We start from the raw sequence: 288,358 nt of genomic DNA, 5'->3' as shown, positions 1-288,358 counted from the left end.
CCATCTTACCCAATATGATTCCAAGATTTGAAATGGGAAAACAATGTGGTAGTCTCCTTACACTACCCATTATTCTCTTAAAATCCCAGTGCTTCCAGGAATTACTTTCCCCCAAGCAGTAATCAGAACAGCACCCCATTCCAGAGTTCTGGGTAAGATGCAGATGTTATAGTTAAACCACCTGATGTCAGAGAAGTAGAAACGTCAAGGGAAGAGACATCAAGAAGGGCTTTGCATCATTCCACCCGATTTTCATTGTAAAAATGTAAACTTAGCTCTCAAGTGTCTTGTTAGGCAAGTTCAGCAAATGGGAAGCTTGAGCAAATGAGTTTCACTTTTGCTAACTGAGATTGTTTTGGCATCTAGAAATATGCTTTGGATAGTAGGAACATGGTTAGGAATTTGAATACTTTTTTTCCCCCCCAGTCTTGTAATAGCCTCCTTGAGAAATGCCTTCAGACTATTGCATTTATATTACTGGTCTCAGATCATTTACATCTAATCTTCCAGTGCTGTTAACAAAAGCTGGGCTAGCATGTGCAAGTGTAAATAACATTTTTTTTTGATGTGAAATCCCAGTTTAACTACATAACAGACTTCAAAGCGGGTTTAACATTAGCAATGCCTGCCACACTGGTTATTAAACTGCTTTCTGTAAGAGTTATTGCTTTAATTTATTCATCTATTTTGGTTGCAGCAAGCCCCGTTTCCCCCTTCATTTACTGAGATACTTTTTAAAAGAAAATATTTCAAAAAGGACAAGTGAGGTATATACCAGCAGCTACAGGAGTGGATACAATAACATTAACCTAGACATTGAGATGGCTGCCTTCTATGTAGCCTGGTTACTATGATCTCAGAGGAGTCTAGGTTAAGGTATGCTGTTCCACCTCTGACAAAAGAGGTTTCTTGCACGCTATTTATCTCAGCATCATAGCCTGCGAGAAAGTCCTGTGGCAAAGCACAGCTGGCTGACTGTTCTCAGGAAGAGTCACCTGGGTGCAGAAGGGGATGGAATCCCAGCATGGGAATCCATTAAACAGAGCAGAGTCTGTGAAGCTACAGAATATCCACAGGACATCAGAACATAAGACCCGCTGGGGTATCTTCCAAAAGACTGGTGCTCTCAGACAGTTACAGCCAAAAACAATGAGAAGAGAGGAAGAAGAGTGAGGGAAAGACAAAAAGGTGCTACTATTGTTCCAATCTATATTGTTTTGAAAATCACCCCCACCCCCCCTGTTTAATTTTCTGTTACATAAAGTAGAAGGGGAAGAAAGAATGATGTGGTTGGTGGAGTTTTATGTTCTAATGCATTTCTGCACCACACAAAATGTCCAAGCCCCTAGCTGCTAAGGCATTTTCGACATATTTTGCTGTTGGAGTTTGTATTCTAACAGGTGTGCAGCAGCTGCTTCAAGCCACAAAGTCTTGAAAAACTCACACCTCTAACCAGTGGTTTCAGTCACATAAAGCTCAAAGCCACATAATGCTCAAACTCATTCCTCCTTGCTCAGAAGCTCAGCTAAAGAAGCAGCAACGTCCAACACTGCCTCAGGCGCCACAACAGCCTCTTAATTTTAGATGAAACCCTTCGGTGGGAGAGTAAGTGCTGCAACTTTGTCAAACAGATCCAATGAACGCTACATTTATTTTCAGAATGAGGCTGCTGGAATTCACACACCACGCCTGACCTGAAGAAGAAAAACAATTCTTCAGTTACTGGTGAGCGGCTTTTGGATACAATAGTGAGTGGAACTCCTCTGAAAACAGAGTCACATTGTACCACAACGTTCAGGTCCATCGAAAGTAAAAGCCCAGTTTGTAAAAATTACCTGACATTCACTAGATTATTTTTTTTAATTAAATAAAGAGGGAGCAAAGAGAACGTAAGGGCAAAGCCAAAACATCTTATGTTGATATTTTTCAAACGGAAAGTATCAATTGTTTTGTATTCTTTAATATTGAATTATACATCACCTAATGGACAATCAAAATAAAAAGCAAAAAAATGTTTCTTTCTGCCAATAAGAAACAGATCTGCAGCTTCTGAAATATTTTTCAGGCTCTGCCTTCATGGAAAATTCTGAAATTTGGAGGGAAAAGAGGATTTGAAGGAAGCTAATGTTTTGTAGATGGGAGTTCCCATCCTCCACACAAATTGAGTGGTTAGAGCAATCCTCATCAAATCAACCTGAAATATGAAGAAGTCATGCTTAGAACATATAATTTCAAAAAAAAAAAGCACTAGATGGTGTATTCATGGGTTTCACCGCAAAGCTTTCCTGCACTTCAGACTGAGACAGTGTATTGTAACAGGTAGGTTTCCATGGCAAACATCTAATTTCAATATAAACAGAGTATGCTAAAAATGTATCTTGCTGGTAGCAGCTAATGCCCAGGGGCTGTAGAGATCACCCTACTCTTTCCCAACTACATTCACGGTTATTTATTATAAACAGATATTAGAATGGATGCAGAATTGTAAGCTTTTAAAATGAATATCTCATCTACATTCAGTGGTGCACAAAAGCTGAGAAATTCACTGCATTATGCAAATACACACTTTTTTTCCAAATACATTCCACCTTCTTCTGAATAATTCCCAAGAATGTTTACTTAATGTGGTAAACCACATGAGTGGAACCAACTTATTTGTATTATTTTGTACTAATTTTCAACTTTTTATGTCCTGTATCTGCCTTACTACCATAATATTAGTATCGGTGTAACTGAGCAACACCAAAAAATGTGGGATGCTCCACAGGAGGGGGACGGTCTAGATGGAGTAAGAACATTATCCTATTTAACACACTGAAAGGGAAGAAAAAACAAAGGACCACAAGTAAGATGCACACAGGGCCTTGTCTTTCCTTATTTTAGAAATACAGAGAAAAATAATTATGATTAATTCAGTTTCATATAAACACAAGAAAATTAATTTCGGTTCTCTTTCCCTATTCCTGTGTATTGGGAAACTACAGTTTGCACAAACTAACAGAGCAGATTGGTTGCAGAGTGACTGTTAAAACACAGGCCTTCCTATTTTTAGGTCAGCATCATACCTATTGAATCATGTCACATCCCACAGGTAACAATATTGAATTATATTTTTGTTTGTACAATACTAGAGAAATTAGTATCTGCTCAATTAAATTAAATTCATTTACTTAAGATCTCAAATAGTTTTTCACTTAGAGCTACAGAAGTCCCAGAAAACACTTTTAATTTGCACTTTTACACAAAAAACCTAGTTATTAACATGCAAATTTAAAATAAAACAAAAAAACCCACCCAAAACCCAACAAAACAAAAAACCAAACAAATAAAAAAAAAGAAAAAAAGGAGCTTCCACAACCCTCCTAGACGTAAGCAGCAGCTACATCTATTAAATTTCACAGATGAATGATTATATTAGTTTGGGAAGTCAGCAGCTCCAAAACAAGTTGAGGACAGTTTCCAGGCTACTCTTCAAAACTTGTCTCCCTTTTTATCCATCACAACCCTCAGAGACTTATTTTTCCTTGCCATTTTCTTCACCACCTGAAAAGTTTTGCCCGTTGATGAAGTGCCACATTCTCCTTCTCTCCAGCTAAAATACTGGCATTTCTGAACAAAACACCATCATCCTGCGGAGCTGAACAAGAAACAGACAAGACAGCACAGACTGAAATGATGATTTTTTGCTCCACTTCCAGTCCTAGGGCATCATTCTGCTCACTGCTGGAAAGAATGGACACCAGTGGAGAAAAAAAGGATTAAGAAATCAAGCAGAACATTTAATACAGGACCAATTTTCAAGCAACTAATTTATTCTACTATTCAAAACTGCAGAATGGAAATAAGATAATGAAGGAAGGAAATACCTGAAGAGATGAGACAGCAAAACTAGTCTGAGAAAAGGTGTCCAACCAATGAGATGTGTTGTTGCGTTAGTGTATTTCATCAGAGACAAAAAAGGTTGAATTAGTCTCATTATCATTGTTGGCCTTTATACATAGAAAGATTTAACAAGTATGTAAATGTATCACTGATTACTTTTTTTTTTTAATCTGCTGTTACTACTGTCAACATTTCAGCTCATTTGTGCTTCTGTTTGACAGCAGTACCTAGAGCTGGTCAAATACTGCAAAATGGTGTTTACAAAACAGTTGTATGAATTCTGAGCAGCTGCTTGGTTCAACCATGTTTGTGCCCCTTGTTGTTCATGAATATTCAAGGGAACATGTTTTTGTTTGCACAAATGGTTGGGGAGTGGCTGTTCCTTTATGAATATATTCTCAGGCAAACAAAGATATTCCTGTGGGATCAAGAGTGTTTGCTAATTCACTACTAACTCCTTGTTATTCCCTCGTTAAAAAAAGTTTTGGACATTTAGTCAGAAATCAGAAACAGTATCACCTGACTCAATTAACCAGTTGGATGCTACCACATACAAGTAGTGGGCAGCAAACAGCAAAAAGAGCACAAGACTCAGGTATAGCAAGTATGGATTTGAGCAAGAAGATTCTTGGGAAAAATTCAAAATTTTTGTGAACAAAATAAAAGAGTTAAACAGTGACTACTTGTCAAAATGAATAACCAGCCTGGTGCTCACAGTGCATCTCAATTTGAAATCAGGTAACTGTTGATATTCAGGAAGGAGGGGGAAAAATAAACAAACAAGCTAGACTAGCAGATGTTCTCCTTAAGATTGCCTGCACTGCGTTTACTATGGCAGACTAATCTTTTTCTTGGTTACATACAACACAAGAATATTTTTCTTTAATGTTTCCTTCAGCAGAAAAAGCAGATAAATGATGTACCAATGAATCCTGCTTAAAGATGCATCAGCTGCAACAAATGCAGGCAGGACCACAAAATGTAGAGCAGACAGTAAGTGGTGTGGGCTACTGGATCTCTGCAAGAAGGTTCGGATGCACTGCCTTGCCTGTTCTGTATTCACCAAGTCACCAACAGCTTTTGACTGTCCTGAGAGTTAACACACTCACCCCCTCAACAAAGATGAACATACTGGGAGTTTAGTTTGGGGAGGTTCCTGCTGATCTTCAGACAAGATCCTTAGAAGTTTGAAAACAGAGGTTGTAAAGTGCCTAAATTTGTATGATTCATCACAGGTTTTTACTATGCGGGAAGCTGAACTTGAGAAAGAGAGAGACAAAACACATACTGAGTCTATTAATTATGTAGATACATTTCTCATTTGCAAATGAGAAAGTATCATATTTCTATAAATACAAAGAAAGTGGCACAGCATTATAATGCCAAGTCAAACATCAGTCAGAAGTAACATTTTATGACTGATCTTGGCTTGGGGGAAGAGATGGCATAGATTGCCTCCTGTAGATACCTTCCATTTTATCTCCTATGATTTCAGGAAGCTCTCATTAAAAAAAAAAAGGCATGTTAATCTGTTGCTGAGCAGCAAATGAGTGGACATAGTCATGTCCACATTTCACCTTGCTTTTTCCACAGCACACAAAGTTTCTGAAGATTTAGGGTAATTACAAAGAAAGAACCAAATCTCCACGTTACATCATTTTTAGAACAGTACTGGTTTATCATAGCATAAACATTTTGCAGTGTTGCTCAACTTGTAATGATTTTGAAAATGTTGTTTTTAAGACACTAATCAAGTTGTTGGGGAGATAGAATTAACTATATAAAACATAACTGCAGTGGTACATTAACATGAAGTCTTTTTGGCCACACAAAGCCTTTTTCTATGTTTCTTCCTTCATGCTAGCAGTTGTAGGTTGTGATATCCTCCTGGCTAAAAGGACACTTCAAAGAGCCTTTCACAGCTCTGCAGAAAACCCTCCTGCTAGCACATATCTGAATCTTACTACACCCATCTAGAGATTATCTGAAAGAATTTAATGAATATTCTAGTTTCTGCAATTAGATATTGTTATTCACACCCAGGGACTCCAGAATGCATACATATTGAGCAGAAATTAATATTTATGGTTATAATCATAGCTATTCTGAAACATGGAAAAAAAAAAAGATATGAAGATATTATTTGATTATTGACCTAACAAGACTCAACTCAAAACCTAACTGCTTCACAGATTTCAGGGCATGGACTTAATTTGTAGGGAAGATGGGATTTACCATCTCATATTATAAACCAGACAAGTTAGCTTAAGTGCTGTTCAAAATGTCCCAGCCTTTAAAGTGTGGATAGCATTTCAGCCTCAAAACTGGTAAGTATTCTTCCTCAGGGTAGATGCTTTTATTAGTTTATTCCTTCCCAGGCACTCATCTCAGAGAATTTTACCCATTTACAGCAGACTTATTTCTCTTTGGCTCGAGGAGTAACTAGACAATGTTTTCCAACCTTTAATCCCACTCTGGCTGAAGGGACTCAGCCCCTGCAACTTCCACGCAGTTGAGAGAAGGGGAGTGGCGTCCAGGGTTTGCTAATCTTGTGTTACTGCAGCAGGTAGCACAGCAGCAGAGCCACGATCCTTTGCCTTTCTCCTTCCTCTCTCCCTAGTGCCGAGACTGCTGAGAGCAGTCATCCCCACCAGGAAGCCCTGAGCAACCCCAAATTCAACCCTGGTTGACCAAAAAGCCCTAGGGTCCTGGGGCTCCATGATTCCCCCCCCAGCTCAGAAGTACTCTTAACATGTTTTCTGTTGTGGGAAACACTGGCAAAGGCTCACGAGACTATTTTGAGGAGTTCAGGAGGCCGCCTGTGAGCCAGGGATCAATCCCTCCGCCTTGATGCAGTCTCTCCTCTTTCAGGCAGCCAAGCCAGCCTCTCTCTGTCTCACTGTCAGTCGGATGCTTCATCTGTGTCAACATCCTCTCTTCAAATCTTGCTTTGAATTTTTGTTAGCAACCTGCACAAAACAGGGCTGACAGGGACAGCAAGAAGCCTTACTGCAAAACTGTGAAAACATGAAGTACTTGCATGTTTATAGCTACAGAACAAACAGGCTGCTCTGCAAGCAGCAGAATTAAAGAAGGCTGGTGTGCTCTGGACCTGCATCTTGTGGATGGTTGTCCTGAGGTCTGATAAGGTGCCAACTCCAATTGCAGGTTCTTCCTGTGTTTAAAGCCTTCCTAACACCTCTGTGCTGATTATTTTATATTAGAAAGGGGTCCGAGCTCTCCATGTAACCTCTTCCTCGAAAGCTTACAGTGACTTCTACCCAGCCACCTACTTTTGCAAAATCCACAACAGTTAATTGCCTCTGAGACAGCCCTACCCTTCCACCAGTTGGGATGAATTCAGTCAATGGACTCAAATCATTAAGGAGAGGAGGGAGGAATAAAGAGATGAGTATATCTCCAGTATTGGTTCTTTAGGAAATAAGGGTAAAATTAGAAACCCTGCCATAACAGGAAAAAATAGACTCTCTACTCTTGTAGTAAATAAAGTCTCATAGGATGAAGAATAGCAGCATCAATTCCTATTTTAACAAATTCAACTGCAGGAGGCTTAATTTTTATCCAAAGACACATCAGAGAAAATTAAAAGTCATTGATCTTGTTCATCTACCCCCCTTCCCTCCCAGTTTCAGATTTCAAGCACTTACCAAGAAAATTAAAAACAGTCATTAAGGAAGCACTAGAAATCACTTGCCTCTCAGCATCTTCTTATTTCCTAAAAGGAAACCCACCAAACAAGCCTTTGAAAAGCAACAAAACATCCACCTCCCAGGCCCCAAAGCTTTCACAGTTTTGGGAAAGTTGTAGCCAGCTGCACCCCTCTGTGCCCTCGTTAAATCAATTATTCACAAGTGTGCTGACCTTAATTTATTCCCCAGGGCCTCCTGTGGGACACTGTTTAATTTGATCTTGTTACCCACTTATGGCATATAAAGAGGTTTGAGGATTTTTTTTTAATCTTTCTCACTCAAGTCACTCAATCCTAAGAAAAACAATTAGTTGTTTCTGACCCATTTTTTATGAGTTCATTGACAGAAAGATGTTTTTTTAAAGTTAGAAGTAACAGAAAACAGAAAGGATGTCCCCCTTCTCCAAGCAAAAATCAAAGACCGATTTAAGCGCTAATGAAATTTAAAGAAGTCAAACCTATAACAGAACTATTTTCAGCTCTCTTGAATTGCACAAGAATGCAGTTTTAATAGTTTCTTTCTAAAATTACTTTATCAAAAAGAAATGTTGTTGTCATGGAATATCTGCTCATTTAGATAACTGCTGTGTGTACATTTCATTTTTTTTCTGTCCCTAACAAAAAACTCAATTATAGCACTGAACATTTGGGCAAGATCTCAAATTAACTGGAACACATATCCTTAGAGAAATCAGCTGTGCATTATGAAGTTCATGACGATACTAAAAACACATTGTCCAGCTGAGTATGCTTTTGCATTTTGAGGTTTTTTTTCGCCCACTTGTTCCTATGAACATGTCAGGAACAGTACCTTTATCAAATAAGGGGAAAAATGGGCCAGGTCGCTGAGAAATACCTTACACAGCAAGTTGGTAATAAAAATGGAACAAGAGAAGTCTGAGGATCAGATTTTGTCTTGGAAATTGAGCTGGATCATATTAGACTCAGATGATTGCATATGAACCTGAGAAACTTTTTTCTGTAATGCCATCAAATCAAGTTATTCCAGCTTCTGGCAACAACAACCAAAAAAAAGAAAAAAAAAAAAAAGCTTTATGTACAATTAAAGTGAAGAAGGGGAAAATGCACAGCTTCTGTTCTACCTTTTATAGATGGATGTCTTTTTGAGGGCTGTACACTGGGAGATCTTGTGATACAAGGCAGCAGAATGTTTTTAAGCTAGAAGAATTCCAATTGCACATTTGCCTTAGAAAGCTTTAGGGATTTTTATAAGCAGCCTGAAATTATTTTCTTCTTAATTACTCTGAATATATTATTTTGATTATTTTCAACTGCAAAGGTAAAATGTTTCTTTAATGCATGTGCATTTTGCAGCTAGATACTAGGAAAAGTATTGTTTTAATTCATTGTGAAATATGAATGTAAAATAGTATTTGAGATTAAAAATTACATTTTTTTCTACTAAATTGTATTTCCAGAATATGGCTTGAAATCTTTGCATATTCAGTAGGAGGCTATGCTAGGGCCACAGCTACTCACTGAAACAACAAAAATAACCAGATGAAAATCCACAGAATATGTTAAAAACCTAAAAACTAGTACCAGTAGTGTGGCGATCACTAGTTTGTAACTAAGTAGATGATTGAGGAAAAACAACTTTATTCTTCTGTCTCCACAGCAATGCTGAGAAGTGTTTAAAGGCTGTGGAAAGCATTAGGTAGAAATCCATAATGCTGAGCAAATACCAAGAGCTGCTCCATTCAAACAAAAGAGGGGAAATTTTAGTAATTTTTTGTCCAAATTACAAACACCTGTAGGTTATCTGCAAAGGGAAATTAAGGCTCAACATTTATTACAGCTAAAAATAGAAAAGAAGCCAATAGCATAGCATCACATAAATCCAGGAAAAATGGCCAGGTACAATTAAAGGTCAAACATCACCAGTCTGCCCTTGTGGAGACTCAGCGAGAATGAGGGACATTAACCAGGAAAATTCTCTGCGTTGTTACAGGGTCACCAAATTTAGAATGAATTCATCACAATATTAAAAAAATAATTTTGCTTCCTGATTAACCATGTTACAAGGCAGGATCTTCAGTCTTTTATCTCAGGCACATACTCTGATGCAGATGCAGACTCCCAAAGATCTTTTTGATACTGAGATTACATTGACTTCAGTGGGAATTTGGTTCTTAAATTCAGCTGTATCCAGGCCTGAGTCACTAAGGACTTTGCAAGCTTTAGGCAGATGCATATGCTGGCTTGTTTGACAGAGCAGCACAAAGTATACAATCAAGTGAAGTTAAAAATGTTGTTTTGCATGTGGGAATCATACAGAAGAACTTGGAGAGAAATTCTGTCAAAAATTTATCAAAAGTGTTGAAAAATCACTATCTCAGGTGAGGCTGGGCTGCTCGCCTTTCTTCTTTCTGAGGGTGAATTGGTAGAAAAATGAACAAATATCATCTGTTTTATCTTCAGGTTGGTTTTCCCACTCCCCCAGAAGTGCAGTGTCTTACTGAAAAAAAAAACAAATCAAAGGGAGATGAGTCATCAACACAGTCCTAGCCTGAAGCTAGGTTTGATGGCCCTCAGGGGAATAACAATCTGTATTTTTTCTACCAAAAATCCCAAGGACAAGTATTTTAAAGTTTTTGCAGCCCAGTCTTTTACGGGGAGGCATATCCCCTACATCAGTTCATCCTTGGCGCCCGTCCCTTGACCCAGACACAGGCTGACCATGGGGCACAGGACCCTGAACATGAAGCTTCCTTGGAGAAGCCTCCTGAGGCTTGATAGTCCTGCAGACTCCACTGTTAGCCCTAATCCAAGCCCTTGCTTGGCCTAGGATTGATGGCTAGACGTGTTTCAGAGACAAGAGAATTTTTAGGTCCACTCAGTTCCTTCAGGGTTATCTGAGGCACCAGTGTGAAGAAGCATTTGACGTACAAGATCCTCCATTTGCCTTGGCCAAGGACCAGCCCTCACAAGCCTCCTCAAACCTTTCAGCTGATTCTCTTTGGCAATGGAAGGAAATGAGAACGGCCTGTGTGATGTCTGGTGAGAGCTCCTGTGTGAGCCCTCGTACCAGCTCACCCAGTTTATGTCCCCAGTGCTGTCAGCCGTGGCATTAGGAGTACGGACAGGTCAGGCCACACGTGGCACTGAGAAGATGCAGCCACCCCAGCACCTTTCGTACAGTTTGTGGATGTGCTGCTCAGCACAGCTGCAAACACACAGTCCTCACTGCAAAACCCACTCAAGAAACAGCAAAAATAGTGCAGGAACACATCCACATCCCAACTCTTGCAGCTTTACATACAACTGTGCAGAAAACAACCAGCAAGGCATGATGTCCTCTAACTGTGAAACTGCGCTGTTGTTAAATGGTGATTTGAACTCACTTTTTAAAATTAGCACCACTTCCCCTCATTGGATAACAGAGAAGGATCATGGAAGCAGTATGGTTTTGCTATAATACCTGGATTTTAATAGTACATGTATTCAGAATTATTCCTTTGGAATAAAAGGGACTCTAAACATCTAACTGTTCAGCTTTATTAACTAACAGATAATTATGTATTAAAATTCACTGAAATTGCATCATAATTTTAACATAAACTACAACATAATTACAGTCTTTATAGTGTAAAGTATGACTATAAGACAGTAAAGAATTAAAGATGAGAAATAAACGTATAGACTAGTTTGTATTTAGAGTAGACATCTCCATAATATTCCCCTTGTGGATGCACTTTCAGGAATACGGCCTAACTTTCCCTCACACTATTGGGCTCAGAGTGCCAGATCTGGGAACCAGCAATTTGTAAGTAAGTAGCAGAACAAGACTGGTGTTTTGTGCTCCCAAACGTGACAGGTCTGTCCTAGTGCCGGGTTTCCTGAGCAGACCTAACAGGTGTAATTGCTTCCTGCTATGCGTTTCCCCTTTGGAAACAGCTTTCTGGATAATTTGAGGCTGGCAGTTCTCCCCACCATAGTGCAAGCTTGAATGGAAACTGCTGGTGTAATAGCACTGCTTGTTAGGCGAATGTGTCAAATTTTATTTTTTACGTGGAAGAGAAATTATAAAAAAAAGTTGGGGTTTTTTTCCCCATTTGGTACAAATATTCCAGTGTATGTCAACTAAGTCTTCAGCTATAAATTTAAAAAATTTGCTTTGCCAAGAATTTTAACTGGTTGTGCAAATCTTTGCCATCTGTTGCACTCTCTAACTGCAGAGACAAAAGCAGCATAATTTGCCATTGTAGCATAATAACATTAGATCGATGATTTATGGGGCCTTGAATGTTCTTTCCTCAGAGCTGTGCGCTTTTGCTGGCCTTTGCACCTATTCCGAATACAAACTCAACCACGAAGCTGCTCCCCTCCCTCCACTGCAGTCTCTTCATGTCAAACACAAATCCTCTAATATCAGATACCGTATCACTGTGCATGCAACCCCCAGCTTACAGTGTAACAAATCCAGGGAAAGGATGCTATTAAACTCTGCTATCTTGGAACACATATAAATAATTCACACCTTTCCTATAAATATTTATCCCTGTAACCTCAACTGTCATTCAAATAAAGGTTACAGTCTTCATCCATGTCCATTTTCCATATACCAACCAAATAATCTGAATTTTTTTGACTGCTTTCTCTACTTAATTCATATTTTTCTTAAAATTTAGATGTACAACATGTTTTCTCATAGCAATTAAACAAAAAGTCTCCTGATTTTCCTTTGACTTTTTCCTTTAACCAGTGCTTATCCATTGGCTTCAATGGAACTACTGTGGGCTTACATGAAAATGAGAGCCAAGTCTGGGATGACATCTTTCTATTAGTGCCTCATGGTTTTAAATAAAAACATCAGGATATTATAATCACAGCTGTATGGTACAAAGACACCTGAACTGTAACCCAATGGATAGAAAATATCCATGAACTTTCTAAACCTTCCCTAAATGCTGACCTGACACAAACTTCTTTTTTTCCACATGCAGTCTTCTGCATTATCTCTTGAAAAAGAGAACACTCACAACAAAATCATCCTGAAATTTGGCAGCTTTATATGCCAAAATTAGACATTTATCTTCTATCATCACCTCAGGAAGAAGAAAGGGGAAAGAGAGAAGAGAAGCAATAGAAGTTATGAATGCTCATAAGCAAGAAGAGAGCAGTCAATCAGTTACAAAATTACCCCCTCCAGGCTGCAGCAGTTTGGTTTTGCCAAAAAGTCATCACCAAAAAAGCATCCTGGGATAAGAAAATTCCTCTAAGTGGCCAGCTTTTTGCTGAGGAGAGATATTATGAACCATAAAAATTATGTGCTGCTTCTGTTTCATGAACATTACATAATTGCTAGACTAAATAGCCAGAATAAACAGAGAACAGGCATTTTCACTAGGCTTCAGAAGAGTAAAGCCATAAAGAAAATAACTCCATGAAATTTACAGGAGAGACCCATTTCAGACCATATGTTGGGAAAGATCTTCATCCAAATGTACGAGTCAATGTGTTAGCTAAGTGTTGCATGCAGAGTTCGTGAGTTTGGGACTGTTTGAGGTTTGGGTTTCTCAAAGCTTTCATGCGGGCCTGCTTTTATCCTCCAAAATATGACACATCTACTTGACTTTCTGCATCATGAATTTTTCCCCACTCCACACTGTGAATCCAAGCAGAAAAGAAAAACCAAAATACTTAACTTGTACATGGTATGGACACTTCATCATATGTGTAATTCTTTTTTAAGCTCCAGAACCTTAATTGCTTGATTTTGCAATCATGTAAAGACATAGGACACTTATAGCTGGGCCTGACTGTAATCTGAGTCTATCAAGGTATTCTGTAATCCAGAACCCTAGTTTTATTTCTCTGTTATCTTCTGACTAGATGCTTATCTCTTTATTTATTTTTATGGTGTGATTTATACACCTTATAAAATTATTTCAAACCTGCCTGTAGGCAACAGCTGTATGACTGCGTAATTACCACTAAAAGATGGCAATGCTAGAAGATCCTCTCTTACAAAAAAACCTCATCTGGCATAATCACTCATTTATTTGTTTAATAGATGAAATTAGTGAGAGAACAGAACATGGACAATAACGAGGGTGTTACAGACGAGCTTTGCTGCAGCAGTCTGCCAAGTGCTACCCCCAGCTCAGCATCCCCCGACTTGAACAGAAACTGCCAAGTACAGCTGGCCCAAAAATGATTGTTCTGTTTTACAAAAACTTCCCAAAGCTTTAAAATTTTTGTTCCATACTGAACAGTGAAACTTTTCAAATGCTTTTGTGAAACAAACTATGCAGGAATGTTCATTAGATATGGAAAAAGAAAAAACATCAGGGGGTTGATTTGGGAAATGTTTCTTTAAGCAATCACAAGATCTAGCATAGACATCAAAACCTCATCATTAAATTGGGAGCCAGCGCATAAAGAATGAGCTCACTTGGGTTATTTAGGGGCCATACGTAGCAGCCACTGCCTTGTCACACAATTGGATGCACATCTTTCCTGCCACCAAAATGCTGCTGTCCTCGTGGCAGCTGCAAGTCAAACTGCTGGTGCTCAGATGGCCAGAGAAGGCTGAGGGCCAAATGTACCGTCTGGCCAAAGCTAATCGGAAGGCAACAAGGTCTGTACCTTCTTTAAATGCAATAAACGTTTTTAAGGGGAGCACTGCATTACACAGAAAACAGTCTCACAGCCCTGCTGCCAGCTCTGCAGGGACTGGGGGGCATTGCAGCCAGAGCCCATCTCACCACTCCAACCAAGAATATAAATTTACTTCCCTTTTTCTACCTTTCCCAGCATCCTACAGGATGTTTTGGAGAATGGCATTTCCAGCTGCCCTCCACTCTTTGAGGTTGACTGACACTGTTGCTGAAGAAGTAGGCTCCAGTTTTTCTATTCACAAAAAAAAAAAAGGCAAGTTTTTAATAAATAATAAAAGAAGTGCACACGTTCTATAGCTTGTATGAATAAATGCTGAGGATGACAAACATAAGCAGAGTAATTCACTTGTCTAATTTGGGCATTAAGCCTTTTATCTCAAAATTGAGCATGAAGAGTAAGAAAAAACATTCAGTCCGGTTTTGTAACGGGAAGTAATTTCACTGACAAGCAATTCCAGCTTTGTCTGTATCTCTGTTTGTTTCAATTCCTTGAAATCCTAACATTCAATCTGGATTAAGGGAATTTTACTTGCAAAACTACAAATGGCTACTTGAAACAGCCTCAAATGTTTTTCATCCATATTTAAATGCAGAAAGTATAGCAAAACCTTCCTTACAGTTGACCAAAAGCTTCCCAAAGCCTTTGTATATTAGGTGACCTTGATAGCTAACCAATATGGGCTTTTCCAAATTATTTTGGCTGTTGCAAATATTCATAGCATCAATGACAAAAGCACCCCAAAGTGTTACTTAGAAGCCAAGCTTTTACTGACAGGGTAGAGCCTGGCAAATATGCTTAGGAAAAGATGGCAGAATCATGTTTCCCTCCTGCCTGTGTGGTTCCAAGCCCTGGCACCCTGCTTGCTCCGTGGGTGAGCATCAGCCAGCGTTGTGCTCCAGACTGTTAATTACTTCTCTGATTAACAAGCCAGTCACTGAGCTGGAAGAGACAGCGTCAACTCCCGGCACCTGAATTAGAAATGCAAGTGTTTACCTGTCTGAAACTTATTCAGACGGATATGAAAAAATTATTCAGAACTGACTTTGCATGGAGGTTAGGATGCTGTTAGGATATCAAATGCAAAGGGGACGATGGCAAAGGCTGACCAGAGTTGTTCAAATGCTCAGCAAAATATTCCTGGCAGTGGCCCTGTGACTTAACTGGTAAGTCGCCCGGTGTTGGATGATTGGGGGATTTTTTAATTCCACCACAAAAAGTAAGGGAAAGATTGACTTGATGAAAAAAATGGTGAGCACAGGAACAGATGGTGCACAGGAGCACTGGGGAGCAGAGGGCAGGGGAAGGCGGGTGGTGTGGTGAGAGAGTCTGGTCGTGGGGGCCCACGTGAGACACAGCAAATCATATTGTACCTTAAAGATTGAAAAGCATAAGAACCACGTCTAAAACCACATTTGAGGTGCAGGTTCCCCACCTGTGCCCACGGCCCTGCTTCTTCCTTTTGCTGCCTTTCTTTGCCATGATGCAGCGAGAAATGGAAAGATGCACGGGGGCCCCTTCAGCAAAAGGCTCTTTCTGTTCCTCGCGGTGCCGTTGCCTTGGCTGCCCCATGGCTGGCGCTGCACGGGCAGCTTTGGCATTCCTTCTTCAAGTGTCCTTGGCCTCAGTCCAGAGCTGAGTTCTTGCCCTCCTTCTCTTTCCTCCCCTTCCCATGGGAGAGGCCCAGGAGCAACAGACAGGAGGGGCAACTGGCTGCTGGCCAGGCTCAGCCCAATGGCAAAGGCAGGCAGCAGAAAGCAGAAGCAGGGCTGTGGGCACAGGTGGGAACCAGCAGCAGCTCCAATCCTGAGGCTGCCTTCCAGCAGTGGGGAGCTCTCTTGTATAGAAATGCAGGAACATTTTCTCTCTGGCACGTGGCAGATACAACTGTAACCAAGTATGCTGCAGAGTTTTATTGAGAAGAAGGAGGGACATGGCAAAAGTCTCTTCAGTGTCCCACTGGACCTGTGTCTTTCCATAATGTATTTCATAGGTAGCTCCAACAGGAGGTCAATCTTAGTACCTTTTGTCTTTAGCTTAGCCTAAAGACCATGATGCCAGGAGTCAGCAGCAGGGTATAGGAGGCTCTTTCATAGTGTGTCTTTCCTTCTGCATGATTTCCCATTGAGGGTGAAGGCTGAAAGGTCAATTTATGCTGACTTCGGAAAAAAGAAACATGGATAAAGATTCAGAGTAGCCCAATTGCCTGTACACCAACACCTACGGGAAACCTGTTCTGTCTGGCTTGGTGACCACTGTATAGCAGATAGTTGAGGAAGAAACACAATTAAGTTTAAAGATGCACAGGGTTAAGGACAGCAGTGAGGAATATAAAATAGGGTTTTTTTCTGGAGATTATAAAAGTTGAACTATTTTTTCTGAGCTGAAATGAAGGGAGGAAGTTTGTTTAAGCTTGACACATGATACCTAGAATTAGAGTATTAGCAACAGATATTGCAGACTAAATGCAAGACTAGCATGAGATTCACCAGTCTGTAAAGGCAGTCATAAAATTCATACAGCGTGCATCCCATCTCAAAAAGATCCAGGCTCTCTTGACTTCTTGGAAAAGTAATTCACATAAAAAGTTTCAGGGATAACCAATATTCCTCCACTTTCTCCCATATGCAACCTATGGATACACTCAGGATATATTCTCTTATTTGTTGCTTTCCTATTGATACTCTCCAGAGAAGGACCGGAGCAGGGAACTAGCCTGTAGGACTTGCCTCTTGCTCTGTCGTCCAAAACAATCATGGTCTGTTTATGTGCATTAATTGGAAAGAAAGGTGCAGCAGGTTTCATGCATATATTGTATATGCATCTAACTTGTAGCAGCTTACTCATAGTTCTATGAGGCAGCACAGAAGGACGGGTATAGATCAGCCATTTAGGCTTCTACAGCTTCAAATCACCTTTTAAAACACTGCTCAGAATTAATTAGCAACCATTACACATCACATGGCCCACACATGTTACATTTCCAGAATGCTACTATATTCTCCAAGTGGGAGACTGTTTACTGTGGTTTCCAATATAGTTCCACTGATTTTATCGCCTTCAAAAAACAAAACAAAAACAACCCCACCCAGACCCAAAACTCAGCTCTTTCTCCCATTCCAGGCACTTGTGTTACTGCTTACAAAGATCAGATCCTTCAATCATGACTTCCACTGTCCTTAAATTTGACACACCCCAGCTGGGGTTGTATCAGTGGGACAAGTGTTCTTGTATTTCCTCTTAACCAAATGTGCTTGATGGCAACTCATTCTAAACAAGGCAAAAATCTTGTGTTTAGAAGGTGCTGTTGGATCAGTCATTACTGAAGCACATCTAGAAATCACAATACATCACGTCACAGGAAGTGCCCTTTCCTGAATGGGTGGTAATGTTTGTGTTAAGAAATAATAAGAATGTTTGCTCTTTAAACTCACATATCAGAATTTGCCAGAATTCAGGAACATTTTCTCTTAGAAAAGGTATTGCTTATCTTGTCTTCCTTGTTTTTAAGATTTTGCTTCAGCAGGCTTCATGGCAAAAAAAGAAAAAAAAAAAAGTAGTGGAAACAGTACTGCAAGAAAACAATAAACATGAATAAAACACTACCCCTTCAAAGAAGAACATGTGAGGTTTATCTACCCTGAATACTGAGTCAATCTGGAGCCTAGCAGCTGAAAGAAAATACAGGAAGAAAAAGGGAAAATCCAGCAGGAGAAAATAAAAAATATATTTTGGACACTTAGTCCCTGATGTCAGATGTGTGACATGGTTGTGGTTTATTCCAAGCAAAATTTCATATCTGTGAAGTTATTAGAGTGACAGAAAGTGCTGTGAAAGGCAGAGTAAACGCAATTCCTTCCTGCCATCATATCCTCGCTGCTATACAGCTGGATGAGATCAATGCCTTGCTCTCCACTGAGGCAGTAAACAAAGGAAAGTTTCCTGGATCTCCAGCAAAGCCGGGGGCCTCAGGCCAGCAAAGCTGCGTGAACCAGTCAAGTTTGCACCTGCCTGTGCAGCCTCTTTCTCCTGCCACGTAGCAATGATACCCTCTGTCTTCCTAACAGAGACACGTGAAATCAGGAACCAGTCCTGGGATCTGTGAACATAAGTCACTGCAGGTAGCTTCCATGACAGCATCTGTGGAAGCAAAGGCACGTGTGTGTTTATCTGCTTTGCTAAATGAAGCTCCTGAACTACAAAACGGCATCTGGGCCCGTTGTCTTGTGTGTTGTGATCCAAGCGATGGCTGCTAGCACACAAACCCCAGGGCCACTTCCCTGCCTTGGTGACCTGATCTGGAGGGACCTAGTCCTTGAAACAGGGCCATGCTGTGGTAGGTCTCACATATTCTTAGTGATCTGAACAGATTGCTCTTTTTATATAACACATAATGTCAAAGTTGTGTTGTATTTTGCCATTTTGGTTAATTTTCAGTTCTTTTTTAACTTTTAACTTAAAAATTGTATGGGCACAGCGTGTGTCTGCATGGTGATGTACCACTACGGGAGAAAAAAGGAATTTTTTTTTTTTGTTTCTATCTTGCCTTAATCCTATTTATGGGCAATCATTAGCAGATGAATGTCCTGTTAAATCCATCTTCATCTAGACAAAAGTTGAACTTATGAATGTGATAAAATGAAACCAATTTCTAAAGAGACTGTGCCTGGGATTTATGTTAATTCAGTCTAAATCCTATTGATTATAAGTAACAGTTTATCCAGGACATTATTTTGTGTTTCTAATTTTACCCTAATTATTTTGGTTCAGTAGATTTATACCAATAGCTGTGACAGATCTTCCTGCCTTTGCCTACCCTCTTTGTTGTGATCCCAACCTTCTAGGAAACAGATATGCTCTATAAGTAACCTCTTCTTCTGCCACACTACATAAAGTCCTATTGTGCATTCATACGTGGTGGTATTTTTTTGCTTAAGCAAACTAGCACATTCTTTATAGCATCTGATCTATGTCTACGGCTTGTGGGATTTTTCTTTCATTTTTAACAGAAGAAGTTCCTGAATGGCTTGAAATGTCTCAATGTTTTCAGAATCTCTGCTGTCCAGAAATATTCTGCATCCCCAAGGTACCACAGGTAGATCAAAGGATCAACAGCCTCCTCTGACCTCCCTGGGAACGTGCACGGGCCAAAGGTTGCTCCAGTCACACACAGACCCCTTTTATGTCAGGCAGGGTTTGTATAATGGGTTCACAGTCTGCCCTTTGGCTTTGGTTGCAGGGTCAAAATAAACATGTTTGCATGGGCAGTGTCTGTGGTAGGAATGCCAAGCTTCAGATGAACATCTTTTTTTTTGGTGCTGTTTAGCTATTTTAGGAAAAAAATAGTCTTGGAGCATTTTGTGCTATTTCCTTTTGATACTGCGTAACACTGAGCACCGTTTTTGCAGAAAGACAGGGTGGGTACCAGCATTTGATTAACTCAGTGCACGATTGAGAGGAGTACAAACTTTGACAACAGTAACCAAAAAAAATAAATTAAGTAGCAGCAATGTACATAGCAAATGATTAGAGAGACGGGAAACCTTTCCTTCCTAAAACAACCGTAAATTAAGACTGTGTGGTAAACATGGCAACTAAACCAACTGCCCATTTTCAAAGCACCTACCAGGCTTGGCCCACGGTCCAGTATAACAAACCCTGCAGGCCACAGACACAAATAGTTTTCCCAGCAATCCTGACACACCGTCTATCCATCATCCATATTGCCTTGTTTCCCAGGGAAGGCTACTGATGAAGAAACACACCTTTAAGTAAGGAGAAAGGGCAGAATTAATTGCTGCTGCTGTAAAACATACTGTACAGATTACAGGAGCATGTTCCTGCACCTGTGGGTCCTGGATCACAGGATAGCACCTTATCTACATGAAGTACAATTGTGGGGCGAGGATGTGCATCAATGTACAATTTCTGTACCACTCTCACCAGTCAAGTACTATTCTACATGGGATTTTGGTTGTGGTTTCACTAGACACAACAGCAAGACTCTCACTGGTATCAGAAAAGCCAGGACTTCTACAAAAATCTGTCAGGAATGCTGTTTGCAGTCTGTCAGTAAATAATTATTTCAGTAAATAGAATATTTGCTGTATGGAAATGGACCAAAGTTTTTTTCTTTGAGTCAATAAATAGGAGCTTTTTGAGTTGGTGCTTTTTTGTTTTTTTTTTTTTTTTTTTTTTTTGCATTCTTCCTTCCCCTCTCCCCCGATCAACTGTCCTCTGAACTCAGTGGGTAACTTTCAAGAGAGAAGAATGGATTTTGAATCTGGTACTACATGGCAGATGGTATAAAGGAATACCAGAAAGGAGCACTCCTTACTTAGAGGTCAGAGAACATCTTCCCATCCCTTTAAGTGGCTTAACAGCTCTGCAAGAATAACAAATCTGTTTAAAATAGGAAATCAGAAGGAAATAAAGCTGTGTCAGGCAACATTAACACTCCCATGTGCAATCTGACCTTGGACAGCTCGTCAGATCTCTTGTTCAGCTCATTCATCATTATTCTGAGCTGTCATCATGAACACCCTTGCTCATTAATTATACATTAACCTCATTCATGACTTTTAATCTATAATGGGTCAGGATGTTTTAAAATAATTAAATAAGAATGTGCAATGGTAATAAGGATAATACCTGTACTGGAGTTTAGGACATCTGACTGCAAATCAAAAATAGGTGATGCTGAACAATTAAATGGGAAATAAAACAAAAGCAAGAAAGGAGAGGTCTTCAAATCTCCAACCTTGCATTTAGAACAGAATTGGCTTTAAAAAGATTCCCAAGATATGCAGCTTGTAGGCTTCTGACATTTTTTTTTTTTTTTAACTTACAAAATGAGCATGAGTTTTCAAAGGAAGGAACTATGATCTGCTGTAAGCAGATTAGTGGATCGCTGTTAGGCACCAGTTCAGATGAAATAGTGATGGGTTCTTGACTCTGTTCTGCTGGTCAAACTGCCAATGCTCCCGTTTGGTGGGTGTGTTTGCCGGGTGGAGTGTGTTGACTGCAGCAGATTACATTGTTTTTGGAGCATATTGTGTTCCCACAGGTTGGTGTATCCATCTCCTGGAGGATGAAGCGGTTCTCAGTGGGTCTTCTAACCTATGCAGTGGCTCAGTTTCCAAGCAACCTGGGATGACAGCAATCCTCTGAACCTGTCAGTCAGTTCTCTGTGCTGAATATTGGATTCAACAGAGGATTTACCTTCATGTTTCCAGTACTGATAATGTTTTAATTCTGAAATTATCATATATTGTTTCTTCCTATAATTAAATGGGTTTTCACATCACACAGCACTGGGGCACCTTGCTTTCCAATATCACAAAGGACGTTTTATATCGTGGCAGTTGTCTGCAGTAAGCTTAAAGTGCCAAGGTTTCCAAAACAGGCTTGAAGCAGAAATAAAATTTTATACCCAAGGAAGAATTACTACATGCCACATAATATTTCAAGCTAAAATAATGTTTCATCAAAGATTTAGGGAACAAGGATTAGTTTTTTAAACCTAGCTAAGTCAATGAATCTTATATCCCATATACTGCTATACATTATGTTCTGAGATGCATTTCACTATGCTAACTCAAGGCTGTTCTAGTGAGGTTGCTTCAAAGAAAAAACTCTGAACTGAAAGGACATTTCACTGACCTAGTTTAAAAGAACTTGTGAAACCCACCAGCACAAGGATGCCCAGCAAGGTGGTCAAAGAGTACTACACTGCCTGTGAAGTATTTAAGGAATTTTAGAATGGTAAATTATGGAGTTCGATAATGATAAATGATGGAGCCTCGAATATATACAGAAGGATTTACCTTAAAGAGAAAAAACAGAAGAATTTGTCCCAGCTGTAAGTGGATGCCATTTCAAATATCCACTCTATGCTTCATTATTCCCAGAGAAGCTAAAAAACCTCCATAAATAATTTTTGACCACATCCAGGATTTTCAAAGGACTCCAGAAAAGTTAGGTCTAGTATCTGGTGCACTTCAGTAGAGGCTGGGTACCTAACTACCTTGGAGCACTTGGAAAATCTTTGTCTATTTGAACAGCTGGATTCTGCTCAGCTGTGGCAAAATACATATATTTCATAGCTCTGAAATACTCTGTAGGATTTTAACCTTAAAAATATCCAGATGCAAGGGTAGGTGCTTAATCTGATTGCCTACTGAGTTTAATAGGACTCTGCCTACTGAGTTTAATAGGACTCTGCCTACGGCATTAAATAACAATACCTTTGTGTAACCCACTGGTTACAGATCCCTGTTGTGTGGCATCCACAGAGGTGGGGGGTGTTAAAACCCACCGACACAGCCCTGCTCTTCTCCCTCCACTGCAGCAGCTCGTGCGTTTAATTCCAGACATGGCCGGGACAGGTCAGCCAAGGTAGCCATCATCACATATTTACACTTATAAACTACCTTTTATCTGATAATCTCAAAGCACTTCACATCTATTAATTAAACTCTGAGGGCTTGGTAATAGATCGAGATGAATGTTTTCTGCTGTCCCTCAGGTAAAATAGCAGTTTCACTCAAACATGAGCAGCAATTGGCTTTAAACCTCGAGAATCTGTTTTTATGAGCAATCACAGATCTGTATGTAGTAAAAAGTATGATTACGTGGGATGGACTCGGTTTGTGCTAAAATGGAAAAGGAGATTACTTTTTCATTCAAAATACCTTTACTCTAATGTATTTCCTTCTTAAACTGAAGTGAGCATATTAGGCTATTTATTCCCAAATGGAATTCCAGCAATTGGGGTTACTGATTTTTTAGTCCCTGAAATGTATTTTTTTCCCTTAAATCTGTTTCAGAAAATCCTGTTCCACATGTGGTCAGAATCATAATTAAAGGACATTTCTGTATATGCAATGCTTCCAAGCTGACAGATCTAACATACTGGGCTATTATAAAATCAATCCAATATCAGTAAAGTAACAGGAGTCAACTTTTTTTTTTTTTAAAGGTATGTATTTTCACACCTTAGAAAACAGCTCTAATTTCCATTGTCAGGGAATATTGTCTTTTACTGAGAATTCTGACTTGAGGTGCAGGACCAATGAACACAAACTTGTAAAGGCATAGTTTCTCCTCTGTGGGAGGCATCAGTATTTTAGAAAAGAAAGAAGGTGCATCTATAAAGAGGTGAAATATTTTCAGATTTTCTGTCTGCATGAAAAATAACAGAAATCACATCTTAAAAACAGAGCCATATTTGAAAGCATAATTAAAGCAAAATTAAGTACCATGTTCCAAGCCTCAATGTGTCATCCCTTCTCTGTGCCTCAGTGTCCCCTTCTCTAAAAGGCATGTCATGACAGTAGCCTGGGTGGTGAAACACTTCAGCACCACCTGGTAAAAAGCATCATCCAGAAGCTTACTTACTGTTTTTGAAAGTGAATGTGAGTAATTGTTTCAGATAGAATGACAGACTTCCATAGAATCACTACATCCTTCCAGTCTGAATCCTGCAACACCAAAGAGATACTCTCTTCCCATCCCAACACCACACTTAGACCAGCTGTGACCTGTTATGCATGAACGGTGTAGCAGTGATAGTCATTTCAGCTGGTCTACGTGTATTTCTTCTGTTTGAAGGCATAGCATTTTTCTTAATTATTTCTGACTTTTCATCCAGAATGCTATAAGCTTCTTATGAAGAAAAGAAAATAAATAATTCAACTTCCACTTATTCCAGGAGGAGACTGGCTGTTCTAATCTATCCTTTGAGAATAAACAAGCTAGCTGTTCACATACAGCTTATTAGAGTATGACAAATAAACATGTGCACGATATTGCAATGACAATAAGGATGGGGAATACCAGAACTGTATTTTGGGCTGGAATCTGAGGCTGGGACCATTTCCAGTTCCCTCCCAGGGGCTTGAAAGTTTGGCTACACTTTTGCCTGTAGCTGAAGCCAGAGACTGGTAACAAATGTCAGTGCAATAAGGAGTGAGGAAGGAAGGACGAAGCCAGCGTGTCAGAGTGTGGATTAATTCCCCATCGCAAGAGCGCTCTGGGCTGCTTTGTGCAGTGCGTTTGGAGAGAGCTCTCAAATGACTTAAAAGTCTGATTGAGAAATACGATTTCTTGGCCACCCAGGAGCAAGACTGTCTGTTTAGGGTTTAGGGTAGTCTGTTAGAAATATTAATGTGTTAGGGCAGCATGCTGGGAAAGCTTCTGCACCTGCTTCAGAGAAACCTTTTAAAATACATATTACTTGCTGCCTCCAGGAATGTTCCTGTTTTACTTGAACCAAGTGTGGGATAAAACATTTGAAGCAGTTTTGGACAAAAATCTAAGTTTTCCCAGGGATGGGGTCTGTGAATCTCTTGTGCTTTCTGTCTGGCTTAACGAATCCTGAATTTCAGTTTTTACTGAAGGATGATCAGGGCCTCACCCTGGAGGAGCCCACAGGTTGATGGATCAGGTGAAAGACAAGAAATGAGCTTGCACCCCTTGAATCCTAGGTAAGAGGTCTTACATCTAGGCCCTGGCACACAGACTACAGTGGAGCAACAGAGGAGAATAATTTCCCCAACAAAGTCTCCCTGCATCAGCATCTGGCCACCACCTTGGGAGCGCTGCAGAGCATCAGCCTTGCAAGGAAGTTGGGTCTGGTACTGAAGGCTGCAGCTCACTTCCAATACCACCAGGGCAATGGGGGCTGTTGTCCTCACTTGAAAGTGTTTCAGTGAAACATATATACTTCAGATTTTTTCCTCTGAAACAGTAGAATATGCAATTGGATTGAAGTTGACTTCATCCACAGAAGATATATGACAATCTTGCTTGATGAGAGAGAGCTACATGTGTCACCAGAAAGAAAGATAGAGTGTCTGAAGAAGAGGAAACCATCCATCTTACCACCCTGACCTTTCTGATAGCCAGCTAGTAGTATGGGCAGAGCTGCACCGATCACTTCAAAGTTTATTGCTCTGTTAGTCCTCTTTGATTGACAGATCACCTAATGGATAATAAATTACTGCCCTCCACTCGAATTGGGGGCTGCCTGCATGTTGCTAACGCTGATGTTTCAGAACCTACTATCACTCACTCTCTGCTTTTGCAATTTAAAGTGATGCAAGTTCAGAGACAATAAATAAATACAGAGGACTGGGATTTCAAGGGTACGTGTGGGGAATTAACAGCATGGTACCCTCTGAATTTCAGTGTGACACAGGCTCCCACATCCCTTGGGTCTTTTTAAAAACCTCGCATCTTTACTTCTGTACCTGCTGCAAACCCAGTTGCCTCTTCCCCAGGCATCGGGGGATGGGAGAATAAAGCCCCTTTTCCTTGGCCCCTCTGCAGCTTGGGGGATCACAGCAGGGCTGGGGGGGGCTCAGCGGGATGCTTGCCTTGGGTGCCTCCCGAACCAGTGGAGAAAACGTGCTCTGCAGTGAGATGAATCTGAAGAAACTCCACCCAAAACCAGTGGTACCTCTGCCAGGACAGGGCCTGACTCAGCTTTTAATTCCAGTCATAATGACTTGCTTTGGCATGCGAGCAAGCACGGAGCAGAGACTGAATAAAGACCTCAGGGTTTTGCCCATAAAAAGAAAATGAAGTGGAAACGCCTCTCTTGGGGTTGGAGAGGCCAGGATCTGTTATGGCTGCTCTGGGTCACTGAGAGCACCGTGAGCCAATGACGCTTTTCTCAAGAGCTGCTGTCAGCCCCTTCACTTCCATTAGTTCTGCCACATGTCAGGACACAATGAAAAAGAATATCCCTCTTTCACACTCACCTTCAGGACTGGTGGGCTCGTCGCCAGCACTGGGGATAAGGCGCTGCAGCTGCTGGTCCCACCGGTACCCATGGAGCAAATACCAGAACATGTAACTAGAAAAAGCAACAGAAAAGCTCAATTCTTACATGAGCTAGATTTTCCAAAGAGCTCTGTGCAGATGTAGCAGGATGTGGTTAAATGTATTAGAAAACCGTATTCCCTAATCTTAGGGCATTGCTTTCCTGAAAGATGGGGGGGATGGAAAGGCTCTGAGATTAAACAGTGTCATTTTGCGTATAATTTTACACAGCTTTCCTGAAGGCAAAGAACCTTCCTCCTGTGCCAAGGATCTCCCCTAGGCACTGTGCTTGGGGTGCTGTTGCTGAATGTTCATACATGCCTGCCAAAAAGATTGTGGACAAGGGAGCACCTCCGTAAATCTAAAGACTCTGGGGGTCAAAAGAAAAGATGTTCACCCCCCAAAAGAAACCAACGCACTCACCTGGATCCAAGCTGGTAAAGCTACACCACTATCCCTGGGCACATGCAGCTCCTCTAAATCTCCCTGTCCCTGTATTTTTTTCTAGGGTTCTTGCATGGTGCACCAATTGTTTTGAGGCTTTAATTTTAAATTAGCAAATTAAAAGCACCAACCTCGGAGGCACCGTCAGCATGGCAGGTAGCTCCCGCAGGTTGGGTCTGTCTTTTCTGACAGGTGCTTGTCTTTAGTCCCAGGGTCATGCCTTTTCCCTACATTCAGTTTTCTCTCTAAATCCCCCTGGCTCCAGGCCCTGGTCTCTGATACCAGGTGCCATCACTATTTTACTTATTTTCAGACACAGGCTTGGGCATTCTCCAGGCAGTGAGCTTGGGACAGAGGTGCTGACCTCTCATCTTGCTGCTCCATAGCATTCCAGTTGCTCCTTATAGCCACCATTAGATCTCTTAATTCTTCACTCATGAAACTATAAATTTTTGGGACAGACAACATCTTTCATTGCTTTTGTGAATGCCTGCATCTCAGAAAATCTAGCCCAGTGGGGTCTGGTGCATGTCTGAATCTCCACCCCCTAAGACACTGCACATACTCCGAGCTTTCATTATACGCGCTCCTCTTCCCTCTTAACTGAGGGAACAGTGAGATCTTCAGAATGTGTGCGTTTATGAAATCTGTGTTGCTTGTTCCTATAACATTTATTTTTCTCTCTCTTTGGAAAGCACAGAAGTTCACCACAGGCCCTTAGAAACACAGCTGCTGTTATTTTGCAGCTGGGTGCTACTATGTGGAGAGCATCTGAAAAGGGAGGCTTGAACATAGGAAATTAGATGCAAGTTTACATCACTGTGGAGAACAATACATGAAAAACTTAAGATGTAGATTTTAATCCAAGATTTTTAATATGAATATTTCATCCTGCAGCCTTTACAGTTGAATGGAGGTTTGGAAAAGTCCACCTATGTACAGATCTGTGAAGGACAAGACAGTATTTACTCTTGTTTCTTTCTCAAATGACGGTAAGCCTGGTGGGTTACACAGCACAGCCCATCTTTATATCCTCGGTTTAGGAATGTGCTATGACTGTTCAAGAGAGCATTTATGTACACCAGTGAACTCTAAGAGTAAGCTGAGTGTTTAGCACATATTTCAGTGCTATCTTCACAGCATGGTCTATAGGCAATGTGTTCCCTTTACCCACGCTTCTTACATTTTTTGCATCTTATATTAAAGCTTATGGCTTAAAAAGAAGGGAACTATGTTGCTTCATTTACCAGTATCAAATATTTTTACTGGGAGTAATTGCTTATCCAGCGTTTTCTTATATAAGAATTAAACACGGTATTCCATTAAAATTATTAAAAATATCTTTCTATAGCTCTGCTCTCTCCACTTCTCCTCTAATGTTCAGAATCACATAAAATAGTAATGAGCATACATAGCCTTCTGCTGTTTTCATAGACAAGGCAGTAAAAGAGACAGTTGCTGTTCCCTTGAGTGCTACCCCACGAATCAGAAAGTCTAATCAGCCACAGTGTCTGACACACTAGATAGCCCCTGTATTTCATTACTGCTATATTAAAATCTTTCCTATTTGAATTCTGTATCCTCTATTAAAAGGAGAGAGAGAGAGAGGTTGAAGAGATAATCAGAAGAGGGCAAGAAGAAAGGACTTGAAGAAAAGTAACTCTCTTTTAACTCCCCCAAGCCTGATGCTTTGGAATTCTGTTTCCAGTTCAAGAGCTGGTCTGAAAATACCCCGAGCAAGTACCTGGCACCCCTGGGGCTGCCTGGCAAGAGTTCAGCTTTAGTGGCCTGGGTAAGACCCAGCGCTGGCTTGTGGTTCTGCCTTGCAGCAAACGCTTAGTGAAAAGTAAATGAGCAATGGTGTTTTTCACTGCTTGCCCACACCACTTGCCTACTGCGTCTGTGCCTGCAATTGAATATTCAGGGTTCCCCTGGTTAGGTCCAGGGATGGCAGAGGGGCAGATGTTCTGGAGCTGCACTGTGGGTCAACGCAAAGGCGATTTTCCTGTGAGAATCTGCTGCTGGGTGTTGCCAGTCTCCGACTGTCCACAGTGTGGAAGATGCTGCATCTGCAGCCTTGCCAGCAGTGTGGCTGGTGTGCAGGTTTCATAAAAGCAACATCTTCCAACACTCTCAGAAACAGGAGTTGCCTCTCTTTGTGCATCAGTCCACACTGATCTGTAAATTAGGCTGTGACAAAACGAATTAGATTTAATTTTGCATAGCTGTCCAATAGCATTACTACATGTGTTACTACATAATTCTTTGAATCGATAATTTGACTTTGCATGCCTGCATCTTCTGAAATTGAGAAAGATCAGTTCAATACCTGTAGGCAGTTGCTGAGAGTGGCACAGATGTATATAATATCGAACAATAGATGTCACTGTTATGCCAATAAAAATGGGTTATATTTACAGTTGTTGGTAGTTTCAACCTCCATTGCACAAATCTGCTAAGTCAAAAGTGTAAAGCCAGGGCACTCACTGACACATGATACTTTTTAAAACATGAATCCTGCACTTCCTTGTGTTTTTTCGTCTATCAAATTATGCATAAAAATTCTAAAATATTTTAAAAGCCAGTTTAAACAAAATAAAAAAGATATTTTCCTATGGCTTTATGCAAATTGGTCACACAAGAATAGCACCACTACCCAAACGTTACCATGAGTAGGACGAAAAGAAAAAGGGGTGTGGGAAGCTTAACTGAGGAAATATCAGAGGTGGAAGTATTTCTGCTTAGACTTCTTTCTTTCAAAGGGGAGGGTGGTGCATTTGCTTTCCTTGGAACGATAACATGGAACTCACCAAAAGGGAAGGACCAGGTTACGAGCAGTAGTTTGTTGAGAGACAAGAAATGGGGGAGAGGTATCACAGGCAACATTTTGGCTTACAATCCCACAGAAGCAAAGTCTGCCAAAGCAGTGAATAAGTATCCAAGCAAAGTTTGACCTCATGTCCTATTTCAAGAGGTTCTTAACACTGCTTAAAATTGGTATAAAATTATGAAAATTAGACTCTGAACAATATAAGAAAGTCCAGAGCAGCGTGGTACTCTTTTGCTCAGCTCTAAGCAAGACTTATGCAGAGTCAGCTCTAAGGTGATGAACAAAAGCAGTAAAGTCTAACAAACGAGAATGCATGTAAACATCAATTTCAGGACGAGACACCAGGGAAACCATGCAGGTTATTCCACAGCGGCTGTTCACCAGCTACTGTTCTGTTCCTCAATATCAAGAACACAGTTCACTGAGAGAAAATGTCTGTGCTCAGCCTATCTGTAGCCATAACACAAGAAATACAATGCTTCTTTGTGACCAGCTGATTTAGTCAGAAAAAGTAGACAAGCATTTTGGTGCATGGTGCTGTCATCAACCTGGCCCCAGTCGGTACCGAGGAGGAGGAGGTTCCTGATTTTTTGCTTCTTGCCATGAGTTGGAAGACATAAATTGATTGAAGTAAAACCGGTCTATAAAAATAAGAAAAGCCACACGGTAGATTTTCATCAAACCTCTTTCATCCGGAATGTGAAGGAGACCAACTATAGTTTCTGGATAGACAGCACCTGAACTGCACACACAGGTAAGTGTTCTTTCAAACAAACCCGCCAATGGTATGTATATAAATGCCAAATCTTGAAGATGCAGATTTGATCATGTTTGCTCAGGAAAAAAACAGTATTACAATGAGGAGGGCAGCTCCCTCCATCCAGTTCAATGCCTGAAGGAATCGCCAGGAATTTTCTTTCTAGTTTGCAGACAAGACCGTGCTTACTATTTGGACAACATTGTGATGCAGATTTAAACATGTCTGTGCTTATTTACCTCAGTACTGCAAGTTTTGCACGTAAGGAGGATCCTTACATCTCAGTTTTCCTCTTCCCTGGTTTACTTTTTCCTCTTCGCTTGAAATCATCTCCTCGCATGTCACATCCCAGTCTCTTGCTGAGGAAATGATTAGGAGGTCACAAGAAGAAGAATGACTCAATATAAAAGTAGAAATGAGAGAAAACTTCAAGGAACAATCTGAAGAATAACAACATTGTTTCCATCACATATTCCTCGTAGCGTTAAAGGAGCGAGAGAGACAGAATACCAGGTGAATTGCTTCAAAACATAATGTCTTTCAACATACCCTACGAGATATTACCTGCTTCTGTAGAAAAATAAAAGGAAAATAATACAAATACCTCATAAATCATAGCTGAGGTACGTATTTCAAAGATTCACGGGATTCTGGTACAAAGTAGGAAATGGTATGGCTTATAATGTAAAGTTGCCTGATAGCACAGAGGAATTTCAGCCACAGGCTTTCACAGCTTGGGAAATGTAGGTATAAAAACTCAGTATTTTACATGTACTTTTATAGCACCGAGATAAAGCATGCTCCTGGACACAATGACATCGAAAATGCAAAATCTTAGCATCTGCAGAAGTACAAATATTGATGTGCATCACTAAACATATGTTGCTGACTAAAGCTATTATTAGCGACAACAGTCATTCTCTACTCTGGAAAATCCCAGTTGCCTTGGGCTTTGTCTGAGCAGAAAACCAGAGAAAAATCTGAATAAAACCCTGAGTTAGCCTCACGATAACAGGCTGAGCTGTAATACTCAGATAATAATAAAGCCAAAAATACAGGGCTAAATTCAGCCATGCTTACTTGATGCTAAATTGAGCAAATTGCATACCGCCTGCTGCAGAGGCAGTACCAGAAGGTGTCTTGTTCTCCCAGATTGTCTTTGCAGGGTACAGATTATTTTGATCCATTCATTACAGCTCCCATTTCGACTGGCACCTCAGAACTGAACTGGAAACTCCAGATGCTGCAGTTTGGGAAGGTGGGGGCTCCTGCTGGGATCGAACCTCACTTGTTTCCTATGGCACAACGCACACAGCTACCAGCAGCAGATCTTGTGTCAGCCTCTTTCACCCAGCTCTCCCCTGCCACCTTCCCACAGCAGCATGGGGCCACCTCCTGTCCCAGCCTCCTGCGTTCTGCAGCTGAGCTCACCTAAAGCCACATCCTCAGCTGAGCTCTCCTAAAGCCACATCAATCTGTGGGTTTTCTGGGCCTGAGCTCAGCCCTTTATGTCATTCCCCTGGACTTCCATAGAAACAGAGCCAAATAATGATGTCTTCAAACAGTCAACAAACCACCCCGTTATCAGAGGTACTAAGGAAAGGGTTTACCTTTGCACAGGCTTGATCACAAGTGCCTGAGACACAAAGGTTTAAGCAGAGTTGTACTGCCAAAGTCAAGCTTTTAAACATCCTATTCCTGGTTCCAGAATGCATGAGATTAACTTTCTGTAAGTATTTTTTTCAGCATGGTCTTTCAGTTTAGAAGCATTTAGATTGTACCTTTCCAAGTTTTTTTTCTGCTACCAAGAAGTCTAAAAGATTAATTAACCCCCACCCCAAAGTATGATTCCAACCAATTAAATAATTCTAGAAGGTACAAGAGGAATGAAAAAACCTACATTTTGTGAGATATGGGAGGTGCCAATGCTGGCAGAAATTCTGAAAGATTGTAAGATACACGCAACAATATTATTGCTAACTGCCTGGTATGGAGAGTCACAGCTAGAGAGGCAGTTTGAACAGGAGGAGTAGATGGGAAGGCAAGTGGATATGAGAACAGACGGCAAAGCAACTGAAAGTTTCACAAAGCAAGTGGATGAATCAATTTTATTTTTCAGCTGATGCCGATGTTATGGGTTGAACTGTCCTGACTGTTCAAAGGAGCATATAGGCATTCAGTTGCTTTAAATTGAGGGAATTCAAACCTTTGAGGACTGCCCAGGGAGAACATGCAAGAGTTGGATCAAGCGATGAGGAAACCTAACAAGGAGTTCAGCAGAGATTGAATCAAGCTATGGAGGCACTGCAGCGCTGCTCTGACAAAATTAACTGGCAAACACTAGAGAAGTGTGGAAAATAAGAAACTATTTTACAGCCAAAGCTGTTCCAAGCTCAGAACTAGGAAGGTAGCAGCTGGAAAATTAGACCAACATATATATGTCTGTCTGTTTATCTATCTATAGTTGCAGTGGGAACTACTATCACTTGTTGACAGAGGAGGTTCTGAGTGTGTATATTCAGTCCTTACGAAACACTGAAGTCAAGAAGAAGCATATGAAGTATTGGGGGGGGGAGGGTGGTGGTGGTGTTTACTTAGAACGCCTAAGTATAGTGTCTCATAGCAATGAAATTTCCCCTAGAAATGACACAGGTAGAAAGAGGACATGTTTAAATCCTTGCAGCATAACAGAATAGCAGTATTTATGGTTAATTATCAGGCGTTAAATGATTAGATTTAGCCAGGTTCTATTTATACAATGGTTGCTTTTCTTGTTCCTTCAGCTACAATAAGTTACAAACAAAAACGCATCCCATAAAAGTGTTTCAGTTGATTAACAGGCTAAGTGAATGGCTGACCTCACTAAAATTAATTAGGGATCTTTATTTAATTGAACATTCGTGGTCACCAGAGCAATGCAAACCTAGAACCCAGCACACTTATCTGATGCTTTGGCCAGCAAAAATTACAATGGATTTTCATTGAATCTGTGAACCTTTATGGGTTGGGCTCTATGCACACATGCAAACATGCTTAAACTACATTTCCAAACCCCCAATACAAAGGGGTATTCCGTGACTACAAGCGCGTGGAAAGCAGGCAGAAGTCCAGGTAATAGGAAGAAGGGGTTCTTCACTCTCTACATACACAGGATTTATGCTTAGAAAACAAAGGAAAATATGTAAATGAAGATCAGCAAAGAAGGAAAATAGGTTAATCAACACTTCATGTAACCACAAAAATGGAAAAAAAGGCTAATTTAGTTAATTCCTTTTGCATCTGCTTTAGAAAGCAGTAGGGTGTGCTCATGAGTCACCTGCTGAACTTAGTTGCAAACAGCCTCCTGAACGGGTGAGTATAAACAAAGAGAGAATAAAATTCATTTTCCTACTCACTGCAAACCATCCTACCCTGGTATGACTTTGTTCCAGCTCATTAAAACTGTGTTTCTAGAACAGTGCCCAACTCAATTAATTCATATCCCTTTTTGCCAAAACAGTTCATGCTCGTGATTTATAGCTAACGCATGGCCACAGCATGTGAACAGTGGGAACTTGGACCTGGAGTAAGGACCACAGGCAGCCAAAAGAGTGACTCTATCATATGCCTTGTGTGGAAAACACTTCCTACATCCAGCTAAAAGGGAGACTGCTAGATAGTCCCAGGCAAGAGACCATGGAGCCAGTGGGCTTTCACATCCTGTACCCCATGGTGGGGTACCTGGGCTTTACAACCTGCTGCCCTACTATGTCCAGCACCTCAAACACAAGAATGCAAGAGAAGTGCCAAGAAAGGAACCTCAAAGACGTTTCCTTTCAGAAAGGTAAATCCCTGCTGGAAACAACACACTTTTATCTTAATCTGGCATCTATCTGGAATCTATGTCTCATTGCATCTCTGAACACTACAAACTGCTGAAACTAGAAATACCAAACCAAGCAGGATGCCAATAAATAAATGCTTGTAAAGTGCACTGAAGCTGAAAAGCATGGCATATTATTACTAGAGATGACCAGCATTTAAACAGTGTTTGGTGTCTCGCAATTTCATCACTGAAAACAAATTTCTGGCTTGGTTGAAAGACTGCTGAAGTTCTTCTGGTGGTTTCCTCAGATTTCAGATCAGATATTTAAAATGTTCACTAGCATAAACCAGCGGATGGGACAAACAGGCAGAGAGAGCTCAGATGGCATGAGGAAATGGAGGGAGATTATAATCAATTAATTAGGCATGATTTATACAGTTTAGTTTATTCTACTTATTTGTTATCCTTTCAATATTTTATATTTATTAATTTCCAAATTGAATAATAAGCATAGATATGTGCCTGATGCTTTAACCTCTCTACCAAGAGCAGTTTTTGCAGAGTTTCCCATCAGGAATGATGCGCCAGTCTGGGGCTGCTGCTATCGCACTGATATGCGCTATCAGATAGCGCTTTGTTGGATGCAGCTTTTCTGACCCTTTGATCCGGCAAATCTCCTCTCATCAGGCCTCTGATACAGGGCACTGACTCCCCTGCTTCCCTCTGCAAACCTTGCAGGCGTATCTTCTCCCCACCGGTCAGGCAATTGCCATGATCTTTAGCCTGATTTTTATGAAGGCAGGTTCTAGCATCTTTTTCTTTTCATGTCTCATGAGAACATAGTTAAGAAAGAAAGATAGAGAGGGAAAAAAATGAGCTGATGCTATAAAAAAGCCACTGCTTATGCCATGACAAAATAACCCTCATTTCCCAAATGTATCATGCTCAGAAATGACAGTGCTTTGCACTCCAATGCCTTTTTAAATCACTCAAAATGCCTCCTACCCTGGGAACGCGACTTTCATTTTGGTACAGTTTGACTCAACCCTGGAGCAGGCCCCATCTAGGGAGGTACATATATATATGTGTGTGTGTGTGTATATATTTTATAGACATAAGGAGGAAATCTGCCCAGATGAGTTGAGATACATTTTCTGTAAATTCTTGCCTTTTTCTACACATTAGATCCTCACAACTGCACAATTTTACTTTCTACAGTGAAAAATACCTGGAAACAAGACTGTACTATTTTCCTACATGTCTAACCCACTATTTTCAAGGAAAAAACCCAACCAGAATATCCTTGCAGACACTATTTAAGATTTTTTAAGTATTTGAGTTGTTGGGCAGTTGATGCAGTGGCATCATAACAGCTCTCATTTTGCAGCAGTTTCAGGGTCCATGGGTGTCCAGCACAGCTTACGACATATGGGATCTCTTCATGCAGCTCGGGTTGCTGCTCTGTTCTTCTTTGCAAAGAGCTGACTGGAATAATCTGACTTTTTCTGGGATCTTGGTCAGGATGACAATTTTTTGACCCAGGACTGATTCAAACTGTGCAGCATAAAAATCTACATTGTAGTCTATTTCCCCAGCCACTTCTAAGAATACTTTCAACCACTGCAGAGATTCCCAATGCTTCTCCATAAGTGTTTTCCCCCCCACCTCTTTTCTCTTCTGTGTTTTCCCCCCAGCACTGAAAGCAAATAACTGGGGCGGGGGGGGGGGCGTGGGGTGGGGGGGGAACTTCCTTGTCTGCCTGAACCCCAAGATGGCATGGCTCTAGGAGGAGTGAGTGTTAGCAGAGGTCTTGGCCAGACATGCGACACTCGCTACCCATTTCGATTAGCTTGATGACATCTTCCACACTGGTGACTTCTTCCTCTCACAGCCCCACCACTCGGATCTGCTGTTTACCATCTTCCAGCACTCTCAGCTGCTTCTTCCAGTTCATAAAGTCAAACACTTTCCTCCCATAAATCTCAAAGAAGGTCCTATAGACTCAAAGCTCCAGTTTCTGGCAGCTGGGGTCCTGCAGCCTGCAGAAGACATCCTGGGCAACCAGGACGTAGATTCCTTTGGAGGACTCAGAGTTCTTGATGAAGAAACTTCTCCTCATGGTATGTGTCTTGCCACTGCCTGTCTGGCCACAGGCAAACCAGGTTGCCATGCTCCCCTGGAAGATGGTCTTCACCACAGCTGGGTGGTGTGCCTGTACACCACCTCATTGGTGGCATGACCATCAAAGGCATGGTCAAAGCAGAAGACCTGGTTGTCCAGGTACCATTAGCTTCATGCACCATCACCATGTCCTGGTAGGGCACTGACACTACATTGAAGTTGAGCTCAGCCTCCTGTTGGTTCAGTGGCCATTTCTGAACACACACACACACAAATGCGATGGGGCTGGCATGGTGTGGTGGCCCAGAGTGCCTCACAGTCCAGGTGGCTGCTGCACTTCTAGATCATGGCCATCACATCAGTCCTGAGGTGAAGCAGTGGCCTGCTGGGCTTGCTGCTCCGGCATCTCCAGCCACAAGTGCTCCCACTGTTCTCGCAGATGTTCTATCTGCCACACACATAGTGATGTCCATCTAGGTCTGCAGCCCCTGGAGCCAGGTTGGGCAGCCACGGGGCCCCTGCTGTCCCCAGATAACTTCTTCACTTTGATGGGCTGTAATAGCCATTCACTCACCAGGCTCAGGTCCCTTTTTGCTGACAGTGGAGCCTCAATGCTGGTCGTGGACATACTCCTTGGGGCCAGGTGAGGTCTGAGAGCAAAGATGAGCTGGAGATCCACCTGCTTGCTCTTGTTGGCCCCTTTCTTGAGCCACTCCACAGTGATGCCGAAAGTGTTTTCATGAAGCTCCGTCACCAGTGCCAGGTGGATGCACCCATTGCTGCACTTGATCTCCACATAGGTGCCCAACTGGATGTGCCCAAACTTCCCAGCCATGCTGTCCCTATGCCCTGGCCACAGCTGTGGGGTGGAGGAGTCCCCCTGGCTGGGGCAGGCAGGGCTGGAACTTGACCCTGGCCACGGAGGTCCCACGGGGCTCATCGCTACCTGCGCTCGGCACAGTGTCACACTGGCCCCAGTGGCCCCTGGCGGGCTGTGGAAGGGACTCAGCTTCAAGGTTGAAAATATATACGTTTTTAATCGCTTGCTATGGGTGGAAGGAACATAGAAAGCTGCCATCACCTGAAAAGGCCTATTTGAGTTTCCAGGCTGGCGTGCAGCTGCTGTGACACATCGTGTCTAATTAGATCAGTCACGATGTGTTAAGCTAATGCCAGTGACACAAGAATTTATAGCAGTGACACAAGCGCAGAGACTCCAGAGAGCCTTTTTGTCCTGCAGTGACCACACAAAAATGCAGAAAACAACACGTTGTTTTCAATTACCTTGAACATAAATTTTGAATTCTTTTAAAAGGCTTTGCATGCCTTGAAATCCCACTTGAGAAAAAATAGGCTTAATAGAAAATGAATGAAAAATAGAGTTGCAGCGTGAGTGCAGTGGGTACATCTGCATTCACAAGGAAGGATTTTATATCATTTTGATAACCGGAACAGCTGATGATATTTTTAATCCATTTCTGCAATGCTTTTCAGTAATCTGGATTCCTGAACAGAAAATTTCAAAGTTCTGGCTACAGGAAAATCTTCTAACATCTTGGGTTACGTAAGATCTTTGGTCCATTCTGGCAGGTAGAGTCAAGACCTCCAGTGACAAGGACTGTTATTTGCAAAAATATTCAAACAATATAGCAGCCTTAAGAAGAATGCTTGCATGAATAGTGGTAAACTTACATAAGCTGAAAGCAAATAAAACCGATTCAGAGGGTTTATTTTAGAAAATAATGAATTATCTCAATTTGTTCTTGCCTTTTGACTGGTAACTTAAAATGACGAATTCAGGAAGTCTGAGATCACCGAAACTTAACAATAAGGAGAATCTTGGATGTCCTTATTTACCAACCCTCCTGTGGAGCCAAACCACCAGTTAAGGTGTGTTATAATTTCTTGAAGGAGAACAATTAATATTCACATTTTTTGTCTGGAGATGTAGGCACCATGACTACTGCTGCTTTCAGCTACTTGTGCTTGACTAAATCCTCATGCCTTTGAATGTGATTTAAATGTAATTAAAAACTTTTTTATGTGGGCAAATTATGTCACTGTTACAGAGAGATCTAGTTCTTGGGTCTCCATCTGAAAATGCCAGCCTGCAGAGTAGTAAAACGGCAGCAACTTGTTGTCTAGATTTTGCAGATAAAAGCCTGCCATCTACACTGTTAGATAAGCTTGAAGAAATACAGAGCGTCAGGGATATAGGGTAGAGCAAAGCTGTGATTTCAAAGGCTTGTTCAGCTTCCCATGACAACGTTGTCTCTCTTAGCACGAGTCCTTGCTCAAGTCCTTTTGTCAGATCCAGAGGTCAAAACACCCCGAAGCAGCAGGCTGCAGCAGATCCCATGCATGGACCAGAGGGATATAATGAAATCTATCCTTGCGGCAAACTGCCTTTTCTGTTTAAATGTTTGGAGACCTTTTTAGAATCTCAGACAGGCATTAGAGTTCAGTCTAGCTTTTGCATGAGGAATTTGACATTCGCTCTTGGATAGTTTAACAACTTTTATTCATCTGACGTTCCTAAAGGATACATATGCTGTAACATGTGCTCATATAACTCTGCAATCGTACCCACCAAGCTGTGTAAGCAGTTGCTCATCTTGGTTTTAATTAGTGATATCGTTGTTAAGAGAAGATGACTCAATTTCTTAAAAGTATTGCAATAGCCCCAAATAACCGTAACAGAAATCTAATTTGGGGAGTGTTACTAGGCTTATTACAGCAGTGTTCAGAGAAAGATGGCTTTTTAAAGGAGCCTAACTGATTGAGGGTTGCCACCGAATTTCAGTTAGATCAAGATTCATTTTCCAGTGCTCTTAGAATACAAATTCTCAGCCCAAATAAATACTGAAGAAAAACAGGGGACTTCCAAATACTGTCAGTCGTACATTCCCTCTATAGAAAAGGTAATAGAACCTCTGTGTGGGGCCAGGATCATTCTGACTTAGTAAATAAGACAACAGCTTTTCAAACCCTCTGACCCAAAAAGGAGTCAAAGACGCCAGTATTTCTCATGGCTGGACCATATGCTAAGTAAACAAAAAGACAAAACTTGTTACATACTGGTTTATTTACAAAACCTGCAAATTGCCGATAGTGTAACCGGTCAAAAAATAAACTCAAAAATTATGCTATTGATCAGGTACGATTTTTTTGACCAGTTTTAGAGAAGCATTCTGGAGAACATAAATATCCAAATATGTGTTTTAAATATGAATCTCCCATGAGACAAAACATCAAATCAGCTTTTTTTATAGCATTGTTGCAAATTGACACCTAGCAGCTGTTGAGCTCATTAGATCGCACCAGGCTTCTCTGCTTGCCTGGCACAGCCTCACAACCTGAAGTTGATTTAGTTCTTTGTGAGCTCAGCCTACATCCCAGCCCCTCTTCCACAGTAAGCGCCCATCAATTGTCCTTTCTTAAACAAACCACTAACTACTCTTTACTGAGAGCCCATCTGTTGAAATTCGGGTATTTCTGTAACAATAAGAACGTGCTTGGATCTATCAGCATGTTTGGATTTAGAAGAGATAGATTCGATTTTCAGGCTGTATAAGTAATGATAACGGCTGACCTGTCATTAGCGCAGGGATTTAACATTTTCATGGGGAATGGAGCAGTCTGATTTTGGGAGGCTACAAATAATTGCAGACCTCAGTGAGTTCTGCTTTAGGTATGGGTATAAATTCATCACAGTGACTATTAAAGCTAGGTACTCAAAACTAGAGCATACCTTTCAAAATGGCAATATTGTTCATCTGCTTCAGTCATTTATATAAGGGATGCATCCTTGTGAGAAATCTCCTAAAACATGGATGATCAAACCCCTGTTTTTATAGGGACTTCAGCTGCCTCTGCACTGGAAAGAGATGCCACTAGGAGAAAACTGAACAGGGGGTTTCTGCAGAGATTGTGACAGGCAAATACAGTGGCTAACTGACAAAGCAACTAGAAGTAAACATTTCAAATGCACTCATATTTGATTATTTCAATCAATTTAAAATAACCCAGGTTTTTTTCCCCTTACTTTTCTGATGCAAGATCTTCTTGCTGTTTAAGACTTTAGGATCCTTAGTTGAGGTGTGACCCTCACTATGTCTGATTATTTGCTCTTGCATCTTTAAAAAATATTTGCATAGGGCTATTTTATAATTCTAAGGCAACACCCAAGCCTGCGAATTATAGTGCAGTAATTCACACCTGCTGCATTTAACAGCTCTCAGCCTTCAACCTTACTCTAACAGCACCATCTTGTGAAATATTGCACTATAAGTCACTCCCAGGAGCGCCTTGCTGCTCCCTCTTCATGTTGGCATCTAATTGCTGAAGTAATCATGTGTGATTTTGTACACAAGAGAACTAAAATTTACGCAAGCCCCTCTTTTATAAATAATATGCTTTTAAAAAAGAGAAAAGACTGTACTTGGCTTGAGATTACATGTTTTAAACTCTGACAAATATTAATGGTTTTGATGGCTATGCATTTACAAGCAGCTTTTATCATCCACCGCAGATGGGGAAAATGAGAGATTAAACCAGCACTATGATCAATTAACCAGTAATTTAAAAAAGAAGTGTAAAATCCTCTTCATAAAGTACGAGGGTGCCTGCATGTGTGTTACCTTAGAGAGGTGCTTCAATCCTTGACAAATGTGGAATGTCACAGTCGCAGCCCTAATCTAAGTGAAGGGGAACCGTCTGCTCCCACAGTCAACCTGTGATACCAGAGCAGTTCCCCGTGCCAACCCCAATGCGTGTAGAGACCAAAGACCCCTTCCAGTTCTCCTAGCCAAGCACCATCTTAAATCAGGACCCAAAGAAGAGGATGTTTGCACGTTGATTTCATCTGCTTTACAGATCCCAAGTCGTAAATTATTATGAAATTACTGTCTCAGTGCTCCAACTTCCTTGCAGTGTCCTGGAGAAGTACATATCTGGACAGAAAAGGCTGAATTGTTATCACAGAATGGTTTGGGTTGAAAGAGACGTTAAAGATCACCTTGTTCCAACCTCCCTGCCACGGACAGGAACACCTTCCACTAGCCCAGGTTGCTCAAAGCCCCGTCCAACCTGGCCTTGAACCCTTCCAGGGAGGGGGCAGCCACAGCTTCTCTGGGCAACCTGTGCCAGTGTCTCACAACCCTCACAGGAAAGAATTTCTTCCTTATATCTAATCTAAATCTCCCCTCTTTCAGTTTAAAACCGTTACCCCTAATCCTATCCCTACACCCCCTGACAAAGAGTCCCTCCCCACCTTTCCTGTAGCCCCCTTTAAGTACTGGGAGGCCACTATAAGGTCTCCCCAGAGCCTTCTCCTCTCTTGGCTCAACAAACCCACTCTCTCAGCCTGTCCTCACAGGGGAGGTGCTCCAGCCCCCTCATCATCCTCGTGGCCTCCTCTGGACTCATTCTAACAGGCCCATGTGTTTCTTACACTGGGGGCCCCAGAGCTGAAGGCAGCACTGCAGGTGGGGTCTCCTGAGAGCAGAGTAGAGGGGGACAATCCCCTCCCTTGACCCCTTGACCTGCTGGCCACACTTGTCTTGATGCAGCCCAGGGTACAGTTGACTTTCTGGGATGTGAGTGCAAATTGCTGGCTCATAGTCAGTTTTCCATCCACTAATAAATACTCCCAAGCCCTTCTCTGCAGGGCTGTTCTCAGTCCACTCCTCACCCAGCCTGTATTCGTGCTTGGGATTGCCCCAACCCAGGTGCAGGAGCTCTCACTTGGCCTTGTTGAACTTCTCGAGGTTCGCACAGGGCCACCTCTCCAGCCTGTCCAGGTCCCTCTGGATGGATCCCTTCCCTCCAGCGTGTCGACCGCACAACACAGCTTGGTGTGGTTGGCAAACTTGCTGAGGGTCGCTCAGTGCCACTGTCCATGTCGCCAAAAAGAGGACATGGTAGGAGGTAGTTATTCTGTAATATATCAAAAGGTTTATGTTGGATTATAATTGAAGAATTGTGAAAAGGAAATTTTGTTGCAGACTCAGACGTGGGGGTTTAATCATGATTCATGTCCACTGATATTTTTAGGGATGGTTATTTATTGACCATCATTAAGGTGGCATCTAAAGATCTCATGTTAAAATCAGGACTCCGTTGTGCTGAACATGTAAATATTTCCAGAAAAAGACAATTTTTCTTCAGTGAGTTTTCTGCTGGGGTTATAGAAAGCAATTACAGAGTGGAGAGGAAAGGAGGACAGGGTCTCCAGAGAGGGGAGGGGACCGGTCTTTTTTCAGAGTCTTTAAAGCTTTTGTTTATCTACAAAGAAACTCTTAACACATACTGTGCAACAGCTTAAAACCTTGTAAATTACTCAAACACCCTTCAAATAATTTGCAAACATACATGAGATTTTTTTGTTTGTACTTTAAGAAATACTACCATATTAAGGAAGAAAGTAAAGGATTTGCAATCTTGCCATGAGTCTTCAGAGAATAAATGCAGTGTGCAGCAGGAAAGATATAATGCACAGTCTGTTAAAAGGAGATGTTTTACTACCACAGGATGTAAAAAAAATTCCATGTCTTCTGTTGCTTTTCCACTGCTACCAAGCTAACTGTCAGCTCACCCTACGCGCAAAAAGCTGTGGTCGCAACCCGCAACATTAATACAGACAACCAGTCCTTTCTGCCAGAAAACGCAGCGTTCAGATGACGTGTGATGAGGCAAATAAGAGTTTGTATTTCATACTTCATGGGAGCTGTATGGATGCATAGATCTGTCCACACACAAACTCCTTGCAAGACCAAGATTCTGATCATAATTTGTAAAAAAAACCAAAACCCAAACCCAGTACGAAAAACCCAAAACAAACCATAAGCCTTGATAAGGGAAACAACTGCTGTTCTGTAAGTAGCAAAGCACAGATGGGGTCTATGATGCTGAGGGGCCTAGAGGACTTGCATAATGTTTTGTAGAGAAGTGGGACCATTGCCAACTCCATAGATTTCTATTAGAGCTAAACTGTGCTTCTCTAAGCAATGGAAACATCTTTCATTCATCTTATGAAGTAATAAAAACCAGAGCAAAATCAGTGTCATTATAAAAGAGGATAAATCCCAGCAAACTTAATGAAAGTTGTAGAATACAATGAGTTACCAAAAAAAACAGAAAAAAAAAAAGAAATCTGTATATTCTTTTCTAATGTTTTAATGAGACACAGTCAATTTTTATTATTATGTATTTAGTAGTCTCTTCCTGGCGGAAAGTAGCATTTAAAATTAATGTAACTAATCTGAAAATCAGAGAGTGAATACTGCTAATTCATACAACAGTTAGGTCTAAATAATTTCATAGTTTGAAACATTCTGTTAATGTTTAATACATGGAGAAGCTTTTAGTAACAAACTCTTTCTAATTACTGAATCTTCCTGACTATCCTCATCTGGATGAATGTGTAAACAGAGTTGTTCTTAAATGCTCCAAGATCCCCTTTACAAGACTTTAATTAAAAAAAACTATGGAGCTGTGTAGTCATATAATTGTTTTAAGCCTTAACATTTCAAAGGACTTAACAAACGTTAATTAAAATCTGATCCTACTCTTAGAGCCATGCAGACATAGCTGTTTTTTATTAGTTACCAGGATCTACGATTCTGAACCACTCTCCTAGCAGTTAGGTACCAAGCAATCAATGTCAAACTCCAGTACCCCCACATTTCTAGGTCTTTCTACCTGAAGTGTTAGCTAACCTTCATGCTCTCTGAAGTTGTGGGGAATGCAAGGTTTCTGCAGTTCTGAAAGTCACGCTACCTATCTAAGTGCTCACACGTGGATTTTAAGTGACTCTGTTTAGATTTTGAAGTTTGAAAGCTGAGATAGAGAATAATTTTTGAAAGAACTGTTGAAGGCTGTTATCCTCTCTTGGTCTGCATAAGTAGGAGCTTGCTTCCCAATTACCTGTCTGCCGCTATAATGATTGATTTCAGTGCTTTATGAACAGCATATGCAGCTCTTCTATGTTTAGATAAGAGATTACAAGGACTATCAATCCTCATGCTCTTGTGTATGGACTATCAATCCTCTTGCTTTTGTGTACAATATTAACACCGTCTAGAATTAATCTATTTCTACCATGGACTAGTATTTTTTAAGTATATTGGTAGTAATTCCAACCTGCAGAAGGGATGAAGTACTGCATGGCATCCAGCCTGCCAGGTATAGCTTAGAAATGTTTTTGGATGGTTAGGTTTATTTCTCCTGACAAGTTAATTGCATAACATTTGAGGATAAATAGTCACAGGAGTCTATGGGGATCTGAAATAGAGCTTGCACAAGAGACTGTTGAGTTCTCTCTGCTTCTTTGTTAGGAGGGGCAGTGTGGTCTGGAAATGCGAATTTTCGTAAGAGGTGTGGGAAAGGAGAAATATCCTGAGTTCTGAGCTTAACCCTGCCAAAGGGAATCACTGAGCTCAGGAAGGTTATTTCACATCTCTACCCATCTTATGCAAATCACAGAAAAACATTTTGGCGTCTGTCACGGCCTTCGCGAGACTTAATTGTTATAAAGGGCTGTATATGTGCTCAGTATTAAAACAGTCTCATGTGAAGTAGCGAACTCTAAGTGCATCACGTAATGATACTGTATGCTATGTGCTAAACCAAAACAGCCTCTAAAAATATTATATATATTTAGGATACATCATGTGCTATGAGGGAGGTATCTCTGGAGAAGCAGCTTTGGTGTCTTTCAGTGTAATGGCTGTCAGGTCCCTTTCAATCTCTTATACAATGCTTCTCTGATTCCTGTACCAAGGCAGCGCTCATTAGTTCCAGAATTAACAAACAACAATTTATACCCAGACAACATGTCCGTGTTCAGACAGTTTCCCTGGAAAATCAGAGATTCTGACATGGGATTTCATATTCAGAGACAAGAAGTCTAAATATTAGCTCTGGTCTGCAGTGTGCTGTATCTTCTTTTGCTCTCCATGGCCACTCATCCAGAAAAGCCATAATTCACCTTCAGTTCAGCATAGCATTTGGGAGGTTTAAAGAAATAGGAATGAACCCTTCCAAGCTAGATGATACTCTTAAAGCCAAGGAAGTGTACTGACAGGATGCCAATCACTTTTGGTCAACATAGTGGTGATTCCCAACTATATGGATGCCAAGTTCCAAGGCAGTTACCTAACTAGTGATAAAGAGCCAAATTCTGACACTCCTCCTCACTCAAAGTGCTAATTTATTCTGATTAGTCCTATTGCAGTGCCAGACTGTAAGCTCTGTGGACTCCCATGGGTGAGCAATGACTCTCATCAGCCGTTACACTTCCATTGACATGACTGAAAGAATAAGCTGACTTGAATGAGGTCCCACTGGACCATCTCAGTGTTACTCAGTAAGAAATGTAGAATCAGCCTGGAAGAATCCAGCTCTGTGAGGTGTTAAACACCTCCTGTTAGTGCTCACAGCCAGAACAGCACAGTCATTTGACTACCTAGAGGGCAGCTTAGTAGGATTTACCAATAAATCCCTAAGCAGAGCATACCCTAATGCCTGTTGAAAATCAATGCATGGTGGGTGCTTTATAGCCATTTGGCATTTCTTACTAGCTACACACCTACATCTTAACACTTTGAACAGCAGGTTTACAAATGTACTTAGCACCTAAAATCCCCTTAAAGCAATGAGAAATGAAAGAGGATAGCTCTTTTTAGGACGTGACCCTACATTTTCAATAAAGGCTGGTAGGATTGTCAGTGTCATGTAACAGCGGTGCAGTAGCTATAAGCTAATTCCAACAGAAGGAGGAGTTGCTTCATGATAAAGTTACCATGTTTTTTGCTAAGCATGCAGGAAATAACTCATTTCAGAGATACGCTTCCAAATATTTGCACACATGAGCGTTTAGAAGTTTTCTAAATTATTCCTAACAGTTGTATATTGGACAATACACGAATCTGCTTTCTTGTGTTTTTCCTCCCTCCCTCCTTTTGTGTTTATGTATCTGCTTGCAAAACCACCTCATACATAATGCAGTGCAATAAACTGCAGCATGGAATGGCTGTGCAGCCTTGCCCATGTGTAAATAGCGGAGAATCCATTACTCAGAATGTATCTTTCAAAAGCAATTCAAGTTTGACAAACATTAAACAATTTGAACCGACTGCAGAAAGCAGTGCTTCCTTTGAGTGCCTTTTAGGAAGCTCACCACCGAGCTATTCTTCAAAAATGCTGGGCAGAATTAATGATTTCCGTTAGGTAAATGACTATGTGCTGAAACAATGCTGAGGTACACCATTAAGCATTGTCTTTGGTAAGAGGGAATGTTGTTTTCCAGTTCCAACGTTTGTCTTGTTGGCTTGCTTTAAAAATCTGCCTCAACTGCAGCCGCTTTGTGTTGTGCATGTGTGTATCCGGCTGGGTATGTTATCTAGCATAATGTTACTGTTTGATTAGAATTTAAAACACAGCTTTTCCTTCTGTGAGGTAGCACAGCCTCATTTGTTTGTGCTTCATTTACATAACTGAAGAGCAAGTCCATTTTCTGTTAAAATAGATGTCTTATTTTAGAACATTTAAAACAATCAGCACCAGACCACTGTATGTTTAATGTAAAGCATTTTTCTCCCCTACCAGCATAGATCACGAGTCACTCTATTAAAACCAGGCTATATCCAGACAAGGTTAATTTAGAAACAGGATCACTACATTTAAATAAAATCTTTCTTCCATTTCCATCTACTAAAGAGTAAACACTGCATAGAAAAAAGTGTTTCATATTCTAGCCTACCAGAATTTAAGTCATTTGCGGGAATAAGGCATGAATTATACTACTTTGAGATGCTTCATGATGATCATAGACTATTTTCCCCTTTAGCTGTGATTAGTCCCGTGCATGCTGGTCTGCAGATTTACACCAATGTTAGTAGTGCAAACTAATCACCTGGGCAGTCCCAGTGAAGCATGTGCTGATTGGGAACTCCAATGAGTTGTTTCAGGAGACTCAAAGTAGTGGAGATTCCAGCAAGAAATTCTGAATATTTGCTTTCCTTTTTTAATTTGGAACCATGAAAATCTTCCCCGAATTTGAATATGTAAATACCTCACACATTTCTAACCAGCACTGTTCAAAGTGTATGTCTTAGAACTGCTGTCCCTGAACCCCAGAGCTGCAGCCGCAGCTGCAAGGATACATCTGACCAACACTGCTCTTGGTGTGGTTGATAGCATTTCAGAGAGTTTCTCACAGTTCCTACATAACAAGCTACAAAAGCCCTCCATGGCCAGCTGGATACGTTCTTTAGAAGGAGGCAGAAAAGGACTGTTTCACATCGTGCCAAGTATCAGTCCATAGGTAGGCAGGCAGGTCTAGATGGGGCAGAGGAGATGAAAGCAGAGAAGGAAAACTTAACGGGTTGAAGTGGTGGGATCTCTTCTGTTTTCTGCTTGCATTTAGCTGTGCATATGCTGTAGGGAATCAAACCCTGTATTGCTTCTGCATGGTGAGAATATCTATCAGGTAGCAAGGAGGAGTTGAGTCACAAAGTGCTATACTTAGGAGAAAGCCTGGCCTTGGAGTAAAAGGATCTTTAGTAAATGACAAATAAGGGATTAACTGCCTGGAGCACTAGCCCCTCTACCTCAGTATTTATAGCTTTTCAAGTTATTAGCTTTTTAATTAACACTGAAAGATCTGAAAGCACCTAACTGTATTGTACAGTAATTATATTAACAAATTACAGACATGAAAATTAAAATTCAGTTGCTCTAATACTCTATTTAGAAATGTGCAAATAGAGTTGATGTTTTGCTAATAAATGCTTCTCAGATGTTATGTTTCTAAATGAAAAGAGAAAATGTACCTTTATAGTATTCCTTTAAGTGCTTCTGCCCTCATTTGGAATTAATCAGCAAATACAAACAACACTCCAAGCTTTTGGAAATACCCCTTCCCTAACCTCACTTCAGTTATAGGTTTAGCAGTTTTACACCAGGGTTCTGGATACAGTCAGCTTCATTTTCTCTCCTTTTTTCTCCCTATCTGTGTCCATACGTGCTAGTATATATACATATGCACAAGGAAGGAATTAGAAGACTGTATAATACTAATTAAGTGTCTGTTATATACACATTCAGAAATGCAGCATTTTCCCTTTCTAGCCAGCCAAATACACAAATCTGCTTTCTCCCACAAAATATCTATCCAAGGCAAGCAGGCATGGCATTTGGCAATCCCTGCAAATAAGAGGCCAAAACAAATGTGAACTGCTTCCAAACAGGACCTATCAAGCTTCCCCAGTTTTGCAAATGGGACAGTTCAGAATGTGTAAGGGGAACAAGAAGGAGAACAGCCTGTGCTGACTGATGGCTCGGATGGAAAACAAACCTCCAAGCCTCCAGGTGTGATGCTGGAGAAGAGGTGGCAGGAGAGCTCCATCTACAGAGCTGCCTGCTTTAACACCAAACTGATATTTTATGATAAATGCGTGGGGCAATGTATGCTGTCCAGGCACTTCATGGAAATCAACATTAACCATTTTGCAAAGGCCCAGAAAAGGCTTATATATAACTTATATCTACTATAAGGCTAATACTGCTGATTAATGAGGTGCTGTTTAAACAGTTTACAAAACCTATGCTCTGCCTGAAGTAACCACAAAGAGCTAAGTATTAGCATTTATTTAGTTTCACTGCCTGTGTGATGATACATAGCTTTGCAGGAAGATTCCTGCCTTAAGGAGCTTATATATAAAGTCTCAAAACTTCAGAAAAGTTATTCCTATGTTACTCCAGTGTAACAGCAAAAGCAGACACAGACACATATTCTGCCATATAATCCAGATTTCCTGCTAAATCTTTCCATACTGAAGTGACTGAAAACCCCCAAACAGCTAATGCTGCTTCAGGAGTCTCAAAATCATCTGTTTGTTTTATCTCACACATCGTGGAAGTAACAGTCTGAAGATTATGTTGTAACCAGATTACTAGAAGATTTATTATTAATTACTGCATAAAGACAAAGCAGTATGTGTGGTGCTGAGTAAAGCACAGCAGGGAGAGGTAATCCCTGCCTGAAGTATTTTACAGTATAAATACATAAGCAGTATAACTGGCATAGGGACCCAGCAAAGAAAGCTTCTGTTTCAGAGATTACATTTTTCTGCATCTTGGGAGAGTGACTTCATTTTAGCTGATGTGATTTGACACTGGTCACTCCCTCCTTGGAATTAGTGAATCATTATTTATGATCTGTGTATACATATAAAATGGATGACCGCTCCCAACTCTTTCCATTGGAAGTGTCAAAATACTTGAACAGGGAAAGAGTCTGTGGCTTTGTTTCCCAGGCTGTGGATCAGCAATCTGTCTGCAGGAGATGCATAGAAGAAAGCATGAGAGATGGAAAAGCCAGCAAAGAGCATTTTGAGTCCACTGCCTACTGCAGAGCAGCAGAAGGGAGGGCCTGTGCAAAGGCACAGTGCTCTGCATCCATCTGCAGCTGTGATAAAGGACATTACTTCCCTTACCAGGCAGGGAGGTCCAGAGATCTGCTGCTGCTCCCATATTTGTCCTGCAGCCTTCCCTGGACCAGTAGCTCAGGACCAAGCAGCAGCAGACAAGTCTGGAGGCAAAGCCATGGCCAAGCTGACCCATAAAAATTGCTGGCTTCTGGCCCTGCCTCTCTGTGCATCAGCAAGCTCAGTACTCTACCATCCCACTCCAGAAAACCCTGGGGAAAAGAACCACATGTGCAACCTTTTGAGCACCAGGTAAGGGAACAGTTGAAGAGTAGTGGAAGGAAATCAGCAATTAAAGGGACTTGTCTGCATCTCCACCGAAACATTAATAGTCTGACTGAAACAACTCACTTTGATTTTAGTGATGCAATGATCAAGCCTTTGCAGGACCCACTCAGTTTGGGTGAAAGGACTGTGTTTACGCATAAATGGTGATTTATATGACAAACTGTGCATGGGCAACAGCCTGTGCAAGCTCAAGTTCCAATAAAGATATAGGCTTAATAGCACTATAATGCTAGCAACATACACAAGACACAGTACCTGAAAAACACTAAACTTCATGATTCAGTGGCTGACGAACCTGCAGAACTGTCTTGTCTCAATCGCTATTAGTTCAGCAGATTTGTGCTGCGTGCACTGGTGGAAAAGATCAGCGCACAATTTTTAAATTGCAGTTTTATTGCTGTGGAATGACGTAAGACTGAACAGAACAACTAAGAAGCAATGCACTGTCATGTGTTCGTAGAGAGGTGTCAGCTCCTGAAGCCTTTTCAGTAGCGCAGTCTCCTGCAAGTAACCTGTTGGTTCCTATGATTTATTTTCTGGACACAGAGCTCCCTGTATTTTTTATAAATTTGAGCAATTGTGTGCAGCTCTTTGAAAAGATCTTTTTAATAGTGTGACTAAGCAAGGCATTGTATAAAAAATGCAAACAAGAGAAACAAGCACTTCAGAGAAATGCTTGCCAGCTCTGACTTCATTGTTTTCCAAGCAATTACAGCAAGGATTAATTTATTTGTTTATGTTTAAAGCCTTAACACATCCAGAAAACATCAGCGCGTTGCCCAGAAAGGTTGCAGAGTCTCCATTTTTGAAGAAATTGAAAACCCAACTGGAGAAGGTCCTGAGCAACCTGCTCTAAACATGGGACTGGACAAGTCGGTCTCCAGAGCTCCCATCCAACCTCAGCCACTCTGTGACTCTGTGGACATTCCCTGTTCAGAGATGTAATAGAAAATTTATATATTATCTATATATTTAAATTAGGAAACTGCATTCGCTCTACTAATATTTTACTTCCAAATACTAACTACTGAGATGTATAATACTTAATGAACAGTGTTTTGGTAATGAGAATTACATAAAGCTTTGTACTAGCTGAGAACTGAAATACAAAATTCAGCTCAGAAGGGAAATCTGGTGCTAGGTATTCAGACTCCAAAGAGATGTTGCTGTTAATAGGAAAGGCAGTTTCATACTGGACAGTCCCACAAAACACATAGCTGGGTTTCCCTGGCAGTTCTGGATGACTCTGATACCTCAGGTAATAGTCCAGCAAACCACTTGAGCTGGAGCTCAACTTTGGGTATTTAAGTAGTTGTACTGAAGCCAGTACTAAATCTGCCTAAATATTTCCCAGGGTGCAGCTACATATTACAGTCTTTCCTTGCTCTGCTCATTGCAGCGCTGCTAAGGACACAGGTTCGAGATCAGGTCATTTGATAACTGTGCATATTGACAGCGATGCTGACCCCTATCCATCTCAGCCCTCATCAGAGCCTCAATGCCTCTGACCCTAACCTAAATGTACTCTACTGTCTCAACCCAGAGCTGCAGCAATGACCAGAAGGACAAATAAAATCACTCACTCTCAACTATTTTTAGGTGATTAATAGGAATAGAATAAGATGTGAATATGCTGTCCTCTATTCCCCATTTCGAAAACCTATGGCTGGCCCTGTTTGTAACACTTATTCTAGATGTATGACATATTCTAGTGACCATTGTCCAGAAATATTTTACCCTTTTCCTGTTTTTTCAGGTCTAAGATGATACAGGAATAAACTGAGCTCTTGAGATATTACTACATCAAAATTTAGCTTGACCAGAAGCCATTAGACCAGTGACCCCCATCTATTCTGGAAGAAACTGAAGACATTCACCTGTAACAGTCTCAATCTGCATTTAAGATACTTTAACAACCCACTCTGAAAAGCATGGCTGCAAATGAACATGAATTATATCGACTGAGATCTTGGTATTTAGAATATCACATGAGCAGTTCCCTTCCCTTACAGTATCAGTAGATTCATTATAGGTTTTTTATGTCCTTTTTAAATGACTGGAATTAGTCATTGATGTAGGCAGGATACAAGACCTCCTGGGTTTATGTTCTCATTAGGAATACTCAATCCTGAGCATCCCATTGGGACAGCGATCCATGTGGCGAGCAGCATGCAAATTGCAGTACCACTTCCTAAGGACCTAATCAAGATTGTTTCAATCCCTCTACTTTTCCCACATCCCCAGTTCCTTCTTTCAACCCACATCTTTCACTTTACTGGCAGAGTCATAAAACTGCATCCTCAAATAAAGCTCAACTTGGTGCTACTGAGGGTCATTAGTGCCCATTTAGAATCCAGAAGGTTGGCAAGTTACAGGCACAGGATGAAGACCTTAAATCTTAACAAATGAAATTCAAGCACAACAGGCTAAAAAAAGAGAAAATCAAGGTAAAAAGGCAGCTGTGAACTCTTCTCAAGATCCTATCCATCCCCAAACACATGACCAGCAGTGGTTGAAATGAGTTTTGAAATTTTTCCCTTTGGACCTGAATGCTCCCTTAGCTGCTTTTAATTATTACAGTTAAATGCAGAAAAGTTTTAACTGTAAGCTTTAAACATCCTTTTAAAGATAACTTGAGGGAGATGAGATGAGGAAAAGAAAGAATTAAATAAGCTTTCTGTCTTTTCCAATCTGCATTGCTTTTCCACCCAGTGCCCTGGCCTTTTATCCTCCTCTGTGTCTTTTCAAGAAGGTTCATTAACAAGCATCTTCAGAAAGAATAAGAAAAGAGGATGGAGCATATGATTGCTGGCAGATTGAAATGCACGTCTACAGCTGGCCCGGTGTTCAGGAGAAAAGGAATTCTGACAAGGCTGGGAGTTGTAGGTTGTTCATGAAGAATAACTGTTTTGAAGGTGTTTTGTTTGTTTATAATTCAAGAGCCAACATGGAGACTTAGGATATTCTCTTTGATAACTATGTGAAAGGACTTTGTAAATCTGTTCTGGCACTTACCTTCCTGATGAGAAGATTCCCAAATGGTACACAATCATATCAAGGCATGAATCGGTCCCTGGTTTCTACAAACTCTGGGAGATCCACGAGGACCTGGTACACAGACCACACCGTAAGACAGTTAAAATACATGGTGTAGCTACACCTAAAGATCTGTACAGGGTTATGAACAGAGTAAAGGAACTTGATTTCTGCTTGCCATATCCAGTGAATCAATCTTTTATTTCTCTGTCTTTGCATCTTTTCTGAAGTTAAAGTTAAAAAAAGAAAAGAAATAAAAAAGAAAAAATCTGCACCTCTGTCTACTAAGCAACGATAGCTAGCTCTCAACGGCACTGCCCGAGTTGTTTTGTGCATCCTTCTCCTTGGGCATTTCCAGTATTTCATTCTCTGGACTCATTTTTACGTGGCAGGCTTTCTCAGGTGAGCTTTATGGAAGGCCATTATTTCCTTCTCTAACTTTTTCAGAGCATACACCAGGAGAAGCTAAAAGCAGCCTTATAATTTCCCAGGCTGGCAACATTCCACTGCTGTGTCTTTCACCCAACCTAATAAGCCAGGAGTGAAAAGCAGCACTGCAATGGGCAGGAGAGGAGAGATGGAACGAATCAGAAAGCAACAAAAAATCAATACGGCCATATACATGGCCACATATGAAAAAAGATAATATATTATGAGCTGAAAAAAGGCTGTCATTTGGGACCTGTAATTTTCATTCTTTTTCCCAAAGGCATAGTCACGGACCAGAAATGCCTATGTCTGTCTTCAAAGGTTGCCATTAAAGATCTGTAGATGGTAGTCAGCACACGCCACTAAGTCATGAAGGAGTAAGAATACACTGAAAGATTTAATGAAAACCATCAAAATCTTAACTGACGTTTCTGTTGGGAGCTGGAGCTAGTTTAAAAACTATAGCATCCACTGAGTGTTGCAAAAAGGCCTATTTATTGTTCTGGGAAAAGAAATATATTAGCAGGCATGCTGATTAGTATTTGGATTACCATTCTTCCACCCATTAGTGAAATCATAAATATTTAGAAGAGGTTAAGCTATTATATGTGCAGGGGACATAAACATTCCACGGATTCCAGCTTGCGCTGCGATCATTAGGACAGTAATATTTTTACCAAAACCAACCATGTTTTCACCTAAATAGTTAAGAAAGCAGCAGTACGATATCTGCTTACTCTTCGAATTAGGAAGTAGATGTGATGCAGAAAATCTTATTTGGATCATACTCTGCCTGACCTTTTAAGGTTGCCTGGATTCTTATTTACTGCTTCTTGGATTTGCACAAATTAATATATTTATCTTTGCTAGAAAGATAAACAAAACCAAATTCATAAATATAGATTTATTTTCCCTGACTTTAACCGAAAGTGAAACATTTGCTGTTTCAACTCATGTCAATTAATGTCCGTCTATCAATGTATTTGCAGGAGAAAACACCCATAAATAAACAAACTACAGTCCCTTGGGCGCCTGTACAGATCATGGTTTGGGACAGCAATTTGTTGTGCTGAGCAATTTAGGATTGAGAGCACTGATAAAACCACCTTGTGGTCTTCAAAAAATATATCTAGTTTAGCAAGATTACAAAAGGGTCATATGACTAGATTGAAAAAGTCTAAGTTAAAATTCTCAGCACAATGATCAGCAGTCATTCATGACCTCTCTCACACATCAAATCCTAGTTTTCTTTCAGTATATTCTTTTCACTCACCCCTGGTCTCTTTAATTACTAAGCTCCTCTAGGCAGTGGCCCTCAGGAATTTCTAACATATTATCTAGTACTGTATGTTATCAGGATGCTGACTTCAGTGGGAATTTTTAGATGTGACTGTTACAAAACTGAAGAAATAGGTAATTAAGTGTGGAACCACAGGATAGAAAATTTAGTAAATGAAATTTTGTTGGGCCTCTAACAATATTGCACTTGCTGCAGAGAGAGAGGCTCAAGCATCTGAAAGCCTGGGAGGAAGGCATCCTTTCCTATAAAACGAGGTCTGTATGCCTGCAGGACCAATGGGACAGGAGAACTAAGGAACAAATTGTTTGTTTAGAAGGTAAGTGTAGAAGAAGAACACATTCCTGTCCTTCCAACAGCCATGAGGACCTTCACTCACTGTACTGTATGCTGTGAGTTGCATCTCACAGATGTTCAAGAGCAGATAGCAATAAATAAAACAAAAAGAAGAAAAAGGTGCAAATCAGTCTACTTGGTATATCTGAAAAGTAGAAACAATTTCCTGGTGTAGAAGGGGGAAATTACCTGTGCTCTCTCCTCACAATATTGTTACTGAGTGACACTCATTCCAGCTGAGCCTTTGAATTCTCAAGCATTGACTGTATCCCTAAGAACCAGCTCTGAAAATGGGTCAAACATCTTGTCACGTTCTCTTGGTGCATTTTCCAGGGTGGGTTTTTTTTGTTTTGTTTTGGGTTTTTTTTGAGGGGCAGGAAAGCATTGCAAACAGAATTAAATATTCAGAGTAGATTTTTTAAACTTGCAAATGAATTTATTTTTGCCAGAAATGAACCTAGCTTTTCTGATAGCAGTAGTTATATGTTAGGAATCACTATCACTTACATTAGCCAAAACCAAGGAAAATGCCACCTTCTCCATTCCATTGCAAATAGGATTTAGGCTGTCTCTTCTGCAAAAGAGCTTTTTTCCCAATGCTATATGTGCACTAAACTGTATTTTGAAGGTCAGTGGTGGAACAGGTACCCAAGATGACCCAGCATAACAAATTTTTCAAACTTAACTGCCAGAGAAATGCATTCTCAGCTGGGATCTCATAGACTTACTGTGTCTAACTACCATGCCTCTCCAAGTGCTTGCACCAAAATTGAGTCTGTTCTTTGCCATCCCATAACACCTCATCTACTCAGCATTTATAAAGCAGGGAGAAAACAGTCTTGTCTACCACAGTGGAGTCCTGCATCATTACCAGGGGCTCTTATGTGCCAGATAATGCACATTTAATAGGTATTAAACACTTGAAAAAGAAAGAGCAGAGAAACTTAATTAACTCTACCTAAAACAATAGGGTGCCTGCTGTGTTTTATGCCTCTAAGGTGCTCCTAAAATAATAACTACCTATACCCAGGGGAAAGAACTTAGGTGAGAAGGAACAAAAGGAGATGTACAGACACAGGAAATAATATACTTAATTAATAAGGCAATCACATGGTGAAATAGTGACATTATCATAGCAGATGCTGGAAGGATGGGAATGCCTTTACTGACACGTACCTGTCTCCTACTAGTTGTCCAAGTGCCTATTTCACAACAGGCAACTGCTCTGAGGCATCACCTGCGATACCTGTGATGGAGGGGTCCACAGGTCAATTCAGGACTTCAGCGAAAACCTGAGTCTTGTTCCAGGTAAAGTTTGCAATGGGTACCTAGGAACGGATCAGAAATCAGGCTGAGCTACGGGGATGCAGACACCTCAAGGCCCCATGTTCTACCGTTGGAACTCAGTAACCCTAAACTAAGTCCGTCCGTCACTGATGTGAAGAAGTAAACCATGTAATTACATGCCACGATCCTTGAAGAAACTACACCTTTGTGGCTGTTTAAAGTGAAGACACGTTTCTGAGATGTACTACAGGCAGTTGAAAATCCCAGATGCTATTAGTTTCCACCACAGAAGGGCAGGCAATGCTATGGTGCCTAAAGCATAAATTATATGTGTATATAGATTCTGAAGTTACTGAAAAGTCAAGTTTCAAGACTGTGACAAAACTTAATCCACCTTTGAATCTTACTTTTTTTAAAAAAAAACCAAATAAAATCTGAATACTGAAGACTCACTCTAAATCCAAGCTTTAGGACATGCAAAGGGAAAAGGCTTTATTAGCACTGAAGTCCACGAACTCCTAATCAGTTGGATTAGTATTGATAAAAGTTCAGGGTCTGATTCTTTCTATGGCAAAATAGAGAATAGAATTACAAGTTTATGTTTTCATTGCAAATGTAAAGAATCTTCATGGACTGAGGAACCGGGACACTGACTTCACAACAAAGGCTGCTATCTATGGCAATCCCGGTGCTATGCAGGTCTTAAAAAGCACATTCTTTCTCCATACTTACAGGAATCACACATTCTAGACCACATACTTGCTGCCTGAACACAGTAAATACATTAGTTGGACCTTCAACAAAAAATGATTAGTTTTTTTTTTTTTTTTCTCTTCATTGTTTAAAAAGAGGCATGAGATTTGTGAAGTACATTTTTTCAGGTGGGAACATTTGGAAACTTACCCATGCATAGAAAATAGGCACTAACTGGCTGTAGGCAAAGATTCGGGTGCTTACTCCCAACACACAAACACTGTATAATATGGCCAATTAGTTTCAGTTACTTGTTTTTTAGCAAAGTAAATTTACAGATGGGAGTATATATCAGGTACTCCGACTACATTTGTGCAAGCATTTGTATCTATAGAGACAATTCTGTGTGTCTCTTTTACAATTCTTTTTTGTTGTGTCTGCTTTTTTTTTCCAGCCTCTTTTTCATTAAAATGATTGTAAATAAATATACTGTGTCATGTGCTTGTTTATGCACATGCCATTGGAGAGGTACAGTGAGTTAGCAGAAAAAAATTATTCTCTGATATATTGATATATTCTCTGATAATTGATTTAAAATATTGTTAAATAATTCATTTGATAAACAATATTCAGACATGCATAGCTGCAGTAGTAGAAAATTCAGCCTTGAAAATTATTCAAAAACAGCTGTCAAATGTCACAGCAGTTATTATGCATAAGGAATATAAACAAAGGCAGTAATTTATTGGGCTTTTCAAACACTATATTTTTACCAATTTCTCAGCCACATTTTTCCTAGCACAACTATTACGTTGTATTAGTTGCCACATATTCAAAATATGAGAGCAGATACTTTCTTCTAAACTGGTAAGAGGTTGCTTTATGTATTACTATGAATATGTAGAGAGAGCCACCTCTTCATGGAAATACGCTTTAATGGAAAGTATAATTAGTCACAAAAAGCTATTAAAACTTACTGAAAGAATAGTATAAGTAACCTCAGTAATCAAACCATGACCTCAGGTTTATAATTTGAAATCCAGAATAATCTGTCTGATTTTTGTACATTTACACCTGGGTGTCATAGCATAAAAGTGATCAGAGTAGTGTCCTATCTTTTTTTCTCAGGGAGATGATAAAATCTTAAAATATCAAGAATATAACATGCAACAACAACAACAAAATCCAACTATTAGTTTTCTGGAGCAAAGGAGCTTTCTACAAAATTGAAAAAATTATCATAGAATGGTTTAGGTTGAAATGGACCTTAAAGATGATCTAGTTCCAACCCCCCTGCCATCTGCAGGATATATCCGTTTTGACAAATTTCATTTCCAGACAAAGCAATAAGACTGATACATTTTGACTGTAAGAGTGCAGTAAGTCCTCTGTGTTTTTACATGACATCTCCATTTGGGTTTTGTACTATTTATTGTATATCTTAATGTGAAAGCAAAAGGAGATGTTTCATTCTGAAACGATGTTTTTCAAAAGTGACATTTTCTGAGGTCTGTGATTTTGAGTGATGCTGACCAAATACTCTGTCATGTCCTACTACTCATCTGCCTGAATCTGCCCATTGTCTCCTTTTTTGTAGGCTTTTGGGTACAGAAAAAATACCCCTTTTTTCTTGTGCAATGCATCTTTGATGAATGGCTGAAAATGTGTAATGAGTAACTGTCCCTGTACAAATAAACAAGTGCACATTTACTTTGTAAACTGTAAATCTTGGCAAGCAGATCTTCTAAGGAACCTGTAAGTATAGTACATTGTTGATGATATAAATATCAACTTGAAGTCCAAAAGATAATCTGAAATCCTCCTAATACCATAGGAATATTACAGCACCTAACGCGGTAGGTTAGGTTTCAGAAAAATCTCTCATTATTTTCCTGTTGACTAGCTTTCTGCAAGAAGGATTTAGTGGATCTCATTGTGAGTGTTTCACTCACTCCTTGTACTGCACAGGAGACTGATTTCTGAAAGGTACTGGGTTCTGGACCAGACTCCAAAGGGCCAGGAAACTTTCGGTAGGGAAACCTATGTCTCTGCTGTACTATTTTAATTTTTGGACACTTTTTTTCCCTCCAGATAAGAATCTCATCCATTTATCCTATTCAACAGGATGTGTTAATTGATGTTAATTTAATGTATTCTTTGGAGTGACAGACTTGCAAGATGGCTTTTTTTTTTTTTTTCTTCTTCTTGCTGTGGAATTCAGTTTTCCTCTGTCAGAGCCACACCACTAGGAGAGTATCTTAATGGGGTTTTAGAATGAACAGTGTTCATAAGCATCAAGCAGATTTGCACAAAAGGGAATATATGTCTCTTTCTTGTCAAACCCTTGAAGTGTGCTGCTTCAGTATCTTAAAGGATGAGAGAAAGGAAAAGAAAGCCACAACTGCTGTGAACTTTGATGATGCACGTTTGGTACCACAGCTTCTCTCAACTTGGCTTGACTTTAGAAGCTGCACATTTTTAGAGAATTTTTTTCATACAGAGAAGCACACATCTGCATAGAGTTTCATACAACTGTTAGAGAAACTTTTAGATTGTCCTTATCAGATGTAATCCCAGATGAGAAAACAAAGTAGTACATTAAAAAGAATCTGATAAAATATTCCCCATGTCATGAAGGTAGCGGCAGTATGCAATTGCTGTCTTCTGTTTCAAAAGCACACCATGAGCATGCTTATCAAAGCAGCCTGTTTGAGGGCTGGGGAAGATTATTCTGTAAGCATTTCAGGTGGCCTGTTCCTGCAGTGTTACCGGAATTGCAGAAATTACAGCAAGTGTATTAAGAGATGCCCTGCAGAAGTAAGAGTCACTATAGAAAAACTACAGAGAGATGGTCTAATATCAATAGTTCAGCCAGCTAAAATTACTTTAATTTTAATAAAATACAGCTCCAAATTCAGTAGGAGGCGAACCCCCCCAGCTGTTATCCTCTCACCACTACCCAAACTTGTCTCACAGGTCCCTGTTTGCAGCCCAGGGAACACCCAGGTTCGTACAAGCTTGCCAGAGCTAATAGCCTGGAAAACTAAAAAACCTAATTACGGACACAAACTGGTCAGACACTGTCCATTATCCACACGTGGTATTAAACAATATTCCATCAAATCCAGCTTTGTTGTGGGCAGTCACTAAGCACCTCTATGTTTTATTGTCATTCCTCTCACACGCATTTGATTTGTACGGATCTACAAGGTAATCTGCATCTTCCAAAATCTTAATAATAAACTGCACCTTTGGGAACAGTACTCCGTGTGTGAACCAAAGCTGTACGGGCTGAACTGAGGGAATCCACCACCGCTGACTTTGGAAAAATATTTGTGGTGGGGAAATGAAATGTTGTCAGCTATCAGAAGTACCTGACAAGTGCAGAGCCAGGTTAGGTCCCCATCTGATTGATACCTTCCTAAATGCTGCAGTCCCCTCTTGACAGCCTCAGTTCCTACCAGACTTCATTACGGGAAACAGTGAAAAAAGGGTGGCAGGATCATTCCATCAAACACAACTAACACATTAACTGCTTGCTTTCTAAAAAATGGTTTCAAGGTGCTCTTTCCTTATTCATTTGATTTAAACAGTCATATTCATCAGAACAGAGCATTAACTACCAGCTAATATTAACAGGAACAATTATCTTTTGAAAACACCTCAGATGTTAAGGTTTCACACAACTGTCTGTCTGTCCTTGGTGTGTTTAACAAATGCTTATTCAGACTGATACTGACTGTATATTTCTGTTTTACTGCTGCTTTTGATTTGACAGTTGCTGGCAATTCTGCTGCTGATTTATTTATCTGTTGTACCCCTGCTGTTTTTTCAAAAGCACTACTTCCACAGACTTTCCAGGGAGTTCAATATAACCCGCCTCAATCAACTTTCTTATTTTCTTTTCTTCCTTTCAATAGTCCCAAAGTCCAAGGCACCCATTTTTCAACTTAGAACATTCTTTCAAAGAGTAATATACACTATTTTTAAAGAACACTACACTGCTTTGCCTGTAACAAGAGTCAGCTAGGGTTATCTCCAGAGACTACTGCAGCACAGCGATTGCCCTCTTTCAGATGGGGAGTCAGAAGCAAACTCAGTAGTGTGAGGACATTCGTCACTCCCTTGCACACTCTTGTGTCTCTGCAGCCATCGATGTTCAGAGAAGGGAATACCAAAAATGCTGCAATTTAGAAATCCAAACTCGCAAACAAAAGCCAACCCAATCAGCTATTTATAGCATGACTGTAGCATGACAGTTTCTAATCTGTACAGTACTTTCATTCCTCTCCTGCAAATCTCAATGCTATTCAGAAGAACCGCAGAATAATGACAGTATGGCTGCTCACAAGTTTCCACAAAAACAATTTAAAAAATGGAATTACATTTTCAACAACACAAAGATCTTGTAATCCATTACAGTGATTTGAGCATTATGGTAATTAAAAATTGTACATTTAGCTTGCATGAACAAAAGTTATGGACTATCAGGGACTATTATCCTACAACAATATCCATTCACCCAAAACCAGTTTCTTTTTCCTGCTTTTCCCAAGACCAATTTATTTTTTCAGCAAATGAGTAAAAGTTAAACAATAATTTCTAAATTTATAAGCTTTGACTTAATTCCTGTCAAGTCCATAAGATTTAAGAACAAGTTTAGGTCAAAGACTAAAATAGGCATTCATGTAAACAAGTTTCTGTGAGAAAGCAATGTTCAGCCTGTATGTAAGGAATAACTGGGTTTCTCTGGTATCGTAGCATTCAAAGCCAATAAGGACAAAATTCTTCTTCACAGTTGCATTCAATCTGTGTTTTGTTGTCTGGGCCTTCCCTACATCCAGGTACACTTTCTACGTAGGGTAGATTGCTTGGGCTGGATGAAATAGTGAGTTTTGTCTCAGAAAAGAAATTAATACTTTAACCTAGTTCAATATTCTGATACCACACCCCTTTTGAAATTTAGTTTATTAAACATTAGTCTGAGATAGAAATGGCACATTGAAAATAAATAGTCCCCCAAATCCAGGGTGTCCTCAGCTGCAATTTGGTCTGTTCCCCAAACCTGAATCCCTTTGCCTACTGGCAGGGCAGCAGGACATACACCATACACCAGCCCTCTCCAGTCTGTCAGCTGAAACAGCCATGTGAGTCTACATTTTCAATGCCTACCCAATTCTTCCTGTTTCCTATAGCCAGGTCTTGAAAGCTGCAGCTTTATCATCTTTAATGGCTGCTGACAGTTCTATTAGTTGAACCTTAAAACCATGTACTTCGTATGCACCGGGTATGTTTGCCACAAAATCCTATAACTGATTATGTCCTATTTATCTGATTTACATGCTTTTTCTCTAATTATATAATTAAACCTAAACACAGCTATTGCCCAAAGGATAATCTGCCCTAAGATATTACCAGAGAAAACAAAGACCATCATAAAACTGATCCAATTTGGCTTGTGCCATTTTAGACGTTAGGGACTGAAGTCTGTTTTCAGAGAAATTGAAAGAGGCAAGAATGAGACTTTTTATTGTATCCTATCAGGCTTTAATTCCAGAGTTTTTACCTTTTCCTTGTCTTTTCACTGTATATGACTGCATGCACATGATATCTAGATCCATGGGACAACTGCAGAGCATCCAGTCTGGCAGCTCTTGGCAGTAAGGCAAAAATGCCAATTTCCACCGGTTGCTGATGTTCCTCTCCAGGACCATCCTCGTATCCACGGTGATCAAAGTGACCCACATTCCCTATTTTGACCCTGTAGTTCAAAAGTCCCATTTTTACTACTGTTTGCATGTTCACCCTTCTTCCATCCTGCTCATGTGTAATCTGTACTTGTTATAATTTAATACACTAAAATTTCAGCCAAACATATGAAAAATCCATTCAGCCCTCCCACCATTAAGGTAAGTGGCTTTTTTTTTTCTTTCTAGAGCAGAAAGTAGAATTACAAAAAAAAAATTTATTAAAATAATGAAATGGTAAAGACTGCTCCACCTCCCACCCTTCACACAGCTCTCCAATCTGTACGTGACCAGGGGTAGAATCATGCACAATATCTGTGTAGTTTCCATACAGGTGTGTTTTTCATGGCAGCAAGATGTCAGGAAACCTTTTCTGCAAGCTGCACATCTTACCCACCTTCACCTTTGCATGCCATTTACACCCACAGGAACTAAGACACCTTGTCAGAGCAAGCATGGCCCCATCTCAGCTGACAAGCAGGGAGGGAATCAGGCTGCCATGAAGCAATTTAGGAGCAGTGCCCGTGCGTGTGAAGGCAGCAGTCACAACCAGGATGGTTCTAGTTGATCACCAAACTCGTGCGCTCCTCATGCTAGAACTTGCTGAAAGACAGCTTCAGCTGCTTGCCTTTAATGACATGCATCTCAATCCGTGTGACACCAGTTTTTCAGTGACAAGAACTAGTGGTATTAAAAGAGCTGCTACTCAACACAAGTATTCTGTAGTGCTTAATCAAAAATCACTGAAACCAAGAAGAAAAAAATCTGAACTTTCTTGGTCTTTGGATCTATCACTTACATGAGGGAGAATCAAATCTGATGAAAATAAATGAACATTTTGTTGTGTGGTTGATCTTTTTCTTTTTTTCCTCTCTCTCAAAACCACACACATCTGACATTTCTATTAGGCAGGTGAATATTTGTGAAGTCAGAGGTATCGATTTTTCAGACATGACAGTTCAGTATATGATATTTTTCAGTGTAAACAAATAGAAATATTTTTATTGTCTCTTTATCTGGGCCCCTCAAATGCCACTCTAGTTCCAATAATTTACCAGATGCAGACTCTGGAAAGAGTGTTTGCCTGAGATCCAGAGTTTGACAATGAAAACAGGATGCTCACTTTCTCATTTCATGCCTATCAGAACTTCTGTGAAAAGATATATTTCTGGTAAAAATCAGAATGTAGCCACTTTTCCCTTCAATCAATCATGACTTGAGTAACACCTTCATTGCAATAATTTACCTAACATTTAATTCCAATTTGTTTGTTCACAAGGCCACAAGAAATAGGGAAAATGCAGAAATGGGGAGTTGAGGTTAATTCATCCACATGAACAAAGTTTTGTTTGTGTGTTTTTGTAATGAGCTCACCAAAACTCATAAACTGCAAATGAGTTTAATTAAAGTCAATGGAGCAAAGAGATTAAGCACTTAAGTGTGCTATCTTTGTGGTTTACAAATCTTGAATAAGACAAATCATTAAACTTTAATTTGCCAGAGATTATGTAACGTTGGCATGTAACATATTTTAAAAAAAATAGGCCTCACCTCATCCCATCTGTGGATTAGAATTTTTTATAGCAGCTCTCACTGCAGTAAAAAGCTTCCAGAGGAAATGTGGAAGCAGTTGGGGCCTTTTGCTAGAGGACAGCACTGCAGGGAGCCAGCCTCCCTGCCTCTCCACTCTCCTCTGCCTAGCATGAGTACAGAACTGCCAGTAACATTTCATTTGTGGCTCATGTGTTATGCCAGAGACATTTCAGATGGCATTTCAGTAATTTTCAGATCATTTGAAAATAAGACTGTTATATATGTTATTATTGGTTCTTAATATTACCTCAACCTAAACAGGGTGATTAGAGCTTGAGCCAGGGCAGTTTATTCCCTGCAAAGGCTAGAGGTTACTTTACCTGCCCTCACACACAGGTGGGTAGCACTGTGCACAGTCTCTTCTTCCACTGCTGCAAGTGATGCTAGAGCATTTGGTCCCTGCCCTTACCAGTGCCGTGCCTCCTGTCCTGCCTCACACGGATTTTTTTCAATGCAGATACAAACCCCTCCTTTTGGCTGGACTCCAGGGTGAGCAGGGAGCTTCTACCTTTCTAAAATAGCAAAATCCCACCATATCCAGTTCTTCCTGGGAACTGCAGGCCATGGGGAAGGCTGCAGGACTCTCCATGAGCTACGGGTTTCCCAGACAGAAAGGCAGTTTGCTTTTGGACAGGTCGCTATGTGCAAGAATTGCAATGTCAGCCTGTTTCTGGTCCAGAAGACCATGTCTTACGCTGTGGAATTTCCATGACATCAGCTCCTTCCAAACCAGCTACTGGATTTCAACCTTGGACATTCTGCCAGACAATGACTAGGATAAATGCAATACAAACTGGGATACCCACCAGTGAACCAGCCATTCAAGACATGTGATACCTACATGCTGTCAATGTCTTGTATCACCCAGCCTTGCAAAAATGATTATGATTTTGTCACATAATTTGTTAAAACTCAGTCACCTCGCTCTGAGCCGGATTAGTTTTCTCTAGGTTTTGCTTGTGTGCAAGTACTCTCCCCCATTTCCCTTTGCTGTTATTCTTTCACGTTTCTGAAATGAGGGAAAGGAGCAGCCAATTTTCTCATGGCTCATTTCTAACCTTTTCAAATGTTACCGTTTAAAGTATTTATAGATTTTTATACTTGCCAGCAACCTTCAGAGTGAGACTAAGAAGTGTTATTTCTTCTTCTGAGAAAGTTACTGAGCCTGGGAGCCCCAAAATTCATTTCATTACAGAGCATGTTGACAAAATTACCTCAAAATTTCCCTTGTGGTGGTGAGGAAAATTAACTGTATTTTATATGACAAAAACATATTGTGTTTGCAAATTTCATATGCAAAATATCACTCACTGATGAGATAAAAATTCTGCACTGTCATATCAACAGACTCTAGAAGATTGCTTACTTTCTATCACACCTTGAAAGTTAATATTTCTACATTTAGGCCTCAAAATCATATTTGCTTATTTTTTTATTGGTTTTTTTTTTCCTGTGTGCAGTTTTGAGAGACCAACACAAGCGCTACCGATCTCTGCATTTTTGTGAAATTCTGACTTGTGTGCGAAAAAGCCCATATCGGGTGTCATAAAAAGCCTAAAACCACTGTGTTTTAACCCATTTCAAGTACTGTCCTAATGTTTAACTAACCAGAAATACCCCCATCTACTTCCCTGGAAACTATGTTAAGAACTTAGGGAAAAACAGTCCTTAACACACAGCCCTTGATTTAAGCCATTCTTATACCTGTGCATTCAGTGCATCTACTGACATGGATAAACCCATTGAATCATTTCCTTCCCTTCTGGACTCCGACTAACTCTCAGTACTATGTTTTTTTTTGTCACATTGACCCCACCCAGTTAACGCCGGCTTCTTGCTGTGTCCGGTGACCTGTCTTGTCAAGTTTCTCCTGTCCCAGGGCATCAAGTCTGGCTTATCAAAAGAGATTTCTTCAGCTCCTGCATGGTTCAGACTCACTGCTTTCTCTAGGAATGGTTTATTGATACTTGTTACTGAGGTTTAATAGCTACATGTCAAATAAGTGACAACCAGTGCTCACAGACAAGGGCTGTTGGCAGTAACCACTTTCAGTAAAGACTTCTTGCTAAACTCCCAAAGCAATTATTTTTCCTTGTGCCTTGAAATCAGGCCACAGGTAGAGCTACAGGTCTTCTGTCACACTTTACTTCCAAACCTCTCCTCTTTTTTTCCACATTAAAATCTTCCTCTCCAATCACTATCAGTTTCAGCGTGTTCTCCCACCATATGTACAACACGCTGCTTGTACAGCTCCACTGCACAGACTATGCATGATGGCTCAGTCATCTGGAAACAAAACATTAACATCATCAGTTGCTGGTGCTTAAAGCATTCACAACAGTAAATTACAGCTCAAGGGAAAATCCAGCAAAATCCTTAAATAGAATGTTTTAAGCTTAAAGTTTAGCCTGGAATGATCTTTCAGGATTCCTTTGCTGTATAACCACCTTTCTCCCGCCTCTATTTCCATTCCCTTCTATGCGCCTTCTCTTTCAGCTCACTAATGAATCGCTAAAGTTAATCACTCTCCTCTGTAAGGAATGCACAGAATAGATAAAAAGTCACCGGCTCTTTCTGTTTAATTTCAAACATAAAAAATGGTTTCTCAGTGTGTTCTATGTTTATGCATTAAACTCTATACAGCTCCGTACTCCTAGTCCTAGATTTGGAAGTGATTTTAGATAAGATTTTAGTGGAAGACAGGGAGGTGCCACTGAAAGCCACTGCTATCACTTGTCCTACTGTGAGCCTACAGACCTTTGTTAATCTTTAACTTTTGGAGGTGAAAACCCATCAGCTTTCAGTGATCCAGGTGTTGACGAAGATGCAGAAGTGCATTTCACTAGTACGGGTTATTTTTAGTTACAACAAGCAGAGACTTCCCTCACGCATAACAAAAGACAATGTCCTTAATATCCTTATTGTTATTTCCATCTTCTAGTGTAAGTAATTCCAGCAAAAGGAATAGGATTACAGCAAAAGAAATTTTACCAGACTGATTCAAAATATTAAAATGTTTTATATTTGTGCAGGGTCGTTCATCCCAAAACTAAAAGCATTTTTGCAGATATGAGTTAATTCTCACAATACTCTTGTGAGACAAAAATTATTGTTAGTTGCTTCTATACCAATATCCTGGATGTGACTGCAGAGATACTATTTTTATATATTTTCTATTTTTCTGTGGTTTTTCACTTAACTGGAGAATAAGCACTGGGGATACTCTAATCGTACACAGGACATATTATGTTGTTTTCCTTTTTAAAGTGATGTAATATTCATTTGCACATACCCTGTGTTTATTTGCTGTAAGGAACTTCTTTCTTTAAATTAATGAACATGTAAAAATACCTATATAAGGATCTTAATTCTTAGCTGTATGTTTGAGCTTTGCTGCATGGAGAGTCTAAGAAATTCCCTAATTCCTGCTACAGGGACATTTCTGTAAAGAATAGCTGGGAACCTCCAGAGGTGGCTGAGCTTTCTCACCCCTTTTTAACTAAATTGAAATTGTAGCAGTAGGTGCTTCACAGGGGCCTCAAATTACCAAAACTCTAACACTTACAGAAGTGCTTTGTTAGAGAGAGCTGGATCCAAATACATGCTTTAAACTCAAGGATGTGCATTCACTGAACACAGGGAAAAGGCAATTAGCTCAGAGCTGACAAAATTCCCATTGATTTAAGTCATACAGCACAAGACTTCTAGGGCTAGGCTTTCTTGCTGTGAACTACTTGTTCTTCCTGGGGAATCCCTTCTCCCTCCTTCCCATGTTTTTACTTTACATTCTGTTAAAGCCAGTTGAATTTTCCATTTGATACTCCTCTACTTAGACTCAGTTTAGGAAAAACCCCCAAAGCCTACAGAAAGGGATTGTGTCTGCGAGGTTGTGATTCTCTGCAGATGATGCTGAGACTGTCTGTACTGATTCCGACTGCATCGTTGTATTTGCTGTCTCTGCACAGATGAAAGATCAGCGGTGAAGATACAGTCTCTGCCAGCACAAACATCTCATTTGGCTTGGTGGGTCCCAATTCTGTGCTGCGGGATACCCCATATTTTGCAAATAGCAATAGTACTCCTCAACCCTGGTGATTTACAGGAACCAGTCGAACTTGCATGCGAGAGGATTCACCCCCAGACTAAGTAAATGAGTGGAAAAGTCTCGAAAAGAGTAGCAGAAAGTAGGCATAGGAGAAGTCTTTCCAGACTCCAGCACAGAGGCAGTTAAAATAGTAATTTACAGGCTTTTCATATATATTTCCATGCATATTTTTAACACAAAAATCATTAACACCTAATGTCTTTAGATGACTAACAAACTTCACAGAATCCTCAATCTCCTCCAGATGATGCCTCAGGCAAGGCTATTTTCATCCTGAAGCAGCAGCTTTACCACGTTAATGCTGTGCCTTATCTGCTCTCTCTCCCAGGAGGACTTGGGTTCCTAGGAGCTCTCCTGCTCATCACTGATATGATTATACAAGTAGCCTAAGCGAAACAACTAACCCCATCGACCTGAGTAATCAGTGGCTTTTTTCCTTAGTAGTGATAAAAGTGCATTTGAGTTATGCCTGAGTGTACTCTGCATTGAAAATACAGGAGACCCTGCCCAAAATACAAAGCATTACTTTGGTCCTCTCCAGCATCAAACTGGTACATCGACGTGATAGCTTCTTCTACAAAATGGTTTGGGAACAGAAGTAAACCCAGATGGTAAACAGAAACACAAAAAACCTCATGGTCCTAATTCTGACCTTGTTTACTCTGCTTTTCCATCAGCATCACTCCACTGAATCTCCATTATTTCTGCTCTATACTGCTGCAAAGGGGATCCATATGTAGTTACAAGGATACGGAAGAACACTGATCAGTCCTGGCCCCCCACATTCAGTCTTTCATTACTGTGTGGTTTGCCATGCAGTAGGACTTCCATACCGATGTTCTTGCTGGTCTCATGTTGTAATGATTGCTATATATGAGAAAGCAAATCTTTTCCATGAGCTTTTTTATTCTGTATTTGAAGATTAAATGACAAGTTGTTTCTATGAGTACTATTGCCTAACATCTCTGATTAGCAAAAAATGAGTGTATGTTCACAGTGGATACTTTTCTAAAAGCAGGATCACAATTTAATTAACCACTCCACTAACAAATTCCGAGTAGAAATTAAAAGTGGTTCAGATTAATGATTTTGTATTCACCACTCTGGGAATTTCTTATGCCCTGCTGGTTTTAACTTCAAGTTTGTTATTTAAAAACCTTAATCAGGAATTTGTATGGCAGCTGATTAAGACTTTATTTAAATGGTCCTGCAATAATTTCCATCTGAAAAGGACATTGCCACACAGCTCATGCACTTAGCCCAAGGTTTTGAATCAAGTAAGAGCTACAGTGTTGACAACCACAGCTGAAATCAGAATCAAACCCATACAGAGTCAAGTTTTCCTGCTTCCATGTATAATATTTAAGTCTGAACTAACTCCCTTGAAGTTGGTCCAAATTCAAAGCTGTGCAAGTGAGATCAGAATTTAATCTTTTGGTCATTCTATGAAGTATGATGAACACTCATACTGCTATGAAAATAAGAACAGAAACTAAAACTCATCTCTCTCAAATTTAGGTCACTTCTGGTGATAGCATGAAGAAATAAATAAAAGCCCTACAAAAGTGCATTGCAAAAGTGTCTGAACTAGACCTGCTGAACTGAAGACTCAAGTATGAGATCACTCCTATGCATTATATAAAGGTTTTCAGACACTTCTCTATATCGGAATACTGAAAAAACAGGTGGCTTTCCCAATGAGCCCAAATGCTGCTGCTAAGAGATGCAAAAGCTGCATCTCTTTGATAAGAGACGTTTCCAAATGACCTAAAACCTTTTATTTTTTCTAACAATGCCTATGGGATGAAAACTCCATTTTCAACCTGTTCTTCTAATTAGCTCAGATTTACATGGAGTGAACAAGGGCAGTATTTCATCCACTCACTCTGCATTTTTACCTCTACTTTAACTGAAAGGGCCATAGTCCGGTCTGCTGTGTAAGAGGGAAGGAAAATGAAACTACACAATGGAAGAGAAATAGTTGTTTGGAAACACATACAGAGATTCCACATGGACATTTCACAGAAGACTAGGGGAAGAAGGGAGATCAACTAGATGAAGTATAGACCTTTAGAAATTCATAGATTAATCTAGTTCTAGTTCTCCCTGCATTAATGTCCAAGGATAAGATTGAGTTTAGTGCTCAATTTTTACTACTCAACTAAACTGCTACCTGGCTCAGTACTCGGTGCAGTGTTTCGACAGCCCAATCTTATGAACCATGCAGATAACCCCACTGCAGAAGGAGCTAGAGAAGCTAATATTAAGGCTCATTTAATTTGAAAATTAATGATCGCATTTTCTCTGCTCATTTCTTGGTAAGAAAGATATAAACAAAGAGACCTGGGTACAGTTCTGTGATGAAGATGTACATTAACTTTCCATTCATACTGTAGGGCTTCTCAGATATTGTTGTTATCTTTCTCCCTGCTTGCGTTCCGCAGTATGAAGTTCACTTTGACTTTGCACATCTCAGACAACAGTCTGAAGTGAAGCAGGCATATACAGAATGTCCATTAACACAATGTCCTTCACCTGGAAAACATGATTTATAAAGCTAAGAAAAAGACCATGACAGGTCTATATCAGCAGTTTTCAAGTTAGCCAATTTATGCAGCTGAAGCTGATGACTGGGGCATAAACCACAGAGGAATGTATACAAGTGGATTGCCTACTAACTGCAGTAAGGTAGGGATCAATTAAACTAGTAGCAACAGAGCAGAAAAATTATGAAATAACACCATATCCACAATCTCTCTTTTTTTCCCCATTATACATAGGTATAGACAAGCCAAGGAAAGCTACCACGATTTTATGAAATAACAACACTTATTTACTTCTTGTTTCGGATTCTGACTTATCTGGCTCTCCAAATGGGATATGAGACCCCCACAGAACTTTTTCTTTCCTGTGTGAAAAAGCAGACAAATCCAGCATTTATTTGTGCTGGTTAAACCAGTATTTAAACAGGTAAGAGGGAAGGAGGAAACAACAGAATGCCCAAGAGACCAATGACCAGTCCCCACGCACCAGGTAAGTGTCAGACAGTATCACATGTGTGTGTTGTCTGATAATTAGCAAGGAAGCCTATAACAGATGTTGGGCTGGAGCAAAACTGCTCTGCAGGAGATTTCTGCCAGTTTATATGATATATGTCAGATCCCTACTAAAAGGAAAGTAACTTGGAGGGGTTGCTGACATTTTTTTAATTCTACTTATAAAACAACTGCTTGTATCTCTACCCATTTATTCTTATCCTGTCCTGGCTCTAACTACATTAGCTGTTACTATATAAGCTTGCAACTCATGCCACAGACCCTGCAAGTTTGCTTTTTTGGGGAGTGATGACTCCTTGGTTGTCCAAAGTTACCTCATCAAAACCAAATTCACTAGCAATAAGTTTTTCAGGCACTTCTGACATTTTAGACCATAATCCCTAGGCAATATCTGTCTCATGTAGGAATTCTTCAGTCAAATGCCTTTAGGGAGATACACAAGCAAAAGGTCAACATTTGCTAATGTGAATACTAGTTCCAGGTGTCTCCATTTGTGGCTGCTGAACTTTTGACACTTAGGGTTCAGTATTTTAGAAGGGAGATAACTCACCACCTTCTGGTAGTAAAGCTTTTGATGTTATCTCTAGAAAAGCACTAAAATTATGAATGACCTTAAGTCATTAATCAACACCTCAAAATAATAAATAAGGTGAATTTTAAAGATAGAATATTTCCACTCCCAGATTTTATTTAAAATATAAATGTACACCTCAAAATGGTCTGACAACTAATATGTTTTTTTAAACAAGCAATAAGTTTATAAAGAAAAAGTGCAATAATTTTCAACTATATTCAACTACTAAAGTATCTCTCTACTTCCTGGTAATAACAATCTTTAATTATGCTTATGAATATGCTGAATTTCCCGTACACCTGTTTAATTGAAAGCAGATGTTCATTCAGCAGTGGGTTATTTTCATAATATGCATCACTATCAGCTTGCTAGTGCTATCACAACACACTAGGAAAAGCAATATACAAATAATGCAGAATAGCTTGTGTAGTTATGAAGTTAACTGCCTATTTATTCTATTTTTTATTATTCCTGTTCCATCACCATCAGCGATTTCATAGAGCTCTGCATTTGTTATATTATTATTATTATTATGTATGTTGTTCAAGATTTTATTTGACTTGTACCAAAATTCCAGTTCAGGCTATTCACTGTTTTGTTGGTTTAGATAATAAGCAACGAGTGATCTGGCTCCCTGGGTTCTGTGGGGAAGATGCTTCATATCTGTCACAGACAAGGCAGGTGATACCAATATAATCCATATGTAAAGGGGCACTAAATATTCTTCACAGGGCCAATCTCTTTTCAGCACTGTCAATCTGCACAAGAGTAGAACTAATGACCTAAAGGTGTAAGGCCCTGTGTATCCTCATTAATTTCCTAAAACTCTATGTTAATAAGCTATTAAGGCACAAGGGACTAAAGCAAAAGCAAAACTGAGCAAGACATTTTGAATATATTCCTTTAGAGAGGTGCAAAGTGTGCATTATGAAACAAAAGCATATTAATCTTTTTTCCTCACATATTTTCTCTTAGTAATGAATATAATGAACCTAAGTTTCTGAAGTAAGCATGTATGCTATCAAATAACTACACAAAAAGAAAGCTCTAATAAAAATAATTGAACAAATCAAATGCCATTTGAGGATCAGTTTAAAAAGGCATAATTTTTCAAAATCCTCTTATTTAATAATTACAACAGCAATAATATTAGCAATAGAATTCCCTCTCTGTGCAATAGTCCCAGACCCCATGGTAGTGGGTACTTCCCTTAAAAGAATGAGGGGCCCCACACCACAAAACTTAAGTATGAAGCAGACAATATTCAGAGTGGCAAGAGGTACTACAGATACTTTAACAAGACAAAGTGAACTCAATTGGCCAACGCTACAGAGAAGGTCAGGAGAACATACAATTACATACATTAGAGGCTCTGTGAAGATCCTTCGGTGGGTCAACAAGCTTAGCACTTAAATCAGCCCTGACAGTAATGTGCTGAACATTTCCTGTTTTCCTGATGTGCAGTTTAGATCACCCCTCCTCTATTTGCTTATTCCTGTCCCCTGTTTTCCTCCCTTGGGACTGGTTAACTCTGAACAGTTTTAGCAGCTCCATTCTCTGTCATTACTCCTCTATTCACCTGGCCTGGAATCCCTCCCCAGAATTAATTTGCAGCTGAGATGTGAATAGCATAGTCCCACCTCATCAGTGGTGAAAATGGCCTTACAGCTGATCTGTAATCATCTTGAAAACATTAATTTTGTTGCAATGATGTTGCGTTGCTTTTGGACATCGGTGTCATAATCTCCTTAAGACAACAAGTACTCGTTCAATGTGGTAATTAAAAACTGGAACGTAGTGCTTTCTAGAGATCTGAAAGAAGCATTTCAACTTTGCCTATGTGTACATCAGTCTGGATGGACGTTCTTGTACTGATTTTAAAAGTAGTATAGCTAACAGTTTCTCCTACATTCTATGTACATTTACTCAGTGAACATAATATAAGAATATAATATAATCTGGAGTTAGGTGGTGAAGTATCCCATACTGCCTGTTGACCGTTGTGGGGGTTGTCTTCCAGAATCCCCCAAACAGCACAGATTCTCTTGTGAGCTTGTTCGTGCATTGACACAGAACAATCTGCAGAAATTCAACAGAGACAATTCCCCTGGGGTAGAACCAAGGAATTAAGTTCAGAGTATTCTATACTTTATGGACCTTTTTAGATTTGATGGAGAATCATGCCACAAAGCATCAATAAATGGGACCAAAGCCAGGTCCCACTCCACACTGTGTTCCTAAGCAGGGACTGCTGTATATGAAGACTAAGGAGGCAGTAGTTTGCATGTTGATTGGTTTTGATTTTTTTCCCTGTACATAATATATTGAATGCCACATAAAGAGTGAAGAACTGCCACTGTGTGTCTGATTCCAACACAGGAAAGCTAGATAGACTGCCAACCAGCAAAAGCTATTTCTTTTCAAGAAAGAGACTTCGAAACTCATAATCAAGTCTACAGGGAATATACAATATGAAATATAACATGACTAGGTAGAATAAACTTTGATTTGATTTCCTTTGGTGATAATGATTTCAGATAACCAATTTATGATAAATGCACTTGGGACATACTACCCAGGGTACAAATTAATAGATGTAAAGAAAAAAAGAGGTGGGAGTATATTTTTTTTTAAATTCTGGAATAGAAATTATAGAAGAAAAACATAAATGTGATTCAATAATTTAACTTTCTGTATCTTTTTAAAGAATAATTACTAAAAATTCTTCTCAGGTCTGTTGATTTACTTCTGAATGCCTTCTAACTAGTGATGCCATAGCCTAATGAGAAATAAATTAGAGGATGGCTGTAGTATAGGAACAGTGGGAAAAGTTGACTTTATTAGAAGATTATGCATTAGATCTGGATTTATAATTGCATTTTCTCTAATCACAAGCATAAGAAATGACATTTTACTGAGTATAAATGTTTGCAAGGGAAAGAAAAATTCAGCCATGCTATTAACCGTGTGGTAGCAGGAACGCTAAATGTGTTATTGATCTGATATTTTCTTACTTTTTTACTGTCATTACTCTTAATTTTTATCACTACTAAATGATTCCCTACACTGGAAACATGGAATTACACAGGAAAACATGGCTGTGTACCCTTCACAATGTCAAACAATTCTATTTCTGCTTTCTGTTTTCTTCATAACAGCTTCAAACAATGGAGTTAAAAAACTGTGAAGATTCCCCATGATTTTTTTTTTTTTTTTAGTTTCTACCTATTAACTAAGAAACTGAGCTACCTTAAGGAAATTAGATGACACTTGTTATCTTAAAGACCCGTGGGTGACTTATGCTTGTGTGTGGTAGCTTGAAAACATGCTCCATAATATGTTTGCTGTTCTCACCATCCATCCCGCAAACTCCAGTACTCAGCCACGCTGTACTTCATGCATGAAATCAAATGAAAAAATAGGCACTAGGGGAAAGGGAAATGCTGCGTCAGAGATATACACTATTAAGTGCCACGTAGCAATAAAAAATGAATGTGTAATTGCAGCTTATCCAAAGTCATAGGAAATGACTGAATTCATGCCGTTGCTGAGCAGAGATTAGTCAAGAGGCAGATGTTAAATGTTACAGCATTTTAAAGCTTCAGGCTTCAGAAAGAAATTTCCAACCCTTTGTCTTGTGTTATTTAGTGTTTTGAAAACTATCCTAGAATTATGTAGCTTTGCATGTATGGTTGGTCACAGCAGGGTTTAAAGCTTGGTGACTGGCAACACTTAAATATCCAAAGGTTCAATCCATCCAGCTTTCCAGAGTTCTGAGTTTTTCAGGCTTAGTTGATCAGTTTGGGGGTGAAATCTCTCAGTCCTCAAAAGTCAGCAAAAGTGTACTGCTGGTTTAATCAGATCTTGTGAAGGGGAAGATCACTTATCAAGCATGTACTTACTGATTGCATCTCATGTGTAGCCATGTAGGTGAACTGATTGGTTTTTTTCCTGTGTTCAGAACCTTTGCAGTTCTCAGAACTGTTCTATACACAGAGTTTAACAGTTGTCCCTTTTCAGCAAAATCCATCACTACCCCAAAGTCCACTTACAGATTTTACCCCATGGGTCTTCTGGTACGTTGGGTTAGGCAGTAGCTAAAGAGGGATTTTGAGTTTAAAAGTTTTGGATATAGCTACATCATCCCTGCTTTAGGCACTAACACCATTTTACGGATCCTGCTTTCCCAGAGGAGACAGCTTCTCACCGAAGTGGGACAACAGATGATCAAACGTACCTGATTTTCCAGGTTCAGAGGTGTTAGCTGAGCACCAGTTCTCATGAGTCAAAACCATAACTGTTGCATTCATAACTGTATGCAGTTTAATGACTACTCCATGCAGAAATTACCTCTACATTCAATAATAAATGATAATAGATTCCATTTTCAAATAGTTAAAATAGAATTTATTAAAGTTTTTTTTCAATACATGAGTCATGTAAGTGATCCAGACCTTTCTGCTGTGGTCCAAATATTAACTGTGTCAGCACAGTATTGTCTTTCCATCCTGGAATAAAAATTTAGCAATAAACTCCAGAGGCAAAGTGGCATCTAGCTAATGGCATTCAATCTAAGCTTATTGCAGATCGACCTTGAATGCTGCCAAGTCTCTAACATGTGCTGACAATACAGCATCGTTGCTAAGCTACCTATTATTAATCTTTGCAATGAAAAATGAAGAGGTCAGAATGTGTTGAAGGTGTGTTTATTACAGAGCTTGCACAGAGGGTCTTATTTAAAAGCTTGGATATTTCACCATTTTTATTGCTGTGAAAAGCTTTTAATTTTTTGTAGATCTGAATCTGACTGACAAGTCACAATTTATGACACTGATCATCCCTTAATTAAATAACAGAAAAGGAAATACATATGTATTTTGTAAATATTCATCTGTCTACATTCAGGCCAACATAAAAGGAAGCTCCAGTCATTTGTAATTGAAAAAAATGATTTAGCACTTTATCTCATAGCCAAAGTCGCAGTACTCTGGGTCTAGAAAAGCCTCATAAAAAATGCACAGGGAAATAGTATTTAGGAAAAAAGTTGCTGTTGTTGTTATTATAACATTCTCCATTCTTATTGTCTGCTCCTATCTTCTGGGTTTATTTCTTGTAGCTTGGATTTTTATTTAGCTTTGTGTTTTGGTTGAGGATCAAGATTGTATAGAGAAACAGGACACATTCTGTTTATCAATAAATCATCAAACACAAAAACAAAGACCAATGAATGGGATGTGCACACAAAGAATGAAAAAGGGGAAAACTCCACATCCTTTGAAAGAAGAAAAGGCCAGGATAAGAGCAAAAAGTGGCCTGGTGTCATTCTGTCACAAAGGAAATTGATGTAGGAGGTGAGAAAGAGCCGGGGTATATCTTTTCAAAGGAGAAGTGCATGGGTTATCAAAGTCCTGTATGCAAAAGCTGCTGCTAGACACAGGGACACCCCGAAAAAAAGTAGCCAATGCCTTTCAGGAAGGAAGCCATCTCCTTGAAAATGCAGAAATCAAAAGCTAATCAACAAAACTTTCCGAGGATTTGCTTTAAAGGGAAGGTTTTATCAGCAAAAGCTGAAGTGTATTTCAGGAGACAGCTGCATGGAGGTTTTCTATCCCATAGAAATGCTTTTGATGTGGGTTATGATAATTTGGAGGGTTGTGAGACTTCACCCAAGGATGGGAAAGGAAAGGTGTCCTGAGATGGACAAGTACTTTTGTAACTGAATCGGTTTAACGTGATTTGGGAGCTATGCACATACCACTGGTAAAGCTTTATCATGTTAGATATATCCTCACTAATCACATGAGGACACTGGAGAAGCTAAAACAGCTGCTAGCCCACAGGAACTAGTTTTTCTTCTAAGGCTAATCCGAGATTGCCTCACCTTGCAGGGGTCAGGATTTAGGAATGAGCTCAGGCAGAGGAGATTCATCTGTTTTAGCTGCATTGATCCTTTTGACTGCTTCAGCCACATCAATAGCACCCTCAGGTTCTAGATTTTAGAAAGGCCCTAAAACCACTCTGCAGTAAGAAACCTGAAGATACACTCATCAAAGACCAGTGAAGTTTTTTCCAAGTGTTTGAAAGATGGGTTTAAATCCTATGCTTCACAAGCTGAAAATGATATTGGGAAAGATGAGCAATAGCGTTTTGGTTCCTGCCATTCCTGCTGAAAGAGCTTTGTCCTAAGTGACAGAGGGGTCTCAAGCACATCGTTATCAAGCACTGCACAAGCAGAGACTCTCAAAAACATACCAGTGTGAAACGTCTCATGAGAAGCCTAATAGTGCAAGTGGATATCGGATATATTCCCAACTTTTCTTCCTCTTTTATTTGTCCTTGTAACTATTTTATTTATACTGCAGCACTTCAGAGGAGCAGGATGAATGGAGCTGCCTCGGTGCAGAACATTTCTGTATAGCTAGAATAGTATCTTGCAATTGCAGCAGAGAACTTATCACCTAACATATAGAAGGTTAAACTACATGTGGGTTGTTGAAGACACCCTGTGGCCTGGCTAGACATATAGGCTGAAGATGTAGCTTTGTCTTTTGCATTTCTTGGCATCATCCTCCTGTTTTCACATGTCTTTAGTTTATTAACGTGAAAATTTTGACCGTGGCACACTTGGAAACGTGGTTCCTTGTTTCTGCACAATTTAAATTTAGCAACAGTCATACACACTTCCTGACCGCTTCTCTAAATCCTAACTTGATAGGGGGGTCTTGGGGAGTGCTAAAGTATAGCTCTGTTTCAGCTAGTTCTGAATGTCAAAGCTGCTCTTGAAAATAAATATACTGATCAGGAAAGTACTGCTAGCGCTGTGGCTGTGAGGAGTGGCTGGAGAATAAACAGAGACTTTTTGTCAACAATGTGAACCTGAAATTTAGCTTTGTTCCAAAATGAAAAGCAAAAGGTATCTTTCAGGATTTTTCTTGAAATGATGCAACAGATAGAGAAGAAAGTCTTAGAAGCCACATTCATCTGCCATATGTGGTACATTCAGTTCTTGTCCTGTTTGGAGAGATCTGAACTGGATTTGCACGTATCCCACTGGAACATATCATTCCTCTGTCATCAGTGTCAGCACGATGCCCTCAGAAGGTTAGCCAAATCTTACAGGGACTTACTGAAAAAAAATATGAAGAAATCAGTTTGTATCTCTCTCTCAGATCTATAAGCACATAAAACTGTTAAGGGGCAAACTGTAGATTTTTTCTGTGTTTGGTCTAGTTACAAGTTTTGCGTCTTAATAGCCATTGTTATTTTATTTAGGCTGTATATGCAATTTCCATGAAAAGTGGAAGGCAATAAAATAACTGACTTCTTTATAGGATGGTACAACTAGACTACAGTGCTATTTTTCCATGCAAGTTAGTAAATTCCATAGCTGACAGCAAACATGCAGCATCATTCACTGATACATATGCAGTAGGTGCATGAAGAGCTCACCTCCAACTGTGAGTATGCAGGATCACACCCGCTGTTTGAATCGGAGAAGCAGATAAAGAAAGGCAGTGATTGAGAGGGTCATGTACCCAACACGTGAGCAACTACATAACGAGTGTCTTAAATATTTTACTTCAGCTGAGCAGCTTCAGTTTATACCAGCAGAGAAGCTGCCCTTTGTGCTTAGAATGATAGCCAAAGTCTAGGCTTTCTTGAAGTCAGTGACCAGATTTGCATGTGTCCTTGATTAGGGTTTATTGCCAGAGACAAGAAAGATTTTGTGTTACAGAATATTGTAGGCAGTCAAACAGAATTCAAGCTAAGACATACTTATGTCACATTATACTTATCCTAGGATGACACAGGCCTCATCAGAAGTATATATGAAGTGCTGAATTTAAACTTGCAGTCACAACAATACATGTTAGGTGACACACTAACATGGAAAAACATGCCACCTAAACTGTATTTTTTTACTTACAATGCATTTGACTGTGTTGCTTTGCAGCAGGGGGAACTGTGTTCAAATCATGATTAATATAAACAGAGTGACTCCAACTATCAGTTCAAGTAATGGGATAAGCTATTAGGTAAAGTGTAATTTGAAAAAGCATGCTGAATCTGGACAAAAAACCATGAGGATCCTGTAATACATGTAGTTCTATAGCTGCTGTTTGGAGTGTGCTGTGGTAACCAGTTGTGCTGTAGATTCTGCAATATATTGGTCTAAAGAGTTTCTTAAATGGTAAATTTATCTGCATGACCCTATCATATCATGTATTTAGATCCATAGTGCTAAGATCAAAAGCACTCTAAGCCTAATCTTCCAAGCCCTAGTTATATATATGACTTGTACATTTCTTCTGAGTTTGTAGACTCCTGATTAGGAGTGCAGAACAAGTAATTTAATACAACATGCTGGCTGAAGTTGTTACTGTTCGTCTTTAAAGCACAGAGCTACTGAAACTGATGGATAATTGGAAAAAAATGCCAGTACAGCAGAAGGGAAAGGAAGCCATTTAGCAACTTAAATGAAAGATAAGCTCCCTGCAAATTGCTATGAAAATTTAGGATTGGGGTTGGATGTGGAAGGATTCCTTCAAAACTCTTTAACATTGTGGGTAAAAAGATTCATCTCAAATCAGAGTTTTCAACCAGAAGAATCACTGGGGAAAAAAAAGGAGAAAACCCTAGAAAAAAGTTGAATCAAAGATGACTGAACCTGGAATGAAATACAAATAGAGAGAAAGAACAGGCAGAGTAAAAAGTGGTAGAATTGCAAAGAGAAAAATGAAGATGAAAACCAGCATACCTATATAGGTATCACTCATGTTCTACCAATGTATGTGACAAGGCCTCTTTTAGTTGATGGAATACCACTGACTTCCTACGGCTTGAATTTAATTTTCCTTTAATTAATTAATGTTTCCCCATTTTCCACTTGGCTCAAACTACAGGAAATGGAAAGAAGAAAAATCTGATTTAGGTTTGCAATTTCTTCTTTCTGCAAATAAAGAAAGAGGAAAGGGGAAAGAGGCAGTTGTTGAATCAGAGGGGTAAAATGTGATCCTCAAAAACCTAACCTGGCGATCAGGTATCTTTAACAAGAAAGCAAACCTCTATTGATCAAAATATTGCATAAAGAAAATAGATCTTGACTCGTATCATATATTATTACTGGAAAAGTTTTAAACTGTAGTGCTACAACTAGAAGATTGTGGAGTTATGGTGATGTTTCAATACTATTTCAAAGTCATATCTCTACTGAAAATGACACTGTGCTGATGAATTTCCTAGTAAAAACACTTCTGCCCTACACATAGGGAGCATAAATACAGACTGAGTGCAGCCAAGTGCCACTGGACTGAGCAAGCAACTAAACATGCTCTGAACTCTTACCATGTGCGTAAAACCAACTCAACTTTGGACAGCCTTCAAGTTTAGCATGGTTTAAAAAAGACCCATGGAGGACAGTGCTGTTCACTTAGGAGTGCCAGTCTTCATGGCTTGGAGATGACTGAACATCCCACTTTGCATGAAGATGGTCAAAAAGCTCTTGAGAGCTTTTGCAGGCTCTGTGAAAACTCCCAGCACAGCTACCACAACAATCCCACCAGCAGCCCAAGGAAACAAGGGCAGGACCCTGAAAACCCAATCTGTCAAAGGATTAGGAAGGCAGGCAAAGCTGTGGGGTTCCAGCAGAATGATGCTGATAGCCTCTTCATTCTCCTGATGCGTCATTTTCTGTTGATTAAATTTTCCATTGGAAAAATTCTGACAAGCTGCTATTTCCCTCAGACCAAATCATAGTAATGAAAGTTTATAAAGTAGCCATTCATTCAATCAAAACTTATTACTCAAAGTGTAGTTTTATTTTTTTCCCCTGTACTCAACATTAAGCATCCATATTCAATGCCTGTTATTATGGGAATTGTTCTGTAATGAAAACATAAATCGTCACAACATGAGTGCATTTCTACAAACAATGTAAGAGGGGGCACATTCGCAGTACCTCCTATGGCTATAATCTGTGGTACCCATTCATATGCTGTAGTTAATGCCATACCTAATGGCTTCATGATGAAAAAAGCCCGCTAGCCTGAAGATACATAGTGCTCTAGAGGTCTCTCTTGCAGTTTATTGTGTCCATAAGGAATCTTGTTCTCTTTATCATAAAAAATACAGTCACCTAATGCAGCGTGACAGATCCCTGGTCTGGCTGGGTACAGTCAGACTTGATTTTGCTGAGCAAAAGCTTGAATAACTGAAATGTACACATGTGAATATGCCATATAGTTCAACAAAATGGGAATACAACGTGCTGGATAAATACGTAAAATTTGTTACCTGACAGTCCAACTGATGAACAACTAGGAGTTAAATTCACCCCTGCATTAGAGTACAAGAAGCAGTGTTTCTAATTTCCTTATTGATGGGACCGCTGAAAATGGCTTTCTCTGCAAGTGCAGGGAGACTGAATTAAGCCTGAATATTGCACTCTCTCCATTTCTCCACTTTATTTCCACATGAAGTGCCATGCTAGAAATGAGTTGGCTCCCTTAGGTAGCTGAAACAAGAAACTAAGACTAGAGTCATAAGGGCTTTGGCTGCTACTGGGCCAGGCTGAGGGCAACTCAGCTCTTTTGCCAGCCTACCTGTTATGCACATGTGCTCTCTGTCCTACCAACATGATCCAATTCACTTGGGTATTTTCAGTCATCTTCATCCCAGCTCAGGAGGGCAGTGATAAGCAGCAAAGAGATGCTGGGAGCAGCAAATCTTTTACTTAGCTCCATGGTCACCAGAAATCACATCTGATTACCACAAAAGAAATAAAGGGAAAACAGCCATAGCAGCATCAGTGCACAAGTCCCAGATACCACCCAGATCTTATTTAATTGCAGTCTTGAAGCATGAAGTGAGACATGCAATGCATAAAGGTCTTTGGCCTCTGTCTAGGAGTCAGCTTATGTCAATGAATGTGGATGATCTCTAAGGGAGGGTAAGCTAAAACAACCTGTCCTACTGCTTTAAAGTCAGCTGCTTAGAAGTCACATGGACTTTGTTGCCTGCACAGCTACTGCCAATTCCATAACTTTCCAGCACAATGTAGAGCCCTGAATGGCCATTCAGTTGCACGTCTGAAGCCATAGCTGCAATCACAGAAAATCCAACAAGTGCAAAAGTGCACTGCAAAGACCTCTTGTCTCCCTGAAGAACGTGGACACCCAATGCAATAACAGGCAGTAAGTCATCCTCCCTGCTCTTACATCCTCTCATAATCTCCACCAAAGGAAGAAATAGCCAACTATGGAAGATTTAACAAACTTGTGGCTTTTCTTAGCAGTAATTGCAACTAGAACCACGGTAGTTATTACCATCCATTGTGTGTCACCGATTCCTCTCAGTGCTTGCTTTGTAGGTGATGCAAGCTTGTTAGTGCCAAATATCTTGGCTGTTCAGCCCAGTTTGTAGCAGCTAATGGTCTGAAAACCGTCAGTTCATTCCCTGGCGTTTAGATCACCTTGTTATTAATAAACAGTTCTGTAATCAGCAGAACTAAGGATGGCAGGTCTATAGATTTTTATCTTGCGGTTTATTGACATTTAAACTGAAATGATACTAAAACTCTGTTTTCTCTACTCAGCTTCCAGCTTATCACATCTCCGTGCTTTGACAGTAACATTGAGGCAATACATAGAATTTGCCAACAGATTATAAATTACTGAGGAAAAGATTGCAAAAGTGTAGATTTTGGTGTTCTCATCCAAGCCACTTGTTCCCAGTGCGATTAGGTGTAAAGCCAGAGAGGTGTCTTGCCCATAGATCAGGAAACGCCCCTACAATACACACACATTCATTTTTACTGGAAAAAAAGGTTTGCATTGACCCTTTTAATCCCTCAAAATAGAACTAGCCAATGCAAATCACAGATGCAGCACTGCATTAAATACCCCATAAATGTCAAATGATCTCCACAGATGTAGTTTGAAAGCAATTTGTATTTGTGTTTAAACTAATTTGTTTGAGCATGAGCAAAATAAGCAACCGTGGCCTCTGTACAACCGCCAAACTAGTATCATTCAAGATTCCTTGCGATATTACAGATTTTCAGAATTGTGTTTAACATTTATATTTTAACGCACATCTAAAGAAAAAAATTAATAAATCCACTGCAGTTACTTGTGACTTATTAAATGTGATTTTCCTCCACCCCAGTTAAAGTGAGACAAGAATTGACCACAATTGTTCACTGTTTGTATACTTCCACAATTAATGCTCCTCAAAGAGTTGGTCAATTAAAGGAGCCAGCTAAAGAACATAAATAAGGCAAATTAGCTCATGCACCACCATTTTCACTTTGCTTTGACAATAGGATGCCTTTATGAGGTGAAGAGTTCAACAAATACATTTCTATTTCCAGCAAGAATGGAAATACATAAATACACCACTGTAATTTTTACATTGCTATAATCAGACACAAATACAACATTGACTCTCTGAGACCCTAATGAAGTGATTTGTTGCAACATTAATGAAGAAAGCAAACATTAACTTTGCATTTTAATTCTAATTAACAACCCTTTTTCAAGAAATAGATGAACCTGGGTACTGTGTTTCTGAATATCAGCGACTCTGGCCTCCCACTGTTTTTATCCCCATCACTAACCCAACTTGCAGCTACCACTAGCTGCCATTAACAACATAAAGTAAAAAAACCCGAACAAAACACAACTAGTGCAAGTTCAGCCCACTCTGTGCCCTTGGTGTTATGCTAGATAAATCAAAGCAATAGAAACACTATAATTCCTTGACTATAAGTTTTTGAGATCTGATTTTATGACTTTCTGTTGTGCACTTCACACCTCTGTATGCTGGTCCATAACAGAAAACATCCATAGATATGACCAGTGCTTTTCTTCTCTATTGTACGACAGACGTATTAACCCAAATTCTTTAAAAATATAGATAAAGCTGCTTTTTATCTTTGTGGAGTCTCCTAAATTTATACAGTTACATTAAGCTTTGAGTGATATATGAAATAACGAGCTTCCTACCTGGACCACAGAACTGAATACTGACCGTAGTATTTAGTTCACTTATAAACAACAAAGAACATCAGCCATGGAGGAAAATAAGCCCTTTGGGTCAGGTTCATTCCTGGTGTAATTCTATTGCCTTCACTTGAGATACCCTGGAGGCACATTTGATGCATTATTCCTGGGGACTGGTTGTGGTTTTTGTTTCTTCCCTTCCCTAGTTGTCTTCTAGCCCACAAGCTGGAGTTTGGGCTAAAAAAGCCATTCCCAAACAAGAAATGAGAGATCTCCTTTTCACCCAAAACTAATAAAAGACTTAAATCCAAGTAGTCAAAAATATGAAACATGAGCTCAAAATACTATGAGATCTACTTCCAAATCATGAAATGTTCTTTTCTAGTTAGTTGGTCCAAGTCTTTGGGATTAGTTATGTCAAGTGTCCAAGCCTTCCACTACAACTTCATTTTCCAAGGGCAAATAAAGAATTTTATTGACACTAACAAAAAACCAAACAAAAAAACCAAACAAAAAACCCTTGTGATTTTCAGGTAGTTGCTTGACAATTAGCCTATACCGTGATAAATTATTTTTGTATATTCAAACTAGCAATCTGCTGTTGACAAGAAAGATGGGAGCTTTGCAGATGGCAGAAGAAAGCATATCTGAATTAGTAGGGTCATAGTTTTGGCTGAAGGTGTCCTCTCAGAACTAAGCTTTTTTAAGGTGTCACACAAGACATCAGAAATCATGAGATCTTAACCTTGACCTACAGAACCATTATAATCCTTTATATTTCACCACATCTTAAAAAAAGTTTTAAATGCAAGTATTGGTTTAACAAAGAGCCAGAAGGGAGTAGTTTCTGAACCATCCCAAAGCTAGCATGCAATATCTTTATAAGATGGTTGCCATTTTAACTGACTACACCATTAATAGTTTCAGTGTTGTTTTTACATGATATCATTTCTCCCATACGCACAAGAACAATGCTTTAGAAAACAGTTGTGATCATAATGTGTCCATGTGAATGAATACATATTGAGCTTGAAGTGTGAGCTCTTTAACTTAACCCTCCACAGTTGAAGATTAGTTTGCAAGATATGTATCAGCCTCCCTACTCAATCACCTTGTGGAGCTGTTAGATCAATTTTAGAGGCTTTATGCACCCCAGGAGAGACTATTGATCAACTTCATGTGTCCTTCAGCAGTACACAGTTTAAAAAAAATTTATATTTTAAAGGAAAGAATATCAAAACCAAGAGAATGCCATTTTATACAAAAGCCTTTAACAGGTTCTCTAGATATAAAGTGCCATTAAACAATCTGATTTTGTGCAAGAAGACATCGCTTTGCATTAAGACCCTTGTAAACTTCAAAGGCACAAAAACATCTCTTCAAAGAGCACAAGATGTAGGCATTTCAAATATTCTTTTTAATCTCCCTATCCCTCATAATCCCTTGCCATCAGGCAGAAAAATACAGTGCTTACAGAACATATGCTATGGAAGTCTTCACAGATAGCATCAACAAAGAGCAGCTAATATTGTATATAATAATTCTTAAAGACAACAGGTAAGTTAATCAGCAATTGTAACAGGAGAAGGGATGATACATCACAGGTACAAGTGTTTGCCATGTAGAATGTACAGAAACACTACACCATACCACAGTTATCAGATGCCCAAAGTAGTGGTACCTCCTACTTTCCTGTCTTGCACAGCCCTGTTTCATCTCAGATCCCAGACCCCACGTCCCTGCTGGCACCTCTGTCTAGGGCAGGGCTCATTCTGTCTGCTGAGCAGTGGAGAGACGAGATGAGGGTTGAATGAGAGCTGTGCTAATTTCTTCTCCCTTTGTCCATCTACCTAGCATAAAAAAAGCTGTTGTCATGCTCTCCCACTAGTACTGGAAAAATTTGTGGACCTAAAGAAGGGAGGAGTCTGGTAGAGGAAATGGCTGGGAGATAAGAGTATGATAGAAGTGGGACAGGAGAAATGATCTAATATTATTATCTGATGCTACCGCTCTTACTGGCACCAACACTCTCCAGCTCCTGAGCCAGGTAAGGCTGGCAGGAAAGTGGGGAGAAATGAAAGGAAACAAGTCTCTAGTCACCAGCCGCCTTGTGGCTAACAGTCCTTTAATGATCCAGTCTTTAAATGTCTTAAATTCAAAATACTTGATACTACCAAGATATCTTTTACTGCTATAAATATTGCAAAAGACTCAAACAGTGCTGAGAGGTTTTTATACACTTATAACTTTTACATTATTCCAGATCCTGATTTTTATTTTCAAAGATGTAAAAGAATAAACCCAAACTCTCTTCTTGATGGTGTTTCTTTTCCTGATCTCATGGTGGCAGCTGAGATGCATACAGTACTGCAGAGGGTGGTCTTCAGGGTGCCAAGCTTCTTACTATTACTTGTGGGATGAAGAAATGTATGTGTCACCTTCATTCTTTTTCATCTGTGCTTTGAGAGAGACTCATCACATACCTACACACATTTGGGCTGGCATTGAGCTCTTTAATCAAGAGGAAAGTCAGGTGCTGATTTACTGTTGGTGGTAGGGAAAAAGAGAATATAATCCTGCTCTTCCCTCCTTCAGATGACCTCAGTACAACACTCTGCATGGAGCCACGTGTTCTGCATGACTTGATGTTGTGATGGACATGTGTCTTTCTCCTTTGGTTGTCTTGGCACTCCCCTGAGCTCCATTCCAACAGGCACAGTCAGCTGAGAACATTGGACCTCTAACACTGCGGCACAGAAATGCAGCACAGCTCCTTAAAGAACAGTTCTGCATCAGCTCAAAATGGAATAGAGCTTTATACATTGCAAGCTTTTGCCTCTACAGTTCATATGGATAAAACCAAGAAATGCACCTGTTGAATAAACCAGGTGTAAAAGCAATGCTGGAAGAAACTGAAATGCTAAGGTCAGTTGCCAATGCTTTGATACAGTTGAACCAAAACCTTAGTCTTCAAATCTTTGTTTGAACCTTAGGCCAAACTGAGCTTGGGTCCAATACTGAAGTTCCTGGCAGTATTCATTTCACATGCTGACTGTAGAGCAGTATTTTAAGTGTGCTCATATTTACGTAATTTAAAAATTGTGTTGTATATATACTTCCCATGAAGGAGCTGTTTGTGTACCATATGTTGGTGATCAACCTTGCTATTTCAATAATTCAATAGCACACTTCAGATGTTACATTTTTATATTCTTAATTAACCAAGTAGTACACGTTTGCTAATTAATGAATATATGCACCTGACTGCACTGCATTTCATGCTGATGCTGTTAATCATTTTTTCTGATTTTCTGATATACCTTTGTGATTTAGTCAAAGGCAATATGCAAATATTCAGTGAGATACAATGACAATTGCTCTTTATGCTTTCCTGATAATGCTGTAGACTTCACTGAGCTGCAAAGAGTTGATAAAATTGCACACACTTTACTTATTGCTCCATTATTCTTTGCTAATTGAGCCACATAGTTTAGTCAAGTGTTTACAAGCTTCGCTAATAGACTTGCATACAAATTTTGTTCAATATGTTATACTAAAGAGAATGTTTACTACCTGCTGAGCTGTTGGAATCATGATAGATAACAGTTCTGAAGTTGTCAACCAGTCAATAAACACTGACAGCAGTGTAAGCCATTCAGTTGGGGTGCTTACTGCTTTTGCAATGCTGATGTAAATGATCTGGATTAACCAATATAATAACTAAGGTGGAAAGTCAATGGGTACCAGATGCCTAACTACTCTGGGTTTCTCTGAAACACTAGCTAAATGGTCCATTAGGCAAGAACTTCTTATTTTGCAGAAAGAGAAGTAAAACAGCAAGGAGCTTAATGGGAATCTCTGAGTTCACACAACACACCTCTTAAGCTCTCCTTAAGTCAAGGACCTTCAGAGCTCCAGACATCATAAATTGCTAGAAGTGAACAACTCCTCTGAGGATGCTGGGTGGTCTCACGCAGAGTGAGACAGAAGTGCTTTCTGCATGTGTGGTAGCTGGATGGCAACCTGGGACAGTGCAGGGTTTAACCCGCTATACTGTTCCTGGCTTTCCCTCATTCTCACTTGCTTTGTTTTTACCTTACAAAATTGGGAAGTAGCTACTACTAGTTCTATGGCTCTATTTCTCCTTTCTGTCCGAGTATGTGCTAGTCAAAATGTATTTGGTGCAGTTCCTCTCAACGGGGTTCTTGGAAAGTGGTTTTAGATCATGCTTGCCATTTCCCATTACAATGGAAGTTTCACACAACCCTATGGCAAGTCAGCACCATTCAGTTAAAAACAAATTATCATCCTACAACAAAAATAACTCGTAATAAAAAAAAATATTCTACCATTATGGGAAGATGCATGTTTTAAGCTAGTAGAAAACAACATAAATCCACTGGCTTCACAACTACAGCACTGCAGTTAGGTGGAATTATCCATCTGATAATATAGACCTGCAAGCCTTTATGCAGGGGGAATGAATAATGCCAATTATAAAGGTTAATTTAACTGTTAAAATGCATCAGTGAAAGAGGGACTATCTGGAAAGATAACATACAAAGCTCAGAAGAGGGAATGTATATTCAGTCACTTCCTAAACTCTGCAAAATGCAACAAAAGAAGCTGGTGCAAAAGGTCATGGGACTAAATTCCACTTCCAGTGTTTCAGGGCTCTGTTCTCCGTTCCACACTACTCATTTCTAACAAGGTTACTCTCTCATTCATTTTATACACAAAACTTCCATAATCAAAGATTATTCTGCAGGCAAGGAGAGAATACAGAAAACTCAAGAGGTATCTGTAGAAAGCATCAGAGATAAGAGCATGGCTAAAGCATCTGCCTTGGTCAGCAAAATACAAGGGGAATAAGGATTGAAAAGAACAATTCAGTCAATAATAATTATAAAACCATTGTAGTGCCAAAGAAGAGTTCAATGAGCCAAACACTGAACTAGGCTTCTCATGTTGGTTGGTGATAAAAATCTGCACCTTCATATGAAAGACATCTGTCTCTGAGCAAAACTGAAAATAGAAAGGGTATTTAGTCAAGCTGACAGAAGGTACACACAGTCCCCATGCAGGGACCTTTTCTGAGCACAGCAGCACAGTAGGTAACCCTTCTGGCTACCTAATTCAGTCTGGAAGACATTTCTAACAGAGTTGCAAACCTCCCTGCTTTACTTTACCTAAACCTACCTAGGACTGACATCTATTCTGAGCTGAGAAATAGCATCAGCTATGCCACTAAAATCTCTCTTTACAAGGATTTCTCCCATTGTCAGCAATGTGTTGGCCCCACTCACAGTAGTATATGTACTGTATAGCCATATGTATTTTACTACACTGTGCAGCAGTACGAAGTTGTTACCCAACCTCATTAGCTTCGTAGGCTGCACGTGAGTGGCAGTGTGGTATGTCCAACAAAGATGCACCTGCCCCTTCAAGTTGAGTCCAAAGAGAAATTTTCCTGTCCAATAGTCTGGTCTAGGACATACAGGTGCACAATTCTCATTGCGCCCAGGAGACGGCAGATCTGCGTACTCCACCGGCCATATGCATTATGCCGTGCTTGAGTGTCTAGGAAGAACAGATCACTTCATGTGTTCTGTCCTCTCTGCTCTGCAGTATGTCTGCTGGAAACCACGAGATGAACTTGTAACACACTGAGAGCCTCAGTGCTGAATTTCTGGGGATTAGGCTCCAGTTCAGTATACGGTCTACCGAATCTGCACGTCATAACTTAGAACTTCAGTTTTCAAAAGCAAATCTAGTATTAGTCCCTTTACGACAGTATTTTTGGAGATCCATCCTGCCATCAATTAGCTCTCAGTCCTCCCATCGGTTTAATTAGCACGTGCTCAGTGGAACAATAGAAAAGTCTCCCTGAATGTTGAAAGAAGACTGCTTAAAAAAAGGCCAGGACAGTATTATTAGGCTTTGTATCTAGGCATTCCTTTTTTAATCCACCACAAGGCTTAGAAATGTGTGCAGCACATCTCTTGTGTCCTCATAGCACTGAAAATATTAATAATCCCAAACAATGTAGCACAGGGTAATGACTATGTCTGAGCTTTAATGATGTGTTGTGTCAATCTGCAGCATCGAGACATTAATAAGCCTGTCTTTTATATGAAACAAGTCTGAATTCTTTATAATGGATAACAGGTAGACGTTTTACAGACCTATACCAAATAAAGCTTTGTATATTTTTCTCCCTTATTAAAAGAAAAAATAAATTTCAAACAATAGCTCAATTAATAATATCCTGATGAAAAATAGGGTTGTTACACATCCTGACCATAGCATCTTTATACACATTGTTTCATTTTCTGTCCTGTGCAAAGACTGCAGCCAGCTAGGTGGTTAAACAGTATCCTAGCCGTTAACCAGTCCATCAGTCAACAAAAGCACATGATTAATTTTAAGCCATTTAAGCAAGTAGCCATCAGTCCCTCTAGGTTTAATTACATGCTTAGAAATCATTCTGCATCTAAGGCTAACAAATAAGCAATTAAAACTACTTAAGTTCTCACTACAGATTACTGTATTTTTTCTTCTGCTGAAAATAGGCTCAGAGAAAATAGGAGATTGATAACATCTCATCAGAGGAGTTTACAAATTTGATATTGTGAAAAAAAATCACCACCATGCCATGTAGAAAAGTTCTACTAAAGTTAAATTATCCCTTTTATTTAAAACAAAGTGACTTCAATTTAATTTGAAAGATGTGTTCGCACAATTTGGGGACCCTGTGTAAATCAGTCATTAACACTTCACCCTTTCAGGACTGTCTAAATGCTGTCTCAGTTGCCATTAGAAAAAATAAGCTGAAATACATACCCCATGTCCTATTTCTGTACTGGCTCAAATCTTGCTCACTTCCATGACTACAGCTCATTTGAATGAGATGGATCTTCTGCAATGAGATGGTTTTCTGCTACAGTGAAGATATCTAGGCATCAGATGCCAATGGCAAGTTCATTTTGGAGATGACTGTGTTCTTGGGGTGTAATTTGGGAATATGTGACTCATTCCCACACACACTAGGAGGTGGAAGAGAAATCACATCACTTATTTCATTGTGCTCATCACCATGCTAAGTAATGTAACACATAAGGCAATCTTTCCTCTCTAGCTAAAGAATAAGGGCTTTCTGGTATTCATTTTCTCATCATTCATAATTTGAGAGGAGGGAGACTGATCTTTGAAAGGGAATTGAGTAGTCTGAAAGACTTTGATAAAGACAGGACCTTGCCCAAAGATGCTTTTTATTCATATAATGTTCAAGAGTCAATTTTATCCTCTTATTCAGGACTGGTTATAGATTAAGTTGAATCAGTTTTGGATACTTTGGGAGCACATTTTTCTTAATATCTATGGCTCTTCAACACAGCTTCATTTTTCACAGGGTTTAATCTCTTTTGCTTAGTATGATCACATTTTTTTCTTAAAATTAACAAGTTACATTATATCACTTCCATACTTGTTCTACATTTGGGGGATCAACTGCATACCTCAAAACCTTTGGGACAGAAGAACAAATGTGCCCCAGCTTCATTCCCAGATTTCAGATTAAACATTTTATTTAGGTTTTATACTACCACATGCTCTAATAAAATATATGCATATATTCATCAGACTTTAAATTTGTGTTGTAAAAAGAATGTCTACATTAAAAAATTGCTGTCAGTTCAAAGCTCTGAAAAATTATGATTTAGACTTTTTTTCCACCCCACTAATCCTGTTTCTCTCATTTATTAAAAAACTCAGCAAGAAAGAACTTTTCCTTACTTCTCAAAGGAATAATTCTTTTACTGATGTCATCAGTAGTTGGCACGAAGTAGACATGAAAACGGAATTTACTTATTGTCTCCCAGTCTCATATAGTAAATAATTCCTGCCCCAGCATTTTGGCGGCTTGTTTTGACAGCAAAGTTCAAGAAGCTGCAGCAGACATGAAGCCAGTCTTCAGCTAGTTGTTTGGCTAACACCGTTAACCACAGAGTATTTCAATACAAAAGAAACATTTGTCAGGGCTCCAACTATACAATTTATTTTAATCTAATCAGCTTTTAATAAATCGTTGTACAAAACTTTCTTATTTGTAGTAAGCAAGATATGTAGAAGTGATTATGTACTCATTTTGCTTCTCTAATCAATCATATGCTGATGACTTAGGCAAATAATCTAGTTCATAGAACAGTATGTGGTGAGTTCGTGAGAGGAACATCCATCAAAGTCAGGGATGGGCGATTTTTATAATTTGCTCTTGTTGGTACACTTCCTACTGCATTAAACTTTAAAGAAGTTAATGGCAATCTGAATTTTATTCCACGTATTCCTTTTTCTCATGTAGCCAGACATATTGCAGATGATGCAATAAGATAAGAAGCATGAGAAATATAATACTCTCCCAACAACATCCACAGGATTTAGATCCTAAAGGGTTGCAGTATACCACACCGTGGCCAGCCCAGCCTCCTAGTCCTTCATCTCTTCTCCTGTGGCTGTTGCTGGTGTAACAGGACGGGTCAGACAGCACTCACGTGCCAGTCTTGTTCTGATGCTTTAAAGGTAAGGTTCAGTTCAATAAGGGATAGCAGGGAAAGCGGTCACTATGAGATGCAAAAATCTATTAACAAAGCCTCTGGGCTACGCTCATCTCCTGCAGGGTTTGATACTTGATCCTATGTCTTGCCCTTGGAATGGTCTCAAGTACTTCAGGGTTTCCCTTTTTGTGGTCTTCTGGGGTGGCCCTCCGCTACTGCTGAAACACTGTCACAAGCCAAACAGCTCGTTGTTTGGACTCCCAGAAAGTTATGACTCAATTACAGTAAAACAGTGTGTCATTATTCCCCTCATATATGCATAAATACTAGTTCTTAAAACTCAAAGGTAAATTGAGTTGGTTTCTTTGGGTTTTGTTTTGTTATTCTGCAATAATAATTTATGTCCACTACCAGCCTCAAATAATGAAAATGTCAGGGAATATAAGGCAGTGTGTGCCTGGCTTACTGAGAGTCTAAAAATATAATACACTAAATGCAGTGCCCTTGTAATGGCTAAATATATTTTCTAATTTTCATGATGACTTGCCACTCTAAACATTGTATTTCAGCAGTTTATATTACTAAATCCATCCTCTCAATCTTTTGAAACAAGACTTACTACAGTCACAGTGGCAACAGGGAATCTACTGTTATTTTCCCCTGTGTCCCTCTATGAACCTAGGCTCCAAATACTGTTCCCTACTCATAAGTGTATTACAAATTCCTCTACAGTACAAGCGTGAATCATCTTCACTTGGTAACATCAAGTTGTTTAGCAGTGGCGGCAATAAAAAGGAACCTACAGAGAGATGCTGGGTAGCGTGTTAATAAACTGGTAGTGACCAGCGTGACAGCTCTATGCAGTGATAAGATCTGTGATCCCCTACTTGTTCCTCTAGGTTCTTGCCCAGACGTAGCACCTAGACTTTCTCATGATGGAGGAACACAGCTTTATAAAGTCAGCCAGCTGGCACAGGATAGCACAGTTCACCTGAAGTCAGTGAAAGCTGTAAAGGTCTTTACCAATTTAGAGGAACACCCAGGGTTTCCCACTGTCCCCGAGCTCTGCCTCAAGGTTATACAGGCAGAGATTGCCAGGAGCTTGCAGAGGACAGAACCTAAACACCTTTTCAGTCCCCTGCCAGCCTTGTCCTGTAGCTGAGATGTTATCTGCGGGTACAGTGTTTCCTAAAAAACCAGCTCAGTGTCTTTTACAGAGACATACATCTGCGCATAGGCCTTTTCTGCTCCAAGATATAAACATGTTTGCTACTGTCAGCTGGCTGACAGGGAATGAGCTTGTGTTCACAGACGTATCAGGCGTTTCTGAGCAAGCCCTGCTGGAGGGCAAACCCAGCAGGTACCATGCTGGATAGCTGTCCTCAGCTACACACTTCAGGGTGATGCCCTGGAGAGATAACTAGTGGGACACCCAGGTCTTCTGTTGGCTGTGTATGCTTTTCAGCTAGAAAAATATGATTAATTTGTAACTTGAGAAAATTTGATCTGGAAGTCATTAAGACACATCAAATGTATATGTTCACAGTGTCGCTTTTACAGTGCTTTATAATGCTTAGTCTGCTGCATGAGCTGCAACACAGCACCGAGAAATTGCAAGGATTATGTGCATCAGACATTCTTTCAAATCCCCAGGTTACATTTTCTCAGCAGAACAATCATTAACAATAACCTTTCCTCTTTGCTCTCCAATCAGTCAAATGTCAGCTGCAATATATTAGGAAACAAATTTTCCCCTTTCTCTATACTCTGTATAGTCAATTGTAGGAGTATAAAGTTACCGGCTCAGAACAATAGCATTTTACTTTGTATTTGCATCAATCATTACCAAACAGGCACAACAATGAAGAGCACAGCCTTGAGAATCCAGTCGTCTAATGACTACAACAGAAGATGTCACAGTACTTGCTGGAAATAGAAACCAGGGAAAGGCATTTTTCGAAGAAACCAAATTGCATGCCCTGAAAGTGAAGCTTGTAGTCAAATATTTGTACATACTTATCTCTGCAAATATTAGGACTTTAGAGAGGAAGTCAGATAAAAAACTAGTAATATGGGCCTCAATAAGTTCTGAGCACAGAAACGTCTAAAACTAATGAAAATGCTTAGAAATAAAACCAGGAAGAACTAGTCTAGAAAGGATCTTATTTTTTCTCAAGCTTGCAGAAGTCTATGCAAAACATATATTTATGACTTGACTGCATGCTCATGCCAAGCAAGATACAACAGAAAACAAGTCTATACTACTGTCTTTATCTAACGGCAATACTCAACCACAAGTGACTGGATATATGAAAGATGTATCACTATTTGCAAAGTTTTAGACATTCTCTCACAGCATACCTACAAACACAAAGAATTAACTCTTGATGCAAAGGTTACAGTTTGGATTACACAACATTTTCATTACCCAGGAGCATTAAGTCTTCTGCAGATCTTATTTTTTGCTTGCTTTAAAACATGTATGTCATTAACAAATCCACATGTTTATATTCAAGAGTTACATTCTAAATATGTTAACATCCATAGATCCAGGTTAGCACATTAAAATGTAAATAAGTCCAGTAAATTTATATAAAGTGACTTTTGCAACTGGTCTAGAAGCTACTTCAGATGAAAACTAAACACAAAACTAAACCTCTAGAAAGAACATCAGTTGTAACTGTATTTTAAAATATTATTTAAAATATATTTATTTTCTTCTCCTGGATAACTTCTGTCAGTAACCTTTTCTTCTATAACAGTGTTTTGACCAGCTTGCTGTACCCAAACCAAATTGTCAGCACTCAAGTGTTGATTAATTTAAAATGAATGACTACTTCCAAAGACATTGGATGTTGATGGAGTTACTTTGCCGAACAAGCAGAGATGAGAACAATGAGGTGACACTAGGATAAATATCACAGGTTGTCCCTGGTTAACAAGCCCCCTGACAGGCAGCCGTGCTTTGGGGGGGATTCTCCACCTGGATCTTTCCCCAGTAAGAGCAGCAACAAGGAAATCATCAAAGATTGCCTGAGCAAGATGTGATTGATATGGCAGAAATAACAGAGCCCATTTCAGTAGTGCTCAATAGGGATTGCTGGGCCATTAACTTTCCCTTTATGACTTTTCTGCTCTTTCCCCTACGTTTGAGCCTTGACTGAGCTTCGTTCCTCACTGGCAATGGGCTGAGGTGATTAGATTGCATAGAGACAGGAGGGGGGAAGAGTTGTGAAAACCAACAGCTCTTTGGACTGTAGGAGGGTGGAACAGTTTGGAGCTGACCAGAAGAGCACATCTCAAAATATGTACATATCTGTCTGTCAAAACAAAATCCAGGTCACTGCCAGTGAAGGTGCTGTGTCTCATTTAAACAGGATGGAAAAAGTCCATATTTGTTGTTGTAACTTGAGGACTAAAGTTTTTTTTCCCTTCCCTTGAAGGAAATTTTTTTAGCCCAGAAGCTCCGCCTATTCCAACCTAACACACTGAAACACCAAGAGTATAATGGTTTTTACCTCAGCTGGTGACTGCTTTTCAATGGGAAAGGGTGCTATTCCTGCATATAAACCCCTTGCAAAGAAGTTTGGGATCATTCTCAATGCACAGTGCGTGTTTAACAGATTTGCAAAATTGGGACCCACGGAACTAAAATGTCCAACAGTGCCTGGGATGATTTAAACTACTTACAAAGGTTTTAAAGCCTTTTGCAGACTGCTGGTTATGGAGAGGGGGGAAGGATGCAGGTGGCAAGATATCACAAGGCAGTAAAAAATACTACAAAAAGCTTGTGGGAAATTGGAACTGGTGGGACTGGCCGTCCCATGGCAGAGGCTGGAGCTGAGCAGGGGAGCCTCACCTCTGCACCGGGTGCTGGGCCTCACTGGCATTTCATGCCTTGGTTTCCATACTGTCATTTGTTAGGGTAAAAACAAAACCCCAAACAAACAAAAACCCAGGCAGAATTCAGGCTCTGTTTGAGAAGCACCCAGGAGGACGTTTTCATTGCAGGTGTAGCAGCAAACAAGCCAATCCCCAGGAGATCTGACTGCACTAAAACCCTTTGGTGGGACTGACTCTTTGAACTTGATGCTCTTCGAACTACAGACCCTGCTGCAGGGTACAGCGTAACCCTTATGTCCTCTGTCATTCTTTGGGTTTATTCATGAATACTTTGGCTGGCATCCCAAGCCTGTATTATTGAATATATTTTCATTTACTGTCATATTTAATCAGTCAGCATGTACATAACACATCCATCAAAAGGCCATAACTTCTAGACAAAAAATGCAAACAAACAACTTGCTAATAGGATCATAAGTTTTCTTCAATTACAAAATGAAAATGTGGGAACATGGGAAATACTGAGCTGTCACTTAAAGTCTCTGCATAATTGTCATGTGGTAAGATGAAGATCTATAGCACAGGGTTGAGATAAGCCACTGCAAATTTATGCAACCTTATAGCAGAGGAGGTGGTAAGCCGACTGCTTTTGGCTAGACCTCAGCCTGAAACCTCAGCCTGTACTGAGGCTGGGGTTAGACCGCAGCCCGCAGGAGGAGGGCTGCCTGTGACAGGAGACCTGCAGGCAGCTCACAACCGAGTAACAACTGAATCACACTCAGTGGATCGCTCGCTTAGGTCACAAGACCCCTGTCAGGTGCAATACGATGGTCTGCATAGTTTATGGTGGAGAATAGCAGGATGAAGAGAGTAAGCCCTGACTTGCTGAGGGTTGCATAGGGAGCCTGGGGCACAAGAAAGCACCAAACCAGTCTTCTACAACCATTAAACATCCTTTTGATGTTTGGGAGAAGCAGGATCAACAAGCACAGTGGGAAGTAAGCAGAGAAAATACCTTAAATTTTGCTCATCTGAGATGTCTGTGTTGTGGCAGATAGAGGGACAGTTCCTCACCTGTATTTTTTACAGGGTCATTTCTGTTTCTCCTTTGTCTTACCCAGCTCTTTTCCCCACTGGGCTGTAGAATAATCCTGAACCTCCTGAGTGCTCCAGGTCTGCATACAAAATAACATGTCATCTGAAGCACAAAATACATACACCCTATTTATTTTTACAGCAACGGGCCAAGTCTTTACACTGCTCCATGTAGGAGGGACAGGTAGCTCTAGGCTAGGAGGCTGTTTCTGTGTTTTAAACAAAATAAAGTGAAAGCTCACCAGGCACTACGAAGTGAGGAGCAGCCTTGTTTTCATCCGTCAAACTCTCTTCACAGAAACGCTATTTTAAGCCTGACCCTGGTAGTTGAAAGGAACTGTCACCATAAGGATTAAGGATTTTCCCAGGTCAGAGACCTGCCCTGCTTAACAGGAGAAAGCACTTTTTTACTGACAGAAATCAAGCTTTAGGAATCTGAGGCATCATCTGCAGCATTTATGGCACTGTACTTAAAGCTGCTGGACAAGCAGTGTCCTTTAAAGCAACGTGGGAGGTCTGTCAGTTTTTGTTGACGGTAAGAAAAGTGACATTTGTGCTTACACAGATTCTGTCCCCAGATTCAGAGCTGTTGGGATGCAGCTTGTGGGCTCTCTGATTCTTGTTCTTTTTGTTCTTTTTCACTGTGCATCTGACCCACTTTCTCGTTATGGACATTTCTTCCTCTCCTGTTCTGTAAAACTCCATTGTAAATAGTTAGGGGAGCCTGCTGTCTTGACACTGGTAATCATCCAAGCTTATACGCTTGCTTTTCAGTATGTGGAGTTATTCATGCCCTTGGCATATTGAATGCAATTTTATTCACGCAGCCTAAGTGTTTCGGGATGACAAAAGCATACTTTAAGCGGTGTTGTTTTCCTATTTGATTCTTTCCCTGCAGGAACATCTCCCATTAGTCTGCGACTGGGAACTCTGGGCTCATTGCTCAAGTACATCACCTGGAGCTCCCACTGCTCAAAGACAGTTTTTTGCTCATCACACCCTGTCCTGGCTTTTCCAAGCAAGCTCTGATTCACACAGTAGTAGGATGCTGCAGCATGCTGATCTGCCACTCTCCTTTTCACCTTTTCCTTTTGTGTTACGCCAGAGACACTTGTGTATCTGACTGGCTCATCTGCAGGGCACCGGACAGGGACATTTCAATGTACTGTAGGAGACAGCTCAGTGCCAGACAGAGTCAGTCTGGGCTCCCTGATGGAAAAGAAAGCCATGCAAGGAGCACTCCCACTCCAGTGGAACTTCAGCATCCCTCTCCACTGTAAATTCTTTTTAAATCAACACTTTAGGAGGTTAGTATAGGGGAGAACTAGGCTAAGCCTGTATAATCCAAGACTAACTGATGAATCACGTTACGCATTGCTGTGAAAGATTTTACCCCAATTTGAGGAATCTCCAACAGGTGTCCACCAGCACAGCCTAGACATGCTCGGTGGCTTCAGTCACTCTTCAGATGCAGCCAACAGAGGTGCATCTGCAATAGAGTTTTGCAGTATACAGGCACAAGGCCACCAGGACCTACATCAAGCACAACCAATCTTTTCCAATATTCAGTTAGACACGTATTGAAAGAAAGATTTATTATCTTAATGTCTTCATCGTGCCAGTGAAACCTACTGGAAAAATGTGTCACTGAAGTCAGAGGTGGCAAAAACAGTATTAGGCCTACTGCTTAAGTATTTTTAGATTCTGGGCAAATTTATATTAACAGTTTGGACACATTTTTGGAACATGATTCTTATTTTAAGTCAGTTTAATTTATCAAGCAACAAAGGAACTGTTTTCAGATTTACCACAGTATTTAGCACTGTCAGTTTAAGTTATGTTTATACTGGTTGTGACAAAAAACTTATTCCAACTGTGCTCAAAAATAAATAAAATATTCTTTTCTATTGTGGTATCAAATGTTTTGCTGGCATAGGAACAAGGATCCAAGATGAAGATGTGAATTTGTATTCACATTTTCAAGAGGCAATATATTCATAGCCCAGAGAAATGCTCCTGGTTGCTTTCAATTCCCACTATTCCAAACTAGAGTGACATGGTACAGCTTGCAAAAAAATCACGCTTTACATTGTCTGACCGATGAGATGAAATATGCAGTGATGACTGGATTTATCTTCAGTGAAAGAGTCACAATTTCAAAGTGTCTTTCAAAGCTTCCAATTGTTCTTGTAAGAGTTCAGGAATTTGCAAACAGTGTGCAGATCTCCAAAAGAACATCTATTGCCCAGGGATCATAAACACTTAAGGAAGGAGTAAGTACAACCTATCAGCTGTTTTTAGTCTTTTTGACTTCTCAGTTTTTATAGTTTGCATCCCAAAATTTGTATAGTGATTTCTCTACCTCCCACCTCCCTCCCCCAGCCTATTTTTATTTTGGCTGATCAGGACTAGGTCCTGTAATAGTAGAAGCACACCAATGTCTACAACAGCTACGGTTGATTTATTCAGACCACCTTCCTGGCTCTCAAATCAGAAGGGCTTGTTCTTCCTCTGCTCTGAGACAGAAGGATTCACTTTAAAGTTCATACTTCTTTAAGGAAATGAAAAGAGAGAGTCTGAAAGTACTTGGCTATTTCAAACTGCAAATCACTCAGGAAAACTCCATCTTGGTCAATCGATTTATCTTAAACAAGGTGACTTGAAAGAAAAGAGGGTGAAGGAGAAGGTCTGAATTTAAGACCTAAATTTTTTTTTTGGAAAACAGTCTATATTTAGCTCATTGTGTTCAGGTCTCTCTGCTTGAGGCAACACCAGGATTTCTGTACTTCTGAACTCATTTTATATATGCATCTTCTCAATTAGTTTTGCCTTCAAGCTCCATTTAAAAATATGGGGCTAAAGAGGAGCAAACCTAACATCAGTGTATAATTTATTTTAATTTCTACTTTTTGTTTAAAAATGTCTAAAATTCTGACTGAAGAAATAACTCCTCTAAAAAACGGAATTAAGCTTCAAGTCATTTTTTTAATCAAAAAATTCTTTGGTCAAAAAAAAAAGTAATCTAGTTGCAATTTTAAAGCTCTTTCCTCTAACCACAAATCCATTCTCTGTAAGTCAACTGAGCAATAAAGCCAAAGCAATATTTAGTTACTGGGGAAATATGAGACCCTGCTCATAATGTTCCTCCCTGTCATTTTGGGATAGCAAAATGATTTCACACATCTTTTTTTTCCTCTTTCTTTAACCCAAGAATGACTGTCACACCTTCCTTCCAGTTCACACTGCACTGCTTTATTTTATTTTCCTATGTAACAGCAGAAACAGATGTTCACACTCGTGAATTGCACAGTAGCCCCATTTCTCTTTTGGATTCTCTATATTTGTATTCTACCCACAGCACGAGCCATGCCAAAGTACACTGATAACTCTGTTGTTGAAGTCTCAGTGTATTTAGAGATAATTTTAATAATGCATAGGCTGGAAAAAAAGTCAGGTATATTCCCTTCAAATAAAGGAGGAGCAGAAATTTAATAAACAGATCCTCAGGAAATCCATCACTAAACTTCTTCCCACATGCGAGGACAGTTTTGGGGTTTTTTTGTACCAGATTTTACTCAAACTGATGTGAAAAAAACTTGTATTTTGTACCTATGTCACAGTAAAGGCAACAGCTCCAAGCTAGTGGATCAGGATCTCCTGATGGCAGTAGTACACATAAGCCATACAAAAATTATTCTTATCATATAGAGTTTACATACTTAGCATAAGAATTGAATGGAGAGGAGAATTAAAAACACAAGCAAGATAAGATCAGCATCTCTAAAGAAAGTATACAAATTTATAATAAGCTATAGTGACACTGTTTTCATGAACAATGCTATTCTTAAAATAGTTGTCTGAAGCAGTTCTGTGATTAGAGATTATTCAGGTCTCCTAATATACTTGATATATGAACTGTATCTCCTCAGCCCTGGATAAGAGGCTGGAGCAGAGCCTGAGGCTGTTGTCTGACTGCAGGCAAAAGAAAAAAGTTGTAATCGGGCTGGAAAGGTATGAAAAATTACATGCCTATTATTTTTGTCTTGGTTTCTTTTATAAATACGTAAGTAATGTCAACTTTAAACACTGCTACTGCTGTCATCACAACAGTCGCAGGTTCAAATTAGAAACCAAGGCTCTGGTCCTTTGTGAATACAAAAAGCCACCAGCCAAGGAGAATGTCGTTTTGACTGCACAAACTTATGCAATATGAAACAAAAAAGGAATCTGATTTAAAGGCTAGAGAACACAGACTGTACTGGAAGAACCACTGCAAACCATTTTTAAGGCACATGAATTCTGGCATGTTCAGTTTAGCATGGGGACATCCTCTGTGTCTCATTTCACTGGGAAAAACAAAGCAAGGTGGAAATCTGACAAACTGGATCAATAGTGACTGCATTGATAATGACAATATCATTAGCTAGAATCCCATCAGAGGAAAGGTTTCATCGGCACGAGTTGTGTTTCTTCCTATGACCTCTGAGATGTTGGTGCTGTATTCAAACACCATCTTGGAATATCTGCGAGCCCCAATTCAGTTAGGCTGCTGTGCTTCAGTTTATCTGTGCAAAAATTAACATCACCACTTTGACAGCACAGGGTCAGACACACTGATCTGAAACTGCCATGGGGAAAAAATTGTAATTACTGTGATGGAATAAATTCTGATTTATTTTGGTACAAGAGCAGACTCAGGACTGAAAAGTGTCATACTATCAAGCAAAAGATTTCAAAATATTCAGCTACCTGAATAAGCTTTGCTGCATCACAGATGCAGGAATCACAGCTGATTCTTGAGATGAGTTCAGAGGCTCTTCAATACCTCACAACAGAACTAAACAACTACACATTAGTTAGGGCCCAGAAGGGAGAAAACTGTATTCATTTAAATTGTGGAAGAACATCAGATGATGAAATGGAAGTAAACGGGATGGAATCGCTCCCAGAAAATAATCTGTAAGATAATGTAATGACTAAGCATGCCTTAGACTCCTGGTTTTATGTCCCATTCAGAAGGACATTTCCAGGAAAGGTCGCTGTTTCCTCACAAGAAAGGGGAAACTGGAGAAGCTAAGTACTCAGCAGTGCTTCTGCTAACATCCAAGTTAGCTACTTCCTGGCCACCCAGCTACTCTCCTTTTGCTAATTACCTTGAGCAGGATCACAAGAAAAGGTAGCCTGGATGCAGTAAACCAATAGTCCTATCTCACTAATGATGTTTGGCTTTGGAGACTGAGATGAAAGATGCTATACAAGTGGAAGTTATTATTGCTCTTATTTTTCTCTCTCTTCCCCTTTGCTGTTGCCCTATGAAAAGCTGACAGCTGAAATACTGACTCTTAATAAGGACTATATTCAACTGTTTGGGAATGCAGAAAAAAGTGTAGAACAGAAAATGTGTAGAGTTGTTAGAGATAACATAAAACACACAGCATATGATGCAGTGTAAATATCAGAGCCATAATGCACAAAATTATAATTTCCCCCACTTAAGTGTTAATCAATCCATATTAGTGTGAAATCAGTATCTTGGAAAATCTTCAGTTAATATATTTTTGCAGTAAGCCTACATTAGTTTAGGAATTAAACCCATGTGGCATCACACAAGACAGTTGTGTCTTTGGAACTAGCAAATTTATAACAGATTGCATTCTTGATACTATCCAGCAATTACAGTAAGGAAGGAAAAGAAGGATTAATCTCATTATATGCACAAAATCATGAAGATCAATATATAAAAACACTGATGAAATTTTTATGTATGTGAAAGAATTAGGGTATTACATAAAAATCTACATATCTTGAAATACGGAAAGATTCTGGAAATGACTTTAAAAATGTCAAGGCAAAAGGATCTGACCAGGTGAGATGATTACAATATTCTCTTATCAGAAAAGAACAAATACTCTCCCTGTACACTTCTCAGTGATTATCTTTAAAATCCCAACTTTATGAGAGACAGGAGAGAGGCATTAGTAGGATACAGAACAGTTACTGCCCCCCAAAGGATGGGTTATTTTGTTTTGTGTCTGTCTGCTCCTCCCCTCCATCCCCCCCGGGTGTCACATATAAGGAAGAAATCAACGTATCTGTTTCTATTCCAGAAAGCACAACATGTCTACGTTCAAGAGCAGCTCAAAATGTATTCCCCACTCAGAAGAAATATCGCAATAAGCCAAGAATAAAACGTCCTTAATACAATTTCCTCAGCAAGGGTTCCAGTGTTTTGGATACATAGTGAAACCATATGGCATCCTTAGCTCATTTGAGATTTAAATCACACATAGAGCTGATTTACAAAACACAAATGGGAATATCTAGATGACTTATACTTTTGATTACATCATTTATATATATTTATGTGTGTTTCCCCAAGCCTACAGCAAAGCTCATTACACCAGCTTATCAATATGCTCACTTAAAGTTTAATTTAAAAGTTCCTATAAAGTTTCTAATAACCCATTATCAAGGTTTTTTTCCAGTGGATGTATAATATCATAGTCCACTCTAGCTAAGCAGGGAAGTTTTTACTTACATCAAAGGGAAAGCTTAGACCTTTAGTTCCACACTGTTTCTACATGAAAAGATTTACAAGTCCCATATAAAAGAAGTGACAGTAAATATATTTGGAACTAAAATTTGATCTAAATCAGCGGACAGGTCCCAAAGGGTATTGCCCCCCAGGTTCCATATTGCTATTAGGAAAAAAATAATCCATGGTTAACAGCTGAGGACTAACAGAGGACAAACAAGTAAATAACTTTTCTCCAGAGTGAGATGACATGGTGTATTACTTTGCTGTACATGTCTTGCTGAGGGCAGCATTGCTGCACAGGTTTAGCTGATCTGTTGGCAGATGCCACATCCTGTGGCATGGATGGCAAGAGCTCTGCTGCACTGGCAACACCCAGGAGGAGCATTCAGCAATGCCAAAACAGAGAGAAAAACAAACCCCACTTTTTCCTTTGAAAAGAAAAATTATTTATGGTATTCGTGCAACCTGTTTTAAAAAACAAACCTCCCCGAATCAGTAGCACTGCAAGGTACCAACTCATCTGCAAGATTAAGGCACGTTTACCTTAGTGACCTCTGGAGCTGTTTTTGTCTGTGATCCTGCAGTCTGTGCAACATCTTGTCCCAACTCTCTAGTCCTCCCCCTTCTTACATTTTTGTGATGGTTACAATGAAAGTGAGTGTCAGCTGAAGACAGTCGTCTGAAATGCACATTATAATCTTGAAAATACAATTGGAAAATTAGAGAGCCCCAATGGTTATATGCTTAATTAGGGCTCTGTAAGTGGGAACGTATAGAGAGCCTCCCTTCCAGTAAAAGCAGCACTTCGAGTACCTCAGAACAACTTGTTTTGTACTCTCATATAGCCCGACTCGCTGCCGCAGTATGCTTCTCTCCTGGTTTCAGTCCTCTTTTGGCAGCACAGGAGACTGCTTCCTCACATGCCAAATGGCCAGGACAAAAACTGGAAAGGTAGTTTACAAAAGCCTTCAGCAGGACATTGGAAAACTTAGACTAAACACTTCTGGGTCACTGTATGGTGACAGAGGGACACTAACAGAATGACGGGCAAACCCAGTTCAAAAATTACATTTCTCAATTGTTATGTCAGTCACACCCTAAGAACAAAATGTTACGGAGATTTTCCTTGTGGTAACGCTGCCTTCTGAGGGAACCTTTCAAGACTGAATTTTATGGGACAGCACTTGTGCTACTAACATACCCAAACAGAGCCCCTTGACTGACGCTTTGAATAATTAAATACAACTGATCCACTGGGTGTGAACTAAATAAAATACATTTCCCAAACTCACCAGAGAAGAAGAAAGCAAAATTTCATCAGACTGGCTGAAGAAGAAAAAAAAGAGACTACTGTTGAGAGCAGTTCCTCTTGCTAATGTTTCTGGATTTCTGCAGTCAGTAATCAAAACAGTGCACAAAGGCTGAGGTCATCACAAAATCAATAACTAAAATGCACTATGGTTTAAGGATTGCTTTAGAACAAAACTGAACACAGAAGGTTTCAGGCCTAATGCATTTATTAGACTACAATAAAAATTAAGTCTAGTGTTCATAATATGAAGTAATAGAATTTCTCCTGTTTTAGTCCCTTGTGAAAGCTGGTGTCAGACAAACTATTATGCAAAACTGCTATATTGTAATGAAAGTATGATATTATGCTAAAACACAACTATACTGTACAGCTTTAAAAAATCTCAAGATACACAAATACAGGTGTGCATAAGCCAGTAGAAAAGTCTTATTTTAGTATGAGTATCTTCTAAAATATATTGTGTCAACTTATGGTATCTTACTGCTTTTGTGTGTCTGATTTGCCAAACATTGGTCTAAGACTATAAGAATTTATGCAAATCTTACGTATAGAGGCGTGGGAAGTTCTCAAGAGGATTGAATTGAATAGCAATTTCAACCTGAAAATTTCGTTGCCTGCAAGTTTCAGATTCTTGCAGAAAAGGGGGTTCATGACATGCCATAGACAGAGCTCTCCAATGCAGACAAAAGTGCAAATAGTCATATTTACATTTCCAAAACGTAGTGTGTGTGTTCATCTTGACAACAAATAAAGTCAGAGCACTGTGGCAAAAAATCAATCTTTCAACAAGAAATCATATGAAATATTCAACAGTGGAGAACAGTTCTTTTATGTGCATATCACCACCTTCTTATCTAAGAAAGCAGAAGTCAGCAGTAAGGGAAAAAGAAATGGGAGGGAGGTCTACTACTTCTTTTATCATTATTTATTAGCAGTTATTCCTCAGAGAATCCAAGCGCAGGGCCTAACAGGCATGGGAGAGAGTAATGCTGGAGAAAGTCCACTGTGGCTCTCAAATTCTAGGAGATGACAAATTGCCTCAGTGAAGTAGGAGCACTGCTAAGAAAAGAGCTTTCGATGTGGTGTGATAAAAACAAACGATCACTTCCAAGTTTTTTTAAAGACTTTGAGCCAAATACAGACTTTCCACTAATACTGTAAAGAATTGCACAAAGCCATTCAGTTAGAGGAAAGTACATCAGAAGCATTGCCACAGCTACCAAATCCACCTGAACCTGCATGTAGGTGACAATTATTAGCACCTGCTGGATGTCTTTGGTAGACCAGCTCTGAGCTTCCATGTACAGTATGGCCTCACCACATTTCACACAGTGAATCATCACAGAGATGACAGCTGCCCATACCCTCAACTTAAGACATCTTACACAGATAATTCTGTGACAGCTTCTATCTTCTTCACTGGAAGAAGTCTACTGTAAACCATGTTGTAGAGAAATGTTTCCATACAAAAGACAAGAAATGCAGAAAAGTTTTCTATTCCTTGGCCATTGTTGAGTGATTTTGTGAAACAAAAGCGTATGTATCAGTACTTAAGAGTTTGAGTCATTAATATTTTGAAACTAAAATGTCTTGTTGGGAAATCAATACAGCAATACTCAAACACCGTACACAGAAGACTTAAAAAAATAGCTAAACAATATGATGAACTTACAGAAAATCAATGGAGTGTTCAAACATGACAGTAAAAGACTATATAGAAAAACTACGTAGGGGGCAAGCTATCCGCCTACGAAGTGTTAACCAGCATCCACTGTTCCTATTTCCTACATAATTAACATCAGTGAAATATTCACTGCAATATAAAGAATTTGAAATAACATGTAACACAGCAAATAGCACAACAGGTAATTCACTGAAGAAGCTTGGAGAGAAAATCTGCCAAGCACAGGAGAAGAGCACTGATACAATAGCCTACATTAATTATTCTGCACATGGGAAAAAAGAAAGACTGAGCTGAGGATAAGAAGAAATGAAAAGCAAAAAGCCAGGTAATGTCCTACCTCAGAGAGGTCATAAAGCATTTTTAATTGCAGTTAAATCAGTATTGACTGTGTGTGGACAAACAAAACCATTTTTTGGAGAAGAGTCCAAAGAAATTAAATGAATGTTCCACTCTACTGAGAGAGTGTGACTGAGTCTGGCACTTGGGATGGGAGCAGTTGCTCCACCTTTATTCAGAATGTGGACAGCCTTGTTTTTGATTCCCAGTGTGCTTTAGTTTATCACCATATTGACATCTGCTGGACATAAACAAAGCTCTCAGAGCAGTCCATATATTTACAGCTGGAACAGGCTTAGCTTTTCATTTTATATCTCATTTTCTGTAATTTTATTTGAGAATGTCTTTGATCTAACTGCAGCGTCCTTTACAGTTTTACAGAATTTCACCCAAATAATTGTAAGAAATGCTTTCCTTATGGAAGATCTGAAAAGACAGTTGGTGTACATTTCTGAACAGGCCAAACCCTTGTAAAGTTTACTAAAATTTTTTGCTTTTATAAAATAAATAAATAGAAAAGTCATGCCAAAGAACACTTTATGGGTTATTACATTGGTTCAGTCATCCTTGTGAGTCATTAGCCTGTTTTCTGCACAGTTTTAAACATAAATATTTTGTGGTTTGAATTTTCTTCTTTTTTCTACACAATCTGAGCCAACAAAGCCATTATTGCAAGCATTGGAATCACACAATTGTGAAATCTGTCTCACTGGAAGGAGAATCAGACCTAATATATCTTTATTTATTTTAATATATGCCTTGTGGAAAAGGTAGAATTTAAACTAACAGTTTAATATGCAAAGCAGGGAACAAACTTTACATTTGAATCTTTCACTCTTTTTTTATATTGTACAATGAATTTGTGCTGGAGCTTGGGCCAATGTAAATACTAAAAGCAAGAGTAATTTGGACTCAGCAATGGCTTATTTCATTTCACTCTGTATTGAAACATCTACTCAGCTGCTTTGTGTGACCCAATTGATATGTTAGGAATTGGTGGCTGTCACAGCTGGCAGGCACATTTGCAGCTTTGAAATTAGGCATACTGATCAGGTAATATTTTCTAATGAAAGTGAACGTAGGTTAATTTTGTTGATTGCTTAATGCTATTGTGAGACCCATGGGTACATTTCCAGAGCCCTTCATAGGCTTTCAGTGCACAGTGGATGTGCCAGTGGCTCAGTTCAGGATAGATGTACAATTTCAACTTTCATTTGATGGTGCTGGATCATGAATCAGAGATCCCTCATTTAGCACAGCTACCACCTTTGATAGGGTCCACCAGAGGTCAGATCAGCCCCATCCTCCCAGATATCTACATATGAAACTATGAAACCTGCAAGCCTCAGCCTGGATGGGAATAGCCGCAAGTAAAATTTGTCCCAAAGCACAGTTGAGTCCAGGGAAATCTTTCCAGTGGAATTCAAGTTACTTTGGAGCTGACCCACGATAACTGATCATGCAATGGTCAGACCACTTCTAAGAAAGCACTCAGAACCCTCAAAAGCCCTTAACTTTTTTACAAGAAATACTTTTCAAGTTGCAAATAATGAGTTAACAAATATATATTTACAGCAAGCAGTAAAAGAGATTTTGTTAAAGCTCACACCTAAAGAAGTCACAGCCTTAAAGAGCCTATGTTACAACTTAAAAGGTAAATTTGTTTATTGTAGTAGATTCACTTAAAAACTTAGCAAAGTGTCATGTTTGCATATACACCAACCTTACCCTGTTAAATGGTTTTGGGCATTACGTAGATAAGATCTCTGAATTTTATGTGTTTTAATCTCATCAATGTTCCACCACAGCAAGTTGAAGTCTCCGTAACTTGCTGAGACCCCAAACTCTGCCAGACCATAAGCAAATAGATGCCTCATGTCAAAACACCGCCTGTGCTACCATGAAGAGAGTAGACAAATCACTCTCCACTTTGGTTCTATTTATTTTTTCATGTAAACTAACTTTTGTGTAAATTCGTAAGCTTTGTCACCACTTCCAGTGTTCTATTTCTAGACTGGTGGCCACACTGCTGAGTTTATGAAAAGCCAAATGTTTATAGATAAAGGAAGGTTGCAGTAGCATGCTGTTACCCAGCTCTCACAATCCTATCACCCAGCAGCCTTCATTGTTCTGCCCTCAGCAAGAGCTTGACAATGTTGAAAACTCTAGCATCAGCCATATCACAAGGTGAAAAATGGTAACTCAAACTACAAGGGAATATTCTGCTTGCTCTTCTAAAAGCTACTGTAAAAGTGCTGGGTCTCTTTCAGCAGTCTACAGGTGTAACACTCCTGAAAACAGTAAAGCTGTTCTTTTAGATAGTGCTACTTGCATGACAAAGGGTCACAAGATCTGAGCCTTTAAGGGTACAGGTAATGGTCAGCATAGCCTGACAGTTGTGCTGATCTATAATTGCAGCTGAAATGAACGTCAGCTCTGTTTGCTACCTCCAGATGCGTCTTAAAGTTTAAATGAGAAAGCAGATTCAAATGAGATATAATTGCCATCTTCCCAAGAAAGGAAGAACTGGTCAATGTTTCTGTCTCCCACTGTTGAAGTGGGAGAACAAAAGCAGGCAAGAAAATGGATCTCAGATTGTTTTTAAAAGAAACGTACACACTTGACAACATGCAAATTACTCACAAGACAGAAGCATAAAATCAATTAATTATGGTTTCACACTAGTACTATCTACTAGCAATTAAGCAGCATATAAGTTATGCAATGACCCTCCACATGGGAGATGAAGGAAATACAAGCAATATAAGTCAGTTTACCAGATAGTTGCATTTTGGACCTACTACCCAAATCTTTTATGGATATATAAGATAGGAGAAACTATGACAATGTAAATACAGGACATAAAATAATCACTAGTGATAACAATCAATCGGTGGGTGCGTAAGTAGACTATTTCTAGTTCTAGTATCAATAATGACTGCAGAAGGTTATCAGGACACATTAATCTGAACTCTATATTACCACATGATTTATTAAAATGGTGGATCTTAGTGAATAATGGACAAAACCAACATAGGAACGCTACCTGTTATATTTCAAAAAACAGACTGATATAATCCAGAGTAACAGTTTGGACTTAATTCTTGCAGCTAAAGTAATAAAAATTCTACACAGTAACAGAGACATTTGAAAAAGGAAACTGTCCCCTTGTTTGCAGGTTTGGTACTTTTGCTTGGGGAAACTAGGGAAAGATTAATTATTAGTGGTAACCTTTCCCTCAGGATTCAGTACAAGTACGGGAGCAATGCAGAAGGAATAATTGAGACTATAACTCTTCCTTGAGGCTTTAGTACAACACTTTAGACAAAAAGAACCATCCTGAATGTGATGAACAAAATGCCTGTAAAAGTTCCTTTGGCTCTTGTAACAGATTACACAGTTTCATAGTGATGGACATTTAAAATTTGGGACAAATCCTCATTCAATGCTTTTCCTCACTTTGATGGAACTGCTCCATTTCTTCACTACGCAGACATTCGGTATCAAGGAATTACAAAGGAAGCTTTGTCTTTTCCAGTTTAGCTTCTAGGTAGAAACTAAACAGAAACCAGAGATGAAGCCATATTAAAGCAGCCATTGATCTATTTCTGACATATTAAATTCCTTCAGCTTTTCTTGTCTACCATTTAGTCTCGGATTGAAGAAATTGTTCCTCTTAAGACACTGCATCTGCAGCGCAAAGGAGAATTAGATGCTGAATGCCCATTACAGTTAATTTACTCCTAGTTGCCTTCTTATTCAACCATATTTTCCCCCTACAGCTTCAGAACACTTTAGTTTATGGCAGTCACACAGTCCTTAACACTGATAATTTGCCAAAAAGCACATGCAGGAAACTCACAGGCTATGGAAAAAAATTCCAAGCTCCTTAGGCAAGTTTTGCAACTAGTGGGTAACAGTATTTCCTCTTTCTCCACTCTACTCATTCTTCTACATGTATCAAAGCCATATTAAGAAAATGGGAGTGATGGGACTCCCATAAGCTCAGAAAAGGCAAATGTAATATGATCCATTTCAGAAGCAGATAGGAAAACTGTAAAGCCACCCTACAGAGCATCAGAGAAATATCATCCGGAGTACTGTGTTCCATCTTACGTGCCACTGCTCCATAAAGATCAAACCAGACTGGGACCACTTCACAAATGGATCATTAGTAGCTTATTTCTGCATAAAACATGTAAGAGAGGGAGTCACACTTTAAAACTTCACATCAATGAGAAAGAATTCAACTTGTAAGGTAGATTACCAAAACTTATGTGGTGGACATCAGTAACGCTGGAATCAGCAGTTATTCTGAAAACTGAACTTTCTAAAGGAAAGCAATGCAGTATATTTTAACGCAGCTTCACAGCTTTTGGCAGTTACATCTACAGCTAAAATGTCTGTACATTATTTTATCAATTATTAACATGGAAAATCAACGATCTTTTCTGAGTGTGATTTCGGAGCTTTTATTTCAAATGGCCTGACTGATATCTTGCCATTTTGTTGCCTCAGGGCTCATAAAAACTCTCAACTTTTTCATCATCTACTTCTCAGTGACTATAAATCTCTATTTCTGTATATACTAAACCCAAGGTATACTACTCAAATTTAAGAATGTTTTAGGGAATATTTAGGGACAGTTTTTATTGATGCAAGTCTGACTTTAGTTTCATCAACTTCATCGTAGAATTCCCTGTTTACCTCTTGGGGAATTAGATTACAATTTTGAAGCAATGTTTTATTCAGAAGACAATACCTGCAAAATAAGGCTTTATTTCACATGGGTAGTGTAGACATAGATAGTCTGCTTTCTTTTTTGTGTCATGCTTTAAAATGCAATGGAAAGATATTACAAGTGAATGTGAGGAATTGTACCTAGTCATAACCCCATGTTGGAGCAACATGGGAACCTTCAGACAAAAATGGCTTCAGTATTAACTAGGAACTCCATGGGATCTTAAGACAACATGGATCTCCTCATTCACTTAGTAAATCTAGTCCGAACAAAAAATGAAAAAAGAAATTGCTTTACAATGGTTACAATCTACATACTACTTGGAAAATACCCTATCTGATTTCAGTGTTCTTAGCAAATGTAAGATAAGCATCTTGCCTAGTTGCATTGTGATGTAAAGGCAAGACCAGGAATAGAAGCCTTTATTTAAACATCTCGTCGTGAAAAAGAATTTTCCTGGAAGCACTGGACCTCAGGAATATATTATTATAAAGGTAGTTCTGAATTACTTGACTCGATGCTTTTTTTTTTAAGTTTCTAAGTATATCAGTTCCACGTATGGTACCAATATTGAAAATGACAAACTATTTTTCATACAACTACATAGAAGCCTTGATTACATGGCAAGGGGAGAGTTTTGTTTCATTTTTCCCCAGTACATGTGTCACTACTACTTCAGATGCTCACAGCTTTGCACTCTGCATATCAGAAGGTGTTTTTATCATTCAGTGATTACCTTATTTTTATTGCATCCTCATTCATAGCTGTCTTCTCACTGATTCTTGCTCTTGGAATAATTTCCTCCACACTCTGTATTTAATCACCCTCAATTTAACACTTCATTGACCTTTATGCAAAGTCAGAAGCATATTACTCTTGAAAAAGAGAGAACGGCCATACTAATTTACTGCACCTTTCTCTAAAATACATTTGATCAGATCTCCAACATATTGGAACAGTTATAGTTTAATGGAGTAATGCTGATTTACATCACATGAGTAACAGTTCTATTCCTGTGTTGTGAATAGATTTTTTTTTGCAAAGATAACATCTTGGAAAAATTCCTACAAAAGCAGAAATAAAAATAATACTTCATCTCTTTTTCTTGTTTTTAGCCAATTCACTGAATTTGTCAGAGAATCTACAACTGTTTTTTGCACGTGCCAACCATTTTCACATCTTACCTTTGAGGTCTGCACCAAGTGTTATAGGAAAGCATATTACTATGCAAATATTTTTTTAATTCCACACTACCCAGTATTGTATTAGCTTGTTAGCATATATAAAACATCATGATCCTTCTATCTCAGGAGAAGATATTAATCTCTTTGGTGAAAGAGGCCTTATATCCAAGGTAATTTTGCAGTCACCTCATATTATTTCTCTGGATGTTGGAAGATTAGGGGAGATACTGCTGGAGAATCACCATTCAGCACAGACACACACACTTCAACATAAATTCACTAATTTTCTTAGGGAGACAAAAGAGAGGGGCAAGAAGGATGATCTCTTCAGAACTATGCATCTTGGGAATGAGTCTTATGAGTGCAACTCACAGGAGTCCAAGATTTTAAAATCCCTGCTGTAAACTCAAAAACAGATCAGTAAGATCCCTGGGGCATTTCACAAGATATTTTGCAAGCTTTCTCTGGAAGAAACACATCAGCACAAAATGCCTGTCCTGACAAGGTAATGATTTAACATGATTTAACCTTTACCTTTAAATATCTGAATGAAATACACAGGTATTTAATTGGCATAATAGCAAATTATATATTTGTTATTAGCGCACTTACTAAAGGTCAACTAATATTTTAAGCACTTTGTAAATACAGTGTGTGTATTCTAATTATCCTGAAGGACTTATAATTATTTCGTTAAATGTCAATTAAATGCAAAAACATTTCTTACCAGCCTGACACTATGTTACCAGGTGTACAACTTTATGTTTTATTGTTCATGTAATTTTCAGACAATTACTTGGCAATTAGATTGACCTCTCATCTAAAACTGCAATACACCATGTTCAATTATGGTTTAGCTTAAAACCAATAAACAACAATCTATCAAACCTGGCTTCACATATGAGACCTCATGGGAGAGAAAGGACATTTTCCTAGTGCAGAAAGGTTTTGGTAGCGGCTTGAACCAGGTAATTTAAAGACAATTCTACTTATTCTCACAAGCCATTAGATAGCCCTCGCTTAGCTTGCCACATACACCTTGAGTGTTCCTTTTGTAGCAGTCTCCTTTGACGTACACTGTAACCCCAAAGCTGGATAAGCTCATTGTCACCAAACAAGCTGAACTGTCAAAGCTGGAATCCTAAATGTCAGCCACAGACTAGCATAAGAACGGGCTGATGGGTAAAGACATCATGGCACGTTTACACCTTCAGTTGATGTTTTCTGGGAGTCTCCTACAGACTTTTCTAACTCCTCCTTACACCAATGCACTTCTGGCATTTTACTTACCATGCAGTTCGGAAGGAGCAGTGTAGAGTCCCTTTTGCAAGCTCTGCAGTCATTGGAGAAACCTTCTGAGGTAGAAGGATTTTTTCCAGGGACAATTACCATCAAAACATCAACTCAGAGAAATCTAGACCATAGCCATTCAGAATTTTGGGCCTGCAAAACACCAAATGCCCTAGACTTTCATTAAGTTCACGTCAGCTTAGGCTCTAGATTTTTATTCACGTTCCCACAGTGCTTTTCATCACACTTTTTCAAACACAATGACATTGTGATTAACAGCTTGCATGGTGCAGAAATAGTTTTTATCATTTACCACAATCAAATTTTCATTTTAAAATGTGAGATGTAGTATTGGTTCAGCGTTCACATTCAGTATCTCTAACACAAGCCTGGATTTCAGAGGATAAGTGCATCAATAAAGTCTGGAAGCCCTGTTTTCCTCCAAGGCATATGAAAAGATGTCAATAGAACATAAAGTAACATATACCACCTGTATCTGAACAGTCAAGCTGGGCAGCTGAGCAGCATCAGCATTGCTTTCTGCCTCTACATTGATGTCCACACCTTCAAGGCCTTGACCAACTTAAACTACAGACACTTGTAGATCAGTAAAAGTCTAAACCTAGCAGGGAAAGGAACTATTGAGCCAATGATACTCTTTATTGATTAGTTGCTAATTGTCAGGTCCTTGAGACCTGACTGTAAACTTACCCAGTTAAAGGTCAAGCACAATTTCCTTCCAAATAGCATTAGCAATAAAAACAGTAACAAAATTGGGGCAGTTTGCAGTATATCGTTTCATTATAACTCCCTTGGGATCAGAAATGTCAATGGCAAAAGGGAAGCGTAGGCATGCTAATGAGAGCTTTAGCTTTGTTTAGCGTGCCAAGCGGATATTTTGTTATAACATTCTGGTTCTGCGTTCAGCTTTTCTCCAAGAGGCTGTGCTCATCAGTGTCACTTGACAGGTATCAGTCTCACAATTTACATTGGAAACAACTGCCCTTCTGATCTAAATTGCCCCTGAGCCGGGCTTCAATTTTGAAATTTTATTCATCTTGCACAAGATGATACAACTCAGCCTGTCTTCTTACCTGGGGGAGGTGGGCTGCTCTTCAGAAGGACCTTGGATGCTGTTTGATTTTTTTTTTTTACATGCCTTTTTTTTTCGTATCTGCTCTGTCCCATATAATGTTATAAATGATTAAAAAAAACCTTAATATTTTTTAAAGTCTTCGAAGATTAGGAATTCTATAGATATCCTCAGATCTCCTCATTGACTCTTCTTTTCTTTGACTTAGCAAGATCACACTTTTATTTCTTCTCACTTTCAAATTTCCCCTCATAGCTGTATTTCTGCTCCTGTTTCTGTTCGCATTGCACACACTCCTGCTCTGCCTTATTCCCTCCTGCTAGCCCCAACCCTTTGCATCTCAAGTGCTTTTCAGAAGGGCCTTTAAGTGATGTCTTTTGAAGTCAGTCTCAGAGACCAGTTTGGGGAGGTACTTAGCATTTCTTTGCATACCTTCTTTTGAGACTGAAGGAGCAAAAGATTCTGGACATCTCCTACAAGAAGGTCCTCAGAGACTGTTTCAGCAGGCACTGGTTAAATGGGAACACTCCTGGGTTAACTGGGGCACAGCTCTAGGTTCATAGGTTCAACCTCCGAAAATGTGTCTCATCCTAAAGTTGGCACACTGTTGCCAAACTGAGTATTCAAAACATTGTAAGTCAGGTTTCTATCTAAAAGATATTTTTTTTTTTTTTTGGTAACACTGAAAATGCATTATTTTAGTTTCTGAGCAGTACCATGAATTTACAATCTTATACTCCAGATTACAGCTTTCATGGTTAGGGAAACAAACATATTTAAATGGAAGAAAGATAATTAGAGATACAGCTAGAAAAATAGAAAGTCATGGCTTTCATGTAATTACTTGACCTAGAGAGCAAAATCTGGCAACATTATTCATGATTTCCTTTTCCTCTCTCTTTCGCCTGCTACTTTCCTCCTCTCACCAAATAAATCACCTCCTATGGGCATTGGCCTTTGTGGACATGTGCTTCTGCTGCCTTCAAGAAGATGAAGTTCCAGCATGTTGGTATCTTCACAGTGAAACATTCAGTTGAACTGTGCAGTAAATTTGGAGTGGAAGTTAGTGCTACAGAGTTAGAGCCTCAGTTTGGAATAGCTTCTCTCCTCCTCTGTACCCTGAAATAATTCTGCAAAATAACATATGCCCTCAGACCCCCAACCCCTCCTCTCATGCCCCTAAATCAAAGCATTGCACACTTATTCTCATTTCCTCTATGCTATAAACAACCCCCTTAGCTTTGCTCATCCTGGATAGAATAATGGATGTGTTCTGTTCCCTAGGTAATGACTGAAATCCTGTTTTCATGGAAATCTGGACATTCAGAAGTCCACCCCCTCCTGCCCAAAACAGAACAAAAACCCACAAACCTCTTCATAATCACACAGAAAAGTGATAGCTCAAAAAACATTTTAGATATTTCCAATAGATGTTGACATGAAATGTGTTTATTTTTTAAACTTAACAGTTTGTGAAACAGACCTACTCATCGCACCACCCTGGCAGTCTGCATCTAATAACTTGATACCAGTTGATTAAGTTAGCGGAAAGAATTGCTATTACATTTTAGCAGGCAGGGTTAAAACGATGTGCATGTTATTTTCCGCACCAGGCTTATATCCAAGTTATCAAAGTGTTGCAGCAAGCTAAATTAACGCTTACTGCAATGGCTGATGGATCTACGTCATGCCTACGTGCATGTTCTTCACTCCATTTAAATGTTAATACTAATTTCTTTTTACTTTTGTATTTCCACAGTGGCAGACTTCAATCTCAATATTATTTCGGCTAAAATCGGTGACTAGGACTTTGTTTTTATCACTGATAAATTGTTAACAAAGATTGATGCCTGCTCATCCACTCATAAATGCTTCTCTGCTATGATTGGTTTCTGACCAAAATTGAGACTGAAAGAGTAATCTCCCTTTCTTTCAAGCACCGTGTTGGCTAGTCACAGACAATACAGCCAACAAACCATCAAAAAGCATGTATTTTCTGCACTTGCTCTCAGATTCCTGAGATTTCAGCACAGGAAAAGAACCGTAATAGTTACAGTAATTGCCATTGCACTGCATCTAGCAAACTATGCATTGCAGTTCATCAGAACTGAAATGGTAAAACCACATTTGGGAATTGGAGTGCAAGTGAAGAAAATGCATGAAGATCGGGTGAAAAAGCCACCTGTTAGCTTGCTCTGAAGGTCTGACAAAAGCTGAAGCACACTTTGCCTCAGCCCCAACGGTTTAAACAGTGGCAAGGCACTGGAGTGTGAAAAGCAATGGAAGGTACCACACGCTCTCAAAATAATTGACTTATTTTTCTGCTATTGGTGCTTCCAAGTGCAAAACTTTTCAGAAAGTTTTGGAACTGACTCAGAAATTATGCTGGTGAGCATGTATACGTGAGTTACGTTGCTTGATTTGCTCATGAGCTGTTTTAATTTTAGAGGGTCTATTATATGTCTGAAAGTATTTGCAGTTTGTATTGAGGCTAATTGACCTTGCACTGCAGTTATTGAACATTGTGAATCATGTTGGTTTTGTTTACTTTGAATTATATATATATTTTGTAAGTATTTGAGACTGTATACAGAATCACATATTAGATGTTATTTTTAAAAGCTCCCTTGCTTCTACTAACCTCTACCCGCATTTTCAAGGAAGAAAATGAAAACAAACTCCAGCCATCTACCCCCTTATACTATCATTCAGTGGTGTTCCCTTACCTGCCAAAACTATTCCTTCATTTATTCCCACTCCAATAAGAAGAAATAAGCTACATATATAGCCAAAGCCTCGGAGACTTGTTTCATTCCAGCCGAAACTGCACCAACACAATGGAAAGACGTGGTGCTTTTGACACCAGGGGGAATTCACAGAGACAACGAGGTGATCTTACAGTCTCAACCAGCACGTTGTGCTTCTGCCTGTCATCTTAATCAGGTTGTACCTGGCTGTGCACCACTGAAGCCTTAGGTAGTACTCTCATTCACTAGATACAAAATTCAGCCAAATACTTAATAATTTGTGAGAGTTTGATCTAGTGGGAAGTCTCAGACATTTCAAATAAAATTGTTCTTCTGTGCTTAAATGCAAGTCCATTCTTACTGCCTGTATGGGACAGGGATGCTTTCATGAACCTGGGCTTTGCTTAAAACTCACAGCAGTAAGTGACATTGACAGTGATGGGGCTCACAAGGAGCAGGTACAACATGACGGGAATGCTTCTGTTAAGCAGTTAGACAGCATTTAATTGTTAGAGACAGAGATAAATACAGAAGAGTAGGGACGCTCTTTACCTGGAAGAGAGTGTATTTTCCAGTGCTAATCGCTAAAGTGTAATCCCTCAGTAATAAAGAGTTTACAACTGCCACATCAAAAAAATGATTTGTTGTGGAAATTTTAATACTGTAATTCTGAGAGGTCAAATTGGAAAACATGCACAGAATGAAAAGTTTAAAAATGCAACCAAAGAGTTTTAAAAACCCCAAGCAACCAACCAAACTTCCTCAACGCTGAAGTATTTATAGCGGAAAAGAGAAATGCACTTTATTGACCCCAACCTCCTGTCCAAGGTCAGGGAAGAAGAAAAAAAACATAAACAGAAAACTGTAAAATAGCCTGAAACTCTCTGGTTACATCGCAGACTTACCTTCACAGAACGAATTGGATTTCTACAACTAATGCAGGCCTCGTAGAAGAGTTGTTGCTCCTTTTACTACTCGAATATAGGTTACAACCCCTACAGCCCACATCTATTTTATCAACTGCCTGCAAACTATCAAAAAGCAACTTGTTCATACAATGCTATTATTAGCAACCACCTATCAAAAGGTCGCTGAAGACTCACCTATTCCACAATTTAACTTCATTCTACTTCCCTCATGAAAGTTGTTCTTAATTATAAAAAGATAGGGTTGCTATCTTCCTAAAACCATCCTGGCATCTACCATAGAGATAAACCCCTTCTTGTTTAATGCAAAGCCATTCAACTAGAATAAATACTTTTTTTTTTGTTTTTTTTTAACTAGAGAGTGGACAAAAAAGAAAAAGAAAGCTGATCTGAAGATGAAAGAACAACCAGCAGCCAACAGTACTCAGTTTTCCCATAGCTCTGCTGCTGAAGACCACTTTAAAGCTTTGAACAAGCCATTTAAGTTTGGTACCTTCATCTGTAGAACCTGTTTATATTCAAGACGTGATCAGCAGAAACCTCTTGGTGCATACCCCAGAATGCCAGACCCTCAGACGCCCATTCCAAACACGGTGCTACAACATCAGGTAAAGATTCTATCCTATTGCATCATCTTGCAACACTTTTACTTAACTGAGTCATTTTCCATCACAGCAGGCCAATTTTCTAGCATCTATTGGCTGTCACCACAATCAAGTAATTTCTCAAGAATTTTCAGGCCTCTAAACATGCAGTTCTCTACAACTCTCTGCATATTGCTTTGCCTTTGGATTATACCTTCTCTTTAGACAGCAGTGAGAAAGGTGGGGAAGCTGACGACTAAATTCTAAAAATCACATCATTCAAATTCTTGCACTACACTGTTCTGGTGGAACATTTATTAAGCAGATAGGACCTACACTTTAGACTTTTATTTGCTGGAAATCATCAGGTTTATTGTAATTTAATTTCTTTTTTTGCCATGATTTTTTTTTTGGTTACTTTTTTAATTAATGATTCCATTATAAGCTAGTCACAAGTAAATATTTTAAAACTGATTTCATTTTAAATGTTGCACTTAATGACCTCTATTAATTAATCTCTCTTTTTCCTTGATGCACATCTGTTTTAATGCCCTTAATGAGAAGCAGTAAATAACATCATTAATTTTCTCCTTATTTAAATTTATTAGCTTTAGTTATTTTGTAGCAGTCAAGTGTATGGTCAGGAAGTGTTATCTTTATCACAACCAACCAAACATATTAGAGTGAAAACTCAGATCATGCTGTTTGTTTGGAAAGTGAGAAACTAAAATTATGCACACAAGCCATGAATGAAGCAAAGAGATTCTTCTGCTTTAAGAGGAAAGTTTCCTTTTCCGCAGATTTTTTTTTTCCTCTTAATTTACCTTATTTTGTGGGTTTAAGACTTTTTGTGGTACTTTGCAGAAAAGATTAATTTCAACTTTGGTGTTCAGAGACGAACCTGATATTTTAATTATTGATCTCCCTGAACTGGAACTCTGTCTAAGTTCATGATCTTGGAAAATTTGGTTCCAAACCCAAATCATAGGCCTGTATGGAATTTAACATGAATCACTGCATTGCTGTTTCATAATATAATTTTCTGGAGGGATGCATTCAAAATAAGTCAGTAAATAAAATAAATAGAAGTCCAAACCAGTACTACACAAGGAAATGAATCAGCAAGTTAAAACCCCATCAGCAATGGCTTATCTCCTTTCTTCGTTTCTCTGCTGCAGAGTTTATGGGATTTAAACTACCTGCTTAGACAGCTATTCTCAGACATTTCATATGACTTTCTGAATTTCTCAGTCCAACTGCAGATCTATAAGCTACATTTCCCTTGTGTCTAAATGCCTTCCTTGTTGATGACTGCAACCTTGAAACAGAATCAGTAAGATCTCTACCTGAATAAGCGAGAGAACTTCTCTTGTAAATCTTTCAAACTAGCTGATGGTAGAGTGTACCATTAAATCTTGCTTCACATATATTTCAGTTGGCACGCAATACATTTTTTTTAAAGGAAAGAACAGGTACTTGTGTAATTCTTAATGACTGATGAATCTACTATTGCATGGGAAAAACAATGTCACTTTAGAAAATAACTGAGCACTTCTGCAGCAATATCTGTTTGTTCTTTGCATTGTCTTCTTGATTTATATTGTTATTTTCCTCTGGTCTGGCTTTTTTTTGGGGGGGTGTGTGGGGCGTGTGTGTGAAAAAACATTTTCCTGATCCAAATACGTGTTGCAGTTTGTCAGTAAGAGACATCTAGAAATTCAAGCCCACAGACCATGGGCACTCTATGCCATTTTCTCTTATGCAAGCAACATAAATTATTTAACCTCTAATAACATTAAGATTTCATGATGCTTGTGTAAGATGAAAAAGTGAAGACTTCGATACTAAATGCTTTATTACTATCTGTAATCTTGTAAGGATGACTGATTTATTTAATGTGCAAATCTAGAGCGTGTGGAAATACAGAGACAATATATTTAGGCTATATTCTGTCAAGTACTGAGCAGTGGTCTCAGTCTTGATAAAGCCTTATCTTTAAGCATGTGAGTAGTTGTACTGATTTTAATGGGATTTTTAACATGCTTTTAAATGCCTTGACAAATAAGGATCTCAATTCTCTCTACCTTGCAAAACCAAGCTAAATAGCAGGTTTATTAATACTTAATACCTGCCTCCTAGATACACATCACAATGACAAGTGTGGATTACAGCAAAGCTATTAAGAAACAAGCCTAAATCTCAGAGCTTCAGTCAGGAGATAAAGAGCAGGGTTGCAATGGGTGATATTCCCTACAGTAACTACTTTCTCCAGCCGTTACCACTCCTGACTCAAAAGGATGAGGCTGCCAGTCACAAGGTGCCATTAACTTGGGAAGAAAGGTGAAGTGCTCTGGTTAGCATGTCTTAGCCAAACAGCAAGGAAGTTTTTTCTGGAGAGTAAACAATGTAGTAGACACAGGGCTTTAAAGGATGCTAAACCTCAGGAAGGAAAAATTCACACATCCTACTGAGATCTCATTCGGAGAACAGTTTAAACTTATGACCCAAAACACTGCTAGGTTAAAAGCGGTTTTTTACCCAATACTGAGAATATCTGAGATTTTAAAAAGACAGAAAGAATTTACTTTTTGCAAGGTCTCAAAACTTTGATATGGATATAATATGAGCACAAGATCTGCCTTTGGAGACCACAGGAAATTTCCTTTTGGGTCAGTGCTCTAGTGAACCAAACTAAATTACTAAAACTATGACCATCAAGACAAAAATGATACCACTGTTTTAACACTCACCACTAGGATACAAAAATAACTCTCCTGGAGAAGGGAGTACCGTGAAAAACAGAACCTGGGAGCGATGCCACAGTAACTGCTGCAGTTCCAACAGAGGACACAGAAGACTCAGAACGAGCATTGCATGTCGAAGGCAGCATTCAAAATGCTAACTTTCCGTGTACTAATAACTCCTCCAGTACTGCCAGAGACATAATGCCATTCCTGTCACCATCTGTGACAGAAACCATTACTAAAGTCAGATATTTTTGGAACATCAGCTTTAAAGATGGTAAAATTCCTGTCTCAGGGAGGTGAAACAGATCTTATAGAAAGCAGCAGCACAAACATTACATGACTTCTTATAAGAGATTAGGTTAACTTGCTATGGACAGATTTTATTTTGACAGTCTAAAATTACAAAGGAGAAAAATCAGCTGTTTAAGTGACTTTATAATCAAATTTAGAGTATTTATATCTTCACAGTCACTTTTTTCCTGTTTTGGAATGGAAGAAAATGAATTAATCTTTCAGATAACTATAGACTTATTGCAAGAATCATAGCACTACCCTTTAGATCAAGACAAGCTAACAGAAAGAGACCTTTGCTGGATAGCTAGAATTAAAAATTGATCTCACTTCTCAAGAGGATTCAAGTTCAGTTCTCTGGGACCCTATCTATAGCTTTGCAGCCTGGGAATCCTGAATTTGCAAAATTATTTTTATGTCACTAAAATCAATCAGGTCCTACATTTTAGAAAAGATGGGATGTTAGTACTTTAAAATCAGAAAGCTCACCAAGATCTCAAAAGTATGGAGCAGGTACTGTGTCAGCAACGTTCAACCATACTGAATGTAGCCAAAAAAAAAAAAAAAGAAGAAAAATCAATGATCAGATCTGGATGGGGAATTAGCACTGCCAGATTTATGTCTAAAGCTTCCCATGAGTTTAATTGTAAGTAAAGAATGAACATCCTTGCATGGATGCCTATAAGCTTAATACCAACAAGGGATCCTGAGAGGTAGGCTTTGAAAACACCTGTGGATGACTTTGTTTGCCAGACTAATTACAAACTCTGTGTTGATAAAATACAAATAAAAACACTGACCCAAGAGCAGATAAAGACTCTGACTTGTTAGACAAAGCATTTTTAGAACCACTTAAGAAGAATAGTGTATAGAACCCCCTCACAAACAGGTATTTTTATATTTTTGGCAATTCAAAATGCAGTAGCAAAAGTCTATAAGGTGACTTAGAAATTAATGCACCTTAGAAGTGAATTTTCAACTCCAACATACTGCAGAAATTATCATGCATGTCTATGAGATAAGTGCCACAATTTCATTTTATTATGCCGGTTTTATATCTGCCATTTAACAGTCTTTACAAGGATTCCAAGAAAACCTTTACTCCTTCATTTTTTAAAATTTACATTAATCCCCCAATTATTCCCTGAAATTCTCATTTCAAGTAGGCACTACAGTGTGATGATACTGGACACAGGCTATTTAAAATGAAGGACAACTGTGTTTTACCAGAAAAAGAAAAAACTTTGAAAGCACACATTGTGCAAATTTTAACTGTGGATCTAGATTATTTACTTTTAAAAAATATATATACACACCTACTGCTTTTATTATGGTAACATTCAAAGGTTTGATAATTAGTAGATTTTTTCCCCTCGTTATCACCTCTGTAAAATAAAGATGACTCCCCCTCTCCCTGTTTTAGGGTAACAATGAACATCCAGAAATGTCTTTCCTCCTTAGTTTACTGGTAAAGATACAAAGACCTGAAAAAATAAGCAACTTCTGAAAGTTACTTGGAAAGTCTGCAGTGGAGCTAGAAATGAATGCCAGATTGCCATATGCCTTTACACTGCTCTAATTAGGTTAGCCTTTTTATCTGTGTTACAGGGTATGCTATTATTTTTTAATCAGTTCTTCATGCCACTGAAACCCCTTCCTTTGAGGCTTAAAACTACATAATATGACAGCCTCAGTCATCAGAAAGCCTAATTCTCCGTGCTTGTAATACTGTAATACTAATTTTTCTAGTTGCAATCTTATTTCATTAATTCACAGTTTTATGCAAACTCTCAAATACCCCAAGAAGTATTAGGAGAAATAAAGTTTGTCAGGCTCACATGCTTTCTTCAAACTTCTGGTTTGGGACCTACTTTAGCAACTACAACATAACCTACTTTATCACACAGATTATAGCAAGTAGATTTAAAAATTAAGAAGTTCTAAACTAACGCTTGCATTTTTGTGACAGTTCAAAGGGCAAAAAGAAGTGAAAGATTGAGTAAAAGGAGGAGGACCCTTTTCAAAATTCTGAGAACACAGACTGAGCATAAGAGCCAGAAATGTGCCCTTGTGGGAAAGATGACCAACAGCGTCCTCAAAGGCATTAGGAAGAGCACTGCCAGCAGGTTGAGGGAGGTGATTATTCCCCTCTAACTCAGCACTGGGGAGAACACATCTGGAGTGCTGTGTTCAGAGTTGGACTCCCCAGGACAAGAAAGACATGGACGGACTAGAGTGAGTCCAGCAAAAAACCATGAAGATGGTTGAGGGCATGGAGCATTTGATGTGCGAGGAGAGGCTGAGAGATGTTTAACTTCGGAAAAGAGAAGGCTCAGTGGGATCTTATGAATATGTATAAACACTGATGGGAGACAGTAAAGAAGATGAAGCCAGACTCTTCTCAGTGATATCTCATCAATGAACAGGAGATAAAGGGCACAAATCACTATACAGAGAATTCTGCTTAAACATAACAAATAACTTTTTTACAGTAAGAGTGGTCAAGCACTACAACAGGATGCCAAGGAAGGGTTTGAAGTCTCCATTCTTGGAAATACGCAATACCCAACTCGACATGGTCCTGAGCAACCTACTGTAGCTGACCCTGCCTCAAGCAGGGAGTTGAGCTATTTGATCTCCAGAGCTACCTTCCAACCCCACCAATTCTATGGAGAAATATTTAGTAAAATTCTAAGATCTATGAGTTATGAAGGATGTCAGGGAAGGAAATAATATGTCCTTCAATTCAGGTGGGACCCTTAATCCAAATTAGTCCCAAGGTGTTTTATAAACAACACAAAATATGAAACACTTCATAAGATATTGAAATACAGCCAATTCTGGGGTGAAATGTAGAACAGTTTAATAGTTCCCAGCAAACAAAAAAACCAACAAACCAACAGGAGCCAAAGAATGCCATATGCAACTGAAACTACTGGGGGAATTAGGTAGGAAGAATGTAATTATCCATGCTGGACTCTAGCCAGAGCTAAAAGTAATCAGAAAGTCAGTGAAAGACCAGAACAAACTCAACTCATTACTCTTGCATTACCTGGATCCACTTTTAAAAGGAAAACTCTTTCCCGAGTCTACTGGACTGACACTTGTGCGCACAAGTAGATGTGTTCAAAAAGAACATTTCAACATGAGCTAAAAATGTCATCCCTGTGCAGAGTGCCAGCCTGGATCTTACCTCTCAATCAAGACTCATTAAGACACACTGGGATTTAATTCTCTCTCTCCTGAGGTCTGCAGAATTTTGGCTTCAGTGGAACTAAGTCTTCTGAGATTTCATAGTGAAATGAGATGAATGACATGTAAAACAAAGTTGCATCAAGTAAGCCAATTAACAGATATTATTTACAACTTTCTACCAAACACCAGGATTTTGCACACAATGAACACGTTTGAACCAGAACAAAACCTGATCCTAAGAAGATAAAATGTAATTTAGCTCAGTAGGTACAAAATGTAAATGTGTTGGGCAAATTTTGTGAGGGAGAAGGCAACCAAACTTAAGTGTGATTGTGCTTGCTCTCCAAAGTAAGGAACAATTTGGAAACCAGCTCCAAAATCAAAAAGAAGAGAATGGTGAGTAGGTCACTGGAAAGGTAAGAGCAAAACAGACGTGTGAAAACGTGAGCAGAGGCCGGAAATCTAAACAAGGAGTTTTAATGTGAATGACAAGAAAAGGTGGTGGGGAGGAAGTGAGTGGCAGCTGCACCTAACCTTTGGAAATTCTGCTTTGGATGTCAGTATTGTTCCAGAGCTTCATGTCCTCAAGGAAATACACATGCAGTATCCAAAGAATGTTTTTCTTCAACTTAATTTTTTTCCCCCTTTCTCAAATATGACAAGTCACATTATGTAATACAAAAAGCATTCATTACAGAAGATCACAACTCTTCAAGGCCAAAACCACTTTCAGATAGGGCTGATCCCATCATCAGGCTTCTAGTAATGAATAGCGTATTATTTCAGCAGTGGAGCCTTGTATCTGACAAACAGCTAGCATTGTGCTACAAGGAGAGATAATAAATGGGAAATAGAAAGGTTTGGGTAAGAGAAGGTGAGAAACAATACAGACAGTGATTTGTTTCTTAAGTAAATAAATTAATGTATTAGTTCTAAAGTAGCATTAGGAAGGTAGAAAACTTTTGGGACTAGATTTTTTTTTTTTTATACTACTTCTTTCACTTCATATTAGTGAAGAGTTTTTTAATAAATACAAACATAAATCTCTGATGGCAAAAGCCGGGAGGAGCACACACCTCCTTGTCTCCCACAATGAAAGCTTTAACAAATAGCAGTGCTTTAGGGATTCTGCACAGAAGTCCTGAGACTGGGGTTTTGAAGAATGAAAATTAAACTGCACAGCCTTCTAGCACCTGCAGAGAACATTCCACTCATTTGTAAAAGACCAAAAGGGACAAAGAGCAGAATCTGGTCCATCTTCTGGCCTGACACAAGCCACTTAAAACTATGTGTGCACCCCTTCATAAAGCCAACTGCTGAAGTAGAATATGGGCCTGATGGTCCTTAAGTAGTTATAATAGCTCCTTTACTACAGAGAAGTTTTACCAGTGAGACATTCCTATATTTTAAGTGAGAATTACATGCCCTTCTTAAATAGCTACATGAAAAAAGAAATTACCGTTTGGATGAACTATGCCAATGATTAATTACCCTCACTGTTAAAAAGCTGGCCTTTTATTTCCAACTTAAATGCTTTTAACTCCCATTTCAGATACTGGATCTTGTTATGCCATTGCTGGCTAAATTAAAGAGTCTTTGAGCAGAATAAACATCATTAACCAGCTCTTCCTAGGAGCCTAGGGGTATGTGTACAGTTTTCAGTGCAGTATGCACAGGCACATCTGCACAGACTTCAAATGAACCAGTTCAGGAAATAGCAGCAACTGTGACAAGGAGCTGAGCAGGAGCTGAACAAGCTCTCCAGGAATTCAGAACGTAGGCAGGAGTTGGCCGCCGCGCTGAGTCTGTGCTGATACGCTTTCACTCTTACTCTCAGCCAGATTAAAGTGTATCCGGGCACCGTCCCTGATGATGTAACCACATTTCCAAATTTCAGCACAGTCTTATCCCAAGAGGGCTAACCACCCACATTTCACCAACTTCCAGGTCATTTGAGAGCCAAAGAAACACAGAAAATCACACTGTTTGTAATTAATCAACAGCAAGCCACATTTGCGTCACAGCACAACCTGCATCCATTTGGTAATGTAACATTTCAGTGATGTAGAAATGTGCTGCTTGGGAGTCACGGAATGAAAAAGCCCTGGACAGCGTCTTCAGAGAGGGAATAATTTCTGGTTTTGCGATACTGCTGTATATGAAGCAACTCCTGATGCTGTGTACAAAGGCTCCGTCAGCAAGGGATGCTTGCCTCCTCAACCCCAAACCGATGTGACTGATTTTGGCTAGCAGGTCCGTGCTGTGACATACCGAGAGTCAGACTGCTTCCCTACAGCATCCTGTGTGGTGGGAACGAGACACGACTTTCCTATATGGTTTGGCTTCCCATCGTGACTCAATGAAATGCTGGGGTCCCTGTATTCACAGGGGCTCACATCCATGAACACAGCAGATAGCTGCGTCCTTTGCAAAACCAGCAGCAACCTGTCTTTTCTCTCTTTATTGTACTATGTCCGTTTAGTCGACTAAAACATTGATTTGCCTGTGTGTGCACACGTGTGTGCTCTGCATGCCACACATTCTCTGTCCCAGACAAATCCATATTCTCTGATCACCCCCAAAAGCATGTTCCACAATATTATTAGAGCCATAACTCCTAAATGGGTGTTGCAATCTCAGTGTAGTTAATGGGGTTACCCACAAAGCACAGATAAATTGCGCCTCTGCTGGGTGTTGGCAACTGTCTCATTAAGTACAAACATTCAGCAATTCCAGATTCACATAGAAGAAAAAAAATAAAAAACCAGCAAGCTCTGTCTAGTGTACCAAGAAGAAAGAGAAGACAAAAGGAAAAGAATGTGAAATAATAAAATAAAATCAATCTTTCTTCCTTTTTGTCAATTCATTTACTGATTCCAGATTCCTGTTAAAAATAACACAGCAATAGGATTGCTAGAAAAAAACATAGGTGGATTAAATAAAATTAGATTATAAAAGATTCAGGTAACAAAGCTGGTCAGAGAAACTAGACAGAGAAAGCAATAGGTAGATGACAGTCAGATACCAAATCTACTCTCTGGGGATCCACTGAGTTCCTCTTATTAGAATTTGAATTTACCTTGGGGATTTCTCAGAAGCTGCTATATCTGACAAAATTGTGCTGTACTTGTTAGCATTGGTGGACCCCCAAAATCCAGATGCACCCACTTTAATGGCTACCCTTTGAAAGAATATACTCCAATATAGAAATCATGCAGACAAATACCACAGCTCACTTTCATAACTACAGGCCAGAGGAAGTTCTGTGAGGAAATAAATATCCCTTTATGTTTGATCAGAAAAATACATCAGATTTCTTGCTCCTACTACAGGTCATTAAATTGTCTTTATTACCCTTTCTATCAAAGTTCCTGACTTGCTTATCACGATGAGCTTATTCTCTGGTGAAACACTGCCAGCTTAGTCACGCAATAGCCCTCCTCCCATCCCCAGCATCTGGCTTGTGAAAGTTGCTGTCTGACCAGAGGACCGTAGGGTTCCTTATCTTCTAGAGTAGCCCCTGAGACTACAAGCTGCAATTTGAGCCTTCCCTAGGCTACTCTACGGGTAGAACTGGTGCCTTTTCCACACTGAGAGAATGTAAAGCCATTTAAGTTCTCCTTTCCTGGGTTACATAAAAAGTGTGTTTTGGCCAGCTGCAAGGATTGGATTCAGGCCAACGTGCTTACTGTGTGGGCTGTGTTAAGATTTATGATGTCCCTTAACTAATCATTTTCTAGCTGTTAGGTTCATGAGATTTGTAAATAATGTGGCAGATAAGTACACTGCAATCACTTGGCAACTGAACTGATTTTTAAAACAAAGTTATCTGTGTTTAGAAAAGAGGATGACGTCTGCACATACCTTCATCATAGAAAGCAGCACATACCGTGTGTCCGCAATGAAAAGAAACATCTTTCAATAAAAGAGTGTTTCAGTGGATCGATTCATTTTCCAAACATGCTGTATGAACCACTAGTTAGACAACCCTGTCAACAGGAGGACACCTGCAGCTCAAAAGTCTTCCCTTTTGTTATCCACTTGTTGAAGAATGCTACGTGGAATGCCTACACTCTTGGAAAAGGTTTTCAAAGGTGATACAAAATGATTGATGTTTGCTTTCCTATAAAAGCTATTTGCAATCACTGTGAAGAAATATACTCAGGTCATGTTCTGAACATCATTTCCAAGGGGTAGCTTAATTTCTGTATTTTGGATTTGATTCATGGTCATTCAGGAGAACCTGCTCTGGTGAATCCTGAGACATCTCATCAAATCTTATACCATTTCCACTTATGACTTTATGGTCTTTATAAATACATCATGAACAGCACCATCAGTTTCTGCTGCATCCAAATAAAAACACCACTCTAAAATACATTATCACTAACGTAGTGTATTACCCACCTTGTATCCCAAGTCTATTCTTAAAAATTATTTATGAACAAAAATTGACATGTAATTAACCTAATTTGAGTATTCCATGGTAAATGTTATTACAGAACTCTGCTCTAAATTAAACAAAATTAAATCCAGATAAAAATTTACTATGCTGCAGTCCCCCAATGAGCCTATGGTTTAACAGAAGATATCATGTAAAAACCATTAGTTTAAAACTGAAATCTCATTCTTGCACTATTAATTTCAGTCTTTTAGTTTTATACTTCAGGTTTTTGCACATTATGCTTAATTAACTTTTTATAATGGTGTTTAAATTAGCTGTTCTATATGTGATAAGAATACCTTGACAGATATGTTTCTAATTTGACCTGCAGGATTTAATTTCAGAAAGTTGTACTTAGTCTGATGTCCCTCTGCATCCTTTCTTCCCTGTCCTGGCTTCCTCTGAGCCAAATGTTCTCCTCTCATGCCTTTGATATTCTAGGAAAGCAGACAGCTACAAATCTTCAACTCGAATCACGCCAAATGCATATTTATTTGGATTTTAAGTGGCACTAGAAGAAATTTATTCTATAGAAGCTTAGACGGAAACATACTTTAAAAAAATTGCTATGTTAAACGTATGCCTAGCTTTACCACAAAATCACCCTGCTTTGAACAGAGAATACTCTCAAGCATGCCTTTCTTTTTACCTACACAGCAGTGTAGCTTAGGTGCACTCATGGAGCGCAGCTTTGGTCACGAAGCACATGAATGTAATGAGACAGAGCTCCTATACACACATGGAGTTTGTTCAAGTCACACTAGAGCCACATTTTCCAAGAGAACTCAGTTACCTTTAACTTTTTCAACTAGAAGAATATTTTCAGCAGCAAAAATTATAAACGGGTCCTACCCTGGGTGACCAAATCCCTAGCGTTAACGACACTGTTACCCAAGAGAAACACAAAAATTGTTTGGACAACAGTAAATTAAGAGTCTGAATTTAGTTAGATAAAAGCTCCACAGAAGCTGACCTTGTCTATGTACCCATCATCTCTGTGCAATGAATCACTCAGGTGGACATTGCATCCTTTCATCAGTTGGACCAACAGAACGTGCAATCTATTTCTTACCTGAAGTCCTACTGGAAAGGACGGAAGGAAAGCCTTTTTGCCTGGAAAATTGCAAAGGAGTTTAGATGCAATCTCAGGGTCTGCAAAATGGTCAGGTCCTCCCCCATTTACTGCAAGAAGTTTTGCCACTTGCAATCACGCTCATTTTTGGGAAATCCTAAAATACAATAGGAAAAAAATACAATAGGGTTAAAAAAACCCCCATAAATCACACATTCTGTAATAGAACAGATTTCTGGTCTTAAAATGGAACAAGTACTGAGGTTCAGGCTGGTTTTGGTTATTGTTAAGTGAAGATTACAAAAACCTCACAAAAGCAATTTGAACAGATGCTTGTTTCCCACAATGAGCCCCCCTATGCTAGACCCATAGTTGTCTTAATTAACTTTTTATTTTTGATAGTAATACTACTGAATAGTCTCAGATCTTAAGAATATTATAAAATATCATTATAATGGCTTTTCAAAATTATCTGACTATCAGGACTTAAAATAAAAACATCTATTAGTGAATTATAATACAAATTATTAAGAATGCCAAGTCATCTGTTTTCTGGTTTGAAGCACTACATGATCCTTAACATACCTGTTTTGATAACTGACTAGTTCTTTTACTTTTCACTTTATTATTTCTGTAATCCCAAATGGACACTGTTTCCAGCCTACTACAGCTACTTGTTTTCCCCCATTTCTGTTGAGAAGGCAAGCTGGTTTCAGGTTTGAAAGATTTCTGGTGAGAGGTATGTTCCTCAACATCTACTGAGTCCTAAGCACAAAATTATGTCCCTAGGGTGGCTGCAGTGCAAGTTGGGCAGGTTAGTCCGTAGAGTTATTGACACTGCATCAATCACAACATCCCCTGTGCATTACAGCAGCTATTGAAAAGAGCACAGTCCAAGGTCCCATGAGTCTGTTGGTATTTCCATTAAGGTAATGCGTTATGTGCAGGTATCGTATGAGGCATTAAGTTCACCTAGAAACTAATGGTCCATTTGTATCTTGCTACCCAATCAAAGCAAAAGAATTCAGGGAATGTTTACTATATTGAAGACTTTCCTGACCTCATTTGAAAGACATTGTGAAGGACACTACCATTTACTCTGATCAGAAACACTGCTACCATATGATCAAATAATCATGACACACATTCATTAAGCAAATTTTTTTAATAATTGGATACTATACTAAAAAGACCAGGAAACTTGTAGAAAATGCTAACAGAAAATCACTGTTATTGTCTTTAAGAAATAGTCAAACACTATTCTGAATTGCACTGGTGTAAATTTATCATAGGTCCATTCACTTCAGCAGTCTTATGATTCTGTCAGCTCAAAGTCTAGAGCTTTGCAGAGTCACTGCAAAGCCAAAGTTATTTGCAGTTTCAGATTTATAGTGATGAAACATAGCTGTGCTCAGTCTATCAATCATCATTCTTTTGAGACGCATTAGGTAAACTGAATCACAGCCTCTGTCCTAGACATCACCGCACTTTTAGTGATCTATACCATCTCGTCCCTTCCACAAGAACTTTAAAAATAGATACAAAGAAGAAAAAAATGCAGAAGTTTGTTCTTATTTTTTTTATTCCCCTCTCAAAACTACTAAAATTTTATAAATGATTCAATTTATCCAATTTGTAAAATGAATTATCCCACACAGAAAATTTCTGTTATGAAATTTCTGGCTGAGAAAAAAAATCCTAGAAATCTTCCCCAGACTCAAATAGTTTGGATGAAACACCTGCAACCGTCTGTGTTTATCTCAAGTTTTAAACTTGGAGTTTACTTAGCGTAATAATCAGAGGTGAATTAAAGTTATTGCAACTTAAAGAGACTTCTAGTGCTAAAGCATGTTAGTACATCAGAGGAGAGAGAAAAAAAAGTATCTACCTGTAGCGTTCAAATGAAACAGAGAAAACAGCATACAGGGTAATTTATTTTTTCTGTTTCCAGATTACATATGGGAAGAGAAAATGACATCAATCTATGGACATTCTCAACTAGATGTACAGCATTTAAAGTATGTGTATGAAATATTAGATGGATGAAGTCTTGAATCTGAGAATTCATTAAGTCTTTATTTGGCTTAACTTAGAGAGACTGTTCAATAATTAGTAGATTTTTTGATATTCAGGAGGCAAGGAGAAAGACATTGATGATACAAAAATGACCATAGAGAGCAGACTACAAAATAACCAAGGCAAAAAAAACCCTATGCAGATTTTATGAGGTAATATTTCATTTATAGATTTACATCGCATCGCATTTATGATTCCTAAAACGTTCAAGAGCAAATGGGAGTATCCACAGTGATTTCAAAACGCTCAGATTAATAGTTGTTAAAGTAGAAGAGTTTATTAGTACAAAAGTTATAAAGTGTGCAGACAGTAGAACTGCAAAAATAATGATCAAAAAAGAAAAGCAGTGTAAAAGTCCCAAAGCACACACTGTTGAGAAGCAAACAAAGCTGACTTTGCAAGAGAGTTTTTCAGGAGCCCCTGAGCACTTTGGGAGTGTGTTTATGAAAGCACTGAGGCAGAAGTTTGCTCCTGCGTAGAGAAACCACCTGCTCCTACAGGAGGCTGGGCTCAAAACACAGGCATCCAGTTTCAGAACAGCACCTAAGCTTCAGAAAATGGTTTAAATCTTTCAGGGCAGGTGTGACATTTGATAATGCAACAGTACGGGACATATGATAATGTTTTTTAGAACATACTAATAAAGCTGTCTGGACTCCTTCGCTAGGTCTCCTTCTGTTCCAAAGTTCAGCCCGGGTCAGCTCTCCTGTTCCTCAGGTTAGTTCATCCCCTGCTGGTAATTCAGGAAATATCTGAATTTTTCCTTCCCTTCATTCATGTAATTAATACATTTTTTTTTATTCATCAGCTGAAGTGGCAGCAAATCTGTACAAGATGTAGCTTTTTGATGTTCAAGCAAGGGTAGATTTTTATGTACAAAAAAAGGATAAAATGGGACCATCCACAGCAACGGACCAGCCAACCAGCCTATTTTTTTGTTCTGCCTTACAAAAAAGCACAACCTGGGAGGAAAGGTCACAGAGACAGGCTCCTGTCAGTCACATAGTGCAGCCTATGAGGGACATAACCCATTATAAAATCAAAGAGTGTTAACATGAAATAAAAAATTAGGCAGGGGGTGAGGGAATAGCTTGTATACACCTGGAAGCTAAAAAATATCATGTGAAATTTAGATTCCTTAAAAGATAATAAATGGCAGAAGGGCATGACACACCTGTTCATTGATCATTTCTGACCAGCACAACAAAGACAAAACTCCTCCATTTTCCTCTCCCCCACTGTATTTTTCATCCCTTTTAATCTGTTTCCTCTGGAGACGAGTTGTGCAGCACTCCCCACTCTGTAGGCAGTCTACATTAAGCACAGAGAAAAAGCTAGCTAATATATCAGTTAAAGAAATTACCTCCCCTTTGCCCCACTTTGCCAACACAGGAACTCCATATAAAGTGTTCAAGTTTTTCCTATTTAAGGGAGCAAACACTCCACCTATAAAACCATCATTATCAAACAAGGAGACACTGGCTTTGCTTATTTGTGTTAATTACCAGAACTTCTGATAAAGGAACATTTCTTCCCTCTTAAAAGTGTTTGCTTTCACGTTTGGAGAAAGAAAATAAAAAAGAAAAATTACAAACACATATTAATATGTAAAGGTAATTGCTTCATACAGTACAGGGTGAATAGACAACACTCAGACGTTTCGTTGAAGCTGCAATCACTGGCAAATGGTCATACATGCTCAAAGCAAATAGATTAAAACTATTTGTATAGAATGCCACTAGGATTATAGCACTTCTACAGATAGATACTTTCCCCTCAAAGGACAAAAAAACCCCCCAAACCTCCAACCTATCGGCATAGTTTTATCTAAAGCACAAACCAAAATGTTAGCTAGAAATTGTTCATTATAAGTTTGAAAAATTCACTTTGGCATATGACAGCTTCTTAGTTCAGTGACATCCCCCCTGGAATGTGGTTATATCCAGCAGTAAAAACATCTTAAGGCCTCCAGTTAAGATGAGCTCTTTCCTAAGAGCCCTGTCTAATCCTCTATCTATATTTAGATGTATAATCTTGTCATTTGACTCATCTCTTCCTTATGACTAGACAGCATTTTAACCATGTACCTATTTTATACAGTTTTTATAAATATATAAGGGGGGGTCGTGCATATTTATATGCACACATGTCTGTATACGAGCATACATAAGGACATCCTATGTCTAGGAAGGTGCAAAGATAAAATACTTTGACAGTCACAAGGAAGAGGCAAGTGTAACAGCAAGATCATAGAGTCAATCACATGCCGACTGATCATCATAAGAATATTATGAAAGCCTGCCCTTTATTTTCCTATATCAGCAAAGACAAGGGATGGATATTATCACAAGTCCCAAGAGATAATACACCTCACATCTTCTGAGACCTTGGAAATACATTTGCTTGCATGTCTGGACCACAGAATAACAGAAAGTCTGGGGGTTAACAATGAGATACTTAAACATGAGAAAAAAAGAAAGAGATGTTCAGTAATAGCAATATTTCCTGTTTCACTGGCACTACAAAGAAAATATTTCTCCCAGCTAGAAAATATACCTACAATAAAACCTCTACAAACATACCTTCTTAATGTGTTTTAGAACTTTCACAAAAACTTTTCAAAGATCAAAGCTGTTTGGAAGGTAAAAAGCCACATTAAAATGACCTTGCTTGGTTTGAAATACGATTCAACAATTCTCCCGTGGGGGGTGGAGGTTGGGGTTGAGGGGGGCATGAAAAACAGTTGACAAATAGACTTAAAGTTTATGCTTCGAAAGCTTAAGAAGTAAACCAAATACATCAGTGAACTGTCATTCATGACAGAGGTAGAGCTGGTGTCCTGTGCTAATTTTAGAACTTCTAGAAGAATCAAATTGACAGCAGGATGACAAATTTTGCTCACGATCGTTATTATTTAGATAACATCAAAGACATGATAGGCATTTTGAAACCAATATGATTTGTTACTTTGACAACACAGCGCTTGCTGGACCTAAACTCTGGCAAGTGGGAGTTACAGAGAAAATGGTTACTGAACAGCCTGCACTAAAGTCAACATTAGAAATAGATTTTCCTGTCTTTTGGGTAACTTTCTTCAAAAAAGCTCTCCTTTAAGATCTAGGGTGGAAATTCTTAAATCCTGATAAATATCAAGAATTAATCTCCATTTCAATAAATGTTATTCCTTGCAAGAAAATTTCCCAGAGTATGGTATTCAGAGCAAAGAAGAATCTAATCCAAAATATCAACCTGTTTTTTTTCTCATCTCTAGATCTCAGCTCACATTTACCAGTTCTAACAAAAACATACTAGTTCCCATTATGATTTCTCTTCAGAAATGAATCCTTATGATTTTCATTTTTCAGCTCCCTCTAGAATACACCTAGAGAAGTCAAAATCCCAGAATTGTCATATCTGTCAAGCTGATGGTGCTCTGAGACCATTAAGTTACTACTGTTAACTTAATCACAATACACTTGCTTTCAGTTTGTTTGTGACCACAGATTGTCTGCAGTGCCAAATTGAATACTCAAGTCAAAATTAAAATTGAGCAAAGCAGAGCAATATGCTGCATTGTTTAATTTATTTCCCCCAACTAAGCACACTGGCAATACAATTTAAATAGAAAGTAAGTTCATGCAAGTAGCACCCAAGAGAAGATTTCTGCACAAATATCTGATACTAGGAGAAAATCCTGTCATGCTCTGAAACACAGTAATGATTATCTTGCTGCCATAAAGAGCAGAATAGAAAGTTCTTCACCCAAGACTGCTACTAAGTGGTTTTGACGTTACAGATTAACAATTACTGTAATACTTGTCAGCAGATGCTGCCTGCCACCTTTGCTACAGAAACTTCTTCAGAATAAAACTGAAAGAAGGATCCTGTCAGTCAAAGACCAGAAGCAGGTCATGATTATTCCTTGCAAAGCAGTCAAATATACGTGCAGGTGAACAAATGAATGAAACAACAGATAATGAAAGCATTCTGTTGAGCCGTTATTAACTATTTACTTTCAAATTACGTGGTGTTTTTTTTGTCCAAAATACTTCACTTTGTCCATAAATTCTGAAAGGCTTGTTTTCTGAGGCTGTGTAAGCCAGTTTTCTTCATCAGGAACAGCATTAACACTGTCGTGGTCAGGCAAACCAGGTGTGACAGTGCTGGTCATGTTCAGCAGCTCTGACACTCTGTCTGCAAACACATGATATTTTTTTCTTTAACTTAGCTGGCTCAAACAGATTAATACACCATACAAAGAGCTGATATGGTTTAATCACTGCTGCCTTTGGAAATAAGTTGCAAGTAAAGCCTAAGGGCCTCTTCTAGATACATTTTTAAAAAATACATCTGCATCTAAAACTCAGGTCCTCACTGTTTCTGCTAAGCTCTTTCAATAACAAATAATATGTTCATTCAGGATATACTGTCATAAGTGCAACCGAGAACTGCTGCATCCAGAGGAACAACTTCTGTTAAAACAACTGGCACAGCAGGACTTTCAGCAATAAACAGCATTCACACTTAGCCCATCTCTATGTCTTACGGCAGCAATTCAGTCTCTGTACATTCTGTAGCAAACATCAATCAGCCCACATATATTCCTGTTTCGACCTCTCTAGCGTTCCTAACCACAGTGAATAAACAGTTTCTGCAATACCAAAGTCGTGCCTTACTGTATTTGCTGCAGATATTTCAAACACACTGTCTGAAAGCTGGAAAAGTCAAGCCAGTCTCGTCTGTATCTGAGAGCTTTTCAATTCCTGAACCATGAAGGGGTTATTTTCTGCGTATCTGTATCTGCCACAGTAGGAAGTCAATGCTACCTATTGGAGATTGAAACTTCTGGCAAAAATGCGTGCTGTGCTTCTATATAAAAAAGTCACCCTTTAACTGTGGTTGAAAATCTGTTTACAAATAGCTAAAGACATCACTGTTAGATACCCAGGTTTAAATAAGGAAAAAAAAAAAAAAAAAGAAAAAAGGACCTGGACCCTTCAAAGCTGAACTAAAGTGTGTGACAATAATATGAAACAAACTGTGCATGAAAGTCTGTTTAGTAAATAATATACTGCTATAGCATTGCTGTAACGGTCTACGAAAATCTTATGATTTTCTACAGTGAGCTTTCATAAGGACCACTACAAAATTTATCAGCTGTTGAGAAGCAATGACTTTAAGCTGCATTTTCAGCGAAGAGGCCCCCTGCATTAGCCGTCTATGCTCATGTTAAGCTTGCCTGACTGATGCACCTGGTTAAAAAACTGTCAAAAACCACAGAGGATTTGGAAAGCCCTTCCTTCAGGAGATGCTGTAGGAGAAGGCTGTGAGAGGAAAGACTTTTGCCTAAATTGAGAGAAATCCTCCACAGTCAAAGCTCAGCTTTTAGGGCCTTCTATGGCACTCTCATCCTTCAGTACAGGAGAAATGAGCTGCAGAGGATTTTCACCATGAGGGTAGCACAGCCTTTGAAAAGGTCAAGAGGAGAGGCTGCAGAAACTACGTCTTCAGAGGTCTTGAAGACTCAGAAATGGCAAGACTGACCTGATGCAGCGTGGGCAATTTCCTCAACCAGGAGATTGGACTACAGCCCTCCAGAAGCACATTCTAATCAACAATTCTATGATTAAAGAGGCTTCATTTTGTTATCAGATGAGCTAATGAAGCTGACAGGCGGCCATGGTTTTTCTCTGCTGTTCTCCAACTGTTTTCAGTGCACACATCACTGTTCGTGAAACTCATGATAATGTCCCAAAAGGTGTAATATTAGAGCATTCCCATTTCTGACACCAATAGCCTTTTCTAAAAGCTGACAAGTCAGAGCCTACTGTACATAAAAATGGACTAAGAGAATTCACAAATACAGTGTAAAATCCAAGCATTCACAGACCTTCAATGTATGCATAGAGAATTCTGTCTTGTAACTGAAACAACCTGAAGTGTCACAAGTACTCACAAAACAGGAAGTGCTCTGCAGTGTTCGACTTCCTGGCTATAGAAAAGAAAAATATCATTTTCTTTATCAATATCAACAAGAGAAGATTCCTTCTCATGTAGCTTGTTAGAGACTTCAGGGATAAAAAAAAAAAAAAAGAAAATATGAACTTAATTATCAAAAGCGACCTTTGATTTGCTAGAGCAGATAAGGATTAAAGTATAGTGAAAATGACAGCAGAAGGAAAAGCTAACACAACTCCAAAAATGAAGAGTTTGAAAGTTTGTCTTAAACAGAACTTTAGGATAATATGATTGTTTCTAATGAGAATATTGTAATCAGTTTAATTAAAAGCTAATTTTCAGATCTTTGCAGGAAGAAATCGGAAGGACTCTTACTCAAATCAGCATTCTTTGCCATCAGTAAAGGGATGTAGTATCCTTTCCGACTCTGATCCGATGCACAGTGAGGTGGATGTTGGCAAATTTATACTGCTATGGAATCTAAAATGTCATCCTGAAATCTGTGCCTATCACTATATAGCGGAGGAAATCACAGAGACTATACATGAAGGCAGAAAGAATAGCTGTATTTTTACATAAACTGTTAAAACGCACAAACAGATCTGGACATCATCCACTCACCCTCCAAACATACACACTGACTTCTAATAAGAATTCACTTATGTTACTGGAATTATGCCTACAGTGAATTCAGCACGTACTAATGAAGTGTAGTAAAAATTGTGAATAATTAAGTAAGCATATGAACACACACTCACACACTTCGGTAATGGAGAAGCTTCTGTTCGCTGACAACTCCTGAATGGAAGTTGAGTGAGAATAAAAAGTGAATTCATAGACAAAAATTTAAACATAAAGTATTCTCATTTTATGTTATTAGAAATCTATGCTGATCACTGGATAGATTTCTCTTCACAAGGAGACAGACTTGGAATTTCTGACATGATTTATCTTCCCAGTGATAAGCATGTTGCTCTGGCATTTTAGTCCAACTTGCAATGCTGAACTTCCTATTTTGTAACATTTACAACTATGCCACAGCATCTCACTAATGTAACATTGTAAAGGCATGAACATTGATGCACTGCTCCAGCAACACGGGGGTCCCAGTTCCAAAGAAACAACTCAGAACTTGATATTGCACCCAGACACCCTTGCTCAGCATGATTTTGATGCTTGCGACGATGGTTATAGAGTTACCCTATCTCTATGTGTGACACTGATGTGGAGCCGGCCATCCAAGTGCAGAGCTAGAAGAGAAGTGAAAAGAAAAAAAAAAAACTAAAGACAGTTCTTAGTGTAACAACGTCAGTATTTGCTAGCATGGGTACACTGAACACTGCGTGCAAATGTCCACATACCTACAACACAGTGGCAGCAGGAAAGCTCCAGCCCCCGAAATGTTTGGCAGCAAGGCAGGCAGCCTGCCAGCGCTGGCATACCAACTCTGTGATGTTTTACACACTCATGCAAACCAGGAAGCCTCTGAAGAATCCACACAGGCTTATATGATAACTGGCATACAAAAATAAACATAAGTAAATTCAAAATGTTTCAGTTCTTAAAAGTTCCATTTAATTTTTAAAGCATAGGTTTACCCTTATAACATTCTGTATGAATGAACTAGACAAAACTTAGCAGCTTTTCTTCTTATATTTTGCTTAAAAAAATACTAACGTTCTTAAAGAGCTGTCTCTATCAAATGTGTGACATTTACTAACAGGTGAAGCTGCTTATAGACACTGATACAATTAAATGATTTGCTATTTTCACATACCTCAAAAGATTCTTCTGCTGGAAATGACATTGGCAATTGAGGAGCATCGAACAATAAAACTGAAACCTATTGTGTTGTGTTCCACTACCTGTTCTGTCCTTCGAGCCATTAAATTTGACAAAACAAACAGTGGCATTGACAAACCATAGAAAAATAAGAGAGAGAGCATCAGAGCACAGATATGAAAAACACCTTTTTTTGCTAAGATATTCACTGACTGTTTATCTACATAAGCATATACACATCAAAACCAGCACACAGGGAGAGAAACTGAACAGGCTCATGAAACTGAGGCTCAAAATGCTGCTTACAACATGCACCCCACTGCATGCTTGGGGTGCAGAATTCCCTCTGGTCTCACGTGCAAAGCAGCAGCACGAGAAGTCTAGCCCCTTGTATGAAAATATTCCCGAGAATCACAAGAATTCCACAGTACAAGGACTGTTGATGATTATTACAGTCAACCAGCTAAACAGTAATGGATATATATTTTTCAAGACAGATGTTTTTTCCTAATGCTGCTGTTGAGTTGGTTATAAAATATTAAATGAGCATCAGTGAATGAGATCAATGCTGGGAGTATATATTCTCCACTGACTGTTCCTTTCTTCTGAAAACTCCTTGGAGTCTTTATTCAACTAAAAACTCCTTATGAGCAGAGAATAAATTACACTGAATTTAAATACCGATTTGTTTTGTCATTTTGTAAAAATTCTTGTTAAATTAGTAACCGGATACTCCTGGCATCCTAAAAAGTTCCTAAAGAACTTAGACAGTCCCAATATGCCAAATACTTTATGAATCTATTTCTAAACAAATAATTCCTTTCCAGACTTCAACCAGCTTTCATGGTTGATTCAGCCCTTGGACAAAAATCTTAGCATACTAGGACAAGGTTCTCAGCTTGCCTAATGAGCAACAGCCAGCTACAGTTAGATCTTGCTCCTTGGAAAAAAGTAATATTAACTCCCTATCAAAGCATTACCAATGCATTATTATAGCAGACAATTAGGATTAATTTTTAAAAAAAAAAAAAACAAAACCAAGATGAGTCAAAGCTGCCTCAACTGTTCATCCCACTGACAGTGGGATGAATTTTGAGGTAATGACAATTTTGCCTTTCCTTTAGTGAAGCCAGGACTTCCCTATTACTATTTTAATGAGTGAATTCAGCAGCTGCACAGCAGTGTCCACCTACAGACACCCACACAGACACAACCACTGCCGATAAGTGCCAGAACTTCAAAGAATAATTTCTTTATATTTCAATGTTAGTTCAGTATTAGGAGAAAAGCCCATAATAATAACTCAAGCAGGTGGTAGAGGTGGGAATGTGCTTCAGCCAACTGGCATTTTAAAGTAAAAAGAAAACTACATCTATAAACCAATCATTTACTGTGCAATGATCTATTTTTATGGATATCACCGTCATATGGAAACAGCTCTGCTATCTTTTTTACATGGCCATTTGTTTTTAATTGCGTAGACCACAGATGCATTTATTCATTTACATCATAGATGTAGGTATGTGTCAGTATGTGCAAGAGGTACTGCAAATATATTGTGCAGCTGCAGTGAACATTTGAAAAGCTATCCAACAAATATGCCTGAAATCCACATTTGCAGTCTTGCAGAGAATAAAAATCAGCCTGTCTTAGTAAAAGGAGCTTTGATACCGGTTCTCTACTCTTAGTGCCAGAGCAACTGTTTCTATTCTGGAAAACTGAAAGTATTTTCTCTTACAAAATACATGTGAAAAATAGAAAATGAATTAAACATATGCAAACGGCAGGCTGATAAAAATCAGTGAAGAACATGCGAAGGAACCACAGGCAGGGAACGTGAGCTCTGTGTGCAGACACGTAACGCAGACCCTGCAGGCCGCCTGCATTTCAGAGCATCCCCTGGATGGGGCTAAGGCTTAGGACGACACCTGAACTTGGGATCCATGCTGATATTTTTCAGACTTGCCTGTTTATATCCAGGTGCTGTTCTGGCACTCCCCTGGAGCCAAGCGCCTGTGAGGATGGGGAGGGAGATGTACTGAACCTCTGGTGCTGAGCGGAGGCTTTGTGCCTCTAATGAGAATAGAGAGGGGTGCACAGGGCTGAAATGCTACCCCAGAGAGAAAGATTTATCTTCCTGACAGATAGCAAAAAAAAAAAAAATAATGGATTTTTCTTCCCAGAAGCCTTCTCCTCCTTTACTGTCTTGTTTTGACTCAGCACTAACTCCATTCTTCTGATTTTTTTTTCTATTTTTGGTTCCATTTAGCCTACCCTTGCCTCCTACAGATTCTGGGTCTCTTTGGGTTTTGGTGGTGGGATGTTTGTTTTAAATGTGAGCCCTGAACAACATCATTTTTGGTTATAATCAGAAGTTAAGAAAGCAAAATAACCTGTAGTCTAATGGTCAGATTTCTGCTGGTATAAAGAATCTGAACAACACAAAGTAATGATTTATACTACATGAGAACCTAGTTCTAAACCTGCCAGCTACTTCAAATTTGCCAGTATCGTAAAATGTCACAAATTTCCCCTGTCCTTCAGTTTTCCTTGACAGTGTTTTGAAACGGTATTTCTGTGGAACATTTGAACTTTGATTGCTAGTTCTTCAGCTTATAAATATGCACAGTATCGCAGCTAGCCAAATGCATGCATACTATGATTTTTCTTTTTTCAGAGGCTCGACAGTATGAGATGTGCAAACGAATTTTCAAACTCCAAACCTTCTTTATCCTAAATTCCTGGTAGCCTTCCTTCCCAGAAAAATGTGTGAACTGTCATCATTTTCAAGTGTCTTGAAAATGTTTTTTGCCTTAGTCGTATTTCAGCTGATGACATCCAGCATCTCATTCAATCTCACCACAGCCGGATCCGACAGTTTCCTGTCAGCAGTCATTGTGAAAGTCCACCACACAAGACAAAAGGGTTAGTTCTGGAAACGACAAATCAAATTGGCACAGGATTGCAAAGCTTTTAGCATGCTCACCTCTATTTCCTATGCAATATTTACTTAGGCAGGTATCTGGAAACGCTACTTCCAGGCCTCTGAATGTACTTTAACTGAATCACTTACTGACTGAGAGCAATGATGACATATGCAAACATTGGACTCTTGCTTTATTTTGTTTTGGTTTTTTAAGGATGCTATCATCTCTGGAATCAACACCACAGAGTTTGAAAACACATCAGTTAGGGCTTTCTAGCTGTGCACTGCAGATAAACAATACAGAGACATTTGATTTTCTGACACCTCAGGCAGCAATTTGGCCACACACACAGAACACTAAAACCAACAAATACAGAAAACACAGTATGCAAAGAGTACTCCTGTGCTTGCACCGAACAACATGGGACCTTCAGCAGTAAAAAATTTGTCAACAATTGCTTGGAGTACTGGGGCTCCTCTCTTTGTGGCATGCAGACACATTGCTGGCAGTGCCATGATTCTGTAAGGGTATCCAGTAAAAGCACTAAAGCAAGCCATAAATTAGCAATTCATAAAACAATAACCAGAATTCAGGAACAAAATAAGCAAACTTCACAAAGTCACATGAGAAAAACCTTTCTTTAACAGCTGGGATACGTGATGAGCTTTTAGTGGCATTGTGATGCCATGACATTTTGGTACTATAAAAAGTTAGGTGAGGGTTTTTTTTGTAGGTCACTGCATGTAAACATGATAGGCTTTTTTGTCTTAATATTACAGAAACAAGCCACAAGATGGTTTTCTGAAGACATTTTTGATGAATTTGCATCAAATGGTCAAAAGATCAAAACGAAAAAACATAGTTCAGCTTCTACTGAGGTTTGCAAAATACTTGTTGAGTTTAGATAAAAAAGCTATTAAGAGTTTGCAACATATTTTTCTCTTACCTCTCTTCCTCAGCTTCATCGTTACTATCTTTACAAGATAAAAAAAATCAAGACAGCAAGAAAAAAGAAGCCTCTAAAGGTGAGTGACTACAATGCAATCCTTCATCTCCTGTAGCAAAGAAATTATGTCTAAAATTCTCAGCTTAGTAATATGATGTAGAATTCTCCACATTTTAGTAATTTTCTGTGTACTGAAATGGCCACTGAGAACTATTTCTGGGTCTCAGGTCAAGCAAGCTCAAGAGATTTGATTTTTTTTTTTTTTTTTTTTTAAACAAAATCAGGCAATCAGCATCCTGGTAAGTGATAGTTTTTATCTTGGAACAGGTGAGAAAAACAGAGCGGGAAGTGTCTCTAAGGATTATCTAATCCATCCCTCCTGTCCTAGACAGGATCAACTAGCAAAGCAACCTGTTCTGGCAGATTTCAGACCTTTCATTAATTTTGGTAGCTGAAGGCAGCTGTGGATTCAAGTCACACATCTGGACATTCCCAGACACACCAAGAGGCATGGCTCCAGCACATGCAAAATTGAACTGCTCTGCCCATGAAAGAAATACGAGAAAGACATTGTGCATAAGCCTGTGTTCGTATGGAAACCCTGTAACATGTTAGGGGAGTACTTCTGAACAATTTCCTTTACACGTCATGGGAAGATTTTTTGAAATAACTGGTTTCCTTAAAGCCTCAGTATTACCACACATGGAGCAACTGTGCCAACTTTATTTTGGCGCATCTGTTTAATTCCAGCAACTGCAGAAGGGCCTATTCCTTTAGAGTGGCATCTTCCACATGCAACAGAATATACCGGTGTATCAACTTCTTCAGGAAAAAGTAGTACTGTGACTTTTTAAAACTTTTTAACCTTTTAATTGTAAGAACATGGGCTTTTGGAGCAAGCTAGCTCTCCGTTTGCTACGTCACTCCCTGCTCTCCACTGATGTGTATACTGATGATTCTGCTATATTCCATGAAAGATAAAATGCAGAGGAATCCAATATGCTGCTTCTCCTGTAGGAATTCATTTGCCGATAAATAGTTATTCTGTCAAGAATTATAACAGTGCAGGGAGACATCAAAAGAATTTGTCCAACTTCTTTCTTTTGCATAGTACACATGTTTAAGAAAATAAAATATAAATCCGCAAACTCAGGGCAAGCATTCTATGGGGTACATACTACCAGCCCCATGCTTTAAGATGAATTCACTCTATTGTTGAAAGGCTGTAAAATTGGTTTTAAATGTCCTCTGCCTCCAACAACAAAAAAAGTGTTATTCAAAACATATACAATGCACTCCAATGCAAATGAGCAGGGCATATATATCTTAGCCCTGCTAATCCCCCTAAACAAGACTCATTGTCTTTTTTTTTTTTACTGTAACTTTTCATACTGGGTTTGGAAACAAATAATTTTGAGTTTTATGAATAACCGAAATGTTCTTGTAAAGCACCTTCTTTCCTGACTCTTCTTATTCCCCTGCATTTCTGTTACCAGTGAAAAATATGGTAGAACAAAGAGAGAGAGAGAAAGAGAACAACATTTCAGGACAGACAATTATCAAATAAAGCTCTTCTACAAAAAGTTGATTCATAAGATGTTGAACAACTCTTTTTCCAATGCAGTATAACGTGCAAGGATATGTCATATCATATTCATGAGAAAACACACCAGAATACAGTTAGTCCTAGTTTTATTCTTTGGTTAATCTGTGAACATGTTTGCTTACCTTATATAAACACTAGGCTTTTTTACTCTGAAACACTTCACTCATCGGTAGACGTAAATTATTATGATATAAATAATCTGTTAATCTATTCCCTCTTGAAGCCAAACTCTAATTTCTTAGTAATTTATGGCACTTGCCAAGTAATGCTGAAATACATTATAGAATCCAGACCTTGAATCTTGCCAAGTAATGATGAGTATGGGGAAAATAGGTTGACATGTTGTTGGTTTGAAATGAAAGACTATCCAAGTTTTTAATTTCAAATTGGTAACAGTACAACAACATGTATTGCCTTTTGAAACATATTTATGCCACAACTGATAACGTACTGTGGACTACAATAATGTATTTCTGCAAACATGGTGATTGTAACATATAGCATAGATTACATTCATTAAAATATAACATGATCACAAGTTGGAAGGGACACAAAATAAATCTCAGGGGGACTATGGAGAAAATGAATTCTTTGAAATGGTTTCTCTTATGGAAAATAAAATCACCAATTACTGCAATAAAGATGAAGAGACATAGCAGATCTGTCCTCTCCCTGTATAGCCAGAATACAGCATGCACACCGGTATGTAGATGCCCCTGTGGTCAAATCCAAACATCCAGGGATGTGCCTGTGCAAGACACTGCAGTGATCATGGTGTGGAGATGGTCCATGCTGGTGTTTGTTTCTACCTGCCATCTCTCTTGCCTTGTGTTTTGGGAGCAATGACACCCTGTGTATTAGCCAGAAAGAGGGATCAAACTGGCTGTGAGGGGACATTTAGCTCATTTTCAACTGCAAAACGGATTACCTTTTATTTTCCAGGTTAGTTCATATGGTCTAAACTGCTAAGATTATACTTATTAGAACTATGATGAAAGTCTTCAGGCTAAGAACTGAAGATCTGATAATTGAACCAAAACCAGGAGAAGTCTTGCAGCAGCAATACTACTTTGTGAGAATGCCAAAACAGAGAGAACATGCAGCGTAACTGCTTTACACAGGAATAGCGCATCTACACTGTATGCCACTGCGGTTTTAAGAGGCAGATCGGACAGATTAGAGGAAGCACCAAAGCAGGCACTATAGCTACACCCAGTTCTGCTCCTAGTTCACACCTATTTCACTGAAGTGCAGCAGGAGTCAAGCACAAGAAAGTTGGTAGTGAGAATCCTCTCGTTGTGGAATACCTTACATGCAATATAAACCACTGTATGCCCCTACAGGAGTAATTTACCCATGATTTCTAAAAGCCAGTCTCTCAGCATGCAGGGATCTGTTCACACATCACTCAACTTTTCAGGTTGGCAGATTACTGCCAGAAACTGCAGGTTATTGTCCGGATGAGTAGAGCAGACATATCCCAGCCTGAGACAAGGCATTAGCCTGTCTGCAACCGAAGTTCAAAGCGCAAACCCCAGCTGATCAGCATCATTTAACCTAAGTCCCTTTACAGCACAACCACTACCTTCTGCTACTTCTAGCTAATTTCTCTTCAAGGTTTCCCTCATCATTTCTCCCAGGCTGATAACACCAATACAAATCCACCTGCATTAATATAATATGAATTTTCAAATACAAGCAAGGCGCAAACGGCATTCAATTAGTTCTCCAGGATCTCGGAGCCTCTCCACAGCCTGCGTACAGCTCATGGGCCATCAGCACCCCAGCAACGAGGCAACGCCGAGCGCTCGGGTTCAGTGCCTTCACCACCACAGGTTGTGCTGCCTGTCTACACTCATGCTGAAAAGCCGATTCCCTTCCCCATCTCCCTCTCTTGTGGAATTGTGTAGCACTGTTGCTTGTTTCATCCTAGTAACTCAAAGGTGATGCCGCATATGACTAAAAAGCAACTTCTTGTGACACCACTTGTGTTAGGCACCATTTTCCCTATCATGTCTATGTTCTGGTGGCTGCCCTAAGGACCCCAAAATCATACTGAGCTATTTGTTTTCCCTTATCTTTCTCACATACATCCACAAGCCCCCAGTGACTCCAATATCAGCTCCTAGCAGCACAGACTACAATTTTTTTTTTTTTTTCATTTCTCTGTCAAACAAAATGTCAGTAGGCAACTGTCCTTGCTTCTCTGATGCCATTCTGAAACTTAACAGTGCTAAATATAGGCTGATTAAAATGCAGTCCTTTTAGCTGCTATTTCATTATCTTGATTTTTTTTTAACAGACCTTTTGTAATGAGACAAATGGGCCAGCAGCAAGATGCCCAAGAATATATCTTATTAAAGTAGCTTAAAATCCTACCTCCATTGCTGTAAATTACTGACTAAAGTATATACACTGTGTGCAGCAAAAATAGATTTGACACACACCATCACCCATTCAGCTGTAGTATCTTGTGATAAGGCTATTTCAGAAGTAAGGAAAATATTTAGATAAGCTCTCTCTAAAAAAAAAAATCATGGCAGTGACATAAAAACACTTGATTAAATATATATCTCCTCATTTCTTTCAATATCTTAAGAAAACTTAATGCCTTTCCATTATTTACAGAGGCAGCTATCTCAGGAACACCCAGACTCCAATCTGTGCACCTTGCTGGGCTAATGTAACTGGAAGAGGTTATTTTTGACACACAGATTTACATTTTTCATTGGGAGCTCAGCAGCTTTCTCTTTCCAAAGCTGCTCTGAGCCCCTTTAGCCTTAATTACACACCTGTATGCTTTCATCAACTTCTAGAATCTTATTTAAAAACCTTGTCTGAACTTTTTGTGTTTACATGGGCTGAAGTGTTACTTATTTGAACACAGGTCCATAATTAGTTTCCTCTGCATCAAAATGCAGAGGTGGTCATTACAGATTGGAAATCAATAGCTTTAGTTTTCATTTTGCCTCTCAGATATAATGCTCCAAGTTATTTTTTTCTCAAGATAAATAAATCATCAGCTAATGCGTTACCTAACCTAGAAGTTATTTTCACTGAAAGAACCACTACCGACAGCTTTAATTCTCAATAGCCAATACTTACGTTAAGTTCGAAAGTAAGGGAAAGTAACTGTGACATCTGTAACTGTTTCCAATGTTTTATTCTCTTTAGATGCAACTGAAATTGCAATATTTTTGTTGAACGTATATCAGTGTCACATTTATGCATAAAAGAGAAAGTATTTTCAGACTGGAGTGCACTTCAAATTCGGCCTCTCGATATACGAGCTTTTATGCTCCTCTTGAGGACAAGTGAATCAAACTGAAGCTTCAATGCACTGGTACTGTACATGTACCCAATATAAAACAGGCAAGACAAAAATAATTCTGTTCTAAAACCATGGAACAAGCATGTGAATAGTCTAAATTGTTTTTGAATGTGTTAAATCCAAGTTCCATAACCAAGAAGTGTAGTCTCTACCACTCTAAAAACACCTTGCACCACAGCACAATCACAGCAGAAGAGATATTTGAGTTTTGAGTTGTCATTTCCTAGTCTTGGGGTGATTACAGACTGGCAGCACATGCTCCAAAGCAGTGCTGGCATACATAAATGCAATCCTATTGCAGTATCAGCATCTGAGAAAGCAGTAGGTGCTCTGGTACCTACAGAAGAAATGACCCAAAACAGTCCATGACATAAAGCACATCAGTTTTGAATACCATGGTGCTACAAGTGCCGTATAATTATTTCCCAGAGTCCAATCCATGTCATACTCAACATGTGACCGTGTAAATATAGAGCTTCATAGGGCTCCCAGAAGTCATCTTGGCAATGGTTGTTACCACAAAACAAGGTCAACTACACCCTTTTCTCAAACATTTGTCTAACCTCTTTTTGAAAACTCCAGTACAAGAGATATAACAAGCTCTCTGCATTATTTGTGCAACTCCTCATGTATCCTTAGAGATGGAGTTCTTTTCCTCCTATCTAAGCTAAATCTCCCACTGTTATTATCTGAATAGCAATTCTAATGGCAATTTGGATCAAAGGAATATGCTTCTTGCCGTGGTGTGAAGAACAGTAAGATGACATTAGTCACTTTGCTTTCCAGTGACTGCCAACTTTTTATGATTAGTAGGGCAGTAAATGAAAATAAGACTCCTGTGGAATCACAAGGAGTCCCATAAAGCTTCTGTCCATGATTCAAAGAAGCCATTTACCACAGCTAAGTGCAGCTTTTCTATGCAAACAAATATTTGTTTTCCTAGAGGACAAAAATAAAGGCACATTTAAAAGAGCTGAGTTTTCATCAGATTAAATTCAGAGGTGGAAAAAACAATTCAGGTGAATTAATAAATTACCTAAACTTGTCAAATGAGCTTTGAGATTTATATGTGACTGAATATAGCTTTTCTGGAAGCAATTAGAGGAACATCTGGAGATTCAGCTAGATCATTTGAAAAGCATTTGCAATTTCAATGGATTATTCAACTGAAGAATGGACAAGTTGGGATTTTTCCTGTAAACACAGATATAACTTCCAAAGTCTTTCAGACTTCTATTCTGTTTAGACAGAATAACAACACTGAAAAAAAAGAGTAAAATGCTGGCTAGGATAAGATATTGAAAAGCTAACTAAATGCAGTTAAACATGGCAAATGCATTTAAAAATAAAACCCATTGCCAGCAAAACTGCATTGAATTTCATTACTGAGGAGCATATTGCATAGATATCTTCTCCCTTAACTGTGTATTTCCCCTTGAATTGTTTATGCCCTTAAAATGTAATTAGGCAAAGGCTGTAAATGCAGTACTGGAATCCAGAATCAGACCAAGAGTAATTCAGCAAGGGTTTAGACAGGTTGGAAACAGATAAGCCATCCATTACTTTTATTTTAGAAGCTATTTAAATCTCACAATTTAAGCAAGTGACATTTTAGCCTAACTAAGGACAAATCTCAATTGATCTGAAAAGATCTGCTCTCCTGGGTCTAAATCAAAAAGACCAAAAAAAAAAAATATCCAAAAGCAACCTTTCTTTCCATTCTGAAGATGATCCAAACCCTCAAACCTGGAAAAATAAACCATCAAAAATTTGCCAATCTCTTGTGAGCAGAAATTGTGCTCTAACATACAGATATAAAACAGGAAAGCGAAAAGGGAGATCTCTGATTTTGGAGCAGGACCATCATTTTGAATATTCACTCTAACCCTGGGCAGTCATGACCCATTGTCCTAAAAAAAAAAAAAAAAAAAAAAAAAGACTTTGTAGTATGTAATTTTTTTTAATACACATTTTGTTTGGTGAGGTTTGAGTATAGCAGGAATGGAAAAAGCAACAGACTTCAGAAATCCTGATTTCCCTAAATAAAACCTATCCCGCCAGCTACCACGACTGATATTTCTATCAGTTCTGTAAGTGGTAGTACCAGCAAGATGCAATTTGTGAATATCTGGACTTCTCTGTAGTCATTTCTATTGTCAGTCTACCTATTAACAAACTTCTCATGTGATTTCTGAATGACCACAGATAACCTGTATTAGAAGACAGAAATACCTAGCAATTGAAGGAAGGCCACAGCAGTTTCACATATTTACATACAATAAACTAACCTTGAGCTTCATAACTTCACTGCCTGTGTTTGTGCATGACTCACCACTACAGCACTTCTTAGTGCAATACACCTGAACCAACCTTTCTCTTTCTCGACTGTAAGACAAAGCCATTAAAAAAAAAAAAAAAAAAAATCACTCAGGAAGGAATCAAAAGTGCGGCACTAACAAATTAAACTTTTGCAGTTAATATTGCTGTTTGGCACGAGCTACAAAGAAAAATACACATTCTCCTCTGCCTACACATGTTGTGATTTTGGCAAAATTATCTTCTAGTAGATAGCTAACAGCTCTTTGATTAAATCCCATCCTACGCATGTGTTGCTATTAATGCCCTAATTTTCCAAACTCTTAAGTGCATATATAAGCACAGTAAATCAACAGGATTATTTATATTTAAGTACCAGCACAGCATGTGAAGTTAAGCCTTTTTAAGATCAAGGCCTACAAAGATGAAAACAGACTCATGGGAACACATGGTTTCATTCAGAATTTCTGCATTGGATTAAATCACTCGGATAAAACATTTGCAAAATGTAACCTTTTTTTTTTAATATAATGAAGATATTCTGGAAAACATATAAAAAAGTAAAATACAAACAAAAATCATTTAACATTTACTGATGGTGATCAAGATTTTTCCCCCAACTCTGGTGGGACTTTTTGCTCTAGACGTCTCTATACATTGGACATTGAACATGTGGTACGTGAACAACAGAGGCACGAATGAGAGAACAGGGAAAAACATGACAGCGTGGATTAGTTGAGATAAATTTGCTTGAAGTTTCTGTCTCTTATTCTCTGGCTATGCCTACTTTCCTTTGCCTAGAGCCTCTGTTCTAGTATTGCTGTTACAAAAAGGTCATTTAACAGTATGGTATGACTTATTTTACAGGAGGAGTCTCCCATGCTAGGGCAAGCCCCTTACAAATAAGCTGTTATCTATTTAAATCCAGCAGTCCAAATATCATGTGAAACAATAATTTACAGCTATCATAATTTAGAACACAACAAATAACTCATTAGTTGTTATATTACACTCATATTAACTTTGGCATAAGATAAAACTATGATTTACCCAACCCTAAAAAAAAAGACATCTTTCCTAAAGGAGATGGATTAACATCCAAAAAGGTATCTCAGCAATTTGTGGTTATTAATGACCCTTGGAGCCATTTTTCTAGGACAAGAATTTCACCCAGAAAGTCTTCATTAAATGTAAATGAAAAAAATGTATTATCAACATATAGCTGTTGAACTAGAGCAAGCTTGTATTTATTTCCCTAAAGGACCAACACACAATGGTGTCATTCAGAGCTGTCTTCAGGTTCTGGAAAAGACAAATGAGGGGATCATATACACTTACAAAGGATACTTCAGTCCTCCTCTAATTATTTAGGCAGTACTCTCAGAATCTTGGAAATCACCATATTGTGGGAATTATTCAATAAAACCATCTTAATCAACCACCACTAAACATTTGGCAATAAAACCAAATATTGGGACTGGTCTTATTTCTTGTCCTTACTCTTCACAGCAGAATTTAAGAAGTATGTACTAGTATTTCACATGGGTATGTGCTCTGAAATTTTGTTTTAAGTTATACTTAAAGCACACACTTCCTAAAAATGTAAGAAAACCAGTATGGTTCCTCCTGTCAGAAATTAGTTTGCTGAAAAAAGGCTATTCTGTCAAGAACTATAACAGTATAAGGATATATCAAAAGGAATCATTTACTTTCTTTTCTGCAGAAAAGGATTTCATCTTTAAGCTTTGCTTTGAGATGGGTTTTCCAATACTACCGAGCCTGTGCAACAGATATAACCAGGACAGCTTATAAACGTATATAATCTTTCATTTTTCAGTACATTGATATTTAGCGATGTGCAACCATTGTGGAGCAGCTCAGCAGCTGCTCAGTGTAGGAAATTTAAATTAGACATTAAAGGCAACCTAATCTGCTTTATGATTAACAGAACTCTAAACATACAGACATCTCAGGCCTGCTTGAACTTAAACTATTCCTGAATAGTATAGAGTTCGCCAGTGCCAGCAAAATCTTTTTTGAAAATGCAGGCATGAGGGAAGTTAGGTCTAAAATTTTTACTATAAAAAAAGTAGGCATTTATGTAACATCTTCATTAGGACTTCATTGTGTATGAGTAGCTACACATCAAGGTGCATCATAACCTAACCCTTGTGGCTACTAGGGGTTTTACTGAGAATTATACCAATTAAATTTTTTTAGCACAATAAAAAATACTTAATGTCAGCTAGTTGGACAGATTTAAGACGTTACCAAAGCTATTCTAAAGAGCAAATGACAGCTATTGATTGCTGAATATATATCCTCCACATAATGATGAAACCTCTCTGAGAAGAGGTCTTCTGAAATGTATTACTGCAAAAACTAGAGGGTTTCTGGTACTGACACACAGAATGACGGGGAGGGGAATGAGGGATGCTTTGAAAAAGGTTTTGATTACAAATGTCAAAATCATTGGCACATTAAATTATCAAAACAAGTCCATTTTCCAATACTTTCCAGTACTTTCTCATTACTTGCCAGATGTAATTTTTTTTAAACAGTGAAAGCCAAAATCACAATATTTTTAAATTAACAGTGGGTTGCAGTATCCAGCTTTCCAGAGATTACTGAGTCTGGGCAGATATAACTATTGCATCACATACTTCTCACTCAGGTATGTAAGCAAGTCATACAGAGTCTGCAAAGCTCCTAATTTCTCACTGATAGAATCTATGATCTTTTTCCTGCACATTTTTATTCTTGGCAATATTTCCTTTTTCTCAGGAGATAGTCCAATATCAGCTATATTATATGACATAAATCTCCATTAAAATTAAAGACAGAGTTTCCACCCATCCCCATGTGTATTGTTTTGCATTTAAACTGTACTTGCACTACAGGGAAATAGGATTCATCTTGTGTCCAAAGTGCTTGAGTGGGTCTCAGGGCACTTGGGCTTAAATGTTGTTTGTGTCACAGACTGCACATAACATTGGGGGAAAAAAAAAAATTAAAATTTCTATTCCTACGTAAATAGCAAAATACCATTTGCCTACTGGCCCTGATCCTACAGATATGCATAGTGAAGACAAAGTTAAGTATGTGTGTAATTTCATTCACATCAACATTAGCAGGTCAGCTCCTATCACTCCAGGGAGACCCTCACGAAGTGGGGAAAGTGGGGCTGCTGTTTCACAGGCTGATACTGTGTTTCTGTCTCCAGGTTACTTCAGCATCATTCTGAAAACAGGATTGGGAGAGGAATTTATTTCAAAAACATTGTTAAACCCTAGAACCTGGCCCTGTGGACCTCCAGAAGCCAGGTGTCATCTGGAAAAGTTCTGTTGAACACTAACAACTGCTCCCATTTTTGTAATCCTCTCCTATGTTTTAAGTGCTTTTTCCTTCAGCACTTGCAGCCACTCAGCACAGGCTAGTGCTACAACACTTGCACTTTTTTTTTTTTGTTACACACTCTGCACATTCCTGTCTTATGCATCTGAAACTCATGGAGGGTATTGAAATTGCAGCTCTTGGGACTGGCATTTATAAAGTTAATTTTCAAGCTTAAAGAAGTAAAATCACCTCTAGGCAAACCCCTTATGAGCAGTAAGCACTGCCATTCATTCCTAATCCCTGCTTCTCAACACCCACAGGAAATAACCGTGAGAAATATGGGTACTATGAATCATTTATGGTGTTTCTCTTGCATGAAAAATTGCTTTCCTTACCTATATGATCAGGGTGTCCATTTCAGTTTGTCATGTCTTTCAGACAGCAGCAGCAGGTCAAAACAGAGGCAATTTTCTACTCATAACCTCACAAGGGCAGATACCTGGAGTAGTTTTACCGGAAATACAGTTGCCATTCTGCCCATTGCCACACTGCACACTTCTGAGATGAATCCTGAGGCATCTACCTCCAGCCCATCACTCTGAGGAAGCATCACCTCAGGAAAGACAGTTCCTGATACAGTGCTACAAAATAACGCTGCCTGGGCAATAATGAACTGAAAATTTGTGCAGAAATTTAAAAAGTCATTTTAATATAATTTTGGAAACATGTTTACATTAATTTAATTTCCATTCTCTTCAGTACTGTGAGTGTCTGCATCTGTTAACTGGTTTTCCAATTATGGTGTTCATAGCAATAACAACTTTAAAATTAACACAGTCATCCTCCCTTTCCTCCAAACGGAGAGCTTGGAAACCATTCTGAGGAGGTATGAGAAGCTGGGGTGGGAGCAGGGAGAGGATGGTACTACACAGGACACTGCTACTTCCCTCCACTCTTTCACATACAGCCCACCTCTACTCTGCAGCCACACTCTGTGAGCTCCCAGGCTCCTTGACAAGCAGAAAGGGAGCGTTGGAAAGGTGAAAAAGACTTGCTGCACCATCTAACATCCCTAGGATTACTGGCTATCACTGTAATACAAAAATCAACCACCCTTTGCCTGCCAGGGTCCTGTGGATATATGAAGGTAAGATGCCCAACCGGAGCAAGCTGCAACTCCTCGCTGCAGACTTTGCTCTCAAAATCAGTATAAAAATCTACATTAAAGTTTCAATAGTGTGTCCCTCAACCCATGTGCTGCAGAATCATGCAGTCCTGGAGAATAAGAAAAAAAAAAAATCCTAGGTGATGTAATAGTCTTCTCAATTCTGGAAATTACTTATAGTTAGCCCAATCTAATGTTAGTGAATAAATCCGGGCATGTTACAGACACATCCCAGTACCGGAATTCTTTAACGCCACTGCTGCCTTGAGTGGCTGGCTCCATATTCCAACCAACTGCAGAGCTGAAAGTTTTCAGGTTCATATTGTCTTGTCTCAAACCTCTTTCACAATTTTGATATATAGATTATAATATTTTATTAAATTATATCCATGATTTTACAGTTTATCCTTTTTTTCTTTTTGCTTTTTTTATACTTTAGCAACTAACTCCCATCTGAGGTAGAAACACCAGTGTATTACATGCAGTACCCACCAGTAACTGAAACATGCTGATGGTTTTTCACACTTTCTATTTTCCCTTGAAACATATAGGCTGAAATAGCCCATAGATACTGCTTTTATTGCAGACAGTTATTGTCTTTTGTGTGGAAACACACAGAACCAAGTTCCCAGGGAACTTAAATCTCAAGATGAAGTAACTAGTTAACTTTGGGCATTCTTGATCCAGTGCAACTGAGCTTTGCAGGTGGTGGAGACTGCTCTGCTCTTCCTTTTGCACCTCTACTGAATTAAACGGAAAGACACAAGGAGCTCTGAATACAGCATTTATTCAAAGCTGTCAGATCTTGCACGCTGAGTCAAGTCCATCTAGTATTTCCAGGCATTATTTATCCCAAGTTTGTGATATTTTTGGGTTGTCTGAAACTCCTAGTTTTTAACCACAAAAACTTCCTTAAGCCAATCAAAATCAAATTAAGATCTCTAGTTTGTTTCAGACTTAGTGTCACTGCAATTTTTTCATAAGAGGAGAATAAAATCTTGCTGTTTGCTGTTGCAGTAAAAGTCATCCTCAGAAGGGTAGTACATTAGTACTGGGATAACTGTGATAATCAGCAGTTTACTACAGTGCTTATTTTAAATATTTGCTACCATAGCAAAGATTGCCAAAGGACTTTAAGTTTCTGCTGGTGAGTTACTGGTGATGTTCTGGACTCAGCATCATGCGTAAACTGGACTTCCCTAAAATTGCTAAGCTTGAATAGTATTTCATGGCCACTCAGCAAAACTGCCAGGGAATAACAGGAAAAATAGGAAAATAGAAGTAACATAGGTAAAATGATGCCTGAGAAGGGAATATATATACACACATAGAAACTAAGGTTTTCAAAGGCAGTCAGAGAAATTACATTGTGTCTCATAATTACAGTGGGAATGTCAACTCCACAGTGGCCACTCTGGGAGGTTCAGCCATAATTTTGCTGTTAACTCTCTCCAGTTGATGCCTCAAAATTATGCCACCTATGAGCACTTTAAAACACTCTTCTCCAACGCATGGTGACTCACATCTCACTGCAGGCATTGGTGGACTTATTAGCCTCCTCCAGAACTTTTCTTGTCTGACTGACTTAATGAAATGTGGGCTTTATTCTAATATCTACAACAATTCCGTACTTAACTTTGTTACCTGCATTTTTTATATTTATAAATAGCAATTTGAATGTACATTTCACATTGTATTTTCAGACCTCAACGCACTTTGCAAAGGATATTTTCCCCACTTGTTTTGCAAAAGAGAAAGAATGAACAACCCTCATTTACTCATTTGCTAAAATGCAACAATTTTTAGCCCGTCACAATGGTATGATGTACTCTTTTTCATCAGGTAGTATTGTTATCTTAACGATACTAAAGATCATAGTAAACCAGGCAATAACAGTAGCCATTTTACACGTTGAAGCAGCAGGAAAAAGGACTCCAACTTGCACTCTAAAGATGCCGCAAAATCAACAGGCTCATCGTGCAGAGAAGCTCCAGAGCCACTTCAAACTGAAGCAATAAAACATACAAACAGATTACAAGGTCTGAAGTTAATCTAGTGCTTTACATCATAGTCTTTTATAGCAGAACGCATTAATACCATGCTCCAATAAGCATAGCAATAGATGGAAAGACGTAATAGCATCTCTGGATCCTAAATAATACATAGGAGGCTTCATATAGGGGGGAGCTGCTTTCTACTGCTGTGGATCTGTTACTTTTTAGAAGTGCTAAAAAATTATTTCCTTCCATCAGTCTTAAAGGAAGAATAAGCCAAACTAAAATGTAACACGTTTAGATTCAATATAGTGGCTTCAATGAAGTTTGGAGTTTTTCAGAAGTAGAATAAGTTTAATTTCAGCATCATTTGACTAAATCTCACCCCTAGGTTTGCTTAATTATAGAGACACTGGAAGAAAGATGAGATCATAAATCTCACACAGTGTTGGGAAGCTACGCTAGTTAAAATTCAGCTAATGGAAAAGAGGTGCCTCCTGTGAGATTCAGCATGGATACACTGTAGAAACAATGGTAAAAAAGCACAACTGTATTAATTATGTGCAATACTTACTAGCTTGTCTTTTTCAATACATTTACTATACTACACTCCAAACATTTGTAAGTGCTGTATTATTAATTTCTCATAAACCCAGAATACAGTGCCTCCCCATTTCTCTTTTCACGCAGTTCCTAGTGGCTTCAGAAGTAAGGTACAAAGAGAGGAAAAAAGAGCATTTTCATCCTTACAGAGAGCCACAGCCCAGAGGAACCTAGTGAATTCATGAGCACCTCACTGGAAATTTATGAAGAACACAATGCCAGCCACATGTGACTCCTGTCACCCCAGCTCACTACCAGTTTTTTTTTTTTATAACTGACTCAGATAAAGATCAAATCTTTTTAATTAAATGGCCGTTGGTTTCAAATAAAGATGATGAAAGTTCACAGGTTTTCCTGAAGTACATATCTATTCATACCAACATAGATGAGAACTGCAAGTTACTCAATAGAACAATTACAAAACCAACAAAATGCAGAGACAACACACAGATGATCAAATTAAGACCCACTGGATCTTAAAAACTTCCCCTGAAATTCCGACTATTTAGTCTTTTGCTTTGTATATTTTTAGAAGACAGTGTGACAGGGAGAAAAGGTACAAAATATTCTCCAAAGATGGGTTAGAAAAATTGTAAATGGAACTCCAGAATGAGTCTTTTATGTCTGGGCTACTCTGATAAATCAGACTACTGTCAGTCCCAGGTAATGTAAATCACATAGTGCAGTTTTGATGTGACAAACACATTGATCCTTGCTGATAGTTGTTTTGCATCATTTATCTGAAACACACACCAAGGCAGGCTTATAGGAAAATTCTCTTAACCCGAGATAAACTTGTAATTGACTTGAGTCAAGTTTTGTTGCAAAATGCAAATCCTGAAACTTTCTTCCAGATTGTTTTTTAATTAACACCTTGCTCAGAGCTAATTCACAGTCTTTAAAATGAGCCAGTGAGACACTTTGATCTCTTTCCTTCTACACCATACTTTTTGATTGATGGGGAAAGCTGCCTCTGGTCTTCCTGTTTAAATACTTCTGGTACACGTTAAACAATAGCCTGGTTATATCTTTCTCTCATTATCTGAGGTGTAACACAGCATCTCACCTTTTCAAGTACAGTGTATAATTTGTTCCAAATAGCAACTACTCTGACTGCATTGCTGTCCTATTCAAGTGACATGGCTGTGTTGTTCAAATGAGTTAAGTCCCGCATCACTCTGACATATCTGCTAACAAGGACTCGGAGTGTTTATTCATGTAATCATGCCATTTACTGTTACGTTCCAGTCTTCTTTCAGTGCTGTCATTAGTTGCTCACATTTAGTCCTGGATGTACTCCCACTAGTCAAAAACCCAGCATAGGAATCTAACTAAAAGCAACCAGTTCTGCAGACTCTTTCTTACGGAAAGGAATACAGCATCTGTCTGCTTCAGGAGCATGAGAAGCAGCTATCCACAAACCTATCTTAAAAACAGACTTGTGAAAGCCCAGGAACTGCTTTGTAGGATTCGGCATGCAACATGGCATATAGTTAGAGGAAAAACTTCTCTGTTTCCACTATTACTCAATATATTATGATCAATAATAGAAACTAAGTTCTGGGGTCAGCCTGAACCTTCTGCCCAGCTTCTGCTAGTGACTGCCTTAAGTTGCAATTCAGTGACTTCTCATTGAACTCGCCTAGAGTTAGATCTTGCACACATTATACAAACGCTACAAATGGAGCTTGTACCTTTGAGAGTTATACTAAATAGAAGATTAATCCTTCAGTTTTGTATGTAAGATGGTGATTTTAACACCTACAGCTGTCTCAGAGAGAGAGAGAGAAAGAGGCTGCTGCAGAATCCCCTGACTTATTGCACATAATGCGTATAGGTTAGGATCTCTCCATGTAGGTCAGATGTAACCATAAAGGTGGCAGAAGCTCAATTCTGTAGCATATTTTAATTTCAAGTTTTTATATATTTTAGTATATATATATAGGATATCAACATATAATCCTGAGAGCTGTCTTTGTTCCATTAGTGTTACAGAGAAGAGACCAAAATTCACGGCAGTATGCAGTTCCACCTCACACGTCTAACCTGTTCTGTTCAAACTTTTCATACAAACTTCTCAGAAGAGCTGTGTTTATCTTTCTCACTTTCATTCAGCTGTGAAGCTCTCTCCACAGTGCTAGATAGAAGGGAGAGAGCGTGATTAACTTTAACCAAATGCTCTCTTCTGTTCTTGAAATCATTCCCATGGAGAACACGTCTTACACAAATTCTTACATGTGCTGACTCTAACAGACCGATACCTGTAATGTTACTCTACCAAATCAAACCTTTACAGTCTGTTTAAAACAGCACTTTTATCTGGCAGTTTGTTTTTGTGCTTTTATTCTTTGGAGTATTATACACCTGATACTTTGTATGAACAAAAAAAATATCTTTCAAATAAAGTAAACTAAGAAAAACATAACTTTTCCAGTAATTTTTTTGTTTATTATAGAAACGATATGTTGGAAGTACAGCTAAGTACCCTAAAATCTTGATTCTGTTCTTTGAGACACAAGATAGCAGAACAATTGACATTTTCTACTGATCATACACAGGGTAATCCACAGAGAGAAAAATAAGAGTAAAGAGATGGAAAACTGAACTGAATGTTTCACCAGTGCTGCTGTTGTCTGAATGTTAATCAATAAAGCAATAAATAAGCTGCCAAGTTAGGCATATCTTAGCTGTGGATTTTGGCCATAATTCTCTAGAGCACATTTAGGGAGAGAAAGAGGTTGATTTCTATTGAATTTGTATTCAAATTTAAGCTACAGAAACAAAATACAGATCTCCCGTTAACACTGAAGGAGTCCTTTCCTTCCACTTCAAGAAAAGAATAAAAATGTTTTTCTGCTACAACATTCAGAAATCTAAACTTCTCTAAGAGCTTATATATGATGAGTCTTTCAATTTTTTCCTGTGAACGACTCCGAACAAGACGCGTGTAGAAAAAGCATAGCATCAACAATTATGAATTATATACTTCAAAAAGAACTGGACTTCTAAATAGACCAAGATAGGTACATATCCTTAAGATGTCTACTACGAACGTCTTCCACCCTTACAGGCTTTCAAGACTTTGGTAGACAAAACCATGGCTGACCTAGTAAGTCATTCTTTGAGTAGGAGATTAGATCAGAGACCTCCAGAGGTCCCTTACAACTGACACTTCTCTGATTCTGTATGTGTTTCAAAGTAAATAAAAAAAAAAATATTTTTACTTCTTTCTCTATTTTTTACTCTGTTTCATCAATAGGGTTAAAAAAAAGGAAAAAAGCATATATTTTTCCAGAAGTAACATTCATGAAAACAATTGAGAAATAATTGACAGTGAGAAGACTCATCCAGGTAGAAAATAAATAATTAAAAAAAAAATAACTGTGAAACCTGTTCCAATCAAAACCAAACAAAACACCTGCGAACTAGAAAGGCATTCAAGATACAATAATAAGCTAAACATTACACAGTGGAAACTAAAGTAGGGACAGTCTGTACTGTATGAAGAGTACAGCACAGCCTCTTCAGGAATATAGCTCTGCATTGGATCAGAAAATGAACTGTGATAATCTGAAAGTCAATTAATTGGAATTAAAATTAAAGGAAAAATCCTTAGGAATTAGAGCAACCTGCTTCAGTTATTTTGTCATGAACTGATTTATTAATATATATCTGCTATTTTTCTATATTGTTAAAACCTGAAGACCCATTGATCATACTGTGAGAGTATCTAAAATTCTTCCATGATTTTCAAACATTACTCTTTAAACCTAAAATTACTACAGAGAGAGACCTTTCCAAAAGTTTTCATTTCCTTTCTGAAACATGCTCTCCAGATGGGTGGTTGCCCTCCAAGCTACGTCCACACCTCCAGTCTATCTCTGCAGAAAAAGTTTCGTAAGAGAAGTTGTAGACATAACACTATGTACCTTTTTCTACTAAGCAGAAGAGGCAGTGTACAAACTGAATAAGAGTGTCTTAGTTTTCCCAAGTGGAACCTGCAGGGACCAGCCTGCTTTATTTAATTTTAAAAGAATTACAGAGCCAGATCACAATTCATTCCAAAATATGTTTTCTGAATTGACATTTTCCCCAAGGGAGAGAACTTCATGTGACAAAGCAAACAGAATTCACTTTCTTAGTGAAAACTGGCTGCCCCTCAGTTTACAAAATGCCATTTTTCATTGGTAGTAACTCCTGAAGGTTGTGGTTACTGTTGTGCTTTATTTCTCAGTGTTGATTATGATTATGGCCTTTACAAAAATAACTTTCGCCATGTAAGCACAAACTCAACTTTCTCTATCTATACACATCTCCTATGGCCTGTCTTCACGTGACACATCAGTCAGTCTCCGCAAGGGAGACCAGCAGTTCTCCTGAGCTGAACCTCAACACTGGACCATCGACAGCTTTCCTGATGTTCAGCAGAACTACTGCTCTTCCTAGCACAGTATGTGGTTAAAGACCATTTTAGATTGCTGTCAGAACATAAACATGCTACCAGTCAGCTAGTTTCTATGGAAACCACACTCAGTAAGACAGACAGGGTAGGTCACTGCTTCAACGAAAGATAAACAAACCGGGAATAGCTAATGTGTGAAACCTCAAATTATTTTCCCCTCTAAACAAGAGTGCTGTTTGCCCTCAGTGATAACTCTGGTTAAGAAGGAGCACATGCAGAAAGCATAGACTGAACACTCCAATAGTTTTTACTAATTTGGGAAGCACATTTTCAGCATTTTAAAAAGACTCAATTTGTAAGGTGATGAGCCAATGCATGATTCCTTCAAAGGTTTCAAGTTTGATTCCTTAAAATAGTCAGATATTAAAAATTATCAGTTATCTCTAAAGCTGAAATCTTCATTTGAAGACTGTCCCTATTCATCCATCATAGTTTAGTCTCTATCCATTTTAACGCATCACAGATTTTATAAGATGACAATCAGTAGTGTCATAAAAATAAAAGCTGGATTGTCAAAGAAACTTAGAAGATACTTGATTGCCCAAATCTCTTAGGAGCATGTATACATTTCAGTCTTCAGCTTTTAAGAGGTAAAGTCCCGAAATTATTGCATTACTTTGTTTAGTCATACCAAATCAGAAAACAAAAACCCCCAAAACATTTCTACCTCCTGATCTGAAACAACTAGAAAATTAAATTCAAACTAAAATTGGTAACAGCAGCAGTTTCTCTGCAGTATATCCTCACCAGCAAACACTAAGTCTTTACCATGAATATTCATCCCAGTAAAAAAGGAACACCTCAATATAAATGGAAAGAGGCACAAAAGGGTTACAAAAAGCAATACCAAAGATTATTTTCACATTCAGATAGTCATGCTTTTCTACTATTCCTGAAGTTTTATAAATAACATAAGAGCTAGCTGGCATAGCAAGAGACCTAATTATAAACAAGTTATAATTAAGTACCATCTCTAAATTATATAACATAATATCAATATAAATGTATTCATTATGTAAATGGGTTTTTTTATTGCTCATTTAAAATACATAATGAAAATGCAGATAGTAGGTGGACAGCATGCTAAATAAGGGCACAAATGAAGGAAACATATCTTGGCAGAGACAGAAGAGGTAGGTGTGAAAGAACAAGAGCAACACTTAGTTGTCTCTTTGATAACAGACAAGCATGTACGCTCATGAGCTAGTCTCATGCATCACATCCAATTTGGAAGATTTCAGTCATCAGAGACATGCACTATATTTGCTTTGAATTTCAGGAGCCTCTCTCCTTTCCCTCTCGAGAGGGCATGAGAAGAATGAGGAACACACATACACATCCAAACTTCTGCTATTTTCTCTACCAGAATCTCAGCCCAAAACAAATCCAAGAATGCCCCTATATGTGAAGCTGACCAGCACTAAGGATTGAACAAGATACTTGAAGAGCTTAAAAAACAATTTTCAACTACTTGAGCTCCTAAGGAGGCAGCCAGAGACTAAAAAACTCATGTTTTCTGTGGACCAGGCCGGGGGAATACTTACAGGCACATGCTACCCAGGTAAATTTCTGAACCCTGTGGGATGAAATAATAATAATTCATCACCCCAGACCAAAGTCAGGAATCTAAATACTCCAGGTGAACTATATTTGTAATTATTTCAAACAACCCAGCATATATTGTTATTAACTGTATTTACAGGTCCTAAGTGCAGAGCACAGCTAGAGCATCTAACACCATGTCAGTTCAGAGAAGTTTCCATGAGAAGCAATAACTACTCTATGTGGCACCTACTGAGTGCTCATACTCAATTTTGACAAGAACTACATTTATTTTGCCAGAATGTGAAGCAATATGATTTGGCATATCCCTAAGAAGCCTTTCTTCCTCCCTCTCTGTATTTAATGTCTTGATTATTTTACAACCCCTGGGTCCAGCTGCTGAAGTTGTCAGGTTGTAGACACTTAATGACAACATTTAGCTCTTGAGATTTGATGTAAGAAAAACATCGGTCAGTGCTTTTAAAAAACAGCTCCTCGTTTTGAGTATCTTTCTTGCGAAATTGGAAGTGTAAAAATTAGTAGGTCTCAGCATGCAAACCACATATTTAAATATCCTTTCAAAATAAATATTCTGCCAAACGTTTACTCAAATCTACCGAGTCCTACAAAAAGTTTTAAGCCCTTCCTTCAGCTTCTCTCCAAACTGCTTCTTTTTTCCTCAAGATATTCAAGCATACCCTTTGTTTCCTTTTACCTTAGACATCTCCTGTTTAATTTCTTAATTATAAGAATGATACTGTTCATAATTTAGCTGGATTTATAATCAATAAATAATCAATGTAATTACAGCACTAGTGTATACCCACTGCTATCTTAACCCACCTCATGATTTACAGCTTGCTAGATATTTAGCATATTTGCTTCTGTAGTAAGAGAGAAATCCCCTTCCCATATCTTTCAGTCAGCCAAATTCCTGCCTGTTACCTCCACACCTCCTTTATAGTAAGAAATCCTTTGAAAACAGGCTCACCAGGGGAAATCCCAGTTTGCAGATACCAATCAGACTTGGCTGAAGCAACAGGTGGGGAATGTCCTTTCATTAATTAGGGCCTTACAGCTGGTTTGGCACATTGTCCTATTATAATTACTAACTGTTAAGCTAAAGCCAAAGAAACTGCAGAGCTTCATTGGTGTTCACAGTAAAAACCTAAACACCATCACCCCCAAGGCACTGTTATCAACAACCAAAAATCTTTTAGACTAAAATTACATGCATTTCAGCATCAATTTTCAAAAGAATTAAAGGTGAATTTCCAGGCCTACTTTTTGAAACTGTGTCAGGAATTGCTAATACTTAAAGTTCACACAGTTTTATTTACCTCTGTACCACCTTTGGGCTGAAAGTCCATTCCGAAATTCAGAAAAATTTAAATTTCACTAGTGAATAATCTGTTTTAATAAATTAATGCTTTGTCAAGGGAGAGACAGATGACCAGCTTTCAAGCGTTTAAGCATGCAAAGCTGTTCCCTCATTTATGGCCTGCTTTTGCAGACACTTCATTATGTGCTTGAATATGCATTATGAGTAGTCCCATTACCTTAAATGGGATTGATTCCAGCATATAAAACTGGGCCAGAAAGTAAGGCTGTGCTGCAGTTGGATATTAAGTAGTCTTATTTACTTTAATGAGTAAGATGTACATACCCTTAAGGGTTTTTTCCCTCTTTCTAGATAGGAATGAGGTTATTCTCTTCAGGCATCATATTTGTAGACTGAAAACCTTGATCTTATTTTCCAGGCAATTCTTCCTTCAGTAGAGTTTAATCCTGAAATATGTTCAAACTTTGAATTTTACAAAAAGCTGACTCAATTTTGTCATTTCAAGATGCTAACTTGTTTTTGTTCAAATGACTGCCCCTTTCTGCTCCAAGTCAGGATGTGAGAAAGTTAATAAACCTCTTTTAATCCTGTCACCTCTCTAACCCAGCACCAAGGAAGTGCAATGATGCCTTCCTCAGAAATACCAGAATAAGCACTCCAACGCTACAGAGGCAGTGCAGAAAACACAATATTATTTTCTGGAGCCTTTACTCTGAGCTTCACAAATGATTGCTCTAATCAATTCATTGGGGCTTTAGCCTGTTCAGTCATGCAGCAGAGGAGAAGCCAGGATGCTAACTTTGTCTCTGCTTCAGCTAGTGGTCATATCAGTGGTCAGGTCAACCAGCTCCATCCCGCTTGTGGGTCGGGAGAGTGGGATGGGTGCAGACCAGCTGCAAGCAAGCCCAGTTCTGGAAATCTTATATCTGATACATGACATCCATCAGGTCTGTGCCTGCATAAAGAAGGTAATTAATCTTTTGTTGAGAGCTATTTAGTTTTGCTGTCTTGGAGCATACAAAATATGATATGTATTCACAAAACTTTCAGCTACCTTTTCCAAGGCAGAATCTGGAATCTATTGTTAAAGGAATAAAATTACTCAGTGTCCTTTATCAGCGTGAGCTGCTGTTAAAATGTTATGATCTACTTAAAGAATACTCAGTAAATACCTAAGAATATGGCTTCTGGACTCTAATTAGCTGTACACGGCAGGCTAAATCTCAAGGATCACATTTGTCCAATGGTCAAAATTCCATTATAACTAGCCTTTTATTTACATGAATGCAAAATGTGTTTTCATCAAGCCTTCCTAGCATCTCTGCCACAAAATTTAAAAATAACCCATTCATTAGCAATTACTAAGTGTTGGTACACAATTTTTTCATAGGTATTCGTGCTGCAGAAGTCTGGCCAAAAGGATTAGAGCTATGGACTAAAATGAGGGGAAAACTGCAGCAACTTGCATCATGCATTATACATAGCATGAGAAATCCCAGTGGCACCCAGACATTGGAGGCAAACTTTCCTCCTTAGATCCTCATGGTGATAGCTGAGTTGGGTATTCTGTGCACGGAGAGAAAGCAGATTCCCCCAAAGTCAGGCTGACATCAAGGTACAGTAACTGAATATCACCATTCAGTAGAATCCCAGGAGGAGGAATTTGCACTGAATTTCTAACACTTTAACGCACATGTGTGAATTTAAAGGGAAGGTGATGGAAAAGCAAGAGTAATATGTGATTCTAGAATTTTAAGGGTAGAAATAAACCTATGTGTGAGGGTCTGGAGGTGACATTTCAGCCAAAGAAAGAAAATTCAGCCCCCAGTTATTAAGTTTAAGGTGCCAGCTTCAAGACTGCAGAGTCAGGTCATTTTATACCTCAATATGTAACAACTGTCACACCAGTACAAGCAGCATTACATCGTCTTTAACCTCCATCATCTAAAGTCATATTAACATACTAAAGTCAACTGTGAATAGCAAGGGAAAGAACTTAATATATCACAAAATAGAAGTGGGATTTTGATCAGTGAATATGAAAACATCTCTGCAATCGTGCAGTGCAGAAAAATCGCTAATGAAACTTGCTGTGTCTAATTATTTTTTACACCATTTGCCATACTGGCTTTATTAAGTGTGAACTGGGAAATACTCCCAACTCATGCAGAAGGACATTTCCTGGTTTACTGGGTGAATTCTAAACTGATGATGTTTCAGGGAAGAAGCAGAAATCCAAAATTTCAACAGCTCACAGACTGAATAGGCAAAATATTCACCCTACTATACTTGCTTGGAGCTTAAAGTAATTACTTGAAGCAGTATCATCTGAAGATCTGGTCCTGTATTTATCCAAAACGTTCAGGTTTATTTTCCTTTGCCTAGGAAAACTCTAGCAGAAATGGTCTCAAAGCACATCTTTTTTTTCTTTTCAGTTGTTGCTCAAGATGCAACATAATTACTTGTTTGATATTTATTTGAGAAGCAGACTCTAGAGCCTAAATCACAGCAATAAGTTTGCTAGCAAATACAGCTAGTTTCTATTATTTTATTTTTTTTTAAATTTCCGCTCAGAATTCTTCTCTCTTAGCATTTCCCACCAGGGACTTTGGTGTGACTGTCAGCTAGAAAATTATCAATTAACTAAGGGAATTCTTCCCTTTTCTACAGCTCTTCTCATTAGTGAGAAGAAAAGGAGGAAAACAAGAAAACGTTAACTGGTTTATCTGGGTATTTCTCCATATAGTCAAGATTCAGTCACAAGAAAATACAGTAGAATCAGTCATGTCATGCACTCCTCAGTAAAATGACACTATTTACAGAGCTTGTAAAAGGCCTCCATTGCTCCTAATCTTGAAATGAGGTTGCAGAAATGTTATTAAACACAGTGATTTAAGTGGTTGAAATGGGTCCTTACCAGGCAGAGACCACTCGTATCCCTCTCTCCTGATACCTCCCCACTGGACAAAGTAGGGGTGCTGGCTCTGACAAGACCTTTCCTCAGGAGCTGCCACGGGCATTTGCTGAGGGATCATTTCGTCCCCAGGCTTTTGTGTAAGACTGATAAAGAAAGGATGGAAAAGAGAAGGGAAGGAGTTTCCCCAGGGGCTCTTCCACCTTCTGGAATTATAAATTCTTCCTTTTACTTTTAGCCCTAAAGGTCTACCTATGACTCTGCTTATGGAGACCTACAGGGAAGGCAGCTCACAGAAAGCAAGGAAAAGCAGGCTGCATTATTACCCTTATTAAAGTGAGGATACTTTTTAAAGAGGGAGGGCAGAGGGAGGAGAAAAGCTCAGTGAAGGGAGGAATGGGGGGAAATAGGGAACTCCACGTCACACTGGGAGAAGAGTGAGGGAACACTCTAGACTGGGAATTTCACAGGAATTGCAGGGATCCAAGCATCACACGCCAACACGGAGTGGGTTGGAAGAACGCTGGGATTTCACATAAGTTATAGGTGCTTCAGAGGAGAAACTGGACCCAAAGTTAATAATACTCCAAAACAACATATGAACAAAAATACCTTAATAAAGTATAACTTCAACATTTCCACAGATACACTCAGTTAAAAAGCCAGGGCAAGGGAATCCACACTGGGGATAAGGGATTCCGTGTATCCTTGGGCATACTCAACTCTTCACATTCTCAGAACTTTAAAAATGTCCCTTTACCTCTCTTAAAGTGGCTGTATATCCTAGCCTCAACAGTTATTAGTAAGGCTTTGAAATTGTTCACCTCTTGAGGGTAACTATGTAAAACACTGCAGGTGTACTTCAATAATTCATTAAATTTAATCAGCCTAGTACCACCATAATTAGCAAGGTAATATATGCATAAACAAAAAGGTAATCAACATGAAATATTTAGAAAAAATATTATTAAGACAAATTCCAATAGGTGCTAGGTTATAAATACTAAACATATATTTATTTTGCATTATTAAAAAACCTCTGAATCCATTAAGCAACTGGAAGATGAGAAAGCCTGTGTGCCAAACCAACGCAAGCTTCTCCAACTTACATTTCACTGCAGAATTATGACCTAAATATCTTTGTAAAAATATTGTTTCATAAAAATTATACTGTGGTCCCCATGTTTTCAAAATAAAGCTGCAATTATAACTGGATGGACTCTTATTCTGCTACCACATATCTGATTTTCTTCAGCACATTTGATTTGGTTCCAGGTGTGCATAGCATAGAGATACTCTACGGTGCAAGTCCGACACATCCAGAGCACGTCAGCCTCAAAACACATGTGCGTGCAACTTCTCTGCCTTATTTTATGTGGGATTTTTCAAATTGGAAATATACTTGGTAGTTTTAGCAGAAATCTGCACAGTGGAGCGTGCATATGTGTTTCTACAGACCTTTAATACTGCAGCAAATTCTGGTAGCACACTGAGAAAACCCCAAACTTTACAGCTTTTACGAAGTGGATGTTGCCTGCTATCTACATATCTAGTATCACCAGTGAAGCAATATTAATGCTGTCTCAAAATTCAATTCAGTTACCTCAGTATTGAGAATTTGCCTCACATATTTGTAGTGTTGGTGTCTCTTATGCCGAAACTAAACACCAAAAGCACCTTTTCAACACAGAGTTTAGGAACTCAAGAATGGTTCCTTGCTCAGCTCTTTCCTATCCTGAATAATTATTTAATTTTTATTCAAGAACAAATGTTCTGTTTTATAGTTTTTAATCTATAAAACAGAGACAATGCACTCTTCACAGTACACAACATTGACAGAAGACTACATTAACACATTCACCCCATTAGCTGTAAAAAAAGTGAGATAACTGTTTTCTAGGACATAAGGATTCTCTTGTCTTTTTATAGACACTACATGGGTTTTTCAGCTTGGCTTTCCTCATATTATTTTTGAGCTGCTTCATGATCTTCAAGCAATAAAAGAAAGCTGTTTCTACAGATCTGTTATTATGCTCATTCACATAACAAATGTTAGACAGACATTTTTTCTGGGTTTTGGTTTTTTTGCCTTGGTATTTTTAGATAAGGTACTTCTAATGCCTGATGAATTCACAGGAAGAAGCATTGGTTCATACTGTTTTCCAAGCACTGATGGTAAACTGCACTCTAGCATTACAGTTTTGCAGGACTAGCTATGTCATGCCCAGTTTAACATCAGACAGATAAGTGTTATTTAATAAACGAGCCCCTAAATGTAATAGAATTATAGTGGGGAAATGTAGTAGTAAAGTAAATTATCTCTATATGATCACATAATATAGGAATAGGCTTTCTCCACTTTATAGTACCTTCAGACACACAGTTTATGTCTGGAATTTTAAAGATGACTTGCTGAATGATGCTGCACACTTTGCAACTATATGTATTTTAACAGTTTTAATTTTTAATATTTTTTTTTACTAATAAACATGGAGAGAGTAACCTTGTTTGCTTAGCAAAACCAGTCAACAATTTGTGCTGGTTGATTTTATTTGTAGTTTTTCTCTTGGAAATAGCAGTGGGCTACACCTAATTAGCTTTTCGACTTGGACAGCAACAAACTGATGAAATCAAGTAAAATCCATGTTAAACTAAACACTAATAAACCACATTTATGGCTGAACAACTACCCACATATTTTCTCAAGTTAAACTTCCAGAATCACAGAATCACCTAGGTTGGAAAGGACCGTGAAGATCATCTAGTCCAACTGTTAACCTAGCACTGACAGATCCCAACTACACCAGATCCCTAAGTGCTATGTCAACCCGACTCTTGAACACCTCCAGGGATGGGGACTCCACCACCTCCCTGGGCAGCCCATTCCAACGCCTGACTACCCGTTCTGGAAAGAAATGCTTCCTAATATCCAGTCTAAACCTTCCCTGGTGCAACTTAAGGCTATTACCTCTTGTCCTATATCCATAACGAAATAAATATTTTTTACCAATACTTTAAAGCAAAAATAAAATCAATGTAATCTAGAAGATAATGTAATGCCACAGCTATTTCAGGGTTGGCTGGTTTTTAGGCCTTTGGTGAGGAGCATGGTTTTACGTCCCAGCCAGACTTGTTTCTGCCCAGGGAAAGTTTAGAGTTTACAACTATGCCTTCAAACACCATTCACTGACTTTAGATTAATAAAAATATAGTTACACTTCAGAATAAAAATAGGCCATTAAACTACATTTCCCCCTCCTTGCTCCCCAGGTTGATTCTAAACATACATTGAGAAATGTAATATATTATATCCTCTACATATTGTTTGTGACTTGTTCTTAAGAAACACTGCAGAGTAACGACAACTTACATGTTTTACCTCAAAGATTCACCTAGCGGACAACAGGTCTAGGGGAAACTCAACAATGGCTGAAAATAGTTACATTAACAGATAGCCTTAAATGACACCTGTACTTTAAACTTTTCTTTAAACAAAAAAATCTTAGTTCCCACAGAAAAAAATTAGAGAAAGTCCTTACTTTTAAAAAGACAAGCACTTGAAAAGCAGTTACATTTTAGCGAGATATATTCAATCAAATTATGCTTTTGTCCTACTTAAAATTTCTAGAAAAACAACAGGTTTGATCTCCTCTAGCCTTATAACCTGAGAAGAGCTTGGTACAGAAAAGCACATTACTAAATGTTACTTACAGGTCTCCTTTTTCCTAGATTGCAATACCGGCAGCCTGCTGTTTTTTAATGCAAAAAGAAAAAAAACAAAGCCCTGCCCCAAAAATACACAATTAATACTCTGGATAACCACTGACAGTATTACTTAACTTATCCCATAAGTTTAAAAGAAGAAAAACTTCTAAGAGCATTTGTAGTGCTTCCTCAATTGGAAATTGCTTCTTTAGTAAATGTGTTAAAGCAAAAAGTACTTTTCTTCTGTAACTCTGCATCAGACAAAAATCACTTCATGACACAAAATATGTCACGGAGGAAAGACCACCACAAAACACTGTAAATAACAATCTTTCCTAACTCTAAGTTAAACTTTTACTAATATTTATTGAACACGCTTATCATCGTACATTACAGAAAATTTAAGAGAGGACTGTAACATAGAATCGGGTAATACTGCAGATAGTAATTGGAAAGGAAATGGAGTCACACAAAAATATGAATGTGTATTTCTACAGATATATTTAGGCCCACACAATTCTCTAGGACATAGGTAAACAAAGTCATGCCACTGTAATATGTAACAGGAGAAGGAAGAATATGACCTTCAGTTTATCTTTTACCTACTGCTCATAGAAAACTAATGTGCTTAATACTTGCCAGAACGTTAACAAATGCAGTGTATCATGGGATGAGATGGGAAAAAGAATTCCCTTATTAACAGCTAGTGAATCGTAGGTGTTTGGACATGAAGTGTGATAGCACAGTTTTGTTCTAAATCCAGAATATTAATCCTGGTTCCACCACTGACTTGACACATGGATTAAGTTAAGACATTTTATTCTCTGCCCTTTTTATTTGTAGGATTCTAATGCTCACTTTCAGTCAGTCCTTCTTCGCCTCCTGCTGTATACCATCCTGCCTGTTTTCCCATTCCCCCTGGAAAAAGTAGAATGAATTGAATTTCTTCCTGAAATAAACATCTTTCAGTGTATTTGTCAGCTACTTCTTTTTTAAAGCTGATATACTCTTCATTTTTCTCTACTCTTTATCTCATCTCCACTACAACAGAACGTCAGTTAATCAGGATGACTTTTGTTTGAATTTAGCAATTCCCTAAATGGGGTATAGTTATTAGCTGAGATTAGATCTACACAAATACCAAGGTATTTGAACTGTTCTGTCATTTACAACTTCAATCCCTGGTGTCTTGCTAGGATGTTCCAATTTCAGTTTGAAAGTACAACTCATACTAAATCCCAGTCCTACAATTTATACATACATCCTCCCAATCTCACAAACTACACTATTTTCTTAGGATTCAATCCCTTATTACTAGTCCACAAATCTGCTAATTGAGCACTAAGCAATTCATACTTTTGTTTCCTTTATCACATAGTTTTCTTTGTATTCATTTTTTCATTATTCCACTATTATTTTCAGATATTACCTACTACCTATATAGTCCTTATTGCATCACCAATAACACCCATATGGTACCATCAACTTCTCTAAGATCATCAAATGTAATCCTTATTTTTTCAATTCCCTCTCCCCTTTAACAGAGGTCTCTCCATTCTGACCCTGTTGCAAAACACATTTCTTGTCCTTTGATAAGGCTAAAATAAAGTGAGAGGCTAACAAAATGTTGCAGGATCAAACCCTCAGTGGAGCCACTGACTCTCCTGTTGCTGAATTACTCTTGCATGGAGCCTCACCAGCAGATCAGGCCAGCAGGATATCTGAAGAGCTGCTGTTGTTTCTCACTCATTTAGACATCACCTGGTCCTACAAGATGCATGATTCCTGTTTACCCCAGAGACAATTTGGGTGTAGAGCCTGGACAATGTACATCAGGCCACCCTAATGTATAAGGACAGTGATGATACTGACAATTTTTTTCTTTATAACTCAGAGATCATGGTTCTGCTTCTAGTCTAATTATGTTCATATAAACTACAATTAATTTTTCCTGTTTACCAATTAGCCTGGAGGATTTGCTGAATATATTTTGATGCTCAGCCACCAGGTACTTGCAGAAAATGCAAATTATGATCTATGAATTCATTTGTAATACAGCGGAATCTAAACAAAGAATGAATACTTAGCCATTTATTCATGTGATAGCATCAACTACACAAAGTAATTCTTGTAAAAATCAGTGGAGTCTTATTTCCTGGCAGTGACATGTGGATAAAAAACCCAACCCAAACATACAGAGTACCTTTATAAATAATCTGACTTGTTTTTTCTCTTTTTAATTCAGAAAACTCATATTATCTGAAATATTTTGTCTGATATTTCAGTGCTATAAATTGTTACTGTAGTACTTTTTTCAACTGGTTCCATTGTTTGTTACGTATATGTAAAAAACATGAGTATAATGAAAAAACCTTCCTAGATGCTCCCTGAGGCACTGAGATCCCAGGGGGAGTAGGAAAGTCTTCAATTCAAGTAAAAGTTTTGGAGCTTCGCCTAAAGATAACTGGAAGAGCAAAACAGCTACTGATTTATGAATAGGTTTAGTTAATGTTCCTTAACATCTTCCCATTAGAAAACCTAAGTTTCTAAATAGTTTTCTCTTTAAATTGCAGGAAAATGTTGCTTATAATAAGTATTTTTACCTTGTCACAGAGGAGTTCAAATATTTTTCCACTGAAATGAGAGGTTACAACAGTGACGAGATCTTTCATCCCAAGAAATATAATGACAACAGCTCAGATGGCTCAACAGAGATATCAGCTGAGGACCATGCCTACAGTAGGAATGTACTTAGTCCCACAGACATTATTTGGACAGTCTTAGCAGTTCATTGATTTACTAACGTCAAGTGGGCTTGTTTTACCAAGGAAAAGAAAGGTTTTGCATGCCCTTCAGTAGTTTAACAGAATCCCACAGTATTTAGTGCGGGTGTTTACACCGTTCAGCTCCCTATTTTTTCTCCATTCCATAGGCAGTGTTTTTTCAAAACATCCCAGTTAACACACTTGTCAAACAAATAATTTTCCTAGACTCACCATGACCGTACTTCCATTTTCAGAAGCTAGCTTGAATAACATGAAAGTTGGCTTCCTAATACACCCTAAGTCAGCCAACAAGCTCCAATGGTTTGCTGATTCCACTAACCTTTTCCTGATCATTTTACAGCAAAACAAAAAATATCCTGAAAAAATCCTTGGTTAACATGAAACTTTTAGTGGGTTCAGTCTAACATGTCTTTGATTTTAACTGGTAGAGACATGACAATAATTCTCTCTCTCACACAAATGTTAGGAAAAAGAACATACTTTTTATCTAGTGCCTCCTTTTAAAATTGCTGCATAGATTATCATGGGAAGTTGACATTGCCCAAGCTTTTCTTCTTTACTTAAAAGGAGAGAAGATATCAAGATACATAATACTGTACCTGATTTATGAATGATTTGGTTTATTGCATCACATTTAAGAAATAATCTCATGATTTTGTAGTATACAGCAATTGACAGCTAGTGAGTTTGATTAAATATTGAAGCTGAGGCATTTAATCAATGTTGATAGCCATTTATGGGAGGCACATTGAAGCTCAGACATTTAATCAATCCTGATAGCCATTTACGGCAAGCATTATATACCACAAAGCAATAAAGATTATAGCTATTATACAAAAACTATACCACAAAAAAAAAAAAAGAGAAAAGGAAAAAGAATATCTCCCACTATTCTCAGAAAATGGGCCCTGTTAATGTTCTCTGGATTCTCCAAAGAGATGATCGGTGTATATAAAGTACTTTACTGAGAATGAACGCCTGTCCTTGGCATCAGTGCACTTTGGATGTAGATAATGTGATGATGGGAATAATCTCCACAGCAACCAATTTAGCCATTTTGGAAGTAAAACACTACAGAGAGATCGGAGGTACCAGCAGAGAGCAGTGAGAGGATGGAAAGTTACCTCCTTCCGAAGAACTAACAAAATCCTTAGAGATCCTGGGGCCAGCAGAGCCATCCATCCAGGTATTCCTGCACCACTGTCTGACCACTCAGTCAGGAACTGCATCCCAAGGGGCCTGACTCTTCACTGCCTTCCACCCTGGCAAAGATTTACATCTGAGAGCATGGGACTGGAAAGAAAGATTAAAATTCTGTGTGTGTGCTGCACAGCTTTTTTACACCTGCTTTCCCACCGCCCCCCCCCCCCACCCCCCACCCCCCCCGCCTCAAATCCCCAATCTTCCCTGCCAAAATCACTCCTTGAGAGAACCAATATTCACTAGATTCCAGAATTTTAATCCTATTGAGAGTATTTATCAAGTTTTTATGAAGTGTTTCATTACAAGGAAAAGCTTTACAGCTGCTTCTGCAGAACAAAAGATACAGTCAGTAAGTTTTACAAAACTTTTGGCGCATAAAGCAAAATCAAAACCCCATTCAATATTGTGGGCAGCTCTGACTTCCAAAATATTGAGCCCCTTTATTTTTTATAGTCTGTATTTTGAAAAAAAACCTCCATCTGAAGAAGGCACTGTTGATACTTATGCATATCTTTCCATAGCATTTTGGTCAAGGATGAACAGACCTTTAGGGGCAAAATTATTATTGCTAGACCACTAAGAATACTAGTTGTATGCTTTTGGGTCACATAGTCTTATTTAAGAAGCAGATAGCTAAATGTTTTCTCAAAGAAACGGCTGGGTCATATCCTAATTAAATCAGGTTTAAGAGATTGTCCTTAGATAATTATTCATTACAAGGATTTCTGCCCTTGCTAAAGGATTAGTCCTGCTCGCTGTTAGGTTAACTATCTGTTTGCCTGACTTGCTTGTTAAATTTGTAGCCTAAGAATATGTCAGGCCTCCATGTAAGTGTACTTGCATTAATGAGAAAAGCATCTAATCAATGCCTAGTACATCTTCCCTTCCCCTTTCCCTGCCCCTAGCATCCTCTCCCAGACAACCTCACCACTGATGACAGCTTTCATGGAAAAGCGTTCAAACAAAATGCAAAGCAGTGGCAGCAACTGATTCACAGCTTTCTAACACCATGATTACCATAATTACATTGTTCAACCGCTATTACCTTACCTGCTAAACACACACAATAATTCCTTTCTCTACTATGACTGTTCTTCACATGTATAATTTCAGCACTGTATGTGCAACAGGAATGTAATAAGTCACGTATGAGTGGGTTTTACAAGTTACGGTTCCAAGAGCTGTTAATTTAAAGCCATTCACAGTATATTTAAATTTTACAGGTGGTGTTATCAATGGTGTCACTCTAACACATTTATATTGGTTTTCTGTTACTTTTGAATTTTGCATTCTCTTATAAAGGCAGGGTCGACTCCATTAATATACTAGAAAACACTGTCAAGTGCTTCACCTTCTCAAAGTGTAGTAGTTATCATATTCATCTCCTCCTTCCTACAATTCTCTGTTTGGGTAGTTCAGTGACCCCAATATATGATGCTAGTAATTGGGTCCTTGAATTATTATCAGAGAATTTGCATACACTTCCCTCCAACCTTCCCTCTCCCTGGGAAGCAGAAATCATGGAATCATTATTTAAGAAATTTAAAGAACTAAAAGGCAAGTGGTTATACATAGCTGTTGGTTTTGGGTTGTTTGTGTTTTGTTTTTACTGCTGAGTAAATCTGAAGTATAACTATTAAAAGATATCTATACAGCAGTAAGTATCAAAAGCAGGACTACAGCCCAGCAACCTACTGGATCCACCAGTCATCGAGACCTATAGAAGCGCTTCAAAATTAATTTAGCTTTTATTCAGAGAGCTGCTGACACTGCAGTGGATTTGGCCAGGTCAATAGGAATTTTCAGTGCCTAACCACGTGAACCTTCAGAACTACCTAAGGTTTCCTAGGTATCACGGACATTAATGCAAGTTGTGGGGGAAGAGCATTTCTCTTTCAGCATACAGCATGATGAAGACAACTTGGATTTCTGTCTTTTCTATAGATCTGATGACAGACATTTCGCAAACCAGCAATCAAAAATAAAGCCATTAAATTATTATAGGACAAAGTTGCCAACCTGAATAACTATGTCTTGTTTGCATTATCTGAAACTAACATACACATATTTTATTTTGTATTAAAAGTCATTTTTCTGTTCATTGAAGTATACTTGTTTTGCATTAGTGTTGCTGTATGATCACTGGGATGTGTACAAAGACCTAAATTTCACGTTTCCACCACAGTGAAATGTCAGGATTACCAAGTTACAAGGTATATATAATTATAACAAAACGCAACTTCATCAAGGAGGAACTAAATTATGTTTGAACAGAAATACAGAGCAGAAAATTTATGATTATTTACATTCTAGGTGAAATACTGTCCTATATAAAATGCCTTGTGCAGCCCTAATAACATTTATCCTGCAACAGTCTGATTCAGCACTCGATTTTTCCAGCATTCATCCTGACAACCACCCGATTGCTCCAACGGCATGAATCCAGAGTCAACAACTGAAAAGGGACAATCTTGTGCACTTTAAGACTATAATAGGTCACTCTGTTATGATTCACACTTGTTCTGTTTTTAAATAATAGATTAATAATTTATTTCTGCTGGTTGTGAAACTTAGCATCTCTACAGATCAGTGTATTTCCTCTGCTTGCTTTAGAGTGTTTGATAGCACTTGCATCTCCTGCTGTGTTCTCAATTGTAATATTTTCACTCAATGCAGCTTCAGTTAATTGGCAAGATGCAGGACTATTGTGATGAGGCTGGTCTTCAGACTTGTATCTTCATATTAGGTGGATTACAACACTTTCACTGCAATTCTTAGCTTCAGAGCTGTAGTGGCTTACCAAAGAATGGTTAGAGTGCAAGTAAGATGTTCCCACGTGTACAGCTGATGTTTAGGTTGAGGCAGTTTGCATTTTTTACAGAGGAAACTGCTACATGATAAGCAGAACCACCATTTTTTCTTGGGTTGGGTTTTTGTTTTTTGGATCCTGGCTCAAAGCCAAATTTTTGTTTGAAGAAGTGGTCCTTCTTAGTACATTTTATTCAAAAGGCTTTTATGTCTGAAGCAGAATTACTAGTAAAGTAAAAGGATAATCATTACACAAGAAGCAGGGTGTTCTCCTGGAACGTGGGAAGTCTCAGCACTTTCAGTAAGAGAAATGGGTAGAAAATGCCATAGAACCAGATTACTCAATGTACCAGAGCTCTTTTAACCCACATAAACACATAGTCTTACTGAGAAAAAGGTTGATTCAAAAGCACTGTTTTAAGATAAATAGTCTAAAATGGGCTATTGGATATTCTAGCATGGAGCATGGTGTTCTGAACAATGTAATTTTCTTTCTCAAGCAGTATAAAAATGTCAAGGGCCTCACATTTGAGGGGGAAAAACGGCCACTGTAAAGCATTCAGAAAGCTCTGTCATACTAGCTACCTTGAAAGAAAATTAATACAGAACACACAAAAATGGGAATAGACACAAATATGGAAACCAGCTGAGTTTCATGGCAGCATTACATGGATTCAAGGTTCTTTAATGAAAAAGGAAAGTTTAGCAGATGAAGATGTAATTATTGAAGAGTGCAAGAAACTACAAACTTGAAAGTGAATGGATAGGGCTGCAAGAAAGAAAAGAAAAAAGAATCGAAACCAATTGAGCTATTTCAGGGAACACTCCAGCATACCTTTAGTGAGGCAACAAAGGGTCCTTTGAAAGAGAGTGTTAGGCACTTATTTAAACAAGCCTAAGTGAAAAAAATATCAATTATAGTAGAGGCTCATAATTATTTTAATAAGAAAATAATAGAATACAACAACAGAATTGTTAAGAAGAAAATGTCTGTATCAAATTATTTGACTGAATAGAAGACAGAAAGGGAATAATGATGTGCCTGCTCTGGGTATGTGAAAAAGCATCAATGTTCTGAAAGAGTGGGAACTCAGAAAACCCACAAGACATTTAGATATATCAGATATTACTTAAACAATTTTGCAATTAAGGCCCTAAAGGAGAAGAAAGAGAGCAACAAAATGAACAAGAAATATTTAAGCAAAAGAATTTCTGTATATTAGTTTTTTCTGAAATAAGTTTTATCCAATTTCCTGGTGAGAATCATGAATTATGGCTGGGAGAAATGTAAGCATAAAGTGAAGGTGTCATTTCTAGTCCCAGATCAATGTCATCTGATGCAGTCTTAATTGTTAAACTGCAAGGGGAATCCAATTTTTACTTAACTTAATTAAAATATTGGCATCCTATTAGATTTGATTCTATAGAGAAAAATACTCCAATACTCAGCTTAGTGCATATTGTTGAACTGGGCATTGACTAATATCAACCCTTATTTTATCTTCCTACTGACTTTGCAGAAGAAAAGAGTGCACATCATCACTCCAAAGACTCCAAAATCTGACAATCTGAGCAGAGGTCAGAGCTAAAATGCTTAAATGCCTCCAGGTTCCCCTTCAGTCTTCACTAAATCCATTTCTGGAAAAGGTTTCAGTTTCTCGGTATTTGAATTCACAATGTTGCTTCAAGTACTACAGTGCAAGATGTGCTGTGCTGGAGAGATGATGTCCACTTAAAGAGCTTATTTTAAATTTTACTAAGTTTTCATATCTCTGTTACATGTTTGCAATAGACTATACGGAAAAACTGGACTTAAAAAAAAAGAAGCAATAAAAACTTGTCAGTTTTCTTAATAATTAAGAATAGTTAATGATTTTCTATGGTATGGATTTGAGTATTTTTTGCTTTAGATTTCCTTTTAGAAACTATATCAAATGACAAGTTCCAGAAAATTGAACATGATCTCTTTACATCATTCTCTTACAACAGTAGCATATTTTAAAGTGATAGAAATAAAGTCACTGCATCTAGAAAAGGTCCTGAATCTTTGACAATTACATAATACTGTAGAACTAAAGGAGAAAATTAAAAAGAAAAAAATAATTAGCACTATTCTATTAATTCACAATCTGTACATCACCCAGAATATCTGGCAAGCCCTTATGACTTATTTGAAGGGACTTCTAAGGACACATTCATTTCGGCAAAAGAAATATAATGACAAAGAAACAGAAAAAATAATTATTCTCATTAAAAAAAAAAAAGTTGCATTAATTCCATAGGGAAGCCAAAAAACCCGAGACACATTGAAATAATTCCTGGGAAAAGTGACAGGTGTTTCAAAACTGAGCAACAAAAAACATCAGTAGGAGACTGCATAACTCCAGGGTGAGAATCTGCAAATGAAAGAAGATCAGCAGTAATTTATGCACATGACAATTAAAAAAAAAAAAAAAGAGTAGAAAAGTAGTCTGAAATGTGAAACCTCTGCACAAGCACACCATAAGCTCTACTTTCTTGAAGCACAAAGGAAATCAAAGGTGATCAAAGGATTTCTGCTAAATAAAACTGACTACAACTATTCAGTATAGGAGAATTGCAATATAAGCGACAAAGGTATTAGCAAGATGAAGTGATAGCAACTACAGACAGACAACTATAGAAAATCTCAGATTGCTAGGTTCTGCTGCTGTTGAAAAGCATAGCTATTTGTCTTAGAATCTGTTCTACAAATCTTCACTTATTTGCAACCTTCCTCACAGCATGGTGTTCATTACCGTTAATTAGCTGAGCTTCATTTCCACAGGGACTGCAAAAACAGCAGAGTCATTGCACAGGTAGAAAATAATAGGTACACAGTTCTGGGGCTCCCTGCCAGTTCCCAGCCCTTTCCTACAGTCACTTCTGAAAGGCATGTCCTGGCTGGATACCCCATTTGTCAGCAGCAGGCTGTTGTCCGCAAAACAGCAGCATCCTCTTCAGATGGAAAACCCTGATAACCCTTTAGCACCAAGGTTGCACAGCCCTTATTCCCTGGCCTTGTCTAGCCAGGCAGAACATCCAAGCAGCCAGGATGCCTCAGCAGTGGGTAAAAATTATGATGGTACCAATCCACAGCTGGGATAGCGGCAGCTGAGCTGATGAACACCCTGTGCCCCATGACCAGTAACAGAGATGCCAAACTCCGCGTGCCATCCTTGTCAGCATTCGGGGGTTTCCATTTTTCAAAGGCTCTGTCACTCTTTGTATTCTTTATTTATTTTTGGCATGTGTGTTTGAGTTGTCTTACTGGTTTTCTTTTGCTGGTGTTTTTTGGTTGGTTAGTTTTTGTTGTTGGGTTTTGGGTTGGGCTTTTTTTTTTTTTTTTTTAGAAAAAGGGTTTTGCCAGTTAGGCAAAATTCTGTACTGGGTGTGAGATATGAATACATTTTGTAGCAGAATTGTGGCTTTCCCTTCTCAGTAGCTACCTAACATTATCAAGTGCCATTTTCATGAAATTATTTACTCTACAGACACTTTTACCAATGCATTACTGGTTCGCAAACTCTATTTATCTGTTGAAAATGCACACTCTATTCACTGAACACCAAGTTAAATCTCTAAGAAAAAAAAAAGTTTCTTTAATGAAAAAAAAAAATGCATCAAGGATTACTGATAATGATTCTACAAGAGATGTAAGCTTTTTATTTTACTTCCCCACAGCTGAATATCCCACAGATTTAAAGTTTCTACATGCCAAATATCCCCATGTAGCTTTGGAATCAGTTATAGGAAACTCAGTGTAACATGTACAAAGGAGGCAGATAACAGTCACAGATGGTGTGCCCCAACTGTGGGATTTGTTTATTTGTTTGCTTTAACAAATTATGCTGGTCTTTCTAGAAATGGATTTATTTCCCACTTCTCCTGTATTACTCTTTCTTTTTGCATTTTAAAAAAAATACAGAATATCAGAGCAATTATGACTTAAGCAATTATTTCATAAGTACTGTAAAAATTTTAATATCCAGCCAAGTATCTTCATAATATGCTAAGTTTGCCTATAATTTATGAGTTATAGAACTAAAATATCCAAATCAATATCCAGAAAGTATCACATGTTTAAACCAAATTAACTTATGTAGGAGCAGTTAATCCTCAGTGTCAAACCGTGCTGCCTTTTTATTTTTCTCCCCTTAAGTAATTTAAAAGATAATTTCCCTGAGGATTTAAAAGCACTGAGATATGGTATATGGAATAGCATCAGCTCTGCCTGGGAAGAAGGACACACTTCACATGTCTTTAAAATAAATTGCCAGAGAATGTAATGTAGCCTTCCTGGGTACTATCATCATAGCACTACCTATATATTATTGAGAAAATGTCAAATTCCAATGTTAATTCAGGAAGCAAAATCTTCTAGATTGAACCATGAAAATCATACTCATAATGCACAAAGGAAAAGTAGCAAAACATCTCGAAGGGAACTAAGATGAGGAATCCGAGCTTGAGTAGAATTGTAATTAAAATGGATAGTGCACATATGAGCATATTTTACACATGCATATTAAGATGTAATGCTGATGCACTACGTGAGCCCAGAGCAGCAGGAATGGATTCCCACAGATCCATTAAATTCAGAAAGTACATTGTCCTATTAAATATGTGTAATGGTAATTTTGGAATTGTGGAAAGCAGACGATGCTGTGGGTTCCGATGCCACCATGATGCAGGTGATGCTCAGCTCTGGCAGATGTAGCTGCTCTGAGTGTAGGTATCACTGCATCTGACTGCTACTCAGTCTGTGGCCACGCATGATTCTGCTAATTCTTAATCGCTAGAATTTACTGTGAAAACAGTTTATCAAATAACACAATTATGACTGCTGAAGTGGAAATGTATTTTCACTTAAAAATATGTATTTTTATGTTTAATACTTTCATTTTTCTGCTGAGCAGCCACCCTCTTCAACATAAGCTCTCCAGTCTTCCACATTTTTTTTAAAAGCTGTGGCTCCCCAAACAGACGAGCCAAAATCAAGTGACTGATCTTCAATTCAAATCCCTGCATGAGCTTGGCTGAGTTTGTAGACATACTGGACTAGTCGCACTTGCATGCTCCATCTTACCAGACAACTAGTTTATACTTGAGGAAGGAAGGTGCCTGCTCCAGATGTGTGAAAGTCATATCCAGCAACCCAGCTTTCTTCAACCATGATCACAGTTATGGAAAACAGTACTAGAAACCACAGATCTCATGGCTTTCAGATTAAAACGTGGTCACACGTCTGAGCTGGTTTTGCTCCAAAACCAAAAAAAAACCCCAATAACTTAAATTCAATAAATCAAGTGAAGAAATGACACTGACCATATATGTTTACACCCAAGATAAATCTCAAAAATGTGTAATGTTCGCAATTTTATAGTGCTGGAGAAGGCAGTATTTTGACAGAGTACTTGGGTATTTATAACCCCACACTGCTGGACAAAAAAAAAAAATTCATCCTTCTGGATTTATAGTGGAAAGTATTTATAAAGAGTAATTATTTTAAACTCAATCTGCTAAATAATTTAGCACAGCATGTTGTTTAGCAGAACTTTAAGTTCCCAAAGAAAAAGACCAATGTCTAATCAAAGTTGCCCACCTGGAAAATTGTGGTACTTGTTCAATGTTATCAGAATAGGCTCATTTACTGTAGTGGCGTTGTACAAAAATAGTCTTGTGTATAAAACATTATCCTGATTATAGGATTACTCCTGTTAGCAGCCATTCATTTTAAAGCATCACTACCCTTCTTAAAGCATGACAGAGTACTGTGTTATTTTACAGTAATGGTAGTGAGTACTGTACCCTAATCATGGAACTCCTCAGGATAATTACTGCTCAAATACCAGGGTAGCTGACAAAGCTCCATCTCTTAATACCTAGAATGCAAAGGGGTTACATATAAGGTAAATCTCCAGAAGACTTCAAATTTCCAGCTGTTAACTGCCTTCCTAGTGCGCTGTCCCTGCAGGTCACCATTGCATCTTTATAGAGACACAGGCTCCTTCCCTGGGAGACCCACACTCTGCCCTTGCCTTGAGGGAAGGGCTGGCCACTGCTTAGAAGGATCTGTCTATCCACCAGTCAGTTATTTGCAAACCACCACAAAAAAATCTAATGGAGCAAAAGTTATGGAGAAGCTTACTGCCTGGACAGTAAAGTCTTAAGGCAGACTGTGACAAAGGGAAACAAAGGGTTTTAATAACTGCAAGATCCCCGTTGAGTCATTAGCCAGCAACAACCACCAAACAAGACAGTGTCCTTCGCCTGCTCAGCCCTGCCTGAACAAACAAGGAAACAATCACCCAGAGACTGACACTGTACAAATTAAACGACCTGCTTGTGCCTGGACGGGAATGAAAACCCACTCTTCCTTGCTGCTAACAGCCCCGACAAGCCATCACCTACATGACTTACACTCCTTCCCCAAGGAAGGGAGTGAGACACGAGTCCTTAGGGCATCCATGCAGTTCTTACTCACGAATGCCCATCTCTCTATTTAATGAGTATGAACTAACTGAAGGAACAAGGAATTAATTTAGGGAGTGAGCACTGTCAGGCAATCAGACAAGGCTCTTGAAACCTGGTATCCTACATACTTAGCCAAACACAGTAAAAAATTCACATCATCTGTTTGTTGGACAGAAGTAGAGAGATAGGAAAGATTAAATGCAGTTTCTTAAAAGGGACTCATTTTACCCATAGTATGAAAAGTAAATAGAAAATGAAAACTAATAATAGCACAGTTTGCTCTCCCATATGCTTTTTCATCTCACTTGCTATTTTACATAGCACTATAAATAATATGATTGCTTGCTTACAAGTAATGAGCCATTAAGTAGAATCTTCGCAGATACCTAACAAGATGCATCTCTCTAATTGACTTCATTGTTGGAGTAATTAACGAGATCCAACTTTCCTTCTTTATATGAAATGTGCCCAAGTTGTTCCAAGCATTGTATAAACGTTTTCTCCATGAATGCTTGTGTGCAGTGAGAACAAATTTAGAAGATGAAATTCATAGTCTGTTTTAGAAGAGGGAATCTGTGCATAAACGTCCTTGTGAATCTCAAGGTGAAGCAAGTTTTCAGCATTTTTTATGACACATTTTTGTCATTGTAACCATCAGTGATGACTAGAGCTGACATTCTTATTAATACGTTTTCAAAGTAATTCTCAAGAAACCTAGTGAAGAGAGAATAAGTCAAACAGGCTGGTATCCAAAAAGTCTCACTGGTCAAATCTCTTGGAATTGCAGAATTTTGATGACAAACCAAAACCACTTTCTCTGTGTACATTTTCCAAATTTTTACTCAGACACAGACTGATTCTAACTCTGATCCCTTGTGTGGGAAAAATCAAGAGAAGCAGCTCAAGTCTGCAGCATGCAAACAGGAAGAGACCAGAATAAGCAAGAACCTCAAGAGACACAAACATGTACAAACCCGAAGTACCAGGCATAAAAAACTATTGACCACAGGTGCACACTCCCTGGTAGCCAGTGTAGCTTGAGTCACAGCATACATATTGGTTTCTTGCTTTTCGGAGAGCGTTTTTATGACCTCCCAAAGGTGGGAAAGTCTGAAACTGGGATTTTGGTTATGGTGGAGGAGGCCCAAGAGAAGTTGCTAACCAACTGGCTTTACACGTGAGACTGAATTGCTGCCAGAGCCAGCCACTGGCAGTTTACCTAGCGTATGTCTCTCCAGTCTATTGCGATGCAAAATCAGAAAGTTGTCCTGCTAGGGACCTTTCAAGTCCCTAGTCAGACCTTTCAGTCCTCCAGTCAACAGAAAAATATTACACAATGATCATATCTAATTGGCAACAGACAATCAGAATCCATAGAAGAAAGGATCTAAGTTACAATATTTTTATTTTAGTTATGGTTAGAAACACCACTGTGATATGATGCAGCAGTTTGTAACTATAGATACAGCCAGTATCAGGGATCAAAAAGACCTGTTCTGCATTGTAAGAATTGATACAAATGCAGACCCTGTTTCAGAGAATTTATAATTTATGACAAGATGCAGTAGCTTGATACCAAACAGGGTCGGGAGTGAACAAATATGAATGTGTTTTTCTGAATTCGTGGTTTTGATAATTAGTGCAGTTTCAATTGCCTGCAATAATGATGCAGAGAGAACAATTTTCTTTCCATTTGGAGTTTACCAAGGTTTGCTGCTCTTTCACTTTTGCATCTTAAACTGGATTTCTCTTTCCTTTCACATCCAATTTGGAGCATAATTTTTCATTGTCATTCTGAGATGTGGCAGCAATCAAGTGGAAATAGCGGCCAGTAGCCACAGTAAATCATGACTGGAGAGTAATTAACTTGTCTGTAATTAACCATGGTATCTAGCAAGAAACTATGGCATCTTATAACTAATAACTAAAAAGTGGAAAAATTCACATCTAGCATAATTATTGATGATCACTTCAAATGGAATTTATTATTTAGGCATATACAGATTTTAGCACGAAAGCAGATCATCCAATGTTCTGAACACCTTCACTCTAAATAAAATAATTTCTTCACCCAGACCATTATTGTGGACTGGCTCTACAAAAAGTCCTCCAAGTTCTCCAACCATTGGATGATTGCCTTACCAAATACCCATTTCACCTGAACCTTCAGATTTCTTGAAATCTCTATTAAAATGGATATCTCCTATGATCTCTGATGTAACTTCTAAATTGCTCAGGGACACTACTACAGTTTATGCTTGGACAAGGAACAGAACCAATACTACATTTTAGAGGTCTAAGGGTCAGAAGGGATCAGAGCACCTAGTCTTATACTGTGGATACTTTCAGAAATGAAGAACAAGAAGGTAACAAGTATTATTGGTGTCAGAACTGCAAATCAGAGCCCCATTAATAGTCCACCTTTCATTGACTTCTATCACATATTAACACCAACCAATATAATTTCAAATGCTTTCTGCACATTACGAAACTGAGCTTCATTTAGACCAGTAGAGAGTGGCCCTAAATGTTCCCAGACTTGCACTCTGCATAGTCTTTCCACTGATGCAAAACAAGAACAATGTTACCTAATTTAAATAGCGCTACATGCATTCTACACTTACTTTGCACTGACGCAAGTAACTGTGCTTTTACTTACGCAGGTCCCCATGAGTGTCAAATTTATGCCAATGAAGCACAGGCAGAATAAGGACACAGGTGGTTTAATATCTGTGGATGCTGACAGGACCTGTCAGCATAAATACAACGCATAATAACTGTCAAAATGCAAATAGTGGAAAAAGTCCCTAAGAACAACTTATTACCATTGCTGACCTCCATAAGAACAACTGCTGTGCCATGAGCTTCTAACAGACTGAAGCACAGAGATATAATTGGTTCTATATAAGCTGAGCTTAAGGCTGCAACAAGAAAAAAAGTTGTTTAGATGCTAATTAATCCTATAAAAGTACAAGGAGTGAATTGTGTCATTAAATTGCAACACAGATGTTTCTTGAGCTCCATGCTCAATTTAAAAAATAAAAATAAAAGGAGTTGAGTGTATGTTGGATTATTAGAAACAATTTCTCTCCTTCATAACGAAAAAATAGAAATCTTACTGCCCTGATGTTCCAGGCCAGTGAGGCTTTGTGATGACTCCTCTTCCACTTGCACTGGGAACACCCAATGAAGCCGTTAAGGTGTAACAGAAGCTGAAAGTAACCTCACAGGAGAACTTAATAGGGTGTATTGTTGGATCTAATTCTAGATTTGAATATAGATGCATTCAGATTTCTGCATTTAGATACCATGCAAACAGTACCAGTGTCTGGAAAATACATTCCTCTCTGCAGCTCTGGGAATATTTTGACTTTTGCTCCTAGGGCACAGACATCGTAACGCACCTCCTGCTCACGGGGAAGTTAATAATGGATTGAATGACTGATACAAGAAATGAATCATTGTTGTGCATTTCTGTGGCTTCAGATTTGTTTGTTCTGCAAAGCCCTTTGTTCTAATATTTATAAGGTGTCACAGTAACATATGTTTTACAGGGAAGCATTTAAAAGATATCAGTCTTTTGTGAATAAACCGTCATTTCAGAAATTATTTTCAAATATAAATAATCTGGTCATTTTAGGCTCCAAGTAATTTCTTAAGCTAATTACACAGGTTGCTTAAAAAGAGACAAAAACAAAAGCTATTTTAAGTGGCTACTATTTCTCCCCACCCCCTTTTTTTTTTTTCCATGCCATGAAAATTGGTAAAATGTATCTAGAAACACCATTTAATGTGTTCATTTTCATTTGGGTAAAAGCTGTGGCAAGGAATAAAACAGGATCAACACTAACATCAACACTGTTTCTCATTAGACTGGAACAGGCAAAATTCCTGATCCTATAAGCTGCACAACTAAATCTTCCCTGGACCGAGGCAGACATTGCATACCTCCGAGAGCGAAGGGGCAAGCAGCTGCTCAGGATGATTCATAGCCCGACGCAGACAAGGACGTTCCAAGGAGTCCCAGCATCAGGCGGGTCGATCTGCGATACCGGTAACTTGCAGGATGGCTGGGCAGAATTGCCATCTAAAATTTACTAGGTTGTCACAGCTACAACTCTGAGTATGGCAGCTCCCAGTTCCCACTAATCCTGTTATAACATCAGAACCACACACAAACTGTTCACAGACTGCTTGTGGCTCCGAATACATCTGGGGTGCTGAAGGCCAGAACACCAAGAAATACAAGGCTTTTGTTTGCTTTATTCAATGGCAGAACCACAAATTTGAGGTCTCCTTTACTTTGCTTTTTGATTAATCATTTACCTTGAACAAAATTGATGGCAATATTTCCAGAATGTGAATTTTATTATGTAAAAGCACATCTCCTCCCTCCTCCCTTTTCTCCTACGCTTCCTCTTCCTCCAAACACTAACAGTGGTCAGAGGAGATACAAGATCTCAAATTAATTTATTCAAAAAGAAGAACAGATCACCCAGTCCAAAAGTGGCAGAAAAAAAGAGTAGCTTAGTGGACTGCTTATCCTTCCACTGTTACTTACCTCTACACTCAAATATTTCTCATTAGATTTCAGTTTTCTCAACTTTCTAGGGATGATAAGAGCCTGCCCAGGAACAGAATTTCTTGACAGCACAGAAGAGCCAGACTTTTCAACACTCATGAGAACAGGCCCCAAACTCAGACCAATAAACAATGACTAGAAGAGAGAGTACTTCATGAAAACCAAAGATGACATTAGTTGTGAGAAAACATTTACGGATTATTATGTACTTAATTCCCATTCCCTGTTACAAAAGGCCACAATCAACACACAAACCACCAGAAAAATCCCCTAGAAAGGCTCTTTGGTCTTATGCAGCTATCAAGTGGGTAATGCAGAGCTCTTCCAGGCCTCCTCTTCCCTAGGCCCACCTGCCCACAGCGGCTCTTAGGCACATCCAGGTGAGAAAAACATCAGTGTGAGTAAATCAGTAACAGTTCTTCACCTTTGGCTCCTGAATCTAAGAAAGAATTTGCTGTAAATAAGCAGTCTGGAGACAGGTGAAATGCTGGAGGCCTACAGCTCCCATTGGCAGCTATGGGAGCTACGTGCAGTTCATGGCTCCATTGCCCCGACAGGCTGCATTCTGCAGAACTGGCTTATTACTGTTATTGAGCCCACTCCTGCATGTAGCTTATTACTGGAAATGGAATATGAGGCAGCTTTTGCAATTCTGGCTGTTTAGGATTTTAAAAATTTTATTATTTACTGAGCTTTTCTGCATCAATATTCTTAAGGGAATAATTTCAAACTGTGGTGGAATGCGGTTCCCTCTTTCTCCCTATGAAATACTGATGGCCTTTTCGAAGGGGTACAGAGCAGCACTAAACATCATCCTGCACCAAACACTGAAAAATCGTGTGTTCGCCTGGTGCTGTGGAAGGGCTGCCAGCATGGACCCCAACTGAAGTGGGTCCCACTGACTTCTGTGTCATCACGACACAGTATCAAATTGGTCATGGTGGACATCTAAACCTACATCACCTAGCAAAAGTCAAAGAAAGTAAGGCTAGAGTTAGACCCTAAGCAGTACGTCTTTCTCTTGCCACCACCAAATAGCTGGCTATACTTACACCCTAAATTGTTATTTTCCATGAAGAAAACATACCTTCCCATCTGTACTACACTCGTTCAATAGTAAATATTTATATATGGCAGTGCATTTTGGCAAGGAAGCATGCTAGCACTGTGATTAAAAAGATGGAATTTTCTGCATGTTGAGCAAACAGCTTAATGCCTTGATTCAGAAATATGCATCTAGTTAAATCCAGGCTTATGGGTCTTCCTTGTACAGATGGATTTAAGTATGTGCTTAAGTGTTTTCCTGAAGCAGAGCTTAACAGATGGAAAACCTTTTGAAACGAGAAAACTGAAAATCAAAAAGCCCTGAAAGATGGCTATTTAAATCTTTACATAATCCTATTTGCTCAAATATTTACAGGATTCTTTTTCTGTCAATAGCAAAAATATCATTATTTTAATAACCGTAGAGAATAGGTTAAGCAGATAACTGAGAGCACCAAGGAAAACTAATTTTATAACTTCAATGTGCTTGCAAATCCTCCCCGCCCCCCCCCCCCCCCCCACCTCACCCTAGATGCTACTATTAGGTAGTTTCAAACTGGGGGGCCTGTTACACACATGACTCAATATGAAGAAATACCTATTCATATCATGACAACTAGTTCAAGCTGATCTATTAAAAGAGACAGAAAGCACAAGAGAAAATGAAGCTGTTATTTAAAAATTAGAAATATATTGCCAAAGGGTATGAAAAGACCAAATACTTAGGCAAAGCTTCTATGACAACTTAATTTATCTGAGTAAATGATACAGCAATTTAGAATAAAGCTGGAAAGAATGTGACGTGTGGAATTAATGAAGTGTATGACAGCAAGGGAATCTGAGGTAAAAAGCACAATTGCTAATGCATTTACAAAGTTAGAAATACAGAAAACAAATCTTTCATTAACCCAGGTATCATTAAAGGGGGCGGGGGAAGCTCTTGTGGACAGATTTACAATAACTATCTGTCTTTACAGAAATAAATAGAGCATCTTCATCTGGGTGAACAAAACCCACATGCAGAGTGGGAGAACAACATGAGTACGACTTACAAGACTGAGGAAGAAAATGCATCAGATGTGTTATTACTCATATAACTAATCACTCTGCTCAAGAAAAGCATAGGTCTGGGAGGAAAACACACACACTGAGGAGTAGGAGAATGAAGGGTTTTGGCAGAGCTCAACAGCAAAGACTGCCACAGTAAATACTCATTGCAGACAAAGAACGTTTCAGCAGGAATAAAACTGGAGATATATTTTAATAATAATATCCCAGCTCTCTGTTCCCTGTAACTCCCAAACATCTGCTGATGTCTATTATGCTATTTACATTTATCAGAGTCTTGGCCTTGTTACGGGTCCTACCAGAATGCAACACTGGAAATGAGCGTATTGCAGTTAATAGTCTGCTCTTGTCTCCAGGGCTGGTAAGTACACACTTACAACCCATCAAAGTCAACGGGACTAATGACATGCTTGAAGTCCAGCATATGCTAAATTGTTTTGCTGGAGCAATGTCAGAAATTCATGACTTTTCAGGATTAAAAAAAAAAAAAAAAAAACCAAACAGAGGACAAAGCAACTAAAGTGGAAATGATAAGAAAAGTAATCCTTACATAGGACTGCGGCTGTGTTATTGAAGTCTATGACTAGGTCACTATGACTCCCGGCAATAGATTACATGATTGAGCTTTAATCAAGGCATTGATTAAAGTAAGAGCATAGCAGCCTTATGCTCACTGCCAGACCAATTCTACCTACCTAACACAAAGCCATTCCCAAAAAACAGACGTAGAATTTCCTTCATTTGAAGAGTTTTCTCATTTTCATGTATTGGCAGAAGATAATACTGCTAATTCTAGAAAGACTAACTCTTGTGCTAATGGTACCCACAGCTCACATTCATTCATTTGAAAATTAATGGTGACATTTATGTGTATTTTCATAGGACTAGTACTTGACCCAGGGAAAATATAGCCCAAGAAGGATGCAAGATTTTATCTATATGTTTCATGTGATATTTTCAAGTTTTGAAGACTTGTACAATGCTTAAATATATTTGTTTAGCAAAATTCTGCATTTATTATCAGTTTATTATCAGCTAGAAAGAAAATAAGACCAAATTTGCAGAAGTGAGCACCTATATTTCAGTGTGGAACTGCTGGAGACTGTAAGCACTCTCAACCTTTACAAAATGAAGCCCTTGATGTTTAAACACTGACATTCTCTTTGTGATGTCAAATGGGTATCTTTGCCTTTTGTGAAGGCTAAGATTCACAAACAGAATGCAAAAATGGTATTTATCACAATGAGTGGGAGACGAGAAAAAGGGGACAGCAAGAAAAAAATGCAACACAATGAAATGAAATGAAAGAATATACATATGTGCTGCATTAATAAAAGACTTTAGAAAGACGGAGAACCATCATAAAAAGACTAGGCAATGGGCACAGTAAAGCCAGTGAATAGGATTAGATAAAAAGCTTAAGAAGATAATAAAAATAGTTTATTCAAGAAATAAAAAAGAATGAGAAAGGGGACAAAGGGAAAAGCAATTCACATTTTTAGCAGAATGGACAATGGAAAAATGGTTCTGAGTTCAGCTATACATAATTACAACTTGTTACCTTCTATATGCCAGAAAAAATATTTCAGGCCATTGTGTATGAATTTACAGAAATACTAACATTTCAGAAGTTTGGAAATTTAAATATTTGAAAATATTACTGTATGTAAACCATACCAACTTTGTTTTCAGTATACAAGAAGAGAAAAAATCCTATCCAACTACAGTTGAAACCAAAGTCATTCATTTAAAGTGTCACATAAGACTAGAAAAGAAGTGATTCCTCAGCTTAAGTTCACAGATGGATATGCATCAAAGGGTGCAAAATCCGATCTGAGAATATTTCTGGTGTAGAAAAACATTCTGTATTCTATTGGGCTTCTTAATAACCAGAAGGTCCACAGTATTTCTACTGTCATGATGCAATTCCTTCGCATGAAAACAAAGAAAATACACAATAAAAAAGCTACACTAGAGTCACTTAATTCTAAACTGGAGTGGCAACACATATCTTCTAGACAAAATGATAACCCGAGCTACTGCAAGGTAATAAAAGATAGTCTTGTACCTTACATTCTTATGGCAACTAACCACCATACAAGCAAGAGCGTACTATGGTAGACACCAAATAACCATGTGATGTTCACAACAGAAAGGGTAAGGCTGAAATCTGCCACCCAAGATGTTATGTAGTATAACCATTAACCTGCCTGAGGTAGCAGAGGCCACGTTAGTGTTAGATTCAGTATGTCAGCTCAACCCAAGGCCATACAAGATACTTTAACTCTGAATTCATGGAAGACCCATAGCTGAGGCCTACCCATTGGAGAGACATGTGTCTCGTGATGTAATATAGAGAATAACCAAGTCAAAATGTAAGGAAAAGCAAAAACCAAAGCTCTTTATCTACTTGTTCAAAACTTCTAGCTCTTTTAACATAATACTATTTTGGTGTACCATACACTGTGTTCCAAAAGAGATGAACAAGGAACACTATGGTAGGCGAGCTATAAAAAACAAGTAACAAAAAATGTCCCTACCCTAGAGGGCTTGTAATCGGAGGATGCAAGCTGTTTTGATATAGTGAAGCAGATTACAAAGAGAGAAAGCACACAGCGTGGGATGGTCTTTGCAGCCAGCATGCTCTGTGCAGTGAGTGAGTTTTCAGAATTACTCTGAAAGGTGAGAGGAAGGAAGTTTGACATAACAGACCCAATCCAGCAAGTTCTCTGCATGCAACACTGCCTCATACAGAGCGCCCACAGGCCAGAGTTCATTGATTGGAAACCTCTTGCAGGGAAGGATTTCAAAAATGAATTATGCAGTCTCACTAAAAGAAAAACACTTCATGGAGAATCAGTCTTCCAACAGCAACTTAAGACTTCATACTTATTTTGGAATAGCTATCCAAGAACAATTTCCAGTACTGAAAAGCCCTTCGAGTCATGTTTCACTAGAAGTAACCATTCTTGGTGTGACATATTGTGTAACTTCACGCTCTAATATGAACAAGTCAGTCCTACATGCTAATACTTCGTAGGTAATCACCACAGAGATCAGAGAATCCAATGCTTCCTTTAACATATGGAGAATTATCTTGATCTAGCACCAAGACTTTAACTTCAGGGGAAAAAAATGTGCTTAAAGAGACACTAAATATACTTAAGATATTTCAAATGTGACAATCCTTCTTACTCAGCTTGCTCATTCAGTAGTTATATTCAAGTCAAACACTGCAGCTCCCTCTCCCACAAATACTACATTTGGCCAAGGGTAGGAATGACCAAGCACCACCGTCTCTTCTTGTTTTGGGTAAGAACTAAGAGTTTCATTAGTTGAAATACTAAGCATTTGAGACATGATTATACTTAGGTTTCTCTGAGAGAAGAGACATCCACTTCAGATATTTTAAAGTAATTTTCATTTTCTGCAGTAATCTGCAAGCTTCCCTTCATTGGAAACGGCTGTGGGAAGGTATCAGTGTAACTACATAGGGGAAAAAAAAAAAATCTTGAGGTAATGTCACATTCAGAGCCAGTCTTTGGAGAACAAGTATGGTGCAGTGATTAAGACTTCAGCCTGCATCTAGAAAACCTCCTTTTGATGTACTGCTGCTATTAATATCTGTAACAGGTTAGCAAATAAATCATCATCCCTGTAACTTTGTTATGCATAAAAAAGTGAAGAAAGAAAGGACACCACAGGCGTTTCATACAGAAGCTTTCTGACAGATATTAGTGACTGCAGAGTACTCTGACATGGTACATAAATGTCACATGAACTACTGGCATAGGCAAGAAGAATGAAATACCAGACCATATGGGAAGAGACAGAGGAATATTCCCAAATGCTCATCATCAGCTGACCTGCTTCCTCCAAAATCAACAGTGATGTTTCCATTTCCTGCAGGAAAAGGACTAAAGAAAATGCGCATCACTGCCAAAAAGGCTACCCAAGAGCACAACCAAAAAAGAATCACAAAACTGTCAGCAGACCAAAGTCTCTTCACCAGCCCCCACAAAATTACTCTAAAACAGTAACTAGGATAACTTTTTCAGACAAGCAGAATTCAGACTGAAATATTAAGACCCCAGGGAATACTTCATGCAGATCATTAATTCATAGTATTATTAAAGACTGTTATTCATAAACAGCAAAAGAGAATAGTATGTATGAGAGAGACTCCACAGTTCTTTGTAAGAGTAGACCTGTTTGGTTTTACTGACTCAAAGCAAACTCAGAAAAGTCCATGTGAATTTTGTTCCCAGGAGAAAAACAGGAAGAGATCCCTCTTACAGACACTCTTGGGATGCTGCTGCCAACACATTTTCATTAAGATGGGTACAAGGAGTTAAAAATCACAAGTCTGAGCTTGCCAGATCTTAAGGTAGCACTTCCACATTCAATTAGTAATGTAACAGTTTCTGTCAGCTGAAAATATGACCAAGGGTGTCTTTAAACTGGCAGGAGAAGAATCCACAAAGGAAATTACACTGGCAAATTATTTTTTCCTACATTATCTTCCTTCATTCCAGCATGTCAAACGAGCTATTTGTAGTGGGAAATCATTCATCAAAGCATTTGATTTAGAGGAACTTATTTAGATTTTTGTTTGTTTATAAAGCCAAGTTTTGAATTGAGAAAAGTGCACTATTATCCTTTGGAGTAGCAACTGCAAGGTTTCTGACTAGTGGGTCTAATAGGAAAAAAAAAAAAAATTCTCAGTATTTAGATAATGTTGCATTCATTAAAAAAAAAAAAAGAGAGGCATTCTGGAGAAAGAGTTTGTCTTCTGAGTATCAGGAAAAAAAAGACCTTTCTAAATTCTCTTCTGAATGGAATGAGGGCACTTAATGTTCTGACTAAAGAATACCTGAAATAACTTCTCAGTGAAATGAATGTCTGTGAGGCCTCTGTTAAGATGGTATGAAAGAAATTGATAGTGAAGATTGACCGAGTATTGCTCAATTGGATACAGTTGTGAAAGACTCCTCTAAAATAGACAGCTTTGTAGAGGCTGTCTTTACTGTAGAAATTTTAAAGCTTCCTGTCAAACACGACTATGTACAACTCTTTCCAAAAGTGCAAAGATGACTTAGTTTTGTGCCTTGAGCCCAGGGCCCATTACAGTGAGCAGCAGGAGAACTGACTTTTTCCCCAACTTCGTTATTGATCTGACACCTGGCTTTGATTAAGTCTTCCTTCATGTCTCTGCTTACAAATTCATTACTTTATATTCTAGTTGTAATCTCTTTGTAATTTGGGCTGCTCCCCATGAAGCATTTATACAGCATCCAACACAATGGGGTCCTAATATTAATTAACAAGTTGTACTACTGGAATATACACCATATAGTTTTACATTATGACACTATACAAGTATAAATGGCAAGACAAATTGTAAAGCAGTGGAGAATCCACCCCAGTGTACAAATAAGCAGTTTTCTGTTATCTTTCACCTTTGTGTTAATTTATAAAGCACACAACAGTAATTTGAGTTTTGCTGCTATTAATTCTGCTTATTATCAAGGGGATTTTAGTAGTGTTTATTCAGAATTTATGATGAAAATTTACAGGACAGTAGTGTCAGGGGAAAGAGAAAATTTAGGACTAATTGTAAGCGATCGGTAAATTGCATCATCAGCAAAAGTTGGTGAATAACTGATTCCCAATACATATATCTCAGCACTTTTTCCTTTAAAGGTAGAAAAGAAGGAACACTGCCAGCTCATCATGCTTACAAGCAAAAGTGGATTAAAACAGCAGGGCCTGGTTTAAGTCTGCTGAAGACTTCAGAGCCTTAAAAAAATGGCAGTGACTTGCTAGATTTTCCAAGACAATACTGAGTAAAACTGAGGAAGCTCACAGTAGTGATGACTAAACACTGAAAAGGTGAATACTTACAGAGGACAAACACTTTATTTATGGTAAATGGGGTAGTAAGTTAAGATTTCATAGAAATGCTGAAGATTTACCCATTTGGTTATCTTGCCCAAGCTACAGCCACACAGCAACCTGAACTTTATTCACTGGTCTACCACAAACGAAGAAGTTCGATTTTTCACTGTTCAGTAAGTTACCTTAGCAATTTAATATGGAGAGCAAGATAAATGGATTGGTTATTTCCTTCAATAAATTTAATAAAAAATGTAAGGATTGCAAGAACAAACTCTGACACATGCAAGAAGGTACTAACAGAAGACAGGCAGTCACTGTAAAGAGACAGTTTGCTGACAGCAACTACACTGAGCCCCTCTCACTACACAAAGCTGCAGGAAAGGAATAGTTTGTGTGATAGATATTGAAGGGGGTCAGGACTGAATTTAAATTTGTCAAGCATGGTGAATTATTAGTATCTTCCTTTCCTTTCACTGTTATACTCAGCTGCAAGCTGGCCTCAGGCTATATTGTTTTCCCTATAAAAATTTGCAGGAAATGCAGGAGATGAGTGATATTAGAGGTAATATGCTATACATTCTATTCACCCAGCTGATATTGCTGAAGTCAGTGGAAGTATTTGCATATAGCGGGCAAATGATATTGAAGTCTTTCCTGATGCCATTAGTCTGACATGAATATACTAGCTCAATTAATTCTTTAATGTTAATGAGTCTTAAAAAATAAACAAGACATTATTGGCCTTGATGTTAGCACACCTAAAAGCTGTTCTGCAGTCGTCTCTTGCTCTGTCCTGGCACCAAGCAACAGTCTACCAAACCCTACTCACCTGTCTCTGTAAGACTTCAACAGCACTAGAAACGCAGTTGGCTTCACTGAGAGAAGGTGAAGAATGAAGATCCAGAGCCTCTCAGACCTCTTTCTGTAACTTCCCAAGTCTTTTGTCTAATACTTCATAGAATTTTAAAATTCTCATAATTTCCTAATATCTTTTCTTCCTCTATTTAGGGAAGGTGATTTTCAACTACAATGCACTTCAGTATCTTGTGCTGTGGTTCATGCCCAAGAATACACAAACCAGCCTTCAAAACATCAAAAAAGATGCAACCAAGATCAGCAGGAAAGAGAAGAAGTCAGAGGCTTTAGATTAACATCTCATTGAAATTACTACTGTAATGAAATCAGTAAGAGTTTGGTCATTGTCTACCATCAGCTCAACCTCTGTCATTTACCATATGCAACCATACAGCCAGCATTGTAACCAAAAAAAAAAAAAAGCGCCAGGGGAGTAGGGGAGAGATTTGTGCACCTATGGTTTCCCAAATTATTTCAATGCCATGTGAAAAAACATCTTTTGACAGCTTTGGTCCCAGCAGGTTCCTTATCTCTAGAAAAGTTTTCCCCAGACTTAACGTCAGTGAAGACAAGAACAATTGGTCACAAAATAAACCACGTATTTTTTAGAAAGCAGTAAGAATCCGTCTTGTGGATAAAGACAACATTTTAAACAATTTCTCATTTTTTCCACATTTTTACAGTGGATTATACCCCTCATCTTGGCTTGTATTCATTTTAGTCATTCTGTAACACATCCATTTTCTAAGCAGGACAAAACAGTCCCCTTACAGTGGAAAAGAATAAACTGAATTGTATTCCATTTATTTCTGTATAGTCTCTCTCATACAAAGAGTCTGAAAGTGTCAGGGATATAATAATGACACCATTTATCCAATTCTTTCAAGTGTTATGTTCAGCTTCAGAACTCTTAAAAGCCTTATGTTCTAATAGGACAAATCATATTCCTTATAAAAACGCTGCAGAGAAATTACGGTTGTCTTTGGGTTTTTTTTTGTTACACCACTTTTCCATAGAACAATGGTTTCCAACTTTCAGAGGTGCTGAGCACCTCTACTTGACTAGATTCTTAAAGTCACTTTTGAGAAAAAAACAGACTAAAATTTATGTGTGTTACGTGAGGTGAATGGATATGAGCTAGATTATTATGTAGGAATCATAATAACAGACACATAAGGGTGTCAGGTCCAACCACAGTATTGGAGGGCCTGGTGTGAAGACTGGTCCTGGTGTGCACTGTTCCACTGTAGCATTCCTGCCATCTGTAATATTCCACCAAAGTCAGTTGTTAAAAGAAAATCTTGGAGCTGTCCTAACCACACTGTGATCAACATGTAGGGTAATCTAGTTCCAGAATGTCTTAGTAGAAAAAAAAAAAAAATGAGCAGTACTAATCTTAGTAGAAAAAAAAAAAAAATTGAGCAGTACTAATTTAGCCTCTTTTTTTTTTTTTTTCCTCCCAGTTGGGCTAAGCAGAGATTTGGAGAAAGAATTGACATCTCTTAAAAGGATTGATGTACAGCCCTTCCTAGTACCTGTTGAATCACTGCGGATAATCGTGAAGTAATAAAGTCCACGAATCTGCTGCAATCTCTAATCTTCAGTGTCTGATCCACAATTACAACGGCAGGCCATGGCCTCAGGAACAATAGATACAGCACAGCCAACAACTTTGACAGTAAGCCATTAAGAACTCCTGTTCTTCAGCCCTCAAGCTGGACTGGGAAATGTCAACATCTTCATTCAGTATATCAGAATCAGAATAGATTTTCTTTAAATATCTATCAAAAAGACAAAGTATCATATGGAAATGCACCTAAATCTTTTATTCATAGAGCAGCATCCTTGGGGAACAACAACCGTCTCCCGCAATGCTTTCTCCTCTCCTCAGCTATAATGAAAAACCTCTCATAATTTTAGTTATAGAAAGTACAAAGAGACTAAGGAAAGTTGCAGAAACATTTCTATTTGAATGACTGTGAGAGCATGATCCCCTAAAAACTGATAAAAGGAGGCCTGTTGTAAGGAAAAACTATTTAGATGATTCACTGTCTACACCAAGTCCACTCTGTATAAAACCATGTCATTATGACCTCTTAGAAGAATTAAAAGTGATTGAAAGACGATGAATATAGTAGCATGCGCATACAGAAAATACCATTTCTGATGTGCGTTCCATACAATACTAGAACGTGCAGAGGACGGTTAGGTGCCAAGTTATGAACACAAACAGAGCCTTAAACCTGAGGTTCTGCATGAGAAATGGGAAAGTAAAGTTTATTTATCACTTCTGACCTATGTGGCTGCCTATGCCAGACTGAGAATAAAAACAGGAGCATGAAGGAAAGGAAGAATGCTGTCTTGAACAAAAGGAGAACATAAATTTAAGGAGAGAAACTGTATCAATCAATCTTAGATTGACGGACGGCATGTCAGCAGGCTCCTAAATAAGCCAAGAACATCCAAAAAAAGGACTTAATTGTTTAGCTTATTCTTCTGTTTTGCAACTGTTCTCTCACTTTGATCACCTCAAACTTCACTCTTATTTTGAATAACATTGTTTTCTCTGAGTTTGTCCAGAAACAGAAGAGTTACCAGACAACTACAAGGATATAAATATCAGAGAAAAATAAAGCAAATAAAACAGTAATGAAGACAACTACGGGTACCAAACACACAGGACTAATCTGCAAAGTTTCAGAGCTGTATATTTCTCTTTTCATTTTGATGGAGTTAACTTAGAGGCTGGACTTTTACTGCAGTCATACTAGGAGAAATCTCTCCCCACTTGGCACTAACAAGAACACCCATGGCAAGGCTTAGGTGGTAGGCAGCATTTGTGTTACCTTTTGCTATGGGTAATATCACTGGTTGTAATCCAATTAACTGGATGGGTTTTTCTTAAATAAGAATAAAACCCAATTCCCACCAGTCTTTCATTAGCAGGTGGCAGAGTCTTGGATTTTGACAGAGTTGGTCTTTAGCTAAAAAAAAAAAAAAAAAAAAAAGTGCCTTTTAGACATAAGTTGTCAAAGTTCAGAGGGGTTTAAAATTTATTTCACGGATTGGATTCTGTAATGCGATCTTAGCCTGCCAGCATTCTCTTGGATCTCAACATAAGCATGCAGCTCAGGAAACTCTATGGGGAGTGCCATGCTTTTCTATTTGCAGTGTGTAAAAGACCTGAATCAACCCAGCGAAATTCTCAGAGATGCCTGAGAAAAAAAAATTTATACTGAATTATATTTTCTCCTGCTCTCTGCACTAAAATAGCACAGAAGGAACTGCACAGATGTGTGAATCAGGAGACTAGAAATTCTCCTTCCAATTTATTCATTGAATGGCCAGAGTAAGGCCATTTTATAAGCTGGAGTTAGAGAGATTTCCCACTCATCTCACAGGCAAAAAAATGCACCATACTTCCTTACTTTGGAGATGAAGCAACAGAAACCTAAACATTTCTAGAGATTACAAAGGAATTCAGCATCAGAATCCCTTTTCTATCCACAATATTTGTCAGAAAGTGCACACCAGGCCCTCACCTGCCAGTACAATATGAGTAAATTTGTGCTGTTCCTACACACTCACTTTGCTAGACAGCACTAAATCCAACAGATGAAAGTGCAGTATGAAAGAGCACAGCAATTCTGTGCTCACAAGATGAGTGGTAGGTGCAAATCTGAGTAGTTCAGCCTGGAGTAGCAAATATTAATAATACACAGCTAAAAACTCTGCTGGTGAATGACGAACTAACTTTTCAGAAAATATACTCTGACCTGCAAACATATCAAAGGCTGAGTTTATATTAATAAGAAGGTTAAAATGTTTGACTGGATGACAACACCAAGATTATTTCCTGCCTCAAACATAAGCTTGCCAATGCATTAAGACTTTAAATTGCAAGAAGGCTAAAGGAGGTTTTTCAGTTGTTAATTTGTGTAACTTTAGGTATTATAAAGCTCCATCCATTATCTCTTCTTAAGTATAAACTCAGATGTACATTATACCACACAAACTTATAAAAATTATCACTGTGAGACACCAGTCATCCTTTCCTCCTTTCTCTGGTTAGCAGACATACACCACAGAAAAGCCAAATTAGCTTTCAATATTTCATAATCTGTAAGATCAAAGTCCCAACAAATGGAAAAAGTGGAAAGAGATCCTCTGTGGCTGGCAGAGTCTCTAAAGCACCATCACACCCTGAAAACACAAGGGAGATGGTAGACACTTTCTGGGACTGCTACCAGTTCAGCTAGCCCACCCATGGCTGCTGTTGGAAGCAGGACACCGAGTTAGATGGTCCTTTGGCGTGATGTCACAGATTTCATCTTTTCTTCGTTAAGACCATATGGCCAAACCACTGTCTTGAAATAGAGACCTCAAAAGCAAAACACAAACTATGAAAACACTTTTTTCCCCCCTAGGGTCCTGTGCCAAAATACACTTGATGATAACTGAAGACTCTAAGGGACCACAATTTTAGGAAGGCATCTATCCTGATGGCAGCTAGATATCACAGAGCTGGGTGCAGAATAGAAATCCCAGCTGAACACCAAAATGTCAGATGGTTGAACAGACTCACTGACTGAGAATTTTTAAACAAGGATTGAAAGACATAGCATTATCTACCCTCAGAAGAGAAAGACAAAATGTTTTCTTTTTCCGTCAAGTATCCAGACATTTGTGTTCTGTAACAAGTCACCTTAATAGATTTAATTATGGCTTTTCTCTACCATGTACACTAATATCTGCGGCTGAAATCAAAGATAGATATTTTTCTGGGGAGTGGATTGTGCTGATAGCAATGTTCAAGTGGGATTTGCTGCAATAACCCAGGCATTTTTAATATTAATACTGTGTAGTCAAGGTCCTTTATTTTTCTAAAAGCACAAAAAATTGTACATGTAGGAGGATATACAGTAGGTTCAGCTGCAGTTGCTCTGCCACTTACAGTCTCATTATCTGTTACATGGAAATCAGAGAATGTTCTTAGTTTTAAAACACAGGCTGATTTTTTTTTTTCTTACTTATCTTTGTGCAGGTCAAATTTACATAATAATACTAATTTGTCCTGTACCGTTTGTCATTTCTAATTAAACTGTGGCCTGCCATGAGATGGCAGTACGCTCATAGCTAGCTCCACAGGAAAGGTGAACATGGCACAGAGGAAAGTGCATCTGGCAGTCTACACTCAGACAGATAAAGAAAAGACTGTGCATGTCTAATATGCAAGTGAAAGAGAAATCCACTTTACATCAGAATAGTTTAAAATTGAAGATAGTAATAACATGATGATATAGTATTTACAGAACAGGACAGCTTTGCTTCTTTGACCAGTAAGATACTTCAGTCAATATTGTTATTGCAGAGCTTAATCCAAATGTCATATGAGCCTCCTGAGGCCTAGAGGCAGCTGGTAGGAAATAACTGAGTTCATAAAGGGAAGGGAAGGCGCATGAATGCAAATCTTCAGACTTTGTTTATGCCTGTCATGAATAGCCCAATAGAATTTTTCTCATATTTTTCATAATTTCCTAGATTAAAATGATCATAAACTAACAACAAGGTTGAGACATACTCATATGCGAGAACTTTCACTGTCCAAATCGATGTAAACAACATTAAATTTGGCCAAATTTGCTATCAAACTATAAAGATGGCAGCAGAAAAGATCCAGTGAGGAGATGATGACATCTGTGAGCTGGCACTGGTCATTATCAAGTAGTTGGAGGTACCGGAGCAAAGAGAAGGGTCAACCAGAGATCTGATGGAGCATAATGAGGTAACTGAACACTTCCCAGTATCAGGAACTAGAGAGAATAAGATTCTTGTATATGGGACTGGGGGGGCAAAACTGTACCTCATTTTATCTGCCATACAACCATATACTGTCTTGGAATCCCACACTCTGAATTGGCAGCTTGGGGAGGATACAGGTATACAGCATTAATAACCACTGAAAACATAGGGATGCTGTGGATTTTTTGCAGTGGTAACTGCAAAACACTGCTCTTGTTCTTCATTATAGTGAGAAAACCTCATCCGGAAAGTCTTTGAAATAGACGCAAGAGACACTTCATTATCCTCAGTCTGTAAAACTAAGCCAGAATGGACACACACTTTTTGCCTTCATTCTTTGTAGAGAGTCTAATTTTACACGTTACCTGGCAATAACTAGAAGCAGCTTCTTTGAATTTCCTCTTGTTGGTTTATGAAGAGCTATGCAGAAACTGCCTTTTGACTACACCCCCAAAGAGCCAATACGGCTGGTGTTTTGAAACCCCAAGCAAGTATTTCTTCCATGAAGAGCATGTCCCCTCTCCTCTTCCTGGTAATGTGGGGAGATAACATGCTGCCTTGTTCTAGCCACAGAAAGTATGACTGTCGTCACCACATCATCTCACCCTTCTCTGTTTGGCAAGCTTTGTTGCTCCCTCATGCACATATATAAACACTTCTGCCCCTCAAAGTAGCACTACTCTGGACCAAAGACGGAGAAAGAACCTGAAAGGTGAGATGTACTGACATGTGGCTTTCAAAGCATGATGATATATATATACACACGTGTGTGTATTCATATACATATACTATATATTTTTTCATCCCGGAAGTTCCTACTTGCTAAATTTGGAAAACTATCTTTGTAAAACGGATATTAAAGCATCAACTTTCTGGGTGGGCAAAGAAAACATAGGTTCACTGTTTTATGCTATGGCAAAGTGCAAAGCTCAACAATCGATAAGAAGCGTTAAAGTGTAATTATGGTACTTTATATTACAATCCCATAATTGTCTCAGCAATTTTCCCAAAGTAATTTAAACGTGCCTTTTAGATATTCAAGCAGTGAAACTCCAGATATCATCATCCAAGATAATAGCCTTGAATCGATAACCAAACAAGAAAAAACCCCACAAAACCCACAGGCTAGAAGAGTCTCCTCCTTTCTCAGTGTTTTTGTGAGTGTAACACAGCCAGCCAATAATTTGCAGTCCCACTCCTAAGCTATAAACTATGTAATAGAAGTTCTTCCTGGCAGAGACTTTTTATTTAAATGAATGATACATTTTTAAGCCAAAAAGATCTCCCAGTCTGAACTCCTCCAACATACAGACTATCTCAGTCATTTTTCACACCAATAATTTGGGTTTCATTGAAAGAAAATAGGCATATGTGATTGATTTTTCCTCCCTATGATAGCATGAGATTTTTATTCACTGGAGAACATCATGTACACAATTTTACTGTTGCACTAGAGCATATCTGATTTTGTTTAGCAGAACCACTATTTCCTGGAAAAAAAAAAAAAAAGAAACAAGACACAGAGGCTTATGTGCATGAACACGTACCAAGAATGACACAGCTCAAGACAGACTGACATGCTTGCTGCTCTCCACATACTGTGACCTGTATACAGAGCACTTTGAAGTTGAACTTGGATATTGCAGTCTCCAAGAGCTGTTCCAACAACTTTAGCAGACTTTGTACCACATTCTCTTTCCCTTCTATTTATTTGGCAATTAATGTGTTCATTTCTACATAAGTGGCACAAGCAAATTTCTGATTATTTTAATAGATATTTTTCTCCAGACACTTTCCCTGTGCCATGTCACTGTGCTACTGAAGCTTCGCTAATACAAAATCCATCATGACATAACATGATAATTAGATCAGATTGCTGGTGCACAATGATATTCTGTATTATTCTATTGATGTGTCACTTGCTCTTTTTGAGATAAGCTCAAGATAATTTGAAACATCTCTATCAACTTCTGCTGTAAGGACAGCATCTCTTTTTTTCTCTAAACATCCATAAAATAATAATTCTCAGGCAACAAAGAAACAAGTAAACCCTACATGTTCAAAAACCATACCTAATTTAATTTTAGGGGGAAGGGTGGGGCTGAGGGTGGGAAAAGCTATAAAAATTTTCAGAATGCCTAAAATTTACTGAGCTTAACGTTGGTACCTGGTCTTAAAATATCACACAGCTTCCCATCTGTTCGCAGCAGCCTACTAGATTTTCTCCTGTATCATTTCTTCTTCTTTGCTTACTGAACACTGCAAACATCTCTGTCAAAAAGCATCTCTGGAGTCCTGTAGTACCTCCCTCTTCATCCTACTTCTGTGCCCAACTCAGAGCATGGCTTTTGACTGTATGTTGGCATTCTTACTAGAATCTGCCCACAATGTTCCAGTTTTATCTACTCTTGTTTTTACTAAAGTTCTACTATTAAATACAACTTCCAATTATTTTCAGTTCATATTTTTTTTCCTTCCTGCAAGTTACAATCATAGAAAGCATGAGAGCCTCAGCTGCAAGTTAATTGAGGGGACATACGAGAAGATCTTTCGCTAATAAATCCCATCACCAAAAAGTAAAATGCACCATAGCATAGAGCTGAAAAAAATATTTCCTAATGAATGGCAAGTTTGCCCCAAAACAAAATACTTTGAGTCAAAAAATATCTGTAATTGATAAATTTCAGAAAGAGAAAGGATAAGTCCTTCACTGAAATACCAACCTTTTTTGCCTCACAGTGGCAATTTTACAGAAGAGTGGTTCACAAGTTAAAAATTATACATCACCTAATAAAACAGTATATTTATTAACTCACTGTTTCACTATTCTCTGAAAATACTCAATTTGTTTGAAAACTGAAACCAATTTTCCCAGTTTTTTCATTTGGCAACCAGAGCAATCTATAATTGCTAAAGATTACGCAGAAAGTTTACCGAAGGCATATACAGATTGTAAGACCACAGTAGAAGAATTAAATAGGACACGGGCACTTATAACATGTCTGCAAACTGGGACTTCTCAACAGGAATCATCTTTAACTTTTAAGGCAAGCCAGGAAAAGCCTAGCTGCCTTTAACCATGGTTGCCCATGGATTTGACTTGCAAGACACTGTATCGTTTCACTTTACTGACTTTCAAATGATCATTTCTTAGAATAAATTATGCTTCTGTACTGACTGAGCCTGCATCAGTTTATTAATTATATCTTTCTAGTACTATGAAAATATGAGTCTGTAAAAGTCTGTTTATTTAGAACAGAAAGAGCTCACTGCAATATCTGAAACAATAATCTTTGATTCTATATGTTTAGAAGACAAAATTGTGCTTTAACAATTCATTAACAATTAACAATTTTAAGTCTGGACTTTTTTTTTTTTCAGTCTTTGAATGCTTTTTTATTCCCATGAAGGAATTAGCCAAAGCAAAGTCAGCAGCAGTTCATTTTTCTACAGTTAGAAGGAAGAGATGGCAGCAAATGTTTACATTAGACAGCCACTGCTAACTACCTTTCCGCAGTGACTTCTTCCCTGCCAGGCAGGGGACTGCCTATTTGCATTCTCAAGTATTTCAGACTGTTCTCACTCCTTTGACCTGGCAGACCTATTCTGCTACTTCAAGTAGTCACAACAAATTGGTAAAATAAAGAGAAAGTGAAGTGCTCACAGTTTCAAAAAACATCAAGAAATAATTTCAACCTTATTTCTTACACAGAAAACTAAGATCTCAAACAGTTCCTCCTGGGACTAAACTCTATCATTTGTGTTCTGCTAAATGATCATTCCAGAAGATTCTCTGTTACAACATCTAGAGTGGGAGAAAAGCCATAACAGCTATTATTTTTTTGTTCTTACTCATGTAAGTGTTCTTCATTCATCCAGCTAAGAGGATTACTCACATGACTAACAGATCTGCATCTGAAATATTTTGAAAAGTAGACAGTCATACTGAAATAAATAAAAAAGAAGAGATCCAGTGTAACAGAATGAGATGCAGACAGTCTGCAACCAAATGGGTTCGACTACTGTCAAAGGAATTAAACCTTCACTGAAGGTTTAAACTGCTAAAAAATGAGCAATTTAATCCTCACAGTTCATACCAACCCTTTAAGACACTGATTTGATGGTAACACCATCTAACTCCACTTTCTACATTTCTTCCATGCCTAGAGCATTCAAATACAGGTTCAGCTCTTTTCTGTGACTGATGGCCCTCAGATTTTATTGTTGAAAACTGGGGCATATAGCATGCTGTGAGGTGACAAGTGGTGCTGATGGCCTAAGATTTGGACATTAGTGTTCAAATGATGTTGCAAACATAACCCCATACACAAAACACTTAATACATTGCTCCTTTATACTGTGGTTGTCTGGCAGAACACACTAAGCAGACAAGTCTGTTTTGTTTAACCTTCTGCCACCTTCCTCATCAGATTAAGTGACACATCAAAAGGCCTTTCTCGATACAACTTCAATCACTAGTAGCTAGTATTAATGTTAGGAAAAAGGGGGGAGAGAAAGGGGAATAAAAGATGAGAATCAGAGTGTGATCCTTCCCCTGTAGGAGGAAGTCAGGGAAGCTAAGTACACTAGAAAGTGTTTACTTAAAAGGTTGATTGTCTCAGAATCTAATTTAAAAACTCCACACTAAAGCATTTCCTTAAGTCAGTATTTAATGTCTTCTAAGCAGGTAGGATGGAAGGAAAGACAGATTAGCTCAGAGGTGGGATGTTAATAAGCCAACATTTATCAGTTTTGATAGCTGAATCAAGGTCATTTAGCCTAAATATTGGCACATGCTGTAAACAAGCCGCAAGCTTTGAAGAGGTTTCACATGCCTACCTATGCTGGGCCTTTTGTGTTTGGTGATTTTTTTTGAAGAAAAGACTCACCTTGTTAACTCTGCACTGGTAATGGGGTTTACAGATGCATTCCATCACTGCAGTCCAGGGATAGTACGTGCACTATTATTGCACACTTCATGGACAAAGCTCAGCAAAAGGAAGAAGTCTTCCAGGTAGCAGAGAACAGCCCAAGTCAAATGAATAAATCAGAGTCCAACACAATAAAGAATAATCTTGTATAAAATGGTTAAATACATCTGGAGCATGACTTTTAGGGATGGAAGTCTACAAGTCACCCTGAACTTCAGAGAGGGTTATTTCAGCATACTCAGAAATGAACATAGAAGTATGTTTTCACAAGGAGGTGGTTGATCAGTATTTGTGCTTAAATCTTATTTTTTGATATTTTCACAGGCATGACAGCTAAAGTTGATCCAACACAGTATTAATGAGTTAAGTACCAGGTGAACAAAAAGAAATAAAAGGCACTCCCTCAAGCTTCTTGCGAGTAGGTGACAAATGTTGTTTCCTTCCATGACATATGGTACAATCACTGCCAATTAGCCTGAAGTTAAAGCAGCCTTGCATTATTGACATGCTAGAATAACTTTAGAGGAACACTGTGCTAATAGAACCAAGATGAACTTTTTGTCCCCAGAGAAGAAGTTACTTACACTTGCATGGACATACAATGAGTGGCAATGTTGCAAAAATTCAACAACCTTCATTAGTTGTCTACGCTAGACTGAAAGCACTAAAACATTGTGCATCCATAAACACAATCATCAAATACACACACACACCCCCCCCGAATGAAAAACTAATGCAAAACCTTACTATCATATTCATGGCATACATGAGAAGAAAAAAAAAATAAATCTAAAAAAAATAAATGAAGGCTACACTAGAGACAGATTCTTAAAGCAAACATGGGTTTGTCCTTTAAAATTCCTTTCAGAAAATGAAACTTATTGATGTAGTCTGATGAAGAGCATAAAGGTAACCTTGCTAAAACACAATAATTTCTCAATGTTTTATTCCTAGTGAGACACACAGATCTGCAGTGTGACACACAGGTGATGGAACTATCATCAATTACAGCTTTGGGACATGGTCTGCAGCCTGCATTCACTGAAATGCCTTTTCCAAAGTGAAAAGCAGCCTTCAAACCTTGACACAAGTCCACAGTCCTTCAAAACAATGATAATTTTGCTGTAAGAGGCAGCACTAAACTAGAAAGCTAATCACTTTTTAGTTCATTAACGGACTGCCTCACACTCATAAGTGACATGGAAGCAGTGCTGCCCAGCCTTGTGCCGGTGGGATCAAAGGGGCAGCCCACCAGAGATAATGGAGCCTTTCCACGTTATTAGAGCCACAGTTTCTTTTCAAGCCTAGCCTTTTTTCCGTTTTTCTTTTCTCCTAACTTTTCCCTGCTTTTATGCTGACACAGCACAGACAGTGACCAGTCTTAGGGATCATCTTATACCAGTTAATTCACTTACTAACTGAAAGCACAGCTTCCATCTGTGGGACCTAACTGCACAAGAAAAGCCTTTTCTGCAGTTTCCCCCACAGCAGATGTTATTAACCCAGAAGTACTGCCAACGTTTTCTTTCAGAAAGGTATATAGACTCTCTCACTGACATTTTTACATAACAAGGGCTTCAGAATAAACTGTCTTAGACTTTAGATTATTCTCTGCATGGAAAGGCTAAATAGCCTTCTGTAATAAAGCCACAGCACTGTGGTCAGTAGAATGAAGTTATACTTGTCTATACTGCCAAAGACTTTGTTAATTATGTAATTACTTGTCAAGGGGAAGTTAGCGTTCAAATCCTTTTACAACTGTTCCCAAGCTTAAAAACACAAGTAAAAAACACCTCAGTTAATAAAACAGACATTGGTAAGAAACAGGTATAGATATAAAAGCACAAGAATAATTTTCTTCTTTTACACTTGTATTAATGACTAGTAATTCAGCTCTGGAAGTGGTGTTTGCTAATTAACTGCCACTGCACAGTCAGCAGCAGACTTGCAGTAAGATGTACCATGGGCACATAGTAACAGCAGTTTGGGGCAGTGGGGTTTGTTTTTTTCCCCTTGGCAGTAGGGATCTGGAGAGAGGAAAACTAAAAGTGTGAGGTACACCAGAGCTGCCTTCCAGGCCTCCTTGTTCACACAGCCTGACAATCTGCCCCCAGGAGCGGCTCACCATCATAGCTCCGACGCTCAGGCACTGGAAATCAACTGCGCAGCGATGCAGAGAAGGAAACCAAGAGAAACAATGGCATGTTTGGCCTAATGGTTGATTCCAGTGGCGCTTTGCACAAGCAAGGTCTGCTTGCAGAGTGAGTTGTTAGCAAGCCTGTTATGCCTTTGCAGCACTTCCCAATAGGGATTATACACTGAACTGGAAAAGCTGGTCCACTGTCCAGTTAAAACCCTGCAGGTTAATGAAACTGAAATAATAAACCTCAATGGATGGCCTCTCTTATAAATAATTTCTATTAGTAGTGCAATAGTGCAATTTACAGAAGAATAAAATAATAATTTGACAAGATCTCACTGATTTTAAACAAACTCTTATACATTTGGTTAGTTAGTAAACAGAGTTGTGTGCTATGCTGTTTCATTCTTTATTTGTGGATTGCAATAGTTACTATAATTTATTTACCATAATTTTAAAAGTGTACTTGGGAGTTTTCGAACAGAAGAGATGCGGTTCTATTATGACCTTTCTCCATATTTGAATGCTTGTGGAAAAGCAACTCCACGTAGGCATCTACAAATCTGTGGCTTAATCCATCATAAAATTATGCATATGCTATCAATAATCCTATCAAAAGGAGATGTTCAGGATCTTCATTCTGATTTACTCTTTGCATTAGATATGGTCATATTTCCCACCAGCTTGTGGACTAGATAGGTTTTATAAAAGCAACAGTTATGACAAGTAGTTTTTTTAAAATTTATTTACTACTGTAGCATCCCAGCTATTTTTCAAAGAATTGAAGTTCACTTCTTCATCAACCAGTAGACAAAAAAGAAAAACTTTTTCATTTACCTGAGGGAGGTTCAAGACCAACAGACAGAATTTCCCATCAGTTCTGCAGTTAATTATAACTGGCTACAACTATGTTCTTAGATTGAAGGTTGGTGATCTTGAAATGGGGAAAAAAAAAAATTTCAGCTGTGGACAATTAACAAACTCAGTAGACCAGGAAAATAGTGCAGACCTAGCCTGTTTAAAAAACAACACAAAACAAAACCCCACAAAACCCAGAAACCAATTCAACTGCATCCATTGCTTTGACAGCTATATAATTACACGGGCCATAAATTACATTCAGTAATCACCTTATTTATCATTTCACTCCCTGTAAATTAGTAGTGTAATGGAATGAGATTTTGTAATTGCTAGACACATAGTGAGGACTCACTAGAGAGTACAGAAAAAAAAGTCTCCCATAAAATTTGCTGTTGACCACCCATTAGGCTTTTGATCAATAGATCATATAGGGATATAGAAGAGTGAGTCAGTGCAGGCCCAGGATGCCAGCGTATATCAGTCTCCATGAAAAACAAGGACCACAAGAACTGCCAGAACTACAAAGCCATGTGTGGAATGGAATACTGCTGTCATTACTACAGTTCCTGGTGCACTTTGTTTTTTCTGCTTATTATTAGGAAATCATTTTTAAAGCTTGGACAAGCTTTGTGGATGAAGACTTGGCAAGAAGGTTTCTATTGCCTGCGTCTATCAGAGAGTGCAGGGAAGACACCTTGCAGATTGAGGTTATGAATTTTCACAACTGCAGTTTCCCAGTCCTCAGTTTATGTCTGAGATACAGACACTTCTGTGTTTTGTTAAGCTCCCATAATGCTGGCAGGCTACACCTGTGTAGCATCAGACTGCTCCTGAGGAGTTTTACAGAGCTCTCCCATCTCTAATAAACCATCTTCAGTCATAATGGTTGATAATTACAGTTTCTTTACATCAATAATACTTAGCTACACTTCCAATATTCCACAAAGGAAAACAAATAACAAAGCAAGAGAAGCGTAAACAGTTTATATTTTCTAGCCCACTAAGGCAGAGAAATTTCAAAAATATATTCCAGGTCTATCTGCTCTGTAACAGGGCTGTACTGCTACAAAATCCACATGAACTGCAGCTATTCCTAACTTGGAGCTAGAAGCTAGAGGTCCTAACTACCTACCCAGGTTTGAGCTGGTTATGCACCACCCTCTCTATATTAATCACTGTCCAACTAAAACTAATCCTGGCAGCAGAGATGATAAAGCAGCAAAAAAAAAAAAAACAAACCAGGTTCTGAAGGTTAATGTGCACAGCTGTCATAGGCTGACAAGGAGGAAAAGATGCTAGATGTGGGATTGTACAAGTCTCTATATTCCACAGCGAGGAAGATGGTGTGCTTTCAGAGCTCTTTTCTTCTAGAGATACAGGACTATTCCAAATAGAGGGGACTAAGTTGCCATAAAAATTTTTGTTTGTGGCTGGGGCTGGCTGTATTAAATATCCTGATGTGCTGTTTTCTTTTGGATGTCTCAGCTTCCATTTGTCCACACTGAATTTACAGGTCTAAATTCAGATCAACAACAGCAATGAATGGGAAGCATTTGCAGCCCTGAGCTGCAGGATGCTATTCCTGGGAAGGAAAACAATGACTCTGTACTAATGGGCACTATCTAAATACACAGACCAACCAATTACACAATCTATACACATAACCATTGCAGAAAGTCTTTGCTTCATAAGCCACAGTATTGTTTCCCAGACTACAGCTACCTAAAAACATAAACAGAAAACACCCCTTAAAGCTCTATTTAATATGTAAGTAGAAAACAGATAATCATTTGGGAAACATGTTCTCCAAACCTATGTTCAAATGAGTTTCATACCTCTCATTCTTGTTACTTTTATTTGCATCCCAGAGCTTTTCTCCTGTTCTCCTGCATGCCCAGAAGAAAGATGAGGGCACATTATGAACATCAGTAGGGAGGGCTGAAATCAGGCATTCACTGGTACACCAAGGAGGTTTCAGTGTTCAGTAATGAAGCGATAATCATCAAGGTAGATTAATGATTGTCTGAGAGAGTTCATCGCCTTGGGCCATTAACCCTCATGTGGTTATTAATTTTGCAAAAGACATCCTGTGCTGCTGAGGTCATTACTGCTGTTATTAGCTAATGAAAGATAAAACATCTGAAGTTCCCTCTCTCATATATTTAGATATTCACACACCCATTTCTGTATTGTACATGTGCCAGATTAAATCGGTCATTTAAAAAGTAAACGGGGTAAGTGTGTGGGGAGGTCAGAGTACCCATAAGCAGGGTAAATTACCCTAGACTGAGCTCTCTGAGCTCTGTTCCACCAGTAAGGCTGTTTCTACTGTCCCAGTCTACGTGATTTAGAGGAGCAGGAGCAGAGAGAAACAGCAATAATATGAGCTCTTTTTTTTTTTCCTACAACAGGCAAAGCATTAGCCTATAGTACCAGTAGAGTTAAACTTCAAAGGCAGCCACAAGCATCTCACATGAAGCTGCTTTGCAACGGCTATAGCCTGCAATTTCTATCTCTACACTATTGTTAGCAACAGGTCTCGCAGAAACAAAGTTGCAGGAAAGGCCAGTGTAAGTGGTGATCCTCTGAGACACTGGTTAGCAAATACCCCAAGTCCTTCCACCTCCATGCCTACTGTATTTGGATGCTGTTCCAAATCAGCTTAAGTCAATGCAAGTTTGGTCCCACCTTCCCTCTATGTCCCCAACCATATATTCTCACTGGCAAGGTGTGTATGATGGGATGGTCAGGGGTTGCTTTAGCTAAAAACTAATCTCTCCCCTTTCTGGGGTTATTTTTTTGTCTCGATCATCTCCCTGAACCAGCTCACCACATGCTCACCAGTGTCAGAAGGCAGCAGGGGCAGAGCTGAGCATGCGGAGAGCATGACTCAGAGCAGGAACAGAGCAGCTGTAATTGAGATGAGCTTAAGCTGCCAGAGAACTTCACCCACAGCTTGCTGTCAGTGAGGCACCAGCTGAATTCAAAGGAAAACTTGTAGACAGCTGGTGAAAATTTGGTCAAACATTTCTGCTGGGGGAGGACACAAGCCAAAGCTGCTGATGACACAGTTTGATTCATTATTTCGGCTCAGGATTTATTTTTTCAAAGTTATTTTCACTGCAATTTAAGTGTAAAGACCCCTATTGAGGGATGGCATACAAACCTTGCAACAAGGGAACAACTGTTGCATCTGAAAGCTCACAGTCCAACCTAATAAATAATACATAAAAAAGGGGAAGAACAAATGGGAAGAATGACAACAGCGCAAGTTTGTTTTCCACTACAGACTGCACCCTAGTAGGTATTATCAGAGACCTAATCCTAAAGAAAAACAAGGAACAGAGCCATCTTGCATGAAGCCATCTTGTGGCTTCACTGTTCTTCATTTTCCATTTGGTTTCATTTCTGCTTCAGCCTTCAGTGTGTAAGTCACCTTTACGCTTCCTCAGCACAAGGAAATTGTCTGCTGTGACTGGCACATTTCTGCATAGAAATGGTTCTGAAAAAAATGTGTGTAAAACCCCAAGAGGCTCCTACTGAAACTTAATTACTAGAATGAAGATGATTGTTTGGGTGCCTAGGAAAAAAACTGAAGATGGAAAGGTTCAGGAGAATAAAATGCAATACTTAAGTTTCAAGTCTGTTTTTTACTGGAAGGTCATCAAATAGATAATAAACTTGTCTAGACCACTTGCATATATTTATCTTAAAATCAAAGAGAAAAAGAAAATTTAGAGCCTTCCTTCCTTTGCAAATACTGATTTTACTGCTTGCTACTTTGTTAGAAAACTAAAACTCATTAAAGTTTCCGAAGCAATAATTCTGAAAACCTGCAGCACAAATTATGTAAGCTCTTCTGTGTTTTATTTTTGCAGTATTTAAAAGATCTAGCAATTTTTTTCCAATGTGACCTTAGATATCTGTTTCATGTACAGACCATTGTGACAAATATTTTATATATGGGCTTTTCTGAAAGCTCGTAACATAACAAAGTTCACAAGCTTCACAGACTGTACATATAACTACGAATTTAACAATATTAATATTTAATAGGAATGTAATGCTACTCTCAACAGGCCTGGGGAGATGATGAACTGCTCAGACTGGCAGTAGGCATAAAGCTACCTATGAAAAAAGGCCTACAGCAACTGAAGGTCTAGGAACAAAACCAGCAGCATTTATAGTTCATTCTGGTATGAATGACAGAGCTGAACCAAGATATGGGGGGAAGTATTGTGGGGCACCCCAGATGCCCTTCTTCACTGAGCCATCAAGGGCATTTACATTTGTATTCATCCCAGACTCCAGTGAAATGCAAGTGTGGCTAGTTTAGGAGAAAAGGTATTCAGTCACTGGAAAGTAAAATGACTCTGTGAACCTGGGAGCTCAGTGTTCACGAAGAGGCTGTGGCAAAGAATTCTAGATGAGAGATACAAGAACAGGCTGGAAGAAATATTGTCAAGTATAAACCAGGATTGTGTTTTATGTTGAGTTTACCTGTGATCTTTTGTTTCCCACCTTGCCCACACAACCTCGACCTCTGGTCTTGTTAAATCTTTGCTTTGTTTACTATTAAACCTGCCTAGTGTTCAGGGACAAGGTGAATCAAGATAAAAATTGAAAAGTTTAGGAAACTCTCTTCTCAGAGACAGTGAATCAGGATAATGCAGAAGTTGTAGCCAAGCCCGAGAGACTCGAACCTCAAGCATGTTTGGGGAACCCAAGGTTGGGATTACCTTTCCATCTATGTAACATCAGAATGAGTGCTTATATTGTCAGGTTTTCCTACTGGTAGGCAAAACCCAGCACCCTTCTTACACAAGCAAACAGTGGAGTTTCACTTCAAAACTCCAGATGAAGCAAAAACATCACAGAAAGAAAACAAAAGCTTCCTGTAGGGCCTAAAAGAGAAACCAGAGGAATGCTGTACGAGAAGGGCTCAGTCCAAATTCCAATTTCTATTTTGAGAGAAAGTTTCTCTGAAGATGGTTATTAGTTGGTAAGCAAGCAGCTAAAAGATGGTACAATGCTTTCTGTTAACCACTGTTTAATTGTCCTTTAAAAGCATCAGAATTGCCATGCTCAGAAACATGGCATGAAAGCATCTCGGCTACAGCACAGGTTCAAAGGCAAACGTTACCTACACTATGCTTTTAGAAGTCAAGAAATGGTTGATACTATTGGTAACAAATCAAGTTATATTGTCACAGCACACATTTTAGGTGACAGACTGTAGAAAGACAAAATACATATATATAATATAATCACCTTTTTAACGACAGCAGAAATGAGAAAGATGATCACCCACTAAGACAGTTAATTAAGAGCCCTATCAAGTAGCAAGCCAGGATTGGTCCAAATTTCTTTAAGTCAATGAGAGAGTCCATCATATTCAAGGAACGTTAAGGGAGATGTTTCAGCTGTTGGTTTTGGTGAGGATTAACCAGGGCTCCAAACGGAAACATTCCTGAAGTTCTCACCCCTTTGGGTATGACTTACACAGTTTATTTTTATCCATAACAGAACAATAAATCAATTTCCATATTGGATTTTTCCACCCAGTCAGCATTTTTGTTCTTTTAAATTTCATTTTAATTGATTAATAGGACCAATTAAATATGTCAACAATTTCTTTACAAAAAAAAAAATCACACTCAGGTATAAAGCTGATCAGGAATCATTTGACTTCTGCAGCAAAAATATTTCAAATAAAACCCTACATTTTACTGGGGAAAGTTCATACGTGAAAACCCATAAAAATAAAGCTGAAAACGGAAATTTTATTTTTAACATTCCTATGCCCCATAAATTTTCTTCCTCTCTCTCTCACCACACTTGCCAGAGAAAGGTCATTTGAAATAGCTATTTTACAAGGTCAACATTTAAAAACAGCTCAGCTCAAGGAGACTTTTGTAAATATATTTCAGCGGCAAGAGGGATGCAAAACTTATTTTGAAACTATTCTATAAACACTCCCACTAAACATGTGCATATCCTATCACATGTATTTACTGAATCCTCAGCAGCTGCCTAAAGATAGGAATTGGTTTTTCTAACCAAAAAACTTCTTCCATTTGAGGCAGCAACAATAAATCTTGATAAAAATTTAGTCTTGGAAAGGAGTTACAAATAGATGATAATGGAGAAACAAGCTCTTTATCTAAACTTTGCCATAAAAGAAACCTTGCTCTGATCATCACTGCCAATTTCTCAATATATAGCACCAGGAAGTTAAGCAGAAAGGCCACCGCACAGCTATTCAACATCAGTATTTTTAATCATGACCTCAAAACTCTATTTCAAAAGCAAGTGCCAGCAGCACGCCTGTACCTGTGTGCTCTGCCCAGTAATTGCAGAGTGTTTAATTAAAGTTTCCATCATAGCGAAAACAGGATTATTTCAGGCATCTGCCATTAATCTGTATCTGTTGCTTTTTTAGAGCACACTGCAACTTTTAGGAGAAACTGGGGAAGAGTCAATTCTGCTCTCTCATTACAGTGCTGTTGTCTTTGACAATGAATACATACAGAAATTAGGACAATGATTTGTTTAATAGTGTAAACTAGCAGCAAAAGAAACAAAGAAACATTCAGAAAAACAAGAATTTTGTGAAAGGTTGGATTCCAAAAATCCTTCTGTTATTCTAGAATACCATCTTAGCTTTCTCAGAAAATAAAGTGGCTTTAAAAGAAAGCTATTTGTAGCAATTGAAGGAAGTAGGCTGTTTTCCAAGGTAACAATGCTTTAAGTCAATCACTATAAACCATCAGCAGCTAGATCGTGTCTCCTTTATTCATGCAGTTGTACTGAAGTACAAGGGTGAGGACAAAATTAGCAGAATCCAGTTAGTAGAACACAAAATACAAGCAAATGAAGGTCTTGAAGAGATTATATCCAAGCTCCAAAACATACTTTCTCACATCTAATCACACATATACATACTGTCCCATCTCTTTCTTCAACCCCTAGTTCTGCCCACCCCCCTCTCATACAACTATGGTTGTGTAAGACTTGCTTCTGATCACTGCAGCTCTAGAGGACAGTAAGTGACTGGAGATGAGAGCAAGCAGTGAGCATAAACTTCGTATTATCCTCCACATCGTCAGCAGATAGAGAACTATCCTTCCTCTGCAGACAAGCTCACCCCCAGATTACAAACTAGACACCAGTCTAATTAACTGCACTGTTTCCAAACAGGCTTCTCTCCAAGAGTGTGTTCACAACCCAACCTTTTTTGGCCAAGAGGAATCACACAAGCAGCCAGGACAGCAAACTACCAGCCCTGGCTGGACCCGGAACTGTTGCAGACGGCAAGTCTGGGGTCAAAATTGAGCTTGTGGTAGATGGTGCCACCTTTCCAGCCAATGGGGAAACCAGCATGGAAATTATGATAGTCTGGGGTTTGCTTTCTCCTTGGTTACCTTTCTATATCATTAATTCTGTCGGGCAGCCCAACTGAGTTAGGGGAATTTATGTTGCTACCCAAATAGGTCCCAAATGGAAGAGTAGAGAAAGAAACTGAGACGGGATTTTACCATCTGTCATTCTTCCTATCTGTATTTTGTGGTTTTATTGCCAGTGCTGTCTCTGGGACAGTGAAGAGAAGGAATTGCATTCTCCTCCCTACTTGCTTTGAGCCTGATGTCAGTTGTTTCCCACACCGCCAGCTCAGCTGTTCAGGTTGGCGCAGAGAGAAAAAATGGTCAAACTATGGTACTTTGCTTGCAAGAGGAGATACAAGTGCTCAGCAGCCATTTATGCCAATGTATCCAGACCCACGTCTCACCAGCCAACAACACGACAAGTAACTGAGGCTGCATTGTAAACACAATGCTCTCCACATGAAGAAGACCCATAACGCTAAGCCTTGCTCTCCATCCCCCAGCAAATCTCAGCTGAGAGTGCACAGCTGCAGGACACTGGGATGCACATGACATGCCACAGGATTAATGACAAAAGGAATTTGCTTGGCCATTTTCTAACGATTTTAATAGCATAAGCACCAATAGTGGCTGTTTAACACACACATCCAGCAATAATACATTCTGTACATTTTATATAGGCGTGCATTTACAAGTTCTGCTTATCAGGAGACTTTAGCTATTAGCAGAGTTAACTACTTTGCTGTTCTGAAAAGATCTGGTCAAAACTTACCTAAGGCAACAATCGCAACTGGCATTCATCTTAAGGTTAAGACAACATATTAAAAAGTACAGCAGGGCCCAGCTGGGAAGATTCCAAAGATTAGAAATGCAAGACCTTTAATGCTTTATAGTTCTCCATTCTGTATAATTCCACACTCTAATAGCTGAGTAAATAGTTACCCTCCCTCCTTCCACCCCTCCCCCAAAGGTACCATATTTATTTATTTTGTTGCACAGAAAATGAAATAAACTCTCTCTTCACCTTCTCCACAGGTTTATTTGGGGTTTCTGATAATGTGTTTTCTCCACTGGAGAAACAAATGCCTCTTGAGAAGTGCTGAGAGCCCTCAACTTCAGCTAAAGTCAAGTACCTTGCAGAAGGCAGCCTAGACTGATTCGGAGCAAGACATCACACTGATAAATAGGGAGTTTATTTTTCTGCTTCCCCTGCTACTTTTTCTTGCAATATATATTTTTTTTATATATATATAATCCTTATAATCTGTTGAAGCACCAGAACAGCATGTACAACTTCTTGAGCCTGAAGCTATTGGTAATAGAAGTTTGTCCAACACCTGCCATGCTTAAGCTTTACATTAGCCTCACTACCTGAGGCTCCACCAGAAATAATATTGTAATCAACAGCCTCCACAGAGAAACATTCATATCATTGCCTAGTGAGTGGACACTGGGTTATCCAGCAGCAGTGATTTCAGAGCAAATCACGCTATGGGAGTTTTGGATTTTATTGGTGACCTTTACAGTAAGATACAGGTTCGGATCTCAAGTCAGGAAGTCGCTTTTTTATTTTTTTTAAGCGGATCATACTTTCAAACTAAATGTCCACAATGAAATAAACCTCAACAACTCCTCATTGTCCTATTACTCCAAGGGCAGCAGTAAAAGGCACTTTTTGTATTTTAAGTTCTTAAACTTCCCTTCTTCTCAGTCAAACCTAAAGTTTAATGGAAACAGGTGAATTTACTGGGTCTCATCTCCCAGCTCTGACTCCCAGCTTCATGCCAAGTTGACAATAATCTCTTCATGAATTAATTTCAAGATGAGCAAAATTATCATACATTACTTGCAAATTATTTTACAGGGAAGATATAAAGAAAAAAAACCTCAGAAACAAAAAATACAAAACAGCTATCAAGGGGGGGGGAGAGAAAGGCAGGGATTAATTTTCATTACTAGAAAGTAAATTCTGATAGCAAATCAAATACATTATAGCCATCTTTTTTCAAAATACAATTCTTTTTCATAGTGTCGTCACCCAAAAATGTAATTAACATAAAAGGCTGGGAATACAGCTTTAAATAAGGACAATTTCCTGCAACAGTCTTTGAAACAAAGATGTATTTCTGCTTTAATCCTGGATAGAAGACCTGGTTTTAATTTCCATAGAAATGAGATTCCCTTCCTTGTGCCAGAGCTGCTTGTAAGTACATAGTAATCCAGACCTGAGAGAAAGGACTCAGGTTTAATGAAAATTTAAACAAACTATAAAGAAAATAAATTATTCCTATTATCTGTAAATAAATAGTTTGGATTGTTCTTCCTCCTTCCCTCAATTCTCTGCCAATGTTTGCAAACGTCTCAACATTGACCTGACATGTGACCAGCAACTGCTGTTGAGAAACTACCTTCTCTGCACAGCTGACTTCAAGAATGTTTCCACATCCACCTATAGCGTTGGTCTTCACAAACAAGGACATTTTGGCCCTCTGAATTTCCATGGTTTTTGCTCCCAACAAGACAGCGAAGCCTTTCTCATGAGAAGAGTCTGATCTATCATTTAATGAGTACTATGAAGCTATTTCTCTCAGATGTGGATTATCTCTGCTGCAGAACTAGAATTTAATTTCTGTGGAGTTCGGGTTAGAACATACACCTAAGAATATACACAGACTTGTTATGTGCACTTTAAAGGACTCCAAGACATTCACTTCTTGCTGTTAACATTTCAGAAATCCAGGTTTAGTAGTTTAAATCAGACTTTGAAAACAATTCTTTGTTACCTCACTGTCTTCATTAACATGTTGGTAATTAAAAACTGAAATTTACTCTAGTTCCTCTTGAGGATTTGGGGTTTAATTTTTGTTTTCCTACACTTGAATCATCAAGTTTGTCTGGGGCTTCCTGCATGACTTCAGCAAGGCTGGGAAAGCATCCAGCCCCAACTGAGGACCTCAGCAGTTGGATTCCAAGGGCTGGATTCCAAGACTAGAGAGTTTCTTTTACATCTCGGGGCTTTCTGATGGAGTAGAAGCAAATGAGCACATTGAAGCTCACCTTTCTGGTAATCTGACATAAAACCAAGAAACTGGCTAAATGGAGCGTGAACTAATTTGGTTTTGGTGGTTTGTTTTGGTTGGATTTGTTTAAAAAGCTTTCTGAAGACTGTAATGTTGTTGTTAACAGCAAAATCTTCATCTGAAAACTTATTTCCCACCCATCCCTGATAATCCTCCTACTATTGATAATTAATACTTCAATATGCTAAAAGTTTGATCTTGAAAAAGTACGAGAACAGCGCATTGAAGAATATGCTGGATTTAAGTGCTGGAATAATCCATTAATATCACATTTCAAGTGCAGTGAGTATCTCTGTTTCACACTGCTTGAGACCCCAGTGGTTACAACTGACACTGCCCCTTCCCCAGGGCATAAGGAGGAACTGTTGTTTTATTGTTTGCTTTTAAATGTACAGATATGAAGCTGATGCTAATTTAACAGAAGCTCAGAAGTGCCTGAGACTTAAATTTTAATAAAGGCTAAAGGGGAAAGTTCCTTTGGGAGTTTTGTTGACAAACTGCTTAATTATTGGTTTCCAAAACTACTTTAGAACTCAGGATAACACTTTTAAAAGCCTTTAAGAACTGAACATCTTATTAAATCAGTAGGATTTTCAAGATTATTTAATTCCATAATCTGCATGGAAATAAATGAAAGTTTTGTGCATGGGAACTCTGGAAAATTGTGACAAATAATGTTTACAATAAGGCACTAAATACTTCTAAAAATCTGGTTCTTTGTAGCCATTTGTTTCTAAATGTCTATTTGTAAAAATTTAATGAAGAAAAGAGGAATCAAACCCAAATGTTCCAAGATCAATGATTTCTACCATAAAGTCATGTCCTCTCACTGCTGTAGTGAAATAGAGATAAACATCAAGGCAAATCTTTAAAATTCTTTAACACCTTTTTTCATTGGTATCCAGAAAAGCGCTGCTTCCAGGGCTCTCCTTCAGCCTTCATTATGATCACTGATGTAATTTTTTGATCAAGACACAGCTGAATGAATAGAATTATTAACAGAAGGCAAAAAACTAGCATTATGGGATTACTTCAGCAATGGTCTCGTTTTCCAGGTGTGAAGTAATCTCATTCCTCCATTTTAATTACATTACGCTGTTTTCAGGGATGTCCCAAAAAAGAGGATTTTATGCTGTTAATGAGGTTTGACAGTAAACTAACCCTTTAGAACTTTAACAGACCAACCTAGAACTGGTGATGACTGAATACCAAGAATGCTTACAACTATATTCCACCTGCACTATTAACTATATACTTGTAACTAACATTACAGCATACTCCGGAATGGAGCAGAATTTGACCAAGTTGACCTGAGGGCAATCTACTATGGCAAGGAATGCTGAACAAAAATTATTATTTTACTCAAACCTGTGTGTTTTATGTATAACTGTTAGACTGTCCACAAACTGGAAAAAACCTTTAGTTTTGCTACAGAGTTGACCAGTTAAACACTGACTTCAATATTTTATGTGAGACTTATTTCTGTACAAGAGGAGATATTTTTATTCCTTAATCATTTCTATGGTGGCTGAGAGTGACAATGAGTTTAAAGGAGTAAATTCTATCCTTAATGCACTGTAGGAAGAAACGTTACAGCTCTCATTGCATTTGAACCTTTTGATGAACAGTGAAGCTACCAGATAATAAAACTACAGTACTTAAAAATGAGACAAATTAATATTTCACCACTCTGGAACACCCTTGTGCTTACTTAGATGACCATATTCACTGGAACAGGAGATAACTTTATTGCTATCTAACAATAGAATACAATCTTTAAAAGAATTGATTGAAAACTCGTAACATTCAATAGCCTCCCTGGAGTCAGACACGATACTTGTACTGTCATGTGCCCTAGCACTTAACAGAGTTAGCATCAAAAAAACAACTGACAAGCTGTACAGAAATCTAACAAGACAATAATTTAATCTTAAATTGATATTTTTCCAAACATAGCTTTAGGATACCATGTTGGAGTAAGTAGTCCCATAGTACCAAATGCTTTCTATCTCAATTCAACAAAGTATTGCAAGAGGACCACCCGCTGTCTATTAGATGATTAAACTGCTGTGGGTCCTGTTAAGAAAATACCCAATAGTGCAGTGAGTTCTCATTTCAAGGAAGTAGCTCTCAGAAAACTGGACTTCAGCATGGAGTTTCATAACAGAAAATGAAATGGGAAGAAAAATAATTTCCCATCTAATAAACCAGTGGCAACACCTGCCCGTTCTGGTGGTCTTGCACATTTCACGAGAAATGCAGTGTCCTGAATTTGCTTCTCAGAAATGTGAGACTCTCACTCACTTTAAGGTCTCCGCCAAGCATCCTCCTCATTGACAAACAACTCCTTCCCAACCTGAAGATTCTGTTAGTTTTTGCCTTTTTTTTTTTTTTAGCTTCCTCTGCAGCATTTACCAATATTCTCATTGCATCATCTCTACAGACGGCACGCTCACAATGACTGTTCTCTTTGTAGCATTGCTACTGATTTTCAGAAACATTGCAATCCAGATGTAATTTATGATAAATCTTCTGAGACCAAACACAAATAAAAATGACAGGATTTCCAACCTCATTTGTTTTCCAATATTTAACATAGTTTTCTTCTCTGTCTTTATAATACCATTCCACCAGAGAACTTGCATCTTGACTTCTTTTCGGATAGGTACTTTGTTAGTCTTTTTCTTACCATGTGTTACTTCCACCATTCCACCTGCAGGTTATAATCGAGATCAGGGTCTTAACTATGTTTGCACTGTCCAATCAAAGAAAAGAAAAAAGGTACCTGCACTACTACAATTATAACTATGGATTATTTAAATCAGGAGAACATAACCGTCCTCAGAAATGGAAAACTAAAGGAAATGTGCAACGGAACACTATAAAGTAGGAGCAGAAGCCAGAGCCCCTGGGATTGCCTTAAAAGCCACCTGTTTCCTACTGTACTAGCTAGTGGTTTTGGACATAACCTTTCTCCCCTATCCCTTTCAGAAGGAAAAAAAAAATAAACCCATCGTCAGATAACTTCAGTGTTTCTCTCCCAACTTCAAAAACAATTTTCTTCAGTTATATTACAAAAAATCCACAACATTGCTGCATACTAGGCCATACTGTATTGGTATTCCTATTAGCCAATATTAGAGTAAAGCAAAAGTGATTCCCTCAGCACAGAGATTAATATCTGCTCTTTGTGTTGATTTTGCAGAAGCTGAAAGTCAGGAGCAGATGTATTACCAGGCTAACCTTCTTCTTCCATTTGTCAGTCACACCCTATATCAAACAGCTTATTGAATAACAATCCAAACATAATGAGGTAGTGATTAACAAAACATGGTGCTCCCATAGCAAAGCACAGAGTAAAACTATTGCATCTCAATTACCAAGCACAGGCAAACAGCAACCTAGTCATTAAGTAAGACCCCCACTCTGCATGACTGATATTAATGTAATATTAGGCTAGCAGGTGCTGCCTTGCTCTGTTAAATCTTCAGCAAATTCAATTTAGTACAGAAAATAAACAGAAAGCACATTTGTTCCCCTCAACAAACATTTACATATTTCCCATACTAAAGCTGGAGTTCACAGACCTATCTGGGAAAAAGACACAAAGACAGATGAGCATGTTGTTTTTGAGGTCATTTGGACATAAATTTAGTGGAACAAACCCCCTGTGTATAATGACACACACACTGATCTACCATGGGTTCTTTTGTCACGAATTTTGCATCAAGTTTTACATGAGGGGGAAAGTTGTGTGTGGTACATTAACCACAGACATTTTCCCTTAACAATAAGCATTTTTTTTTTAGTTCAATTATTTGTTCCTTGAACTAAAATTCTGGGGCAGATCTCCATCTGGCAGTATTTGGCATAATTCCCTACTTAGCCCTTTACATGTGAGAAGCTGGGTGTCTGCATTTGCTTTGAGGGATAAAAGGGAATTCTCATGCAGGCTACATAAGCTCCCTGCTGCTTTTACACGACTCTCTTATGTGAATTCTCCCACTAATTTTATTTGGATAATATATATTTCATTTCCTGTTTCAATGTTTGCAGATGTAGACCTTAATACATCTCAGTAGCTTACTCACTCCATTAATCAAGTGCTAAAATTGCACTGGTTAATTTATGCCAATATTTATACAGTAATTATCTACAGTTCTTGCATCATAAAATTTTACAAAAAATGCTTCTTAGGATTGGAAAATAGATGCAAGAGCTCAGGGTTTACTGCTGTGACTCAGCTGTCTCCTGAAGAACGTACAGCACAGTAAGGGTCCATCAGACAGGGCCCCCCTTTTTTGAAGCCATGTTAGTGCAACTGGTGCTTGCATGTGGCCAGTCGAAAGCACGATAGGTGTTTCCCCACCACAGTCATTAACATTCCTTTAGAAAACCACACTGTACTTCCAGTCTACCTCAGTTTTGGGGAAGTACAGATTTACGTTTGAATTCCACAATTAAGACACAGGCTAATGACAACTAGTTTCTGCTGATTTCCACTCCACCTGCCTTGCAAGTAAGACAGAGTAGCACCAATTGCAGAAAAACAGAAGAAACTGTATTGAAAAAAAAAAGAAATCACAAAAAAATTCAACCCGGTCATCTAGGTGCCTTTTTGTATACACAGACTTATTTACACACTTGTGATAAATACCATGAGAAACAGGAACTTTAATGAAGAATATACCAAACTATTATCAAATTCTTGTGCAGAAAATAATTATTCATTTAGAAATATTTTAAGTACTTTAAAGGTTACCAAAGAAGATGGTGAAACATGTTAGATGTGCACTTTTCCTCCCCCTGTACCAATAGTGCCAGTGGGTGAACCCAGTGCTTAAAGATAACAATGCCAATATTCATGTGTCAGAATAAATCCTGATGGCAGTACTCTGAGTATGTTTAAATCACTGCTTTTTCAAGATGCCTGGCAATATTAATATAATAAAAATCAACCTTACAACCTGAAGTAGTGTAAATCAGAACATTTTCAGTTCGCTTCCTTTTTCTTACCTTGCTATATGTAGATTTGGAGAATAGTGCTCTAGAGATTTTAACTGTAATTAATACTTCTATTCTTCCCTGACCCACTTTTTCTGTTGGAAATCAGCCTTGCTGGAGCTTACCTCAGTGATTCAAGCCTAAAAGCTCTCCAAATCTCTACTAAAACCAAATATACTTCTCAGCAGTGATACTTCTCACTCCAAAAAGCAAGAGCTCTAGCTTCTCACAGGTAATGATTTAATCATTTCCATTGTACTAGAAAATATGTAAGCTTCTTCAAGGTTTTTCCAGACAAAATACAGATCTATACATTATGTATTTTCCTCATTTACTTCTTTCATGCTAGATTGTGACCCTAATTGATCATAAACTGAGAATGATAGTTCCACTAAAAATCAATGCATCTTTTTGCAAAAAGCATTCACTGACATGGATAATGTATTCAGAGTCTGGATCTGCATTAGCATTAAATGCTTCCACCCACAGCCCCAGGGTCATTCTGCAAACCAAATCCTGATGCTCATCAGGACCAAGTGGAAAACTTTTTGAGGTCACAACTTGTACCAGTTTTGGTTTGGTTTTGATTTTGTTGGTTTTTTTTTTTTTTAAGTCAAAGTGTTTCTATCACAACATTTATGCATGTGATGGACTTAAAAGCCTAGCAAACCATGAAAGATAGAGAACACTAAAGAAGATGGGCACAATAGCTTTTGGTTTTTTTGGCAGCATATCTCAGTCTGGAAGAGGTTCCTGTTCTTGGCTTAAGAAGGCTAGAGGCCAAAGTGCAGTTTTCAAAATCAATGAACATATTTAGGGCCCAAAGCCTCACCAAATATCACTGTAGTTCAGTTTTCCTAGCAAACTGAATTTCCATTCCCCAAATTAAGTCCTGGGGGTTTATCTACATGTAGAGATAGAAAGTCATTATGAGTAATGCAAAAATTAAAAACTTGTTTTTAACACTATTACCTGAAATGGGAATACACTGTTCCTTTTTCTGTGACCTGAAGGTAGATAAAAATAATTCCATTTTCTGAAGCTATGACATATTTGAGATGGTTATATTTTTTGTTATGTTTCCAAAATATACAATACCCTGAATTTTGTCTACATCTAGATTTGAAGCATAGCATTTTACTAAAAGCTTTAAATTAAGCAGACCCTTAATTTACTCAAGGATTTCCTTAATAACTGGAGTTTTAAGCCTTAATTACAAAATTAAAACTGTCCTAGAAGGGTGCAGAACAGCTTTTAACATTTAAATTAATTATTTTCAGAGTAGGATTTTAAAAAATTACAACAATATTTCAAATTATCCTTTTATCTTATAAAAGGTCGGAAGTGTAACCAAGTTTAAAATTATTTTATTAAAAAAAAAAAGTCATTTCACAGGATCAGCACTGATTTCAAAATTTAGACAGAAAACCTTATTCTTGTAGGTACTTCCAGAACAACTGCTGAAACCGTAACACAATTTTTGATAGTTTGATCAATACTAGTTTAAGCAGTGATAAAACTTGCTTTGCACCAAAAGTCAATTTTGTACACAAAAGGGTGAGCTCAGGAGTTTTCTAAATAATTTTTACTATAATAAAAGTGTTTTACTCTGCCACTTCAGGACAGATCGATTGCCAGACATATACCATCTGTTTCTGTGAAAACTGGGACAGAAAATATATATAAACCTACGTACTAAGGTTTAAACAATAATCAAATGAAACTGCAATAAAACAGACTGGGCACTTTATAACAGAATTACTTTTAATACAACATATTTTACCTAAATCAGAACAGTCTATCTGTCTCTTTTGGACAGATTCTATTCCTCGCAAGACTGCTAGTCTAAAGCAACTCTAAAGTTTTCAATGTATGATGGCATCTAACATAAAAAGGATATGTTCTGCAGAAAAGAAAGGTATTTGCTTCTTTCTCCCCAAGAAGACATGCAACATCTAGATAAACGTCACAAGTTGCAGAAGTTTTAAGCAATGTGCAGAATTTCAGACACATAGCAGAGGCATGTTTCACATTGCAAACAATCTTTCCCAGCTGTACAGACATTTCCAGAAAGAAAATTCAGGATACAGGCATTAGTACCACCTGCATTCAGAAAAAACTCTTCTTCCTTATTCCCAAGCCAGAAGTAAGTTCCTCTCTGAAAATTTAATCTGTTTAAGTCTACACTGTGGTTCTGTTAACATGCAATGTTTCATATGAAGTGCAAGATAGGTCCCTCAGCAATTATTAAGGTACATTACAATGTTATTCTAAGTTACAGGAATTATTCTTGTAGGATCAAATGCCTGAGAAATTCTCCTCCCAGTGCCTAACGAGCCAGATTTCACCAGGGGATACAAGTCTTTTGTTTCAAGGGTCATCTTGAACGACAAGGAAACCTCTGTTCCATACAGCTAGAGTCTTCCTCACCTTTGTCTTGAAATCTATTTCTATAACGAGGAAATCTTCGGAAGAGCTGTAGGAAGAATTCTTTACAAAGGACAGAGTCCTCCAGCATTTTATATTTCCTGCTTAGGTGCTCAGTCCCTCTTATTTTTCATTTTATTTTGCATTTTGACCCCAAACATAGACCTTGTTAGGTTGGAGGCAGAGTTACCTCAAAAGGGAGCAATTCTTAAACATGACATAGAAGATATAATTCTGTATTCCACAATAAATGAATGGGACCATTGTTCAAGAAAGGTGAGCAGACTTAGGCTTGTTGCTAATAAAAAGTTGTTCTGGATGAGAGAACTTATTACAAATACTGCTACCCTTATAAAACCCTCATGGCGTTACCATCATCTGCGGAGCAGTAGGTGAATATGAATGACTATTACCTCAGTTCCCAAATAGTTCCCATGTTATCATCCATTAGTATTCTACTCAGCCCATGTTTTCTGTCCCTGTGAATTCCACGTTTTAAACCCAGTAGGATGCGGTCCACAGACAGTTTGCATTCTCTGTTTTATTTCGTTACCAAAGTAAGTTGCATGAATACCTGCTGATCTTATGTTCCTTCAATATTACATTACAAAGTGACTTCTCAGAGGGCTGCAAAATATGCTTTTAACTCAACCACGGACACCAGAAAATTAAACTACCTGATCTCTCTTTTGTACATACTCACTGTGTTAGTCAGTATACTTACTAACTTTAGAGTGGGCCAAAATAAAAACAAAAGTCTTAAAAATGAGAAGGAAATCTTCCAAAACCTCGTTGCAATACATCATATACAAATAACATACCTTTCCTACTTCATGCTGTTATCCTGCCTCTCTCTTATTTGCCAAGATATTGGCCAAAACCAAGAACTGATTTCTCTCTCAGCAAGAAAAAGCTGTTTCTTCCAATAAGCTTTTATTTTGATTTCTAGAGAAACAAGTTCCACACCAGGACTCCAGCGTCTTCAGAATTAGAACAGTTTTCTCTGCATTCAAGACTTAAGTCAGCAGAACATTCTCCTTTGTTTTAATGACAACATAAATGTAAGTATTTGATCTAGAGAGAAGTCTGTTATTTCAGCCATGAAGGCTACCTTGATTACAGAATAGAAAATGGGATAGCCAAAAGAATTGTGTAAGTAGCAAGGCAAAGACAATTTTAGATCTCAAATTTTTTTCTACACATCCACATGCTAGGTGAGACATCTGCTCTGCTTGCAGATATATCCCCATTTCTGGATTACAAATAAAGTTGGCTTCATAAAGTTCTGAAGCAGTTTTATACAGTCTTGTTTTAGCTCACAGGAGAAAGAAAAAACATGTCCCAGAGCTCCATAACCCAATAAGAAGCTTGCCAGAAATTAGTGTACCAATACTGGAAAGTGAGAAGACCTCATGGAATAAAGCACGCAGTCTGTCTCAATTTAAGGCTAAACCAAAAATATCTGTCTCAGGCTGGACACAGAAAATGTGTTGGGCATGTAAATCCTTAGGCAGAAAACATAACTGAAGAAATGGCTGTCAGTTGCAGTTGGCATTGGGGTGTTGGTATTTGACTCAAATTTTAATTTCCACCATTGTTGCTTTTTTGTTTCTAAACTACTGCATGTACCAAATTCAAGCTACAATCTTGCCATAATTTACTCAAATACAACATGCACTATACACAGTTTAAACCATCTTTTCACCCTCTTTGCACATTTCCCCAGAACTATTAACTGGACATTATGTGTCCATGAGATGAAGAAGCATAATCCTCTCTGATTACTGCTGTATCACAATTAACACCAGGTCACATCTACCTGCCAGTGCACTGCAGCCATAAACCCAAGTTCACCTGGTTTATGGCTGCTTTGGGCCTGTGGAGTGGTGCAAAGCAGCTGGTACGTATCAGTGATTCCAGCTGAATAAAATAATGTTAATGAGATGGAATTATCCTTTTGATACGAACACTCAAATCACAATTCCTTTTCTGTGGGATTTAGGGCCTGATCCAAAGGCCACTGAATATGATGACTCCTGCTTAACACCAAAGGGAGCAGATGCTTATCGTGAGCAGATTCTTGGCAGAGTCTTTCCCCCCTCCCATACACAGTTTGGGGCTTAGGTCAGGCTTTAAGTGAGAAATTTAAAACGGTTCATTCCCCTTTCTCTCCAGATTTGTAGCAATCCATAAGCCTTTACTCATTTCTAGTGACATTCCTCTTGCTGGAAAAGGTAGTTGGGTGCTGCAGCCCCAATCCCCATGCTCTGCCTCTGAGCATAATCACATCCCAAGAGTAAATGAGGCTGTTACAGCTACAGAGAGGGCGGGAAAAGATAACTCGTTAAATTACTGAGATAAGAACGTCACTATCACTTTGTGTCTAACCCTTTTGAAAAAATTATATTGTTTGATTTGTAAGAAATAGAATTTCTATCTCTAGCTTTGGATTTAGCCTCCTGTTTTTATGCATTTACATGAGATGTAAATCTAGCATATTTAAAATGACTGGTGCCACACAGATGATGAAAGCAATGCATAAAATAAATTTGAGCTTCACTTCCTAAAGTCAAAGAATTGCTGTTATAGAAAGAAAAGGTAAAGGAAGAAAATGCTCTTCCTTTTATCCTGTAGTATTCATAAGGAAATTGAAAGACAGGATTGTATTCACCGATCACACTGAGTACTCCTTTCAAATATGTTTCAGGTCTCTTCAGGGTCAGTGTGCATCAATTCATCAGAAATTTTTACAGAGGAAGAGAGGGAGAAACCAGCTCATTCACTTCTGACAACTTCATCAAGACTCTAAAGTGTTGATGAAACCAGATCTATGCGATTTGCCAGCTGGAATCTGGACCTTGAGTAAAACTGGGATAATATTTGAGACATTTGAGATCTCAGGTGTTGCCCAGCCGTTCTAGGAGAACTGAAGCTGGGTTTGAGCTGCTGATAGGGAACACTGACATGACAAAGAGTTCTTGCAAGAGGTAGCAGCATATAGGTATATGTAGATACTCCAGGACCCACTGCGCTCCAGATTAGTCCTTATCAGAACTAGTGACAATCTCGGCTTCTTTAAGGGTGGTATCTGCAAGCACAAATCATATTCAAGGCTCATGACAAGTATCTAGGACTTCAGTTCCACTTGATAACTGTATGAAGAGCTAGATGATAAACATGGATAACCCTTGACAGAATTATTTGGTAAAGTACTGCTTAAGTTTGGAGGAAAAAAGAAGTGATTTCACAAAATCTGGAGTGTTTTCTTTATAACACTGCATATTTCTTGGAGGATTTTTTTTTTTCCTGCTAGTAGAGAGCCTATTATTATAAAAGCAACGTGCCCCTTTTCTCATTCAAGACAACACACAAAGCTGTAGTAGCTTCTTCGGTGGCAAAAGCTTCCTTTGAAGTTATTTAAAGCAAGGTTCATTTGCAATGTGAAAAACTGCATACTTTATTGTCAAAAGCAACCAAAACGTGAGTGATTATGCCAGAATATTTTTGTACCTTTTAGAACATTACTTCCTTCAAAGTCTCAAAATCAGATAAAAACTTATGAACTTTTTTTTTTAAAAAATCTCTTTAGAACAGAACAGAGGTTGGAGTATTGGTTTTCCTTTGCTTTGCACCTGTTTGGCCATTTCCTTTGTGCAAAGTCTAGAAAATGAGAATTCTCCACTTGCTCACACAAGCAGCAGGGATTTATATTGCTTAGCACTGGTATGCACAACTGCAAAAGCAAAAGATGGTTTAGAAAAACTTCCCTTAGAGCAAGCACTTTTCTTTCAGACTACATTTCCATGCAGAACTGTGCTGTTTTTAAAAGAACAAACAAAAACTGTAAATATTGCTTGTAAACTAATATTGCAAGGCATATATATGAACAATTCAAAAACAACCACAGCTGTCTGCTGACTGATCTTCATGGATTATTTAGTTGACCCTTCGCAATGACAGGCCCTGAAAACTCAACGGGAGGATGAATTGTAAGGTGGCTGATGAAATAAAAAACCCAACAATATAGCAAGTGGAAACTTAGAGATCAACTGACTGAAGAATTTTCTATTTTTTGTTTCAACTATATTTTTCTCTCAAGTTCTCTAGTAGACCAAAAGATCACATAGGTATAAGCATCTTGAAAACAGGAGAGAGTAAAATCAGAGAACAACAGTTCCTGCAAATAATCCTGAATTGATTGTAGATGGCTAACTCTAGACGCAACGGCCCCACGCTAGTAACAGATATTCACTTAGCTGCCACATAATGCAAACAAAAAAACCCAGAAATATAAAGCAGGATTTCGGATGTGCTGCCTATAACCACAGACATATATATGTATATGTATCTTAATAGGAAGTAGAGCTCTTGCTTCTGGAAGTTCTCAATCTGATATCTTTAATGGGCTAAAGATACATCCTGAATTCAAAGAAAATGAAGATTCTTACAAAACTTCCAAGGCACTAAGACTCCACCTCTAAGCAGGACTGACTGTGAAAAGACAAGGGAGTATTGCTATCATCAATATTGCTATAGTTTGGTACTATGAAACCTCTGTGGTTTGGAAAAATACCTAAAGACTCTAAAACCATGAATGATAAAATACGTAACCATAAATGATTTCTTGAGATAGCTGCATTTGCTAATAATGCAGTGATCAGAACTGAGCACTTCTGTGTGTCTGAGTCACCTATAAAGGAAAAAAAAAAAACCCTCATAAAGAACTATATAGATCCCATTTAAAAAAAAAAAACTAAAATAAAAGTCAGTGCCAAAGATGCATAAAACTAGAAGGACCACTCTACACCCACATGCTTTCTTTTCCATTGTATTCCACTTGCAGTATCCCTCATACAGATCAATCAGGCTTTCTTTTCCCTCTACACACGATACATTTTGCTCAATTTTTCTTTTAATGTCACTTATATGCATAAGACAAACTTGTCTAAAGCTCACTGGTATTTCTATTAACAGGAAAAAATAAAGCTTTGTAAACAATATTTCTTCTAACCCTGGGCTTTTAGACAAGCTGAAAGCTCATCACAGGAGAAACAGCAAGTGTTTAACCTACTCTGTAAACTCTGATGTGAGAGGCTCTTTCCTTACTACAGTAAGTTGGCCCCTTTGTGTGGCTGCTTTATTTCCCCAGGTATCATCTGCCTCCACAGATGTGCATCATTAAGATCAGAACAACCAAATGCAATTTCTATATAATTAAACATTTTTATGTGGTAAAGTAGGTATGGTACAAAAGCCATTAAATGTCTCCTGTTCGGAACTTAGCAGCCAAACTCAATATGGTGTTCTTCAGAAGCCAGGATTCAGGAGTTACATGTAATGGTGATGGGTGCTATAGAAAAATTTAAGATCCATTAGCAGGGAGTTTAGATATAATGGTTATATCTTGCATCTGTGAATGCTTTTGTGATCGGCTGATCGAATGCATCCCATAGAGAAGTCCATAAAAATGGAACATCTCAGTAATGATGTTTCTATATAGTTTTTGTGTACAACTTTTAAAGGAACAGTTTTATGCCCATTAATTAGGGAAAATGCATTAGAGTAAGTCAGAAAAGAAAAATGAAAACAATGAATCTCAGATGAAGGAATAGTTTATATATTCAGTTGTATGTACTTGTATTCTAGCAATGGACAGTTTCAGAAATGGACAGTTTCAGAAATGAATTTGGAACACTATCAACTTTTTCATCACTAGCATCCTTTCATAACAAGACACCAGTGTGGCCCCAGAATGAAACAAAGAACATTTTTCTTTATTAGTCTCAATGAGTCCTACTCAGTTTTGTTTCTTAGAATAACAAGTGAGATTAGGGTGGCAGATACACATCCTTCTGCTTCAAGTGGATACATTCAGGTGTTAATGTATACAATAAAGCTGGATTTTGAAGCACAGAAATTCATACTTTCTACCTAGCAACCATATTTACTGGGGTTTAGTGCTTTCTTCCCAAAGCACAAGGAACAGACAAACTAAATATGAAAATCTGAATTCCCTGTAAAGGATAAAGATATATCAAATTATCTTCTGGTATTTACAAAATTTCAAAACCAGTTACTCCTAACTATGTACAAGTTTAACATGTAAAAAGAAAAGCCAAGAGTTGTGTTACATGACACAAGTGGTACAGTAGAGCTGTACGAACATCGGCTTCTGCTATCAAGAAACAATTCTCCTGATGAAAAAAATGCTACAGTCTAAAAGTCTAAGGTGGGGGAAAACAGCAGGGTAGAAAGCATAAAGAAAAAACAACACACCTGGAAGTAAGCGACAACATAGCAAGATACCATCTCTTTTCCTGATGCCGAAGCAAAAGTAACCAGAACTGGAATAAAACTGATTTTCAAAGCTATTTTGTCTGAAGATGTTTTTCTTTTTAGTTAATCATTTTGTGGCAGAAACAGATTTTCTCAAAACTATTTATGATTTTGTCAAAACAAACTCTGTATCTTTTCTGACAATCCCTTCCTTCCTTTTAAAAAAAGATGAAATGCAAACCATACCTTTCTTTCAGCCACACTTTAAAATTCTCTCATTTTTGGAGGTATGGATATGTCCAACTGCAAAAACCAAAACAAGTCTTTTCAGAATAGATGGCTCCAAAGTGGATAAACAAAAAATCCAAGTCTCAAAAAGAAATCATGAAATACCACTAATTTGTAGCCAGAAATGACATACAGAGGCTCTGATTAAGGACTTTGCGTTGTGTCAAACCTAGGTTTAATTGCTTAGTTGAACTTAAGGTGGAAGAGTTACTAAAGAATTGCAAAGCTACAGAGTACAGCAAACAGAAGATATCATGCTCTTGGTTTTGCCTATTTCAGAGTGAAAAGTACGTTTGAGGGGGGAAATATTTCCTCGTTCATGAAATCCCCACAGCTCCATTTTGTCATGCGATGACTGCGTCAGTGCCAGCCTTGACTCGGCTCCAACAAACAGAGAAGGATGCGTGCCAGGACTCATTACTTCCCATTATTCTATCCCCTTTTTACTACATACCTAACAGATATCATCCCCTTTTGGAGCTTTATCTAGCTCACTGTTTCGCATTTAAAAAGCCTGCCAGTGATTTTAAAACATTGTTCTATCGCTAAAGATAGTAGAGCAAAGCATGCTCCATGCCTCATCCTGACAAGGGACACAGCTTTACACTGGCTGCAAATATCCTCCACTCTGCCTCTGGAAAAACAAATTAGTTGCATGGGCGATAGATCATGAGTGGCTCATTTGGTGTTTACTTACAGTTACCGTCCTGCTAACACACTGTGTGACCTGCTATTAACTCTTTACCTCACCTCTTTTTTAGTGGCTACTCTGTACTCTGGCAGTCAATTCACCTTTTTTTTTTTTTTAAGCTCTGTTCCCAGTGGCATTGATCCGGGGCAGGGGCTGGGGCCAGACCCCTGAAGTGCTGTCATGTTTCTGTCAAATCAGTAACAGCTTTCTCACACTTAGTGTAACTCCTTTCCGTACAGGAGCACCAAACTATCACACACTTGTCTTTGCCAAATTCTATCACCTATTTGACCAAATATATTTCCTGTTAATAAACTCATTTCCATAACTAACAACTTCTAATCTGCTTAAAAAAGGCCTCATCTAAAACTTCCTAAACATTGTCAAAGTTGTTGAACTACTATGGAAGCATCATGACCCTAATTCAAACATAATCCTGCAACTAAAATGTCTGGAGTGATTTGATACTACATCAGCTATAAGACCAGGCCACAGTCTGTTCCCATCTTATCTTAATGGGCCAGGTGTTTCACAAAGAAATTTAAGGCAGGACTGAGAATTTCAAGCCTCTAAACAAAATAATCAATCAATGCCTATGACTGTGGGATAAAAAAAATAAATTAAAATCCTGACAAATTAATTGAATTAGTTAACCTAATTTTTAATCAACTCTATGACTTTCTCAAGCAAAGTTCCTACGGAAGTTGACTGATCACAGGATGTCATGTTCTGAATGTCTGCTGTTTCCATTGAATTTTGCTGGTGATGGAGCAGCCATAAAGGCAACACAGTAAACACACTGACAAAGTAGGATATCACCTTAGCTGGAGTCCTGAGTCATCCCTGGTTAGCTCTCTTCCTTGATGGCAAGTAGGTGGCAGGACAAAAAACCTTGTTGGTGGCAGGACAAAAACTGTGGTCATGAACTCACTTTCTGTGAAAACAGGAGCCAGTAAGAACTACTCCAGGTACTGATGTCCTAACACCCATGTACCTTTACCAAAAAAAGGCATAAATAGTAACTTGCTACCTACAGAAAACGAGCTTCTCTGCCAGCACCTCTCTCTGCAGGAGCTCTCCACACACACTGAACCCTGCCCAAACCAGCCCTTTGATATGAGACTTTTTCCATCATCAATTAGTCCCACAGCTGGGAGAGGTAACACCTCACATAATATATTTATAGGCATGTGCAGAGGTAACAGTTCAATAGTTATTAAAGTAAAAATAATTATAAAAATAACTATTAAATATAAAAATAGCTATTGTAACATAATATATTTATAATTATAAAAATAACTATAAAAATAAAAATAACTATTAATTATAAAAATAACTATTAAAGCAATAGTTATTGCTTTAATGGTTATACTTACTTTCCTAGTTGTAATTTTGTGGTGACTTGTAGTGTGCATATATATACACACACATTTATTTGGTTTTATTAATACCAGTTTTGTGGAAATTTGTAATAAAGAAATTCCCGGAAACCTAGACCTCTATGACCATGACTGCTACAGCTGGACAATAACTTAACCTGGGCACCTGGAATGTACTCCGAAACAATTATTTGTTCATCTGTACAGAAAAAACATTAGACTAGTCATTCTACCTACAAAACAAGTTATTTCAGATCTTTGTGCCAGGTTAATTATAAGCTAATATGTTTATACAAAACCAAGAAAATGAGGGTTCCAACTGCAAAAAAGAAAGCATATCCCATCAGGTTTTTTCTGTACATATTACTCTTTCACTGTCAATTCCATCTCAACACAAATATATCAGGCAAGAGTTGTCTAAACTTACGGAAGCAGTTAATTTTTATCTCAGTGATACATTCCCATAGGCCCATTGTGATGGAAGATAAGGTTATCGGAAGACTGAGCTATACTACAGTAAAGATTAAAGAAATAAAAGATTAAAAAGTCTTCACAGCAAGACTATTGAGTAAAACAGCTTAAAACTCCAAACTTGAAAGGACCTTTTTTTTTTTCCCCCCATAAAAGCAGAAACAGATTCTGTGGAATTCTGTTAGACCTGACCTTTTGAGGTGACCAGCTATTTAATAAAGGAATATGTGAATGCAAATAGTAACAGGCTGTAGAAATACATCTGTTGACTATTTGTCAATATGATGCACAAACCAGAAGAGGAAAAAAAAAGAAAAAAGTATAGATAACTGGAGTGGTAAAGCTTGAATCAGCCACCAAAATGAAGTGATGTACACATGCCACTGGCTGATTCTACTGTTTGCTACTCATAATCTTGCTCTTGGTTTACTCTCAGCATCTGACATGTTGGAACTCAAAAGAATTAATGAAACCTAATGTTTCCCCTCCACTGAAAGGCTTTATTTCACCATGTACCATTAGCAAACAAGTTTCAACTTGAGAAGCCCACCCATTAACATGAGAGAAAGCAAATGTGTGTCCCTGCAGCAGGTGTGATACCTTATATTCTCAAGAAAGGACTGGAATTGAGCTTCATCATTTCAAGGACTGTATATCATGTAACAATAGCAAAGCTCATTATTTTCAAAGTAATAAACTAATCAGAATTCCATAATCAAGGCTTCATAATTCCATAATCAAATGGACTACACTTTCAAATAACTAAAAAATCATAAAAATACTCTCACTTTATTATATTTTCATCTTACAAGCCATTAAAAGTAAAGGACTATTTACCTCTTAATGTATAATTTTTATTAAAACATCTTACTGCTTGTATTTTCTACATGTTCTTAAAATTTTCATTAAGTTTCTTTTCAAAAAAAGTTTTTACTTTAGAACTCTTTGAATAAAAACACTGCATAGCACCATAGGGAACTTCACCTGCACTGTGCTTCCACTTTATAAAAAATGTTTGATATTGAAATTTTATATTGAAACCTGGTAGGGAAAGGTAAAGCAAATATATGTATACTCCAATTATCTCTACATATCATCCACTCAGTCTTACTCGAAGTTGTTTAGATGAGCACTTTTCCATTATAGGAGAAAGTAAAGAAATTTCGTTCTCCCAGCTTATTCCCTTACACCAAAGAATATTAAAATTCTTCTTTTAAAATTCTTAATGCACTGGAAAAAATTACAATACTGTTTACTGGGGAATTATTTACTAAATTGCTTAGGAAAAAAAAAGTATCATCATCAAATACACAGAAGCCAGTTTTACATGACACTACCAGATAAATATCAGAGGTTCTTGTTTACAGAGATGTAAATATTTGACTTGTAATGACATCTGTAGGTTGCGTGGTATTAAAATTCAGATTTTAATTTTTTTTCATTTAACACACGCATGACTGCTAAGCCAACAAATTTAGTGAAACGCTGTCAACCTACATCTTCATCATTAAGACACATACATGTCCCCACTTTTACAATGTATTTACCTCTTCAATATTTGTATGAGTATTCACGACCCATACCAGTAAATTATTCACATTATACTGCAAAGCATGTCTTCAGAGCTTGCTCCAATGTTCTACTGCACATAAAAATTTGATGTGCAAATAATGGTGGAAAAGGGGAGAATGCTTCAGTATATGCTAGAGGTAACAAACAAAAGTTACTGAGTGACTATACTGAAGTAACCCTCAGGCAAAATGACAAGTCAGTAAATTACTTCAGTATTTTCCCCTTCATGAGCCAACAACAGCTAAGGAATTCCTGTCCAAAACCAGGTCAGGAAGCCCATGCAGGAAAAGATCTAGTTTTATGTGCCTCTGGGACAAAGTATGAAGATATCCAAGTAATTTGTAATATGCCTCTGATGTGCTTTTCCCCTTATACTTTCATTTTCAGGCAATAATTCTTTTTGGACAACTCCAAGTATGGCTCATGGTCATGTCCTAAAAGATCTAAATAAGTTAAGAAGATAGACTAATTGTGAAGAAAGACACAAATTAAAGGCTTAATTAAACAAACCTTTTACCAGTAATCACAATCTATTCGATGTTTATAGGGAAAGTAGCCTCAGACAGGCAGTCACCTACAATGGGAACACTGGTAAAATAAAATTTACAGTAAGTCATTCAAAAAATTTTTTTAAAATAAGATAACTTTGAAAGGCAAACACATTTTGTAAAGAGTTTTTAAGTAAAATAATTATTTGATCTGAAGTCTGATGAAGCCCATGCAAAAATTTCGTTGCCTTCAAAGGAATTTAGATCAAGCCTTAAGTGAACAATATTCTTTTTTTCTATATATTATGAAATTATAGATAGAGAAGACCTTTACCAGAAAGACATGTCGGTTACTTCTTTCCATTGCAGGATTGTTACTTAGCCAACGAGAGCATCATTTTCAAATGCCCCAAAGCTATTTAGGAGCTTACCTCTCAAAGAAACATACATTTCTAACTCATTTAGTCACTTGTGAAAATTTTCTGTGACTATATATGCTCAAAAGGCACGAAAAGGACATAAGAATTTGAATCCTCTAATAGTGTACTTGTGTATTTTTCTGTTTTTCTAAAATTTGATACCCCAAAATAGCTGACAAAGACTGTGCAGTTTTGTCATATGCACCGTTTTCCTTTTGTCTATTTTGTCATAAAGAGCTCTTAAATAAAACACTGTTTCAGTTCTTATAACAAGACATGAGTTGACAACTGCTAGTTTTAGTTAAACAAAATACCTGAGTGAATAATTCCTTTGTGAATAATTTATCTGATGAATTTTGCTATTACCCTGTTCACAAATTGTTTGTACAAGTGGTACAGCCATAGGAAAAAAAACACCCTACTGCAGTGAGAACAGGTAGAGTAACACAGAATAAAATAATTTCTGTAAGTTCTTTACATCAATCCTATAGACTTCTGTAGCTGGAACACAATTCCTGTACATTTCTTTTCACTGGCTGAAGGTAACAGGTATTAAAGACTTACTTTCTAGAAAAAATTATGAAAAAAACCACATTGTCAGTCAAAACTGCAATTTTTTTCTTGTCTTCATTTAACATGTCATGGCATCACAGGGCTTGAGCTGATGTGGTCACCTTAAGACTCAAGAAAAATTGCAGTGGTGACAAAAGAAAAACAAAACTAGTTCTCCTCCCTATGTGCCATGGTGCTTTAAACATCGTATATTATGCAGTAAACTTTGATCAGTTATCAGGTTGGAAAGTCTTTAGCTGTGGTTTTGACCTCCACTTTAAGGCCTTTTTTATATTTGCAAGTTACAAAGAATATTTAGAATAATTTAGTAGTAAAGAAGCTAACACAAAAATAAAGCAATAAAAAAATCAAAGAAAGATCAATAGAGCAACTTTCTCTACCAGCTATGGATTGCATCGGTACACGCAGTGAAGAATTTGCTAGGAGTCTCCAGAGCCCACATTTCTGCATCTTGCTGTCTCTATCTCTCTGGAGCCTTTACTACCTTAATAATTTCTGTCCTGTGCACTGCTCCCTTCTTTCAGCATTTGATATTTATTTGGTCATGTTAAAAATAAGGTTGTTAAGCTGCCTGGATAGGTGGTAGGTCCTTCACTCTTAAAGTCCTCATCCATTCTCCTTCTGAGGACTCTTGGTTTATCAGGGAAAATACTTACTTTCTATTACATATAAAAACAAGCAGAAAGCTGACAATAAATCCTGGATGTTGAATAGCATATCAAGTAAATGGAGGTACATTTAAGGGTTTTTTTAAACAAAAATAGTATCTCCTTTCTACTCAACAGGCAACAGAAGTTTTCCTGAATGTATGTGATAGCATACACAGAGAAAGAATATGGCCTTGAAGGAAAAATGCTGTCAAAAAGGTATTCTGCTATCCAAGTAATCAAAGACTTAACAGGATATAGAGGTTTAAGTGTGCTGAAAGAAATAGCAGATAGTAAAATTTTTTAGATAGAGAACAGAGGAGAATCTATAGAAAGGATTGTTTTATGACATTAAATAATACAGATTGACAAAATACAGTTCCATGAAAACAATCAGTAAATGGATCCCACTGGCACTGTAAGAATGTTTTAGTGATGATGATGATGACTGAAAACATTCTTGACATTCTCAGATAAATAGATAAGAGGTGAAATGATGCTGCATTTGAAAGCAGAGGAACTTTGCCACTGGCTGCAAGGAGCTAGGAATTCACTCAGGAAATCTCACAACCAAACTTCAAACATGAAATAAATCCGACATTTTTTTTAGAGCAGTTTAATGCCACTGCAATTTCAGTTCAAACAGTTATCCCAATTTACATCACTCTACCCAAGGAAAAAAAAAATTACGACTCAACCCATAACAGGCTGTACCTAGTCCCCTTATGCTACCTGTGAGGTCTTCCTAAGCAGCATCAAGAGATGTTGTCCTTGGCATCCCTAGAAAAAGTGCCATAGCTGCCTACGTGAAGTATATTTGCATGATCTAATTAACAAATAGATGTTAATTATGACTCTCATTACCATACAATAACATTATACAGCTCCTAAAAATACAACCTTTGCATAAAGAAATGCATCTCAAAAGCCTTCCATGACCCTACCACATTAAAAGTAGATACTTCTGGAAAGCTACAGTAATTTACTGTTCTCTCTTTAGTTTAGTCCTGCTGGGCTGATATACTGAATATCTATGATTAGCTGGTGTTATAATTAAGCAAGCAATGTGATCTGAATGAAGATTCAAGCAGCAGAGTTCAAATCCTAGATGTACCCAGATTTCTAGTGTTATCCTAGAGAGTCTTAGTTTCTTCTCCTCAGCTTTTTCTACATGGGAAGATAATATTTTATTTACGAGACTATTATGCAACTGAACTAATGTCCACAGGATCTCTGCCTGAGGCAAAAAAGTATTACACACACACATTTAAGAAGGAACTGAGTGTTTTAAAAGGAAAATTTTCAGACAGCTTCCATTCCAAATTCTCTTAGTTGGATATGACAAAGGTACCTGGCATAGAAGCAATTTGAGATTCACAGAGCTGACAGATTGATGCCACAGGAGTGAACAAGACATGCCCCCCCCCCCCAACACTTACACACTTTATACGTTAATAGCTAGAAGACAGATCATGAAATAGAGGAATGAAAATCTGCTGATGATGCAAGAGTGGAACCAAATGTAAGGGAATGGCTGAAGTCAGAGCAGAACCAAAATCAGTACTTTTTATAGTGAGACTTAGGAGTGGTGGTTCTGCAACTTTCATATAGAGATCCTGGAGATAACAAGGTCAGAGCAAACTACAGGAACTTTAAGTCAGATGCTGCAAAACTGAAGCAGAAGATAAAATTTACACTAGAAGCTATGTGAACAAAATCCCCAAAACTTGCCATACTGAGATCAGAATGGTGCAGATTCTTATTTGCATCTGGTCCTTACCTTTCTCCTTCCTTTGTAAAAAGGTTTGTGAATGTTATAGGTCCTTATTCTACTCCCCTTAAACCACTCAAGCCACGTAAAGGGGCTTTATACCAATCAGAACTAATTGCTCAGACTTCTGTTCAGACATGAGCATCTATAATGACAAAGTCAGTGGAGTTGTTCAAGAGCCAAAATAAGCCCAGTGACTTCGCCGGGAATTTTTGAAAAGAAATTGCAGGTTTCGGTCTGTAAAATTAGAAAATTTGAGGCTGTAGTTCCAGTTGATGATAAATTTGTTTTTATTACCTTTTACGTACCACTTTGCCTTCTGCTTACAAATTGCTGCATTGTGAAAAGTAGCAATACTAGTTATCCTGACACCCTTACTCGTTATATAGACAGGACTTACTTTCATGATAAGTGCCACTGAACGGAGGGTGGGTAAGAATCCATATGGATCTCTAAATCACTGGGATGTATGCAGTCATGACTTACTTTACAGATGGGCCACACACTGAACAGGGAAAAATCTAATTCTTATCAGAAGAGTTTCATAGTCTAATCTGAAAGGCAACCACTCCTAGGAAATGCAGTTTCACCCTTTGTGCTAGAGGCATGCAGAATTACAGATAAGAAATTCACCCTTATGAATATCAATGGAACTTGCAGTCCTAAGTCACTTAGGTGCTTCTCAATATTTAACCCAGATCTACACCCACAGGGATATGATTTTCATAATTACCTGCTGTTGGCCTCACTCTGCTCCAGCTGAAATCAATTGCTGTTTTCCACTGACTTCAGGAGGAACAGAGTTGGGTCACTGCTGAAGTCTTTAACAAATTCCAACTTCACAGCATAAAAAATTTTAAAATTAAAATATTCACAGTGTAAGTCTATTGAGACCATTAGAAAACTATATTACAATATTTTTCTTAAGGACTCTAGATTTCTTTTAGAGACTGTGCAAAGAGGGACAATTTTCTGTTCTTACATCCCCTACAAAATTAAATACTTTGCAAACACAGAAAATATTCTAAAGCATGTATCAAGGTAATGTTTTCAGCAAATATAGGTCAATCTTTTACACCAGTAATATTAGTTATGCAAGACAAGACAAATTTGGAAAACACAGGCAAAGAATAAAGAAATACAGATATTATGCAAATACGATTTTTCCCCAAAATGTAATAACAATGACTACTAAAACCTAACCTGAAGCCATATTAATCCACTCTTCATAAAGCACTGATGTAGTAAACAGTATAAAAATGATAACAACGATAGTCTTATTAGCAGACCTGGGTAGCAAATTATGCAACCTGTCATGCTGAATTAATTTCCCCTCCCCCCATTCATTTATACCTCCTGCTGAGAAAAAAACACAACAGTGTGAGGCAGATTGATTGTATTGACCTTCTTTCAGTTAAATTAAACCTGCTGTAAAACTAAATTGGCAAATCTCAAGTCATCCAGGCATGATGATCACAGATAGACATAGATGGGGGGGGGGGGGGAGTTCTTATGTGTTTCTAGTTATGAAAGGCTAAAGTTGACACAAAAATGTAAATAATACTAAGAAAAATAATCCAGGTGTTCAAAGAGTAATCACACAGTGATAAAAGTCTTCAGTTAAGGCCAGCAAACTTCCAGGACCTGGGAGTCTTCGCACTCTCTGCTGAAAAAGAGACTGTTGACTACACACACCAACTCATACATCCTGCTCAGAACTTACCAGCACATGGAGACCTGCATATACGATCCCCAAAGATCAAAGAAACATCCCTTCTGTGAGTTCAAATTACTCCCTGTTTCCATGCGTGGTGGTTTGGTTTATTTATTGGGGGGTGTGTGTTTGTGCATGTGTCTGATTTGCTTGTTTTGTTGTTTTTCAGAATGTGTTTAATTTAAGTCAACTCTAGGCTTTTTCGTTTGAAAGGAAATTGATAGGCACGAGCATGGACGTGCTCATCTAAATGAAGGCTATTAGGAGCATAGTTATGTACTTTTCTGTAGAAATGAACTGAAAAATAAATCTTTCTAATTTCCTTCTGCCTCTTGCTGTTACCTGCTATAATTCATGGTTCTGACTGTTCCCTCAGAAGTGCAGAAGTACATACTTAACTTTAATTTCTCAAGAGTGACAACACAGAAGTGCTTTGCCAGTGACCCAGACTTGCAGAGCAGTAAAGAATTGACTTAACAGACTTCGACCAGATGGTTGCATGTCAGAACAAGGTAGTACAGCTTTTCTGGAGCAGAAGGGAGAACGAGAGGTAATCCACAGTCCTGACTACCTCAGAGTGAACAGATTCATGAATGACATTTAGCTCACTTATGTCCAAAAGTTCTAGCACAGATAGGATATTTAATAAATTTAAATACATTGCAAGACACAGTAATTCTTCCCCTGGATTTTATTCCCTTTGTGCCATGTTATATACGGTTCTTCAAGATGTTTCTTTGAATTGCTGGCATCTAGTGTGACATCACACTGCACAACTGATGGGGTACTGCCTTCACATAATACATAACCTTAGATCCTCCATTCATTGATCTGAAAGCCTTTCTCCCTCACCCAGTTCGTGCTCCTTCAGCCAAACATCAGCACAAATTCGTTGTTTCAGAATATCCCAGTTAGTGGTGTGCCCATTCCAGCTCTCAAGTTCCATTTGATTAGTTTAACATGTACATTCTTAGCAGAGTATATGCTTAAAACATTTTAAAATGTGAGCTATTAGAAAATTATTTTTAAAATATAAATACACACGTATTTTACACACAAACACACTCTTCTTTAGCAAATGGAAAATTTTGTTCAACTAGTGTTGTTCCTGAATCTAAACTACATGAGGCTTTTGAAGTGTTGTAAAGACAAAAGATGAAGCAAAACTAAGTCAGCAGGGCTTTTCCCTTCTGGATTACACAAGAACTTAGACCTCTTCTGTAATAAATTTACTTTGACAGCTGCTAAAATATTTACCAAGCTTGATAACATGCACAGAAAGCAAAATAGGACCGAGAACTGTGTGGACTTTCCTGCTAACCCCAAGAAAATCTTATTCGTTTTGAAGAAATAATATTTAATTATATTTGTGTGGTAGGTTTCAGATGATAGGTTTGTTGGCTATATTCTACTCTCCCACAGATGCTATTTTATGTAGTCATTTTGTAGACAATATATTCTTCTCTCATATATAGCTCCAAAGAATAAGTGAGAGTTCAGTTTGAGCAAGCATTGCATTGTATTTGGAATGTAAAATACACTGCCTTGTCAGGAAAAGTAACTTCTTTTCAGACTAAACAGGTAAAACAGAAAGACTTTGATGATTTCTACAATGAATTTGGAGAAATTACTTGGAAGAATTCTGAGCTTCTCAGAATTTCAGTTTCAGCTACAGAAGAAGATTAGTTTGATTTTGTACCTATATGGATTTGAATCCATCTCACTTTCCTCCTTAATGCTTCCAAAGTGCTAATGGCAGCACAAAAGACTTCAGTGGTTCAACATAAATGAAAACAAATTGCAGAAACTGTGGCCAAGCTAAGTACTGGGACTGCTGCATGTCAAATGAGAGTCAACTGTTTACTCTGCTAGCGTTCAGTGCAGATTGCTACATTGATTTGTTTAAACTGCACACCGCATTAATATTTCTTATCCCAAAGCCTTGGCTTTATCAAATTTGGACGGCGATAACCCAGTATATTATAGGAAGAACATGTGCTATCAAGTAAAGCTTTAAATGTGATTGACTGAAATATATTGATTTTGCATGCTTAGACTTGAAATGTAATTTTGAACAGAAGAAAAAGGGCAGTAGCTCGCTACTGCTGCAAAGCTTGCACACATGAAGCAAAAGAAAATTTCTTGACTATATAAAATACACGTTTCCTAATTGTTATTCACCTTTGAGCATCACTTTCCTTTAGTGCTTGTTTGTTTTTCTGTGTGCTCCAAGTGAGACACTGAAAACGAATTATGGCTGCAAAGAGAAGTTCCTGAGCAATATTTATGTCATACCTTAGGAGGGCACTGCAGAACGCAAAGGGACACAGGAGAAATGTGGGATGTAACAGTGTCTTCATAGAGTTTACAGGGAAATTTAACATTTAATCTTAAAGAGCTTTTTTTCCTTGGCTGATAGGAAATAAATCATACACCAGTACTGCAGGCCAGAGCATCCCAGACAGATAATCTAAGCATCTAAAACATTTCTCATCTGCTTTCAGAAACTGATAATTAATGGTATATAAAAAGTCACTTTACTATATGTGCAAGTACCATATATTCAATTTAATTCTCCATGAAAAATTATTGATTTCAGCACCCCTTCAATATTTTAAGAGTGTGTGTCCATGAACTTCTTTTCCTAACTGAAAACACGCCAGAAAGTGAAGAATTCCTCAGATGCCTGGATAAATCAATTTAGGTCATATTTGTGGGTTATTCTGCAAAAATGACATCTTGCAGGATAGAATTTTTTTTTAATTAATCAATTCCTTTAAAAGCTTTAAGCCAAGAAAGAGAAATGATTTTATCAAATAATCTTATTCCTCACTCTCTTACACGTCTTAAGTTAGCAATGAAGGAAGGAAGACTTCACAATGTATTTCCTCAAGCAATTTCTGCTGATAAAAAAAATTGTCTGGAGCAGCTCTTGCAGAACATCTAAAATCCATGTATTTTTACTGGGTGAATTATCAGCGATACTGAATTGAACACATTAAAAAAATTAAGAGTTCCTTTAACATACTAATTGCAATACATTCACTTTTTTCCCCCCAGTCTTTTTTTTTTCCTTTTTTCTCTCCCTAAGGCTTCTTGGATTTCATGAATGTATTTCCAGCTAAGCAGAATCCAGATATGGCAATAAATAAAATACCTCCAGAATTCAGATATGACAATAAAGCCTACTTCAACTAACGCACTCAAAAGGACCCTTGGTTCCTCTAGAGATGCCACATTTAGCACAAATACTGGGTTCTGTGCTACTAGGTTGAAGGGTTTCTTTTTAGTCCCCATCAAATTTGGTTATTTTTATGCTTTTTGTTTTGCATTTATAGTCGCAGACATTGAAGACACTACTGGGAGCATCTGTCTAGCTGTACCGCAGCATCGTCCCAGCTGTAATTGTATTATGGTCTATGTAGTAGGAGGCAAATTACTTTTTTCCAAGCAAAAGCATATTTCAATATTCTTACTGCTTCACAGGCTTTTGTTGGTGGTGACATATTCTGGAATTATGAACTCTGAAACGTACCCTTTGTAATGTGGGTAGAGCGATAATTGTATGGGATTGAGCCAAAAAAAAAGTTAAAGAAGTAAGCAGAAAAGACTAAAGCAGTGGGGAATATAAATAGCCAGGGCTTGAGGACCAGCAACTGGAAATACCAAGTGAATCTAGGAAGTTAGTATTAACAACATTTAATAAAAGCAATGTGACCCTTGAATTAGCATAAAGTAAGAAACCACAGTAAAGGACTATGACACAGAAGCAGAAATATACAGGGAAATCCCAATGTTCAAAGGAAAAGAATTCAGTGTTAGAAATGGAAGTAGCGCATGGGCAGAGTGAAAGGAGTTGATCATGTCAGACCAGCCCTCTGTAGACAACTGACCATAACACCGAGGGTATGAACCGATGTTACGATATTTCTTTGGGCGGTTGAGCTGCCTTAGGCACCTGCTGCGTACAGAGATGTACCCCAGACCAGTTGCTAATACTGGTGCCTAGACAGCATCAGCAGAGAAGGTGGTAATTTTGTACATGATTCAACACCCTGATGAGTCAATCAAAAGCCCTAAATCAGTCCTCAGCGAGGAAATACCATCCTGCATAGAGCCAGTCCCCTCAAATTGAGGGACACTAAGGACAGTAGTGGGAGACTTACACCACAGTGAAAATACTGTGTGACAAGCTGTCCTCAAGGGATTTCCACAGCAATTTTCCACCTTAACACATCAGGCCATACAGAGCAAGTTCCTGAGCATCTGTATCACTACACCTCAAGATTACTTGGTTCAGAAAACAAGCCTGTCTGGGTGTTAGAACAGAAGTGACAGAGAAGCAGGTGCACAGCGAAGTTCATTAATCGAAGTCTGCTTGCTTTTAACTGTCGGGTGGTAACCATTGCTTGAGGTCACCTCTTGAGAACTTAATCTTATAAACCCTGACAAGTGCATGTCTTGTCAAAGCTAATCTCTACAGGTTTGTACATGCTACCCATTACAGCTGTTACCCGGTACAGACAATCATTCCCCATCAGAGCACACCAGACCGTACAGACTGGTGTGCACACACGCTCACGGATGCTGTCCGCGTTCAGGCCAGGCAGCAGTCACACCGAGAAGTCAACAGCAGTACAGGCCCAGCCTACAACGAGCTCCCCATCCAGCAGCACTTAAGATGCTGTCCTCGTACTTACATACATAGTCACACAAGCAAAGTCATAACCAAACGATGCTACTGAACAGAAAAATCTTGCTCTGTTAGGACAAATGCATCTAGATTACATGTCTGACTCACAAGGAAAAATAATGATCTACACATTAGTTAGTTTAAACTTTCTCAGAGTTGAGTATATAATTTGCAATGAGCAATTTCCCTATGAAAACAGCCCCTTTTTGTCAGCTAGGATTTTTCCACATTTATTCACTACTCTGGTGCTCATTCTTTCTCCTGTATTTCATATGTATCTGTAAGATCCACATACATACATTCACATATGAATAGAAACAAACAGAAGAAAATCCAGACTAGATATCCAATATAATGCCTTGTCTTATTGCTCAAAACTTTCACAAAGACAAGGAAATGTTTTGAGTGCATTTAACTCCCTTTGACATCAGCTGTTATTTAGTTCAGCTGGAGGTCAATGGGAACCAAGTACCTTCAGCAACCTGAGAAGGACATTCAGCATTTTACAGGGCTGTAACTTGTAGCTATTTGTATAATTCAGTAGAACAAGACCTATAAACTTGGATCACACTAAAAGGGTCTGCTCTTGAAAGATGCTGAGCATGCTTACCACTAAGGAGACCCCAGCCTCACATTCATGAATGACAGTGCAGAAACTACTTCCACCAGCTTCCCTTCCTCTGTCTCAGCTAATACATTAAGATTACAGTTCCAAGGACCTGCCAAATGTACCCAAGTGACTTCTCTAAACTCTACAGAATTAAACAAGGATCAATTTTGACCCTGCATTTTGAGAGAAAATAAATTTCTAACCCTTGAAATTATGTTGAATCTTCTGTAAACACCGGTAGTTGATATGCCTCTGGTACCCACTGTCCACTTGCTATATAAGCCTACAGCTTCTTGTTTTTATCTGATCAACTCTCAGGCCCAAGACGTGCTTGTGTTCCTTAAAGGCCAGAAAAAAAACTCTTCCACCTTTGAAGAGCACAATATGACTTGGGCACCTTTCTCCTGTTTATCTCTCTTGGCTCATAAAACGTACATGGGATGCTATAGGCACAAAAGAAATTCTACTTTACCTAAGACCTTCATTTTGAAAGAACAGCTCTTATGCAACAGAACGTACAGGAATCATATTCCAGCATTGTGCATCCTAAATTAAAAAGAAGGCTTATGGGTAGTTGTCAGTCATAAGCATTGCTTTTGCCCATACACTATAGGCTTCTTTATGGCCACTGAGCAGTAGAAGGGCTACGAAGGATCCCTCAGCAAATGTCTGGAAATTGAATTTTTGTCCTAATAAAAGTCCACAGATCTGAGAAAGCAATTCCATTCATTTCAGTCAGGAGCAGTTTCTCTGTCAGGCACCTGTTCTTCCAGAGACAGAGCTTTCATGGAAGGTTTAGCTACGTTGTCAATGATGAAAAATGGCAAAATAGCTGTTCTGCTTTTCCTGTGTTGTGTCTACAGTGCTTCTGAACAAGCTGCTGAAAGGGATGTGTCAGGCAGGAACATGGCAATATTCAAATAACTACTTTCTTAATAGAAGAAGAAAAAATGTTTTGAGGATACAGCTTATCTAAATGATTATTTTGGTTTAGACAGCCTTGCATTTCACTGTCAATTACATATAAATTTTAACAGGCTACAAATACCAAATCGGCAAAGGAAAAAACCCCCATGAATTAGTTCCCTCTGTTTAAAAATAAGAATGATTGAATAATGAGACTGACGCCTACATCTTTCAAAGAAAAGGCTTTAAATATAAAGCTCAGATTTATATGGTAGTAATAATGGATCATACTCTCAGGACTGCCCAGAAGCACAGAGCAGCCTTAACTAGCTACCTGTGGATTCCCCCTGAGTTACAGATTTCTCTAGATGGAGAAAATTCTTTGACCCTCCCAACCTTTTCATTTTCTGTTTTAGTGCATGTAGTATTCTTGTGTCTGGCATTTCTGTTTCTCTCAGAAAGAAAGAAGGAGAACCTGTCAAAACGTCTAAGTACAAAACATTTCAGATTACCCAGATTGTCCTGCAAAAGAGACAGTATGCATTTTTCTCTCAACGTGTAAATTTCAGTTGATTTTCCAGCTGGATCTATACGTGTGTATATATATGTTATTATCTCTTTTTTAGGCTAAGACATTAAGGAATCAGCTGTTCTTTATGCAGCCATGTTGAAGAACATGTAGTAGCTTATTTCCCCAGAATTTTATTTCCCCTCTTTGCTGACATTTCCATGTCACAAAACATCACCTAACACTCTTTCCTGGATCCTCTTCTGGAGACCAAGCACACCCTATGCTTTTCTGAAGGTGTTAAAAAAAACACTTTAGTTTTTCCCTTCTGTAATGCCACTGTTGATCTGTAGACAACTACAGTGTAATACAGTCCTTCTAATCCTTCTACCTGCCAGTGAAAGTCCTTCATATATACATGTACAATTCTGAACCAACCTGACTTGTACAAAACACTTGAGTCAGAACTACAATTTCTGCAGACCTAGAGAAGGGCTTAACAAGAACACATCTAACCTGAATCGAATCACATCCTTGAGGCATCTTCCATCATTTGAACTTCTATTTAGAGACTTCTGGATCTTAAAATTGGTTCTCCAAAACATTTAAGCTAGATGCTGCAAGTATAATAAAATAGATAATATGCCTGCTGTGCTATAGAGAACACATTTAATTGGTCCCATACATCACTGGAATGAAAGTACATCTACCAAATTGAGATGGTTCCTCCTTGGTCTTTAGCCTAATGAGATTGGTGAATTTTTCCTTCCATTCTTAAAAAGCCATGTTATTTTAAAATGTACACTAGCATGTTTATCTGCAGCGTCTCTTGCTGATGTTAATGGCCATTATATAAAACCTTTGATGAGAGGTTACAAGAAGTACACAAGAAAGAGAGGACTCAAAATAACTGAAAAGAAGTGAAAATTATAATATATAAAGTAAAAATAATGTTTAAATACTAGGTGAGATTGGTGTTTATTTTATAACAATATCTAAGAGAACTTGTCAGAAACACATCACTGCTGCCCTGGGTACTACAGAACAACCAACCAACTTCAAATAAGCTCCACACTATAGAATGACCTAAGAGTAAGCTAAGAGTCTATTGCAAAAAAGATAACTAGCAGTTCTGATTTTGAGTAGTTGCACAGTAGTGTTAAAAAAATCAGAATAAGGACTGATACATAAGCAACTTCTGAAGGTATTTCTTATGAAAATGAAGCCTTTTAAATGCTTTTCATGATGCTGTATGAACACGTGGCCAGTCTCTCTGTGCTTTGCAGAACCAAGAGGCTGCTCAGCCTTGGAAAACAAGCCTCTGGAGCAAGATACAGCTAAAAATAAGTAAATACTTTTTTTTTAGTATTTGATTTGGCAGTTGAAGGTATCTGCCTTATGCAATACTGTGCTCAGAGAGGTCAAAACAAGTTCAGACAGCAATGGAGCAGTTCCTGCTGAAATACAGATGTCCTTGATGACACTATCACTGCACATTTTGCAGGGGAATTTAAGGAACAAACATTAGTGAAAGTGCTGATGTTAAACCAGCATTAAAAGTATGTGTTGAAAACTGTTTTACATTGCTGCAAAAAGCCACTGAGGTAAAGAGACAAAGGCTACCTTAGTCTCAGCTGTGAATTTCTATAAATAAGTCGTTCACTTGAACCACATTTTTAATATCAACTTTATCCCTTCTGTTCTCCTAGTTATTACCAAGGACTACCAGTGCTTTTTATTGTAGTTTAGAGTCTTGCGATTTTATCCAGCAATTAGCTCTAGAGCAACAGATTCCTGCCAAAGGAGGGAGCGTAATGGCCCAAGTGCATTAATTCTGGGCTCACGGAAGTAAAGGGGATTTTTACTGCAGACTTCCATAGGCCTGAGATTTCACCCTAGGAGTCTGCCAGTAACAGAGTTCATTGACAGAGTACTGTCTTCTGACTCTGTATTGGAATATCAATACATACAATCACAAAAAGTAATTAGTGACATCGTATTCGTCAAACAGACCTTTTGCCCTGTACCAAACAGCTGAACTAGCAGAGTTAATTATTTTACTGTGAGATTACAAGAGCACTTTAATGCTGCATCTTAATGTCTTTATTATCTTCCTTCCAGGGAAGTACCTGCAGGCTCCAGGGAGAGCAACCTCAACATTTCAAACATTGTCTATCTTTGTACTATAAAAGCTGGTTTCCCCGAGACAAAAAGTTTATCCAAGAAGTTTTAGAAAAACCTGTCAAGACTCAGCTGCGTGCAACATGACTGGTTATGAGCTGGCCATTACTTTGCACCACATTCAGTCAAGTTTGGAAGAACAGCAGAGCAAAAACTAATATAGAAAAACCCCTGCTTACTCAGTATCTTAAGTTTGCAGACCATTTTTTGCAGGGAGACTTATTCTGGAACTTTGTTCACTAAATATTAATTTCAAGAGGAAATATAACTAATATCTTGAAGTCTCACAAAAATAATCAGGAGGACATAGTTTACTTTGTGGCACTACCATGTATTAATCTGGTCTGACTAAATGTATTTCTTCTCTTAGACTGTCTCAGAACACTGCTGCTAATGAGATTTTATAGTCCATGCCAAACACCCTCATACCAATTTTCTTATTTCCAACATGAAATTATGAATAATGGATTTTTCTCTATCTCACAAACTAATTCTCTTTCACAGGGAGAAATGTGAGTAAATCCTAATGTTTTATTATTTAGAATTCCCGTTTATCTTTACGTGCAAAAGTAATGGCATTAACTGCAGTTGGTGTCCATAACGTAAGATCTAACTCTGTATGGGAAGTAAAATTGCACCTTTAATTTCCATTTAAAATATTTAGATAAGAAACACAACTTATTAACTGAATGAGTCTGATAAAGGTATGTTCAAATTCTGCATATGGGCTCCTAAGCAAAACCACATTGCCAGTCTGTGTGCATTTGTCCAGATCACAAACAATGTCAAACAGAGCTTGGCATTGCAAAAACCTTGTTTCATACTGGTAAATGTTAACGAACAACAGAAAAGGATCTATCTGAAAAATTGGGTTCTTTCTTATTGAAATAATAGACTAACGTACAAATGCTGCGAGTCAGCTCTCCTCTCGGCACACTGTGCTCTGCATCTGATTTACACTGCCATTTTAGTGCTGCCTCCTCGCAAGGATCAGCTGCCTTGTCATCTGCAGCAGTGATACGAGATGAGCCGCATTCCTGAACATTGCTCCTTGCTCAGACAAACAGGGTAAATGAGCTCCAGCCTGTTCTCGCTGCCTTCCAGGGTGTGGATCTGATGCAGACCGCTGCTTCTACCAAGCTGGCAAAGAGGGAAACCTGGCCCTGCCAGGTCACTTGTAATCTGCACCTCTAATTGTGGAATTTCCTGTGAGCCACTCCTCAGGACTGTTAAATGGGGGAAATGCACTAATGTGAACAAATACTTTGAACTAGGATGCAGGTTTAATGAAGTCTTCATTGGCCTTAATTCAAGCTCCTCCTGAATGTAGAATCCACAAGCCCATTACTGGACAAACTTCCAACTGATGTAGGATGGCACTGCTTTACTCAGTGGTGGAAGCATTAGTTTCCAGTAGTTGTCTCTTTTCCAGTAGTTTGGTTTTCAACATATGTGTGTGTATATATATGCACGTACACATACAAGCTTATAGACATGTATACATAATAGTGTATCATGTATATAGAAAAATGGCTGACAGAAGGCAGTAAAGCAGTTAACAGTTGCAGACTTTCATAAATAAGTACGGATACACACACGCTTCTGATTACAGAATAGTTCAGGAAGAAGTTCTTATTTTTCACGTACAAACATCCAGGATTCTGATTTTCACGGCTGATACCAGGTAAATTGGCACCAGTGAAATCAACCAAGCTGGCAAAATTAGTAAGAGCTGAGACCTGAACAGCCTTTGTGAATGTAAGTCTTTGGTCCAGAGAATGCACATTTTTGAAGATTCAGACATCCTAGAGTTTTTACAGCATGAGCTACTGTTTGTATATTTTTTTTTTCCTCTTTCACATGGCAAAGGCAGCAATAAACCCTAACACCAAGGTGTTCTCAGGAATAACAGATCACTTGCCTAGCTATGAAAATAAGCTCAGCTTAAAATTCGCTGCTTTTTTCCAGCAAAGCAAATGATGCTAAGTGATTCAACTCTCACATCCATTTGCAGAAACAATTATAAAAGAGGCAATAGAATATAAATCTCTTAAGCCCCAGTGTATCTTCCAATCCTGATTTAAAAAACAAATGCCTGCCTTGTGAAAATCATGTTTAATAATTCTTCTTATGGGCACTGTGCAGGGAAATGAAAGAACTGTAGCTTTAGGCACATTTTGTACACTGCTGTGTTTGCCTGTCTCCCTGAACAGGAGTTAAAAACTACTGGAAATAAACATAACATCTGCATTTTCTCCCACTTCAAATTTTACAGCTAGCAGACGTTTACATTTTATTCAAGCTTGTTGTCAGGGGAGGGGGAGAAACCACTGACCTTTGAATCAGTAACAAAAGTCTCATCAAAACCAGCTGAATATACAGAAGTTAAGCCTGAAACCACCAGATGCAGTGTTTCACTTAAAAAATCTCCAGTAGGTGTTCAGAAGAGGGTGGGAAAGTAAATTTTTTACCTGCAGTACTTGGCTGCAAAGTGAGAAGATAATGTATTTCTAGTTCTTTCATCTGGATGCTACAGCTTTTGTTTTAATAAGAACATAGCCAAACCGTGACATCATCTACTACTTAGATATTGTGATAAACAATATTGTATTGCAGGACAACTACCTTCATAGAGAGAATTTCTGTATTAAAAAACCCATATCTGCAAATAGCCTTTGACCCCACGATACCTAGCCTTTACTGAGAAATGGAACAAGCCCCACTCCTCTACACCCAGGAACCTGCAACATCTGAAAATACAGCAGCTTGTGCAATCAAAATAGGTTCTAGTTAAAACAAAAATTTGAGTGGGTGGCCTTTAGGGAAAGAGAGACTGGGAGGCTGAGGACACTGACTTTTTATGTGCAGATTGCCTGCCATAGGCACTCAGTGAGTCTTCCCTTTTCAGAAGCATACATCTGGCCAGATTCTGTGAAATCAGTGAAGCTTCACCAGTTGACAAAGGATGAGGGTTTGTCACCGTGTGTGCTGGCATCTTCTTTCCAGTGTTTCCCCGGAGATTCATTGCTTTCTGGCTGTCCCATAGCTTCCTGTCATTTGTCTCAGATTCTGACTTCACTTTGATTTTGAGTGGAGTTGCAGATAAACTTGGGTGAATAACAGCTTCTTTGAAGTCTTATTTTTGCTTCTCCCAACCCTCAACTGGTTGCAGTTGAAATGAATTTAAATTGTGGGTATGCTGAAAACATGGAAGAAATGGAAACTGAAAAGGTGAATTTAAAGGTACTTTTAATGAAAAAACCTGAATGGATATTGCAGGACAAAAAAGTCATTTCAAATTAAAAAAGGAAAATGGCAATATGAAAAAAAAGTTCTGATTTGGGGGAGATTATCTAAAAGGTGGAGATTTCAAAAAACCCACTAAGACCGATAAGAATTTGTAGACTCTTGCAGAATTGCCAGAGCAGTGTATTTTGCTCTACAGATATTTCCATTTAAAAAATACCTTCATGATCTAGACTGTCTTCTGCAACTGTCAGTCCCCAAGATCCTGAAGATGGGCACCTCAAAATCCAGCAATCAGTCCAGGATTGATGTACATACTTCAATGCTGTTACTCGTATCCCAGCACCGTGATTACAGAGCTTCCGGTGAAGTATGTTCATCTTGGTACTACATCAATACAGTTAATTTTCAAACAAACATAAAAAGTAACTTCATTTTACGTTCTCTTCTAAGATGCTTTTTTCAATACAACATTAAGTTGAACAAATCATTGCTCGTCCCAAAGCTGCCTCAGCTTCCTGGTCCTATGGGGCAGTCTTTTCTTCAAGAGAGAGATAATTGCTAAAGGAGTGAAGGTGATAAAAGCAGAAAGAAAGTCAGAAGCCTGGGAACTGCCACTTTCACCCACTTCTTCAATTTAACCCTGGTTCTCCCAGTGCAGATTCCTCAGACATCACTGCAGGAGCAAGCACCCCAACAGCAGCTATTACCAAATGAGCACTGCAGCTCTACATTATGCATTAAATCAGCTTCTAGGAACTTGAACCAGAAGGGCTAATCCATGCATATGGTGTCTTTTCATCTTACAATCCTGCTGAAAATAGCGTGGTTTGCTTCTCACATGTATGCAGAAAATTGAGTAGACCCACCACTGTGAGTCTCTGACAGCATTAGATGATTCTGTTGGGAATTTCATTACCATTTCCTAGGAACTACCTGCAAGTATTTTCTCAGTCTCATTATTAAACACAGAGCTTACAGAATTTAGTGTGTTTCATATGCACAGTATAAATGCCATTTAAAAATCACATCAAGGGTGTGGGATGAGATTTTCAAGGTGAGATTGAGAACTCTAATGGAAGTGAAAAAAAGAATTTAATCAGTCACAGCAAGCCTGTCAAACTTTCTATTTCACTGTCTGCCATGTGCAAATATGCATAACAACCATTGCGTAATAGATGAACTCTAACATACATTAAAAACCAACTGTTGGAATAGATGCACAAACACTTAAGGTAAAATCTGTAGCAGGGTATGCCTTTGAAAATTCCCTATGAGGCTTTTGAAATGCTTGTATGGAGGACTCTTGTTGCTTTCAATCTTCCATTTATTCTTAATATACTGAAACAAGAAAAAAATAGACTCATTCCAGCTTCCAGATCCATTACTCTAGGCAAGCAGAATCAGTTTAGTGCATTTTTCCCCAATACTTAATTAAAACTCTGTGGGTAAAGGAAAATATTTTCTCTGCAATATTCATCTTGTTTTCTTATCCTTTTTAAACAGGAATAAATATTATAAAGCATATGATTAACTAAATGCTGAAGTTAAACCTTGTGCCTGCATGGGATCTCACTGATATCCCACTTCAGCAGCTTCCAGTGTCCAGAACTGTTTGGCAGGAAAGTCAAAGAGCCCTCTCGCTAGTTTTGTTGCTTAGAGCCACCCCCAAACCTCCAGTCATTAAGCAGGATCAAACTTTCTGTTATGCACTGAACAGAGCAAAAGTTTTCCATGTAATGAAATAAGAAAAAGAAATCAACAGCAACAGATCTAAATCCTTGAGACCCTCTACTCCAAGAAATACCAGTGTACAGCAGAAGGCCAAGGCAGTGACTGGACCTAAATTCACTTCTCTGTGTGATGCTACACTTTCTGTGAACATGCACAGCTGCTTGCATTAACAGAAGCTTGGAAGTCTCTGTACCACAACTCCCCCATGCAGGGCAGACAAATCCTTAGTCGGCATGATGGATAGAGTATCGATATAGTCTAGTGGCTTCTTAAGTGCTAGGTTTTATAAAACATCATAGCAACAGATTTTAAGAAAGAATTTGAAGAGTTCCAGGAAAGCTCTGAAAATTTGCGATACACTTCTAAAGCATGAGGGCACAACATGCAAAAAAAAAAACCCCAAAAAAGCACTTGAATGAAAAAATTACAAGGTGGAAGATAAATAAATATAACCCAACTTTAAGGGGCAAGGTGGGTGTCAAAACCTGAAATCACATATGGGATATGCCACCCAAAACAGGACACTGGAGTAAAGCATAGTAACTGGCCACTGCAACCATTAAAAATACTCTCAGAATGATCCTTTAGGAGATATAAGTTTTAAGGTCCAGCACAGAGTCAATCAGCATAAAGCCACAGAGATAGACAACAAAAATAAGAAGTTGCAGTATATGATATAGTTGCACTAGCAAAAGCTATCTGTTCTTGAAGAGTTTCATGCTTCCAAGCTCCAGCTGGTAGGAAAAAAACAAGTACTCACACTTTCATTTAAACACTCTATTTGATGATGGTCCTGTGTAGCTCCCTTAGGACCAATTTAAAGTTTACCACATCCTTTCTTTGAAGGGTACTTCTAAAGTGCTTGTAGAGTTTACCAACTGATTTTGCTATTAATATTCTATTTCTCTCTCTCAACTTTCCAAAAGACTTTGAAAACAAAGATTGATTTAAGAGTATCTCAGTATATTTCAGGACGCACATCTGCTGCTTACTTTACATCATTTCTAGTCAACAGCAAAAACACCCGCCAAACAGATGCAGACACAAGCAAAAAAAACCAAACATCTCGGAACATTATTTATTTCCTTACTAAAGGGTCATCTTTGCTTACATGGTACTGTGGGTTTACACCTGAAGAGCATTTAAGACTTTCTCCTATGCCTTACTTTGCTATTGCTGCTGTCAATTATAGCAAGACTGAGCTTCCTCCATTATACTTTCACCAAGATTGACCGGACATTTGCAGTGATATATTGCCAAAAGGAAAGAAATAGTTGTTGAGAATGAAGCACTGTAGCTAGCCTGAAGTTGAAGTGTACAGTCATCTAGACAATGTCAGAACCTGACTTTTTTTTTTTTGAGGACCATTATGCACTTTGGTTAAAAAGAGCAGCCCTCGGAGGCAGATGCCAATAAACTCATTAAAGTCAAATAAACTTGGTCACCATTTCTCATCAGTGGGAATTTACTTTGTCCACTTATTTATCATTCTGTTTTACCTATCACATGTGGAGAAGAAACAGGACAGCAGAGCAACATTTTTTGGTGACTACAGGCCATCCTACCTCAAGCACAACACCTGGCCATCCTCTGTGCACTGTATTGTCTGTCCTGTGATGCATAAGAGCCTGTAGATCAGTTTTTGCAATATGGTTGTTAATGTCAGCTTCAGTGTATCTTAAATCAAGGAGTTAGGCCAGTTGATGATCCAAGTCAGTTGCTCCCTATCTAGGACCTACACATTTCTGAGATTCTTGGTACCTTGCAATTCTTATTAATCTCAACTAGAGCTCTGAGTTCTTATTAGCCATGCAACTGTCATGCCTCTTTGCAGGGTGTTTTAACTAGTTCAGTATGAGGCACAGATAATGCCATACCAGATGCCAATTCCTTCTTTGGTCTTTATACCGCAAAGATTTAGGAAAAAAATTCCAAAACCTTAACAATGACTAGTATTTTCTCAAACAACAATTCAACTTCCCTTAGACAGATTACCCTGACCAATCATTAGTTGTGAGCAGTAATTCTGAATTTGCAAGTTCAAACAACACACTCAAATTACAACTGAATTCTCCATTCTTGAATTTCATACCACTATCTCTACAGTTCCTCACACTCACCCCTTTTTTCTTAAATATTTCTTCCTATCTGTAACATTACCTGTAAAATAATATTCTTTAAAAAGATACAGGAGGAGCTGTGCATCTACAATGTAGAACTCCAGATTACAAACGAAAGCAATTATTAAGCAATTTCCAGTCTTTGCTAAATGGTACTGCATCTGATGCTAGAAACATATATGGTTATTTTAAGGAACTTTGTGCAGAAGAAAATTCCTGAAATCTAAGACAAAAATAAGAGACAATGAGGAAACGCTTTTATATACATGGTAACATATATGCACTAAAATAATTTATTTGTAGATAGGAAGAATAAATCACAACAAATAATAGCAGAAGGGAAAGATCAATTATGATACATCATTTACCTTAAGTGTGTTAAAGGTTAATAAATTAAAATTTGATACGAAGGCTCATGTTTGTTCAAGGGCAACCAAAACGGCAGATTATAAAACATCCACAAAATCACCAGCAGATGACAGAGAAATTTGTTGAATACACCAATTATATCCATGTCTGCAGACATAAGAAACACTTTGTGGGTCTCCTTTTCTCTTTCTAGAGACATGTGGCCAACCAAGTGTCTCCCAGTCCTTTATGGCTTTCCACTGCTTTTATAAAAAGCTCCAGAAAACTGTACACCTGTGCACCATGGTAGAGCCTTTACATCTCTGCCTCTCCCGTAGAAGTAATGTCAGTGAATAACAATCTCAGGGTCAGGGAGGAATCCAAAGGATGGAAGGCTGTCAAGGTCCAATCCTTCCCTGAATTGTCATAGTATTCAAAAACAAGAGTATGCTAAGTTAATGCTCTGAACAAGTGCTCAGGTGCTACGAGCAGAGCTAGTTTCACAATGTGTTTGCATCTGTGAGGACTTGCTGCTTAATGGCTTATCAGGTTTGAATGCAACAGCTGCCTTGAGCCCACCTGAACCAGACCTCACCAATTCCACCTGCTTCACACTGCAAACTGCCACTGGCACAATTCTCTACACCCTCAGACCACTTGGCATCCAGTCGTACCTCCAGACCATTGTCTCCTTTGGCAGAATGACAGCCTTGTCCTTGGTGTATTTTCTGTTTGTCACATTTACTTTTCCCTGCCCTGGAAGAGCACAGGGAACTCCACACTCCCTTTAGAACATTAACCAGCTCTGTCTCAGGACAGAAAAAAAAAAATCCAGTTGAATTCTGGTTACAAAAGTGTGGTAGCCCATTGCCTAACACACTACCAGCAAAAAGAAACACTTCAAACTGAAGTTTTCATAGTTAACAAGTATATAAACACAATTAAAGCCATAGCTGCACTTTGTGTTAATTTTATTTTGACAGCTGTGCTTCAGCTGTAATTATTCTCTGTTCTGTACTAGGAAATGTGCTATCTGCCTTATAATGAACTCTTCACTACCAAAACCCTCAATATAAGACCCAGCAATTAAATATTTGCAAAGGGATGGACTGGGACCGCTAAACCACAGGGAGGTTCTAAAATACAGAGATTAGTGAAGTGGTAATCAGGCCCTGCAGTGCTTTTCAGTGACTAACTAGACAGAAAGAAACCACAGTATCTGGGTTAAAACAAAGGACCCCAGAAAGTGCACATCAGAACAGCTCTCACACAGTTAGCTGAAAACACAGGCCACAGAGAATAAGTAGTAAAAATACACAGCCTGTCCCCCCAACAAATAATCATCATCTTTCACCCAAAATGTTATTTCCACATTGAAATCCTGACCTCCAGCTCCAGTTTGACTGATGGTGCTGGCAAAGGGGGCAGCTGAGAGATTGAGCCATCACAATATTCCCAGCCTAGAGGCAACTCTCAGAGTACGTTGATCTGCTACAGCAACTGTCATGCTTCACCAGCACTTTCCAGCATTTCTGGATAGGAGTCATGTTGAGAGCAAGAAGCTGTATGCAACACTCCACAAAGATCTGAGATAGAAGCATCTTACACCAGTGACAGTGGAATAAGGGGTTTAGAGATTCGGAGACACTGAATCCTGGCTTTGTTTATTCTAATGTGTGGCATTTAAGGATAGTTCAGATGTTCAGGTTCAATTTTTATGACTGTTAGTGGTGGTAGCTGGGACAGATCTTTGAGGCTGTCGTCCCTACATTCTTGAGCCAGATTCATCTGTTGGAAGCATACAACTGTCACTTGGAAAGCTTTACATGCAGGTCTTTTGTTCTACTAAAAAGAAAACAAAAAACCAAGAGTTCCCACCTCAACTGCTGTGAAGCAGTTACTACATGAACAGGCTGAACCAAAACCAATTTAGGGCGGTTCGCATGAGAAGGATCAGTGTAAATCATTCACCTGCTTTGTTAATTTATCCTGCCAGTGTGGGTATGCTCAGGTATTAAAATCTAACTCACTAACATGAGCACTGCAGCCTTCCTCAGCTGTTATAGTTTATTGTCCCTAGCCCAAGAGGCAAATAAACCCTTTTCAAATAAATTTCAATTAGCCAGGCTTTCCTATTGTTAAAGATCAAGGAAAAACCCTGGAGAACCCCATTAACATGCAAATGAGTAGGTACACAAACATAGTTCCTATGTGAGCCTGTATCAGCAGAAACACAATTAATTCTAAATACAGATACATCCAATAAGATTAACATTGGACAGCTTTGTAACAGACTCTCGTAACCCACTAATTTATACCCACTGCTACCACTGAGCCTCCCCATGAGACAGAAAAGCCTCCCTGTATCTTTGCTGCCAAAAAAGTCAAATCCCTGTGGGTGACTCTCACCAGATCTCGTGCTGTAAATCCTAATGGAGAAGCAGTTCTACAATCTGCACCAAAATGCAGCTAGAGGAGTCGGACTGCAGAAATGGGGTTGAGCCCATCTAGCTTTGGCATGGTAAAGTCTACCCCAGTGTTTTGTCTCCATTAGGATTTTTTACTCAGATTAGTTGCCTTGCCATGAAACAATCCTGCAGCACATTCTGCTTTGCACCAGCAGTTGCATTCCCCTGACAACGGAGCTGACACTTTCTTTATGACTTCTCCTGAAGACGAGCGTCCTGTGCACAAAACCCAAAGCCTTCTAGACATCACAGGAATTTAGGGCTAGGAACTCCACTGCAACTCCAGACATCATTTGCTTTTTCATTTTGCAATAATAAATCTGGTCTGACCCTTGGATTTTTTCACTGGCCTTGGACAAGTTACTTAACCTAGCCATTTCTTGAGGCAGTAATACTTTTCTTCCTGAAAGGAGTATTCTGATAATTTCTAATTTAATGTTTGCAAAATGCTTTCTAAAGTTTTATTATTATTATTCCCATACTAAATGCAAAAATCCCATATAAAATGCAAAAATAATCAAAGTCTTTTATCACATTTTGCCAGAACAGCATGACTAGGCTCCCCATGCACTTTGTAGAGCCAAACTACCATGTATCACTTTTCATTAGAAATCATTCAGGTCTTTCAACAAATTTATGTTGCTCGTGATATCTTGCCTCCAACCTTCCCACCATGATACGTGATTACTTGTTATTTTCGTTTTTTGCACTACCTATATTCAGAAAGTGCATAAAGTTTAGACATTTTACAACTTTCTAAAAGTATATTTTAAAATACATTTTCTACAAGCTTTGGCTCCTGTAACTGAGTTACAGGTGTAATGATTATTTGGCCAGGAAGAGCATTATGCCACTGAACATGAGCCACACAGCATAAGTTTACTATTTTGAATAGCATAGTATAGACTAAACATCTTATTCAAACAAAAGCACCATATCAGTTGAAAAAATTAAAAAAAAAGAGAAGCATAAACTAAATTATAAAATCAATTAAAAGTCTCAATCTCTGTATTTTCTCAGCTCTAAAATGATGTCAAGTCTTCATTCTTCTCTCCTTTCCAGACACTTTGACAGGGAACTGAACTGTGCCATACAACAGTTTCAGAACACAGTGTAGAGCTATAATGTCGAAATATATTGGCTCTCACAGAGCCTACAGAGCTATATAGCCAGAAGACAGAATATTAACACAGAATGTTAACACAGAATGTTGTTAGCAGGACTGTTTAAGATAATTGTACTATGCCATTCTAACAGCTGATGCGCCTCTTGCATCCACTGCAAAACCCATGTGATGCGATTCCAAGCAAGGGAGAGCTTACCAAAATGTGTTGTTCATTTGCAAATTGTTTGCGCCATTTTGCGGGCCTAAGTCCACTGGTGGGCACTGCTTACTGAAGCCAGTATGATCTTAAAACGGAGAGTATTCTGCTAGTCTGTATCATGGAGACGGACTATCTTGAAGAGTCTCCTGACATTAATGATGTCACTGCCAAAGACCTGCAGGGTAGCAGCACTGGTGGCCTCGTGAACCCTCAGACCGTTTGGCAAGGCAAGCCTTGCCAGAGTGATAGTGAAGTTTCACCTCCCCAGAAATACAGGAAAGTAAAAACAAACTCCTCCTTTCTGAAAGCAACAGCAACATAAAACAGCATCAGTCCTCCCAGTTTAATTCACTAGCTTGATTTAGCTTTTTTTGACTGGAGGCTGGGAAGGAAAAGGGATAGGGGAATAGAAGACATTTTGTGTAGTTGCAGCCACAGCATCTGCATTTTAACAGGACCAGTGTACTAATACTCCTAGGCCAGCAAAGGGTTGTAGATCCAACTAATGTTCGGAAATAAGAATAACCAGTCTATATTGAATGGGATTGCTTTGCAAAGATTATGCTTATACTACTTTTGGAGGAATTCTAAACTTGTTATTCCTCTAAACACATACAGAAATATACAACAACAAAAAATGGCCTATGCAAAAAGCAGAACAACTTCTGAGCAAAGGCCATTGTATTTGGTGCAAATACTTTAGTTGACGAAGACATTTGAAGCAATAAAGTACCAATGGAAATTAATTGCAGACTTTGAAAAGACTGCAACCGAGGCAAATCTAGCCCTCACCTCCTGGGAATCCCGATTCAGCTGCAGCTTCTCAGGTTGTTCAACCATAACGGAAACTGGTAGCCTCAGTCCGTGCTAATACTCCTCTTGCAATATTTAAAGAGTGTTATGCTACAATTCAGGGACATGTTTCAAAATATTGTGATGTCCAAATACGTTATTACCTCAACAAGAGGTCATTATGGGATAATTTGAAAAGAAATGCTTTTCAAGAATGAGTTCTATTACTGTATGAACAATACAACTAGCAAACAGCCACAAACTGTCAGATTTGCTTCTAACACATTTTTAACCATAGCAGTGTTTAAGGAGAGACAGGCAAGCTCAGTAACACTGAATCTTGATCAAGCCTAAACACATACTTTTAGTTTGCCACTATTAATGTACATGACATAAATTGAGTTGAAAGCTCTGCTGTCTAGTTTTCTTTAATAACTATGAGATTCCTGGACTTAGACTGCAAAGTGTAAATGGTATTGCATGCATAAAAAAAGATAAGTGTGTATGATTCCAACAGGCTGCAGTTACTGGCCATAAACTGAACTTAATACTTAGTCACAGCTGCAAGAATATCTTGGTACATCCATACAGCTGCTCTCTACTTCACTCCAGTGCTCAGGTCCCCCAGTTGTCCAGCTCGCACGTAAACATGTGCAGGTGCTCCAGCCTGGAACAAACTACATCATTTTGTTCACAAATAAATTAGAACGCAGATGACAAGCTCTCCCATGAGACAGTATAGGAGAATACTATGACAGATTTTTGAAGGGTTTTTTTTCTCCCTGTTTTTTCTTTTTCTTTTGCCCCAAATGATTCTCCAAGGACTATCCCAGTTTGCGTGAAATCCAAAGTCAGCCTAAATGAACTATTTCGGGAGTTACTTTTGAGCTGTGATCCCTGTCCACTCTAAACACGTATGGAATTTGTAGGTATACGATCATAGGTTGATTGCAAAGCAGCATCCGAATTCAGACCTTAATTAGGGGCTTGGATAAGCCCCGTTAGCCTGAACAGTGATAAAAGCAACAGAGGAGCCACAAACAGGATGGAGTTCTGCTTCCCAGTAACACCCCTGTATCAAATAGGAGAAGTTTGTGCCTTGGGAATTGAAATTCCCTGCCGGACAGAAGGACAGCACACTTGAGACCTATTTTCAGAATTTAGAGGCACATCCATCTTGAGCTAGCCCACTGCACGAGAATGTATTTCTTTCCCAGTGCTGAAGGTCTCAGAATAATGGTCCATTACCGAGATACATTGAGAGAATTACTCACAAAGTGCTCTAGGAAGGGAGTGGTCCTGATAGCTGGACCAAGGCACAGATTCCATAGTTGGGGGGGTGGGTGTGCACATGTGTTTATTCTGCAAGTTGACATACAGAGAAGAAAAGGTCTTTCTTCAGCTTTTTGGTACAGGAAATGAGGATTAGGTAGAAAATCCTAACTGGGGATTTGAATATCTAAATGCTGGAAAGGAATGTGTAATTTTGAGCTGCAATAGAACATTTCCATAGAACATTTTTATAGGCTTGCTCAGAAGTCTGTTTTATTTTCACTACCTTCTAATCTTCCTCATACTATCTATGGATGTAATTTAACCAGTAATTTGCATCTATGTTCTAAAAACTGTTTGTGAAAGGGTTTTAAGTTGTTTTATACATTATTAAATTATTTAAAACAAAAAAACCCAAACACTCCAACCCTGCCCAAAACCACTAAAGACTATTCAGGGTTTGTTTTGTTTTGTTGCTGTTAGGGTTTTGATTATGTTTGTGGGATTTTGTTTGTTTTAGTGTTGGCAGGAAATTTAGTATAAACCTAAATTTGTATCAGATTCATAATTATGTCTCCAGGTAGAATTTCAGATAGCTTTAAATCAGAGATAACAGTATTTTGTAGTTAAGTGTTCTTTATAAACATTGCTATTTAATGATTGATCATAATACAGAAGAAAATTATTTCAGTGCTTTGGGGGTATTTTACAAGAAGCAGAAATTATTAGTGCAAAGGACAAGGATATCTATGCAGTGAGCTATTCTTATTGATTATGACAGGGTCAATATGAAAGAAGCAGTTAACAGATGCACTTTCTCCCCAGAGATGCAGTGCATGTCAAAATTAGCATGCTGAGACATGCCCTGGCCTTTTAAGCTGCTTGAATCAAACTTCATGACATGAAGTATATAAAATATAAGCAGAGTTCAATCCCATTATTTCCACTATCTGATTGCACCCATAATACCCTCATATCAATTACAGTCTCAGACTAGGCTGATGCAACTGAGACCTGCTCCTATCTTCATACCTACAGAAGCCCAAGGAGATACTTGCTATGCACAAATTAACACACCAATAACTGAGCCAGCCTGATTGCCTGAAACAGTCACAGGAAGCACTTATACTATCAGACATAGGTGTTGGTGCTGCCTTACATCTAGGGCTGTGGAAAGCGAGTCAGTCACCTGAGAAAGAATCTATCCCCTGTGCGTTAACTGTCAATGCAAAGTGCAGACACATTTGTGGAAGAGCGGTAAGGCACCTGGCTCAGCTTGCACTAACACGCTCCCAGTAGCCTGCCCTAACACCACTTGCAGCAATGTGCACAGCAGTGCTCAGATCGTCTACATGTCTCAGTTTTATGTCACTGAAGCCCAGACATCAAAGCTCAATTAGCATCCAGAAGGCTGACATTTTCTCCACCTGAAATAATCCTCCTCTGCCTTGCGAGGGAGGCGAGAAGCGTGCAGCGGCAGTTCTGCGCTGGGCGCTCGTTCAGTGGCACTTGGCTGACACTTGCCGATGTGGTTCCACCATCAGCCATGACCCAGCCCCTGAACTGGCAGTTTCAAGGGGAATAATCTGAACATTTGAGACATTTTTCTGCATTCACTTACTACTTTTAATTACTGCTTGTAAAGCATTTTGAAGAGAAAAGCATGCTGGAGAAGTGCTATACATTATTATCTTTTCTCAATGGCATTTGTTTTAGGATATCTGTCCTAGGTTACCCAATGAGGTAAGCAACAAATAAAATAGGTATCCAATTTTACAAGCAGCTACAAGACAGACAAAAGGATACAACACCTGACAAAACTGAGGAAAGACAATTTCCTGCTGACACCTTGTTGTTAACTGAAGGAGCCCAAAATTAGCAGAGGCACTCAGGAGAGCTACTTGCCCTTTCCCCTGAAAGATGAGTTGAAGAATTGGTTTTTGACACCAGTAGGTGCTGAAACTGTATGGAGAGACTATTTCCTCCTTCCTATGAGCTTCCAATTTCTTTAACTCCTGCAGTTCATTCTTAGTGATGGTAACTCGGTGCCCCAGACCAGAACAGTTTGTGAGAATGTACAGATGGAAAACTATTTTCATTTATGATGAGGTCTATTTACCACTTTCTCGGTTACTTCTGTAACAAAGCCTAGATCCAGCAAGCGGAAGATGAACTGAGTTATATTGCACTGATGTATAAAAAGGTTGTCACTGGAAAAGAGGAGGAATTTTGAATGATTGGCAATATCATCTTACATTGATTTGACCCACCAAAGTACTCTACTAGAATTCCCCAGGATTTGGAGTTAGTTACGTATGTAACTAAGGCATTCAAAAGAGTAAGCCAGACAAATGCTAGTAAGACACAAATTTAAGTCTTTGTAACATAATGCCTAGAGGCTTTGTCCCCAGTCACACCACTAAAGAAATATAGGAAAAGCCTACAGCCTATGTAGAAATACAGGAAAAGCCTGTACTGCATCACCATGTAAAGTGCTGTGCTTTGGTTAGGCACATCTTCCCTTTGTCAGGTCCCTTTCTGTCACTGGACACCATTTGCTGGGATTTGGCAGTGGAGAAGCCATTTGTGCAGCAGACTAACAACACCTGCCTATGTGGACTCCAACTGAGATCATGGCAGGACTGGAAAATGTACCAATTGGCTTCTTTGCTTTGCTCCAGAAATTCCCCTGCTGTAAAAAAAAAAAGTATCTAAGGTGTCTGAGAAAGGGATTCTTCCCCTGTGAAGCAGTTGCCCTTATGGAAGGCTTTGTCTGTTTGCTTATTTGGATTCATATTACAGAAAATATTGCTGCAAGCAATTTCAGCATCCCTGCAGAGCCTGCTTTGCTCTGACTCTACAAAGTAGGAAAACAAACACATCATTCCTGTTTATCAGCCAGAACACTCCAACAGGCTGGATCTCCTTTTAGGGCCACATCATCATTTGCTTAATTTGTCACTGCTCTCTTGACTTCCACAAATCTATGCTAAGGCAGATCAGAATGATCTAGTCTAACCTTCAATGGCCCTGAAAGCAGCAATAGGTCACGCATACCTACCCACTACATCAATCAAATGTTTAGATTTTAAAAAAATGGAGTCACAATATGACAGAAGTAAGCAGAAATAAGCTCCGTTATACAGAAAGAATGTACAGGATGTATGCACTTTTGAGCACATGCAATTTTGCTATCACAATATATACACTTCCCTGGGGTTACAGCAAAATGCAAGCTTTTCAGTTATAAATGGATAGTCTAAGAACCTCTGAAATGCAGCAACCACTGGAGTATCCAGCTGCAAGCAGTTACCCTATACAAACTATACAAGAGGAAGGGGATGGGAGAAGTAAGCCTTCATTCATTCTACCTCATTTCTAATTCAATGGGAGCTCAAGCACTTACAAAATTAAGAGGACAAATTTTCAGGACACAACAGTTAAATTGCTACTAAAAAAATGCAGAACATGGTCTTTCAGTCCAAGAATTACTTTAAAGAAAATGCAACACAAATAATAACAAAAGCAAGATTTTTTTCAGAGCAAAAGAGTAGACCACAGACTCTGTGTGCCTCCAGTGTAAAAGTTTGTAAAGCAGGTCTCCACAGAGAGCTTGTGGAAGGGTCTCAGAAATACAAAGAAAGGGAAAGATCTCATTAGCTACAAGGATCATGTCCTACTGAGTAGAGCTGCACTTCTAAAAATTACCTTTAGTAGAAGTAATATCATAGTTTGAGTGACTCAGGTTTTCATTACGCAGGAGCTTTACTGTGCTATTCCTGCAAAATAAAGGCCTTAAAAGTAGTAAAGAATGGTGTCATACCTTGAAGAATCTACTCCAGCTTTAGTCTCCCCCAGTCAGGGAAAAAAACCCCAAGTTATAAATAAGAGGTATTCCAGAATACATAGGATAGCTTCATTACATGAGCCAGGCAACTCTGCAGCTAGACAGGAAATATATTTTGGGCATTTATTATATCAGTATTTTGGTATCATTTTAGCAGGGATCCAGACCTGTCTTTGGAATAGTTTTCAGGAGCATCAAGCTTTTCTGGTATCACATAAAATATTATTATAAATTACCACAACAAAGACAATCCCTTAATTCCTAGAAAACCTCTACAAGTTGAGACCTGGGTCTGAATACTAGCTGTGCTTGAGTTTCCTGTACAACTCTCAAAAAGTCATTTAATGTCTGTGCTGCAGCTCCCCACCTGTAAGTTGTTCTACCCTGCATGAGTTTTATAAAATCGTGTATTATTTGTGTGAGATTGTTACTGTAAGGTAGTGTTTACAGTCTTCACTTATGGAAGAGAAATGTATGGTGCTATAGGCCACTGTTGATTTCATATTCTCCCTACAGGTCCTCAATGGCATCTTACTATAGTCACATTTGGTAGCAGTAAACCCACTCGAGGCCTTCTCCACTTTTAGTCCAACAAAACTGTAAAAAATATGTTTTGCTTTTTTCCTTTCAGTTTGGGTGTTCCTGATCTAACTAAACAGCACCACAGAGCATCTGATTGATGATTTAATATTTAATTGCATCATTACAGTTTCAGTTACAGCTATAACAGCATTGAAAGTTCCTGGGTTAGGTAAAACTCCCTCCTAGGGAATATTTGAAAAATATACCCCTCAAAGAAAGCAAACAAACACTTTGCTTCATTATAATTATTTTGTATATGTGGTATATTGAGCTCCAGTTGGGGAACCATAAAAATTATGGAGATAAGAAACAGGCTGTCAACTGAAAGGAAATGTGGCTCTGGTGATTATTTATTTAAATGGTACAGTCAGACACCTGAAAAAATGTTTCAAAAGAGAATGTGCCTACAACAGCAAGGAACATGTTTTTTTCAAGTCTTTTCAAGGAGCACCAAGGTTCCCAGACCTATGAGTGGGGCTGGGAAACCCAACTGTCTTGCTCTAGGCCATCACCTGCCTCCTGGAGATGCTGAGAGAGAAGGGTGAAGCCAGCAGTAATCAGTGTTTGGAGTCAAAGAACATTAAACAGAGAGCGAGCTTCAAGTTGCAGGAACTCTTCGTTCAGAGAAGTGGTAGAAGGAACAGTTTTGAACTTGCCTCCAGAGAAACTGATTTCAAACAATGTACTACAACAGGTAACATTTAGCTTATTAAAAATGAGAGGTCAAATATTAATTTTTAACTTACATATGGCCTGAGTCTTAAGCTCTCAGCACCTGCCCATCTTTTGGATTTCAGCCCTTGTACGTAAATTAATTACAGTAAAGATACCTTAAAGCAAATTAATTTTATTAAACAATGAATACTTCAAGATTAAGCCTCACATTTTTGCAAGCGAGTTCCAATTTTAAATGTTTCTGGAGACCTTAAGACTAACCTTCAGCATTACTAAGTATCCCTAAGCAATCAGAAGAGCTGAAACATTCAGCGTATCTAGAAAAAAATCTGGACATCCAAAATGTTGCTGAACACTTGAAAGCCTTACCCTAATTAAACCTTAGCGCTCCTAAACAAAGGAAAATGAAAGTGGCTGTGCAGAACAGGCAGAGAAGGGTGAGACAGCTCCCCCATGTTCAGCCAGCAGAACCAGATACCAAATGCCAGGCTCATGCTGCCTGCTCAAGACTCCCCCCGCCCCCATCCCTCACCAGTTCTCCCAGCTTTTCTGACAGATCATCGGGTTTATGAGTTCAGGTTAGAAATATTATGAAGGAGGTAGGCTGCGGTCTCTTACTGCAGCTTCAGTACCAGTCTGGGATGTTCAACCAGGATTTGGGACCTAGTTCTCTAGGTCACACTGCCTCCCCCCTTTTGTCTAGTGATCTATTCAAGCAGCATGCTGTAAGCACCTACTTCCAAATTTGTACCATAACATTCCTCTACAATCCTTCCAACAGTGACATTTTATATATATCGCAATTACTGCATTGCCACTGCAATCAACAGGGTATTAATGATTTCTATTAATATAATGGACTCCAAAAAGCACAGGCTTTTTATTTTTTCTTGCAACAATGCAACATGTTATGCTACTGTCTTCGAGGATGCACTGAGCAGGCAGAAACTACATCAGTCAAAAACTGTGTCCTTCATGGAGAGCTCTGTTTTGAAACAGTAACCCAGGTGCTGTGTCCTTGAGGGACTCTAGGTGTAATCTCTGCACAAATGTAGAAGAAATATTGAAGGTCAAAAGCACTTAGTAACTGTGGGAGAGTTAGTGATTGCTCAGTGGCTAGGAAAAAAATAATTAGCCTTGCCAGAGATTTCTGAGGAAATCCTGATGCGTTATGGGACCTATTTTACATCCTGCCTGCTAAAAGGATTATATCATCCATCAGAGGTGGCTGCACTACAAACTTCCTTTTATCATACACACACCAAAGATCAGGTGAGAGGTTTAATAAAACACTAAATGGAACAAAATGCTGAAGAAATGGAGCTATAATTACCTCTAAAGCTTTTTCCTTGCCTAGCAGGAAGTCTTTTCATTACACACAGTCTTTGCATTTTGAAGGCACCTGAGTCCTTCCTTGAACTACATTAGATAAAACAAACAAAAAATATAATTTACAAGTTTAGTGTGCAAAGGAAAGAGAAAGCTTTCTCACCAAATCCTGCTTGCTTGTTACCTTAAAACAGCAGGGTTGAGAGGAAGTAAAAAAATCTTATTCTGAATAGGTTGCTTTCCCTCCCTCCCGGCAAGGGTAGGCCAGATCTTTAATTGGAGAAAATTGGCATAATTTCTTTCTAGTCAACCAATTAAAAAAAAGGAGAGCTCCGAGTCCCAGAGGCTCTGATTATTTTATACTGTGCTACTGCAGACATTTTAGTCACCATGGGGTAAAGTTACCATGATGCATGTCCTTGTAGATATATTAATAGTGAAACACTAGTACTACAATTTAATAGGATTAGCTGAAATTGCTGTAATACATTTTACAGATGGGGAAACTGGGACACAGGCAGACTTAATTTTAAGCAACTAAATCCATATTTTGGCACCAAAGCAACCTGATCCTCAGTAGTGCAGAACACTTAACTCCCACACTGCAATGGGCTACAGTTTCCACTATTCACTTTCCCTGGGGGAACCCACACCTCTCTCTAATTCATACACCTTCCTGAGAGACAATTCAACAGCTAACAGAAGTATCCACAGGCCAGAGCCCAAGATTGTGAGCATCACAACAGAGGTTCCCACTAAGGTAATGGACCTGCTTAGCAGGGAATTCCTACAGCTACTTTATAATCACATGTTCTGTCCCATCCTTGATACCAGCTCTTTTCTCCCTCTCCGATCTGTACTGGACCATCTTTCTCCCCACTTCCTTCAAAATCCACAGACAAATACTTTCCTCCTCTAAACTACATTTGCTCCATTGGAGCCAATGTTGCTCCAGTGTAAAATTTGGCTCCCTGCTGTGAGATGCTGTTCTTATTTGTTTTTCCCTCTTCAAATCATTTCTCTTCCTTAATTTCTTTACTTTTTTTCACTAGTGTTCAGTGGGGAAAGCAGCAGCAATTCTCAAATTTGCTAGCATAGCTCTAAACTGTTAAATAAAAAAAAAAGCCAAAAAAGAATACAGCCCGGTTTCCACAGTTACAAACCAAAAGCAAAGTAAGTTTTTTTGGTACTCTATAGCAAAGCTCACCATCCCCATTACATTATTCATTGTAACATTTCTAGTACCTTAAACAGTCACAGTTTGTGCCAGTTCTTCTTGCATTGTATTTTTCTTGCATTCTTATTCAGGAAACTCTGAAGATGAGTCCTGGCTATTCTCTCTGTGCAAACTCAAGGAGAGCTCACAACACTCTGCAGGGTGTGCTACAGCATCTCTATTAGATTCTGCCCCCTCCTGGTGTCTTTGCTGAGTTCTCTCGTATTCATTTTCTCCATTTCAAGAAGCCAGATTAACATCTTGCTTTCCGTCTACCACAGCCATTAAAACAAATTTTTTTCTGCCGTGAAACATCCATGTCACCCACCAGACCTAATTTGCCTCTTGTAGTCTCATAACTAGAGAGGATAGTGTTGCATCTTTCCCAGTTTAGCAGCCTCCAAGCTATGGATCCATCACCTTTCACAACACCTGACAGCTTGAGTCAAGGAAGAGGTTCTCACCCTTTGATGACCTCCTCCCCTGTCCTCCAGCAGCCCTGCTGACCACTGGTGACCTCTGTCAGTAACCAGCTCTTATGGCAATGTGATATATCAAGAGAACAAAAAAATAATTCCATCAGGACTGCTTTTTGTCCAAGGTTGTTACTAAACTGAATGCCTGAAAGAAATTAAAAACAAGTCTTTTGCTTCCACAGGGTTAACCAGAATGAAATCTGACAGTTCCTTCACTTTAAAGGCTTTATATCCCAGATGGTTAACAAATGTAGTAAATAAGCCTACAATTGCACTTTTTCTTGTTGCTGTCAACTCTAAGCTCCCTCAAGATAAAGAGGCAATAGGTTAATTGTATATGTGTTGCTTGCAGTCTCCACTTCTCTACCCAGTACTGCGGGGTAAAGAGAAGAGAGGAGGTGCTGGATCGAAGTACCCCATCCCTCCAGCTTTGCCAACATGACTCCCTTACACTAGTGAAAACCTGGGAGAACACAGCAGGGAACCGCATCCTCCAGAGGCACACCGCCACGCCACCCACTCGCAGCAGCTGAGGTCCCCAAAGCTGCCAGTTCCAGATGGCTCCAGTGCCCTGTCGCTCACATCCAACCTACAAGCTGTAGAGCAGCCTGCTGAATCCTCACAATAGCTGTGCATTATCAGCAATTCAGCTCTGATGTTTAAAAGTATTTATAGTCATGAATACTACATGTTATATAAACACACACTCTCCTGTCAAGCAGTCAGAGCTAATCCTCCTACAAAACAACAGTAGTGTTTTATGAAAATGTGTATAAAGCTAAGTAACATTTTTTATGTGTTTAATAGGTATACAGAAAAGAGTAAGTAGGCTCCTTCTTGCAAGTGGCAATTAACAAAATTATCACAGATAACCTGTCAAAAAAATGACAAAAGAAAACAAATAAACATTTACAACTCAGTCGTGATTATTTAAAGCACTCCACCTTGCAAGTATGTCTATATTCGTGGACGAGGTAGGAGTAAGGAACTACTCGCAGTACACAAAGGCCCCAGTGCAGGAGCCAGCAGCTCCCCCAGAGCATTGGATTTGCAAAGGTGGAGACAACAGATGTTCAAGGCCACAGTCAAAGTCAAAACCATCAGGAGCTCCCATGGATGAAAGGACTTAATGTCACATAGTGCAGCCTCGTCCCCCCCACAACCTTTTGTACTGGAGTGACCAACATGTCAGCCAAATATGATGAACAAAGAATAGGCTTAAAAGTGTCTTAAAAGTGAATACAGAAATTCAGCATTTGGAAACTTTCCAATAGCCAGCTCTAATAATAAAAAAATTACAGTGTCCAGTACACCCAGCAGGACAGTGACCCATTATTCATACTGCTAGGTCACAGCCATGTCTGAATGTCCCAGTGATGGTCATGAGCTTCTTACGGTCAGCCCTGCCCAGTTCTGCAGTGGGTTATAGTCTGTGCACCTAGGTCTGAATTCTTTTGACATCATCTTCATTATATTCTGCCCCCTCCTGGTGTTTTTCAACCAGTTCTCTGGCATTCATTTTCTCCATTTCAAGATGACATATTAGCATCTTACTTCCCATCTACCACAGCCATTAAAACAAATATATTGTGCTTCAAAACATCCATGTCACCCACCAGACCTAATTTGCCTCTTGTAGTCCTATAACTGGAGGACAGTGAGGCATCTCTCCTAGATTAGCAGCCTCCGTGCTATGGATCCATCACCTTGCACAACACACCAAATTCAGGCTGGCTGCCCATATAATTATGATCAGCACATTAGAAACAAGAGTTTGTTCAGGAGTACCACAGGGTTTCATGAGGTGATGCTGATTTTAAGATTCTTCCTTCTGTGTGCTACTGCAGCACAACAGGAAAAGAGATGCAGCACACATAGGAGAGACTTCTGACACCAACTTCTGGACTGTTAGATTCATAGGAAAATTACAGCCTTCTGTATACTTGGGGCTCTATCCCATAATGCAGAACTCATCCACTCTCAGTACGTAGGAGACTTCTGACCAAGAACTGAGATTTAATCCTATATATGTCAATTAACCCAGCTAAAAAGCCCAACAAACCACAAAAAAAAAGAACCCAACAGGAAAACATTCTTGAAGTGCATAGCTCATGCCTTTTATATGAACGTGGTCTGTATTCCTTCTACAAGGACTCTTCTGGCTTCCCCTACAGTGAATCTCACCTGCCACAGCAATAGTTTCTCGAGTCCTCAGTTCAGCACTGTAACGGAGGCAGAGCTGGTGTTTTGGTAAAGGGCTACTCCAGCAAAGGACTCTTCAGTATTGCTGTCTGGGGGATTCTCTGTGAATTTGCACTTGTGTATGTCTTTTAATTCTAAATTTGTACCAACACGAGCAGAGTCATTATGAAGTACTTAGGGATTTTCAGCAAATTAGAAGGCTGGGCTAGATGAATTTACCCTAACCCTTACAAAGAAAATTCACTATTCTAGCACAAAGTACTATATTGTCTATTACACATCACGTTTCACTATTGCTTACATCCTATTTAAATTAATCACTGATTACTTATATATGAAGTCAGATTCTTTACCTCTTTAATTTACAGAATAGTCATAGTAGAAAATGTGTGTCATCATCAAACAACAAGCAAATCCATAATTATAGAACTGCCTACAAATAGGTCCTTATATAGTGTCAAAATGAAATCTGAAATTCAAACACCAAAAGAGAATATATTGTTTAAAAACCAACTAATTAACAGAACAAATATACAACAGAGAATTACACACAATGTAAGGTTTCACAAGCTTTCATTTTGCCATTAGCATTTTAACAGGAAAAATATCTTAATTTAGAAGAGACCATAACTTGAACTTCTCCAGCAATGTTATTTGGGAAGTTAAATTGTCTCTTTCAGATTTAGAAAGAAATTGCCCAGAGTTTGGTCAAGAACTTACTAATGTGATTTGAAATACACCCATTAACAGTGAGGGGATTGGTTCAGACTCCAACAGCAAAAAATTTGATCCACCATTGCAAAGCCAATGTTACTATGCTGTTATTAGAAGTCCAGCAGTGGCCTCAAACCATACTACAAAGCAGTGGGATCAAATCTTTGAAAATGCTGTTTTTATGGAAGAACAAATCTCTTGGTGAGAATTTTATTAAAAATAAGGGTGACACTGTCTTGTATTGCGTTATCTATCCTTGAGCTTTGTCACTGATTCCATAAATCATTGAGGAGATGCTTCGTTTTAAATACGGTGACAGTTGCACTGTCCTCAGCACCAAAAGCACAGGCTTACACTTCACCTCAAACCAAAGTGCTTTGCTGAATGAGGCAATACACAAGCAAATTAGTTTACAGCTCTAGCATGTGAAAAGCTGTTAAGTTTCCCAAAAGCTGTGAAGCCTTGTTAGAGATGAACTCAACCTGAGGGGGAAAAAAAACACCTCTGAACAGCAGTACTTAATTTAACAACTTCCACACACCAAGAACACACGCCTGTCATCCCCTCCCAGAATTGCTGGACTTGCTTTGTTTTTAAATCAGAATTCACTATTGCTTTAGAAAAACATTTACGCAGCAAGAGATCGTTGTAACAACGTGGCTTGAGAAAACATGCTAAGTATGTCAGGCGAGGCAGTTTGTGCGTGCTAAGAAGTGAACTTGAAGCACACTGAAGCCGCTTTAGGTTCTCCACAATAAGACAGACATATATGTCAGATATCCTTTTGAAAAACTGCCAGTTTTCATCCTACAGAATGGCTGCTCAGCATCGAGTCTAGGGTTTTCTTTAAGTGGGCTGCTGCTGTTTTAATCACAGTGGTTTCTATTAACTTAAGTGGAGTGCTGTTACAGTTATGAAGAGAGCTTGGGTTCAAGGGCTGCTGCTTTACAGAGCCTCATGTTGTGCATGTTATTACCCAGATCTGCTTAAAAAAAAAAAAGAGACACTTTACATAAGTCAGTGCTTTCCCCCCTAACTGAAGCAATGAAGCTGAACGCTATCCCCTCTCTGGAAAAGTACAGAAACCTTTTTGAAACTGAAGTGCAAACTGGAAAAGAAGTTGGTTGAAGGCCAACACAGAGGCCTGCCAGGTGATATTTCTGCATGTTGGTTCTCTGATCTGCTGGAGATGCTGTTTAATATTAAACTTTTGTTTGAATTTAAGTTTCTAATTTGCTCAAATGGTGACAAGAACAGCAATAGCAGTCGTAAAGCAACACCCAAGCTTCTTGATTGCTCCATGCACTCACTAGTTTCTCTGCACATTATCAACAAACAAATCCCATCACACATAGGTGCCCTCTTCCCCAGAGTATCCTATGTGTCTGAGGTTTGGAAACGCCTGCTCCCACAGTTACCATCTGAGGCATGCAAAGCATTTTTCTCCTACAGGGATTGAAGGTTATGTCACACTTATTCTATTTATTTACTTTCATGGCAAAATTCTCCACTTTCACTTGCTTTTGCTTAAAAAGGTGCAAAGAGGAAAGAGTCTTGATTGTACAATGGACCTCAATTTTTCAGTGCACCTAATTAAGCAAATGTTTCATTAAATAAGGCTGTAATAAAGCATTTGTTTGATAGCTGAATCAGGGACCCAATTAATAAAATACCACAGAATTTTTGATGTTGGAAGGGATCTGTAGAGGTCACCTTGTCCAACACCCCTGCTCAAGCTGGGCCACCTAAATCAAGCGGCCAGACCATGTCCAGAGAGCTTCTGAATATCTCTAAGGTTCCTATTAAGAATTTTTTAAAACTGTCTGCTCTTTAGTCTGAGCAATTCATATCAGATCTGCACAGACCTTGCGAGGTCATCTTTTGATTTATCTTCTCTCATACAAAAAAAAGTAGATTTAAAGTTAACACGAAAACTTCATTGGCAATGATTACCTCCTAGAAAGAGTACAGTGTAAGCACCTAAAACTCCATCAAATAGGTGAAAGATGGCACAAACTACATATCTGAAAGCACCAGAAAAACTCCAAATACTTTAAACGGGACTACTTCAGAATGAACGCTGCCTCAGGATGTTTGCATCAGACCACTCTCTGGTTCTGAAGTTTTGTTTTTATGGATTTTTCATTGCTTGCTACAGCCTTGAGATTCTGTAAAGAAAGTCAGTAGAAACTGAATTTTTAAAGCATTTACGATTCTTCTCTTTAAAACTTCTAAAAATCAGATCTCCTTAATCCTGGAACAGATTTATGTATAATTTATGTGTGCAAAATCAAGTCACATACACTGACTTCTGTGCTTAGGGCCAGAGTAGTAACAGCATTACTTTCATTTGTAATCTAGTTACACAGACTAACAACAAAGAAATGAAGTCTGGTAGCATCAGCCAGTACAGCTGTACACAGTTCTTTGCATCCCTATCCATCAATCAAGCACCAGAGAAAAAAGTTAATGCTTGCAGAATAAAACAAACATCACCACCATAGTCTTCAGAGCTACCTCAAGTATAACACTGGAGAAACTGTAGGTTGATTTGCAGTGCGGTGCAGATGCTAGCTGTTCAAGGAATCAGTGGCTTTGTAGATTCTGTACTCTACATGAAAACAAAATAAAGGAAACTACTTGCAAAATTAGTCTGGATTTACCATGTCTTTAACAGGATTTCAAAGTTTCCTCCTTTATTAAAAAGATTCCTTCTTCAGAATGGCAAATTGCAGATTGCAAGCTGCATACAAAAAAACGGAACAATTTACACTTAGATAAGGAGGATCCACAACATCAAAGTTACTCCCTTTGAATCTCAAACACCATTTGGGGTCCTTAGTAATTCTAGTTATCATTGTAGTAGCAAAAATAGACTAATTAATACATTTGCACAGTGATATCTCAGAATGCATATGATTTCATTAAATTCCAGCCCTATTAACATTCCTGTAAGGGCTGCAAAGTCTCTCTTGGACAAGGGAGTTTAGCTGGATTAGGACCACATAGAATGGAAGAGATTAAATTGTACACAATTACAGAGCTACAATCAAGAAGTAGTAAATGCATTGACAGAAATAGTATTAAAATAATAATGTGTATCTCAAAGAACTCCAGCATAATACTTTAGAATATTATCACAAAATGGCTAGTACTGATTCAGAGCCACAGTTTAAACATTCAAAAGGGAGGAGTACACATCCAATGGCCCAGGGACAGCATTTGCAAAATACCCATTCACCATCGCAAAGGTATCACAGCGAGTGATCTAGCAGTAATGAAACAACTGGATGCCAAGGCAACTGGAAAGAGTTCTGCGGCAAGTTAACTAAGGCATATTCTACAGCATTTACCAATTACCTACACAGGCCTCAGAAGCACTCTTCTCTGCAGGCACAGAATCAAAAGTGCAGCAAAACAACTTAAACTTGCAAAGGCACATTAAAGCAGAACTCATAAAAACTGTCTGTCAGAATCAAGATGTATGGACATGGGCAAAGGCCACAAATCAATCTAGGCTGCACTATCTAAAAGAGAGATTTGAAGGAATTTGAGAAGTAAGGAAGATCATTAATCTTGCATGTGTCAGGCTAGAGAAGTGCACGTGATTCTGATTCAGAGTAACAAAATGATGGAGGCAAGAGTTACTGTCCATGCACCTCAGAAGGGTGGGTCCCTAAACTCTACCTCCTGCTTCAAGAACTGCTAAAACATTTTATATTAAAGAGGTTTTTCATGTAAGTAGTAGTAGAAAGAGACCAGAAATCACTCCTCTGTTTCTCCCAAGAGTGCTCTGCCCACCTGGGTACAAGGCCATGCACCTCCACTACACTGCTGCTCTCCCACTGCATTTTTTCCCCCAAACAGCAGCCCAGTTCACACCAGAAGGGCTTCAACCTCCTTCCCTCCACCTCAATTCACTCCCTAATCTGCCAGGGAGAAGACTAATGTGATAACAACACAACTGAAGTAGGAAATGAAAGAGCAGTACCATACAGAAAAAAGGCTGGAGGAAAGCTGCAATTGCAAAGTGATAAGGTTTTAAACAACGCAGAAAGCCCTTGAGGGCAAGGGCAAGAAAAGTATGAGCCTTGTTGCTGAACAAACTGGCATGCTAGAAGAGGTAAGCTCAGGTCATTACAGCTCAGTAATTGATTTGGTTACCAATAAGTTTTGTTTGAAAATCCTGGTATTTCCTTGAAGTACAATTGATGCTCCTTGAAGTACAAGTTGATACTTGCAGATTGGTGCGTTTTACATAGAGGTTTAGCAATGGTTTGTGATGTATGGCCTCAATAACAAATGAGCAGGTGGAGATAAATTGATAAATCATTTAGAATACATTATGGCCATTTTTACACTACCATAGTTTGAAAAAATATTAACAATAAATTAATGTTGATAGAAAGGTTGTGGGAACATTTGAGTGATTTTATTGTATTTATAATACACAGTAGTAGTAACATGAAACCAGCTATCAATGTTTAATAAATGTTTTAGTAACATATGTTATAAATTATAGATGGGTGACTATATATGCCATATAAAATATGCATAATGCTTTCAGATGTTTGCTAATCATATACAACTGTTAAAAAACTATTAATAACAAAGTGACTAGAGATATAAGAGTTTCCAGACATGTTCAAGAGAATTTCTAATTAAACAAGTAAATTTTAAAATAAAGTAAATGCAATTATATTGTCTCTGACATACTGTAATTGTTTAATAAGTCTTTCATTCTAAGCTGTATGCAGATACTGCATACTCTAAATGCCGTATTTTTTAAAAAACACTACATAGGAGACACTTCCCAATTGTTATTGTCTGCTGCTGAGCAACTTCTTAATTCCAAACATCTATTTTTAAAGACATAATATCTCTTTCCTAATAAATATTTTAATGAAAGACAGTATCATGATTTTTGTAGAATTTTTGTACAGCAATATCATGTCAGCTTCCAAATTTGCAGGAATCAGTAAGCTTGTTCTAATTAAAAGAAAGTTCCTACCATAAATGAAAGTCTCCGCATCATCATTGGTTCTGAGGCTATTTAGCATATACAGATGTATATGTGTACGAGAATACATCAAATCAGAAATACTACTATAAATTTTTCCCTTCTTATATGTCAATAGAGAAGTCAAGTTCTTCACAGCTAGTAAAACTGTAGCTGTTCTCAAGTTCACCACAGCTAGTGAAGGTAGTCTTTTATGCAAATGTGAGACAACTGGTTAAAAAGGAAACAACATACATTCCCTTACATTTACATTAACTACCTGGATTTCTAGCATTTTGGGGCTGTGGAAATACACAATGTTCATCATTGCTGGCCCAGCTAGCTGAGGAAAAAAAAAAAAGGAGTTACTACTGCCGACATGGAGACATCACATTTTTAGTCCCTAAAATTAGTTCTCTTTAGGGAGTAGTATTGTTCTGAAAAATAAACCTAAATGAGCTAAGAATAAGGGAGAACATTTTATTTCTCTGATGAGGAACATGAATATACACACACCTGTGCACAAGTCTCTCCAAGCCCTCACAACACAGACTTGCTGTTCACAACTAATAGACTTGCTGTTCAAAATGGAGCCTAAGCCCCTTTACAGCTCATGTATCATACTTCATAATAATTCATACCTGTTACAGCAGTACACTGATTTGACTCTTTTGAAATAATTTTCACTGCCCTCTGTAAAGTTTCAGTCTGTATTCCATGGTTAGTAAATACTGCACAACACAAGTGTATAGTTGTCAAGCCCATCCATTTGGTTCAGTTTGGAATCTATCAGCAGCAGAAGAAATAAATTACAGCAGAGGCTCAATGCC

General features: G+C 38.5%; 1 protein-coding gene and 1 long non-coding RNA gene across 2 annotated transcripts; both read right to left on the bottom strand.

The window, feature by feature from the left end:
• Window positions 1–35,314: 35,314 nt before the first annotated feature.
• Window positions 35,315–36,851, bottom strand: KIF2B (kinesin family member 2B). The gene is given in 6 exon segments (XM_074889120.1): window positions 35,315–35,704; window positions 35,706–36,094; window positions 36,097–36,180; window positions 36,183–36,288; window positions 36,290–36,392; window positions 36,394–36,851. Coding segments are annotated over 6 exon segments (1,530 nt in total).
• Window positions 36,852–76,331: 39,480 nt separating this feature from the next.
• LOC141952094 (uncharacterized) lies at window positions 76,332–178,655 on the bottom strand. The gene is made up of 3 exons (XR_012631547.1): window positions 178,538–178,655; window positions 132,623–132,779; window positions 76,332–79,073 (listed from the first exon to the last, which is right to left on the bottom strand). It is a non-coding gene; the product is annotated as an uncharacterized LOC141952094 (long non-coding RNA).
• Between the last annotated feature and the right edge of the window lie 109,703 nt (window positions 178,656–288,358).

The sequence above is a fragment of the Strix uralensis genome, chromosome 19 (genome assembly GCF_047716275.1).
Source record: "Strix uralensis isolate ZFMK-TIS-50842 chromosome 19, bStrUra1, whole genome shotgun sequence".
Classification (NCBI taxonomy): domain Eukaryota; kingdom Metazoa; phylum Chordata; class Aves; order Strigiformes; family Strigidae; genus Strix; species Strix uralensis.
This window is presented reverse-complemented; position numbering and strand designations above follow the sequence as displayed.